The sequence below is a fragment of the Perca flavescens genome, chromosome 3, assembly GCF_004354835.1.
Source record: "Perca flavescens isolate YP-PL-M2 chromosome 3, PFLA_1.0, whole genome shotgun sequence".
Lineage (NCBI taxonomy): Eukaryota > Metazoa > Chordata > Actinopteri > Perciformes > Percidae > Perca > Perca flavescens.
In genome coordinates this window covers 26159166-26411940 of record NC_041333.1, presented here as the reverse complement: position 1 = coordinate 26411940, position 252775 = coordinate 26159166, and the positions used below count along the sequence as shown (strand labels likewise).

The 252775-nt window shown below is 39.9% G+C and overlaps 8 protein-coding genes and 2 long non-coding RNA genes across 23 annotated transcripts in view; 2 read left to right on the top strand and 8 right to left on the bottom strand.

Moving 5' to 3' along the window:
- Positions 1-17668, bottom strand: part of ssh2a (slingshot protein phosphatase 2a) — a 30590-nt gene extending 12922 nt beyond the window's left edge. The window contains exons 1-2 of one of the 2 annotated variants that reach the window (XM_028572333.1): positions 17480-17668; positions 14531-14574 (exon numbers count right to left, since the gene is read on the bottom strand). In XM_028572333.1, coding sequence (XP_028428134.1) covers positions 14531-14574; positions 17480-17542 — 107 coding nt within the window. In that variant the 5' untranslated portion in view covers positions 17543-17668. Of the gene's footprint in view, positions 1-5134; positions 5680-14530; positions 14575-17479 lie in introns of those variants that run through there. The other variant, XM_028572324.1, reaches the window with a different exon arrangement.
- Positions 17669-26672: 9004 nt separating this feature from the next.
- Positions 26673-45199, bottom strand: slc6a4a (solute carrier family 6 member 4a). Its single transcript, XM_028573895.1, has 14 exons — positions 45067-45199; positions 42143-43013; positions 40321-40455; positions 39579-39801; positions 35396-35534; positions 34988-35122; positions 34756-34859; positions 34351-34478; positions 34052-34164; positions 33083-33214; positions 32530-32629; positions 30579-30679; positions 30268-30435; positions 26673-28488 (listed from the first exon to the last, which is right to left on the bottom strand). The coding sequence occupies exons 2-14, from the start codon at positions 42612-42614 to the stop codon at positions 28414-28416; spliced, it is 2025 nt and encodes a 674-aa protein (XP_028429696.1). The 5' UTR covers positions 42615-43013; positions 45067-45199; the 3' UTR covers positions 26673-28413.
- An 8880-nt stretch (positions 45200-54079) lies between these two features.
- On the bottom strand, positions 54080-79360 carry blmh (bleomycin hydrolase). The gene is made up of 12 exons (XM_028571150.1): positions 79192-79360; positions 77143-77340; positions 75357-75466; positions 74827-74968; positions 73969-74057; positions 73766-73858; positions 63641-63796; positions 63347-63505; positions 63163-63230; positions 62038-62155; positions 61636-61702; positions 54080-54382 (listed from the first exon to the last, which is right to left on the bottom strand). Exons 1-12 carry the CDS (start codon positions 79199-79201, stop codon positions 54234-54236), a joined length of 1359 nt encoding a protein of 452 aa, XP_028426951.1. The 5' UTR covers positions 79202-79360; the 3' UTR covers positions 54080-54233.
- On the top strand, positions 78871-89114 carry si:dkey-52l18.4 (uncharacterized). 3 transcript variants are annotated; one of them, XM_028571181.1, is made up of 6 exons: positions 78871-78934; positions 81203-81307; positions 82197-82523; positions 82719-82952; positions 83060-83088; positions 83269-83908. In XM_028571181.1, the coding sequence occupies exons 2-6, from the start codon at positions 81256-81258 to the stop codon at positions 83365-83367; spliced, it is 741 nt and encodes a 246-aa protein (XP_028426982.1). In that variant the 5' UTR covers positions 78871-78934; positions 81203-81255; the 3' UTR covers positions 83368-83908. The 3 variants fall into 3 exon arrangements, with proteins under 3 accessions (XP_028426982.1, XP_028426971.1, XP_028426962.1); XM_028571170.1 differs by lacking the exon at positions 78871-78934 and adding an exon at positions 88687-89114 and having other exon boundaries at positions 80757-81307; positions 83269-83382; XM_028571161.1 differs by lacking the exon at positions 78871-78934 and having other exon boundaries at positions 80757-81307; positions 83269-83382; positions 83580-83909.
- Positions 83912-185480, bottom strand: rap1gap2a (RAP1 GTPase activating protein 2a). 2 transcript variants are annotated; one of them, XM_028571137.1, is made up of 23 exons: positions 185409-185480; positions 167047-167082; positions 111947-112031; positions 104335-104370; positions 99494-99526; positions 99035-99256; positions 98812-98915; positions 98301-98379; positions 96788-96841; positions 95633-95716; positions 95392-95492; positions 94719-94848; positions 94256-94411; positions 93950-94021; positions 93094-93180; positions 92834-92974; positions 88685-88834; positions 88224-88336; positions 87974-88072; positions 87694-87814; positions 86438-86540; positions 86255-86328; positions 83912-85995 (listed from the first exon to the last, which is right to left on the bottom strand). In XM_028571137.1, the coding sequence occupies exons 1-23, from the start codon at positions 185447-185449 to the stop codon at positions 85987-85989; spliced, it is 2130 nt and encodes a 709-aa protein (XP_028426938.1). In that variant the 5' UTR covers positions 185450-185480; the 3' UTR covers positions 83912-85986. The 2 variants fall into 2 exon arrangements, with proteins under 2 accessions (XP_028426938.1, XP_028426929.1); XM_028571128.1 differs by lacking the exons at positions 167047-167082; positions 185409-185480 and adding an exon at positions 130514-131259.
- Positions 185481-192773: 7293 nt separating this feature from the next.
- LOC114552449 (von Willebrand factor A domain-containing protein 5A) lies at positions 192774-229316 on the bottom strand. Of its 5 annotated transcripts, XM_028573242.1 has the most exons (21): positions 229082-229260; positions 227357-227404; positions 222704-222763; positions 220097-220144; positions 219656-219858; positions 219339-219561; positions 218455-218621; positions 218243-218357; positions 217976-218124; positions 217797-217885; positions 217340-217484; positions 216086-216165; positions 215867-215981; positions 215581-215739; positions 215347-215450; positions 214840-215060; positions 213363-213416; positions 213104-213228; positions 194035-194079; positions 193485-193608; positions 192774-193368 (listed from the first exon to the last, which is right to left on the bottom strand). In XM_028573242.1, the coding sequence occupies exons 2-21, from the start codon at positions 227397-227399 to the stop codon at positions 193289-193291; spliced, it is 2349 nt and encodes a 782-aa protein (XP_028429043.1). In that variant the 5' UTR covers positions 227400-227404; positions 229082-229260; the 3' UTR covers positions 192774-193288. The 5 variants fall into 5 exon arrangements, with proteins under 5 accessions (XP_028429043.1, XP_028429046.1, XP_028429048.1 ...); XM_028573245.1 differs by lacking the exon at positions 222704-222763 and having other exon boundaries at positions 229082-229259; XM_028573244.1 differs by lacking the exons at positions 192774-193368; positions 193485-193608; positions 194035-194079 and adding exons at positions 211318-212434; positions 212534-212657 and having other exon boundaries at positions 213059-213228; positions 229082-229316.
- LOC114552452 (uncharacterized) lies at positions 195996-196379 on the bottom strand. Its single transcript, XR_003692174.1, has 2 exons — positions 196196-196379; positions 195996-196032 (listed from the first exon to the last, which is right to left on the bottom strand). It is a non-coding gene; the product is annotated as an uncharacterized LOC114552452 (long non-coding RNA).
- Positions 199071-209281, bottom strand: LOC114552451 (von Willebrand factor A domain-containing protein 5A). Of its 3 annotated transcripts, XM_028573251.1 has the most exons (13): positions 209006-209281; positions 207202-207249; positions 204035-204237; positions 203718-203940; positions 202961-203127; positions 202742-202856; positions 202484-202632; positions 202305-202393; positions 201403-201482; positions 201204-201318; positions 200929-201087; positions 199640-199740; positions 199071-199157 (listed from the first exon to the last, which is right to left on the bottom strand). In XM_028573251.1, the coding sequence occupies exons 2-9, from the start codon at positions 207239-207241 to the stop codon at positions 201437-201439; spliced, it is 1032 nt and encodes a 343-aa protein (XP_028429052.1). In that variant the 5' UTR covers positions 207242-207249; positions 209006-209281; the 3' UTR covers positions 199071-199157; positions 199640-199740; positions 200929-201087; positions 201204-201318; positions 201403-201436. The 3 variants fall into 3 exon arrangements, with proteins under 3 accessions (XP_028429052.1, XP_028429055.1, XP_028429053.1); XM_028573254.1 differs by lacking the exons at positions 199071-199157; positions 199640-199740; positions 200929-201087; positions 201204-201318 and having other exon boundaries at positions 201417-201482; positions 202510-202632; XM_028573252.1 differs by lacking the exons at positions 199071-199157; positions 199640-199740; positions 200929-201087; positions 201204-201318; positions 201403-201482 and adding an exon at positions 202135-202226 and having other exon boundaries at positions 202510-202632; positions 209006-209278.
- On the top strand, positions 219396-221272 carry LOC114552453 (uncharacterized). 2 transcript variants are annotated; one of them, XR_003692176.1, is made up of 4 exons: positions 219396-219581; positions 219706-219890; positions 220468-220551; positions 221215-221272. It is a non-coding gene; the product is annotated as an uncharacterized LOC114552453 (long non-coding RNA). The 2 variants fall into 2 exon arrangements; XR_003692175.1 differs by having other exon boundaries at positions 219679-219890.
- A 649-nt stretch (positions 229317-229965) lies between the features above and the next one.
- Positions 229966-246872, bottom strand: LOC114552450 (von Willebrand factor A domain-containing protein 5A). Of its 3 annotated transcripts, none has more exons than XM_028573248.1 (19): positions 246645-246872; positions 244648-244692; positions 244037-244239; positions 238333-238555; positions 237645-237811; positions 237428-237542; positions 236225-236373; positions 236046-236134; positions 235811-235958; positions 235505-235584; positions 235286-235400; positions 235011-235169; positions 234782-234885; positions 233441-233664; positions 233036-233098; positions 231413-231472; positions 230725-230879; positions 230389-230512; positions 229966-230272 (listed from the first exon to the last, which is right to left on the bottom strand). In XM_028573248.1, exons 2-19 carry the CDS (start codon positions 244682-244684, stop codon positions 230193-230195), a joined length of 2295 nt encoding a protein of 764 aa, XP_028429049.1. In that variant the 5' UTR covers positions 244685-244692; positions 246645-246872; the 3' UTR covers positions 229966-230192. The 3 variants fall into 3 exon arrangements, with proteins under 3 accessions (XP_028429049.1, XP_028429051.1, XP_028429050.1); XM_028573250.1 differs by having other exon boundaries at positions 233063-233098; XM_028573249.1 differs by having other exon boundaries at positions 233441-233661; positions 246645-246871.
- Between the last annotated feature and the right edge of the window lie 5903 nt (positions 246873-252775).

The window sequence follows — 252775 nt, the reverse complement described above, 5'->3', positions numbered from 1 at the left end:
TCTGGAACACTTAATCTTATTAGCAAAGAGGAAGAGGACACATAACAAACTGATGGCAGTGTTTAAACTGCATGTGTGAATGACTCAGTCTCACAGTAACCTAAGTCACACAAGATACCAATAAAACAAGTTGGAAGAGCTTCTTATGACTCTTAGCCACTTACGACCATGTGAAATGACAGCGATAGGACCAGTAAACCATAACCTTAATGATGCTAAGCATGAGATCTGCCACTTAGATAGCTGGCATCTGAATAATACAGTGGATGCAGAGAGCACAAAAAAAGCACTACTGCCAGAGAAAACTATGGCAAATGCTTAATCAGGATGTGAAGCAGCACTTGCAGACCAATGAGAAAACCAACATAATAACAAAAACACATTGTGTGCATTGGCTCTGCAGGTTTTTGCCCAAATTGAGACCACAAGTTTATCTGGCAAGAATGTAGCCTATCTAAGAACAGGAACATGTGCAACCTCAATCTTGACAGCCAGCCAAACGTGAGTCTTAAAGTTAACAGATTTCTAGAGAGCCCCCTATCTGCTGGCTTGAATGTGCCCAGCTGTTTCACATTCAATATTTCTTTTCCACAAAAACACTAGCAAGAAGTAGTTCATGATTTTTCTAAGAAGCCAAATGCAGTAAATAGCAGTGGAAGTTTAAGCTCACTGCAGTTTGCCCATAATAATGGGACAAATACTGTGGATTTAAGTGTTACTAGAGAAAACACTGATCCAGGGAGTTGGCTGACTGGTTCTGCTAAACTTGAAAAAAGTGATTTCATGGCCTCCGGGGCCAGAAACTAAGGAAACTGACAACTACACACGCAACCAGTGAAGATCACTGGGAACGCTCCAAGGGAGGTTATGACACCCAAGCCACATATTTCTTTTGAAATTGCACAAACAATTGATTGATATGCTTAATTTGACCGTTAACCACTGTGTTGGATATCTATTTTGCCTTTGGCAGCAGGCTGCAAGAGTTCATCAGGTTCTAGAGTTCTTTAGTTTCACACTGTCTGCTGTCTACCATTTAGGCTTCCTGTCATGCCTTTTTTCTCTGTAACTTCATTTCTCCATCCTTCCAGCAAACCAACTGTCCTTCCTGAGTTTTGCTGAGACCATGGATGTACAGGATAAGGAGACACAGACAGAGACGGAGAGAAAAAACAAACCCGCTGCTTTGTGCTGACCTTATTTCCCATGACCCACCCACCCTTGACCCAGCTGTTTCCTCTCACTACCCTCGGTCGCTTCCTCATTTCTGCATTCCTCACAACTTCGTCCTACTTTTTATTTCCGTCACTCTCCTCAATTCCTGCTGTATCATGTCCAACTGGGCATACGCACACACACGTATGTACTGTACTTGGCATTGACCATGTATAGCAGTGCTACTATACAATGTCATCTGTAATATAACACTTGTACTCTCCCTCAAAATCAAGCATGGAAGGTGATGCACATGCAACACGCACTTTTACTAAGCCTGGCTGTTGGAGAGGTGGGGGGCTGTGAATGACTTTCAACTACAGTTTCTAAAAATACCGTAGTCCTTTAAAAGTCTCACCTATTAATAGACTGCATTCAGAAGAGCACAACTTACTGTACATAGAGACTTCCTTTAGACAGGGCAATGATAGCCTTCTGCAGAGTTTTAACACTGAAGCCTGCATGTGCTCTGATTATAGGGACTGGTCTACTACTACATATAAAAAGGTATGGCTAAGCAGACAAAAATAATCAACTGACATTTTTGAAGAAAAACTGCCACACATTCACTTTGAGGATTTGATGGTTTCTTTGCCATTTATGATTGTAAATTCTATTATTTCTGGGTTATGGGCTGTTGGTTTAATAAAACAAGGAATCTAAATACATCTCCTTGGGCTGTGGGAAATTACATTAAACAATTTTCACTATTTTCGGACATTTCATAAACAAAATGGATTTATCAATTAATCAAGAAATTAATTATTAATAATTATTATTATTATCTGCATCAATCATCATCAGCATTGTAAATGTATACAGTCGCCTGGGAAGTGACTCAAACTGATACATTTTTAATGCTATAATGAACCATCAACACTAGTCTGTTAGCATGTACCCAGATGAACCATATTATATGTATGTTAAGCATAGTGTTATGTTCCAACAAGAAAGCCAGACAAGCTGATTTAAGGGCAAAATACAGAGAAAGTTAACCCAAGTGGGGAAATAAAAATAGGGCAATAAGTTCAACTAAATTTGACTTCACAAAGTATGTGAATGAGGAATGGGCAGTGAAGGGTGGAAGATAAAGAGAGATGACCCAGTCATAGTGTGTAGCAGAGAGTGGGGTGGGTCATCTTTTGGCATTCAGCCATGCCGGGCTTTGGGCAGAAGTAAAGCAGTAGGTACTTGTTAGGGCAACAGTAACAGACACAATCATCACTATGTAAGGACCACTCCACATAGTGAGCAGATAACTGGGTGAACCCCCCCCATCCCCCCCAATGCCCATATTAGTCACTCTCAGGATGAGAGTGGGATAAATATAGGGCCTGGCTCTATGGAGGGCAGGACCCACTAAGGCCTTATGAGTTCGCAGCAGAGACAGCTACAGCCCATGGGAAAGACAGGGAGTTAGCCGGTGTGCGTATGTGTCCACAGGTACATGTTAGGCCCTGCTGCTTGGAGGCAAGGCCACGGAAAATGTCTCACAAGCAGAAGAGTGACAGATGGATGAGAAGAGAGAACAGTAAAGTTCATGGGGCGTAATGAAGTACAGGCTTAAAACTCATAACCACAACATCCTCAATTCAAGTCTGGCCACAAGCCTCTGTTGTGCGTCTTCTCACTCTCCACCGTTACACAATTGTGGCAATTTTGCCCTAGAAATAAGTTCAGTAAAATAAGCCAGTAAACATATTGCCCAGACCCATTGCCTTCTGGATGTGTGTGAGTGAGGACCACAAGTTTCGCTACAGTTTCTTTGTTAGTCCAGTCCATGGTCCAAGCACCAGGCACCTTAGTGAACTAAACATACCTGACCCAGGCATGCAGTGCTATTCTGAGAAGGATCCAGATTACATTTCAACTTACAGTTTAAAAAAACTACAGGCAGAAAAAAAAACAGTACTGAATAAGCTCAGTAAAATATAATTTAATGCTGGTCGAATTAGGCGGATATGTAGCTAAGTTGGTCATAACAATGGCTACGTAAGGGTTCTATTCCCACTTTAATAGCTTGGGGTTAAAAATAAGAATAACTGTACTTTATAACGTGGAACTTCCTTGATGTGGACCTGAATCCATAAACAAACACTATCAGACGCCTGGCAATGAATAGCACTAGTGTGATACACAGCTGGTTTGATTTCATGCCATTTACTGAAGCTAATTGCGCAAACTTAAACCACGTTATGTAGGTTATTTGATTTTAGATGCATCTCACGCACACAGGCAGGCAGGCAGGCAAACACACACACACACACACACACAAACACACACTTTGGAAAACATGTATAGCGGAAGAGATGGGTTTACCGGAATTTTTTTAATTGGTGGGATAACAATGGTGTTTTAAATGCCATTTAGCCACAGGTAACACTTAAGTACATGGATGGCCTCAAGGCTTTTAATTACTCATTTAAACCCTAGTTAAACATTATGGCACATACAGGCGTTCACACTATAAATAAACAGACATTATGTACACAAACATTAAACATGCCAACACACATGTACACACACTAGGTGATATGAATCAAAAGATGCTAAGAAAAAACCTGCCTTGTGATGAGGGCCCTTTTCCACCCTGAGCAATACAAGGGAGTGGCAATAAAAACAATCAACAGGCATCATGCAATGTGGCCAACAAAACCAGGAAGTCAGAAGATTCCCACATCTGCTGCTATTTACTAGACACACATGCCTGCCAGTACACACAGTGTCTTGCAGTAACATATTTTCATAAACCTTCATTATGCAGCTGTAAAACAGCTGAAAAACAATGCAATCAAAAGGCAGGCTGTCCTAGACTTTCCTGAAAACCGCCACAGAAGGCCAATTCTCATGCAGGGCACAACCAATTACTGACTACACAAAAATGTTACAAAACAACAGCAAAACACAGACACTGGTACTAAACTGATTTTGTGGGAAATTGGTTACTGTTGATTTCATCATCTTTTAATCCAGTTGCAGTAATTTCTACATTGATTTTCTCCAAATTTGCTAAGCTTATCTGAGCCAGCTCCACATGAGTTTGGAAACACTGGAACACGCTAGCCTTTGATCTGTCCTGAAGGGCAAATTTGTCTTCACCACATTTACAAGTCTAGGGTTTAAGAAACAACAGCTTATGGATGAGTCAGAGACATTAGCTTTAGGCCTAATTGTTGGCTTAAACATACAAAAATATACAAATTATTAACATTGCTACCTTTTTCTTCTTCTTGAGGCTTATTTAAAGTTTTTTTTTTCCAAATGTTTATTTAAAACTTCATACAAAAAAAGTCTTAATTGCAACTTAATAACAACTATCATTATCACACCATGTACTCACAATTTCAAACAGACAATATCCCAGCCTTGGACAAACAAAAAGGCAAAAAAACTGGCGGTCATGTGATTTATGCGTGTCTCAATAAATCAATTGCAATGTGTCATCCTACCTGTGAAACAGGTATGATTCATTATGTTTTAGTAACGTCAAAAAGCAGCATGATGAGTAATACCCTGCTACGTCACCAGGACATACATTAAACAGTGATGTTGCAAAACTATTTACACATACTGAGCTTACTCACAGTGTTGCAACGGTAAAAGTTTGACACATTATTACTATCTCCAAAATTTTAGACTAAATGGACAACATTTAAATGTACAACTAAGATTATCACTATCTACAATACAAAATACAGACAGAGACATTTTACAGTTAAATCCCACCGTTGGAAGTAAAGCTAACCTCATGTGTAACTTAATCAAGTGCAAGTTCTTTAGTTTGAATGGAGACCCTTTATGGCACCTTTGCTGTGAAGTTATTAAATCGTTTTTAATGTAGGCTATATAACAGTGCCATACTGGAGTCTATTCTAGATTTGTATCTACTCTCCACAACTTTTTCACCTTTTAAACTTACAGCTGGTTGATCTGATTTTCTGACACCACCTCGTCGTCGCTGTAGTAGGGCACCATCTTGGCCCCGCAGCAGGAGCAGAAGCTGACCGCCGACGAGCTGTCGGATCCGGACACCGCGCCGAGGGTCATGCCGGCGGTGGGGAGCGCTGTGAGGGAGGAGCGGGGGTCAGGTGTTCTGGGTCCGAGAGAAAACTTTTACTCCTCTCCCACAGTCACGTGCTCTGTCATTTCAATACGTCTAACAACTCCCTTTGGTGTTTGGCCGTAATACAGTAAAAAAAAAAAAAATTACGAAATATTCCGCGAAATAAGCACCCGCGTTTCTGCCGCAATAGACTAGGTCTAGCACACTTTGTTCCTGCTCCCGACAGTGACGCCTGGCTGTTCAAGATTTCCCAATAAAGCGGAAGCGAGTACCATCATGAATAAATGTCCGTGCCGTACCATTATTTATCAACGTTACAACAGACAGCATCCTCTCTACCATGTACAGTACTGAGACATGACTCTGGTCAAACTCTCACTGGAGAAGTCATAGGAGGGAGGAGTTGGAGAAATGTGTTTTTTTGGGAAAAGTGGGGAGCCAAAGAGGACAACAGGGAAGTACGACCGCCCACACCGCCAGCCCTTCTGCATCGACACTTTGCAGTTTGTATACAAAGCTCTGGCCACCGTGCCGGTGATTAGACTGTTTAGTTCCCTTCTCTCTGTCTGGAGGGTGTGCTTATCAGAAAAATCCCCTGCTTGTAGTGTTGGCTTAAAAGCTGCATACTGTTGGTAGGCTACTAACATGCCACGTGGTTGTCCATCCATGATAGATTATGTAATGCTGTAGGTCAGACTATAGAGTAATACATTTTATTTATCTTAATAATATGGTAATATTGTTTGAATCAACTCCTGTCCAACAGCTAATTGAGTGTCCTGGTGCAACAGGGTAAAAAAAGGGGATGTATGTGCTCATTAAACTAATAAAATAGTCAATTAAACCCACATGGGATTTTGGTTTGACAGTGAGTCACTCTCCACCATTTTCTCCCAACACACAGACCCTGTGGTTTAGTTACATAAGGAGCCAGAACAAACGAGAAACAGGCTGAAGTGTTCCAGACTGAACTGCTGTGGCAGCAGGCCTGTAGTATCGAGGTAAAGCGGAGATATGCCGGAGCCTGTCTTGATAAGTCTGAGGGAGAAACAACCCTTCACATCAAGGTGGTATGATGACATCAAGTATCAACTGACACATTGCATGCTGTGTGATGGACACAATGTTTTGGGACATTTTTATAGCCTATTAAACATTTTATATTCTGCTGGCGTGCCAGCATGTAAACTGACAATAATTTGAAATCACTGTTAAACTACAGCCCCCCTCATCATATTCACACCAGCTTGTTCCAAGCGCATAAGAATTAAACTAAAACATCTGTGGCAAATGACCTCAGCACAGTGAAGCTAAGCTTTATTGTCACGTTTATGGAAGGCCTGTTTTAAGATTTGGCTGTTTTCTAGGGTAGAGCAGTTATCTATAGGGAGTTTGACTGAAAAACAGGGCACTATTAAGTATGGCGTAATACAACACACCTTTGGCTCAGTGTTCACAAATGTTCTAGCTCATTGTTATTCACTGTAACCTGCACGGTCTGTGAACACCCCTGAGCTGTGAGGCTGTTGGGAAACTGTAGCTAAACTTGCTACTGATCATAGAATGACCATAGTGCAAATATATGAAGGCCAAGACTAAGGATGGATCAGATTAATGATTTCTCACTAATGTTTATTAACCAATTCACAGTCACTGTATCCAATGTGGCCTTGCACGCAAGCGTCATATTTTCACAAGTACACAGCAACATTTCTGGCCAATAGTCATGCTTTTTGCTCAGCTGTAGGATTCCACTTCCTCCTTAAACTGCATTTTTTTTATGTTGTCTCTTCCTCTGAACTAATTATGACATATCATGGTATTGCTAGTGGCTCTGACACATTTCCTCTTTTCAGCATTTTATAAATTTCTCATATATATGCGTCTCATAAAACATTTCAAAAATGAATTACACTGTGACAATTGGACGCAGTACATTCAGTCACATAACATGTCAACAACGTATGAGATTAATATTTTGTTCAGCCCTGCAATACTAATATGCAGGGATCGGCCTACATTCAGTGTTTAAAATAACAGCCAAAGGCCTTTAGTGCATTAAAATGCATTACAGTGTTTTTAAATTTCAGTCAGAGGTCAGTCCCCTCTTCCTCTCTCTTGTGTCAACTTACTGCAGTCCCAGACTGTTTGTAGGCCTGGAAATCTGTGTACAGTAACTCAGGGCACCACAATAACAGCAAAGGCACAAAATGTGCTTTGTACATTTCACAGAAGTGTAATAACAAATAAGAAGAATCTTGTATACACTCTAACCTTGTGAAAGTTACAATTTTATTGAAAACTGTAAAACTAATTAAAACTTTACTTCTTGCCATAAAATGTTTTATTTTCTCTTCATGACTGAATTGCAAGACAGGAATACGGTTGCTTTATTACTTAAAGCTCTCTTCTTCTTATTCTGTTTACATGACACAATCTGGCTCATTTTAACAGTCAAGATATTAGACAAACAGAAATGTACACAATGTACTTTAAGCAGTACTATTGTAGTTTATGTTTTTAACATATGTTTGGAAAACTTACACAATTCACCACAATAACTGATAAGATTAGCTCTGGGGGATGTTATAAACCATGTCACTAATCATATAAAAAATGCTTTAGCAGGCTTTAGGTAATTCAGTGCATTTTCAAGTACATAACACGTGGCAGGTGACAGTGTATGTGTATATGTTAACACTAGAGTGTGTGCCCAACGAAATTGATTATATCACATATGAAATAAACAAGGTTCAAAGGTCACCCACACCTGCACTCCTGCCGTCACACTAAGCTTCACTCCATCTCACTTTCCTATCAACAACTCTTGCATCATAACACAGGTTGTCCAATGAGCTCTGCCAGCAAATGTGACCACAATATCCGAACACACCCACACAGCTTGTCATGTGGTTCTGTTTAGTGTTGTCACATCTACCAGCACTAAGTGGGAACTCATTTTTCTGTGGGCTGGTAACATGAGTCTGTTATGGTGTTCAGCTGAGAAATGTTGCACAATCGTCTTCTGCTACATGTCTTCCTTTATCACTTGATGGGAATGGGCAGATGAAACATGCAGTTTAACAGTTCTGTAGTTATGGTTGTGGCGGTGGCTAAAACCACCTGGCCTCAAATCATTAGATACACAAACAACATAAAAATATGTTTAAAGGTCCCATAGCATGAAAATTTCACTTTATGAGGTTTTCTAACATTAATATCAGTTCCCCCAGCCTGCCTATGGTCCCCCAGTGGCTAGAAATGGTGATAGGTGTAAACCGAGCCCTGGGTATCCTGCTCTGCCTTTGAGAAAAGGAAAGCTCAGATGGGCCGATCTGGAATCTTGCTCCTTATGAGGTCATAAGGAGCAAGATTACCTCCCCTTTCTCTGCTTTGCCCGCCCAGAGAATTTGGCCCACCCATGAGAGAGAGACATCATGGCTTTCAAATGAGCAAAGTGGCAGTTGTTCAAGGCCACACCCTCCACCTTGCCCCCCTCTCTCCTCCTCAATATTTACAGACACAGAAATGGCACATCCTAAGGAAAGCTCATTGTGGGACTGGCTCTAGTGGCTGTAGTTCTGCACCAAGGGGCTGAATTTCAGGAAAGAGACTTCAGATACAGTATTAGGGGACCACTAAGGTCTATATAAAGCACCCAAAGAGCACCATGTCATGGGACCTTTAAAGATTGAAAGCAATAGAGCAGCTGTACTACAACCCCTTCAGCTCAAATATTTGCTAACTACTCAGCCCACTCTGTTGCGATAGGAGAATTTAACCTTGGAGAAACAGGTAGCACTCTAACAGCCAGATAAGACAGACAAAGACAGACCTGTTAGCAGAAGTAGCCTGTGTACTGTACTGCAGCTAAGAAGCACTAGCTGAAAATCTTCTCCTGAGTTTGAGACCCTATAGAAGTAATCTTCCCAATGCTGGGTCAAATATTTTTAAAAGATAGATTTCTGTGTTGGGTGATTTTGTTCGTAGTATAATCCTATTTCCATACTATGGTGCTAAGCGACACATGCTGCATTTTGTAATGAAAATTCTGTGACATGTCACTTATTTGGTGCATTATGGTCCAAATTCAACTTTTTTATAATTAAGGGGATGGATTTGGATTAATATATTTATCATTTCATTTCCATTTAATTTGAACCACAAGATACACAACATACATCATTTCATGAATCTTGATGGCTGTGTCACATTTGGTGCATGTAATACAACATGTATAACTGTGCCCTATATACAATCTTTTTCTCTTTTATGTGGTGGGAAACCGATATATGCCCATGTAGTAGCAGGTGTGTATCCACTGTTGAGTGTAAATGACAGAGGAACAGCCTATACACTCAACGAGGCATGTCTCCACATGAGGAGATGGTACTTAAACAGTGAACACAGATGGTGTTTCCACGGCTCGGTGTTCGTTACTGCACCTTGCCCTTATAATAGCAGAGTTATTAAGTTCTTGGCCTGATGAACCTGCTCGGCTTGTGTGCATCTGGTTCAGAGCTGATGCACTAACATGCATACTTACTACTTAACAGTGCAGGGAGAGGCTTGCAACACAAATGATTCAGATGTATAACTAGGTTGGTCTGCTGTTGTGAAGTAATGGCTGATGTTATTTCTCACAGAGTAGTTCCTCTTGCCACCCAAATAGATTCTGCCTGCCATTAATATAATTTGAAACTTCAATCGTATTATTGTCCGAAACAAACAGTATCTGAATAAGGAAATGCTCTACAGCAGTAAGACAATGGACAGACAAGGTCAGAAAGAGAACAGCTAAATGCCGCCCCTCTTTCTTCTCACAGGCTTTTCCCCCATCCACAGCTGGCTTTTGACCAAAGTAAATACATCACACTGACACACCCCTAGGCTCTAACAAGGTAGCAATGATGTGTTGCTGTATACAGGCACTCTACAAACTAAACGGAGATAGAGGACTGAAAGCAGGGACTGCAACTGACATTTCAAGTGGGCCATTACAGGTGTGCTGTGACCTTTAACAGTAGGCCTGTATGATTTGGGGAAAAATATGAATCACGATTTTTTAGCTTAGAATGGATATCACGATTCTCTGCCAAGATTTTTTTCTCACAAGTGTAATGTTTATTGCACACATGAACCATGACAAAACAAATCAAATTGGCAGTACCAAACATAGATTTTTTTTGGCACCTATAGCACATTGTGCACCACCACAAGCCTGTAAACATAGAGGCTTCAGTGAATAAAGAAAATAAAGTACATACTGGCCATTTAAGTACAATAGGCTACCAAAAATAGTGACATATAACACATTGAACTAAATATGGCCCTGATACAGGCTCTATCTGAACTCCTTGAACATGTCTTCACATAATTAAAACATGTCAATGTCAAATGCTTTCAATCAATTAATTGAAGGATAACATTTAAAAAAAAAAATTATTTAAAAGTTAAATCGTGAACAGGGGTGAATCGAGATCGCGATTTATCATGCACGCCTATTTAACAGCTGTGCCACATCACATGTTATTAGGGCTGTGCTCGATTAAAGAAATTCTTAGTCAACTAACACTCATTCAATTGTATCGACTAATCGATTAGTTGATTTAATCGACAGATTAAATCAATTTAATCGACAGATTAAATCAACGGAGTTTCTCCGCAAAGAGTCATGCAAAAGCACCACTTTAATTCTTGTGTTTACAAGAGATGTGCTCGTACGTTTCTTGGAAATACGTCATTCAGCATGAAAAAAGCATAAAACATGACTAATCGACTAAAGAAATCTTAGTTGACTAAGACCAAAACGACCGATTAGTCGACTAATCAACTAAGAGGGAGCAGCCCTACATGTTATCGCTGCGCATAATCACAAGAAGGATAGGAAGCACCTCTTTTGTTGAGCCACCACAGCAGAACAGAGTTTATCAGCCGTTTTCACAATTTTTCCAACCATTTAAAGATTGATTTACAACATAACAAAAGCTTCAAATGTTAGTTTCGTAACTCTGGATAGAAAAAAAAACTCTGTCCTTGACAGTCAGTGTCAGTCCTGAGGCAACAGTGTGTGGCAGGCACAGATTCATTAATGCACTGCAGTAACGTTATACTTCACTGGTGTGGTGCGGTGGGTACAGACAGCTGTTTATGTGTGTCTATATGAAAGCGACGTTCAGGGAGAGATACGGGGTGTGAATCAGTGAGTAGTCAACTAAATAACTGAAAGAGAAAAGAGACAAAGACTCTGGAGAAGAGCAAGAAATCAAGGCAGAAAAAAAATATAACTGCACTGCAAAAGCCAAAGCTCCCCCCCAAAGTCTCAGTGGCTCCTATACGGTATATTTGCCCTTGCTGCTACTTGAATCCATATGTAGGGTGGGGAGTTAATTGGACTTCATCTCTTATGTATTACACATTAGGGGTCACTCAGCAAGCCCCTTGGCTGCACCCTGCATGTCTGTTCCAGTGTGTGTGTGTGTGTGTGTGTGTGTGTGTGTGTGTGTGTGTGTGTGTGTGTGTGTGTGTGTGTGTGTGTATTTGTGCTAATGCTGAGCAAATGGCGAGCTAGGTAAATGGTAAAACAGGACTATAATGATGTTAGGCGTATGGGGAATAAGCTTTGTGTGTGTGTGTGTGTGTGTGTGTGTGTGTGTGTACATGTGTACATATCCGTGGGTATGACTTCACCAGCTGCTGTTGCTTTGTTGTATTACCTAACCGATAATTGGGACCACATGTCGTTCTTGGCACTATTGGGGTGTGTTAAATACTTGTAGGAGTGATATCACCAAGTTTCAATTTTCATATTATGTGTGACATAGCATACCATCTTTTCATCTAGTACCATCTAGTATGTTCTACTTTTGGTTAAAATCCACTCTGTTCCAGGTTTCATCGTGTACTATACAGTAAGTGCTCCACATGAAGCCCTTGGCTTGTCTTGGGCCAGGTGCAATCATGAACTAAAATGACTATCATATGGTGTATATGGGGTTTAAATAGTATTACCCCTGCCAATGAGGTCATGCTTTTGTCCAGTTTGTCTGTATTTTGTGAGAAGGATTTCTCCAAAACTTGGGAACAAATTAAAACGAACCTTTTGTTAAAGATAGTCCACTAGCGGAGGAAGAATTGACTAGTTTTTGGTGCAAATCCATATCTGTTCCGTTTAACAATAGAGAATATAAAACATCCATCTTTACTTTCTGTCTTGTTACATTTGCAGTACTGTAGATTTAGCATAAGCACTTCACTCACCCCTACCTGTCTCTGTAGATGTAATCGGTTCAGGATGAATCGCCTCACAAATATTATGACTTTGTTGTCAGCCAATGCATATTATGCAGACTTAACTATTTTTTTTTTTTTTTTTTTTTTTTTAAGATTGATAGTTAGTGCACATTGTCCTGCTGTGTGAAGGAGCTCAGGACTGAAGACTTTGACCCTCCTAACGACTCTAGACAAGTGGGAGCCTGACCAGCTTTTTTTCAGATGTATTTGATTTTGCCAGACCTTGCTGGGCTCATGTAGCGTGACAGGGTCCAAGACACGCATTTACGAAATCTGAGTGATCCTGAGCAACAGCCAAAGCCCAAAGGTGAAGAAAAAGGAAATGACAAAAGAGTTAAATCTCCTTCTGGCAATGTAGAACTCTGCTCTGCTTCGTAGCAACAACATTCAACACTGAGACAACACCGGTACAGACTGGCAGATTTTAGAGTCAGGACTCTGGTTGAAATCTGTCATTATCTGTTATGTGCGAGGTTTCTGACAAACATCATAACGTTTGTGCGTAGCATTCTGTTTTACCCTGTATCTGACGTACACCGTCTCCTGACAGGAAAGCAACGTTTCACTCAGACCAATCCTTCAGCCTGCACTGGCCTCACAGAGCAAGATATGAACAGTCCAGTCTGTCAACACTGTAGGAGTATATGGGTCATGTCTTACTGCAGTGTCTCATTACCTGTTGTATTAAACAATACCGACAGTAATAACAAGATACATTTAAATCAAGACACAAACCTAGACGGTTTAGATTGCACTTCAAAGCTTAGATTAGTCTGCTAAGTCCCTTACAAAATCCATTAAAAATGTTTATTGGTTGTGTGCTACCATGCTACATGGAGAGACCGTAATGTAGGGATAACATTTAAAGTGATAAGAGACTCTGTCTGAGCCTGCAGACAGTGAAGACAAATTTTCCATGTTTAGTGGTAGCTGTTTATAGGCAAAAAGTTGTGAAGGGACAAGTCTATAAATTTCATTCCAATTCTGTAGAGGGCCTTGGCCCAAGATACAGCACAATGACAAAGACACCTGAGTTATCTAAACAAAAGGACAATAACAGTGCTGACGTCATTTATGTCGTCTTTTATGAAGATATACACGCATCAAAAGCAAATCATCTACTCCGCCACAACTACCAGGTAGAATCATGCAAATCAATCCCAGCCTATGACATCAGTGGACTGAACAAATACTGACAAAAGTACTTACAAAGACATCATTTGTTTGGAGCATAAAAAAAAACTTAAATTAAAAAACTGTTAGTACCACAATGGTTGGTGCCACGGGGCATAATCCTCAAATGGCATTAAGTGCTATGTATTTCAAGGTCAATAATATAATCATAAAATCAAAAATTATTAGAATTCCTAATTCCTCAATAAGTTGTATTGAGACAGTTGCCTTTACTAAACAAAGCTATACTAACTTTAACATTTAGTATTTTCTCCTTGACATTAACTGTTGTATTAAGGTGCTTATTGAACATGGTAACTAGTAGAACTAAACAAAATGACAATGTGAATCTGGTGAAGACAGACTTGTTGTTAACACCTGTGTTTGTAGGACAGGAGTTTTGATAGATACGACTCACTGGGAAACAACTTCAGTGGACATCATTCCTTTTATTTGTTACAGTCTTGGTCTAAGCAAAGATGAAGGGAATTTTCATTTTGGTGGCATTGACAAACTGGTTTTAGCTTGACACATAAGTTGGCCTTTTGCAGATCAAATTAAGTTGTATGCAGCACTATATTAAATCAATGAACCAATTGCATTAATGCTTTAGCAACTGTAACAGAAAATGTGGCTCAGTGGTTAAAGAAACACTGTTAATCTGATGCGCTGTCTCCCCCTAGTGGACTGAGTCTCTATTTACAGTTTCTAGTGATGCTACTCAATGGCAGTGTGTGAAAGTTATTCCAGGAAACTGGAGTATGACAAAACAGGAAGTGGTCTTACCTTCTGGGCTGGGAGCGACGGTCATCCTCACCACTGCCTGATTCCTAGAGACACAGACAGAAAATTCTTGAAAAAAACAAGAAATGAATATGCAATATATATATGTATATAAAAATACCTGCATCAGTTCATATCAGTTCATATCAGTTGCACCAGCAGCTAGCATTTTGGAAAGGACACACTGTATCAGATTGACCAAAGAGACTATTTGCTTCACACGCTGAGTCAGACTCAAGTAACCTTGCATTAAAAGAGTGCTAAATTGGCTGGCGGCTACGTCAAGCCTTTCATCTGTAACTTCAGTTACAAGGCAGGGCCAGCATGGTATTTGAACTGAGGCTCAGAGCACAGACCAGGGGTAAGGCTGCAACAGACTTAGCGTCCATGCCCTCCCCTCTCTGTCTCTTTTTCCAAAATGCAATCATCCTCCCCCACCACTGCAACCAGCACAGTTCGCACACACACACACACACACACACACACACACACACACACACACACACACACACACACACACACACACACACACACACACACACACACACACACACACACACACACACACACACACACACACACACACACACACACACACACACACACACACACACACACACACTTAATCCCAGCCTGTTTTGGTAATCCCTCACAAAACTCAGGGAAGTTTCTCTTTGGCATCAATCTGTCAATCCTGGCTACTACACAGGCCAAAACACACACCCAATACCCCAGACAAATACAGTATGGATGGACACACAGGGATAGGTACAGGCATGGGACACCGAACAATAACGAAGACGCTAATGCTGGTGCTGATGAATGATGATGATACATGATGATGGATGAGGAAGATTAGATGGAGAGGTCTAAGGGATGAGGATGGAGTTTTCATCTATTTTCTGTGCCTGCTTCCACAAATGTGATTAGGCCTAGAGAGGCAGCTGGCTGAATGATGCTCTCTGCATCAGCAGCCTAACAGCCTGCCTTCAAGGCAAAATATGGTGACACGGGAGAAATACGAGTCCATGCATGGACTCAAACACTTCCTGCACACACATCTAACAAAATGCCTAGCTCAGCAGATTTCAAAGGCATATGTGATCCCAGTATACCATTACACCACTGCAAAGCACTCACTCCACAAACGTACTGATGAATGTAGGGGCTGTATACTTCTAATATGTGATGAAGACAACATACCATAATAAGCGCGGCCATGGGTGGGATATGATGTACAGGCTGATCTCCATGGTTACCATGCTAGCGCACAGATGTGTAGGGAGTGGTCTTATAGCCAATGAGAACAGAGGGTTTGGTGTGCTGCTAGGCAGATTACACTACCACTAAAGGGTGGCTATTCTCCACTATGCTGAAGGGAAAATGCTAGCAATATTAATTGATGGGTCAATAATATGAAACCTGTGTTTAATTTGCCAAAGCCCTGATAAAAGGTTTAGGAGGCAGCATACTGGAAAAAGCCTATCACATATGCTGAAGTAGCGATGGCATTCCAGCTGTGCCTCTCATGACTGTTCATCTTTCTTTATGGACCTCATTCCCATCTCTTATCTCAATACACTGCTCTGTTGTGCTGTGCCTTTCCCAGCACCCTATCCCCCCCTCTCAGCATCAGACATCTCACAAGAGTGCTCACATGGCTGCTTCCCATCAGGAATGGGTCTCATGACAAGAAGCTGGTAACCTCAGCCTCGGCTCCTTTTACTGCCTCAAAGCTACAAACCATCACTGTTGGGTTAAAGAATAATAATTTCATCTTTAATCATAATTCATGTGTGTCATTTCTTTGATCTGGCACAGCCTGGTCAAGATTTGAATGTGTCCATATGTCTCCAAAAGCCATTATGTAGTAATAATAATAATAATAATAATAATAATAATAATAATATAGCTCTGAGCTGTAATGTAATGTGCTGCAGCCATTTATATATGGCTCTAATGATGTTTTTTTTTAAGGTTTCCTAATCCATTTTCCATAATATGCATGTCTGTCCCATGTGTTTCTCCACCAAACTGGCCTTGATATCTGCAACATAGTCAGTCTCTGCAAAACACTGAGGTTAAATTGAGCTGCATGTGGCTGAACTCCTGTCACGTTGTGTTAACCAGAGGTCAGGATCTTCAGCGAGATGTGTCTTTTAAGAAGGCTCTCTGACAGACTAGCTAACATCAGCCCCTACACATATCACTGTGGCCAATTTACCATATTCCTAGCATGATGGCATAGGTCTAATCTATGGCAGCCACACCATCCCTGCCTGGGTCAGTGTCAAGAGCCTGAGCCAGACGTATGAAGCCTCAAATTGTCAATGGGAATAAGAGGACTGTCCCACTGCGTCCAACTGAGTCTGACAGGCCTGCCACACTAACCTGCTTACCAGGCAGCTCCTCTCCAGTCACTGTCACTCCACTAACAAGTGATAATAGTAATACATTTGTAACGTTAGTGGTGCTGACATGACTGGCCATTTGGACAAAGGTACAGAAGGCAGCATATTCCAGGTGTATAATCGTAGAATAAACATAACCAATAATTACCTTTACTGCAAGCTGCAGTTAAAAGACGTTTTAGTTTATCTGGCGGCTTTTCTGAAATTACTGGGAGGAAGTAGGCAAACGAGCTCTAACTGCTAACACTATCTAGCTAAGATAGAGTTAACGTTAGTTTGCAAAAACTTGACACCTTTAGTAAGGAACTGAGTTAACTTTGCACACATCTAAATAACTTGAAAGACAAACTTGCATCCCTCTGCAGGACTGTGAGGTTACTTTTAGGTTACAGCATGATGCTAACAGCTAAGCTAGCCACCGGCACCGATGTACAGTACATAACGCTAAATCCCGAGCAGTGAAAACTGGGCTAACGGTATTCTGGCGGTGACAGACCAACGAAACTGACCCGAAATGTCAAACCAGTTCACAGATACTTACAGACACAGAGGGGCTGGAGGTAGTGCTCGGTGTCGGCGACCGCTGGACGGTGACAAGCGCCATGCCGCTGCTGCTCTGACCTCGGTCACCTCGGAGAGTGAAGCACCGGGATACAAGACATTTTGGGCAGAACTAACGTTACAGTATGCGGAGCTCCCGATGTTATTTCTGTGTTCGTTGCTTAGTTGCCCCTCTAGTGTCAAGTTGAAAAGAATCATTAAACATATTCGGTCTTCACATTTTTCAAAATAAAAGTTTGTATTCAGGAAGCGTTGACTTAACTAAAACAATACATTGTTACACAATATATTATCATTATTTACATGACATTCAAAATAAGTAATCTTCTAGGTTTTTGTTGTTTTATTTATAGGCTTCTGTAGTCAATAATCGTTGCCTTTTAAAGTATACAATTTATACGCCTTTATTTTGACATTTACATCATGGCTTTCCATATAGTTTTGCCAGTTAGCTTAACGTAAGGCTGCCTTGCCTGGCCTTGCCGGTGTCAGGCGCGTGCGCCATAGCGACCACCTGGCAATGCACACTCCCATTCATGCAAAAGTCATTGCCAATAGATCAATTAAACGGAAAATAATACAGAGCTAAAATTCTGTAACGTGTGTGTGTGTGTGTGTGTGTGTGTCCACGGATTGAGGTATTAGATAGGTGACATATAGCATCATGTATAATGCATTAGTGTATTTCTTTCTGTAGCCTATCCACAGGATCTTGCACAGGAGAAGACCTGACCTTACATCTCTGTGCTTCCATGTTTTTCAGTTACGCCTCTCCTGGGAGATGTGGGGGTGGGAGTGTGAAAGCAGGGGGAGGTGTGTGTGTGTGTGTGTGTGTGTGTGTGTGTGTGTGTGTGTGTGTGTGTGTGTGTGTGTGTGTGTGTGTGTGTGTGGAGGATGATGGAGAAAGTCAGAAGAGGTGAGGTGAAAGATGGGAGGAGATACAGCATCTCAACACACAACCCCATATCCCATATCTCAAGGAGCTTTGGAAATCTTAATGTAAAGTGTTACATCAGCAAATACCTTTTCCCTTTAATTTTTTTTAATGTTGCTGCGTCTTGTTGAAAGAATAAATGTTGTGACTGTCAGGGACGGAGAGGAATGTGTGGATGGGTGTGAAGCTGAGGTCTATAGGAGGCTCATTTTGATTCACTTCATTGCATTATTTGGGTCATTGCCTCCTCCTCCTCTTCCTCTTCTCCCTGTCCTTCTCAGCGTTCCTTCCCTGCATATTTTTCTCTCCCTTTTCCTTTCTTATCAATCATCCAATAAGCTTTTATTAAAACACTTAAAACAAAAAGATACACAATAAAACCGAAACCGATTAGGAGGTAGGCCTACTTAGGTGGTGAAGAGAGAAAAAGCAATGTTTGCATTGCACTTGAAGAAGAAAGAAGATGAAGAGGAAGCATGGAAAGGAAAAAGGGTGGAAGATGGAGTGAGGAGAGACTGATAAAATATAAATACGGAAAGCACATGATACAAATGATTGCAAATATAGGATGGACAGGATGATTGATGACCCCCTCACACATGTCTGCCTTTTTGGCTGATAACACAATACCTAGGCTGCACAATTAATTGCAATTGTATCGAAATCGCAATATGGACTAGTGCAATATCCAAATTGCATGGGGGCGCAATATTTGTTAATGGCAAAATATATGTCAAACTATTTTGAATTAACTATTGTGGTACACTATAATCATTTTAATTTCATTCAATGTTAATACTTTTCAATGAAAATGAGAATGATGATACAAAAACGATCATTCCCTCCAATATCGTGAATCCTATCTCAATCGCAATATCAGTCAAAATAATCGCAATTAGATATTTTCCTCATATCGTGCAGCCCTAACAGTACCCAACCCATGTTTATTAGAACAAGGTGAATGACAACAGAGCAGCTGAAGAGTCATGGAGAGATAGATTGGAGATGATAGATTCTCTGCAGACAGGTAACCACAACAGGCAGGGAGAGACTGAGAAAGTGAGCGTGTAGGAGCAAACAAGATTAGGATTAGAGAAGTGGATGATTCTACTTCAGGGACTTAGTGACAATACAGAGACAGTGGGGCTAAAAACAATCCTCCTTGTAATTAAAGCTCTGCTATCCACAAGAGATTTCGTCACAGACCAGTGTGTGTGTTTGTGTGTGTGTGTGTGTGTGTGTGTGTGTGTGTGTGTGTGTGTGTGTGTGTGTGTGGGCTTGTTTAACTATATTCGTGGGGTCCAAAAACGGGGAGTCCAGTATACTTGTGGGGTCCCAACAGCTTTGTGGGGCCAAAATGCTGGACCCCACAAGTTTAAAGGGCTGTTTGAGGGTTAGGCATTTAGTTGTGATGGTTAAGGTTAGGGAAAGGGGCTAGGGAATGCATTATGTCAATGATGGGTGCTCACAAAGATAGTGCCACAAACCTGTGTGTGTGTGTGTGTGTGTGTGCACGAGTGACATTTTAACCCCATTTTGCCCCGTACAGTTTAATGTGAGCAAACATGAATGCACAACCATCCTGTTGTCTTTAAATGTACAGTACGTGTGTAATTGATTCACTGACATGCTCCACTATTCAGTCATACATCCATTCATGAATTCTTTTTTTCTCAATTCTAGTCTGGTTTTACTAAAAGCGCTAATAACATGTGAATAAATGATGATGTCATTGCTTAAATTCCTGGAGTTTTCCCCTTGCATCTTGAGTCCACACCCTCAGTCCCTCTTCTCTCCATGGAGCTCCAGTCCCGTTCAGTGGTCAGCTTTCATCAAAACAAGCTACCCTAATTCTAATGATACAATATTACATACAACCAACAGGGGGGGATATGACCCCATTAAAAATCAGCTTACACTGGGATACTGATATTTTCAGTAAAATGCTCTCAGATGGAAGAATCAAACGCTGGTCATTACAGCACATTGTATGTTCAAATGTCATTTGTTTAATTAGTTTTTATGGTATTGTGTCCATTTTTTCCTGGCTCTGTAATTTTTTTTAAACTTCTATGCCTGCAAATAGTTTTTTAAATGGTGGGCAGCTGTGTTTCAAAATTCACAGCTGACGTGTTCAGACGGGAATATATAGAGTGACTTTAGTAACCTTTAAGCTAGGGCAGACACTCCAGCATCAGATGTATAATGTACAGAAGAACTTAACAAAGACTTGGTTTTAAATGGGCAGTGTATGCAGCATTTTTAAACACTGAACTTTACTTGATATTAGACTACCATTTCCAAAGCTTGCGTTAAGAGAGTCATGTCCTGCCTTCCAAGCATCTTCTGGCCTTCTGACCATCATTTGTCACAGTGAATAATATGACTCATTGTTATTTTATTTTATCGAAACGTCTTCTAGCACATAGGGCAGCATATATGGCACTGCATGATATTTTCTCAATTTAAGGGCACCCAGAGCATGGCACTTTATCACATTTTATCTGTTGGTTAGGTTTAGGCATGACGAGTGAGATTGGTTTGTGTTTGACTGATTTAATGAGACACAAATAAGACCGAAGTGCCAATAAACAGTATATTCCTACAGCTTTCCCTACTGTTGATGCTCAGAGAAGACATGTTGGATTGGGATGTCAGGGTTGTTTCCGACTTTCCAAGTCGGAAATCTGACTTCAGGGGGCATTCTAGTTGAAATGTCTGACCGGGAACTCACAAATTCAGACTTCCCAGTTCAACTTGAACACACCATCTCAAGTATTGGGCACGTTTGGTGTGGATGTGGTTGCATATGGGTGAAAAATGTTATAAATGATTAGAGAGATGCAAGAAATGCAGATGCTTCAATACAGGGCACAATGGGTCAATGAATGGTATGATAAGTATAATGATATAGCCTCCACAGTCACCATGATCTCTACCCAACTGAACACTTTGGGAACCAAACACAGACAGTAACCCAAATACTTAATGTCAATTGAAAACACATACATTCATACATCTTGTTACAAATCGTGTTGGCTGACATTGATTTGAACATAAACTGAGTGTTGTTCTGTTTTCTTGTGCTCTATGGGCATGCATTTGACATGACAAAAAACATATTGTACACACTTTTATAATACAGTTATAATTGAGACAAAGCATGGCTGAGTTAGTATTAAAGATCTATTTACTCTCTCCTCATCTTTCTCATCTCACCTGTAATGAGAAGACAACAGATCAAGGACCTCTAAGTGTATCTTGGCAACAATTATATGAAGGGAGAAGAGAGAAAAGAGAGAGAGAGAGAGTTAGAGAGAGAGAAAAAAAAGAGAGAGAGAAGAGGGCCTATACTCTGCAGAGATAAGATGGTATTCTCCCTCGCAAAATGAGTTCATTAGGGGAGTGAGAGACAGCCATGCTGGGATTCAAGGTTTCTGTGTGATAAAGGGTGGGAGCGACGGATCAGAGGGAAAAAAAGAGTTTCATTTCCTGTTCTTGAGAGGCAGCGGCAGTATCAGGGAATCAGTAGAGAGTCTGAGTAAAAGGAAAAAAATAGAGAGACAGGGAAAGGACAGTTGGTGCAAGTTAGAGAGGTAAATGCCAGAATTTTACATATTTATATCGAGAACTGACAGAAAGAGAGTTGAAATAATGTCAAACTCAGCTGCTTATGGAAAGTGGAGAGTCAAAGTGAGCTGCTGCGAGGAAGTATGAAGGGTTATCACAGTGCAGAAGGCTAAACAAAACCCATGAGGGATGTCTCAAAATGACAGCAACCATTGACATGTTTGAGATAGAGAGTAGGCACATACATGCGCACGCCAACACAGAGCCTGGGTTGGCTTGCACAAATTAATATAAGAAAGAAAAAAAATACAAAGAAATGAGAGCTGGAAATGAGCTGCAGGTCTTGATAGACACCTGATAGTAAGAGAGGCTGGCAGGCAGGCAGCTAGGCAGAAGCCGAGATGACAGGTACAGCAGAGGTGGAGGGATACGAAGGCTGTGCTGCACTGTTTAATATAGATCTGCAGCGATAAGGCAAGACACAGAACACAGGATGTGTCCATCAGTCAGGGGAAGGGAGCTCAGAGGAAATTGCCACAATAAAGCATGCACGCTCACACATATAGGAGAAACTCCTGGCTCAGTATGTGGATGCGCACATGATTATCTGCACATTCAGGGAGGGTGAAATTTAACCCAAAAAAGGTCCACTCTGAATTTAATTTCAAACCCGGCAGATAGAACTGCTGATAGAACAACGGAAAAAACATGACTCTAAAAGTTTCTTCTTACTACCTCAGGATATACTGTATGAAGTGGCTACATAAGGCATGACTGCACACCTGTTGCACATTGGCTATAACCTGTTGAGCTGAAGGTCATTCTCCCAGCAATACTGAAATCAAACCCTCATGGTTTTTATTTTACCTCGTTCTCTAGTGTGTGTGTGTGTGTTTGTGTGTTTGTGTGTGTGCATGACCACAAGACTGTTTGTTGAAGCTGCATATCTCAGTCATGGGATTAATCAGTGATGACAAGGAACCATTGTGTTGTGCTGTGCACATGTACACACAGACACACACAGACACATAGACACACACACACACACACACACACACACACACACACACACACACACTCGGGTTGACAGAGAAACAATGATTGCCCTGACAGGTTGAAATAGCCCACATTTAAAGTGGCTCAATGCAACACATGATTTCTGATCAAGATGATACTCACCTCATGCTGCTGTGTTAGCCTGCTTTTAAATCAGTTGAGTCATAATACAGACAGAGCAGTTTATGATGCAGTCACTAAAAATGGCTAACAGAGTTGTTTACCTTTATAAACTCAGTATCAGTTAACAGTGACACACAGAGAAACTTCATAAGGAGCCCTACGGTGCCAGCTTTGTCACAGCATTGTCACTTGGGAGAGAACCTGATCCTGTGTTGTTTGTGTTGAAGTTCAAAATTTTACCACTTCATTAAGTTAGTTATATTTCTATTGCACCTTTCCAAACATAGGTTAAAAAGTGCTTTACAAAAAATAAAAAGGTTAAAAGAACAAAAGACGAGTACAACACAAACATTTGAACAGAACAACTAGAGGCATCACTTGTAAGTAAGTAAGTAAGTAAAGTTTATTTATATAGCACTTATCACAGACAGACTCACAAAGTTCTTCACAGGCAAAATAAATAAATACATAGCAGAGGTATATGGCATTAGTAGTACACTAATGTAGTCTGGAGCAGTATTAAAAAGCATTCAGTCCAGTTCATTGTGGTCAATTTTGGTGCAGCTCATCCAACAGATTCAGCTGGCTTCTGTCTTGGTGGCAGAGCAAAGTGTAAAAAGCAAGAAATTTAAAGGGTTAGTTCCAACACATTCTCACTCCCATCCTGTAAAATACGGACGCTTGGTCAGTTGCCTTTGGCGTTGTTATTGACACTAAAATCCTCCTTTAGCATCATATCTAAAAGCTCTTTATCTAATAATGCTTGGTCAGGACTATAATTGGCCTCACTTTTTGGGCCATTTTTAAGCCTTTATTGACAGGATAGCTGAAGAAATGAAAGGGGAGAGAGAGGGGGAATGACACGCAGCAAAGGGCCGCAGGTCAGAGTCGAACCTGGTCCCGCTGCGTCGAGGAGTAAACCTCTATATATGGACGCCCACTCTACCAACTGAGCTATCCGGGCGCCCTACTTTTGACACAGTTAGGTTAAAAAAGGAACGTGACAGGGGTCCCAAATCACAAAATAATACATTCAATTTGTGGTATCTAGCCATGTTGACAGTTCCAGGTTTATTTTCTGAGATTTTGAGATATTAAAGACAAAGAATAAATGACAGAAATAAACATATTTGCATGGGCAGATACTAATCCATCCATCCATCTTCGTCCGCTTATCCGGTGTCGGGTTGCGGGGGGAGCAGCTCCAGCAGGGGACCCCAAACTTCCCTTTCCCGAGCAACATTAACCAGCTCCGACTGGGGGATCCCGAGGCGTTCCCAGGCCAGGTTGGAGATATAATCCCTCCACCTAGTCCTGGGTCTTCCCCGAGGCCTCCTCCCAGCTGGACGTGCCTGGAACACCTCCCTACGGAGGTGCCCAGGGGGCATCCTTACCAGATGCCCGAACCACCTCAACTGGCTCCTTTCGACGCAAAGGAGCAGCGGCTCTACTCCGAGCTCCTCACGTATGACTGAGCTTCTCACCCTATCTCTAAGGGAGACGCCAGCCACCCTCCTGAGGAAACCCATTTCGGCCGCTTGTACCCTGGGCAGATACTAAGTAAAGGGGAAATCAATTAAACGGACCCTTTAAAGAGCTGCCACTGATTGCCAAGACTGAGCAGACTGTGGGTCTGTTGCAGATACATAATATATGACTAGAGCTGTTGGTGCAGAAAGATTGTTTGGGGGTTGTTTGGAGACGGTGTCACCATTACATATTTTAGTTAATTATTTTTAGCAGTGGAAAGTCCTGCCTGAGCATGTCTTGGATGCAGTTGAGGAATCCTTATTAAAAATGTTAAAGTATGTTATGTGGCTATGTAGAATCCTGTATTGGTCTGGCTATTACTGTTACAGCATCAATTTAGGCCTTGTATGTAGGCTATACATGTTTTTCTCAACATCTACACTGTTGGTCCATAGATTAATTATTAATAAAATACAGTAGGTGTCCCCTTTCGCTTAAAGGGCCCATGACACGGTGCTATTTGGATGCTTTTATATAGGCCTTAGTGGTCCCCTAATACTGTATCTGAAATGTCTTTCCCGAAATTCAGCCTTGGTGCAGAATTACAGCCACCAGACACCAGTCCCACAATGAGCTTTCCTTAGGATGTGCCATTTCTGTGTCTGTAGCTATAGAGCTCAACAGTCACGCCCCTCCTCTGAGAGACCTTGGGTTCCGGAAGTAAATTTCCCATTCATTTCTCCCATTGACGTCTGGAAAAATCCGTACATAAAGAGTTTTAGACCATGCATTAGGCTAACCAGATGGTACGTAACTCATATGGATACAACGTACCATTTCGAGTGAAAAAACGAACACAAAATCAAAAAAAGTCAAAGGTACAAGACTGTGTACATATCGTCATTTCAAAGCGAAGGTACTACTCATCCCATAAACCACCGCGCACCACTGAATAAAGGAAGCTATGTTAGTTTAGCTTACGACTAATTCAGCTAACCGCTAGCTGAGACAGCATGTAATAACTTTAACAGACCCTCAAAATAAAACCTGAAAATAACCGTTAAAATATATAAGTTTATATACATGTAGCCTGCTTTCCCCAGTGTTTAGTTTGAGTTAACGTTATTTTAGACTGAGACTGTGGCCTTGACCAACTGCCACTTCGCTCGTTTGAAAGCTCGTCTCTCTCTCGTGGGTGGGCCAAATTCTCTGGGCGGGCAAAGCAGAGAAAGGGGAGGTAACCTTTCTCCTTATGACCTCATAAGGAGCAAGATTCCAGATTGGCCCATCTGAGCTTTCATTTTCTCAAAGGCAGAGCAGGATACCCAGGGCTCGGTTTACACCTATCACCATTTCTAGTCACTGGGGGACCATAGGCAGGCTAGGGGAACTCATATTAATGTTAGAAAACCTCATGAAGTGAAATTTTAATGCCATGGGACCTTTAATGTTTAAGAACTTATGACAAATTGCTTGCAAATATTTGGTTGATTTTTAAATGTATTTTCACTAGTTTATTCTCCTTGGTTTGCTGCAATTACTAAAGACAACTAAATATATATTTAAATTAATAAATGAAAGACTCGCTACTACAAAACTGGTAAAGCAATACCAATAATAACAGAACTTTGCAGTTATGCGTTTTCTCAGGAGGACATTGGTGAAGTGTTTTATTGCACAGTGGTGATTATACTCCCTTGATCCAAACTGTATTCCTTTCAGTTTTGGATCTATCTAAATTTTTTATTAAACATATTTCATAGTGTCCCGTGTCTATTTTTGGATCTGTTAAATGAAGATGTTTGCTTTCCTGTACATAACTGACAAGTATTGTATGCTCCTTGTCATGTATTCACCTTGGTTTATTGTGATTATAAAATTAAAATAAATAAAGGTTTATCGAACTTTAAAAGGATGCAATAAGTAAAACAAACTAATGTCTCAAATTGTGTAAATGACAGGACTGACAAACAAATGAAATAACAGATGAAAGGTTATTTATTTCCATATATATTTATTATAATTTTTTCCCATATATTTATACATATTTATTCTATACAGGTGTATTTTTCAATACAGTCTTTTATTGACATACATATAACTTACATAAGCTAGAGATGTACGACAGAGAGGCAAGAGGGAGTTTACTTCCTTCATTGGATATTTTGGCAGTTAACAAGACATGACATCACATTACAGACACACACATTCATACATATACACACACACACACACACACACACACACACACACACACACACACACACACACACACTTGAAGTACAGTATACACATACATCACGGCATGCACACATAAGTAAAGGGCCTGAACACCTCTAATCCTTTTTACACAACCACCCATATGTGCACCAACACACTAATCCAGGTGCTCACACACACACACACACACACACACACACATATCCATGGAGAGAGGAGCGAGGTATTCACAGGATAGATTACACCAATACCAGACTGACTAGTAAATACACATGTAAATGTACAGTACTCGCCATATTCTAACTCCTACTCCTACCATACACTCTCAGAAATACACACACACACACACACACACACACACACACACACACACACAGTCACATGTGCATACACACACAAACACACAATGTTTTGGTAGAAAGTAAAGAGCAGTAACGATGATTTTCAGACAATGCCATTAATAATGTTATTAGCTGTGATCCATATTTGGTTTCTATAATGACAGTTGAGCAGTATGATAACAGAGTGCAGAATGTCACTGTGATTAAACAAGGACCATCAGCACTATGTCATGTGATGTCACATGTAATGTTTGTCATACTAAAAGTGTGGGAGGTCATAAGGACAGCAATGATACATTATAAAATAAATACACATTTTATATTGCAGTTATAGAATGAATACACTTGGTTGGTCCCCACTGGACATTATAACAGTCTTTTTTTTTTTAAAACACACACACACACACACACACACACACACACACACACACACACACACACACACACACACACACACACACACTCACTACCAGACACCAGAGTGTGCTTCACAGTGTAGGGAATTCATTGCAAATCCGTCGCTCACCCAAGATGCAAACATATAGTCATAGGCTGATAGTCAACACAACATAATGACAGCTACAATACTAAAACATCTTTAGAAATATGAACAGAGCAGATATCATATATTTGGCTTTAGTAACAGATAACCTGAATTTTGCTACATATTGGAATGCATAACTTAACAGCATAATAGGAAAATGCAACCATAAAGACTGAGAGAGGATTGGAATGTATATTTTTTTGGCCTTCTCCAACTGATTTCAATGTGCAGTATCTCCAGTTTACTGTCTACATGGACAGATATTGTATCATACTTTCTATAATTGTATAAAATATTTGTTACAACTGTATAACCTGAAGAAAAGTTGGTCACTAAATGCCTTAGGTGACACCTGTGAGTAGACAAATAGAGAGAGGATGTTAATGCTAAAGATACAGGATAACTCCTTAAAAACTGAACCAGCATAAGGAACCACACCAAACAGGGCTAAATAAATCTACTGCAGCCTGACTCCACCGAACTCCACCACTATTTCTAGATCTTGGTGTCAGACAGCTAAAAAACAAGTGTAGGAGATGTATGAAAAAGAGGCAAAGGCGGTGATAGGTAGCCCCCTTGTCCTGTGGTTTTGCAGTTTGTCCAGAAAAGGGCACTGTATGTTGCTAGACTGGCACCTTCTTTTGGTCAGGGTTTGGTCAGACTGCATTGGTGACAATGAAGTCTCTGTGTTGTTCACCGCTGGGCTCCGGAGTGATACTCTTCAAGAGACGCTGCGAATAAAGAGAAAGAGACAGAGGGAAAAGATGAGAGACAGAAAGAGAAAGTGAATAAATTAACCTGATATAAACACTTTAATTGGAAACTGACAAGGATTAAACCACAGAGCAGGTCCAAATATGTTGTCCTACTAATCTTATTGCAGCAGGTTGTGATTGACTTAGTCTTTGTCAGGTATGTTAGAGACAGGATCCATAATCCATATAAAAATCTATGAAGTAAAATCAAATATTGAAGGATTGATGGTGTATTTAAGTCGTACCGAATTTGTACAGTATGCATTGTTTCAGTATAAGACTATTTAATGTCCAAACTTATAGGCTCATATATCTCATATAGGGCTGCAACTTTCATTATCAATTTATCTGCCAATTCTGTATTTAAATAGTTAATTCATCATTTTGGTCCATAAAATGTCCAAAAATAGCAGGAAATGTAAATTACAATTTCTAAGAGCTTAAGTTGACATTGTTAAATGTCTTGTTTTGTCGGACCAAACCCAAAGAAAGTCAGTGAGACGACTAGTCAGACGGTGTGTTGGCTGAACCCGGCATTACATCGGCAAAACGTGACTTAAACGATTATCAAAAGTGTTGCAGACGTTTATTTTTTTTTATTGACTAATCCTTTTGATTCTAATCTCAAACACTCCTGACTTGATCAAAACCATTACAGAATTTGGAAGAGCAAGAATGGCACCCGCACCCAGAGTGAGTTTTCAGGAGAGTGAACAGACGTTACAGACGAGCCACACAACAAACACACAAAATATCCACCGACATTTTGACCTCACTCAGCCTCATCTGTCCCTAGAAGTTACACTGAAACTGTCATCTGTCACACTCACATGCACACAAAAACACAACTCTTGTGTGATGACAGTGTGTGTCGGTGTCATTGTGTGCTCTGGCTGCAGTGTCAATACTGGACAACAGCCAAAGATGTCTGTCTACCAGCCTCTTTGATGTCCTCCTACCTTCTGTCAACTCTAACAATGGGGCAGTACACAATAGTAATAATTATTATGATGAAGACATTGTGTATTTGTATTTATTATGCAAGGTACAAACTCAAAATATATTACAAAAAGCAAATAAACAACTTAACATTTTAGGTATGGCCCCACAGGAGCAATAATTAAAGATCCCTAACTCAATAAACAACAAAATATAACATACAGATATCTAAAACCTGTATAATCAAGTTTTTAAGTGTAGTTTTATCGATGTTACTGACTTGGCTACACTTAGATTTTCATGCAGGGTGCTCCGATGCTAAAGCACTGGTGATGAAACAAGCCTGGTCTGCTTTAGCCTAGCCTTTATCCTCAAATCTAGCAACGTGACAACCGACACATGCGTTGCAGAAAGTGCTTGTGGATGTGGTTATGAGTGAGTGGTGAGTGATAGGTGTGTGTCATTGGGTAATGCCCTACATGTATGCATGTGTGTGTATCATCTGTATCATCTATGGAGCCTTGAAGTTGTCATGGCTTTTTTTTGGTTTTGGCTTGGCTTTAATCTCTGGCCTGTGACTCCTCTGTGATCCTTTGATCCTGATGTCCAGTCATGTGTTCACTGCAGAGGGTAGACCCTGACAGTGCATGGAAAGCAAAGGAACAGAGGCTATCCCTGTTGTTGGAGAGGTGTCAGAAAAAGAACAACCTGAGATATGGGTGAGAAGGAGAAGGCCAGAGCAAGAGGACAGGAGGGAAACCATTTAGAAGATACACTTGACACTGAATATAAAGGAAAATAAAGGAAATGCTGTACCTGTTTGAATGTTCCCTTGGCATTGAGCAAGTGGTAGACCATATAAGCAGGCACACAGATGAATGATGACACCCCAATGCAGTAGCCGAGGACAGTGGTCCATGGCGGGAAGTGGTATTTGAACAACTTGACCTCTGGAGGGAAGGCCAGGAAACTGATGACGATGAACTGCACACAGGAATGGGAACAAAAGCAGAGGTCAGATATAACAAGAATCAAACATCAGGATAATAAATGACTAAACTATTTTGAAATCTAGTAAGTTAATGACTACTGTATCTGTATGTGTAAATACTGTACACTGGCCTTACCAGCAGAAAGCAGGGGCAGATGGCCACCCAGCAGACCCTCCAGAACAAGCCCGGGTAGAAACCAAGCATGAGCTGGATGTCATTACAGAAACGGTTGGTACCTGTCTCAAACACACACACACACACACACACACACACACACACACACACACACACACACACACACACACACACACACACACACACACACACACACACACACACACACACACACACACACACACACATCAAATCACTACAATCACTTCAGCCCAGCTGCTCAAAGAAACGCTACAGGAAATCATTCCTGCCTGCTGCCATTAAACTCTGTAACTCATCTGCCCCTATTAGATGACCATTATTAGTCTCCATTACTTCAACAGTACAGATTAACTAGAAAGTTCCGCAAGAAATTTTGACAGCATGCCTACTACTTGGTGCACATCTGAATAGCACTGGATAACAGTAAATCTGCTGTTTGACATGTCCTGAAAAGAGAGGACAACACGGCCTACAGAAAAGAGTCCCCATGATAGGAGGAGTTTGTGTTGTTCTTTGTGCCCTTTCTAACAATATACTTAGGGAGGCAAACAGACTTTCACATGAGGCACAGTGAGCTTCCAAGTGAAGCGATGTCCACCAACTGCCACACTGCCTCCTGTATTAACCCTTGTGTCATCTTTAACCTTTGAGAGAGATTATCTATTGATGGAATAGCTGGCAGTATAATGCCTTTGCATCTTGAGCAAAGTCACACTTGGCCATTGGCTGCATCCTTTGGTTTTATTCAGAATAGATGCAAGTAACACGGCATTTTTTCACTTCACCTTTTCACATTTTAATAGCAAAGGTCTTGTTGTTCATTTTCAGGCTGGATCCATTTCCCCTGCAGGGAGATCACAAAGTAAAACCTAACACTTACTGCCCATGTAACTCAATCCACCATCTGTTATCTGTAAGTGTAGGAAGCTGGTCTAACAACATCCCTCAGTGTTGCTCCTCCAAGAGGCCTCAAGCAAAACTGTAACTACAGTCCGCACACACTGTGGACACACAGCACTTTGTTCAAATGCTAACACACTGCTGGCAAAACGGTTAACCAGATAATCAAAACAGAATGGATTTCAGTCTGGTGCATATCAAACACTGCTTCTTATTGTAATTTTAGCTGAAAGCCTAAGCAGGTTCATGTTGAGGATGTTGTGAAAGACGGTGAGGGGCCAGCGCGCGGATTTCCTCCTACAGCTGTACGTGCCAGCTGTAGGTTGTCCACGCTCCCTGATATTGCAGCACATTGGCACACAGAATTACTTATATTTGGATCTGTCCTTTTTAAGTTTGATTCCTTCTCTCACTTGTGATTGGCTTGCCTGATGCAACAACTGCATGCTGGTGGTTGCCATGACAACATGCTGGCTGTAGAGCTGTGCTGGAATGGACGCGTATATTGTGTACAAACATATTAATATAGTTACCTTACGTCCTCTCTGCATCTTATTTATTATGCAGTCCCACTGTAGTTTGTATTTGTATCCCTCCTTTTTAAGTGCATTTGTATTGTATCATGACTGTACTGTATTGTATTTTTATGTATTGTACTGTATTAATAGTAGTGTTTTATGTTGTAACTGTATTTAAGTAACTGGCTGCAAAGACACCTTCATTTCCCCGTGGGGATAAATAAAGTTATCTATTTATCTATCTATCTATCTATCTATCTATCTATCTATCTATCTACAAAGCCCCAAATACTAGGAGTGCAACTTTATCCTTTTTTTTCTCATATATCTGTGACTGAAACTATACAGACAGAAAAATTACAGTATTGTAATGAATCAGCATCACAACTTCACAATCTGTGCTCAACAACAAATATCAATACAGTATTGTGTCACGCCATTGTTTGCTGTCATTCACAATAAGGTACCAACATGTCACCATCATCATCACAATCAACATCACTCAAACTTGCCGTAGAACCAGGAAACAGCGATGACTTCAAGCAGAACCACAGTGATGACTGCAGGGCCTGTAGCATACTCCTCAAACAGCTTCACCACAAACGCTCCTCCCTGACACAGAAGACAAGATGAGAGAGAAAGAGGGGAGGGATTTCTGTAAAGCTATTCACAAATTAATCTTATGCAAGGGGCTTTATCTGAAAAGGCTAAGACAATGATTAGAGAATGTTGCTCATGGTTGTAGATTAACGGATTACTTTAATCTGATCTCAGCTAATTGTTAAGTGCGATCCATCACATTACTTAAAATACAGCAGTAAAAAAAAGATTTGAATGGAAATTGAGGACGTGAGAAATGATGGGCATTAAATGAAGTCTTGAATTAATGTTTCTTATTAGTCGCAGATGATCACAATACAGCTTCTTAATTGTGGACAGTCTGGTGGAATAAATAGATTTGTCTGTGATATTAGAGGTATTTTCAAATCTAAGTGAATTGTGCATGATGTTTTTATAATAGATGCCATTTTGATTGTGTGTGTGTGATGTGATTATTTTACTTACATATGTGAGTGTGGAGAGAGCCCCGAGGTAGCAAAAGCACACCAGGCCTAGGACAAACTGCTCTCGTCTCTTAGACAGGACATGGGGGAACTCATCTAGCATAGCGGTGATCACCCCCTCCAACCCCGCAAACTGGAGAGAGGAGTACACCAAGGATGTGAGGGAAGATGGAAATAAGCAGAGGACTCATCAGAGGGTGCATAATGAAAAAAAAGAGGCAGAAGATAAATAAAGGGGAAGAAAACCTATCTTGAAACATTATACTGTACCTACACCCTCGGCTACGAGCTTTAAGAATCTAAGATCTATGTTACGTGTTGCTAATCAGCTGTTTGATCAAGTCAAATTCAGCATTAGTATGACACTCTTTTGACAATCCGCAGTTCATCCACCCAAAGATGCTTTGTGTATCCTATCTTTTGAACAATGGCAACAAAAAAATAAAGACACTAAAGTGAAGCCGTTCCAACGTGAATATGAGCACAGCGACACATTTTGCAGTAATATCCTCAATAATAAAATCAAGGAGCATAGCAACCCAGATGCTGATTCCACACTGATTATTAGTACGTGATAACAGTCTTGCGGGTCTCTCCAGCTGGCTGCCTCAGAGCAGATAAACACAGGCTTATGGAGACAAGATCGCCACACAACAGTGATATGAAAGTCCTATCACGTTGTTTTCACTGACTGTTATCCAAAATGGAATAGCAAGGACAAATAATACCTGACACCTTTACGGAGCAACGAGTACAACAGGCAGATACAAGTCAAACAGAACAAGGCATTTGCCTATATGACAAGGCAAACATGAAACCTCTGTATCTAGGTTTGAATGGGCACACAAGAATCAGGTAGATTAAAACAAGGAGATAGGAACATGTGAGGATACAAAGAACATTTAGCAAACAGAACACTGACTTGAGTGTCTTAACCTTTGCACAGAATGAGAGTAATCAACAAACTAACCGTGCTATCCAGACCCAGCATAATGATCATGAGGAAGAAGATGATGGCGAAGAAAGTAGCACCAGGCATATTTGCTATGGCTTCTGCATAAACGATAAACAGCAGACTGGGACCTGGAGAGGAGAAAGAGAGGCAGGTTAAATGAACACTTTGTGCTCATATGATGTCAAAGGCTGTCCTATGTAACATTTAGATAAATTCAATCTAGAATGCATTGGGGTTTTTTTTCCCCAACAATGTGAGGCTGAGTAAAGAATTATATATTTATTAGGGATTGTGTTGGTGAGTTGTTTTTCTACCAGCATCCTTGGCCACAGCATCCACATCCAGGTGCCTCATTTCAGCTATGTAGCCCAACACGGTAAAGATGACGAAGCCAGACAGAAAGCTAGTCAGACAGTTCACAGAGCTGGTGATCAAAGCATCTCTGAGATGGAGAAAAGAGAGGTTTGGGTGGCAGGGAGACGACAGAGTTAGAAAGAACGTCACATATTCATCTTTGAGCTTCTGCAACCTTTGTGCTCTAGGCAGGTTATTGCTCCACCTGTATAGATGGATGTTAAATTAAAAACGTTAAAGGATTCCTTCTTTTTTTTTTGGTAAAGGTGGAAAAGCCCCTGAAGTAGCATTTGGCTCGTTAAGAAGGTAGGTTTCATTGTAGTATGAAATATACAATGAAATGTGTGTAAAAGAAAAGTTCTCACTTGTAGCAGTTGTTGTGAAACGGGTTGTAGCTGGCAAAGGCAAGGAGCACGCCGAAACCTGGACCCAGTGAGAAGAAGATCTGAGCTGCTGCATCAATCCACACCTGAGAGAGTGTGAGGTTGAACAATGTCCAGATGTCAAGACAAGAAGTTTGTACAAAGATGATATCAACACCAAAATATCAAACCGAGAGATCAAAGACAGCCTTGCTAAATTGCACTACTGACTTACTGTGGTGCTTAGCAGTTTCTCCCAATCAGGTTTGAGATAGAAAACCACGCCCCTCCAGGCCCCTGGTAGAGTGGCCCCACGGATGAGCAACACCAGGAGGACCAGGTAGGGAAAGGTAGCAGTCACCCAAACTACCTAATGCAGACAAGAGGAAAAACTATTCACTTTTCTGTTCATAAACTCTTATGTCTAGACAATCACAGCAGCTAATATCCGGTCATACTCAATAAGCACTTTTTGACTGCTATTCTAACCAGCTTTTCTTATCATAATGATGAATGATACTGAGGGTTAAGAGATGACAGCAGTACAACCATATTTTTCTCTGCCTAGCAGACTCCATCACTTCATCCATCCATCCACTCTAACTGACACCCCCATTAGCCATGCAGGCGCCCCATCAGTTACCTTTCCAGACGTCTTGACTCCTTTCCAGATGCTGAAGTAGACGATGGTGAAGATGAAGAGCAGGCAGAGGGCTAGCTGCCAGCTGACAGAGCCCAGCTGGTGCAGACCTGGGGAGAGGTGGACCTGCAACACCTGGCGACTGGAGGGAGGAAACGAGGCAGGAGGGATGTTGGGATTGAGAGGTGAGAATGAAGGGGGTGCAAAGAGAGTAGTCAGGGCGATTGCTTATAGAGAGATGACATAAGAGTAAACGGCAGGAGATATAGGGAGTCATAAAAATCAAGGAAAAGTGGAAGAGAGCAGGGGAAGGAAGACGGTACAAGGGCAGGAGAAGAATGTGCAGAATAATAAGAAGTGACAGAGAAGATAAGACAATGTGAGAAAACAAAGATAGGGTGGATAGAAGAGATGTTGGGAAGTTTGGAAAGCAGAGGTAATGGATAGAGCATGGAAGGAAAGATATGTGGTAGAAAGCAGGCACGCGGCGCCACGATTCCAGTTTTGGATGGGCCAGACCAATTGTGGGTGGGCCTTAAATTAAAAACGTTATCAAATCCCTGTTTAACCTAATAAAACTGACTGGCTAATATACTGCTATATTATATATATTATATGTGCTTACATAATAAAGATTGTAATAGCTTGATGCTATTTATATGTTGTTGCATTGTAAAAAGTTTCGGTGCAAAGGACGGACCTATCCGCGATCGCTCTCCTTGGTTCTGACCAAAAGAAGAGCGCTTTGGACTCTCCATTACCACCATACCTGGCTGCGCTATAGAGCATCTCTCCTATCACCATCATCCATCTAACCTAAGGCCTATAGACTGTAAAAGTGGTCAGGAATCTAATATTTCCCCAAAACATAGTTTAGTTCTGCTCGTATAACATGAGGCCGAATATTTCACAATTCTTTTCAACTGTTTTAAGTTTTCAACAATATACAGATCAACAACACTGCCCGACAGTTTCAATCAATACTCGGCCACAGAACGTGTTCATTGACAACGTCAACTGTCATGTAAAACAAGACTCAAGTTATTTCCTTACTTTAGTGTGATGATTTATGTTAAAAACATGTTTAACAAAAATAAATAAATCGCATTAATAGCCTTAAAGCATTATTGGCCATAACAAGAGAAAACCATGAGGGAACAACAACTTGACAACAGTAACAAGCTGTTATAGAAATAGAACTGCGCCTGCAGCTTCTGTAGCGGGTTATGAATTGATTATTTTAATCCATATATCTCATATAACGACATAATACAATATAGGCTGATTAGCCTTCACATACCTTACTGTTATCCTCTGGCAGTCCTACACAATTAAACTCAGCAGAAGAAGTGACCGGATACTTTAGCACTGGTTGAGTTGCGGGCTCATCCACGGAAGACCGATCCACAGGGTTATATCCATAGGGGCGATATCGTCCACTCGCGAGGCAGAGGCAAAGGCTATAGCACCCTAGCCGCGCTAGCCGCGTTAGCATCCTGCGGTGTCCGAGACAAAGATGTGCTAGGCGTTGTGGATCTCAGCTCTCCTTCATCTCCTGGTTGCAGCGATGACTCTGAGACCGTTCGTGCACGTTTAAGGTACCTAAACAACGACTGTTGCAACCTTGTCCTTTACTGGAAATGATTTTCACACTCTCAGATCACTGGGAGCTAGCCTAGCATACAGACAAGCTACATCCGATCCGAACCTCACTGTCTGCTGAACTTGTGCAGAAACATAAAAATAGACATGACCAGTTTTTTTAAAATTGTTTTTGAAAACTAAACATTTAGACAATTTTAGCACAAATTATGAGATTATTTTCCGATTTTTAATAATTCTTCACCAAATTATAATATATTAATTAATTAATGTTTTTTGAGGAAATGTTTTGGGTGGGCCTGTTGAAAAGTGGGCGGGCCTAGGCCCGTCAGGCCCACCCATAACTCCGTGCCTGGTAGAAAGAGAGGAACAGTAACAAAAAAAAATTAGAAGGTAAGAAAAGGTCCAAAGAAGAGGAGAATAATAAAGGTATGGGGAGGTCAGAGGATAATAAACAGGACACAGGGGAAAAATATAGGGGTATAACCTCTTTGTGCAATATGAGAAGAATGACAAATGTACACACAAACATGATACATACAGATTCAATTGGCAGTAATTAAAGTTCACGGAAGAGAAACTATAAGGAGACTAGACTAACATGATGCGAAAAAGCCTTGACTGACTTTATAGAAGTTCAAACAAGCAAAAGTAAAAGAAAAGAAAAAGTAGGAGGCTGAAATGAACAGTGAGGTTAACATCTGGTCACAGGTTAAGCACACAAAGCTCGTACGATAAAACAGAGACTTGATTTATGTTGAAAACAGGAAATTCTGGCGCCAGACTGAGTTGCGGAATTTGTTACTTTAAAATCTGTATTAGGAAAAGTCAACTATGGATAAACCCTGAAGCTGTCTCAGTGGACAGACAGACACGGTCGAGTGAGCAGCTGATAAGTCTGAGCCAAAAAAGCAGTCAGGAATAGGAAGGAGGTTTTAGGTTACAGTAACATTAATACCCATCTTGACTGAGTTGAGTGACTTGAGTTAATTACCGTGAAAGCAGCATGCCAAGGATTGGTGAACACTTAGAATAATATAAATAATCAGTTTGAATTACAATAAGCGGCCGAAATGGGTTTCCTCAGGAGAGTAACTGGCGTCTCCCTTAGAGATAGGGTGAGAAGCTCAGTCATCCGTGAGGAGCTCGGAGTAGAGCCGCTGCTCCTTTGCGTCGAAAGGAGCCAGTTGAGGTGGTTCGGGCATCTGGTAAGGATGCCCCCTGGGCGCCTCCCTAGGGAGGTGTTCCAGGCACGTCCAGCTGGGAGGAGGCCTCGGGGAAGACCCAGGACTAGGTGGAGGGATTATATCTCCAACCTGGCCTGTGAACGCCTCGGGATCCCCCAGTCGGAGATGGGTAATTTGGCTCCGGAAAGGGAAGTTTGGGGTCCCCTGCTGGAGCTGCTCCCCCCGCGACCCGACACCGGATAAGCGGACGAAGATGGATGGATGGCAGTTTGAATTTCATTTAAAAAATGTTTGTTTTTAAAAGAGCATATTTGTATCTGGGGGGATTTAAGGAATGAACAGCTCTTTCTCTCTCTCTAGCTCTCTCATCCTCCACCTGCTTCTTAAACTTAAGGGCTAGTTCAAATTTAGTCATGCTAATTTAGAGTGAGACTGAGAGCAATTGTTTGCTAGTCAATAGAAGTGCAAATGGAATCACACTTGGCAACTTTCAAACATGTCTGTTTCACAACAAAGTTAATTATTAAGGAATTTCATGTGTGTAACATTTCGTAAAAGTGACTATTCTAAGTGACTTGACTGACCCATAATTATGTGTACATTCATGTTGGTATATTCTATCCTCTTCAGGTTTTCTATAAAACTAGTTATAACCATATATTTCATACGTCACTAATGCAGCTTTGTAATACAAATATCAAAAGAAACTTTCAGCACAGGAAGACAATTATCATCTTAGCTGAAGAATATTTAAACCACCTCATCTGTTTTATCTCATTGCTGTCATGTGAGTCTACTATGCAGCTTCTCAGGTTCGCTCCTCCACCACCCCAGCACCACTGTTGTCGAGGCCCCGTTTATGGCTCCCTAGGAGGAGCTCCAATTGACTGCTATTTATAATGCTCTATCCCGATAAATCTAATCGACAGAGTCAACGCCAAAGTCTATCAAATAAAGTCGATCAAATAAATATTAACTATTCCACAGGTGTTCCTGTGGTACAAATCATCAGCTTTTAATTTTATTTGTATCCTTAGTCAACTTTCACACAGTAAATATAATGTGTGAGGATATGTCATATTTTGTTTTTCACATGGTATGTTACTCCTGTATCACTTCTGTATTTCTGACTCAGAAATTCCTTCTCAGATGAGATCAGTGATTCCTACAGTTTTAGGAAATGCTGATAACTTATAATGTCCTGCCATGTCTTCACAAGCAGTGATCCAAGTGGATTTTGGATAGCGGGATGGTGGTAAATCTGCCAGGGCAGTTACACACCAGAACCAACCCTGTAATCGCTCTCTGGAAGTCATCCTCCCTCCTGCACTTTACGTCTCCCTCCTCTGTAGCTCTCCCCCTACGCCTCTACATACATCCGACTTACATGCACTTACATATAGAACTCCTCGGCGGGGGAGGTGGAGGAGTTGGACCACGACACATTGTGATCGGTGGACATGTAATGTTTACAGTTGACTGTGTTCCAGCTGTTGGCGCAGGTGGTCCAGGGCAGGGTGGGTCGGAACGATGACAGTAGATAGTACAAGGCCCAGGCCATGATGGTGTTGTAGTAGAAGGATATGTAGAGGGATATGATGCAAATGGCAAAGCCGATCCCTGGGTGAGTGGGAAAAAGGATTGTTAGTACAAAAATAAAAGAGATAAATTAATCATAAACTTCCCATCTAAGTTTTTATTAAGAAAACAAATATTTTGTGTAGTATGCAGCTCCAGTCAGTCACTCCTTGAAGAGACATCAGTGGTGTTTCTAAGCTAATTCAAGTTGCTATTGGGTAAGTGGGTGACATTTCCAAACAACAACAGCCAACATACTATCACATGTCTGAGCATCTGGCATTTGGCTTGGAAATGTGACAATTTCCATCTCAATCGATGTACAAGATGCTAGGGATGCTCTTCAAGGGAATGGTACTGAGGGGGACAAGGAGGTTAAATGAGCTGTCTCTCAGGCTCTGATGGCTTGACGCTGTCCTTCTCTGTCTTTTTTTCTTCTAGCAATGCCAGTTTTCCTGTTAGTGAGCGCTGTTCTCTCATGTACTCTGCTTACCTTTTAATCTAAGCAATTGCTACTAACTCCTTTCTCTGTGTGTTCTGTTTTCTCTCCACTCCTGTTACCTTTGAAAATGGGGCAGATGTGTTTCCAGATGGAGATGCAGCCACTGCGGTGGAATTGGCCAAGAGCCAGCTCCATGTAGAAGAGAGGGACACCTCCAAACACCGCCATCAACAGGTAGGGCAGCAAAAAGGCACCTGGGCAGAGACACAAGGACGGAATACATTAGTGGGTGAGAGAGGGAGATTGAAGGGTTGGAAACAGGGGTCGGGGTTAGGTACAAGTAAGGGAAGAGGGAAGATAAAGATGTGGGCAATGATGTGGAGGGGATGAAAACAGTTGGGAAAGTGAGAGGGAAATAAGTTAGGACGAACAGTAAGAACTCAATTACACTCCTGGGAAATGCTACTCATTCACACTCCATCTGTAATCTCAGTAGGCCTCTGAAAAACCCCCAATCAACAAGAACCAAGAACATTAAAAAGTACTCTGTAAAAATCATTAAATAGTGTAAGTACCCTATCATTTACGTAACCTTAGTCCATTCAAAAACAACAGTGCATGCTTGCCTAGTTTCATATAACTCTCCATTTATCATGTGGAAACACAGCAAGAGGGTCATTATGTTTAAATTATACGATGACAAATTAGGACTACCGTGATGTTGGCTGCTAAGGAAGGAAAATATAAAAGTGAGGAAGGTAGAATTAGAAGGCCAAACACTGAGTAGCAGCAGGATGGCAGCCAGATCTTTGAACCTATCCAACCTAACGTGCCGAGTTGTATAACACATCACTCTCTGTCTTTTTCTTTCTTTCTATCTGATTATCAACTGATTTTATGTGCATGTGTGCATTTGTTTATGTGGGTGGGTCAATGTGTATCCCATGCCTTTGTGACATGAAAGCAAAGATAAGGGTTGATTGAGCAGCTGCCTGGGAAACAGGTTATTAAGCAAGGAGAAAGAGACTGAAGGCGTTGTCATAAAAACCACAATTAATACGGTTGCCTCTATCAAGTGTCTCCCAGTCGCCATCTCTACCTCGCTCCGTGAGACACACACAGAACACAGGAAATTGCAAAGATTTTATTATTGCAAATTCAATAAAAGTGGAAAGGGAGGCCCTGTTTGCAGCTTGGTGAGGATTGTGTAGTAACAGAGCACAGACAGGTCAGTAAGACCTTGTAAATACATGAACGTGCCTTTTTGTATCTTAGACTGTGCAACAAATGAGCTGAATTGAGTGTTATTCATCGGCAAATATGTTAACTGCAGCATTCCTTATACAAGTCTACGCCCTTCTCATTTAGCTGTTTGTTTGGCAGAAATGATGCTGTACCAGAGATAGTCTAATTTTCTGTTTACTCATGTACACTGATCTCCTCCCCCGCTCCTTATCTTCCTCTTCCCCCTTTAACCCTTGTGTTGTCTTCTCGTCGGCCATAGACGTGTTGTCCTTTGGGTTCAAAATTGAAAATAAACCTTTTTGGTGCTTCTCCCCCCCACACACACATTTTTGTCATTTTTTGTTGTTGTTTTTTTTTATTATTATTCATGGTCAATGAAGCTAATTTATATGGCATTATACCTACTTTTTGAGTTCAAAACAATCAGAAATTATACATCATTTTGACCAATAAGATCAGAGGGTGTTGACATGTAAAAGTTTAGTTTTCAAACCATTTTTTTTAATTTCTTTTCAAATGCTAAAAATTGGATGAAACACCCAAAGTTCAATGAAACTAATCATTAATTTGACCTTCAAAGAACATCCATGCATCCAAGTTATTTTTGGGCAATTTCGTTAATGGAAACCGATATTTCTGATATAAAAAACTTTCAATTTTGACAACACAAGGGTTAAACATATTTTGCCTCCTCACCTCCTCCATTTTGGTAGCAGATGTAAGGGAAGCGCCAGACATTTCCCAGGTCCACAGCATAGCCGATCACAGAGAGCAAGAAGTCCATCTTCTTGCTCCAGGTTTCTCTGGGCTTCTCCAAGCTGGTTTGTTGGACCACCAGAGTCCTGAGGCCTCCAAGTGGCACTGAGGACCCGGTGCCTCCTCCAGGTACAGAGGATGTACCTCCAGAAAAAGCTGCGCTCCCCGCTCCCTCCCTGGGGCTTTGAGGAGTGGATGTGGTGAAGCCATTGGACACCTGCTGTCCAGACCCGGAGATCAGGCTCTTGGGTCCTCTCTCTGCGAGACCATCAGCCAGCATCGGCCTACTATGTTCCTGCTGTGTTCCCTCCGCTTCTCCCCCCACCTCCTCTCTGCCTTTCTCCCTCTCTCCCTCATTCTCTCTATTATCCATTGTCAACATGCTCGTCAGCATCATATCATTTGTCTCCATTGGATCGTGTTGATGTTGGCGTTGGCGAGGCGGTTAGGGGTGGAGGGAGGTTCTCAGTGACAATGAAGGGAATGTGGTACTGCTGTCTGATATGGTGCCCATTAGGGGAACAGAGGGGTTAGGAAAGCGTGGGACAGGTAAAGGAGAAGGGGAACAGGAGAGCAGGAGAGCAGAGCTAAAAAATAAAAAAAAAGAGAATGGGTGAGGGGAGGTGTGTGTATGTGGGAGAAGACTGAAATAAGAGTGTGTTGAGCAAGAAGGAATGAAAGCAGGCTGCGAGGACAGACAGAGGAGGATATACGAGCAGAGTGATGTGTTTGAACAGGATGTGGCCAGCAGAAAAGTGTGGATCTTCTCCTCAAACTGCTCGTCCTCTAAGACACTCAGTGATGGGGCAAACTGCAACACACAGAGATAGATAAGATAAGTCACAGTAAAAGAGTTACTCAGCTCAAAATTTATTTTGAGTGAACCCATGATATAGAATATATAAAATGAGTCTTTCTAGATGACACAAGCGCCTGCACTATGATAATGAAATACAGTTATATAATACAGTATTGAGTCTTGTCTTATATATTTTACCTGCAGTTTTATTGTGAATTAAAGGCGCAATGTTTGCATGGGTGAAGAAGAAATAATGGGAGATGTTAAATGTATTTGAATGTCCAAAGAAAGAATGGTACAAATTGAGGGGATTGTGGTGTGCATGCCTGATACAATTTATTTATTTTTTTTTAGCTTTTTACTCATGTTTCTCATTTCACAATATCTCTCAGTTGCACAACCTGTTTCAATGCTTATCTGATCCAACATTAGTCAAATATGGATAGTATAAATGTTATTCGCTCAACAGGTTTTTTGGGGCGTGTGTGAAATGCATTTAGCAAACAACAAAATGGTAAAATAATAATAATAATAATTATATTAACTCATGGCTTAAAAACTAGCTTACTACATTATATCCGATGGGTATAAGTACCTACAATTAGACTTATTATTTTAAATGCACTTTCTGTTTCAGCTGTTTTAGATGATAGGACTTCACATATCTTTAAATGGCACAAGATGAATGCAGCACATTTAACTCCCTTATTTCCTTTTAAACGCTAAATTCGAATAACTTTAAATAACAAATTTAATTGCAACAAAGGATTTCTGTCAAATTGTATATCTAATAATTTTCTAGGTCAGTGCCTCAAGTGATATTCTATGTGAATATGTAGTTTTTGCCCGTTTTGTACATTATGTGAAAGGTAAATGAGATGCAGCAAAATATAAATTGTGATTTAAATTAAATATGTTTAAATTCAGTCCAAATGGTTCTACAGCTGCTTTAGTAAAATACTTAAATTACTTTCAAACTTTGCAAAAAGAAGACTGCTATATATGGATAAAAAATATATCTTTAACATTGACAACATATTACACTTACATTGCTGTATAGCCATTCAATTGTCAGCAGCAAAATTCACACATACTCAACAGACGATCCAAAATGCTGTCACATAAATAATGGGTTAAGCTAAGAGAGCCATTTAAAAGTGGATTAGATTGTTTATAGTGTTAGCTTGATTAGTAATGAAAGCCAGAATGTAGGAAGACTCAATTTACATGGAACGCTATTATCTTAATTAAGAACGAGTGTCCAGCAGTGTTACACGGCACGAAATTCACTCCACACTAACATCTGACTAACACGCAACCAAGATCCTGTTGTGTACCTGGACTCTGTGGAAGAAGAGGAACACTGGTTTCCTCATACAAAAACACTCTTTTATTTCCTGATGAAAGCAATCACAAGTTCTTCATCACAACAATGACTTAATTTTCATCTGAATCCTCAAGACTGACAAAAGTATAGTATGCTCCTCTGGGTCTGACATGTTTTTAGGAGCTTAAAGAGAGTTAAACTTAATGGGAATCGGACAACTTCGACTTGAATAGTAGCAACTTAAAAGAAACATGAGGTAAAAGTGAAAAGTTCATTCGCTTTTACAAAAAAAAATGTCACTGACAAATCTTTTTTTTTCTCAATAACACTTTACTCACCGTCTGAAAAAAAATGAAGTGACATACAAAATTCAAATAAAGTTTGAAAACAGTTTTTTCCATGTTCTGTTAAAATACTGTGGTATAAACTTTAAAGTCACAAGTCATTACTAGATTAAAAAATGTTTTCTTCTTCTTTTAGCGTTCCACTAAGAAGATTTTATTAAAGAAAGGCAGAGTAAGATGACATCAACATAACATCAAGATTTAAGCAAAGATAAACTGAAAGAGGATGCAAGAGGAAAATACCAATGATCCATCATAAAACAACCCAAATTAAAAATGTTAGTAGTGAACTTAGTGAACTCTACTTAAGCTTCAACAAACTAACCACTCATTAGTCGCCACAGTGACCCTTTTGAGTTAAATAAACTAAATTGTATTTTATGCCATACATTACCTTAAAAGATGGTAAATGAGGACAAGTAGAACCTGCTAAACCAGCAGCAGCAGCAGCAACTTCTACCCAAAACTTAAAGAATCCTGTGGTGTTGCAAAAACTTGCAAGAGACACAGCGTGCACTAGCACATCAGGACACAGTGTTTTCCCATTGAGCTCTCAAACCTCTCTCATCTCTCTCTCTCTCTCTCTCTCTCTCTCTCTCTCTCTATCTATCTCTCTCCCGCCCCCCCCTTGTAGTCCCTCTCTCCCTGACTCGGAACCACACACACTCACACACATGCCGTGTTCAGAGACGCACAGCCGTGCAGACATATGCGTGGATGGATGCATGGATGCATACGCTCAGATGATACTGGAGGAACATTAAGCAAGCACGGACATGCACACTTTGCTGCTTGGTTTGGTGACGTACAATAACAACACAAACAGCAATAATGAACTGCAGTTCTGACACAGTATGGTCATGGCAGAGCTCTCATTAAAGCATGCACAATCAGTGCAGACAGGAGAAGTCCTACTCTTGAGTAGCTGTGTGCAAATGTGGGGCTTTGTGTCAGGGTGCTACTCAATACCGTCTGTCACGCACACGCACACGCACACGCACACGCACACGCACACCTGTTCTATACCATCAGTACACCGACTCAATCCAGATATTCAAGTGTAAGGTATTTTGACAAATAATGTTTAAATTCAGATATTCAAACAACTGAATTCTCTGGAAATCACATCACTAAGTTACTGAGCTTTAGTAATAAAAAGCTAGTTTCGCTCCACTGAACACACTCTAGTCTACTCGCCAAGTCCAGACAGACACAAGCACAAACATGCAAACACTTTCTTACGCATACCCATGTTGCATGAACTATATTTGCAATCACACGGTTGAGTAAGAGCAATCCTACATCGCAGATTATGAAATGTTGAATTAGTAACTAAACCATATTTCATGCTGGAATTTGAAAGTCTCTCCATTATTAACTGTAGATCTGCTCATGAGCATTTGCTTTTGAAATCCCCAAGAGATCCCGAAGGGCGCCTGCTCAGTGTATCTTTTACTCTAAAACAACTCATAAAGCTTTAGGCTCCATGCCAGCTTTTGTAACCTGGCTGTTTTTAAACACAGACTAACACCCTATAGTCTAGGCGAGAGACGTCAGGAATGGTTGAGTAAAAATAATGTGCTTATCAGTGTCTGCTTTGGCAACTCTCAGGGGTTTTTCCTGAAGAATTCTGGACTTGTGTTAGTGGCAAGTGAACAACAACAAGACCAAATCTTTCCACAGTATATATATATATATATATATATATAATATCTGTCTGTCTGAAAGTTCTCTCAGTCTGTCTGTCAAGCTATTTGAATCTGACTAATAGACGATTTTTTTGAGACTGATATTGCAAGTTTAAATTTGAGCATTTGAACTTATTAGTGCTCTCCGGTGGACAAACTATGTAATGGAGACTGTTGACCTCAAACTATTTTTTGCATTTCTATACTGCTGAACTGTTTTTACCTATTAGCCGACATTTACGCTGATACAGATCTGTGATAAGATAATATTGGCATATATATATATATATATACAAAAGTGGCTAATTTATTGGTTTAGCTCTGCTGTTTGTTTGTCCAGTATCCATCTGTCTGTTGGATTAAGGTTGCTATAAAAATCATTTCTGTAGACAAATCATAAAATTAATACAAAAAATAATGATCTTCACTGAATTTGATGATTGTCGTGTAAAAAGACAACAAAGGAATGAAAGAAACATCTGACTGCTCTTAAGGTATGCATTGTCAAAATGTCTTTGTCTTGCTATGGAAGCTCATTAAATTGACTAATTACATGTTAAGCTGCTTTAATAAAAATAAAGTATCTGTTAAAAACTAAATAAAAAGAGCAGGCAGAAAACGTAGATCAAATATTCTCTATCCTTTTATGAATACGTCTCTTGAGGGCATTGGTGGTAAGAAAGATAATCTTTAAACTAAAGAGCTTGAGTTTAAGCCTCTTTGTCAACAAACACCTGCTCTGCTTAAGTGTCTTTGAGCAATGCACTATATTCCTCCAAGATCATAAGTCACCAAGATAATTATTAATTATTAATATTCATTATTGGCAGCCCAATATCATTTCACTTTTCAAATCTTTAGATTTAAAAAAAACAACTGATCAAACCATATGACTGGCACGCACACACACTGACATTTTGTTTAATTCACAAAGAGCAGTCCTCTCTTTTATTGACACAAACATGTGTTTTGCACTCTTTGACATACACACATACAGCAGGAGCGCAGAGAGAGAGAGAGAGAGAGAGAGACCAACCTGACAACTTCATAATTTTAGCCTAATTGATAAAGTCCTTGTTTTGCTCTGTCAGTTTGCTCAACAAATCTGGGGTATTAGGTTTCCCATGCCCACCTGACATCATGCCAACTTGAGCCCTGGCTAATTTAGAAATAAACAGTGCTGGCAGACATGGGTGGGGAACACCGTTTAGTGCATTAGGTTGCTAGTCTGAAAGCCTCTACACTGCTGCCACATCTGCACAAACAACACTCAACTAGTCAGTGAAACTTGTACTACTTTGTGAGGAAACTACTCCCAGGAGAAATGAAAAACACTTTTAAATGTCCCAGATTGTGGGCCAGCCTGATAAATTGACATGCAAACACATTTTTCGTGGCAAATTGTCAAGACATGGAAAGTAACCTGCCCTGAAGGAGATATTTGCTTCCATTTGCTGTGCAGCAGTTGCACAAGACATTGGGAAACGTTAACACTATGTAACCTTTCTCACTTCGGTCCCCCTACAGGTTATCTCATTGGAACTACAGCTCGCGCTAAAAGTTACATAGTGTTGCTTTAATGTAGGCAACATAAAACGACGGCCATTGGGGCGGCCTCTAGCTCACCCAGTAAGAGCATTCACTGATTGTATTTATAAATGTTGATTAGGGCTGGGCGATATGGAGAAAATCAAATATCACGATATTTTTGACCAAATACCTTGATATCGATACCGCAACAATATTGTAGTGTTGACTATTGGTGCTTTCACAAAATATTTACACAACAAGATTTTTGATAAATAATCATCAGTAATGTGGATATAATGACTAAGTGGGTAAAGGCAAATAATAGAACAGTAACAGAAGTCTGGTAAGTTCAGAAAATGACATCACTTTACCGTAATGCAGCCTTTAAAACCAGGAAAAGACAACACTTATGCCATATTACGATATTACAATATCCAAAATCTAAGATGATATCTAGTCTCATATCATGATATCGATATAATATCTATATATTGCCCAGCTCTAGTGTTGATAATGATTAACGACAGCTTTCTGCAGATACAGTACATTCCTGTTGGGCATGATGTTTTTTAACATTAATATGAGTTCCCCCAGCCTGCCTATGGTCCCCCAGTGGCTAGAAATGGCGATAGGTGTAAACCGAGCCCTGGGTATCCTGCTCTGCCTTTGAGAAAATGGGGAGGTAACCTTGCTCCTTATGAGGTCATAAGGAGCAAGGTTACCTCCCCTTTCTCTGCTTTGCCCGCCCATAGAATTTGGCCCATCCATGAGAGAGAGACATTGTGGCTTTCAAACGAGCAAAGTGGCAGTTGGTCAAGGCCACACCCTCCACCTTGCCCCCCCTCTTTCCTCCTCAAACATCACCAATTTACACCTGACTGTATGTAAATGTGTGTGTGAGCTTTAGTAATAAAAACTAGTCTCCCTCCACTGAACACACTCTAGTCTACAAGCCAAGTACAAGACAAGACACAAGCACATGCAAACACTTTCTTACGCATACCCATGTTGCATGAACTATATTTGCAATCACACAGTTAAGTAAGAGCAATCCTACAGTGACTAAACCATATTTCATGCTTGAATTTGAAAGTCTCTCCATTATTAACTGTAGATCTGCTCATGAGCATTTGCTTTTGAAATCCCCAAGAGATCCCGAAGAGCGCCTGCTCAGTGTATCTTTTACTCTAAAACAACTCATAAAGCTTTAGGCTCCATGCCAGCTTTTGTAACCTGGCTGTTTTTAAACATCACATATGTAAACAAAGACACACGTCTTTGTTTAGACATCACACAAGCTAGGTTATCAAAAATGTCAGAGCATCTACGTACACAAGACATCCCAGTTCTTAAAAAGCAAACCGGGGGCAACATGACATTAAATGGCTTCAGGCAGAAAAACGAACGACAATGAAAACAGTACATCATGAGGCAAGAAGGAAAAATGTTATTGCTTTTAGATTATTTTTAAATGCACTTGGCATGATGCTAATGGCCTCAGCATGAAGCCAAGTGTATTTTGTAACGAATGGCTTTCCAGCCATGATGTAACCCTTATAGGTGGGAGTGACATTGTACACAGCATCTCGGAGATGTTGTGGAAAGATATTTTCCAGACCACCTTTAGTTGCAAACATTATCACCTCATTAATTACTTGAGAAATGATTATTAGAGCTATGTACTAGTAATATTCCCCATAGTTTTATTAGGATATCAGTATTTCCTTTCCCCAATAGATTTCTGAGAGGAAAATTAAAAGATTTAAATACTGAGGATTTATTCAAAACATGTCAGAGGCATGACCTATGGGTGGTTGAGAGTTATGGCTTGCTTGCGTTGTGTTAATTATTTTGGGATTTCTTGAAAAGTGAATGGCTTTATGCCCATTGCCCACATTTTTGCACTTAAGTGAACAGTGGGAGCTGACCTGTGAAACACTTCCAAATAATACAAATATAGCGTTTAAAAAGTTACAACCACACACAACTCTTTCTTGAGTGTTAACCAAAATAACAGATAGACAGACAGACAATGGATGGATAGACAGTCAGTAACACAGAAAGTATTTATATGTATATACAGTATATGGTTTCCCTTCTCTGAGCCTCTCTTGTATTTTATAATACAGACATTCAAGAAGTAGAAAATTAAACATTACTTTTATATCTTACCTTACTAAACAGAGGGAAAGAATCATAGTGCCATTTCAATTTTTTTCTTTCATTCAATACAACAACAGACTACAGATGTAATTTAGTCACTGTGTAAAATAACAGGAATTTGGATTTGGGTACTCAAATTCCAAATTATATATGACAACATTATATTTTATTAATTAAATTGCCAACCCCCAAATCTGGAAGTTTCTAATTTGTTTCCCAGTCACAGATTATAACAAGTCTTATTTTGAATTGTTATGGAAATAATACAAATATGATACGATACGATACGATACGATACGATACGATACAACTTTATTGTCAGCCAAGGCTGAAATTCTTTGTGCATCCCTGGGTAGCTCGTATAAAAAAAGAGGACATATACATACATACAAACATACATGAGATTAATAACACCAACAGACATACATGAAACATTACCACAAATGACAAACTTCCAAATAGGAAAACAAAGAAAACATGTAGAACAACAGAAAATGACATGAACATACACACAGACAATGTCTTGGAGACGTATATCCCTGAGATAAGTATTGCGATGGATTTAATGTAGCTGGGATGAATGATGAAAAGAAAATTTAAGAAAATAAACTTAACTCTAAAGCTTACACAGAAAAAATGTAGAGCTTGCACACATGCACTACATATGTACATATCTTACAGAGATGGCTATCAACATACATTTATAGCTGAGAAGTGATTGTAGCAAACAGTGATTGTAGTGAACAATGAACCCGCTGGTAATAAAATAATGGGTTGTAAAAAGACAGTCAGGGTGGTCTTACCTTGATATTTTTAGCATGACAGCTTGCGTTGTCCATGGAGCGTCTGGTCATCTAGTGTCCAAGACGTCGCCTATCAACGCAGTCTAAACCCAATCACACAAATCACACATGCCTGGGCTTACAGCAGGCCGTATTCTGCTCTGCCTGGCTTAAGACACAAACACACACACACACACACACACACTCAAGCATGCATGCACCCTCTCACACACATGCTCTCACCCAAACACACACACGCTGAGCTTTGGAAAAAGATCCCTGCCCCTAATCCAAGACTCCTTGATGCATAATTTGTAGGAGGGTCAAAAAGGAGTAAGAGGGGAACGGAAATACATAAATTATTTTACAAAATGTAGAAAACCATCAAGGAGAAATATTTACATGATGAAGTATGTGTGAGTGTGAGAGAGATTATATGAGTCCCAGCTTTTCTGTGTCATGGTCTAACTAATTAACACATTTGCATTAACCTGGAAAACTTCTGGGCCAAAAGGCACCATGCCATGTACGGTAGTAGTCAGTCTACTTCGCCTTCATCGTGTGTGTGTGTGTGTGTGTCTACGTGAAGAGAGCTTGAAGAGACATAAAAGAGGGCAGCCTGGGTAGAAGCAGACATCACAGTCCCTGTCATGTATAATCACTGTGTCCTTTCTTTCCGTCTCACCCAAACACACACAGCGTCCAGTCTAACCTTCTTGTTAAAAGCCAGCCTGTGTGTGTGTGTGTGTGTTGAACGTCATTCCAATCAGCATCAGCTGAAGTACTAGGTTAATCCTCATTGCAACACACACAAATCCACACACAAATCCAAACACAGACACACACACAACTGAAAAGGAGAAGAAGAGAGGAACAAATTGAAGAGAATAATGAGACCAGGTGTATGATGAACAGCCGTATGGTTCAACTGTGGGCTAATTCCTCCCGTCAAACACAAACATGGAAATTATCATAAGACATTTTTGACGTCAGGACTTGTAAGCCAGGGTGGATGGGTTCAGAAGTTCACCACCCTGCTCTGTTCTGCATCTCATACCTGAAAACATATCCACAGTTAAAGCTGCAAGCAGAGATGAACGGGCCATCGCACCTCCCCACAATTGAAAGATAGCAGATGTCGTATAAAACTGAGTTGCATATTAAACTGGGCCTACAATAACGTGTAGGGCAGCCAAAACCTATACCTTTTTTATGGTGTACAACACACTAAGCTATTAAAACAATAATTATTGACATATTCATATATTTATACATCATGTTTTAATGTTAAACATACATGTTGCACAGTGAATCATTAAGCTTACCTGTATCTGTGGATGGCTACCTTAGTGGCTGCCTTACCTACAGGCCAGTAAGCCTATCATCAATGTAGTGTAAATGATAATGAAAATAACAATTTGAATATATGTTTATGTACATTTTCAGACATATTTTAACTTTTGGAAGAAAGACAAAAACTTTCAAGAAATGCTCAAACAATAATTTGGTGGCCCACCTGCAATAACTCTGAGGACCCCCTGTTGAAGATCTCTGCGTTAGACAACACAATGCAAATTCAATGTAAATCAGATGATGTTTATCACATGAAGCAGACTTCCTGTTGCCAGTTAGGTGGCGCTATGACTATGGGTCAATATTGGCATGTAGGAACGGATCTAATAAACATCAAATGATCAAAACGATGACAATTATAAATGACCATACTGTGAGCTCACATGCACAATTCTCACATGATGGATGTCTCTCTTTATAATTTTGTTTATTTAATTTTTTTTTTAAGTCTTTTTTGGGGGCTTTTCCAAACAACACCAACTAAAAGATTATCATTTGCTGGAGAGACAGTGTCACAAAGAATTACTCAACCTTGAAATATTATGTGTCAACAAGAAAAATCACTCTTGCCCAAAGTGTGACTTTGAGGCCCATATGTTCATAGTTTCTTAGCTTTCATAGCCAGCTAATATTTATAGTGCACTCTCCTCTAAATCAAATCCACATAAAAGAAAATACCATTCCTCTGAGGGAAGACTTCTAGGATAGAAATTGTTGGGCATGTTATCAATTAACACTTACATCTCAGAATCAATCCAGCTTATGTAGCAAGTTTATTGTTATTATATCAAAACAGCTTGACTGTCACTAGAATTCATGTCAAAATCTGTGATTGAGACTGACTGATTGAGATCTGACTGAAGAGTGGCACAAATCCATCTCAAACCATTGTGTAGATACTGTATGTGGATTTGATGGATGGAGGAAAACTACGTGGAGAACTGGGAAAACGCTAGCCTGACGTCGTTATACTAAGATTCTAGTCAGAAAATGAACAAACTTCCCGACCTCAAATGTTGTGGGCGGGGCTAAGTTCCTGTCACAATAAAAGCTGTAAAAGCTGTCCTGTCCCAGGTCTCCTATCTACCTTAAGCCAGTGATGCTGATGCTGAATGGGCACTTTGTGCTTTTAACAACCACGCTATAGAAGGTGAGCAGCAATAACTCAGCTAACTGACCAACTGCTGGGAGGTCAGACGTCGCCCAGACCTTGACAGGAGTGTTTTAAAGCAGGAAAAGGAAATGATTACAGTCCACACAGGAAAGTGCCTGGATTTTCACCTGGCAGTGCAATGTAGCTGTGTAGAAATGAGGAAGTATTGTTTAAGTATGACCCTTTCCTGCTTTTAACATTCCCAGTCAGGGGTTATACAGGCAGAAGATATGAAAACAAATACATATACGCATGCACACGCATATGCTATCTGGTTTACACTGCGTTGTTTGCAGGGAGAGGAAGTTATGGGAAGATTGTGCGTTATTGGAAATGATGTAAGCGTACTCCAAGAACAGTATATCACTGCTGTTTTGATCGTGTCCGAGTGAAAGACATGAACTTTAATCTAAAAAATATTTTTTTAAGCTGTGGACCACACAGTTAAACAGCGGCACTAAACAGCGGAGTTGACTGCCTTTTACAGTATTTGTCAGAATATAACTATGTCCACAGCTCAGACTGCAGTTACACTCTTAAATCCTCTGCCTGTTTGTGACGCTGCATGGTCTTGAAATGAATTGTTTATGTAGCAATAAACCCATTTTACCTTTTAAATGCTCAGGCCCAGATTCAGCGACTTATATTCATTTCACAATCCCAGAAAACAACAAAAAGGTGTGGAAGTGTGAAGTGCCACTCTCTGGAAGAAATAAAGATAGACACAAGACACAGGCAGTCCAGTAAAAAAAAAATCTTTATTATTTTTGTCTAAAAGAACAGGCTGTTTTGGAAGGAGGTGTGGGGGGAATATTGAAGAGGTAAAAGCAGCCGAGGAATAGGGCAGAGTCAAATAGACCAAAGGTTGGGGTTAAAACCTGGATTTCCCTAGTTATGCCAGGGCTCCCATTGGGTCCCAGGCAGGAAGTACAATGGGCTCCTGTTGCATCACTTCCAGGACATCAGGGGGGAGGAACTTCTTGTCTACCACCACCTCGTACACATATTCAGAGAACCAATCGTCCGTCATGATCAGGTAACCTACAGAGACAGGGAAGACAACCAATCAGTTGTTAAAGTCGGAATATACTCATCACAACAGAGTTTGATAAAAAAAAAAAAAAAAAAACATGTTTTGGACAGGTGTGTAGATTATTATAAGATAATTAAACCTGCCGATTTAAATAAACAGGACCATGAATGTCTCTTTGTTACAATGTTTATACAATGCATACAAGAGTGGTGCTTCTCCAAATTTGAACATGGTCCTGAGCAGAAAGATTCCTCAACTTAGATGCTGTTTGTATTCTCTAAAAGTGAGAGTGGTCCAGCCTGTTCACACTTTTTTGCTAAAATAGCAGGATTTGTGGAAAAAAGTCAAAGTCAGTTCAAAGAAAGCCTTAATCACAACACATTATTATAGAGAGAAATACGTGATTCAAGATCACATCATGTCACTAATTAAGCCGAGAGAATGGTCAAACATATTTTACATTACATTGCTTTAAAATGCTCTTTATCACTAAACTCTATTGTTTTAAACAGGCAGAAGGGTGGAGGACCGGGACCCTCACAGTTCACACTCCCTCCCACCCTGCAGTGCAGTATGCCTTCAACACTTCTGCTATCACCTCTGTACACCCACCCTGATAAAACTAAACAAGGTCCGTCTCCCTCAGCGTGCGTTTGTGCAGTCATAGCGGGTCAACGTGGCCGAAACTGGGGTGTTTATGAAAGCCAACCTTGAACTTAGACTGAGCGAAAACTCTCTCTCTCTCAGAGTCGAGCAAACGAGAGCATCCCTCCTACTGTCAAGTTGACTTATCAAAGACATCAGGGCAACCGCAAGAACGTGCCATAGTTCAAAACAATGTATCGGGGATGGCGTGTCTGGGTTGTGTATGTGTGTTCTTCCAAGTACGCAAATCTTAGATGGCACGTTGCCTGGTTCTCACTGTGGTATCCCGTGTGTGTGTTGATGTGAGCTTCCTGGAACCCGCGTGTTGGGTGGCATGGTGGTGTGTGTGAATGTTGGGTGTCCTTATTTGTTTTTAGGGATAGGCTGACTGTCCTGTCTCAGAACAGATGGGTGTACTGTAAGCTAGAAGAGTGTGGAGCAGTCATCTTGCTTTCCAATTTGAGCAGCAATCCACAACACCAGACTATCACCGGCCAACATGAACCACGACTTTCAGTCGAAGTGAACAATGATTTAGACAACAAAAAAAATAAAATAAAAAAAATAAAAAGATTTATTTTATTAAACAAGTGAACTGAACAACTTAATAGAGATGGGCAATATATCTACTGTATATTAAAACAATATTGTGATATGAAACTAGATATCGTCTTAGATTTTGGATATTGTAATATGGCATAAGTTTAGACTTTTCTTGGTTTTAAAGGCTGCATTACAGTAAAGTTGTCATTTTCTGAACTTACCAGACTGTTGTAATGGTTCTATTATTTGCCTTTACCCACTTAGTCATTATATCCACATTACTGATGATTATTTATCGAAAATCTCATTGTGTAAATATTTTGTGAAAGCACCAATAGTCAACACTACAATATCGTTGCGGTATCGATATCAAGGTATTTGGTCAAAAGTGCCTTGAGCTAAATGCTAACAATAAATATGTTAACGTGCTGATGTAAAGTACCCATCCAATAGTTGTTTGGTCTGTGGACTGACCAGCTGACAGACATTGGCATCCCTTGAGCCATGGCAATAGCTTGGCTAAAAGCAATGCTTAATATAGAAACGAAGACACAAGAACATAAAAGCCAAATAAATTGTCACAAGAAATGGTTTTTATATGCTCATATTATGCTCATTTTCAGGTTCATAATTGTACTTAGAGGTTATATCAGAATAGGTTTAGATGGTTTAATTAAAACAACATTTTTTTTTGCTGTACTGCACATTGCTGCAGCTCCTCTTTTCATCCTGTGTGTTAAGCTCTCTGTTTTAGCTACAGAGTGAGGCATCACACTTCTGTTCCATCTTTGTTGGGAGTCGCACATGTATGAGGGAGTGCCACGCTAGCAGCTAGGCGAGCATTATAACATGTGTTACAAAGTGATGCACGTTTGTCACGGAAGTAAAGGCTGGATTACAATAGAGCAGTTTGGAGCAGTTTGTGAACAGTGTTTTCTGTTGGAGATGGTAAGTCCCTTTGGGGTAGACTTTGGGCTTTTTCACTTTGTAAACCTATAACATGCACAAAAAGATACATAACACAATAAAAGGAAAGGGAAAAAGCCAAAACGCATAATATGAGCACTTTAAGACTGTGGTCATCCTTTGTAGTTTTATGTTTCCACTTGAAAAAGTGGAAACATGTATAATTTTGGCACTTGACAACACAGAAGAAAGAGTGGTATTTCAACTTAAGGACATAAGAATAGATTTGTGAAACAACAACAAATGGGGAACAGTACGAGGCAAAGTTGTGGGAAGACCACAGAAAAAGCCTTTTTCATTTCATAGGAAATAAAAAGGGACCTTTAAATGACATGAGGGTACAGATATGTAACTGTGGGTTTGGTGCAAATCAATGGCAAATGATTAGAAGCATACTGAAAAGCTAATGAAGCTTCTCTTCCCAAGAATCTGTTACGGCCGCTACAAAGGAAATCCTTCCATCCACATTAACATCATCTTCTTCTCTATTTACTTAACAATAAAATCATGTGCAAAGAAAATCATAGTTTCTCTTCTCTCTCTCACCGTTAAACGTATTCAGAGTTCAAACAAAACCTGTGACACTTCAGGCTAAAGTCCTATCAAATTGAAAATAAAAACCTCAGAGCGTGTTGCCAAACATTTAGTCTGAAACGGTTTTAAAGTGGCCATATTATGCTCATTTCAGGTTCATAATTGTATTTTGACGTTGTACCAGAATAGGTTTACATGGTTTAATTTTCAAAAAACACCAGATTTCTGTTGTACTGCACACTGCAGCAGATCCTCTTTTCACCCTGTGTGTTCAGGTCTCTGTTTTAGCTACAGAGTGAGGCATCACACTTCTATCCCATCTTTGTTGGGAGGCGCACATGCGCAGTAGCTAGGTAAGGATCACATCAGCTACCGGTTTGTTTATACAACTTTAGTTAGTACAAGGCAGGATTAGCCGGGAGACTTCAGTGACATGTAAGTAGTTCTTTTGTAGATTATGGTGAACTAGTGTGTGTTGTAGCAGTGTTTTGCCATTCAGAACGAGCTAGCATGCTAGTGCTAGCATGCTACGGTTAGCCAGCTCGTTTCGGCTAGTGACGTAGAAAGCCCTGCCGATTTTGAGCAGCTCACCCGGAGACTGAAGGCAGGACACATTCAGAAACCCGTATCTCACTCAAAACAGCATGGATGGTCTTTTTTTCCAAATTTGTATGCGTGTGGAAGCACCAGAGAAACAAAATAACACCCCAGATTTTTTTCACAATATGGGCACTTTAACCCTTATGTTTTTTTCCAACGTTTTTGACACCTTTTTGTTTTTGCATTTTCCAACGTTTTAAATTGTAAAATTTTTCTTCTACACATTTTCAGCTTTCATGCTTATTTCTATGTCCATATTTTATGATATAAAACAAAAATTGATAACGGGTCAATTTGACCCGAAGTCAACACAAGGGTTAACGTATGAGCTGTGGAGAGCAGAGCCATGACAACGGCTGTGTGAGGGCTTAAAGATGGAGGAAACAGAAAGTTAAACCTCTCCTGAGAGAGAGAGAGAGAGAGAGAGAGAGAGAGAGAGAGAGAGAGAGAGAGAGAGAGAGAGAGAGAGAGAGAGAGAGAGAGAGACACACACACACCTCTCTCCCTCTGCTCCACAGCTATTACCACTCTTCCTTCAATTTTCTCCTTTGTCATCTTTCCAAAATCATCTACTTGCCTTTGTTTTTCCTCATTTTATAAAGTTTCTACCTGCAATGCGCCTCTATTTCTGTCTCAGCTCTCTCCTTTCTACTGCATGCTTTCCTCTCCTTTCCTCCACTTGTGCCTCTTTTTCCCCCTCAGCTTTTGTCGAACAAACAAAGACCCCGGATTCCCATGTGAACTCCACTTCTCGAACTAATGTTCTCGAAAACTTTATTAATTTGGCTGTGGACAAGCTGGGGGCCCTTGCCCTCCCTATCTGCTGGTGTTTATGGAATAAGATATGCGTGAAATACATTTGATTTGACTGAGGGATTTTCACATGTTTTCCCAACAGTCACTACGGTTTGTGGGTTCAAGCAAATATTGTGGGTATGTGTGTGTCTCTCTGTGTGTATACGCTGCACTGTATGTGTGCGTTGCCAGACGATGCATGACTGACCTGAAATACTCTCCTATAATTTGCAGTGGAATGTAGAGCTCAGAGATGGAGAAGAGAGACAGAGAGGGTCAGAGGAAGATGAGAAACAGAGATGAAAGGATAGAGAGAATAACAACAGTAGACAGTAAAATCTGGGACAGTGATGTGGACTACCTGCTGTGCGGCCTGTTATTATTTTATTTAACCTTTATTTATCCAGGTAAGTTGATTGAGAACAAATTCTCATTTGCAACAACGACCTGTAGTCCTAGTATGCATGTCTTTATGGTGGGAAGAAACCAGAGCACCCGGAGGAAACTCATGCAAACACGGGGAGAACATACAAACTCCACACAGAAAGGCCCGGAACGACCTGTATTCGAACCCAGAACCTTCTTGCTGTGAGGCAGAAGTGCTAACCACTGAGCCACCGTGCTCTGTTGCATATAGACAAACAATTCTTATTTACTTAATGACAACATTTTCCCCAAATACAACAAAATGACTTACTGGTAGCCAGCCCAAGACTGACTTAGTTTGTTAAATTCATTTTGAATTTGAGGTTTAAAAAATCAACTTTGTTAGCTTACCAAAAAAAAAAAAAAAAAAAAAGCTGGTTCAAAAGTTCCCAGTTTAGGTCACTGTTGCAATACAGAGTTATACTCTTCTCTAGTGTAAAGTCTAAAGGCCTGGTCACACAATCAATTCATTCGTGTAAGCTCCCCAGCTACAGTAGTTTACCAACTTAGCCCTGTTAAGTAGTCACTATGTCACCAAGCCAAAATAAGCCTGTAAAACCAAATATTAATATAATTGGAGGAATTTCACTGTGCTACTTTCTGACCTTAAAAGGAGAATTCCGGTCGATTTCAACCCGTAGCTCTGTTGTCTGTAAATCAGGAGTACTGTCAGTAGCGAGAAAAACGAAAACAAACGGTGCCGCCTACACCGAGTTATCCTCCTGCTAGATTTTGCACCCAACAGTCTTAAACAAGGCTTAAACAGGGCAAGTTTTAAATGTGTTTTTAGCCTCTAAACATGTTCGAAATGCCATTACCTCGTGCTTAGCCATGTGCAGTTATTCCTTATGAGAGAACACAGCGAATTTGACAGCAGTAGATGTGACAGAAAGGCATAAAAGTTTATGTACTGCTTTCCGGTCAAGTCCCCACCAATCGAGTGCCGATCTCATACAATCCAATATTCCAAAATGTATTTTTTCCACAAAAAAACGATTTGCCGAGGTCCTGTCCATAGTAATGAGCATGAATCAACAGGCTGTAACCTGACACCGCAGTGAGGCAGAGCTGACCTGCAGTTCAAGAGTTCAGGAGCTCATTTGCATAGGTAACCTAGCAACGGCGGAGGCTGCCTGTCGGCAGAAGCAGGGAGGAGCTCACAAAGCTGACAGACGGAGCTTGGAGTTAGATCAGGACTAATATGAGAAAATGCTTCGAGTTTGTGCCTTTCCAAATTGCGGCAACCAAATGAAAAGATATTTGAGCTTGAGCTTTCACCGTCTACAACCTCCGCAGCGGGGAGATTTTACCGTTCTGGCTGGTTGCACTTGATGCGGGTACATGGTGGTGCTCGTGTGGATACTGTATCGCAATGACCACCGAGGAAGAAAGCCTGTGCTGTAAGGATACAGCCTGGTCTGGACGGGTCAACGGACATTGTTTGGCCCATACAGAGAGGTTTCCCCATCTGATCTATAAGGATGATCTAACCGGACAGACCTGATGGCCAGCTGTCTAAAGAGTGAGTACAACCTAGCCTAACCTAACCTAACGTGACTCTGTCTAGCCTAGGTACATTTGTTTTTAGTTGTAAATACACATTCAAATCACTAATCAAAACACACCTCTTCAGATTAGCTTTCCACATACAATAATCTTACATTTCTCACCAGATAGTTACTGTTTTTATTGTTTTTAATTGCTTCTAAATATGCTTTTTGTATGTGTTGGTTTTATTGCTTATCTGTTTTTAATGTGATATATGTGCTGGTTTTTACTGTAAAGTGTCTTTGAGTATGATGAAAAGCCCTCTATAAATGAAATGTATTATTATTTATTATAAATAAATGCCTCACTTCTTTAGTGAAATAACCAAAGCTCAATTAGTACTACTAACTACTGCACCCGCGAGTTGCGGGTACAGTAGTTAGTAGAGAGCTGTGGTGGTGCTGTAAGTGTTTTTGCATAGTGCTCGTGTTAGCCGCGGTATACGGCATTTTTTTCTTACAATGTTTACATATTGCGTTCGTCTTGTCTGTCACTCTTTCGCCGTTTATTTTTTACGCAGGAAAACCAAAATGTTGCCACACAAATGATTTAAAAGTGGCAGGGGGATCTTCAATAGTAATTCCACGCTCCATCACATCGCCTCACGAGACAACTTTTCACCTCGACGAGAAATCTCGTCTCGTTCTCGGGAACCCAATCTCGTGATGTGTCTCGTCTCGTGGAGTAAGCGTCTCGTCGCACCCCTAGTAACTACGTTCACGCAACTTGACCCAGAGGCAGCAGAAAGAGCACAATAAGGGCTGCTGTGTGTGTGTGTGTGTGTGTGTGTGTGTGTGTGTGTGTGTGTGTGTGTGTGTGTGTGTGTGAGAGAGAGAGTCTTTATGAAACAGGACACAGCCAATTACAAGTTCATAAAGCAGCAACACAGAGGAACATCTCAGTCTAATCCTGTTCTTAATTCAATAGACACAAACAGGAAGATGAGGATTTATCACGAGACACCGCGGTGTGAGAAAGATGTGAAAGAGAGATGGGGAGGCAGGGGGCCGTTTCAGATGTTTTCAAGCACGTACTTCTCTGTGGCATGACAATGTATTACTTTTGACAACGTAACAATCAGGGTAAAATAACTTATTGCTGGTAATTCATTACAGGTTTAATCTGAAGTAAATAAAAAATAACCTAAAGGAAAGGACTTAAAGTAGGAATTGTGTAATAATGCGTTACGTGTCTTTCAACTCACCTTTGTTTCCACGGTCATCGCCCCAGGAGTTTTCCACCCTCCACTTCTCATAGCCTTCTTTCCCATCCTGAGAGAGAGAGAGAGAGAGAGAGAGAGAGAGAGAGAGAGAGAGAGAGAGAGAGAGAGAGAGAGAGAGAGAGAGAACAATGTGGAGATAAGAGGGACAAGCCGATACTGGAAGAAAGAAAGTGTCCTAACAGCTGGGGTTACTTACAAGGGGGGAAATTGACATCACTATGAAAAACTGTAGCCGATTAAAGCAGCGTAAACACGCAGCAAGGCTTTGATGCAATAAAGCCTGGGAAACTCTGAATGTGTGTATTCCTCTCGGCCTGCTTGTATACATACTGTATGTTTGCATGAGTTTACCGAACAGTCACCCACCTGTTTGTGTGAGCGTACCTTATCTGTGACAGCAGTGAGGATCATAGCGTGGGTCATGAGAGAGTCTCCATATATCAGTCGCTCTGCTTTAGAGAGGTTCTTCACTGAAACTCCAAACACTAGCTCATGGTTGAACCTGCGCACACACGCACGCGCGCACACACGCACACACACACGCACACACACACACACACACACACACACACACACACACACACACACACACACACACACACACCTCTGATTAAAGAAACTCAAAGTCTGCACTTGAGTTCATCTACATACTGATCATTTCAAGAGAAAAGGCAACGTTTTGATACTTAATGGTTAATTGTCTATATCATATCCCATCAATCCTAATATTGTTTTTTTGTTTTTGTAGGGGAAGGGAAAGAGGTGTGATGACCATAAAAAGCCAAATCAAAATCTTCATTAGTCTGGGATTCTGCATGGGCTAACATGTTTCTTGAACACGACTGTAGAAATCAGGCTCCATTAAGCCTCAGCCTTATTCCAATTATAATCTACCAGCACAAGAAAAGACCTGTCTGAAAGATGAGCTACAGCAGAGATGGTAACAGACATTTTTTGCACCATGCTGGTTTGGTTCAGTGGGCAAATTTAACCCTGGCGCCAGCAACTCAAGACAGATGTTGCTGCACCTTAAGGGCAATGATAAGCAACCTTTTTCCTGTGGAGAGACTGACACCTCATGAAGGCTCCTGTGTGTGAACCCTGCAGTCACAGCACAGACAAGACTGAGATACAACAGTACCAAACACAAGCACGCCAATACACTGGTAAAATCCATTTTAAGATTGTTATTTTACATTTAGATCAGAGTGGTACAGTTCAGTGTAGTGATAGTGACGAAAAACACTGAATAGTCGGTACGTAGGATATTGTTGTATTCCCTTGTTGCATTCTCCTCAAAGTATTGTAGTAGTAATAATAATAAAATATCTATCTATATTTTTTTTTTAAACAAATCTACTTGCCCAGAAAACTTTGAGAGAGAAAAAAGGGCTTTGAAACATGCTATCCCCACCTTAAATGCATTACTTCTAATACCTTGGACAAATGTGTAGCATACTAGATTTAAATAGCATTGCAAATAACTTCCACATGATGCATTTTACTTACACATTCATGTCATTAATGCCCAGCTTGCCATGGAAATGTTTCCCGACGTCACAACCAAACCACACCGCCTAAGAGAGAAAAAACAAAAGGCAGCCGTTTTTGAGATTTATGAAGTTTACACATGACGACATCCTCAAATGGACAAAGGTGTGTGTACAGCTGAACCCTGTTTGCCCCAACCTACCTCTCCGTCTTTGATGGACTCAGCCGCAGCCTTTTTAAGCAGCTGGATGGCCTGGTTGTTGTACAGAGTGCTGCGACCACCAACCATGTTACCTAGAAACTCAACACTGTAAAGCTTCCCATAAGGGTTCTGGGGTCGAGGGTCGTTCACAAGGCAGACCTGAGGATAGAGAGATCCCATTCAGGCTCAGAAACAGTACAACTTTCCATAAGCAGTCAGAAACGGAGGTCCTACACAGTAGCAACCAACAGAAAGTTACATGGCCTGATCGGATGCGTTTAATGGGTCACATACTTTGTCCTGAATGTTGTATAGAGGTTTGACGTGCTCATTGTAGAACTCCTGTGGGGTGAGGGGTCCCATGCGATGGAAGTTCTTGTCCTTGTCCCTGTATTCCCAACAGATGGTCTCAGGAGGGCTGCCTAGACAAACGCTGGCCACCCGGAACACCTACACAACACACACAGTTTGAACATCAACTTCTTTACCAATCGCATTTGCGGTATACTAATTTTTAACATGCACAGACAGTCAGTTATTGTTCAAACAAGTTTCAGAGTGTACAGACAGTATCTCTATTTTAACAGAGCCCGAGTCGACTCCTAGACCTCTACTGAGGTCAAGAGAACCACCACGAGTCAAACTGAACAGGGACATTTGTACGTTCTTGCCTATAGGGAGGTTGTTGGAGAAGTTTGTAAATCATAATTTGAGCTCATATTTTTAACGTGTGCTCATCTAACCCCTACTACTCCATGTCTGTCCTTGCATACACTCATCCATCAGTGCCTGGGGCTCTCTCAACTTTCCCTACATTTCCCCCTCGTTTGCCTCTCCTCCATCCTTTTTCATACCCCTCCATTTCCCCATTTGCAGCCCACACTCTTCCCCCCTCCCTCCATGTCTTCCTGCGGCGCTGGAGTTCAGACTGAGTTCCTGTCGGCTAAATCGGGTTGTTTGGACTGGGCCGTCTGTCAATCTGGCCCTCCTAACCTCTGATATAGTTATCTCAGGAATTTCCCACTTTTGCTTTTCACCTCTCCCATCCTCTGCTCTCCTCTCCCAGGACCCAGCAAATGCTTTTCCAGTCAAATACGATTAAAAAAGTGCTGAGAAATTAGAATGCAGTGCAGTCCATTGTTGGTGGTAGACAACAGTGTGTACTACGGGGAGTATTGTTCTAATTGTGCAGATGAATGGTGACAGATCACACTCTCACTGTTACGACTACGGGTGTCACAAAGGACACATTTCCAATATATAACACCCTGCTTTTATTGACTTCTATTACTGATATCCAGACAAAATTAAACTTCTGTCTAGCTGAATACACAGCTGATGAGGGGTTATTTTTGGCTCAGCCTGGAGATATATAGCAGCCATGGCAGCAGTTTCCCCTGCTTAGTCAACACATATTAAATGCACCCTACATAAAGATGACATTCTTGCTTTCTGGTTAGTAGACACTAGGCCCTCTGAGCCCACTATTCTCACCCCAAACCTACCCGGGCACATTCTCGCACAGAGACAAACACACAAAAATGCATAAATTCAGGCATGTCTTATTCAAACAAACAACCCCCCCACCTTGTCATCACAGAAATGCGTAAAGTCAAAAGTACAGACGCACACAAAAATACACACATGGGCAGAGTCAACAAAGGCATCTGTTCAAGTCCTCATCACCCCCGAGCCATTTTCCTCCTAATTCAACTACTTTGTTTAGACTTCCCTGTGGGCAAGACAAAATGCCAAGGTGTCCATCCCCTTGTCTGGTCTGTGTTTGCCCAGATGCCCTCGGCACCTTGACAAGACATCTCCCATTCCCTCTTGACCCCCGCCCTTTTCTCTTCTTTCCTGCTTTTTGTCTCTTTCTTCCAAGAAAAACTCTGCTCTCCCTGGTAACTTTAAACTTCTTCACTTCCTTTACAATTTGTCTTTCAGATGCCCCGAGACATACTGTAAGCATCTCTCTTAATGTCAGTTTAGCCTTGCGTCGACCAATCCTGCCCGGGCAAGGTAAATAAAGTAGGTGTGAGGCAAGGGCTGGGCTAACCGAGAGACCTCAGTCAGAGAATAAACAGCCACGGTGACATTTGAGCAGGACCAACATTGAAACACCTGCGGCCTTAATGACAGATATGTATGAGAAAGAGGGAAAGACACACAGAAAAGGGAGAGGCTGACAAAACCGTAAAATACCCATCCATATCAAATGAATTACATTATGTCTTTCATTTAATTTGCTGAACACACAATAACTGCTTTCACAATGCACTGGGAGTTTTAATGATGAATACTGATCATACTCATTAGAGATGTTCCGATACCGATACCAGTATCGGTATCGGCTCCGATACTGCCTAAAACGCTGGTATCGGTAAGTACTGGAGTTTATACACCGATCCGATACCACGTAATAAAGCCTTAAAGAAAATCTACATTAAAGTAGATTATTTATGTTCTTTTTCCGTTATAACTGACTGTCAAACTGGAGAATAAAAGAAAGTTCTGGGGCATTCATTGTTTGTGTTTGTTCATGTTTCACAAAGAGTTTAACCTGAGCCAGACCAACAACAAAGATAGAAATAATATCACATCCATACAGGGATAGTAGTATACAGCTGTTAAAACATAATGAAATATATGACACACTGGTATCGGATCGGTACTCGGTATCGGCCGATACGCAAGTTCAGGTATCTGAATCGGTATCGGGAATCAAAAAAGTGGTATCGGGCCATCTCTAATACTCATATGTTAGCAAATGCATCATGGTTGGTTTTTCAAAACAGAATTTACAAAAATAATTTGAGCCCAAGCCCTCAGGGTAAAAGTTCTTCATCACGTCAACCGGCGTTACTCAGAAACTCAGCTCATGTTTGGACTGTAACTTCAAAAGACTATCTTATTCATACTTTACCATTCTAAAACATAATAATCAAACTTCACAGGTTTCAGGAACCAGCAGTTAACAGGCAGCAATCTCTTCAACTCATCAGTCTGTAGCAGAAGGTCCACCTCAGGTCAGGCTCAATTCTGCGACATATCGAGTGTGCGTGTCTCGCTATAAACAAAAAGCTGACTGACTGCACGCTATTGGGGCTAACCGCAACTAATGTTTGATAGCATCTGTACTGCAGTGTTGACCGGCTGGCATCCCTCTGCATGTTTATTTGTTTTGCACAACCCAAACAAATCACCTGGAGTTAGGAGTGAGCCTAACACATACAGTAAGCAGGTCAAACCAATGGCAACACACTACAATATATCTGGATATATGGGTAACCTCGAGCATTCACTCCAGTTTTTAAGATGTCAGCCTTTCCTCTCTCCTGGACTATCTGTGTGGTCCACTCGTTGCCTAAGCCTTTGTAACTTTGGATACATCCTTACTAACACCTAAGTGACTTTATCTATTTATAGGAAAAGTAAAAAAAAAAAAAAAAAAAAAAAAAGGGGGTGGTATTTACATGTTTGATTTAGCATGGGCTTTAAAGGCATTATCAAATCAGATGCACCTGCTAACCTGCCCAACTTTAATTGAGATTGGCATGGAACCGTCTAGTTTTTGTAAGCTTGCCCGTTATATCGCTTTACAGATGAACACTGAAATAGCAAATTGTTTTTTGGTTTTTATCATCTTGTGTGGTAGTAAAAAGTGAGACTTCTTCGTCCAATGCAGCAATATGTGCACCTGTAACTGACTGACTATCTTGTTTCATTGATAAATATGTATTACTGCAATTAAATGCCAAACACCTTATCAGTCTTCTAAATGAAGTGGATTAAATGCCTCTTGTATTTTGTACATTTAGCATATACATGAGATAAATTAAAATTGTGCTGTGAAAACGATGCAGCCAAATTACTTTTAGTAGAAATAATTTTAACACTTAGACATAATTAGGGTCTAAAGCTGGCTCTCCCAAATTGAGGAAAACATGTGCCTCATTGCTACACCGATGCAAATGTATAACTATTGAATAGAAGCTGGACTTGTGTGTGTAAGCAAATGACACCATGCAAACAGTTTGGATAAAAATGAGCAAGGTTTTGATTAAAACCTCCATGTTTTGTAAACATGCAACACATGTGGTCAGTGTTACATTCTAACAATGGTGTAAAAACATTTGAGAAATGTGAGTGGAAATCTATGAAATGGCAAAGCTATCGTTGCAGCTCCTAACAATGACAAATGTGCAGCAACCCACCCCCATGAAACAACCAATCAACAGAGTCAATAGCCAGCAGCGCTGACCCTCGGAGCTCCAGCAGGAAAGTTCCTCTGCGATTTGATGGCTGTCTCATAAATTAGACTTGTCTTAGGAACCACTCTCCCTTCATTCAGAGCCAAGACCAGAGCTGCACATGGTGTTTCTGATTCCATGACGCAATGGAGCACGGAAGGGCTACAGTTGTGGTGTGAGGGATACAATCTGTGTGTGTCTACTGGCAACTGTACGTGCATACGTACAGTTACCAGTGAATAACACTTTATCTGTTTGGTGCACGCTGCCTACTTGTCTATGTAAGTGAGAGTAGAAGAGCAGGGACACACACCAGATACAGCATGAAAGAGAAAGACTGGCTTTGAAACTTAAACTAATCCATTCTGCCTCAATAATGCAGCGTATGGATCCTGTCATCCTAACAGCCTCTATAAAGACAAACGGTGCATGAGATTAGCTTGCTCATTCTTACTGTAGGTGCAGCTTAAAGTGGGTAAAGCTGCTATTGCAGAGGTTTTTAGATGAATGTGATGTGCAATGCGCCTGACCAATGTGAACAAAAAGAATAGATTCTTGACACGCAAAGGGATCAATTTAAATCAAGCGCACCATCAATACAGTAAGTAAAAGCAGAGACGTTGACCCCGGTTGCCTGTCATGGGAGTATGTGTGGGGCTGGCGTGATAAAGACCAGTGCACAATCAAAGCCGCCGCTTAGGGAGGGTGGACAGCATTACCTCCACACACAGCAAAGTAGGACTGACACGGCACTCTGACCCTGAGAAACACATGTGCACCCATAGATGCAAATGCAGGTGAACATGTATAGGAAACACTAGTTTCCCACTTGTAAGAGTCCAAAGAAACCCACTATGTAAGTCTACACACGCACAGTTTTGCACACGCTAATGCGTTAGCTGTTCACCAACAGTACTGTTGAAGCTGGGGTTATGTGACATTTCTTAGACTGACTTTGGTGATTCTGTATACAATTAGGGATTATGTTCATTATTAACTATGTTATTCGTTATTTGTTAGACGACTCTCTAACTCAATATTGGAGTCACAATAGGCTCAAAAGCATGATAAGGTAAAAGTAAAAAATTATTTTGTATTCCATTTGATTCAGGATTTCAATCATTGGGATTTGCACAGGTGTGCAAACAGTGTACGGATTGGGATTAAATACATTTTACTTTTTCTACTGGAAGTGGGTGTCCAATTATAAATATTGGTTTTTAGAAGGATTCTGGTCAGTGATCGAACTATACCGTGGCCTTTGGGGGAGCCCTATTTTTTCTTAATTTTTTACATATAAAAATACCTAACAGCTACAAGTATATGAACTATACAGGATTTACCCTATTATACTTTATCGACAGGAATTGATAAGTCAAACTGCCACCCACAAATAGTCTATAAACAAAGCATCAGGCGGTCTTTGAGATTTCACATGAACAACGGTTAAAGTTACTCAGGCTACCGAAGAATACCATAATTCCTCCGTTCAATTAGGCCTAAGCGATGCACCCCCAAGCTTCTATCCTTAACCATTTTGCCCACAGCGTGTTAGCATTTGAACAACGTGCTGTGTGTCCACAGTGTGTGCGGACTGTAGTTACAGTTTGGGCTGAGGCCTCTTGGAGGAGCAACACTTAGGTTTTAGTTTGTGATCTCCCTGCAGGGGAAACGGATTTTAACATGTTCTGTTTGAGCTTTAACTTTACTCTGTAAACAAAAGTGTATTGGGAGTTGCACCTGGAATTGCCTCCAGCCTGAAAATAAACAAGAACTTTGCTATTAAAATGTGAAGAGAAAAACATGCCGTTGTTACTTGCATCTATTCTGAATAAAACCAAAGGATGCAGCCAATGGCCAAGTGTGACTTTGCTCAAGATGCAAAGGTATTATACTGCCAGCTATTCCATCAATAGATAATCTCTCTCAAAGGTTAACGATGACACAAGGGTTAATAAACAGCCATGTATATTGGTTCTTCCAGTCTCTCCACTGCTGGCTATTCCAATTTAACGGGAGAGAGGAGCAAGAGGGGTTAGGATCGTGACCGGCCTCTGACGAGCTGTTTCCATCACCATTTTCGGCCAGAGATTATTTCTTCAGCTTCTTCTTGTGTTGTTACTATTGGCGGGAGGTGTGCTAACAGGGCATGCAGCAGGTGAATCGGTCGTGCTATTAACGTCATCCCTACACAATATCTTAGTAAAACCAAAATCAATTTAACCGCTGTAGTGAATGTGACATACATAATTCACCTTATTTGTTAAGTGTGGTTCTACACACTGTTGATTATTAACGCAGCACTTTGTTCTTAATATGGTTCTACATGCAGTGATAAACGTAATACATATACATGTAATTTACTGTCCTTAGTCACTTCATGTAATTATGACTGTTCAGGGACTGCGGCCCATTTAAATGTTCTGAATGCGTGATGACGTTAGACCCTACGGGGTTTGTTGCTGGTCAGCGCTTTTTTCCCCTGTAGAGTTGTTCTTCCTGAAAAGATAAACGACACACGCACTTGTGTGCTCAACTTGAGAAATTGCCTCTTGTAATCTACTTCAATTTCCACACTGCCTTGTTTTCTTTTTGTCATGGCTATATGATGCTAACTGCAGAATGAATTTCAAGTACTTTGCAAAAATGACACACTGTTAATAATATAGATCCCCACCACCCCCCCGCCAAATTATTTTTTCACAAATCATGTTTTCAGGGGAGCCCATGTCTTATTAAGGGGAGCCGAGCTCCCCCTAGCTCCCCCGTAGTTCGCACCCTGATTCTGGTCAAATGCAACAATATCATTGAACAATTTAGCTGGCTTTACGTCAGCAGTTCTTCTGACATGACAAAATCCTTCATCACCATCGGCAGTGACAGAGTGGTGTTTGGCAAAACAAACCACTTCCAGGTGGACAAACAAACACACTGACAACCCTCCAGCCCCCCACCCTGTCGTGCAGTGCAGTGAGTCTTTACTGTTGCACAACATACAGTTGTGCGTGTATGCAGAAGTCTGTGTGTGTGTGTGGGGGTGGGTGGGTGGGGGGGCACGCTGTGAGATACAGGCGACTGTTTAAACAAGCAAACAACCAGCAGCACAATGCAACCAAACAGCTGACTACAAAGGCAGCATAACCAGACCCCTGTTCTGTGTGCAATCGTCTCAATGGGAGGCTGATTGACTGACCACACACACACACACACACACACACACACACACACACACGCACACGCACACGCACACGCACACGCACACGCACACGCATTTGGTAACACTTTATAATAACCATCATTGTTAATGGTAAATTAATGGTTAATTCAACTTTAGGTAAATGTTACTGTTAAATAATTAAATGATGATATATTGTGCTTACTACTTATTAGTAATGTCCTAATTTATGTAATTTTATCATTAGTTACAGGTTATATAAAATTATTTGTTCAAACATTTAGATATATGGTTTACACTTTTTCTTGTAGGTTTAAGGTTAAAAATTGTTTTAACTATTTATAAATTTGGCTATTATAAAGTTGCAACTAATGATACATTAATTTGGTCCAATTAAATCTTTTTTGCTGATCTATAAAAGAGATGATTTGTGCACAGATAATAATAGCTATCTGAATAATGTTGATTGATGCTTTTTTTAATGTATAAACCATTAACAAGGTGTTCAAATCATGGCAGCCATCCAAATAATCTGACGGTTTACAAACTATTTCTTAAAGGTTTACAAATCATTAAGTTATTATTAACAAATACTTAAATATATAAAATGGTATGTGTGCAACAACTGTTAAATAACCTACATTATAGCATTACTAATAATTAGTAAACATTAATGATGATCATTTAATTTGTTAATTTCATTAGATTCGTGTTAACAGTAACAGTAAAGTAACTATCAACTATCAATTATAAGTATACTCTGAATTTCAGTGCATGCATACATGGACATAAGTACATGGTGAAAGAGTTTGTTTACATATTCATGGATTTGTTTCTTAAAACAATCACTATCTGGGGGTGTGTGCAGGTTATTTTTTTTTAAATATGTTGCTTTTACACACTGTGTGTAATGTGCACATATTGAAAAAAGGTACTTTAAATTATACTACACTGCAGACACCGTTAAAAAAAAAAAGTAAGACAGTAAATGGACCTGCAGTGAACGTGAACAAATGTTTTGTTATATTGAAACTACATAAGAATCATTTCTCCCTGTACTACACCTGTCAGTTGAAATGCAAGTTGCTTGCATGTTTATGCACTAGTATCACCTGTGCTATTAATGTAATGGTATGTTGAATTAAGTCAGTTTGATATGAAATCCTAATGATGTAGGTATTATAAAGTACCACAATATTTCATTGTTAAACCTTCTTGAGTATAAAAGAAACCTGCTTAGATTTGCCCCTCTTATTTGGATGGTTGACAGCCCCCTCTTCTGGCAAAATGGGACAATGTTACAAAGTTAAACGAGATGTGCCATTTTTTTTATTGGAAGGCAATACAACAGCTCTGCCATAAATTGTACCTTTATGAAGTGTATAATGATGATGATTTTTTTTTTTAAGATTGTCAAAATTGTGTGAATTCAATTAAATGCGTATTACTGAAGTCATGGTTAAAGAAGTAAATGTTGACAGTGTCAACAAAAACTGAACATTATAGGCATCATAACATCATAGACTTTATAGCAGAACAGATGTAGAGGATTGCATTAGACTGCACAGGGGTAACCAATACAGTGGGCACTGCGTGTATATCCATAAACATGTCTGCATGTGTCCTTTATTCATGCCTTTATTTATTATAATTCACCCTCTATCAATCTCATAACACATGCAGCATGTTGGAACAGGTAAGGAGTGACTCTGGGTTGCTTTGATGTCTCTCATTCCCTCAAATAGTTCCATAAAACTAAACTCGGGAACTGAATTCACAACTCAAAAGCCTCTCTTTTGCAAACTCCCGTTTGCGTTTCCATTGCCTGAAGATTAAGCCAATTAGTCCAATGAAGGTTCAAAAATGACGGCAGCATTTGAGACGAGAGAGGAAACGCCACCGACTCATCCTGTTGTTCTTTGTATTTGCAGTGGAGCGACTTTGATGCCTGGATGGATGTTCTAAATGAATGAAAAGGAAACTAAAAACTGCATAACACCTATCACCAAAATTAATATGATCTGCTGAGTGACTGATGGTTATGCATTTCTGCTTTACCACATAACCATGCTAAAACAAAATTAGCAAAGCTTTATTTCTCGTATTACACCACCACTTTTTTTTTTTTTTTTTTTTAAACTAGTCAGGAACATGACCAGACTACATAGCTGTTTTGAATGTTAACAAACATTACCAAAAATGTCAGTACTTTGTACCTGAGTGACCTAGTGGTTCCTTATTTTGTAAATGAAGCTGTACAGTTGTAGTGTTTGATTAATCAGTGACGGCATTGACGCGGCAAACTCTGCCCTGATAGTTCCTGAACAGGGACTGAAGTTAACTTTTTTGGCCACCAGCCACTGTGGCAGTTGGATTTTAAAATCCACTAGCCACACAGGCATTTTACTTGCCAATTTTTTTGCCTCATAAAAGGTGAAATACAGGAAATCCACAAGCATTGTTCTTGAACTTGTTAAGAATAGAGATTTAAGTGCTGTGAAGTTATTAATGAAATCAATATAATTAGTGACTCTTTTTTTTTTTATAATGATTTGCTATAATGTCATTTTTAGCTCAAAGCCAAGCAAATGGCAGACTTGGTTGAAATGTGAAAGAACAATGGCAAAAAAATAACTCTGAATCACTCAATTCTCATTGGCTGCCAGGGTGGCAGGTAGATTGACAGTTTTACCCGCCAATGGCAAAATTCACCCGCATCTGGTGAGTGATCGGGTGTTAATTTCAGGCCCTGTTCCTGAACCTTTGGAAAGAACTTACCCACGAGCAGGGACTATTTTTGGCAGCTGAAACATATGAGGAACTATAACCCATGTTTGACTGGAAGAATTAGAGACTACATTTAGTTCCTCCAGTCAAACACAGGTTAGATCATAACCTCAGTTCCTCAAAAGGTTCTTAGTTGCCTGGGAAACTTCTTGTGGTGAATATAATATGTCCTACAGGAAACAGTTGTATGTGCTCTTTTAGTCTCACCTCCTCTATCATGGTGTCCATAGCATCAGACAGTTCAGCTTTAGTAGCGTCGCTGGCCACCATGTTCCTCAGTCTTAGGCAGTATTCTCTTAGCTGTAAGACACAGTGAGACAAAAACAACAGTCAGCACTACCTCACTGATTACGTGACTCACTGATATGTGAGCGTAATTAGTTTGAACGGAGGGAAATGTGTAAATGCACCTTATGATTAAGGATGTCATTCATTCTGCGTGACGCCTCGGAGCTGTGTGACTCTGGAAAGCATTTCTTTGGGATGACGCCATACTTTTCTGAAGACAGGACAGTATAAACAGAGAAGGTTTAGAACCCAGACGCCCCAACTCAGAGTAGTTTCCTGTATCTGTGTCCCGTGGGCTCCACCACAGCCACGTCTCTTTAGGAGACTAGCGGCACGTCCTGAGTGTATTGATTCCAACAGGAGAAGTGAATGTGAACACAGATTATGAGCGATTCTTTCGCCCCAGAGTCACGAAAGTATATATTTGATCCATTTTTCACAAGCCACATATCTCCAGAACATTCGGACACTAAAATGGCATTTTTCAGACCGACACATCAGAGGAAAATCAACTTTGTTTTGAGACCCATTTCTGTCTCAGGACCAAACTCTCACGAGATCTGGAAACACAGAGAAGCTCACGTCAGCTAAGGTTTGTGAACGCCCTAACAAAACTAATCTCTGTGATGCTAAATATGTCTTTTAGCTGTGTAAATATCCAACGTTAGCAAAAGAACATATTAATAAATTATTTCAATATAACTTTTCATCCATCAACGTTCACTACACTACAGGAAGTGTGTACCGTTTCATTCCATCAGCGCTGCTTGAAATGTGTAAATCTTTAGTATAGAGGATCTTTGGTATAAAACACAATTTAAAACAAGATTCTTAATCCAGTCAAATAACTCTAATGTAACTCTAAGAAAGAAGTACAGCTCATTTTTCTACTTACCAAATAGGCACAAATTACCCAACTTAGTCAATCATTTAACATGAACTTCTTGTCAAGGTGATTAGGTTTTATGATGGGAACTAACCAATGAGGTTGACCAACATGTCCCACTGTCCTCCGTCATTGGTTGGATTGGAGAGCAGGAACTGGACAAGGCGTCCGTCGACGGGCTCCTTCCTCTGTGCCGTCTCCACACAGGCCTGGAGGAAGTAGTAGCAACGCTCAACCTGTAGAACAAATGAGCAAACACAACAGAGCAACATGGTGACTGAACAAAGAAACTGTAAGGGGCTGTAGAATCTAGACAATTGTAGACAATGCACAGAACATTAACCGGTACAAGCCTACAGCTGTCCGCCGACACGGAGTGCGGAAAATGTGTCAGAGCCTTCTGGACAGGTGAAGTGAGACTCCAGTTTCCTGCTTGTTGGTCAACGGTTAATGATCTGTTAACATTTAATTGTTCTATTTTTTGGAAGGCTGGCTGCAAAAAAAAAAAAAAAAACCCTACCACCTGCATACCTTACATACACCCACCCACCCACCCACCCACACACACACACACACACAATCACACTAAGGAACAAAGAACACATATGTGGATCTACGCCTTACCTTGTCCCAGAAAAAAAGATAGGACTGACTAAACTCAAACTCCTCTATGTTAAACTTCTTCATGAAGGGAAGTCGCATGACGTTGAGGCAGGAGAAGATCCAACATCTCCCTAGTAATGAAGAGAAGACAAAGACAGACAGAACTATGAATAGAAGTGAAACTATGCAGGTCAGTGAGGACATACTACAGCAACATGCGTTTGTACAGGCATCAGTAATGCTGCTTTTGCTCAACATTTAGCTGCTCCGACAGGTGACGAGTCACAAACACACAGGCATCTTTATATTCACTAATAACTTCTAAGGCTCAAAGGCTAGAGTCACCGTTCATTACATTTTTTCAGTGAACAACTGAATCATCAATTATCATTTCGAGGATGCTATCAAATGCATGTGGATGACCTATAAAACTTGTCAGATTAACGTAAGAGTTACATGGACCTATGAAGATAGTTTCGTGTCTCTGTAGGTTTATATCATACCATGTTGAACTAAATGACAACTGATGGCAAGCAAGTATCGGTTGCAAAACCTATGGTCTGCTTTGTAATGTGTTCCGCATCTTCAGGATGCTCAAAGTGCATCCATCTTTACACTTTCTTTGTTTAGACATTTAGTCTATTTTTGAGACAAGACTAACTTTTGTTGCCTACACTACATCCACCAACACATAATGAGTGGTTCCAACTGACCAGAGTCCACAAGACTTCTGCCAAAAAACAGCAGATTTACAACATGTCATGTATTGTCAGTGCCAGATTTTAGTGAGATGCAGATAAAAAAAAAAAATAAAAAAAATCTAACTGGAAAACAATTAGTGAGAAATTGATAGTCACACAAAACTATACAATATATCAAAAGTTAGAGCATGCATATCCATCATTTGTGATGCATCATTTGTGATGCATCAGTCGAGAGAGAGAGAGAGAGAGAGAGAGAGAGAGAGAGAGAGAGAGAGAGAGAGAGAGAGAGAGAGAGATAGATAGATAGATAGTACAGGCCAAAAGTTTGGACACACCTTCTCATTCAATGTGTTTTCTTTATTTTCATGACTATTTACATTGTAGTAGTTATGTACTTAACAAAAAAGTGTGAAATAACTGAAAACATGTCTTATATTTTAGATTCTTCAAAGTAGCCACCCTTTGCTTTTTTTGATAACTCTGCAAACCCTTGGTGTTCTCTCAATGAGCTTCATGAGGTAGTCACCTGAAACGGTTTTCACTTCACAGGTGTGCCTTGTCAGGGTTAATTAGTGGAATTATTTCCATTATTAATAAAAAAAAGCAAAGGGTGGCTACTTTGAAGAATCTGAAATATAAGACATGTTTTCAGTTATTTCACACTTTTTTGTTAAGTACATAATTCCATATGTGTTCATTCATAGTTTTGATGCCTTCAGTGAGAATCTTCAATGTAAATAGTCATGAAAATAAAAAGGAAACACATTTGAATGAGAAGGTGTGTCCAAAGTTTTGGCCTGTACTACTATATATATATATATATATATATATATATATGTGTGTGTTTTGCAGCTTGTCTGGAAAATGTCTATGTCAATTCTGAGCTATTTCAGAAGACTTCACTTACAAATCTGCGGTAAATAATATCCGTTTGTGCTCTTGGTTGTTGTTGTTACAAAAATTCAAAAACTGCAAAATCTTAGGCATCTGTGTGTGATAACCCAAGCATGACATTCACTCAAACCCACATTTGGACGCATTTCTTTTTACTGTATAAGGTACATTTATAATCATGAATGTTGCTGTGGTACATTATGTCCTACCTGAGTTTTTCTGGTTGGTGACGGGCTTGCCCTCTGTGGGGATAGAGTGCTGGAAAATGTGCACAGTATCCTGGACAGTCTGCCGGTGCAGACAAACCTCCAACGGGTCAATGCAGGTTGACACATTCTGAGCTAACAGGTAGCGTGGCTCGGCCCGCAGCCGCTTGAGGAATGTGGCTACCTTGTCCTGACTCAGACCTAGAGGAGCAAGAAGAGAGGTAGAGAAGGTGGAAGGGAATAGCAAAATATAGAACAAAGGAATGAGAGAATGAATGGTAAAATAATGAAGGTGGGAAGACACGCAGAAATAACGCTAACTTGTAACAGGAAGACTTTAACAGCTAGGCAGTCAGACAGCTAGCTGTAACTACGAGGAGGAATTTCCTACTGTCCCAATTCCCGTGACTCATCTTTGCACTTTAGGCATACAGATTTCCCTCTTAAGATCTGATTTATGAACACTCACATACTCAGACGTCACAATAATGCCTGGAAAATACCAGATCAATAGTCATAAACTAAAAGCACAATCACGATTAGAGCGCTGATAAAGAATGAAGGACAACTTGGCATAGGGCAAAGCACAAGACAAAGACCAACCAGGAAGTAATCAAGCATGCTTTCTATAAGTGGCTTTAGGGAGCAAAGGGCCGATCAGAGCTGGCTGGTATCACTTATCTGGCTCCATCTGTGAGAGGAACAAACCGGAAAGCTTGTCTTGTCCCGCCGTATGGGGAAGGATGAGTGCACACACACTTTGATGGAACACACTGCCACTGATGTATGTTTTGTAATTCCGTCAAATAATAGTGCAGAGCAATTAAACATTGAGGGGGACATTGCCTAGTCATGCATGCTGCCTAGGATTCAACCCCTCTCTCTCAGCTGCACTGTTATTTTCCATTGGCACAAATGCACTGACCGCTGCAGATTAGGACAGTGTCAAACTCGATTAACTGTAATGCCCATGTTATCAGAAAATAAGCAGAACCAGGGCTAAGGCAGAGAATATTTGGAGAGCAGACCTGCATGGGGTCCCATGTCCACATAACATTGATTTGCTTGTGGAGCAAACAGCAGAATTTTTTGTCGACACTGATGAGTGTGCATGGATAACTAAATAGTGAGAGAATCTGTAACAGAATATTAGCCGACAGCTATAAACTGACAGCAGTTTGCACATACACAAAATAAGAGTGGTCTGCGTTGAAGAACAAATATTGAAAATCCTAACTAAAGGGTGAGTAGTTGGCCTGGCTGTTATTCAACAAGTGGAGGAATTAATGCTCAGTACCACACAGAGGTTTTCTATGGAGAGGGGCCAAACACAGGCAGCCAGGGTGACTTGCAAATTTACACATCAATGGTTATACAACTGGCTTTATATTAGTTAAGCACTTTATTATGCCCATCACTGCTCCATGTGCAAAGGGCTGAACTACAGTTGGCATGCAGCCTAACAGTGGAGGCTCAGCAGACATACACAAACAAAATCAGGCCAAAGATCAGAATAGTATGACACTATCAAAGTCCTTATTTTAATTCATACTTAAAAAAATATAGGAAAAACGAATAGCTCTAAGAGAACAGTTAGTTAACACAGGTTTTCGAAATAGCATATGAGACCAAAGCCTTTTCCTAACGAAAACTAAACCAAAATGAATCGCTACCACTTTAAAGACTTTGACAGCTTCTGGTATTTCCAACTCCATTCTTGAGTAACGTTAGCTATAGCAACACAAGCTAACATTTCCGGCTCCTGGAACTGACACCAGATTTTACACGAGTTAAGGTGGGTTAGCTAGCTGTCTTATTTCTCCAGTTTGGTTGACGGTACCTTGCTGACAATGTATCAGCATGATCTGACAAAACTAGATGAGTAAACGACGGCAAAGTCACGCTAGCAGGCTGGCATGCTAAAGCAATGAGTGCTAACTTAGCCTGTTAGCTCCCTCAGCTGTCATCCTGCTGTCAAATACAGACTGCGCTCAGGCTGCCGGCGACACAAATCACCAGGACTGAAACAGGCGAAAGTGGCACATAACTTACCAGTTTCCATGTTTCCGTGGAGCTTGAGGAGTGTTGTCTGTTTTCCTGAAAAGTTACCGGCTCTTTGTTTATCTCATTCACGGACAGTCAGTGTGTTACAGGGTGCGCTCGTTTGTGGAACCGTTTATGCACTCGCGGGCCGGTCTTTGACGTGGCGGCTGGGCGGAGTTTGCGGGTCACAATGGAGCTGCCAGCAACAATGGAGCTGCCAGCAAACAATAAAGGCTAAATTAATTTAATAAATATTGTGTTTACACTAAAGGACTCTGAAAACATCCATTTATTTTTTTGTTTCTAGTATTTTAACCACTTCAGGGTACACTTCCAACGCAAGTTTCACAAACAAATATAAAGTTTTCTGTAGGCTAAGTGAAATTTCCTGAACGTGTCATTTTTGGTTTAACAAATTGTAGGCCTTTTTAATCATTTTTAGGTCATTAACCTAAACGATTTTATCTTATTAAAATCGTAATAGTAGATTTTTAAATTTTAAATTTTTAAACCAAACATGTTTATTTATTTGTGTTGTGTTTTCCAACACTGAATGCATGACACAACACAATATTCACTAGCTATATTTGTGCTTTCAAGTGCCAAATTAATAATGTATACGTTGAACAAGGAGGCGTGTGGTGATCCATGTAGACTCAAAATTGTTGAAACAGTTAAGAAACAAACAACCCTAAGAATATCCTCCAGTTTTGGTGACCATTTTCAGCCTCTCTACATCTCTCTCCAAAGTTCATGATGACTCCTGCTGTGAAAGTTACCTACACTGAACTAAAGACAAACTATGATCGAATTATTGCTGCATAAAAATTAAATGGACTTTACAGCTGTCATATTTTGCGTTAATAGAGGGCACCACGGGTCTTCCTTCCTCTGGGCTCTGTTATTCCCACAAATCACGTGAGTGGGAGGACACTGAGTGAAGTTAAACGAGCGCGCTTAAAATCAAATTTGACAGAATAATTGCGTATTAAACGTCCGGTTAATGTTTACAAAATATAACCACGCTTTGCAACTATTTGTAAGTAGCTCATAGTCCCAGACTCCCAGTCCATCACTAACACGAGGGGGGATGTCTTATGTCGGGTATGAACATGAGGAATAATTACAGCAAGCAAGACCTGCCAAAAAGGTTGTTTAATAAGTTTTTCTCTCTTTATAAATGACAAGCAGCTTATATTTTGAAGGTTAAATTCTGCTGCAAATCGTTGTAGTCGCGAGATCTCGTACAACGAGATCTCGTCACACCCCTAGTCACTGGGAATGTACAGGGTAAGGGTGTAGCTACACATAGGTAAATGTTATGACTTTCTTTTCTAGAAAATAAAGTCATAACATTTACCAATGTTGCTCAGTAATAAATCCTTAAACTTCTCTTAACTTAGGCTACTCAGTTAAAAGGAAGTCATCAGTGCTGTAGTGAGTTATTCAGATTTAGCATGCAGCAATGTTATATTTTTATTCCCCTACATACACATACGAACGCACGCACACACACACACACACACACACACACACACACACACACACACACACACACACACACACCAACCAACAAATAGACCATCATCTGACAGGCATTTTTAATAGCAGAGAATACATTATAAATGAAAAAGTACAAAAAAAGTTTGTTTCGATATTGCTTCGTTTTTCTCTCTCTATATTACGGTTCCTTGAAATTGGCCCCTTTCCTGTTGGAAAGTTTATATTACCATTCATGAGGTCATTGCTTTCCTGTAATTTAGTATGTGAGCCTTGTGGGATATGTGTGTGTGTGTATGTGTGTGTGTGTGTGTGTGTGTGTGTAGGGGGAGTTGATTAGTTGGTCACTTCCTTCCTTTACCTCCATCTGGACAAATGCAGCAGCAGCATAAAGGAAAACCTGTTAAATTATTGAGAATAGGAAAAGAAAGTGAGATAAAGAGCAGGCTGATGGACTCCCTGCAACTGACAACAATTTGAACAAGCAGTTTTCACACAAGCCATGACTTTGTCTGTACAGAGGAAATAAAACCGACTTGGGAGGAACGTTGACCAACACCGTTACAGTCAGACATGTGTTACTATCTCCTCAGAACAATCAGCTGTCTCTGCCTTCTTCATACTGGTAAGTAAGACATTTTAGTTCTTATTCATATTGTTTTTATAAACAAGGGACATATCTCATACATTAAATTGCATTTGAGGAACTTGGCTGGATAATCTTACCTTTGAATTCACCCCTATTGCAGTAGCTTTGGTGAAGGCTACTCACTGTCTGTATTAGATCTTTAAAATAAGTTATTGTAACTTATTGTTCATATTTAAATTTTGTACAGTCTCACTCCAAATTATATATATAGTTTTTGCAAAGACAAGCTGTGGTAATCACAATCCTGTTTCAGTGTGTCATTTTGTATATGGAATGTTTGTCAAACTGTATGTCTCCTATAATTTGATAAGATTTTTGTATTATTATACTGGAAAAGTAACATTAAAAGTGTTACATTTAAACTTGCCAGACCTCATTTCCCAGGCAATTTAAACTGGCCTGACTCAGTTAAAACTGGTTTACTATGTTGTCTCTTTAGTCATAAAAAAGCATGCCTTACAAGCATAGTGTGATATAGGTTATTGCTCTAATGTAATATGGAATCCAGATTTTAGTGTATGTGTGAAAAAAAGGTATAATAGAAAAATGTGCTATTGTACGACTGCACAGTTGTTATAAAATATTTGTAGTTTTATACACTTCAAACAAATGTATGATGGCATTATGCACTTCTGACCATTGTTTGGGTTAGTTTATTATATGGCATAGAAAAACCGCATGAACGTCTTAATCGGTCAAATGTTCAGACTCTTTATGGTCACATACTGTCTTGAGATGGTACAAGTAAATGGCTTTATCAAAACACTGTCTAACAGTTACCACTGCACAAAATGACAAAATGTTTGTCTATGCAGTTTGTTGTTGCACTACAATGAGGTATAATAGGAGACTTCCCTTTTTTCAGGTCTCCATGCTGAAGAATGCAGCCAGGGTGTTCTGGCAGAACGTGAGACATTGTATGTACCAGCAGGGGGCAGTCTGTCTTTGTCCTGTGTGGTCCAGCACTGTGGAGGCGCCTGGACGGGAAAATGGATTCGGACAAATTCAACAAATGAGAAGCTAAGTGTGAGGCACCATCTGACCAATGTGATTCTCTCAGCCAATAAAACTCAACTAATTTTGAATTTCCTGAGTGTCAAACAATCAGACGAAGGTTCTTATGGATGCAGTGTAAAATGGGGCCAAGGTGATACTGATCAGGGACATTTCAAGTATGTGAACGTCACTGCAGGTATGTGCGGCCAAATGTGTGTCAGTGTTTATTAGCGTGTATGTGTCTGTATGTGCAATGCTGAATTAGTTGTTCTCGAAAAAGCAAAGAGCAGAACTACAAAAATCCATCAAAATAGTGCATACAATAATACAACAACAGTGTACTCAGTCTAATTGCATTATTTGTGTATATTATGCTGTGTCCCTCCCCCAGCTGTCCCCTTCCAGAGGAGTGTATTACACAGGGTTTTGGTCTGTGCCGGTGCTTCTCTTTGTCTTCCCATCATTCTGGGATTGGCTCACTGTCTAAGTTCAAAAGTCAAGCCTCAGCCACTTCCCAGGACGCTGTCCATTCCTTCAGCTGTATACAGAGACCAACCACACCCAGCTCCACAGCCTCCACTTCGATGCCCCATACCCCAGAAACGTAGCACTTCCTTTCACAAAGGTATCTTACTTAGTAGCCTGTAACATTGATACAAAAGTTACTGTAGCACTGTCAAAACTGCTCTATTTATTGCATTGTCATTTATTTATTTTTTTTGCATTTTACAGCTGTCCCCAAGTCTATGCAGAAGATTGAGGTGGGTAAAAGTTCTGTTTCAAGACAGGATGCACTCTACAAGGCCCTCAACATTGTTTGTTTCCTCTGACTGGCCTTGAACATGTCTGCAGTCTATGCATATGCTCTCGTGTATGCTTAAATGGGCTGGCAAAGTGAGACTAGTGCTTAAATAAGCCTTTTCCCATTCCCAATGTTAAAGGTGGTGTATGCAGACATTTCCCAGGATGCACTGAGACAACAGGGAGCCACCAGAGAGCCTGACCAGTCCACTGTGTACTCATCCGTCAGATTTTCCTGACTGCTGTCGAAGCAGGTGAACAATTGTCTGCTGAGGATTAATTGCGTTATTTTTGTGGGACTGTAGTTGACCCTTGACGTCTTCACGACATCCTGATGAATATTTCACTATTACGTCATTCTTAAACTCAAGACTTTACCTGTGTTTTGGAAAATCATCACAGCAGAGGAAAAAATAAGCTACAAATTAATTAATTAATATTTGTTTCAAAGGGCTGTCCTGATTACACTCGAGCAGCTGAACCACAATGAGGTGCTGCAGAGAGCAAAGACTCAGCTATGTGGCATCATTTCATTAATATCACCACTTTTAATTATCTTGAAATGTGACTGCGGACAAGCAAAACATAATGTTTATAAAATGTGAAACAACCTTTGTCTATAATATCTACCAAGTGTTCCGTGTACATAAAATATTAAAGTATGAACAAAAATACCCATGTACTGTGCTGTAAGCTTGTCGTGTGAGATTAAAAAAAATGAGATACCACATAAATGACACAAAATACAACATTTTATTTTAGAATAAATTCTCAATGGCACGTTACATAACCAAATATACATATACATGTTTAGACATCTTTTAAATTAATGTATTTCCTTTAATCATTTTACCTTATTAATTAGCATACTCTGCAGTTACATTTGTACATGACATCAAGGCAAAATAAGTTTTCATATGAATAAGTTAAGCATATTAACAGAGGAAAGGCTGCAGAGCATTTAGGCGATACCTGCTACAAACAAAAGTACATCTGAACTTCCTGTTTTTGTGTGATTTCTGTCCCTGCTTCCTTGTTCAAGGTAATCACTGGCCTAACTGAGCACAGTGTGTATTAGTCAACAAGCTGTTCCTTAAAGTCAAAAAATCTGAACTTTCTTTCAGCTTTTCTACAGCTTTCTTGCAAAAATAAAAAGTCACCCAAATTACAACATATGTGTTTGTAATTTGGGTGAACTGCCTCTCTAGAATTTGAGTTTCATGTGACAGAACTTCACACACTATCTCGCCATCCAGGAATGGTTGTCTCTACAGTAAGAGCACATATGCATTCTTTCAAAGACCTACATGCTTGGTTGTTTGGTCACACAGGAAACACATCTGGGTGTCTTTAAGCTTTTTCTTGATTAGCAAACACACACCTTCACTTGTTCTAGTTTAGGCAGCTCCAGGCTAATGTTATGATAGAGTTGAGGACTAGTAGACCTATTGTCCTGTTGTGCTTGTAAGCACCTGGCTTTGCAATTTACTTTAAGAGACTTTGTAATAACAACTAACAAAGCGTCAAATCAAAATTACAAAAAAAAAAAGAGTTCACATTCAATGTGTGGTTCAAAGGTTCATTTAACCTGAAGCATCTTTTTTTCAAGTCATTATTATCAGCGCAAATGCTTGGAAGGTTTAAACCCAGGAGACTTTCCTGTTCAAAAGTTCCAACAAACATAGCCACAGATACACCGAGCTAGCAAGCTTCAATGGGAGGTATCAGAAGGTGAAATGTTTTCATCGGTGCACCGTCTATTTTCAGTATATGTGGGTGTTAATCGGCTACCCACGACTGTGCTGTAAGCGGATCCAGAAGATTCTTGTCCTCTCACATAGTGAGACAGACAGAGAGAGAGAGAGAAAGAGACAGAGAGAGAGAGCATCAGTGATGAAAAGGGCTTTTGATAGATTGTAAGGCGCGGCTTTGGCTAAAATAAGCGCATGGCAAAATGTGTTGGCAGTGTCTCCTACTGTGCTCCATATGAGCTAATTTCCATTAACCAAGCACTAGAGTTCAGGGATTTGAAGTTACCCTTACAGGTACAGAAATGCTGTCATAGGTATTTTGACTGAGTTTCAGCAATGTCGAGTTAATAGTGCAGTAGACACAATGCAGCAGCTAGCAAGGTTACAAAAGCATCTCGAAAATCAAAGGTGTTTTCTAGAAAAGCATTTTTATAGGCAACGAACAAGCTCAGATCGTACAGTAGAGAACTGAGACTCCCCGTGTTGTCATCTCCAAAACGCTGCTACTGTAAGTCTACAATATGTTTCTGTGCATGTCTGTGTTTGCCTGCGTACTGTTTTTTTAGGCAAAAGAGGAACTGCTTCCAGACGTACCATTCAAGGGCAAAGGCAAAAAGGGAACATCCTGATGTCTGACATTTCCAATTCCACTGAGCACTCAGCAGTCGAACAGATAACAAGTAACAGTTCGGCCATAGTCTCATGTTACCATTCTTCTAGATCCCTGTATTTCTCTAATAAACTAGATGCTTTACAAAAAGCTGAGGCAGAGTCTAGCTCAGCCTGCACTCACAGTATTACAGCCATGCTAGGACTTCATGTGATGTGAACATTTAACAACTGAGATGCAGCAACTTGTAACAACGGCAAAGTATTGACTAATTTCTGTAGCTGCTTCACCTCAATAATACGCTCACAGTATTGTCAGTTAGGTTATAGTGTGTGGGGACTCTGGTGCACTATGTCATCTTTTCACATTATCCGTGGCATCGGGAAGTGGTTCTATGGTTATTTTGTGGTTGTGGTTGTTGTCATCTTTCTTTTTGCTGCTCCGTCAACCTGTGCAGTCCCTTTGTTGTGCAAGTCTGATATTTCCATTCCACAAAGCTACTCGGACTGAAAGAGGGGAAAGTGAAAAGAGAGGCCAGTTAGAGGAGGGTGTACGCTGACAGCATGCATCTTTCAATCTGGGCCAATAACCCAACACCAGCTTGTCTGTTTCAATGAAATTACAGTGATTTTGAAATAATGAGATGACTGTAAGAAGGACATTGAGTGTATCAGAAACACACCAGTGGACCTTTCCTTATTGTTTTCAGCCTGCTGCACTAAATACTGTGGTTTCTGCTCTAAGAAGTTCTAACCTAAGACTTACAGTTGTGGATGAGTGGCTCATTTTGTCAAAGCGGAACTTCAAATTTGACCTTGGTGACGTCTTACTTTTCACATCTGCAAAATATAGAAAAAGGGACAGAAAAGACAGGAAGGAAATTCTAATTAGATAATCTGTCATCTCTAGGATGTCTTTCTGTTAAAATGTTGGAAATCGTAGGTTTACCTGTTGGACTACGGCACATGATGACAGGGGTACCTGATCCCTGGCTGTCAACACTGAGGGAAGGACTAAAGGCAGAAGAGGATGCTATAGAGGGATGGCCGGCCTGGGGGACGGAGAGCACAAAGGAATTTGCAAAATGATGCTTTGCAGAGAGGAGCTATCTGAAAGTCCTTTACTTTGTTGTTGTTGTTGTTGTTGTTGTAATTTGCATAATATAGTTTAAACTTTTAACGCTGGCACAAATTATTGTGATTCAAAGTTATCATAAGGAGTATTAAAGCAATAAAGTACCTTGGAAATACATTTATTCACTTTTGTGAAGCTGTAACCAGCAGCCGGTAGGCTTACCTTAGCATAAAGACTTGAAACAATTGGAAACAGCTAGCTAAAATCCCCCTAACAGCACTTCTAAAGCTCAGTGAACACGTTCAAAAACCAAAGCGTAAAAATCAAAAGTTGCTGTTTCACAGAGGGGTATCTGGGCTGGACTATTTCTTGACCGGAAGCAATAGCTTCTTTGAATCTTTTCCCAGAAATAGTCTGATAAAACCACAACTTGTTGTTTTTACACTTGGGTTTTTGTGGGGATTACACAAACAAGATTTAACATATTAATTATTGATTGTTAAAGGTGCTGGTAGGCAAATTTTTAGACAGAGCCAGGCTTGCTGTTTCCCCTGTTTCCAGTCTTTGTGCTGAGCTAAGATGCTTCATATTTACCGTATGGATATCAGAGTGATATAGATCTCCCCATCTAACTCTTGGCAAGAAAGTGAACAAGCAGATTTCAGTGTTGACATATTCCTTTAAACCCATCAAAATTTAATGAGGAGAAAAGCAAAAATGTATCTAATTTTGTGATGATCACTGGTGTACTTTGCTGCTCAATAATGATTGATGCATTTTGAATGCCCACACTGAGCATCCATGCACACGGATCCCATCCAGTTAAATAGTGAGAGTAGGAACGATTTGACAGCATTTCTCACATAGACACTGACAAGCAATGCCATCTAATACACATAAAGTGAGAGGAGCTGTAATCATTATAATCAATGCGCTGACATTCAACACTCTCTAGGCAGTTTTTGGTAATTACAGACTATTTCACCCAGAAAGCTTTTGATGCCAACAACCTCACTCAGAATGTGTTTCCAGTTCTGCTCTCTCTTTAAACCCAAACACTCAATTTCCTTCTTTTTCTCTTATAAAGGCAAGCTAACTTGGTTCAAACAAACTGTGAGTGTTGCACTTACTGTGTCCAGTTCTTCCAGAGCTTCTGTTTCTCCCGTGGTGCTGCTGAAGCTGCTGGTGCTGGATGAAGAACGAGAGATGTTCGGCCTGCCGCTGCCGCACTCTTTCAGCTTGATGAACGGCCTGTTGAGGAAAACAGAGATGTAGAGTACTTAACATGAGAGAACCAGTGACAAAAGACCAACTTTACCCACTTTGCTTATTAGGCATCTCCTTCTAAAGAATATAGAGGAGCTTTGATGATCTCCAGGAACTAGTTATGGTCTTACCCAATGGTCTTACCTTTCTTTGTTGGGGCAGATCTCAGGTGAGCTGGGATTGGATAATGTCTCTGACCTCACTTCCTGGGACAGCTGGTAGATATCTGCAGGCTTTTGTTCACTGCAGACAAAATACAACACATTAATGACAACACTGACGAGACAACATTCTGGACTCCCGCTACCTGTATAAAAACAACACAGACAATCATGGTGTCTGTGGTGTAAGTGTAACATAATCAAGATACCGAACAGAGTCCCAGAACACCAACCTGCGTGTGTGTTTGTCTGATGGGGATTCTGTGCTGGAGTGGAGACGAGGGAAGAGGCCTGAGCGACGTTTCACTGGGCTCTTCAGAGGAGACTTGGCTGACAACACAGGAGGCTGAAGATCACATATTATAGAATTAGGTTTCTCCTTTAAAAGAAGATATGGGAAAAACTCTTGTTTGGAATCCCTTAAAAAATGGCCTAATTCACTGGTTGACACAGAAGCTCTCTCTCTCTCTCTCTCTCTCTCTGTGTACCGTGTAAGAGATAGGTCATTTAATTACCTAAAATGACAACACAGATGTACTTTTTTCCCTATTAACCCCCCATTATAGTACTTTAAGGTAAAAAACACTTTTTACCCGGCGGCACAAGTTCTCCTTGATCAATCCCTCCTTCTAGTCTGAGTGACCATCCATCTCTCCCTTCCCTCTCTCCCTTCCCTTTATTCCCTCTCACTCACAGTGAAGGTGCTCTTTGTGCATTCGCTGGTGCTTTGCGGTAGCCCTCCTCCACTCACGCTGGCGGGCACCCCACCTCCTACCCCGGGGCTCCTGTGACGGTGGGACCCCACCATGGTCTCCATGGAGTGGCTCCTGACACGCATGGCTCTCTGGAGTATGGAGAAGAAATGGAGAGTGAGTGGATAAGGGAGAGGAGGAGACCATGGAGCACAGAGGAGAAGGGAAGAAGCAGATGGGTAAAGGAAAAGTCAGCGACAGGGACCGTATACGTGGAAGGACAGAGAGGGGAATGGGTGTGAACATAAAGATACAGAACAAAAGTGAGTTTTTATCATCTTAAATGCAGGATTATTTTAATGTATGAATTAACATTTAGGTTCATAGATGCTATTGCACAATGCAACCACCAGGGGATTCAGTTCTCCATTAATGAAGCCAAGTGATTTGGATTGAATGAATGAATGTGTGTTGTATGAATCCTTATTATTATTATATTATAAGGACTTTACATTCATTTTGTTCATTGATAACAAGATTCATAACATTTCTTCTAGACTCCATAATACATTACAGCCAGTACAATTGAAATAATAAAAAACAAAAATGTTATATAAAAATAATGTTTTGTCTTTTTTAATGCTGCTATGTACTGCAGATCCATCATGAAGTGCTTATTTTCTTTGGAAGCATAAACACAAACAACATCATATAAAATAATGTTTATTAATTATGTGGCAATCCTCTGTTGTATTTACAGTATTGCAGACAGGTAATACACAGTGACTGCAAGGACAGCAATGAGAACAGCACCCCCTGGGACCGACTGCAGAAAGTGCAAAATAGCTGTCCATAATGCCTGTGAAGAGTAAGAGAGCCAAATTGTCACATTAGTCACACATTCATCACACACACACACACACACACACACACACACACACACACACACACACACACGTCACAAAGTGTAGCCAGGCAGCTAGTGTTTTCTTCATATTTTTATTGTAGGCCTGTGTGGTGTTTCGCTTTTGGTTGTTTTCTTTGCTTGCCTGGTACAGACACTGAAGACACCTCCAAACACACCTGAGGCACATCTCCTAATCAGGGGAGAGATGCTGGACACCTGAGTTGGTGCGGGGCTAGATGGTTGTGAAGAACTACAGAAACACGCTCCGGGGGTGCAGGACGGTGCGAGGCTAAACGGGCTGGACAGCGGATCTGGATACAGGAAAACGGGCCGGCTGGCCGGGCAGCGAGAAGTGCGCAGAGGATGTCTGGCAGACCGGCACACCAGCATTGCACAGGTGCCCCAACCAGGAAGAGCGGACTGGACAATACGGGTGCAGCTAGCCACCTTCCCCACCTCCCTCAGGGTAAAGACTGTAGTCCCTTTCTACAGACGTAGTAAAACGAAAACCATATAAAGACCATTTTTAAAAAGTCTACTTTGTGACATTTGATTTGTTGGCGTTGTCGGCAGGATTCCCAGTTCTTGTACACACCTGATTGATAATGGATAGCCAAGCAGTAGCTAGCACAGCTAGTACACAGGGCCCCAAGTATGATGTGACTATGGTATATGGGTGTTCCATTTGCCCCAAAATTTCATGGTAAAAATGTAATGCAGTATGGAGATTGGGAAAGCAGGATGAAAGCCCTTCTCAGTGTTCAAAGATTTGCAGAACAGCAAAAAATGTATTTCCTCTTCAGTGCAGTAAAGGGTGATGCCAGGAGGAAGGTCCACTTACTAGAGGGACAACAAAGAGACACTGCTGACAAAATATTTGACTTTCTTCAAGGTTTATATAGAGGGCAGACTGTAACTGCCAATCTCAGAATGAACTTTTTTAATGTGAAGCAAGGTATGGGGGAGACACTGGGAGACTTTAACCTCCGGTTAAGAGAAGCCTTTCAAACATGGGGAACTGCTGAACCAGACGGGTCAGCTCATCTGCAACACACACTGAGGGATCAGATGATACTCGGCCTGCAGTCTGGTCAGGTGCATAGAAGCCCAAACTTGATGTTTTCTGAGTTGTTGCAGGAGGTTAAAGAGTTGGAGAGAGAAGGCTTTTCAGAGGAAGGAGATGGACTGTCATAAAGTCTACACCATACCCCCTGCTGACCCCCTCGCCAAGTGGAAAGATGGTTGCAGAGTTGAAGCAAGCCTTGAAAGAGGAGATTGTGAGTACCATGCAGTCAGCCAAAAACAAACCGAATGTCCCAGATGTAAGCATCCCCTGACCCGCCCGCGTTGGAATGACCAGGGGCAGCCCATTTGTCTACACTGTGGACAAGCTGGACATCTTCGACGTAACTGTTCCCAGCAGCAGACAACTCAACCCCCTTTAAACTCCCAAACCCGGTCACTGTGGGGCAAGTTGATGGAGCACTGGAAGTGGAGTCAACAGCAGAGCCCTTTTTTTTTTCTGCAGAAAATGTATCCCCTGTATTCTGGACACAGGCTCACAGGTAACCCTGTTTAGTGAAACGTTTTTAAAGATTAATTTTAAAGACTTTGAGGCTGAGATGGGCACTAAGATGAACTGGTTGAAAGTGAAAGCAGCCATTGCCTATTCAATTTTGGATTTTAAAGTGGGAGAGATTGATGTTCCACAGAGGGGAGTCCTCATTGTTTCTGATGACTGTATGGGCCCCTGCCAAGGGCTGTTGGGCATGAATGTTAACTAACCAGTATGGGAGGAGGTTGGAGAAGGGACATATCCAGGGCTCAAAGCCTTTAAATCCACTGTTCCACCTGCCTCCCAAAGAGTGGGAATGGGCTTTTGCCTGCTGCCAAAGGATCCTGTCCTCCGGGTCCACTGAGGTCAGACCAGTGACGAAACAGCCCATGATAGTGCCCCCTGAAAGTGAAATGGTCCTATGGACACATGTTCCAGAGAACACTGGTAAGATGCACTACACAGCTCTGATAGAAGGCCTGGACAGTGAGAATGAGTGGCAAGTGGCAGACAGTAGAGGTGAAGGGAAATATGTAACCGGCACGCCTACTCAATAGAAATGCCACAGCGTCAGCCATTGGCCAAAGTCGGTCAGATATCCCCTGAACAGATTGATGCTAATGACCTTGTGTTGCATGAAAGATCAGATAGGGAGATAGAGGTGGCTGTACGAGCCATTTGAGAGACTGCTGAAGATGATACCTCGGGTGGGATCCCTCACTGGCCAAACCTCCCCCAATCACAATAGGACAGGGTGGAGCAAGTTCTTTGGAGGTGTATTTTTGCTCAGGATGATGAGACTTTGGGCGCACTAATGCTGTTTTAAACCAAATGCCCACAGGTGATGCACCCCCCCCCCCCCCGCGAGCGCTACAGGCCGGTGCCCCCTAACACGAACCAAGAACTATGCTCCCTCCTGCAGACCATGCTGGAGAAAGGAGTAATTCGAGAGAGCAAACAGAGTGGTAGTCAACCTTGGATTTTGCCAGTGGCTACTGGCCGGTTGAATTGGATCCAGCGGACAGAGAGAAGACTGCTTTCACTACACCATTGAGGCTGTTTGAATTCGAGAGGATTCCATTTGGACTAAGCAATGCGCCAGCCACCTTCCAGCGGCTGATGCAGCGATGTCTGGGCTAGCAGGTAAATTATTCATGATGTGAAAGACACAAACACACAAAACTGGGTGTGGGAACAGGAAGCCCTTATGCTGTGATTACAGATAAGATCTCAAAGCCATCACACACACACACACACACACACACACACACACACACACACACACACACACACACACACACACACACACAGTTGAGGACAAAAGAGATGTTGAGGGATGAGACAGAACCAGTTAGATGGCAAATAAAAATAAACTGAGAAGTAAGATTCACAAACAGAATGGAAACATTTTGTTTTACAAATACATAAGCACAGTAGGGGTTGCATTCATTTCCACACACACATACTCGGTGTATAAGGTCAGAATCTTCGAGCATAGAGAAAAGCAGGAGGAACAACGCTACTGCTGGTTTAGCACCTAAGTCATTTTGCAGACCTGTGACATTTAGTTGACCTACAGCAAGAAAACCTCACACTCTTGTGCAGTAATGACGGTGATTAAATTAACGTCACAGAGCTGAGGGAAGAATGCATGGTGTCGTGTACACTTCTGTCCAGGTTCATGTTCACCTTGAAGGACTCTAGCAGACCCCCGTGTCCCCCGTTCTCCAGCTTGTCCTCCTCTCCCGCCTGGCCCAGACCCAGCGTGGCCTGGCTCTGTCTATGCAACTCGTCGTGGAGGTTGTCCAGCAGCGCAGCTCGCGTTCGCCCCTGGAATCAATTTACACACATCGAGAAGATGATTATGGTCATTATTATGAACGAAGCTGAGCTGTGAATAAAGGCATGCTGTGGTGTTAGAGTGTGGCTGTGCCGCAGACGTGTGTCACCTCTAGTTTGGCAAATTTGTCGGATTTGTAGCAGGCGTTTTCAGCATTGATCAACTTTGTCAGCAGGAAGTCTCGAAACTCAGGACCCTAGAGAGAGAGAGAGAGAGAGAGAGAGAGAGAGAGAGAGAGAGAGAGAGAGAGAGAGAGAACCAGAAGGGTGAGGCGCAATGTTAAGGAAAGGAAAAGGTGAACTATAATCAGCGCCATAAAGATTACACTATTGCAGGAGTCTGATTAAGAGAATCAACTTTATTGATTTAAATCCTCATCTGCTTCAAATCCCCTTTCTCCCCACATGCTGCAACTCATGTCCCGATAAGTAACTAAATCTTCAACTGAGTCTAGAAGCCAGATTGTTTTCACAATGCAGTTTCCCCCATTGTGACAATGATCTGATAGAATCATCAAGGCTACCTATAAAATGCAAGATGAAAAGGAGGGTTACATTTTTTAATGTGCAGCCACATGTTAAACTGTTTTTAAATGAGGACATTTCAAATACCCACAAGCTGTGGTAGAAGAGTTGAGAACGTTTAAATGCACACCAATATTCCACTATTATTCCGAATATGACAATATTCCGAATTTGATACAGGTCATGTAAACAGCATGTTCCGGTTGGATATTTCGAATAAGGCCTTTTTCCGAATTTATCATTTTCCGATAAGACGTGGGATATTCTGGTATTATTTGGTTATTAGAAGCATTCTTTACTTTATTTTACCCCCAGTTTACTGCCTAACCCTAACCCGAAAACCGGAATATTATGTGCATGTAAACGTAGTCATTGTAAAAATACTCCACAAAATCCTAATTCTACTAAAATGACAGAAGTTTTATCAGCTCTTTTTCTCACCTTCTTAAAGACAGCTGGGTTCGGTAGAGGGGGTCCAAAAGGAGGCACATCCTCCCTCGCTGTAACTGACACCTGTTGACATTAAACACGTTATTAGCTCGTATTCCACGAGGGCTCAGGTTTCGAGCTGGGATGATGAAACAACATCCGAGGCAAAACTTGAGAACACTTTGTCGTCGCGAGATGACTATTATTGATGATTAACGTTGTGTGCTTGCAGTTATTTAAGTGAGCACAACTAATTTAAAGTTATTACAGAGCACCTGTAGGAGCTGTGTCATTTCACCACACAGGCCTTGCTGGTACCTTGTATGTTGTGTGTTCTGTACAGGGGTTCTCAACCTGCACCAGCACGTAAGCATGCAGGAAATTGGATGCGATCATGTCTGGAACAAACGGTGTGGGCTCTTCCTGGAAGACGGTGGCCACAATGTCGTTTCCTATGTGTCTTTTCCTCTGGAGCTAAAAAAGCAGAGGGGAAAATTCATAAGATTATAGGTTGGTAAACAGATTTGGTTTTGTGGTTGTGTAGCTCAGAGGGCACTTTTAAAACAAGAGCACAATTTAGGAGTCTTCTATGACACACAAACCACTGAATGCACAAGGGATTTATTGGTTTCTAAGGAGGGTTTTATTGGCTTCATATCAAATAACTTGCAAACGTTTGATTTAACATTTAGCCGCATCTGTACGATTGATCCTTACTTTGCAGCTCAATCCATCGTGCCTTCAGTGTCACAATAATAAAGCCATTATGAAAGTCACGTACCTGCTGGACGTCTCCTTCAGTAAAGGGAAGCTTGGTTGACACATGGAACATAATCTCTCTCTGTCTGAAGACAGTGTAGACAGATTCAGACCCTGTCTGTCCGTGGGATACATCCAGCCCACCGCGGAACCTGTCACATTATCAAAGCTCATGTCACGTTCTGTGTGGATTACAGCCTTCAGTAATAAGATAAGATCATATTTTATGTATGTTAAATGTCAGTTTCATCACATTCTGTCCTTAACTAGCTCCAAGACCACCCAAAAGTGTTGTGCAGCTTTCCGTAACGTGTCTGCTATATTTAAAGCCTCCCTAACAGTAAAAGTAACAAGTGTAACACAATAGAAAAAAGCCTGCAAGGCAATAAAGACCATTTACAAAGCTCTGATTACCTGTCCATGTGGCATTTTTTTTCTCAGATCTGTTTCGCTAGGCAGTTTATCCCGTTGGCACGCTGAGGCCGAAACAGCAGGACAAATTGCTCCAGGGTTACAGTAATTAAACACAGCTTTGCTCTACTGCAATGCACTTCAATGGCATATCCCTCTTTTTAATTCTTGTGGACCTTTTTATCTGGTCTCTATTTATTTTGATTTTTGATTTACTCAATCCTGCCTTTTTCAGTTTTAAAGCACTTTTCTTTTATAAAATCTCATTCTAGAAATACTCTTACCCTTTAAAGTCTTGAAGTTCCATATTGTCTCCCATGGTACTGAGAAACTCCTTGAAAGCTGGCGTCTCATCATTGTTCCCAAACAACTCTTCCTCTGATGTCTGAGAGGGGGAGACATGATTATAGTATGGAGGACAGAAAAAAAGGGTGGAAGATACAAGACATAAACAGTTTATAGGATCAGACACAGTGTATGTGAGTTAAACTGGAGTACACTGACAAGATCAATACGATCGCTCACCTGTCCAAACTTCTGGTAGACGACTCCAAATTTGAAAGTGTTGTTCACCTCGTGTTCATCATAAGCCACTATCAACTGGGATCCCTGTGCATACACAAACAAATATTACTTCCCATGGTTACCCATGGTCCTTTTCACTCAACTTTCTAAATTTTCTTCTTTCTCCTTAGGAAAACATGTTTTCCTGTTCAACATGTCTCCAGGGCAGGTTTATTGGGGCCCATGTTATGTAAGGCTGACATGCAAAGAACTGTCACGGCCCTCAGCGAAGGCAGTGAACTCGTTGCTGCCTCTTGCAGCCTGAGACAGATGGTTTTTCTTTCCTGAGGCTCAGGCTGAAAGCATGCTCCATCACACTCCTCCGCCTGGCTCACAGGAGGAGAAACGGATCCATTGTGTCCATTTTAGAAAGTTGTTGCCCTCTTGTGTCATCAGTCATTTTTGAATAATGCACTTACTGAACAGGGCAGATGTTAGAGAGGTAGGGGGCTTACAGACTGATTTCAAGAAGTGGCATATGTATGCCACGCCAATTCGTATGCCATTTTGGCGTGTTGTTAAGACGCATAATCGCTTTTTAGCATGTTTATCAACGCTGTTTGGCCTCCATTGACTTACATTACCTTGCGATTGCGTGTCAATTTACGCCATAGCATGTAGTATGAAGCTATAGCTCAAAATGCGTACAGATAACACGCCACTTGGCTTTAGAAAGTGGAGTGTATGTTTACATGAAGTCATGATGTCATGTCAGGCTTATGAGGGTAAATTGTGATAAGTTATGTTATTTTTCTGGTTAAGAGGGCACAAAAAGGAGGTTAAAGTGAAATGTTAATGAAGGCCTTGGTGTATGGACAGGTGGGTGATGCTGACAATAATACAGTAATTAAAGGATACACTGCATCAGTTGATGTAAAAAAAAATGCCCCAGGCCATAAGTGAAGGGCATTACATTTTCCTGAATGTGTAGAATATATAAAACAGTTACTAATGAAGGTATAAAGTTGTGGCAGATATTTTTGAATGTAGCATTAGCCCTTTCAACCTTACAGTGCCCCGTTGTCACCCCGCAGAGATGAATACATTTATAACAGATGAGCTGAGGTCAGACTTGTAATGATAAAGTTGCAATGTGGGAGTTTAGGATAAACTCACCCGAGGGTACAGGACCGGGTTGAACTTCAGCCCTGTGGCATCGTCACACAGAAGCTGAGAGAAGAAAGAGAATCATATATTTGACTGACATCATATGAGAGAAATCTCATATTGTATGGAAAGAATACCATGGTAAGATACAAAAGGGAAAGGTTATTTGATGCCATTGAGCTTATGCACAAAATCTTAAAGGTCCCATGACATGGTGCTCTTTGGATGCTTTCATATAGGCCTTAGTGGTCCCCTAATACTGTATCTGAAGTCTCTTTCCCGAAATTCAGCCTTGGTGGAGAATTACAGCCACTAGAGCCAGTCCCACAATGAGCTTTCCTTAGTATTTCTGTGTCTGTAGCTATTGAGGAGGAGAGAGGGGCGGGCAAGGTGGAGGGTGGGGGTGTCGCCTTGACCAACTGCCACTTTGCTCGTTTGAAAGTCATGATTTCTCTCATGGCTGGGCCAAATTCTATGGGCTGGAAAAGCAGAGAAAGGGGAGGTAACCTTGCTCCTTATGACCTCATAAGGAGCAAGATTCCAGATTGGCCCATCTGAGCTTTCATTTTCTCTTTTTATCTAACTGGGAAATGTTAGGACAGATTGGTGGGGATTGCTATGGACAATGTACACATGGCGATACATTGGTAAGAGCAAATTACATTTTACCATATACCCATCTAATTTAAATAGCTCCCATTACTGTATTGTGTGAACAATTAACTTAATTTAATATTTTATATGGCATTTTCCTTTGCGGGGTGCAAATATATAATAAATACAAATTTATATTGATTTTCCTCTCTTTGTTTTCAAGGTATTGTCTTCCTGAATTGTGTTTTTATGCCAGTCTTTTAACATCTTAAGAACACAGTTTTAAGAGGATTTAATCATTTTGAACAGTTTTAGTAGTTTCCTTCTCCTGTGTTTGAATAAATTATTGTCGTCGTTCCTTTGAGTTGCCATACATTCCTCTCCCTTGTAGAAAAGAACGTAGGCCTACCGATTGAAGTGTTTTACAAAACTAGGTGGCGTCGTCGGACAGCAGCTTTAAGTAAATCAGCGGTGCCACGACAGACGCGCTTGGCACCCATGGCCACACATACACTGGTGGCCAAGCCGATAAACATTCACACACATTCACACACACCGATGGCACAGCATAGGGAGTAATTCTGGGTTCAGCCCAAGGAGACTTCAACATGGGATTAAACCACCAACCTTACAATTGGTAGACAACCGCTCTACCATCTGAGCCACAGCCACAGAGTGTGATTGCAGTGTTCACACCTGCCCAAACAAACCGCACCAAGGGGGTAAACTTTTCAGGGTTCGATTCAACCGAACTAAACAAGGCAGGTGTGAAAACACCTTTAATTATAAGATCAGTCAGCTGCTGTAAAGATGTCCTTCTCCATAAGCTTCCTTTATTAGTTAGCCAGCCAGCCAGCCTCTATATATCAAATCTGGCACATGAGCTGCCTTTGTGTCTTGTGTACTTGTAAACTACTATATATCTTACCTTGGCAATCTGGGGTACACTAGGCAGCTGGTTGATGCCCGCTAACGAGATCCTGTCATGGACTGTTTTGATCCTCGACCTGCAAAAGAACAAAAAGAGGAGCTCTCTGGGTCAGAATGATCAGAGATTTTTTACATCAAAGAGATTTCTTAACTTTTACACCTAGTTTATATGCAATTAGGCAATATTAGGAAAAAGCTATGATCATGAGTTTAGTCTTAACAGAGAAAGAAAGAAACCGAGAAAAAATGATGAAAGTTGTCTCTTACAGCACCACAAATCTATTCCGAGGTAATCATGACAAAGAGCATACAGAGCTGCAACAAAAGAGAAGGGAGGAGAGAGGAGTAGGACCCAAACACGTTTTCAGGAAAAGAGAGGCAGTGTCCAGGTAGGCCTGCTTCATTATTAATTGTCAGAAATGTTAGCAGTCTGGTTCTGTGAGAAATTCACAATGTAAAATGCTTCAAATTAAGATACTAATACTGACAGGGCATGTCCCTCATTGTACCTGAGCATGATGCGTAGGAACTCCTGTCCTTCAGCCTCTTCGTGTTTCAGAGACATGATGAGATTGCCTATACTGCTGCCTGTGCAGTAGTAGTTCATGTGTTCCTGGATGAGTGTAGAAAAGAGGTTATGAGTGTGTGAGAGAGAGAGAGAGATTTGAGGTCAAACACAATAACAGTCTTTCTCTTCTAAATACACACTGATGTTAGTACACAGACACTCACATTGCCTAGGAAATATTTGCGGTAGGCGCGGGCTGTGCTATTACACTCCAGGCGGTAGCTGTGTCCCCCACCAGGGCTCATGCCCTCTCCTCCATCCTCCTCCTCACAGAAACTGGACTCTGAGGAGGAGGGGGTCCCTGCTGGTGCCTCCACATCCTCAATCCAGTAACCCCCAAACTGTGGCAGGATTACCTGAGGGTATGGACCACCTTTCTCCAGTATCTTGGACAGAAGGGCAAGGGAGACAGTGAGTTAGATAAAAGCCAAATATATCATTAAATGTAATAGCTCTGGGGAAAGGAAAGTTCTCTAGAATTGCATCTTCATAAATTAAGCTTGCAAAGTACTTCTACTTTAAATGTATTATCTATTGTCGGAAACACTCCTAGCTAGTGGGTACAAATGAGAGGGGTGTAAATGTGTGTTATGAGTGTATTGTGTGAGTGAAAAATGACTCACATCTTCTATTCGTGGGTAGGGGATATAGTCATCCTGTCAAATAGAGGACACACACACTGTTAAAGGGAGTCATTTTAACATAGGTGAACTTCACTGACTTTCAGAACAATGATACAGTTGCGAGCACAGTCACAAACACAGGAAGAGAAAGGTAACAACTTATAATGCCAAATAGACTTTTAGGTGATGATGCAACAGCCTGAAATGCACAGTCATCAGCAAAAGGCGTGTCACCCCTTCATGATATCAGAGCCGTTTTGATTCAGTAAACCCTGGGGTTAAGAGCTGTTATGAGCCTGTAGTTATTTGGCAGTCTGCTAGAGTAGCACAGCTCCAATATGACCTCTAAATACTGCTGAGGCCCGTCTGCACCACTAAGGGTGCAGCGCTACGGACAGCCAGTCATTTATATTCTGCAGCAGCAGGAGTCAGGATACTGGCAGTCCAGAGAGGATCAATTGGCAGTTGGAGTTCATTCAACTTATAATCAATCAGATCAGGAGACTATTGATTCTTTGTACTTTAAAAGCCTTGAGAAAATTTTAAAAAGTGTTCACAGTGGGGGGTTCAGAATCCCTCATGGGCTGACAGATGAGACAAGACCAACCACAGAGAAAATCAGGAGGCATGATGAAGCAGTGATGAAGTAAAACATGCAGAGGCATAATAACACAAATGGATCAGATGTGTACAAGTGTGTGCTGTCTGGTCACACCTTCCATCTTTTGGTCTCTTCAGCTTTAGGGACCTAATTAGTGTCCGTACGCAGCATGAGGACGGAAAAGCACAAGGGTCAAAAAGCAAGTTTTGTTTATTTTTGTGCATTTAAAAACTGTGCTGGAACATGGCGCTCTCGTTCTCAGACCTCATTGTTTTGTCAGATGACAACTGAGTGAGTCATACATACTAATTAACTTTTCCGTACACACACACACACACACACACACACACACACACACACACACACACACACACACATGCACACAGAAACACACACACAGGTAATACAGACACACACACACACACACACACACACCCTTAGTTATTCTATCTCTCTGAATCCAACTTCCAGACATGCTAAATTGTCCTTGTCTTATTATGTTGCCTTTTTTTGTGACACAGCAACACTGAGACACGGATTGAGGCTGCAGTGTTTTGTATATATATATTCAGATATGAAAGCCAATTTACACAGAGTAAATTGGCCAATTATGGCAGAGGCCCAGTGGAACAGCTTTTCTACATGGCTGAGCATAATGTAGAAGTGATTTAATGAACATGTGTCAGAGTACTGAACATACACACCACACCCATCACGTCTAATGACACCAATCATACCAAAAATGTATTTGTCACAGTACAAGTACAGACACATGGACCACACACACACACACACACACACACACACACACACACACACACACACACACACACACACACACACACACACACTTCTCAGTCTGGTCTCTCTGTAGTGGTGTGTGTCTGTCTGAGTGCATATTGATGGAGCAGCTGTTATTATCACGGGGGAGTCATTATCAACAATACGAGACTGATCACCAAGACGCTCTGAAGATGATTTAATTTTCAGTCATAGACAGTGAGACAAAGATGAAGAGTGGACAAAGGAGAGAAAAAGGTAGAGGTGGAAAGAGGTGAAGTTTGAAGAGGAAGGAAAAAAGAGCTTGGGATCAAAAAGGTGACCTTCATCTGCACCATCCAGATTACAGTATTGAAGCACACTTTGAGCACTGAGTTCCATATGCGGAGTTAGAGGTGGCAGAGTTCAAGAGAGTTGGTCGATGCAAGCTGAGTGTCAGAAAAGATGGATGAGGCGCACAGTTTCTGTGTGTGTGTGTGTGTGTGTATGTGTGACAGAGAGACTCTTTGATCACCGGGCTGTATTGACTGTCATCAACACTTTCCAAATAACTCCACTGATGTCTTCAGTCAGCCTGTGCTTTTGTATCTCTCTGAGCAGCATCTTTCTAACATTCTCCTTCTGTGTTAGAAATGACAGTATAAGGCTGGCCTTATTCTATATTTTTGGAGACAAATCACATAAAAAGACCAAGAATATGCTAGTCCCAACTTCCCTAATGTACCTTGTCTGTGGCACTCAAGCTTATTCCTTCATAAAGAAGATGTAAATCTAAAAGAATAGGGTCTCAAATTTATAGTTTTATTTTTAAAATAGAAATTTCCTAACAGCTCACTCAGTTTTAACAGCAAACTTTAGTCAAACAGGGTTAAATTACGGTTCCTCTGAAGTGCAAACCATGACAGGAAATCCCACAACACAATTTTATGTATAATTTTTTTGTATATTTACTAATTTAAATAATTATATAAATTAAATTACTAAAACACATGTAAAGGTGCTTCGGTGACATTTACCCACCTAAAAGAAATAATTTAAAAAACAGTCAGTCCGTTGGCTGGTCTTCAGTGGCAAGTTTACTCAAACATTCATTCAGACGTTGGGCCAACTGAAGAAGGCAGCGCACACCAACAGTTTACACCAATGGATGATCTTGTGCCTTTATACTCACATAAGGAATAAATTAAAGGGGGTATCTGTCATTTTTGCAAATATATAAAATTAAATAATACATAAAATTAAAAATAACAGTGTCAAATACCCCAAAATATACTATGTGCCACACAACCAACGATCAGTGTCCAACGATTGTGTCCTTGGATTTGCTATCGTGTTGTGGCGATTTGCTGTCCTGTTGTGGGATTTGCCGTTGTGTCATTGTGGGTTTACCATTTCTTTTTTGGGTAGTTTAATGTGCTGCATTTATAGATTGCTACAAAAAACTAACTTTCTCTAACTCATTCCTTTCATTGTCTACTGGATGTCAACCATGCTGCATAAAAGTCATTCTATTCTCAAAATATGAACATTTCCATTGACTAGGCCTGGTACGACTGCCTAATTCACACATCTTGGATATCTTATCGCGGACCATAAACCCTTATTACCCCCAAAAAAGTCTATATCCTTGATGTACCACTTCCGGGATTGCTCCGTTGCCACTGGAGAATCCGTTGGGTTCCACTCATTTACTTATGTCCTGTCTCTCTTAGTTACGCTGTTATAGTTCTAGACTGCCGGGGGACTTCCTTCCTTCCTTTGACACACTGAGCTGCTCTCTCCTCTCCCTTTCTATTACTATTTGTGTGCATCCCGTCCCAGAAATGCTTGTTACTAATCCTAGCGGAGTCCTTATGTTTTTTCACCCAGCGTATTTCCTTGGAGAACGTTGGCACCAAGATCCTGGTTGCAGCTGTCGCCGTGGTCCTGCTGCACTCCCTGCTGAGCTCAGCGGTGCCCTGCAATGTCATGCTGCTTCCTGCTACGTCCATCCATGCTCTGCTGGGCCATGCTACATCCTGTAACGCCCTGCGGCGCCCTGATATGACATGAACTACTACGACTACCATTTGAAGTCACTGTTCCATTATTAATTTGACTATTATCGCCACTGTTCATCATATCCCCAACCGGCGCGTCAGACACCACCTACCAAGAGCCTGGGTCTGTCCGAGGTTTCTTCCCAAGAGGGAGTTTTTCCTCGCCACTGTCGCACTGCTTGCTCTTGAGGGAATTACTGTAATTGTTGGAATTGTTGGGGCTTTGTAAATTATAGATGGTCTAGACCTACTCTATCTGTAAGTGTCTCGAGATAACTCTTGTTATGATTTGATACTATAAATAAAATTGAATTGAATTGAATTGAATTGAATTGAATTGAATTTAGGCCGGATATCCGTTGCCTTGGGCTTCCTTTGTGTTGGCATTTTAAACTCCGGTCAATTTATGAGGACTATGGTTAATCTTTTCTCAGATCTCTGCAGGGTAAATCCAGACAGCTATCTGTCCAATCTGAGTTTTCTGTTGAATGACTAAAACAACTTTTAAATGTACACGTTCCACCAAAACAAGTTCCTTCCGAGCCTATTTGGCAGCGGCGCCGCAGCTTTTCTCTGGTGCTTAGCACTGCCCAAGACGATTGTGATTGGTTTAGAGAAATGCCAATAAACCAGAGCATGTTTTCCTTCCATCCCCAAATGCTACGTGGAGTAGTCAGACTCTCCTCTAGTGCACTTTGGAGGAGGGTCTGGCAAAGCGAGACTACCCCCAAAAGAACTTGCAAGAAGCACTTCAACTTCTGGATCTTCCTTTGGCCATTTATTCTCTTTCTTTTTCTGTGCCTTTCATTTCTCCTCACACCTTCTTCCTTCTCCTTTTCTCCCTTTTGTATATCCCCATCTGTCCTCAAACTACTCAGCATGTGCCCTTAGGGGCTTGAGGTGGAAGGTGGGGGGATTGTGGGCGGTTGTGGTAGCGAGGGGGCTGGCACAAAAAAGTGTCACAGAGAGAGAAAGACTTTTTAAAAGAATCAATACATTGAATACGTTTCATACGGAGAAGGAGAGAATAGTAATGCCGGTCCAGATTGTTTCAGTGCTATTCTTCTTTGCCCCCAGCATGCCCATTATACAATCTGAGCAACAGACTGAACCCAGCTGGCTGACCAACACTGATTGAATCATTAATGTCTGTTTTATCCTTGTATAGGTTAAATCTGGCTGTGGTCAGGGAAAATGAGAGGACAAACTCTATCTCCCAGTATGTTCAAAGTTGTACTCAGTGCAAGAATCTCCTGATGGCACAAACATGCTGCAATGCACATATGCAACTTTTGCCCAATGGTACAGGCTTAGTCAAAGAGAGAGAGAGAGCGAAAGAACAGAGGTTGTGAAATAAGGAAGAGATACAAGGAAAGAAACTGGATTTACAGTTAAGGAAATAATGAATAAGAATGTCATACCTGCATCCTCTCCAGCATATCGAAGAACTCTGCAGACTGAAACAGACAGAGGGAGATTACAATACATATAAAACAGGCTGTAACTTTGACTTTCAGAGTACCAAAAATCGACTAACACCATATACATATTTAGTCAGTACAACAGCAGAGTCATTGCCCTTAATTTACACTTTAAATAAGTGTTTCAAAACTCAAAGCAAAACCAACAGGGCAGGGCAGCGGAGAGACTTCCAGCCTTTCACAACAACATGCACACACAACTAAGCAACCATATCCTCAGAAAGTAACACACGCTCACAAAAACACATGCATCCTCAAGTACATTTACACGTCTCTGTCTCCGGGGAATCCACCTTGACACATAAACAAGCTGTGAGGGTGATAATGGTGTACATGCTTTGTGTCTTTGTGCTCAGATGTCAGCAAATGTATAATGTGGAAAACGCAATGTGTTTAGGGTGGTTTGGACCATAGAAGTGTGTGCGTGCACATGAACAGTACGCACTCACTTACACAAGATGTCAATTCATGACACCAAACTTGACTTCCTGTTAAAGGAAGAAATTCCTGAAAACATTTGTACAAAAGAATCTACGACAGCAGTACTATTCTTCCTCTTTAAATGGCTACACAGTACACTGCTGTTGAATCATGATGTTACCAATGAAAAAGACCCACTTTTCTTGATAAAACTATAACCTATTTGAAAAAACTTTGACAGCCAATACCTCACAGTAACATGCACTATCCAATATCACGTTTATAAATGCACGAGTATGGGTGCTACACATTCAGTAGCGTCATAAAATACAAAGCAAGAGGAACCGGGAAATAAATGCCTTACCAATAAACTGTAGCTCCTTAACCAGGAAAGTCCGTAAACGTTTTTACAGCCCTTTAAATGACTGTGATTAGCGGTAATAAACTATAAATAACAGCACAACTGTAATAAAAAATAAACATACAACCCTACACTGGTTACCTGCACTCAGCATTACCACTGCATACAGAACCACACACACATACAGAGATTATCAAGGAGTTAATATTAACCAGTTCAAGGTGCTGTAAACCGATGCAGTGTCAACACCTGACAGCCAGACCAACAATGAGCACAGCTGCCTATATCTAGCTAGATATCAACTTTGGCAGTCAGCATGTGTTCTCAGCCAACTGCACATGTTATCATGAGGTGTGTGTCTCTGTCCCTCTGTGTGTGTGGTGTTATGCTTTACTGGGATTATTTGAGGACCACTAGAGGAGGTGTATTCCTAAAAAGCAGTTTTTGCAGCCTGACCTTTTCTTTCTTCTTTGAATCTATCGAGATGTCCTCACACACTGTTGACCATGGAAGTTTAAAGACACACTGATGCAGCTTGTTCTGGCACTATTTGAGTGGGATCCTGTAGTGCTGACAGCGTGTTCAATCATCATGTACGTCCCCTGCAGTGACCAGACAAGAGCAGGGACAAGCAAGACCTATCTGTCTTTCTGCCTCCCTGTCAATCTAAAACAGGACCCGGATGTCTGTATTTTCTGTCCTTGCACTTTGTTCTGTCCCTTTAAGTGTTTCACAATCCTAATGTGTCCTCTCTCCTCTCGTAACGATTATCTTTTCCTTCCCAATTATATTTTTGATTTATTCCCCCTTTCTTCTCCTTTCCTACCTCTTTGCATGTTTTGCCTCAAAGTATCTCCTCTCTAGCCCAGCAACAAGATCTGCATCTCTTCTCCCATGGCTGTTCACCTGACCGGCAGCCTCATTGGCTGATAGAATTCACACATATTCATGTACAGTCATGGACACAATCATCCGCACATTGACAACAATGATGATAAGTCACAGACAGGAACAGTGGCCTCCATTTCTCATCATGTTATCTTCAGCATTAAAGGAGTGTTAGTGAATTTAACTTAATCAAAAACACTAATTGAAAGCTTGGAGAAAGAAATTAAATGGGAACGAGCTAAATTTTAGTTTCTTTCTGTCATTAATTGTTTATTCCTTTTCACTATTCTTTAGTCCTGATGAGTCCAACTGCCAAGAGTTCCACAGATATCATGCTCTTATTATATCCACTAGGGGTGTAAGAAAAAATCGATACACTTGAGTATCGCGAAATTTTATTTAGCAATATTATATTGATTTTCAAAAAACGCAATATCGATTTTTTTTGTTTACATACAAAAATATTCATGTAAGACAGTGGTTCACGTTTATGTTGTGTTTAAACCCCCTACCGCTAGATGGCTATGCTGAGACACACCACTAGTGTCCTTGCCTAACAGTGCCTAGCAGTGCCTGACTTTTTGCTAGAAGCTAACAATGTAGTTATGGCTGAACTTTGGCCTACTTTAGCATATAAAAATTTGCTCACTAAGAACCTGTGAACCACAATCCCAAACTGGCAGTTTGATTTTCTGTGTACTGAATTGTTTACCTAAAGTAAACTTCTTTGACTTTTATGCACATCATGTCTTTTTTTTAAATATTAGTTTTTCTAAAATTATACTTCAAAAAAATCCCAATAGATCGCCTTACGCACAGTATCGAAATATATTGCAATATATTGAATCGTGACCCATGTATCGTGATACGTATCGTATCGACACATTCTTGCCAATACACAGCCCTAATATCCACAACAGCCACTCGTTGTTTTTAGTGTGCAGTTCAGTTCTATTTAAGACAGGTTTATTCAAAATTTTGAGACAGCCTTATTCAAAATACCTGCACCTCAGCCAAAGACAGCATTGTCCTAGCATGACCGGACAGAATATTTTCTCCTGCCCACAAAACAACTCCTTTTCTGGGTCAAAAAGGTGATGAATGGATGAAGGGATGAGCTTGGGGTGGCAGCTCTGGTCTCTACAGCTATCAGATGTACAGTAAGACCCAAACACCCTTATAGCACAGCTCTGTCAGATATCTGGAACACTGGCTGGCATCTGTATTTAATACATCAGTCAATACTGCTTTGGCTTGGTCCCTGGGTTATGAAATATAGTTGTGAAATGCTTCACATGTGGGAGTAAAATGTATGTAAACTGTAGAGATTTCAGAGATGCGGTGCTTGTTCTTCTGCCAGCTTTTTCAAACTAAGCACATTACTGTTAAGTTCTCTACACAGTAGGCCTGATGATGTATTTACAAGGTAATCAGCATGCTGCCGCTGAGCAGTGAAGTGATGAATGGAAGGCATTTCCAGAAAAAACTGTTCAATTTTGAAAAAAATTTGAGTGAGCTGCTACCTAAAGTCAATGGATAATTGATATGCAGGTGAACTTCCACATTAAACCACACACTTTGATCTGAAAACATTACATAATAAATTGTTCACAGTAACAGACAGACCGTGACAGTCTGGTTGTTTTTTCAGTCAAAATGCAGACTTAACTTAACAATAAAACTTTACCTTAGCTGGTAAAACATCTGAGCCCTCTGATGTCTCTGCCTACTTTTTCTTTTTACTACCCTTCTACCTTTGGAAAGGGACTTCACTATCACTCGCTTTTAATGTGTATTTTATCTTTTAACGCCTAAAGCCTGAACAGGTAAGTCAAGTCACACAGCAAACTGAATCTTATGTGAAAACAGAACAGGTTATTCGAGTGTCGACACAAAACACACACACACGCACACACACTATGTCACCTTGTGGGCCATGTCTACGTTTTGTTTAGCTGTGTCAGCAGCGGTTGACAGTTAGTATTAAGCATAGTGTGAGTCACTACAAAGTGTGGCACACACACACACACACACACACATACACACACACTAGGGCTGTGTATTGGCAAGAAACTGGCGATACGATACGTATCACAATACATGGGTCACGATTCAATATATTGCAATATATTTCGATACTGTGCATAAGGCGATGTATTGGGATTTTTTTAAAGTGTAATTTTAGAAAAACTAATATTTAAAAAAAGACATGATATGCATAAAAGCCAAAGAAGTTTACTTTAGGTAAACAATTCAGTACACAGAAAATCAAACTGCCAGTTTGGGATTGTGGTTCACAGGTTCTTAGTGAGCAAATTTTTATATGCTAAAGTAGGCCAAAGTTTAGCCATAGTTACAATGTTAGCTTCTAGCAAAAAGTCAGGCACTGCTAGGCACTGTTAGGCAAGGACACTAGTGGTGTGTCTCAGCATAGCCATCTAGCGGTAGGGGGTATAAACACAACATAAACGTGAACCACTGTCTCACATGAATATTTTTGCACGTAAACTAAAAAAAATCGATATTGTGTTTTTGAAAATCTATATAGTATTGCTAAATAAAATATATGGATACTCAAGTGTATCGATTTTTTCTTACACCCCTAACACACACACATACCAACAACTGTGAGGACTGTCTTTAAGCCCATGTATTACCTAACCCTAATTTAAAGGGTCAATCCGTTTTTTCTCAACCTGGGCGCCATTTGCCTATGCATTAGTGTCTAATAGACTGATGTGAACAAAAATCTTTGAAATGTGTCCAGTATTCCGGCTTCCCGGGTGTTATGGTAGGAGGTGTAGTGCACAAACTTATGCTTTATGTGGACGACACATTATTTTTTGTGTACGAACCTTGCAGATCTATACCCTGTCTACTCAGGATCATTGACTCTTGCTTGAGGTTTTCAGATTTGTGGGGTGGATTGGTCCAATTGCTCCTTACCTTTGCCGGCTTGATGCCACGTGGCAGCCTTCCGATTGGGTGCATTTCAGTTTCCGGGGCAAGGTGTTGTGTGTCTGGGTGTCTTGTTTTGAATTATAATGACCTCATCCACACGGCACTGAGAATCTTTTGGATAACAAACCTAATTTCTGTAGCCTACTCTAAAACAACCGACTCCCGGAAAGCCTTTTCTCCCGACTCACCCGAAGCTGAGCCTGTCAGAGGCAAAACCAATCACTTTTAGTGGACAAAAATCGAGGGTGCACAATAGCTCCATTAGGTTACACTGCAGCCCCGTTTGCGATGGACGGTCACTGCATTCTCGCTCAATACTGGATCAATTTCAAAGATTTTTGGTCACATCAGTCTATTAGACCCAGGTTAAAAAAAAAAACTAAATTACCCTTTAACCCTGTCTACTACGGCATATATGTTTACCCACCACTGCTACCTGATCTCCAAGCTTAAACACCCATCGTAACCTAAAAACTCCTTTTACTGTAAAGAAGAAAGGAAAGACAAAATGTCCTCAGAAAGATCATACGGTTGCAGTGCACACAGTAGCGTGCCGCAGTATGTGTGGCCCCCCAGGACACTCATCTTCACGGCCACTGTATTAGAAGCAGCAATGCCAATAACTACGCGGTGTAGCAACAGCATGTAGTCTCTGCACACAGCATTTTGTATTACAATGAGTAGTGCATTATCCAGCACATACAATGTACAATAGAGGACTAGATAGCCTGATACTGGGGCACTATTTTTAACATTTTGTGAAGATGTTTTGGGTTGTTGTCAAATTGTACTGCCTTTATGTTGTAGTAACCTGCAACATGATTTATCTGTGAGGGTTATGCAAATGAGACACCATGATTAAACCAAAAAAAAAATTTAATTAACAAGTGCTTATCAATCTAAGCGGCAGGACAAATGTTTTTGAAGAAATGTAGTGTATTACTCAAATGTTTAGGCTACTGCACATCATCATCTGTGGTTTGTTCAACACATTTTCCCTCATACACATTACAGTCTTTTGATGGATTTGATGTGGACTGTGATTACAGTTACACAACTTCTTTACCGCATTGACATATCTGACCACTCTAGCTCACAAATTGTGGGTTGCTGATTGATAATTACCAGAGATCAACCACACATTGAATTGATGTTTGATGTTCAATTGATGCTTTCTGACTTGAGTAATACCTCTCATAAATGTTCTCATATATTATAATGTCTCTTTCTGTCTTGGCCTGACCATATTTTCAGTAAGTCTTTCTCACCATGAGCAAACTTTGCTTTTCCGTTGCCCTCCTCTCTGTACTATCTCCCTAAGTGATGTTTTCAGATTCAATAATGATGGCTTAGTTCAAGGTGACATACTGCAGAAAGTGGCTCCCTCTTGCAGGAGCCGTCATCTATTTCCTGTATATCAGCCTGCTAATCTGCCTCCCTGCAAAATGTATCCTCTCTTTTATCATGCTGGAGGAAAATGATTAATTGTCAGCTGTGGAACAAGTGCAACGCAGTGTGAGTAATGAATGTCTGAAAACATCAACACCTTACAATCTCATATAAATAGTAAAAACCTTTCTCTATATGTGCAGCACTATAATATGTCACTGCATGAATCAGTGTGACACACCTGAGAAAGATGATCCTCTACAGTCTGATGGATTTAATTTGCATCATTAAAAAAAAGTTTTTGTTGTTTTCAATTTGCAGAGTCACAGCAAAATCCTTGGATGACACCATTTAATTGAACGTCACAATTTGTGGTCAGGATACCAACTGAGACTAAAGCTTCCAACCTTTTCCCACTTCAATTGCAATTCCTTTTTCATAATACAACCTTTTATTGACAATAGTATACGCAACCCAAAGACTAAAGGCCATTTTACAGTAGCCGCAGCCAAGCTGGCGCGCGCCATCGTGACGTCAAAATGACGTAGATCTTGCTGGCGCGCCCGTATTTATAGCGCGCCAGCAGAGGTCATGCACCACTCCTTTTTTTTCAGCAGCGCGTGACAAAGCGGAAACAGAAAGCATGAACGAGCTCATGCTCAGGACTCTTACTGGGTTAAGATGAGTTCTTTTATGGTGAATGAAAGGCTTGATCCGTCGAAGTAGGTCATTGAATCAAATCGAAGCATTGACGTCAATGCTGCTGCCAGTTCTGCCGTCTTCTTCTAAGGTTTGTAGAAAGAGCAAAGTCGGTAGCCTTTCCTCATAAGCGCCACCTCTGTTCAGGAGAAGACTGCAACTAGTGTCGCGACCACCAGCACGGGTATAAATAGTTACAGCGATACCATGACGTCACATTTGCGCGCACCAGCTGGGCTGTGGCTACTGTATAATGGCCTTAAGAGTCATACCAGAACTGCAAATAAAAGTAGTCTAATGAGGGCAATAAAAACAAGTTAGATCATGATCTGGCTTGTATTCCTCCCTGCCTCCAGAGGCAACTTAACAAATATTTATAAATACAATATTTGAAATAAATTATGAAGAATCTTACTTGAACAGAGACTTGAATTTTGATTCCCTTGATGACCTTGAGATTATAATATAATGATATGCCATACAAAATAGCACAAAACCAAAAAATCATGCACGGTGTCCGAGCTGTAGAGTTTTTATTTAACTAATTTTATTTATTAATATGCCAAAAGAATATACAGCAAGTAAGAGCACAGACAAGAAAATAGAACCGATTCCAATTATTAGAAACTCACTGTCACTGTCTCTGAACTGCTTTGCTTACTAAAAAGATTTATTTACAATAATCAGAATCAATAGATTTTCTAATAGGCCTGAAGGTCTCAAGGGGCGAAATATGTCAATGAAAAACTCTGTAAATCAATATCTAGGTGTGTGTGTACACATGTATGTCCCACTATATGTGTGCATGCAAACATGAATGAGTGTGTGTCCTACCTTCATGTTCGGTGGTGCAGTGCGAGGCGGTGAGGGGGGACATTCTCCTAGAGGGACGGTGGAAATGTTCAGCAGCTCCTGTTTCCTGGAGAGAAGAGGACAAAATGAGGAATAAACAAGATTGATTGATGCTAATAACCACCAATATGTGTAGTGTGTGGATAAAGGACATCTTAGACAATTATTTCCCCTCTGATTACCCTTGCAACATATTCATGGCTTGTTCTGCGCTTGCCATTAGCTTAACTGCAAAGGACGTCGCATTTTCAAGAAGTTAATTTCCCCCGTGTCACATGTCTTCCTTTTTGCACTCTTAGTAACTTAGACACAAGGAGCAAAGGAAACTGACAATAATTGAAGAATAACCCCATTATATATATAATCAAAAAATCCCTTGAAGAAACTAACAACAAACATATCCTACTTACACGTTTTGTCTGTGAAAAAACCCAACTGTTGTCTTGTAACTATTTAAAACACAAAAAAGTACATTGTCTAAGGAGACATAATTAAGAAGGTCATACACTGTAAACCCAGATTTAGTTGTAATTAAACTTTTTAGTGGTCACTACTTATTCTTTCATGTTTTGTTAAAAAACATATTCATTACTAAACACATTAGTCGTTTGTAATAATCAGCTTAAGTATGCAGTGCACAGATCATATTAAGCAGAGATAACTAAGGATATCAAGTTTCTGAATGGGAGGGGCAGGGTCACTTGAACTCTTCTGGGCTGAAGCATCTGCCATCTATTTTGATAAAATCCAGTGGTTTTTCACAAGAACAACTTTAGATACAATACTTGTGGTGGTAATGGACACATGTCATGCTGAATATATGATCAAGAAAGTTTACAAAGAAGTAAAGAGAGAAAAGAGCAGCAAACCCTCTCTAACCCTACATTGCAGCTGCAGAAAGCACTTAAAACAACACTTTTTCCCCTTACTCTCGTCTTCTACCACCTTACTCCAGTAGCTTGTTGGATGTGAATTAGTCATATATAGCCTACCCTATATCTCATCCCATAACCATATTGAGAGAGCCTTTTGTTGGAGTGTAGCACATCAGAATTTCAGGAGGTCGTCGCGGATTCGCCTCTCATGTTTTACCATTCACTGAGTCACAGTTCTAAACAAAGATGGTGGACAGAAACATGTCGTCTGGTCTGACAGATTTAGGGTAAATCGCATTACATTCGCCTATTTTATTAACCATAGCCATGCTATTTCCTTAACCTGAAATCAATTGTTTTAGGTGCCTAACACTGATCATACCCTAGTTTATTTGCCATAGCCACAATCTTTCCTAAACATTAACCTTGCCATGTGCCGATGCTATAGAAAGCAAAGCAAAAACGTTGGGATTGGATGCAATCCAGAATTTATACCAATACCAACATAATTGTTTTGCGAAGGAGAGTGAAATAAAGGCCAAAAGACACAGATTACAGAGGGTGACTAAAAGGGGGACCAATGGGAGGACAGTAATAAGAGATAGATACAAAGTATGGTAACACAGAGAGAGAAAGGGTATCTTGCTGCAAGAGGGGCTCTGTTTAATTAATGTCAGCTCTGAGGAGAAATGGGTGACTTTTTGGTTAGAGATTTTTATTAGTTCTGTTCTGTTGATACCTTCAGTGTTGGCTTTGAGGAAATAAGCAACTGGGCTTTAAAATTCCATTTAAAGTGCTCATATTATGCTCATTTTCAGGTTCATAATTGTATATAGCAATTCTACCAGAATAATTTATGTGGTTTAATTTTCAAAAAACACTATATTTGTATTGTACTGCACATTGCTGCAGCTCCTCTTTTCACCCTGTGTGTTGAGCTCTCTGTTTTAACTACAGAGTGAGGCATCGCACTGCTCTTCCATCTTGTTGAGAGTAGGGCTGGGACAATTCGTCGACGTAGTCAACGTCATCGATTACGTAAATGCGTCGACACAAATAATTTAATTTGACATGTCACTAAATAAAATAAATAAATAAAACTTGCGTGCAAATTAATTAATGTAATGTGGAACTAATGTAATGCAGAACTACTGTTAGATACACAGGTTCTAGGGACACCTCATCTGTAGCCCCGCCTTAGCTCTGAAGCTAGCCAAGCTCCTCCGCCTCATGCAGTTTTTTGTCAGGTCGACGGTCTAGTGAGTGAGTCAGAGATAGCAGCATGAAAGGATGAGTATGGCGAGTGGTGGCAACCTACAAGAGTTAGAGGACCCGCCGGTGTCTTTAAGATCGCAAGTTTGGGAAAACTTTGGGACTGTATGGCTGCAGCCTGGAGCCTCCCGTGTCATGCCCTCTCGTCTCATGCCATCCCCGCCTCAAAAACTTTGGTCATCAGGGGTAAGTTACAGGAGTAGGCTACAGGCGAGAGAGTGGTGGATAAGACAAGGACTGTGTGTCGGCGTTGTTCAGCAGTTGTTGGGTATGTGAGTGGAAATACATCTAAAACATGCTAACGCATATCCGACACTATCACCCAGATGTGCCAATCACTGGAACGAAACAAAAAAAACTGTCCAAATTCTCCTCCCTACAGTGCTTAACCAGCCTTTAGATACAAATAATTAAAGTTAAATTAAAGGGAGAAGAGCTTGGATGTTAAGCAAGAGCTTATTCATTATTTTGCCTACTGTTAAAAAAAGCAATTAGAATGCTACTCTTTTTGCACTTGATCTGTTTACTATAAGTTTTCATTTTCTCCTGAAAGGGACTTTATTTTGTGGTTGCATTGATAGCCTACATCTGGCTTCAGGTTGCACTAAAAATTTATTTTACTTGAACAGTGCAGTGTTAAACTATTTTAATAAATAGAGCTTTGAACCTTATTGAAATTTGTTTTGTGTAAATTGTTAATATTTGAGCAATGGGAAAACAATCGCTAATTGAATAATTAATTGTTAGATTAATCAAAAAATTAATCGTTAGATTAATCGAAAAATTAATTGTTATATTAGTCGATTAATCTAAAAAATAATTGCTAGATTAATCGTTTCAAAAATAATCATTTGGGACAGACCTAGTTGGGAGTCGAACATGCGCAGTAAGTAGGTTAGCACTGCTAGCTAGTCAGTTGCAGAGTATGAGGGTGTGCCACACTAGCAGCTAGGCGAGCATTATAACGTGTGTTACAACGTTTGTCACGGAAGTAAAGCAGTTTGTGAACAGTGTTTTCTCTGGAAGATAGTAAGTACCCTTGGGGTGGACTTTGGGCTTTTTGACTTTGTAAACCTATAACATGCACAAAAAAGATATATAACACAATAAAGGAAAGGGAAAAAGCCAAAAAGCATAATATGAGCACTTTAAACCTCAGGCTCTGAGCTGATGCAAACAATGCATGGCAGAAATTTCCCAGACAAAGTGCAGCGGTTGCCACACAATTACATTATTTTAATACACAGTAAATACTGGCTGCAGGGAACTTAAGGGCAGCTGTGTTGGTTTGTGTAACTCTCTCTGGCCGGGCGCTCTGCCAAGAACAGTATAATCACCACTGAAAAAAGTGTCTTCATCCACAACAATAAACATGCTCTTTAAAGGAAAGTTAACTCAAGCCTCTGTCACCTCAAGCTAAGATTAAGTGGTTGTAAATCTGCTGGGCAAAAATAGGGCAGATCATGCTCCACATTATCAAACTAGTACAAGATGTACATTTCTTGTGCACCAACATGTCTATACTCCTGCTTGCATTTGGCTGCCGCTAATTATTGTTAATTCACCAGTAATTACATCTACACAGTCATCATGTTTATCTAATGATGCCAGTAATGTATGTGTGTGTGTGTGTGTGTGTGTGTGTGTGTGTGTGTGTGTGTGAGAGAGAGAGAGAGAGAGAAAGAGAGAGACAGATGGTAATACATCTCTGTTATTTCATGTATTGATTAGACCGTTGAGATAAGATTAGGACAGCAGGACATTAGGCACAGGCCAGAATACAGTGAGGGGATGAGTGCGTGAGAACAAAGAAAAAAGGGTACAACACTTCCCCACATGTTGGACTGATCACAGGAAGAGGAGATAGGGGGATAAAAACAGGAAATCAGGGTGATGGAGGGTAAAAATAAAGAACGGAGGACAGAGACAGTAAGATCAAGGAGTGGGTAAACTGTGGGTCTGGGATAAGAAGCTCCTGTTTCCAGTTGGGCATAATATTTGTTATGAAACTTGATAAGGAGACTGATCCTCATGCCAATTTGCCAATTACACAACTGATGCTTTCTGTAATGGAATTAATAGAACAGTAATTGGAGACAGAGAAAAGGAGAAAGATGAGGGTTGTGTAGAGAAGGAGACCGTGGAGGGCAGGGAACATAAGACAGCCTGCTGTGGAGGGTGGGATCCATCAACCCTGATGTGTATTAAACTTTGCACAGCAAAATCCTCTGCAACATTACATATTAGACATGACAGTCACAACTCTGATAAGCACTTTAAGGGGCTGATGTTACAGGAAGCATGTGGGAAAGGTGATGCCCGTTGCTTAATATAAGCAAAGTTAAAAGCTTTAGTGAGTAACATTTTGATATTAATGAACGCCCCTTACATTCAAGCCATTGCCAAATGAGTTGATACAAAGCTAATTAAGACTATCAGCTCCACACAACTCTCTCTGTACTTCTCAGTATGGCTATGTTCAGAAGATTGTGCCGTCCGGCGACTTTCGCGAGCCGAAACTTGAATGAAGATAATTACCTCTTCTGAAGAGTCCACCATGTTTTTTTTAATCCTCCGTGTCCTCCTTGGCTACTAGCAACTGTGTGGAGGAGAGGTGGGGGCTGTGCGCGATCACGGAAGGCTGTATCATGTGGACGCATCTACAGTTTTGTTGTCATTTCTTAGAATTCATCATGGGAGCAACAGAAACTATGCACTTCAGCTTTAATTAAGTTAAATTAAGTTACGAGAGTGTGAACACATCTTTACAGAAGATATAAGAAGTACATGGGGGAAGACCACCTACATTAATAATTCCCATATCCATGGCTTAGGAAAGTTCAATCAATATTTGTGAACATGAGCTACTTTCTCTCACAGCCAGAAACCAGAGCAATAAGTCTCAAACTTGTGATGTCATCAAGTATAAACTCTGAGCTGCACTATAGATGTTGAATGGGAGACTGATTTTATGGATCCACAGAATGTTTGTTTTCTTTTTTATACCCAAATGAACTTTTTTTTATTGCAGTGTTCTCAGTACTATAACAGAAAATGTACCCATGTACTCAGAACATTCCCCTAGGTGCTCTCAGTGTCATCTATAACTTCTACTATCTATAACATCTATAACTAAATAATCTTTCCCGATTTATGGAGCAGGTTCATACTTATATTTACTTGATGAGATCACACATTTGAGTTTTAGCACTCTAGTTCTTGGATTTGGGAGAGAGTTGTTTACTAATATTTTTGGACTGTTCTTTGACCATAGCAATAATATGCACACATTTTGAAAATGGGCATAGTTGCCCTTTTAGTTCAATTTAGATTTGCAACATAAACAATTACCTGCACAAAGCAGGAAACAACAGAGACCACCTTTATGGAGTATGGGCACAAATAACAACTTGATCAGCTAACCTTCATTTGCATGTAAGCAGTTACATGTTTATTCATTTGACATTTTTCAGGCTTATATAATGTTTGAACTAAACTTTTAAGTGGCTGACTGACTTTTTTCTTAGTGCCACCATGAGATTCACAGTTTGAGTGAATTGGCTCGAGAAATAATGCTACAGAAATAAATAAAAACTACATGTGGAATTTATGTTGAATACATTAATAAATAAGTACAAATATCTAAACTAAATTCTTAAAATCTTATCTTATTTCTCACTAAAGAGTAAACTATTAAGGGTCTATTATAGGGGGTAGTGAATGAGTAAACAAGGGAATGATTTTCCGACAAAGCCTTATAATAATAATATAATATTCTGTTATATTGTAAGGTACATCACAGTGCTGTCACGTCTCTTGATGCCAGGCAGCATCACCTTGTCTTCTTGTCCTTCCTCTATTTCCCCCTGTACGATCAACTATCTATCATTGGGCTCCACATAGATAGAATGTATGAGTCAGTCAGCTGCACAACAGGAGAGTACAGGCATCTCAGATATGTGCAGATATGCAGAGAGGTCAGGGGAGAAATAATTAGGAGGCAACTGCACTTTAAGTCACCGACTGTTTCCTGTGGGAACGCTAGGCCTCGCCCTCTCTCTTACTGTGATATGAATAGATACAAAGATGACAGCAGACAGGAGATAAGACTGTCCAGCCAGACAACCTAAAACACTCTCATTATCAATGAGAGGAAGAGGAACAGACAGACGGGTAGTGAGGTTTGTGATGAGGAGGAGGGGAGCAGCATGTCTCTGGGAGAAACGTCACTACTTTAAAAAAAATAATAAGTCCTCCAACTACAGATCTGGCAAGCAGAAAGAAGAGGAAGTAAATAACATTTTAATATAGCTTTCCCACTGATATAGTAGAAGAGAGGAAATTAATTTTGGGTGTGTGTGTGTGTTTGAGTGTGTGTGCGAATGTGGGCTTTGTTGCAGGTACAAAACACAAATTCAGACCCTATTTTACATTATGCAAAGTTTAAAAAACAACAACACACAGCCTTGGTCATTATCACCATCACAACTTCTTTGTGACGGATTAAAATCCATTTTAACAACACACACACACACACACACACACACACACTCACACTCACTCACACACACACACACACACACACACACACACACACACACACACACACACACACACACACACACACACACACACACACACACACACACACACACACACACACACACACACACACACACACACACTCACACTCACACTCACACTCACACACACACACACACACACACACACACACACACACACACACACACACACACACACCACAGATCACCTTCCAGAGCATACCTGCCAACACTCCCGTTTCCCGGGTTTCTCTCGGTTTGTTATTTCTCCCTGGATACTCCCGTAATTTAGCCTAGAAATCTAGACACACCCTAGCGGCAGCAAATTTAATTTGCAGCAAGGGGTTCTAGGCACTCTCCGTTGACTTGCGAGCTGGAAAAACCAAACTCTGGTCAGGCCAATCACATCGTGTATAGAGTCGGTGGGCGGGCTTATGGCTGCTGCTGCTGGGAACAGTGGTCTTCTGGAAGACTTGGAGTTAAGCTTTTCTTTGAGAAAGAACAAAGAACGGCACTGAAGTCATTCTTAAAAAAGGAAGATGTGTTCGGAGTTTTGCAGACCGGATACGGCAAAAGTTTAAACTATCAACTAGCTTTGCTACCTACTTCCTTGCTCTGCCTGGTTGTAGCGCTATCCTATTGCGTGTAGAGGGAATTTGAAAGACAACCGTTTATCCCGCCCCTCGGATTGAGCCCCGTCAATGGTGAGTTCCCAGACCCAACATCTGGATGTGGGTCTGGCTTGTCAGGCTACCCGTAATTTGCATGGCCCAAACTCCTTTATAAATAATTGGACCAATATGTTTGTCTAATGTTGACCAGTTGCCAGATCTTGAATGAAACGCATCCTATTCACACAATCCACACACCATATACAATTTTCAACCCGTTTGTCACCTCAACCTGGCAATCTGTAACCCAACTGCGCAGTTGATCTCTGCGCAAACTTCGCGGAAAACGTTCAGACCCGAAAGCGAGCTGATAAAAAAAAAGGCAGGTGAAGGCGGTGTTCCCACATGGAAATCAAAATATAGCTGTAAATTTCAATAGTGTTGGGTGTAACAATTTATATGCATCTTACCTAGTCATATCGACAACCTCCACGTTTTTTGTAAGGTGTGTCCCATTGATTTAATGTAGCGCACGGCGGGAAAAATGACATTACCCAGCACATTAAAACACAGCGGCACCATCGCGCAGAAGAGGCACAAAAGGGCACACGGGCAATTTCATCCTTCATCACGAAAGGACAGACAGAGGCAGAAAACGTGATGCAAGCTGAACTCACTTAACACTAACAATACACTTAACGGTACCCCCCGCGTGTCTTACCTTTGAAATGTTGTTTTTTGCCCTCGCTGCACAAATGGTGCTAAGAGAACTCTGATAGACATGTACCTATACTTACATCCAAAAAGCAGGGAGACACTGATAAAGGCCACGGGTTAAATCATGTTTGTTTCTTTGTCTAGGGTTGTGCTCTGTACAGTTAATCACACTTTAATGGGTAGCTTGGCAGGGCTGATAGTCAATTTACTTTATTTAGTTAGGTGTCTATAATACATTAGTAGGTGCATAAACATGGATCCAGTCAGCACCTGAATAGCAGCCCAATCTGAATAACAAAATGTAATAAAAACACGTAATTGAAAGAAATGCCATTCTGTTTTGGTTCAACAGATGAAAAGATGTCATTAAATTTCTCTTTTGAAATTAATTTCTATTTTAGAATATAGTCAGCAAATTCACATCCCCTGGATATAATTCTAAGGTGTTCCATGGTAACATGCACAACTCTTCCTTTTTTGTCATTTGCAAATGCTCTGCACACTTGTAGTGTTTGACAAAAAATTAGTGCATCTTCTCTTCATCTAAAGAGTGTTCCTATTTCATTATGTGTTAGAGTGATTAGATTAAAATCTTTTGATTTCAACCAGTAGAGGGTTTTTTGTGGTTTGGTACATTACAGCATTGCAGTGAACAAACATATCTCCGTCATATCATAGTAAATGCCATAGATCCTATCTAATTCTTTTCATTTACTGGGACCCACTTCCTCTTTACCATTGCCCAATCATACACAGTCTCACTGACTTGAGCCAAAAGAATAAAAAATAGAGTTAAGCATCTGTCAGATGACATTGAATACTGCTCTTCTCAACCAACTCTACCACTCCAGACTAGCTGATAACCACAGCAGAGCAGAAAGGTTCTGAAGAAAAGGAGAGAGATATGAAGACAGAGAGGGAAAGGTGCAGAATGAATGAAAGAGAAATTCATCAAAGAGAAAAGGCCACAGAGATAGGTATGGAGAGAGAGGAGAGAGAGAGAGAGAGAGAGAGAGAGAGAGAGAGAGAGAGAGAGAGAGAGAGAGAGAATAAATGAATCTCTGCAGACTAAAAATAGCACTCTGAATCCCCTGTGCAGAGCAGGTAAATAGGTCTGCATTGGATGGGTCTCTGGACACTTGTTAGAGACAATACCATCTCATCCATTACACCCAAAGACAAAGCTGACTGTCACACACATGCACACAAACATATTTGTACAAACTGACAGCAAAGAGACATGTGAGTTCAAGTGCAATCAAATGTGTGCATGTTTGTGTGTGCATGTAAGTGTGAGAGACTATAGTGGTCCCCCCGCAGCTGCCAATCACAAAAGGAGTGAAAAACACAAGAGGAACAAGAGGGAGTTTAAAAAGGGAGTAATTGAGGGTAGAGAGGAGAAACAGAGAGAAGGTGTAATGGAAATACGAGTGAGTCAGTGGAGAAAAAGCAGTTGTGTTAAACAGCCGGAGGAGAAGGGTTCAACAGTGTTTGGAGGGAAATGACAGGACAAGGAAAAACTGTGTAAGTGGACAAAAAAAGCATGAAAGACTGCAGTTTTAAACATCAGCTCTGCCTAACAAGGTTTTCTCTCTAAGAGCAAATGTTCAGAATCTTACATCGACATTTTGGAACAATTATTACATGCAGAGAGGATTTTTTTTAATTGTTTTAATTTCTGCAGAATAATAACATAAACTCAGTTGAAAGAAAATAAATATTTATTCCATTAAAATAAAAAGCCCTGGGACTATGTAAATGTGATTGTGAAATGCAGGGGGGAGTCTTATCTTACATAAATCACATGTGCTAATTGAGTGTTCGCTAAACCTTGCGCTAGTGAGGGTGATACTTTGCAATATAAATTTAAGTTTTAAAGAGTGTCTTTTTATTTACCTTTCCAAAACTAAAAACATAAGAGCAAAGTCTAGGAAACACATTACACTGTGTGTTTATCTCAGGCCCCCAGGATGTAAGGAGGGCTTTAAAGCCAATTTCCGTGGTGGCCAAACAAAGAAACTGCAACTTCCAGGTCCATCATGTGATGTCCTCTGGACCAAAAAGGCTTTTTCCCATATACGTACATGGGGAAAGTTATTCAATCCAATTCAATTTAATTTAATCATAACAAGAGTTATCTCAAGACACTTTACAGATAGAGTAGGTCTAGACCACACTATAATTTACAAAGACCCAACAATTCCAGTAATTCCCCCAAGAAGAAGCATTTAGTGCGACAGTGTCAAGGAAAAACTCCCTTTTAGGGAGAAACGTCGGGTTATGTCTGTAAATCAGTGGATACATTTTTTGGAGCATCACAACCCCTGCATAATGACTCGTTTCACTATCAGAATTGGATCCAATAAAATTAAAATGTCTAGAAGAGCCGCCATTCATGTTAGATGGAGGGCAAAAACGGAAGTAGTTTGGCCACAAGGGCATCATCATTTGGGCAGTGCCTTTTTTTCAAATAAAATCAGCCCTTCTGTCTATTTAGGCATCTAATTTTTTGAAAAATTAAATTAAATAATAATTATGGACTTCATCAAGAAATTTCAGGTGTACAGACACTAAGCAGTTAGTAAAAAGTAAAATTCATATCAATATCCTACTTGGGTGAGCATTGTTTTCAGGCATTACCATCTGCCGTATGTTGAAGCAACTTTAAAAATGCATCTTCAGTATTCTGTATTTTGTGTAAATGTAGTGACCTCAGTATCCTTTTGCTAACCCACTCCTTTAATTCTTAATACTTTTAATTGTATGCCACCATTAATCATCTTATTTATCAATATTAAAGATGGACCATTTAAACATTACTTCTTCATGATTGTGGCCCTTCAAATACATTGCTGGTATTTGAAGGGCCACAATCATGAAGAAGTAATGTTTAAATAATCATAATTGCAACACTACAATTCATCAGTATACATGTACACTGCTGGGACTGGTCACTTTTTTGAATAAGACATGAAAATCATTAATAAATCAGAAATCATGATAATTGAAATACCTTAATTGATGAATTAATTAACGTATTTTTCTGCATTAAGTCATGCATGAGATACTATTAATCCTTGTACATTACTGATGAATGAATTCATGCTTGTTCATGCATTAAGTCATGCATGAATTCAAGATAATGTACCCTTATTATGAAGTGTTACCAACAATTCTTACAAAAATGACTATGATTTTGAGTGGTAAATCTGCTACCATGTGAGAACAGAAAGCTTGATAGGGGTAGCAAGTAAGCCAAGGGTCAATTACAGCTATAATGCCACCAGCCTTCATTTGTTCTTTGCCAATTTTAGCTTGCCTATTTGTTATTAAATTAGATTGAATCAATGTGCAGTCACACAACAGAAGTTAAACCTACATAGATGCTTTGGATTGTGTGCATATGTGTGTGTGTCATTTTCCTCTTCTGGACCACTGGCTGGCTGCAGTATAGCGGCTGACTGTGTGTCAGAGGAATGGGTTTGGGCTGCGACCAGCTGCTAGCGGAATTTATTCTTTCAGTTGTTCAGCGCCAAACATTTCAACAAACACATGGCTATTGCAGGAAACAGTTGCACATACTCTAAAACCCGACTGAATGAGAGGCTCTAATCACGAGCCGGTCAATTCAAAAAAGAGAACTTCACCATTAGTGTGCATGCTTGTTTGAAAAGTATAGACATTTTCTAAGCGTACCATGTTCTTCATAGAGAACATCACTTAATTTGTGACCATTTAAATTTCTGTTGTTATGACCTGCAGATGTCCCTCCACAACATCTTCATATTAAGGACCCTCAAACAGATAATAGACCACTGACTAGTGTTTGATGAGATTTTCTCTTTAGGGACCGAAGCAGCTGTTGAGATACTTGCATGTACTGTCAAATCAATTCAATCTATCACTCCAAAGGGAAATATGATAAGCATGCAGGGTTAAAACACCAAAACAAAACAAATCAGACAACTGGGATAAACACACAAAACTGTGAGACCATAACAAATGATTACAAACAACTTTGAGAGAAAAAAACTCAGATAATATCAGATTTAATTTAATTAAAGTACAAATACATATGTGGAAAATGCAATATTACAGAGAAAAAAGAGGCCAAGAGGTCAGCTACTAATACTTATACAGTTTTCCATGTTCGGAATATCAATAGTCATCCATACAAGGACAACATTCAGGATTATTGTCTTTATAGCACTGACATGAAGGCAGAAGCTCAAACTCTCTGTGCAGGAAAAGCTATGGTTCTGCTTGCAGTAGGGGTGTCACGATACCAAAAATTCAGTAGTCTGTGCCAATACCAGTAAAATAACATTCTCGATGCCAATTTCAATGATGAAGGATTTTCTAAGATTCCATGTACTTTAACTTGAAACATGAACTTCTTTATTAAAATATTTGAAAAATATAAAAATGTCATGTCATGTGCAATAAAGCATATAACAACATAATAAAGTACAATGAATGGTCATAGTGCAACAACTAGTGTCCCCAGACGCATTCCAGACTTCCAGGCATCTTTTCAAAAGGTACTGTGCAAAAACAACAACAGTGTTTCTAACAGTTGCGTGACCAGAGACGTAACAAACCCTGGGTAAATATTGGAAAATGTGGGAAAATATTTGAAAGATGGAGACAGCTTAAAGCCCAAAAGGACGCAGAGTTGGCTAATTTCCTCCTGAACAGGTAGCTAAGCATTAGCTTCAGGCATATTTATCACAGCTACAAGGGACGGGCATTTTATGTAATTTCAACATTGAGTGGTCCCGACTGGTCCTAGCTAACGCCGCCGTGCTAACCCTGCTAAAGGCTAACGTTACCAGAGGAGCAGGCAAGCGGGCCTGTTTACAACGTGTAGCCTGTTCAGCGGCCGTAGCCAACAACGGTGAGTTATTAGAAGCCAAGAGAGGGAGGCTGTAAATCGGATAGAGAGGACTGTGAGTTTGCAGTGAACATGCTGTTTTTTAGGTCGGGTAGAGTTGACTCTCGTTCATATTTTGTACCGGAAGGACGTGACTTCGGCCACTTGTTTGTGACCTCCTTCTTCTGAATGTATCGATTGGAACACTCTGAAGCGTATACTGCCCCCATCAGTTCCGGAAGAGGCGCAGCACTGATGCTGCTAAACTGGCATCGTTGCTAACGGTGCCTACGGTTCTTCAAAAAATGGGCATTGTCGGTGTTTTGTCATTTTAGAACCGGAAGGTGTCGGTAATATTGGTTCTCGTGACATCCCTAGCTTGCAGTAAATATCCTTTCGCCTGTCACATTAACAAGAGTCTTCTTTCCGTCTGTGTAACGATTTCCATGTCAAACAACAGTAAATAAAGATAAGATGCTTCTATGAAACAGTCATCAAAGCAGAAAAAAACACTTTTTAAAGAGGTCCTTTTACTCAGGATGAAAATATGCTGCTTCACTATTTGAGAAATTCAATTGATTTTAAACTGTTTCCTGTCCAGAACGGTGCCCAACTATTTGTCGTGTTCCACCAGCTCAATTTCCTCTCCCTTAATAATAACAGTCGCTTTAGCAGCAGAGGATGACTCTCTAAAATCAATAGTTGTGTCCTTCGTTTTTGCTACATTTAGCATGATGAAGGACTTGTCACGCCATGACACAAAGTCCTCCTCCACAGTCTGGTGATCCTATTCCACCCCATTCGCGTAGCCTGACTGACTAACAACCGAATCATCAGCACATTTTATTATGTGTCTGTTCTCATTATTACTTTGGTGTTGGTGTTATTATAAATAATACATAGTAGGTGAGGAAGACCTGGTGGGGATCTGAAAAGGGATTTAATTTAAGGGGTTTACAGTCACTGAGATCTGTTGGTAAAAGAAATATGGTTTACATTAGATTGAGCATAGTTACAGCACATCACATGTATGGCTATTGACATTGATTTCTTTTTGATAGAGCTTTTATTGTGTAGTTATTGAATAATTCATTGTCTTTCACCTTTTGTGCATTGGATGATTGGCCAGACCTTTTATCTCAGGGCCTAAGATAAGATCAGCCTTTGTTTGACAAATACGCTTATTTGCTTTATTGCTGAGAGTTAAGTGTAAGGATTGATACCACACTCATGTCTGTTTATTAAATATGAAGGTGGAGCCAGCAGACAGTTAGCTTAGTTTAGCATAAAGACCGGAAACAGGTCTAGCTTGGTAACCCAATTCTGCCTACAGCACCTCTAAAGCTCACCAATTAATAGGTGGCATGTTGATTGTTTAATCTTTACAAATAATGAATCATCCTAGCTGTTTTCAGTATTTGTGCTATAGCTAACAGGCTGATGCTTAGCCTCGTGATTGCTGGTCATATATGAGAGTGATGTCTGTCTAGTCTGAATCTTTGAAGTAAATACATGTATCTAAAATCCATCCGTTATGTTAAAATTAAGGTTCTTCATATAAATATGTTGCTGGTGTAAGTACTTATGCAAGCAGTTGTGTGAAAGATTAGGAGGGCCGGATCTTTACTTTTTCTTGTTTTTTAATACTGAATTTTCTTTTAAAAGGGTTGCCTTGAGTCTTTCACAGCTGAAAGGTAAAACCCTCAATCATTTAATGGGAGTATCCACAATTCACAAACACCCTTGAAAGATTTCAATTGTAGATGAAAAACAAATGGGGGTATGGAGGGGGGGGCGGGGGTTCACAACCCCACTGTTAAGGCATTAGGAAAACAGACAAGAACAAGACCAAATTACTATATGTATCCTTATAAATGTATTATGTATATTACCTTAGTACCAATTTACATCCATATGCTGTTAATGCACCTGCAACAACCTCTTCCTGTAAAGCCTTTGAGCAAATAGAATTGGTTTGGATATTTATTATGAAGCATCTGCTCAGCCTCTGTAGTTATAGTCGCTAGCACATTTCTCCCTCTGTTTGTCAGTGAATCAGTCTTATACAGTTAACCTCCTCTTAATGCAGTTTATTTAAGCCTCAAACCTTTAACAGTGAAGGTCCTGCTTTATCCTTTGCCATAACTGCTCAACTCCCTGTAACCAACAAGAGGTAGTTTCCCGTCGGGCCAGTACGGTCATAGAAAATGCTAATTAAATATTGTTTGCAAAACAGATGCATGTTTTGTCTCAAAATGAATTTGACATTGTATTGGAACTACAGTATATAATGCTTCATGCCTTTACCAAAATACATGTAACCTAGCATGCCATATTATGTAGCAGTAGCCTAAGTATTGTCATTAAGGTAATATAATTCCGAGATTAAAAGCATTTAATCTGAAAGGGGGACAACACGGTGTGTGAATAAGAAGCCCCATGCTGTGATTATAGATTAGGTCTCAAAAACACTCTAGCATCACAGACACACACACACACACACACACACACACACACACACACACACACACACACACACACACACACACACACACACACACACACTCTCTTCCTTACCCACCGACTGCACCACATTACCACAAATCGACAGAGAAATGCAACTAAAACCGCTGAGGCACTTATAAGAACTGCCTAAACACAACTCATTCATACAAAGCTACACACTATGGGAGAAACATCTTATACGCAAGCACAAACACAGACAAAGCAGGTCTGCAGTTGGAGATAAATGCACTGTGGAGGACATTAATGCATGGAGGGTAATATAAACATTCACACACAAGCAGCAGACCTCATGCGGTTCAATTTAATGGAGGGCAAATACATACAGTACGATACATTATGGCTCTATCAGTGCAGAGACAAAGAGTGAGAGGAATACGCGGAAGAAACAGGCAAGGAGCAAGATTGCCTGTATGTTTGCATGTGTTGTGTTGGTAGGAAAGCAGTAAAATGTGGACAAAAAGTGAAAAACAAATTTTCACAAATTCTCTCCTGCAAAGTCAGGTGGTGTAAAAACCCAATAAAACACTTTTTTTTTTAGCCGTCTATGCAAAGTGTTGATTAGTATGTTGTTGTCTTATATTTCCTTGAATTCATTGTTAGAATAAGTCTGTTTTGGGGGGCACAAACTATCTTGTGACAATGGATCGCCGACAGTATCCGGTAGCTCACCTGGTAGAGCGTGCGCACCATAATATGTGTATCAAGACTCAGTCCTTACCACAGCAGCCAGGGTTCTTCCAGCCCGGGCCCTTTGCTGCATGCCATCCCCTTTCTCTCTATTCCCTGCCATTCCTGTCTCTCTCCAAGCTATCACTATCCAATAAGGGAGACATGCTTTAATGGATAGTAAAAAAAAAAAGAAAAATGTCTGCAATTGTGCATGGATCATTATGTGACATAGCAACAGCAATAGAAATGACAACAGCAAATATTCTTAGTATCCATAGTGTCATGCCCTGGGATAATTTCTGCTGTCCAGACATGATTAACGTTGCCATTTAACACAAGGCAATAGCATGCAGATTCAAAATCATAAATCACATAGCAAGTATGTGAAAAACATGCAAAAAAGTGTATGTTTTTGTATATCTGTGTGACAATGCAGTATTGTTGCATCACAGCCAATCATAGCCTACAAGCGGCTGGATTAATCCACTAGTGCCCTGGGGCAAAAATCAAGTGTTGGGGCCCCAATGAGCACCCCTTCCTCACACTCACTGTGTATGTGCCATGTTTTGCCGTCAAGCACATATTTTGCCCAGAGCTACAAAAGCCAACCACGTATTGAAAGCTGGAAATTTACTTAGCCACAGGTTTTCTGTATGTCAATTAATAAAAACACATTTATTTTGAAATATATTAATATACACAATGTAAGTGTATGATCAAACCAAGACTTCAGGATTAGGTAATATTACAGATCTCCATTATTTTAATTGACAATTGTTTTAGTGTTACATATATCTGAACTAAATAAAAAATGTATCAAATCACCACAAACCATCTGTCACATAATGAACCTGCAGCTTTTACGGGGCCCAGTAGGTCTGGGACAGTTTCCTGATTGGCATGGTTTCTAATCCAGCCTTGCTTTCCGGGGTTTATTTTACACTATATGAAACTAAATTACACACACACACACACACACACACACACACACACACACACACACACACACAGAGGTCAGATAAACTTATCAGCATTTGCAAAGTGAGTTACAGTCTATTTCGATGTAGCCTATTTTGGTCCAGGCTATTAAAACAGAGTAGCAAAGTGCATCCAGTGCTGCATATCAGATATTCATATACATACACTTAACCCAGACCACACTGTATACATCCTTCACCACAAAAACACTCAATAATCAAACTCAGTCTACAAACTTCTGCTCAAGATTCCAATTTAACTGTACTTGCATTGCTGCTAATGTTAGCTCGGCCAAAACAGGTCTTCCCAGAGGGAGGCTTAGTGGGGGAAAGTGTTAGGAGTCTCGACCCTGCCAACCTCTTACACTGTTTGTTACCAGGTGGGATATTCCCAGGGGTCATATTGACTGCACTCATCTCAGGTAGTATAAATAGGATGACGATCTGGACGCAACAACACAGCATGCAATGAAAATCCCCTTACAGGTGCATTTGGAGTGGCAATTTTCTGAAGAAGTAAGGCATCAACAGTCTTCTTGAAGGCAGCATCTAGTATTCCTTTGCTTATACAAATGTGCCTCCGTATAAAGGTCCTCATGAGATTGCAAAACACAGTTTTGTTTCTTTATTTGCAGCTTTCATAGTCAATAATACATTATAAAAAGCCTGCTTGAATCCCATATTTACAGCTGCTTTTTACAGCAGGTTTATGGACACTGCACTCTTTTCTCTACTGTAGTTTGCAGCCAGTACACCAACCTACTGATTGATTGATTGATTAATTTTATTTGACCACTTAAATATAAATGAAATACATTAAAATACATAAATAGTCAGGGATGACACAATAAAGCCCAAAGACTTATTTCCATTGTGGTCCCTACAATCCTGTGTTTACATATGCCATAGTCAAAAGGAATACAAATGTTTCATCAGCATGACAGGCATCAAGTGTCCATTGATGCTTGTGTATACAGCAAAAACTGTAAAGAACCAGCTACACAAAGACACAAATGGATGAGTGGATGACCTTTGCTCTGCACCTTTTACTTTTTATTTGATGCATCTCTCTCTTTAAACACTTTTCATTCTATCTTTCTTTTTCCCATGCTCCTCTCTCTCCACACCACAGCTTTGCTCGTGTCAGTCCCTCTCGTTTGCTCTTCAAAAGCACTCAGAACACCTCTATTCATCTAAAATCCTCAATACCCTACCTTTCTCTCTCTTTCCCGTATTTACCAAGATTGACACAAGACACACACACTAACACAGACACGTGCGCTCTAATAAAAAGGACCTAGGGCATTATAAGACTGCAGATGCAAACTCACTGAACCGTATAGACCACAAAGTGTCCCATGCCTCTGGAATAACAAAGACATGACCAGCTAATAAAGTGTCCCTAAGCCATTCATTATCTACCCAGCCTGCCTCAACAGACGACATAAGGGTACAAACTTCACCCACCCTTCGCTCTCCTCTTTCTCTTTCTCTCTCTCCTTCTCCTTGGCTTTGCGAGACTTGTGCAGGAGTCCGATCAGGATCACGGCGGCCCGAATGCCAGCCTTTTTGTTGTGGAACCGTCCTCCGGTCTGAGACATGCTGGACGTCTCTGCCGGTGCCAGGAGGGGTTCAGGTGACCGACGGTCCAAGGTCAGGCCGGCTCCAGGGTCCCTGGGCTGCAGGACCTGCTTGGTCGTGGCTTTGCGGGGTTCCAGTGTGAGCTGTGGGTGTCACAATCTTGGTTCTGTATGCTGTCTGGTTTTGAGACAGCTGGCAAGTTTCTGCCAAAGCAAGTAGGCTACCTGTTTGATTTCTGGCCCAAGATTGTCAATTTAGAGCCTCGCTGTCAGACGTTCTGTATAAGTCTGGACCAGCAATCCAAAAGTTAAAGATTCTGAAGACACTCTTGGTTTGGCAGGTTGTCAGATCCAATTAAATCCCTGTTGATGTTGGGATCTAGGCTATAAGCATTTCTTGTAATCCCAGAGGTGTGTGTGTGTGAGTGGCACTGTTGGACTCCAGCTCAAGGTGAACTTCTATCTGCATCCCCCTCTACTGCAGTGAATCTGTAAATCGTAGCTCCATAACACATCATGGTCCCTGAAGAGAAGATGACGAGTTGCGCTGCTGACAGCCTCACAGACACACACACTGTAGCACTGCATTTCTCGGTCTACCTTACCAGCTCTCCATGCTTCTCTAACATGCTCTGTTTCTGCACCGTCTCTGTGTGCAGCAGCTCTGCACCCTCCTTTCTGACTGCTGAACCCCGCCCTCCTCCGTCTGATTGGCTGGAGTCGTTACATGGACTGCCTCCTCCTCTTCCTCTACTGTATGGCTCCCTCTATCTCTGCCTGCCCTTGTTTCTGCCTTGTTAATCTCTCTGACCTTGTTCTATCTATGCTTGATTTTATGATTTCATTTCTAGGCACATGCATGCACACTTACCCACCAAGTCTCTCTCTCTTTCTCTCACACACACACACACACACACACACACACACACAAACACGCACACACACACACACACACACACACACACTCAATCCCTCTGTGTGAAATCTCAATTCAAACAGGCTTATCAGCCTATTGCCTGCTGTGCAGTTGCCAAGGACATTGGAATTGAAATGTAACTTCACAGAATGAAAGGAGATTAAATGACACCACATGAAAAAATTATAATTTTAACAAATTTTGCATGGTCTCTTTTGTGCACAGACACACAGGGAAATACATGACACATTTTCACACTGCATTTCTTGTTCGTTGCCTGCTATTACCCTGTCGCGACATATCCTTTCTCCAATTTACTTACTTACCTTATTTACTCCATTTGTATTCCTCCCACTAATAAACTGTCTGCATGCTTTTTGTTTTTCTCACAAACATACAGTCTACTAAACTAGTGTTTTTCTCCAGTTTCAACCAGAGACAGTTTACTCTTCACTTCCAGATTAGTAAACAGTGCTATAGTCATCTTCCCAGAATATATTGATCCTGCGTGTTCTGTTCCATCTTGACCTGTTAGTGAGCTAACCAACTGATTGGCTGAGTGAGTGTGGGATATAACGGTTATCTTAGCCGAGCATTAAGATTGGAAACAGCAACCACTGGTTGCCTGGTTAAACTGATTTAATAATAGTTAATGAGTAATTTGAGTGAGTTTAAGAGGTGCCCATTGATGGGTTTTTTCACCTTTGGATAAAGTCAGTTTCCAGTCTTTAAGCTAAGCTAACCGTTTTCTGGCTCCAGCTTCAAACTTAGCAAACAGACATGAGAGCATTATCACTCGTCTCACCCAACTTGCAGCAAGAACATAAATAAAAGTATTTCCCAGAAAGCTGAACCATTCCTATTAGAAACATGCATAGCCCTTTAAAGATACAGCCACTGTCTTCTGTGAAACAAAAGATATATTTTCATTGCATTACAGTAATAACAGAAACTGTAACACCTTTGCAATTGGAATATATATATGTATATATATATATATATATATATATATATATATATATATATATGATATATAGGCTATATATATACAGTATATATCATCTACTGCCCACGCTGTAGTGAAACCTATGCACCCCCTGACACACGCACAACAAACAGTGCTGTCTGTCTGAGAATATAACCTAATAATAATTAATGTTAAGGCATAATGAATAATGTTGGATTACTCGGCCTATACATTATTGCATGGGTGTTTTTGGGGGTAATGCATATGTAATAACTTAAAAAACAAAAACAAAAAAACAACAACGAAACATTCAAATACTGATTTGGACGTAGATTACCGTTCAAGCTTTGAAGCATTCGGGTCAGCTACTGATTTGTTACCTTTCATTTGTCTCATCAGGCAGCGTTACAGTAGCCTCGTGAGACCGTCCTGATCTGGCGAGCTCCAGTTTTCCACTCGCAGATCAGTCTGGCATCTTGAGGTAGAGAAAATTTGGAGCCATTTGCCAAACGACTGACCAATCAGCGTTGGTTTTGAAGCGTGTGGTAGGTGTGACGCAACGAGAAGCGACTGTTAGTCTAAACAACATGGCAGCTTCCACAGATGAGATGAGCGTAGCTATCGCGCAAGTTTTATCCAAATTAGAAAGTATTTCTTCATTGAAAGAAGAGCAAAAAACGGCACTGGAGGTTTTTCTCGGAGGAAAAGATGTTTTTTACTCTTCTCCCTGGTTTTGGCAAGAGTTTTATCTGATTGGTTGATTTGGCCCATCTATCACCAACATAGATGGTGATAGACAGATGGTTTATCCAATCAGCTAACCAGTATTTTCACCCCTTCCCAAAAGTTCTCCAACGGAAAGTTCCCAGATGGATATGCCGAGCAAATGCGAAGCAATCCATCCATTAGCGTTACAGGCTTGTCTGCATTGATTTGAAAAGGTTTTTTTTATATATATTTCCGAGGACCAGTAAACATTCCCAACATTAAACATAAACTTTCTATTCAAGGTAAAAAAAAAAAGAGAATTATGGGATTCTCACATGGCAGCAAAGATAAAACTCTGTAGACAGACAAGGACACAGACATAACAAGCAAGCAACATAAAAGCCTGACAGAAAATTACATTACAGTGAATCAAGTTGCACATCTGGTACAGCTCGCCTGGGTGACAGGTGTGACAATAGTAAAGGGGATTATGTTCGATAGCTGAAATGGGAGTGTCTCAGACTCCTTGTACAGAGGATAATTAGGGAAATGCATCAGTCAAGACAAGAGACAAAGACATCGGAGTAGATAACATGCTTCATACAGCAGCCAGGGAATAGATTAAGCCGGGGAAACAGCAGCAACAAACACAACAATTAAATGGAAGGCATTGCATTGCTCTTCCTGTGTGTGATCAGCGCCGTAGCAACCGGACAGCTGCCAGATGATCTGCCCGGAGGACCGCCAAGGCTGTATCCCCTTGACACCTTACCCAAGAAAAGGCTTGGTAGATTGTTGATCAATGCCCTTGGTGGAATTTGCTTCCAAAAACCGCAGTTTGTAATCTTTGATCGACGTGTGATTGATTATGGTTCCCTCGTTCAAAACCACCTGAGGACTTTCCCAACCCCTGTGTGTAAAGTTCAATTTTACTATCAAATGTCCTCTAGAGATCGATTGTAAAAAAAAAAATGTAAATAAATAAACATAGACACGTGCACATACACATACACTCACTCTCCTTCACACACACACTTGCAGTAATTAGGCCATTTCAGGATCCTATTGTGCGTCATCAAGAGGGGAAATGAGACACCTGTATCTATTCACTTTCAGACACAAACACTACTCACTCTCTTTAACCCCCCTCTTCTCACTCTCAAACTCACACACTGATACACACACCCCAAGGTGTGAAATTGTTCCTGTGAGATACACTGAGGTGTAGCAGTATACTTGAATAAACTTTCAGAGCAGATATGGTGTAGTTTAGTGTAGTGGGCATTTACAGTAGAAACTCACTGATTAAACTTCTTTGAGAAAGACAGGTCTTTATTCCTTGAATCATCTGTTTTCATTTAAAATTGTAATTAAACAGTATGTTACGTGTTTCTTGCAAAGCGATAGCCAGAATGTTATAACTTATATACTGAGGTCATGAGTCCCTGATCCATATTCTGCAATGACCCTCAGTTTGAGTTGAACAAAAAGCCAAAAAGACAGCCTCTTCTAATTATCTGGGTTTTTCACATTTTATTTATTCAAGCAACTGTTCCATTAAACTCTCTGTAAATTTCATTTCCCATCATGTCTTAAAGCCTTCTCCACATTACTTAGAATAAAATTCTGGGAGAGAAGTTGGCCTAAAAATAAAATACAGTAAGCCCCTTTCCCAATGGACAAAAAAACAAAAAAAAACACCCATTAACATCTGGCTTTTGTCTTTAGTGGAAAAAGTTACATTCAGCATTAATTTCCAGGACAAATGACTCTGCAGTAGTTACAAGTATTCTCCAGCTTCAATTGGCAGTGATGGAAACATGGCACCTGGGTGGACACGCTATTTTCACCCCTTTTTCGGCGCGTTGCTATGGCGCTTATCGCTGTAACTTCTGACTTTTTGTCATCCCAACCACAAATTCTGTCCGTCTCTGTGCAAGCAGCACTTGAACATCATTCAAAATTAGAAAATTTAGGTTGATGCTAGTGGACTCAGGCAAAGCACTATTTTGGAGAGTGCAAGTCGCCACAGACCTGTGGATGAAACAAATCGAAAAAATGAACTGAAGCACTTACGAAATGGGTGGCAACTAAATGAAGACCATCTTGACATCTTGTGCATGCACTTTTGCTGTATGATTTATTTTTACATTTTTAAAAAGCAAGCTTAAGGCAAGCTATATTTCTGAAGACATTGATTGTGTTACCTCAGTCTCGTTGCACATCTTTTGATTTAAAATAATCAAATAAATCTAAAGGTCAAGTTCATAAAGTAACTTTCTTTGCATTAATTTGATTGCCAATCAAGATACACTGGTAAGAATTGGTTTACGCTGATAATACAGACTTAAAAACAGTTATGAAATGAAAAATAATTGAATTTTAATCATGTGATAAAACATGCAATTAATCTTGATTAACTATGAAATTCAGCGATTAGTGGCAATTACGAAATAATAAAAAAATATATATATTCTCTTAATTTAGTATTGCGTTGCAGCAATTAGTCAGTCACAGCTCAACTTGAAACAAGATAGAAAGGTTGCTTTTAAAGTTCAAGTGAAAATTGATGATGGTTGAACACTTGTGTTGCAAATGTAAATGTTTGCATGTACAGTTACAAACTCTCTGTTTCTCTTTATTGCACCCACATAGACAAACACACACACTGACGTGTGCCTCAATGTTACCAAGCATTGGCGGTTTCTCTAGGAGGCCAAAGGAAGCCTGGCCTCCCCATAAAAATATAAAACATAATTTTAAATCTAAAAACTAAATTTATGATTACCACAGTTGTGTGTTTTACTGATTCTGTCACTGCGTGCATGGTGCTCTGTCTAGTGGTTAGTAAAATGCTACGAATGCTCAAAGTAGGCCAGCTTTTCCTGGCATCCCTAAGAGAAAAAGTAAATATTTTCAGCCAATCAGATTGAGGCCAGGTTTGACCAAGCTTGACATTGAATGGTCAATTCATCGTAAATAAAAAAAAACAGGGAGGCCAGGCTACTCACCAATCACATGCCTCAGACCAGATGTGTAACTATGGTAACTACAAGTATGCGGCGGTGCTAGCCGGCGTCAGCTAAGAGTAAGTTATACAATGTAAGATTACACACTGTATGGCGATCTTTAGTTTTTTGTGAAAAATGACTTCACTGAACTTGCTTTTGAGCTACAACTGAAAATGAAACACAACGGTAGGCCTACACCGAAGGGGACTTACGTTATGACGCATTGCATTTCTGATTTTGTCTACATTCATTTTCCACCAACAACACTCAGCAACAAACTCAAATAAAAAGGAGTTCTCTTGTAAAGGCACTCTTGTAAAGGCTAACGGTGCTCGGTTAGCACAATGACAGCATGTTAGAAAGCACAGCTGAAACAATATGTTTTAAATGGAGTAACATAGTGTTAGCCACGCTGCTAACGGCATTGATAACCAAACCACATGGTGCTACTACAAATCGTATCACTGCAACCTGTTTCTTGTAATGTCCCATTAAGAATACAGATGTTAATACATGAAGTTGATGCAGATTCTGACAGCTGGATTAACATTAGCTGTCTACATGAAGCTCCCAGCTGAGGTCCTCTAATGTTAACAATAATGAGCTAATTAATAACAACAGAAGCATTTTGACTTGGTGGATGTCAATTTTAAATTAATGTTAAAACAGTACAACTAACGTTACTCAATCTTTCTACCGTAAAGTTAGCTCTGTGCCCTAAGATATGACAAGGCCTTGTGTTGACTTCTGGTGCTGGTGCATAAAAATGACAAATAAAGGAATCTTGAATCTTGTGTTGCTCACTCCCGCTAACTTTATTGTTCAGATCATCATCAGATGTGACGTGACTAAAGCATTTCGTTTTTACATGTGCTTAGGTGTGAAAAGGGTTAGATTTGCAAATGCTGGCCAACACATTTATAAGAAATATAAATTTGAATAGCAATTTCTGCATTTTATTAGTATCAATTGTTATGTGATACTCTTCGAATTACATTTGACTTCCGGAATTCGTTTCAACAGTCATCATGTAACCATAAGGCAATGTGATCTCCATACTAAGCTCACTGGCTTCCTCGGTAAAATTTGCCACTCACCGCCACTGGTGCCTTTCCTGTCACTTCACAGCTTCTTAAGTGTCTCACAGACAAACAGATGCCAGTCTACCAACGTCAACTCTTTTTGCCGCTCATTCTATTACAGGACACACACGCACACACACACACACACACACACACACACACACACACACACACACACACACACACACACATTGTGCAGCATCAAGAGAGAAAAGGGCAGTGATGACTCCACAGTCCGCCAACTTGCTCTCGCTGCTGTGGTTAAATTTCAACCAACCGACCCGAGAATAACCTTCACAACTGCTGCTGAGTAACTACTCAATAATCCCCCAACCGACCTGTACACACACACACATACTCCCTCCCTCCTCCCACTTTCCTCTCCAATTCAATCCCCTTTTCTGAAATACTCCATGTTCTTTCTAATAGAAAAACAATTAATCATGCCACTTGTGTCTCTGTATGTGAAAGCCCTTTATAGTTGTCCAAGGGTGGAATGTCATATGGATATCACTGGTATGGCCGGTATGCCTCCCTCTTTTTACTATTCTCCTTGTGTTGCTGTGTATGTATTGCATGTATTGTATTTGTTATAACGTGAAATTAGTTTTTTCGTGTTAAACTGCTTATGCTGCCGTCTTGACCAGGGACTCCCTGGAATAAGAGATCTTTAATCTCAATGGGTCCTTCCTGGCTAAATAAAGGACACATAAATAAAAAAACAAAAACAAAATAATGTGTGTCTGAGTGTGTATGTGGGAATTACTGCAGATGTGGACCTCCACATATTCAGCTCCACCATGTAACTGTTAGTGGCTAGGACAGGAGCACGTGTCCAATGTTTATGAAGAAACAACAAGGTTCAAATGGAAATGACAAACATACCGCAAATGAAAGATTAAGTCTGAAATGTCATATTGTCATGAATATCAAAGTTGTTGCTGGTGTAATGTTAGGGAAATGAAACTGGTATTTTATCACTTTAATTAGAGGGATAAAGTCTGAGATGTATTGTTTGGTTTCATTTACCACTTATCTTCTCTATAACTGAATCGATCCAAATATATTGTTTGTCCTTTTTGATTGGCTTTTAACTCCTAATGTTAAAATAATCTGGCTAAAGATGTCTTTACTTTGGCTCTCCCAGTTGTCCAGCCTCGCTAAGGTTTTTCTGGAGCTTTCTTCTCATCTGTGTCTTTTCACTGTACTACATTCCCTTTTGTTGCTGCTATTTTCCATTAATCAATCTCTTTTTCCCTTCTAACATTCTCCTTGAATTTCCTCTCCCCTCTCTCTTTCTATCTGTTTCTAACAGATTACAAATATGCAATTAGAAAAGTCAGAAACTGTTCTTTAGGGAAAACCAGATAAAGGATAACTTCTGTAGAAAAGAAACTAAATTCTTTTGTTGCAGAACATGTACAGTATATGCAGGAGGCAAGATTTTTGACCTACCAACCCAATTATTCACATTTTGATGATAACAGAATAATTAATAATACAATCTCCTCTCTAATCTGCACAGTCAGTGGATTTCCCGACATATGTTATCACTTATCATGTTCTATTTAGATAATCAGTCATTTGTAACTGATTACCTGCATCAATTTAGAGGCTAATCCACCCATCCACGCTTAACTGCCGCTTAGTCTCACTTTGTATTACGCCTCCTTTTAATCTCGCCTTTCTGTGTGCCCTCCTCCCTCGACTTGATTCTTTCCACCATTCAGTATTTGAATCCAGGCCCATTTTTTCAACTACAGAGTGCACTACTAATACAATGACACACATTACAGTAAAGAAACTGGGATCTACTTGGTTTTCATCATCACTGTCTCAGCAGAGCAGAAGACACCTCTTGCAAATGTGTTAACCCTTTCTCATAGGATTGACACATTTTACCCACCCTTTTGCAGAACAGTTAACACGGATGTCATTCAAGCAGTCCAAACTCCATTGTTTTAGCTATGGTAACCAAACAGAAACCATCTGTTCCTAACTATTAGAAACTGCCTACATCAGTATGAAATCACTGAAGCACCTGTTTGACACTCCTGGACACAAATCTTCAATTAGCAATCAGTCAGCAGGGTTAGGCCATGTGGCCCCATTGTCAAGACAGAAGAGACTGAGTATCAATAGTGGCTATTTTTTATACTCTACAGTAATAGATGTTTATACTTTACTGTAATATATTTTATTTTTATTTTCTTAATTTCTTATAGTCTAATATATTTTATTTTGGTTTGGTTTACATGTATTTTGTGTAATATTTACAGTATTTCAGTTTTCAGCCACAGTTTGAAAACAAGAATCAATGGAATCAATAAAATTTGCATCAAATCATTTCTGATTCTGGATCCAATTCTTGGCAAGAAGGCAAATTTGACAACAAATGGCACTGGCATGAAAGCTCCGTACAGTAATAGGCTACAATGACAAGCAATGGTGCACTGATTCACACTGATTGCTGTATTTTGTATTTTGTTGTCCACTGTGTAATGGTTGATTGGAAGAGCTCATACACTTGTTTGCAAGTTGTGTTGTTTGAATGCAAAATTTGCTTTTGTTGCATATTTTAAATGTTTTGGCACGGTCAGAGCCTTTTGCAAACAAAATGTTTCATTTTGACCATGAGTGCCACTGTTTTGGCCTGTGTATTAACTGTTTTGAAAATGTGGAGTTTGAGTTGACTGCTGTATCAAAGCAATCAAGAAAAACTGTAAGAATCAATGGAATCAATAAAATTTGCATCAAAGCATTTCTGATTCTGGATCCAATTCTTTGCAAGAAGGCAAATTTGACAACAAATGGCACTGGCATGAAAGCAATGTAAAGTAATTGGCTATAATAGAGATAGATAGATAGATAGATAGATAGATAGATAGATAGATAGATAGATAGATAGATAGATAGATAGATAGATAGCTAGATAGATAGCTAGATAGATAGATAGATAGATAGATAGATAGATAGATAGATAGATAGATAGATAGAGATCCTTTATTTATCCCGAAGGAAATTAAGGTGTCCAATAGCTTATACACAACATACATTCACATAGGCACACAGACATATGACATCTAAGCACACATACTACATAAATACAAAGAAAGATATCAATAGTGTGCCCTTACAGTAAAGTTTGGTTGTAGCTTGTTTAAAGGAGCGGTGTGGAAAAAATGCAGAAAGGTGCAATGGTATCATAGTGCAAGATAGCGTCAGTGCAAATTCTATATCTATTCATGTACAACAGGCAACACAATACATCAAAAATAGAATAACCATTACTTAACTATACATAGACACTAGTAAAAAACTTGAAGAAAAGTTTAAGTTACGTAAAGTTGAAAACTGTCCATACAGACAAAAGGACAGCATGGTGTATTGACCATACATGCAAGCTAGCAAAACATGACAAGCAATGGTGCACTGATTTGCACTGAGTGCTGTATTTTGTATTTTGCTGTCCACTGTGCAATGGTTGATTGGAAGAGCTCATACACTTGTTTGCAAGTTGTGCTGTTTGATAGCAAAATTTGCTTTTGTTGCATATGTTAAATGTTTTGGCACGGTTAGAGCCATTGGCAAACAAAATGTGTCATGTTGACCATGAGTGCCATTTGTTTCAGGCCTGTGTGTTAACTGTTTTGAAAAATGTGGAGTTTGAGTTGACTGCTGCGTCAAAGCAATTATAGTTTTTTACGATTGTTTACACACTAAAATAAAAATTTCCACACAATTTGCAAAATTCTACTCCATTGAGCAAAACACCTCCACAGATTTGCACTACATTACACACAATGTCTGCTTCACCCTTTTTGCAAAACATTACACACAGTGATTTGTAAAACTCTACAAACATTTTCACACCTTAGACACAGATAAGGATTGTGAGGTTACTCCCTTGTCATTACAAAGCCCCGGATTGCCAATGACCACACCAATGAACAAATTGGATACCACATCCACCAGGTGTGGAAGCACACATGTGCTAATTTGAAAACGCAGCACTCAGGTGTGCTATATGGCCTGATCCAGCCAGACGGAGAAATGATGACTAGTTACAGTATTCTTGTTGCTTTTACAGTAGTTTTTCTTCAGAGTCAAAGTGTATGTACTTCATGCAGTAATTTTTATTTGTCTACAGATTTTATTTGTTTCATTGATTTCATTGTTGGCTGAAATACTGTAAGTATTGAAATAAATACTTGAAATATTCAGTCTGCAGCATCAGTGTTGTGCAGTGCTTGGTAAGTTTATAGTAGGACTATTTGTGTACTCCCTATATCTCAAACTAATCATGAAGAATGTTTTATTTTTTGTCATCTAAATTATCCCTTACATAACAATGTCTGGCCAAAAATCTAGCACATGCTATTTCCTAAAATTAGTTTTTTTACAAATGTGTTTTTTTATCTATCACAGCAGTGTGAAACTGGCTGCAATAGTGAGGACTGTGTTGCTTAAATGAAAACTAATAGCATTTTCAGAAATATCTGTATATGTTTTGACTGAAGTGTGTATGTTTTGACTGAAGTGTGTCATTTTGCAAACAATCTAGGAATTATGCAAATTGAGTGTGGTGTTTGGATAATTGTGATTATATTTTGAAATTTAACAACCCGGTTTTCAAAATTGCGTGTAAACAATTAAAAAAAAACTGTAAGAAAAACTGTATTGTGATTCTCCATGTTGACATGTTGACTGCTTTGGGTATATGGAGAGAAATAAATTATATTTTCCTCAGTTTGCAGCATTGGTCTTGTGTAGTGTTTGGTGAACTTATTGTATATTTGCACTTTCTCTGTGTACTTCATTTACAGTACTCTAATCACTGAGAAGTAGAATTGCTAAACGAGTTTTAGGTTGGCAACAGCAGTGTGTAACTGGTTCAAACTGAATTAAGACATATGAAACGTGTGTCTTGTTCATCATTTGGTAACAAAATATCGTTTTTATATGTATAGTTTTTGCAAAAGTGTTTCATTTTGCAAAGGGTCTGAGATGTTCTGCTAATTGGGTGTGTGGTTGTGCTAATTGTGTGTAGTGTTTTAAAAAACCTGTCCCTGTTTTCAAAATAATGCTTAAGCAATCGTAATGTAATGTATACAGATATATACACAGGTAAAATCAAACACATGCAGGTACACTTGAAAACAAATGTGCAAACACAGACATAAAGTGAAGGCTGTGTCAAGTGATATAGAGTTGTTAAAACACTAAACAGTCATACATAATCATAAACGGTTCCTCTTTCTGTTCCACTCATGTCTTATTAAGTGTAATTTCCCACTCTAGAGTGTGTGTGCAGTCAGGTCAGCAGTGGTCTCTTGTGTTTGCTCTTTCAGCTAAAATTAGAAGTGTAGTGCCAGCATGGAATGCCAGATCATTACTGTATATGCACTGCAGAAAGAAAACATATTTACAAAGAATAAAGTGTAAGTGAGTGAAAAGACCAAAACCTAAAATTAATTGATCAAACAAACAAGTAATGTCTGTGTAGCCTAATCACTATTCCTCTGTGCCATAGAGCTCCATTGTTGTCCAGAAACTATTAAATGTCCTGCTGCCCCAAATACTCACTGGAGCACTAAATATACAGTATCTCACAAAAGTGAGTACACCCCTCACATTTTAGTAAATATTTCATTATATCTTTTAATGGGACAACACTGAAGAAATGACACTTTGCTACAATGTAGAGTATTACGTTTACAGCTTGTATAACAGTGTAAATGTGCAGTCCCCTCAAAATAACTCAACACACAGCCATTAATGTCTAAACCGCTGGCAACAAAAGTCAGTACACCCCTATGTTAAATTCCCATAGAGGCAGGCAGATGTTTATTTTTAAAGGCCAGTTATTTCATGGATCCAGGATACTATGCATCCTGATAAAGTTCCCTTGGCCTTTGGAATTAAAATAGCCCCACATCATCACATGCCCTTCACCATACCTAGAGATTGGCATGGGGTAGATTCCATAAAATCATCTCTCTATCATCTCTTTATCAGGATGCATAGTATCCAGGATACTATGCATCCTGATAAAGTTCCCTTGGTCTTTGGAATTAAAATAGCCCTACATCATCACATACCCTTCACCATACCTATAGATTGGCATGGTTTTATGTCAGTTAGCCTAATAGCTAGCTTGATTTGCATTGAGACATGATTTTATGGAAAGTACCCCATGCCAATCTCTAGGTATGTTGAAGGGCATGTAATGATGTGGGGCGATTTTAATTCCAAAGGCTAAGGGAACTTTATCAGGATGCATAGTATCCTGGATCCATGAAATAACTGGCCTTTAAAAATAAAAATCTGCCTGCCTCTATGGGAATTTAACATAGGGGTGTACTGACTTTTGTTGCCAGCGGTTTAAACATGAATGGCTGTATGTTGAGTTATTTTGAGGGGACTGCACATTTACACTGTTATACAAGCTGTAAACTTAATACTTTACATTGTAGCAAAGTGTCATTTCTTCAGTGTTGTCCCATTAAAAGATATAATGAAATATTTACTAAAATGTGAGGGGTGTACTCACTTTTGTGAGATACTGTAGAAATATAGTCCAACAAAATTCCCTTTTTTTTTTTTTTAAAGATTTACATTGTCAATTGGAACAAACAGGCTTAGGGCTGAGTGCCACTGATGGACTGGAGAGTAAGTTTTGAGATGTGGACTAACACATATTTGACATTAGTCTTTTCAGGGGGGTTGGATACACTATATAATATTACCAATGTAATTCTCTCAATTTCTATTAATTAAATATCCTTTCTTTACTTTGGATTCATGGTTTGTATACAGTAGCCATTAATTCTCAACATCACTTCTGTTCTTTAGTCTACAAGCCAAGATAATGTCGATTGACCCAGTATTTTCCCATTCAACAGTCTTGTTTTTTTTGAAAAAAAATCTGTGTGCAATACAATAATAAAGGCACTCAATGTAGACTTCACCTAATAATACAGAAGAAAAGGAGACAGCAAAGTCGATGTTCATTCAGACACATCACTTTTCTTTTCAGCATACTTGCCTTCATCTGTCCAATTAAGCTGTTGTTTCTTTTGTCTTGTTTTTCTGTTAATAATATGTGAGTGTCTTATTTGTCTGTCCAGGCGAGGCAGCTATACCCATTTCCTCTGCAGGCATGCATAAAATGAATAACCAACTGAGTGATAGAGGATTTTTCCAGACCTACTTGACAGCTGTTTATAAATGTAAAGGCTTCATAAATCACTGTTGTACCATATCAGCGACAGAGCAGCAAACACACCACAGAGGGTGGTGGATTATTACTTTAAGATAGCTTCACTGCAGCATGATGTCTGTTTGTCTAAGGCAAGGTAACAGAAGTAAGTTATTACTCAGACACTGTACTGAGGCAGGGAACTTGCTCTTCTATAAGTAATGCATACATAAAATAACATAGTCACACCCACAGACAAAATGTACCCAAATACATGCCTGTATATCATATTACTGTAAGTGACATGGAAATAGTGTTGGGAGCATTATTTAAAAAATGTATTCCGATACAATTGCTAATCATCTATAGTCTAATCCACGTATTGTGATATTGAAGTAATGTAACTAGATTACTTTCTGTTACTTTTGGATTACGTCAATACCAAATATGCAAAAATAAAGACAAGAGAAAAGAAATATCAATAAGATGACTTTTATTTAAACCTAATACACACTTGTGTATTCTTCATGACAACAGAACAATGTAACCTTACAAAAAAATGGGGAAATCAAGATTTTTAGCATCAAAAATGTGTCTTCTGCTCAGCTTATTTTTTTAAAGAAAAACATACTTTTCATTAAGCAAATTCAGGCAGTAGCCTATAGACCCAGAATGAAAGGACACAACACATGATCACATTCACTTGAGACCAGAGTGGTGTTGCGTGAGACTCATGAAGTGTTGTGATGTGTGCGCATGTGCATGGTAGTGTAAGCTAATTTGTTGAGTTGCCTCTTAGCGAAGAGCTTTTAGTGTGAAAGGTAAGAACGGTAGGGTGAAGTTGGTTTAGACTACGGAGCAGTCTTGTATAAAGAGCTTGACAGCAATTCTTGAGTAAAAGTACAAGTATCTTACCAGAAAATGACTTTGGTAGAAGAGTCAACTTTTAGAATGTTCCTTATTAAAAGCCTTAAAGTATCTGATATTTACTGTAGTAGTGTTAGAAGTAAAAAATTAAATAAAAAAAAAACAACCTTTGATTATAAACTTAATGGCCAAAGGTGTGTAACGTTATCTTCATCACCACTGTCGTCGGGGTGGTCATCGTCTGTTACCATGGCGGCAGAGCCTGCACCAGGTGCTTCCATGACGCTATCAGTTATTATGCTACATCCTCTTCTTCTTTAGTTTTGGCCTATGGGTTGTTTTTTTTTTGCTTGCCAAAAAGTAGGCATTAGGTCACCAACTGGAATGGAGTGAGCAATTTAGGAGCAATGATTCACCACAACAAATTTAATTTTGTAAGTGGAGTAAAAGTATACATTTTATTTAGGAAATGTAGTGGAGTAAAAGTTAAAGATTCCAGAAATATAAATAACAAAGTAAAGTATAGATATGTAAAAATTCTACTTAAGTACAGTAAAGAAGTATTTGTACTTTATTACCTTCATAAGTATCGGCGCAACCATAGAAATAGAAGGAGAGTAGAATGGACATTTCCATTCAAATTAACATAGCAGGATGGCCAGAGCGGCGGCCATTTTTATTTGTACCATTGCCATTGCAAAATACTGTGACCGTTGTAAGCGGCTAACTCATTCTATTTCTATTGTTTTTCTATCGTTTTTGTTTGAACTAGTCAAATGACCACGACCATTCTACTCTCATTCTGTTTCTATTGGCATAACTCATAACCATCAACTACAGTGTAGTACATCATTCTTTATGTTAAAATGTCTTTTAAAACAGTATACAACCACAAATGGCATCAACAGATGACAAACCCTTTTTACAGTAAGTACAGTAAATTATAGAGTGATAGAGTGAGCAACCTATGTTGTAGAGTATTTTGATATGCTCTGTTATGCAATTGCAAGTGACACTTAATGCCTAGGATCAGTGGATTTCTGTTCTTCAAAGCTTTTAATGAAAAGCAACATAGACAGAAAGAAAGCCTAAGAGCCTGAAAGGTCTGAAATTGCATCAAGGTTTATATTTCGCTCAAGGCTGTCTTATTATTAGGGGCCCGGAATCCTGACTTTACTTCTTTCCCACCTACAGCTCATATAGCTGCCCTAGACATCCAAGGAAGGGGGAGATCTCTCTTAAAATGTCCTCAGGTTTTTTGAGGGTTTTCCGGGCAATTTTATCCTTGTGTTCTTCGAGAGCTTGAAGCCTGATTTGGGCTACTACTATACTGTACATATAAACATGAGCTGTAGATGGATGAAAAAAAAACCATGACACAAGGCAAAAAGATGCAACACTGTCTACAATGTAGTTAAAATGACTAATTTCTAATATGGTGTACTGTGCAGTATGACTAGCCATTTGGTAATCCAGTTACTGTAATTTATATCAGTTTACACAAGGCTACTTTAGTTCAGCGTTTTAAAGGTTGATTATAACAGCAGAAGATTGTGTTTGGCGGCCAGACTCCGACCTCATCACTCTCCGCAGTTTGGGTTTACATGAGATATTGGGGAGTGATGATAAAGTAGCTGCCCCCTTGCCGGAGCCTGCAGGTGGATGCTGGGGTGATAGTGGGGCTGAAAGCAGGCAGCGATACAGGTGCAGGGCAACAGAGCATTGACAAGGCAGAGATGGGGAAATTGTGCAGCTTAAATAGACCGCCAAATTGAGGGGGTGTGCTTGGTAAATGATACGGGGTGTGAGGCATGTCACATGTGTGTACAGCAGTGCAGCTTGAGTTGACTGCCTGAATTAGCTTGCAGGCATCACCCCATTTGAGTTTTACTTAGGTAACCCTATACTTTCTCACAACATAACACAAGTTTCCCTTTGTTCTCCGCCTTCTTTGCCTCTCTCTCTCTCTCTCTCTCTCTCTCTCTCTCTCTCTCTCTCTCTCTCTCTGTCTCTCTCTGTCTCTCTCTGGTCCTCAGTAATTAAGTGTTATTTTTAGCTTTCCGGTAGCAAAAGAGGTGTGACGTCTAACACAACAGCATCAGCGTCTAGTGTGTGTAAGCCAATCCGCAATGTTAATTAACTACGTGTACCTGACCCAACCCACAAACAGACAACTTAATGCATTATAGTAGCCCCATCGTCATTAGAGAAAAGGACAGAGACAGCCACAGTACCCACGTGTGTGTGTGTTTGTTTTTGTTTGTGTACTCAGAATTCAGCTTAGTCACTTTTTGACCTGCCTGTGGGTCGACTCGCGCATTGTACTGCACATAGACCCGCAATGGCGGCTGTCTTTTACACAGACGGCTCTATGACTACCTCCGCTGCCGGCTTAAAGGCAGCAACAAGTCTGTCCCCCGATTCCGTCTTTGTAACTTTCAAACAGACGGCGAGGCAGCTTAAAGGCACAACATTACCGCCTTGAACAGGCTGTGTGAACGGGGCTAGTGACTAGCTGGTAAACATATGGAGCATTTAATGTCTGAAGAGCCAGATATTTTCATCAGGAATTGATGGAGACCAAAACAGAGCTACAAGAGAGTGAATATTAGACTTATATTTGTCAGGTAGTCTCGCTTTGCTAGTCCACAGAGCATTCCGGGATGGGAGAAAAACGTGCTTTGGTTTATTGGCATTTCTTTAAACCAATCACAATCGTCATGGGCGGTAACGCTAAACTCCGCACGGAGCTGCTGCCCTGCAAAATATCCTCAGGAAGGAACTTATTTTGGTGGAACATGTTCAAAAGTTGCTTTAGACATGCGAGAGAAAACTCAGATTGGACAGATAGTCTAGCTAGCTATCTGGATTGACCCTGCATAGATCTGAGGAGCAGTTAACCATAGTCCTCATAAATCCTCTGGAGTATAGAATTCCAACACAAAGATAGCGGAAGGTAATGGACATCGGCGAAAAGACATGCATGAATTTACTGAAGCACTGGAGCAATCCCGGAAGTGGAACGTCGTGGATATAGAATACTTGTCAGGTGGCCAGAAACAGGACTCCAAAGTAATGCTAATGCTGCTCAGTATCTGCTAGATATGTAAACAGGCACCTGTTTGCTAGAACAACTGCTGTAAACATTACTGTAATACAGGTTTATACATATTGTAATTGTTTCTGCTTCTGTCTTGCCATGTCATGCTATCATCCTCAAAGTGTTGGTCAAACTACAAGTTCTTGCAACATACTAAACATTTAGAAGGACAGTGAAAAGTGGATTTTGCTGCACTAGGTGTTGTTTTACTGGTCAACAGATGGAAAAAAACACTTAGATTTGTTTTTGCATACAAGTGGTTAATTCTAGACAATGATATCAAGGCCAGAGCTCTCTTTTTAAGTCTATTAACATTCAACATGCATTCAACATGGTGTCATGGCCCTTTAAGGTTCATATCCTGCCTCTTTTTTTCTTCCATCGTAATTTACATGAATTCAAGATGATCAAAGACATGTGAAGGAGTAAACTACAGATGGTTTACTTTCACTTCTACATGGGGAGAGTGTTTTCTACAGCATGTGTAGTCCTTTAATAAACAATTGGAATCCTAGAGATTTGCATGTCACTTGAGTCCCTGTGACAGGCAGTAGACTGGCACTAAAACATGGCATTCATGAGCTAGTGCCAAGTCTCACCCTATCACCCTGCATGCATGTTGAAGAAAAAATTATTACCATGATAAACTCTTTCTGTGTCCCTCTCTGAGTCTGTGTTTCTCTGTTTCTCCCTGCCCATAATTATTCTCAGTGTTCATGCCTGTTTGCTCTTCCCATCAGCCTATTCCTCTGCTCTCTGTGTCTTATCCTCCTCCATACAAGGTTCATACTCTGGCAGATTTTTCAGGATACACAGGTTGAGTCTGCTAACAGCCTCAAGTGAGTGGACGGCAGTAGATGCCCATGATGCATCCGTCTGCCGCATTCTCTGAACTACTGTAAACCCCTACACGCATTATCCTGTGTGTATGATACATGTAGCCCACAGAGCCAGGGGCCTTGCTGAGTCGCCCAAACGAGACACCATGTGTTTGTCAAGAGGCGACAGATGGAGAAGGAGGAGAGGAGAGGGACAGAAAATGGGGTGTGGGAACACACACACACACACACACACACACACACACACACATACATATGCACACACGCATACAGTATGCACACATGGCGACCATTAAAGAGTGAGATTAGGTGACAAATACAATATGTGCTCATTAAAACTCAGCTGTTGTTAGCTGTTTCACACTGTACTAAAGCTGAAGATAAATCTGTGCCTCATAAGTCTGAGTCTGAAACAAATTGAATCAGTGCTGAGTGCATGAGGTCAGTCAAAGCAAAACAGCAAGATTAGAGCAATAACTGAACTGTTATAAAGTGAAATTGCAGATAAAGCAGTTGCAAGGTTACACTTTTCAAAACTCCACGCAGACAACGCTCACTGCAATATAATATAATGGCGAGCCAAAAGCGGTCCGATATGGTTACACTTTCTCGATGACATGCACAACAGCGTTCTCTATGTCCTGGTGGATTTGGGAGGGGAGAGTAAGGTAGGGAGGGGTTTTATTCTGTACACAACTGAGAGAAAATACCCCAAAAAGGTATCGTTGGGTATGGGTACCAAATTCCATGGCACCGGCACCGGTATCGGTTCAAATGTGAACTGTACACAACCCTACTCATTATCAAACTGAATGATACCAAATTGTCTAACAGACAATTTTTGTAACTTACCAAATAGACAATTCAACAACCATGCCCACGTTTTGCGGGAATTGGACTAAAGTCCCAGGTATGAACACATTGGTCTTTAATGGTCCAATGTGTAGGAATTTCCCCCATCTAGCATTGAGATCATATATCGCAATCAACTCACAGTCCAAAGAACGTATTTCAGCTACGGTAGCCTTCCCGCTTCAAAAAGTTGGTCTCTTGCTCTTTTCAAAATCCTTTTTCTTTTTTTGGGCGAAGAAGAAGACTCCTGTCCCTGAAATTTGGATTTTGAATATGTGAATATGTTTCCTTCTTCAAACTTGCCCGGGCCTGGGAAGCTACGATACCCATTAGTAGCATTAGCAGCACCAGTGAGTTTATCATGTGACAGCGAAAATAAAAAGGCGGAGCAGTATGTCCTATATATGTCCCTTACCGGCTAACATATTTCAAGATGGCGCATGAATATGGAGCGTCTACACCAGTTCGTGCAAATGCAAATGTAAAATTTCAAGCCAAAAGGAATACTTGGAATTGATGGTGGAGGTAAATATTCATGAAAAAGCACAAGTTTGTGAACGGGCAACACAGATTTTGATAATGAACAACTAAACACGTTACACACTGGACCTTTAATTGACGTTGGACGATGGCGTAAAGTCTGTGTAAGAACATATGAACCATTTCTTGTGATAAGGTAATTATTGGGGTGTTTTTAACTGCACTTGGAAATTTAATAATTTTAAAATAGGTTGAAATATCACAAAATCGTTTTTAGGAGGTGGAAAAGTTCATTTATTTAAAAAAACTATATGCAATTAAATGCAAAAAAGAAACCATGACACACCATGACCACCAGCTGTTTCTGGAAAACACACATTATTCCCATTTTCTTTTGACGATTTTCTGGAGAGATCTGCACTACATTTGGATGGAGACTTGAATATTGTTAATATTAAAAGTTATACCCTTGCTTTTCCTGCATCAACAATTAAAATATATGCAGTAGAAAAGCTGTATTGGCCTTTGCAATCTTTGCTATCTATCTTTGCTCGGATCTACCATTCTTGTCTTTTTATCACTACTTCTTCTGAAAAAAGTAACATGCATCAGCCATCTGGTGTTTAAGGCAATAACTGTAAAAGCTTTTATCAACAGACCGTAAGATTGATCACAGCTGTCCTATTCTAATGGGAAATAGACTGTAGCAAATGTGATTAATATGTAATTGTTGTGTTATTACTTTAATTTGAGCTTGAATGCCTCAAGTGTTGTGACTCATTATATATATATATATATATATATATATATATATATATATATATATATATATATATATGTGTGTGTGTGTGTGTGTGTGTTTAAACTTGAATATCATGAGGGATGAGTCAATGTAGTCATCAAATTCTGCTGTATATGAACAGTGTTTGTCATGATTGCTGCATATTCGTTCACCTGGAGCTTGCATGGCCTTGAGTGAAAATGGCAGTAAACACAGAAGCACACACACAATGCTTGGAGACAAGCTGAGCTGCAATATGGGCGAGTCGTAACACATACATGCACATATGCATGCACACACAAACAGCAGTTACTTCCCCTGGGTCCCAGCTGTGGGAAATAACGGCAATAAACTAAAGAGGAAATAGTAATAAAATGTCTTTGAGCGTGTGTGTACCAACAGGACCAAGGAGCAGTCCTGTGAGATTCAGAGCAGAACGGAGGAGATACAGAAGAGGCAAACAGAGGGAAGGGCCGCACACACACACACACACACACACACACACACACACACACACACACACACACACACACAAACACGCACACGAGCGCATCTACACACACACACACACACACACACACACACACACACACACAGCACGACAGCCCAGACAGCCATTACAAACTGCTCTCTTGCCCCCAGAGCATCCAAAGTGGTGTCTGATGAATGATCCATCACTATGGGTGCCTGGTCTCCAGATAAGCTGTGACACAGACAACTCAGACAGCAACTGTGTATGCAACACCCTGGCTGCTACTCTTAGCATCACGGAGTGCAGCATTTATAATATGAGCGATAGAGTCCTACATGAACACACAATCTAACAGTTTTAGTTATTTCATGTGACAAATTTGAAAGTAATTGTTTTGTCTGAGAAAAACTAACAGAAAAAAATGAATGCCTAATTGACACCAAATCTCATCATGCAGTCAGCCATTTCTTCTTGGTAAATCACTGATGTGACATAAGTGAATCAGTAACAGCTGTGTAGTGAAGCACCAGCCTGCATATGTCCAGTCTTATAAAAAATCGGAGACTGAGAAAATGGAGGGAAGTTAGGGAGGAGGGAGTGGATGTGTTTCTATCAATCCTTCTCTCCACCCATTTTTTAGACCACTTATCCTGTTCAGATCGTGGGGGACGGAGTATATCCCAGCATGCATCACGGGAGAGGCAAAGTACACCGTGGCCTGCACAGGTCGTGAGTCTAACATAGGGCTGAGAGGATGTCTTTTTCAGATTATTAGAAACTGCACAGAGGCCATTTACAGTATAGATTACATCTTGGTTAATCCAGTCCCATGGCATAACTCTTACAGCATCAGCAATATTTTGACATTTTAGGAAATATGCTACCTTTCAGCCAGGAGTTTGATGAGAAGATCAATATCACATTCATGTCTGTACAGTAAATATGTAGCTGGTTAGCTTAGTTTAGCACAAAGACTGGAAACAGCGGGACCGGCTAACCTGGCTCTGTGCAAAGGAAAACAAGAGTCTCCTCTAAATGTCACTAATTAACATATCATATCTCGTTTTTGTAATCTATACAAACTATTTGGTATAAAACCTAACCTGCGTACAGGCATGAGAGTAGGATGATGCTCTTATCTAACTTATGGCAAGAAAGGGAATTAGTGTATTTCCAAAAAATGGTATTGAACCTGAATCCTGAAAAATAGGTAGAAGAAATCAAAAGAGAAATTTAAATTATATGGGAAAAGAGTATGATTGAATGAGGAAATGAGAGACACACAACAAACGAGAATAATTAGCAGTGAGAGATTACATAGGCAAGAGCTGGAGCATAGAAATGAGATGTGAGTAATGCAAGGCGTTGATGATAAGGAGATATATCCGTTCCTTTTGTGAACGCTGATTACAGTGTCAAATCACAGACAATCCTTTGTTAATCACCTAGCACACTGGCCTTGACTAGCCCTCCGCTCATTGTTTCGCCACAGAAATCTTATCTATCTCTCATTCAACATTTAACACATTTACATACACTTGTACAGTAGGATGCAGACAATAAAACATTAGGTTAACATTTGTGCAAAAGCAACAATCATGTCAAATGTACTCATTGTTCCTCAAAGTGTGGCAGGTAAAGACATATTCTCTGAGTGTTCTCCCAGCAGGATTGGCATTTCATTTATGTTGGTTATTTGGTCAAATGTAGGGTGTTTGAATTTAGGGAAATATTTAGTTTGGACTGGCTGCAGTTCTGTGCATTCTGTCAGGAAGTGCAGCTCTGTCTCGACTTTATCTCTCTTGCACAGCTCACAGAAGCGCTTCTCTTTGGGGAGCCACGATTGTTTGTAGTGGCCTGTCTCAATGGCCAGGTTGTGCTCACTGAGACTGTACTTGGTCAATGTAGTTCGTAGTTTAATATCAGTAACTGTGGTCAGGTAGTCTGCCACACTGTACTCTCTCTTTAGGGACAGATAGCACTGCATTTTCCTTTGTGCTTTTGTTTGTGTGTTCCAATTGGTGATGTAGTTTTGTTTCTGTTGTGTCCAGACTGGTCCTGAGGCAGAACAGGGTCAGGAAGTGAACTGAGCATCACGACCAGCTGAGTGAGGAGACTCTTCTCTTTGCTCAGCTATTGGTATTGCAGGCCTTTCTGCTGATAGGAGTGGGGGGGTCTCTGTTTTTTAGATGTAGCCAATATTTGATTGCAGATATCTCTCTCTGTCTGTCTCTCTCTCGTATAAAAACAGAAGCGGACGAATTAAGCTCAAAACAGTGTTTCTCCCGCTCTTTTATCCCTTTGTGTTCTTTCTCCTACCTCTTATCTGATGTCAGGCAGAACAAGTTAGTTCTCAACCTGAAAGCCTTTTCTCATGCAACATTACCGTAAATGTGAAAATGCTGTCACAAACTGTGCAACCATATTTTTAATGATTTAAATAGTACCACCCCCTTTTTGCACAAGCAGCTGTCACTTTAGCAAAATGGTGCATATCTCACTTTACATTTAGATTTTCATCTTCTGTAGCCTGTAATTTGATTTTTGTAGTGAGAGTGGGTGTAAATTGACATGATCTATCAACACAAGCTGTAACCATTATACATTGTTAGTAACAGTGTATGGGCAAAGCAGGCAAAGATGAGTTAAGGCCGTATCTGCAGGTTGCTCATATGGAGATGAATTATTCCTTTGAAAGCAAATTGGGTTTCAGCTGAGCTCTGCCGGAGCTAGACAGGGCCTTGTTCCCTGCCTCTGATGTATGTACAAAATGGATGTATGTACAAAATGGACGCGCCGAGAGAAAAAGTCTGTGTGCTTTCATACATATAAAACACAGAGCTGAACAGGAGCCAAATGCAGCTTTAACATAGATTTGTCCGTTAAGTCCACTTATGACTGCAAATAAGAGCAAGGTAAGCAAATAAGAAACGTGGTTAGTCCTGAGCCTCAGACATGTAAAGACACAGTCAGAGGTTAGAGAAAAACAATGGTTGGTTTGATAGAAAGCTCTGAAATGGCTTCTGAATAAGAGGATGGACAAGAACGTCAGTGCTCCACCATCTGTCAACAGCTTTCATGTGACTGTTTGAGGATGACCTCACAGGGTCACAGAGAAGCCACACATGCATTCACTCTCTCTTTCTCCTACACATTTATCCACAGAGGTCAAACTTTACATGGAGAGAGAGAAGAAAGATTTTCTTTCATGACCCCCAGTCCTCTTGCTCTCTTTGACCTCCTCCTTTCTCCCCCCATCAGCTCATTTTTCCCAACAGAGAATCCATTTCCTCTCTTTTTTAGATGTGAAGAGCATCTCTGCTGTGCGCGGTAGACAGCAGTGCCACGAAGGAAAATGAGGAGGTAAGGTCTGACTTTCTCCTCTCCTTTCTGTTTGTACAATCTCAACAAAGGATCCATCTCCCCTCATCTATTATTGTCTCCTTGCTCTCTTCTATCACCCTTGATCCTTCTGTCATTCGTCTGAACCATGCAAAGTCTCCCTGCATCCCCTTTTTCATTTTCTGCGTCACCCTCCTTTCTTTCGGATGCTAAGGAGACGGGCTATATACAGCGTATGTCAAATGTTTGTCTACAAAACAGTAACAAGCGCAATCACAGAGCATAATTTACATCATACTCCTAAGTTGGTTTCCAACAGCAACACCTGGTGCCTGGTGAGTTATGGAAAAGACTCCCAGAGACACAACAGAGATTGACGAAACAGAGAAGAGATGTACTGGGTTGGTACACAACACAACAAGATCAGTTGCTCTGTATCAAGTAGCAATAAAAAGATGAAATCACACATATCATTGGATTTTATTACTTTCCCTAATGAGGACATATTAGTATCCTGCACTTTTTAATCAGCAACTGTGAGAATATTACAGTTATGAAACCCCCTCTAAATGTCAGATTGCTAAAATACATAATTTCCCAATTCAACTTTCTCCTAAATAGTCATCACATTTTCAGCTAGTTAAGATGTGAAATAGAAAACGTCACTTTCCCTTGCTGGAAGAGTCCTTAAAATCAGTGCACTAAGTTGTGGATAAAAACTTTAATTGTAATTTATTCATTTATTTGAAATTTACAGGATAAGCCTGGTGTTATTCCGTTTTTTTGTTTTTTTTGTTACTGTCAACAATTCCAGTGAAAAGACCAAAACCAACAATGTGTTAGTCCATCTCTCAAAACTGATTTCCATTCCCTGCCTGTGGCTTTCAACCTTAACTAAGCCCCATGATTCTTACTGAAGATATACATTTTTAAAAGTGGTCTATATGTATACAGTAGTGAACAGTTGATAGTCCACTTGTTTGGGACTATTTTCAGCAGTGGATTAAATGGAGGCAGCAGGACCGTGTGTAAGATTTACTCAAAATAAACTACAGTGTGTGTGTTCATGGTAATGAAGGAACATGTCAGTGTGTGACTAATTGATGGTTTTAAAATAGTTTTCGGACAGCAAAGGATTTCTCTGTATCTGTATCTATGGCACAGAGGAATAAGCTATACCATGTGTTGGCAATACAGACAATAATTGTTGGTGGGATCAATTCATTCATTTGTTTTTTTTTATGTATAAATTATATATTGAGCAATTTAGGCTTTATGTGAGGAGCATCACAATCAAACGAGTAGGTGCCAATGATGAAGCTTTGAACCCCTTTACTGTGATGACTAATTACATTTTTCAGTATCAAACCCAAAGCTGGCATGTTGTATAAAGTTGTCAGATGTGTATTTTGCAGTGCTGCCGAATACATAACTTTAGGATCAGTTTGCAGGTTTGCAGAATCAATCTCTGTATATCTTTATCCTCAAAGAAAGTCAGTGAGGGCGGTAGAAATGAAGACATTCACAGAACAAGAACAGGTACATCCTCTGATCCACTCAACTCCTACCTGTCTCACCTCCTACGTCCCCCGTGGATACGGATGTGCATGTAGGTGGCTGGATGTGCATGCGACTGTGCGTGTGTGTATCCACGTGCAAAAGTGTGTGTACTGTTTACCCGTTCTCCAATAGGTGAGGGTCTGTTTTATGAGTCCTTAACAGCCAGCACTTAGGCCAGATGGTGCGCTTATCAGCTACTCTGTGTGTCTCAGTGTGTGAGTGTGTGTAGCATCAGCCAGAAGGCAAGAAGTAAATATTTGACAAAAGCAAAGAGGCAGCTGGTTGTCTGGGGGACTTTAGAGTAACAAGACTCCCGTTTAACAAGCAGAGCACACACATAGACACACACAATGACACTAGTGGCAATACATATTTTAGAGATTGAGACTGACGAGAGATAAAATCAGAGATGATGTTTCATTGTCAGGGACATGGCCATTCATTGACAAGCTGTTAATAAAGCAGTTTTCCGCGAAAAAAGGAAAATAAAAATGAAAGCTACAAAATTACGCTAAAGAACATATAGCAACAAATGCCACATACAGGACACAGGTAAATCCTTACTAGCTTGTATAGTTATCAGTTTTATCTTAGTGCACACAGTATAGAACTACAGTACATCCCAAATTCGAGTTTGGCTGTTTATAGGTAAAATAAAAATGAAAGGGACAACTGTTAAGGGTGTTGCATTAAAGTTTGATCACAGTAATTTAAGATGTCAATCAACATACAGTATTTATATTAACAATGGATCAAATGATTACATGTATGTGAAAGAAGGTGCTTATAGTGATCAACCCACAGATATCACCCGACTCTACAGTTTAATAGCTTCTTTCAGCTCATTGTTTTGCTTTTACAACACGCAACTTTGTTGATTTGGTTTATACCCACCGCTCTCACAGTGCCGTTTCCAGATGCAGCAGGCAGCTGGTTACAGCACCAAATGGCAGACAGAAAGAGTTAGCGACTGGCAGGTGAACATGAAGCATTTAGCTGCTAAAGTGCAAAACGTTTCCCTCAGAAGTTGGCAGAGATCAAAACAGAGGTAAAAGACAAGTTCATTTTGGACTTAAATCATCCAGAAACATTGTGTAACAAAGCAAGTTGCAGCTTCCATCTCCTTATGGTGTGCAAAAAGCACACCATAAAAACATTGACATGTTCTTATGTAACTTTGGGCAAGACAAACATGATGGAGTGCTCATTTAGGGAAAGGAAATGTAAAATGCAAGAAAAACAAGACCCCTTTTAAATTTTAATTGATGACAAAAGTCAAAACGTATTAACTCATAAGCATCTCCTCTTATTTCCCCTGAATACAGTACATTAGTGCAGCCTCCATCCCTTAACAGTCACATCAGATTTAACCTTGTTCTAAGCAGAAGATCCTGTCCCTACCTGGTCATCAGCCAGCACCATGCACCTGATCATCCTTTAATAAAGCTGCCTCTTCTCACCATGTCTATAAACTTCGACGCATCTCATTAATTCCTTTTAATAAAAAGAATGCAAGGCAATGAATGAAATGAAACTTCCCCTACAAACAGTTATGGATCATAACACAGGACACAAAGTACTGTAGGTGTCATGTTACCGCTCATGTTATGCCGTCCCGTGTGTATCACACACACACACACACACACACACACACACACACACACACACACATACACGCACGCACGCACTCTTGCACGCACTCATGCATGCACGCACTCACACATACACAATCTCTAAATCCATTGGGGGAAAACACTGTGGTTGTTATGGGCAACCACTAGCACTGCAAGTCAGATTATCTTTCCACTGGTCATGTTTTGATGCTCTGGCAATATAATCTGGCTGCAAGGCGAGACAACCAGGGCATATATCACCATGGTAATACAGTTTTTTACAATCACTTTGGCGCTAATTTCAGAACCTTGACATCATTTTTCAAAACTCTAGACACAAAACTCACAACCAATGATCAAAATGCACATTTTTCAAAACTCTAACACTTTTTTCAATTGCTTGGATACAATACACATAAACCTAAGATCATGTGTTCATTTAACAAAGATCACCTGTTCAATATGACACAACTTAACATCAAAGTACTACTATTTCAAAAAGCAATTCACACATTACATTTCAGATGATTGTCTATTGATTTCATTACAATTATCTAACTATCAATTGATACAACTACTCAAAATGATAAGTAACTGTTGCATTACTCTCACTGCATAGTTGTATGGAAACAGACAAACAATATTCCATGTTTAGATCATGAAAGTTTCAAGATAACGAGATTCATTGTCATTAGTTAGCGTGGAGCATGAACCAATTAGACTACATGATCTATGGATGTAATATTTCATCATCATTCTTTACTGTAATGTACTACTGTTTATCAGACACTGTTTCTATGGTCCCATGTACCACCTTTGAGACTATTTACAATATGGATAGTACTGCACTGTATCGATGCAGGCCCTTGGAATTGCTGGTCCAATTCTGCCAACTCGTTACTGATGATTGATATATATATTTAAATATATATATATATATATATATATATATATATATATATATATATATATATATATATATATATATATATATATACACATATATACTCATACCACATTGTTCGCCATGCCAAGAAGTTTGGCTAATTGCAATGTAGATGAGAACCTGTGGCCAAATCCGCAAGACAGAGTTGATGAAGATGTAGAAGTACAGTAATCACTTCTATGTTTTCTTTTTACTGTAAAGTACAAGCAAGTTGAGGAACACTGCATTTGATGTTTTACAGTACTGTCTTTTCTTTTCTACTTTGTAGCTAATTATTTTGCTTTGATTCAAATAAACCTATGTTGTGATTGTACTGTATTGTTTTTCATCAATACATTTCAGGTTTTGTTCAATGATTTCACTGTGTCTGTAGTATTCTCTCTACTACTTCAGTACTTTTACAGGGATGTATTTACATCTAGTACCATAATGAAACATGTATCACCTATTTTGTACTACAATATTTAATGATTGTACGAACGATGACACAGTGAAACTATGGGTAGCTTGTGTGTGGGTGATCTAAAGTAATGTTTCAATGGTATTTCACCATAAATTTGTTTTTTGAACCAATGGTTGTGCATGTGCAATATTTATTTAAAGATATGAATGCACAATGCAATGTTTTGAACATTGGATAGCCTGTGTTACAAGTGATGATCGTTTTGAGTTTTGTGTCTAGAGTTTTGAAAAATGACGTCAAGGTTCTGAAATTGGCGCCAAAGTGATTGTAAAAAACTGTAAACCATACTGAACCGTCCCTTAGGTGATCATCAGTTCTCATTGCCATGGCAACAGCCCTTGCTCCATATAGGCTGCTCCTACATATGGCTGAAAAAACATGGTTCACTTGTCTTGCAGTGGTAACCTATACACATAAGGCTACTGGGTTTAAAGTACTGTGTAAGTGACATTTATATGGAGGATGCAGTATGTGCAGAACTGTGGCTGTTTTTTTCCACCTTGTTTATGTGTAATAGAATCAATGTTTGAGTGGTAAGACACAGGCAGAATTAAAATAAACCATGACTCTGCAATAAAACAAAGATACCTTTTAATTGTCACTGAAGTGTCATCTCTTTTCTTTTGGTTCAACTAATAGATAATAAAAAAGGAGAGTAAATTGGCTTTGGTCATGTAGAGCTGTTTCCAGTGTCAGCTTCAACAGGTAGACGCATTAACAGGTGGGTCAGAGCTCCACACTGATTCAGCACACATGAAAATAAAGAAATGGCTTACTCTAGTGGTCATTTCTCCTCACTTCAGCCGCTTTCATTGCAGTGCACTGATTTCTTCCTCTGAGCACATTGACACAAACACGTGCCGTCAGCTCCATCTTGCGGTCACAGCAGAAATAGGTGAAAATGTGTGGACTGTACTGTTCTACTCCTTGGACTGAGTCATACAGTATTTTTGTGCAAGAGGACAGTGCAAGAAGTAAATCCGTGACCAGAAAATTTTAACCTCAATTAATCCAGGAAATGTTGATTTGAGAGCGTTTTTTTCAGTGAATGCTGATATAGCTATGCTGTAACCAGCTGTAATCTTAAATCTTTTGTTTAACATAATTTTGATTTCATTCAAAAATAGTTGCCAAAAAATATCAAAAGTCATGTATTAAATTGCTCTCATAAACTTAATTATACTTTGCAGCTCAACGCCAGTGGGATTGAAGTTGTGAGAGGAGAGGAAGTGCAACATCCTCTCCTGAGCGCTTGAGGATGGGTGGAGTTCCATCACTTCCCACATTGTACTGCTACAAGTATTACCGCAACCTTGTTTTTGGTTTCTCTACCTTTTTCCCACACACAGTCAAGAAGCCACCCATAAGCAGAGGGAAACAAACTCACAAGAAAGGCCTAAAGTTGTATTGTTTTAAAAAGTGAACTGAAACTGTGTTACGAGGAGTGAGTCAATCCCACCAGATAGATTAACTCCGGCTGAGCATCATATTGGGCAGTAGTATATCAGATAAAAACTGACTGAATTTCCTTTATTACTGCTCCAATGCTATTGCCTGTGGGCCTGTATTACGTTAGGTAACAGACTGTAACTGTGTACACTACATCAACAACTGCTTCCAATAAGCAAAACACAATAAAACTGACAGCTCATTAAGGCTGCATACAACCTCCCTGTGACTAATCATTGCTTCTTCTCCCGGGATATAGACCAAAGCCTTGAGCTTTAATAAGCCATCACCTAAAGTAAATATGATACCATCAGACATTTGATCCTGTGTTTGTCTGGTGGCCACAACACACCATCGTTCCCTGCAATATAGAAGGTGCACCAGGAGATAGAGTAAATGCTAGGCTCCAGATATAGCAGCAGCCCATTTGCTCTTTTCCATGATGCTGGCAGACAGATAACATTTAGACCTGGATCCAAAAAAGTAGGCTAGACAGACAACGATAAGGGGAGGGGATGTTTTAAGGAGAAGGCCCCTCCTCTTATGCTCTTCTACTCTTTAAAAAAAGAAAAAAAAAACTCTTTTCATATTTTCATCAAAGCCTATATTCTCCAGGGCTCTTGTTCAATCTCAGCCTCCTTCCTGTCACTCATCCTGTCTTTCAATACACACAACAATCCAATCAGGTGAACATAATTGTTATGTATGCTTTCTGTTATATGTGTGAATAAAGTCAAATGTAAGATGATGCAGTCCTAAAACAAGGATAAAAAAACATGGTGGTAAAAATAATTATTTAATGCTACATTAGATGACAAATCAGCTCCATCCAGCTAGGAGTGACCTGGCTGCAGCCTTACTCTTAAAAGCTGAGAGAATGCCACAGGTGCCTCTCTCTCTCTCTCTCTCTCTCTCTCTCTCTCTCTCTCTCTCTCTCTCTCTCTCTCTCTCTCTCTCTCTCTCTCTATCACACACACACACACACACACACATGCACAACAAGTTAACCACTAATTAAAGCCCTTTTACAACACATACATGGTACAAGACATAAGCACAATTGGCACACTGGACACTAACAGCTCTTCTTACAAGACTAGTTTGAACTAGACAGTGACACACTAGTGCAATAGCTCTCCTTATCAAAACAGATTGAGGCATTCTTCCAACTGATGCCAATCGAGTCATTTCATGTATCCTTGCTCAGAGCAGAGCCATATGATTGGAAACATCAAATATCCTGAAGGAACACACACAGATACTGTTTTATTATACTGCTCTTGTCCACTTTGTCATATACTTCTCTACTACAGTATATTCTGTATTCAATTCTATTCTATTCAATTTGGCTTTACTGTAGTCCACACATGTACTCCTCTCCTCTCATTTGTGTCTCCAGATCCCCATTAGCCACTGTAACATCAACAATAGCTGCTCATTCTAGGGTCCACATACATCCATTTACAATATTTTACAACACACAATAACTACAAAAGATAGCTCTACATAATATTATCACCTCTCAGAGAATTGTGATAATCGATTAAGTCGTGAAATTAGTAAACCTGTGACCTCACATAAAGCGGGACAGATAGCTCTCCCCAATACTATCACATTGTGTTGGAGCAAAACCAGTGCTATCTGTATCCACTCAATTTGTTTTGTAATAAATACAACCATAGCATTTTATTAAAGTGTGCGCTGTGACATCAAAATCCAATCAAGATCTCAAAAAAGTAAACGTAAGTCTAGACATATGTCTTATAACATGTTTTGCAGCCTTCACTCCAAAACGTATAGTGAATTAATACCAATCAAATCACAATACTAATACTTGATATTGATTATTAGCATTCATTCATTTTGGTCAGTGTTTTTTTTGTTTATTGGTAAATGGTGTTGTAAATATTGTGAGCAGCTGTCTTATAACAATCCATCATTTAAATAGTAAATCGTGATGCCAGCAGTCCTTACATGATGTACGTCTCAGCTTGGAAAGCAACTCAACAACAACAGCTTAGGAAGTGAAGGAAAATAAAATAAAATACTTGTGATCAAGTAATTACAAGTATGCATGCAGTACAAATACACACAAGACAGACAGCTGTTACTCACCACAGTTTGCGAGGCATCGTCTCACTCTAATAATAAGAAGCTGATCAGGTGGAACCTTTTGCTCGCTCTATCTCTGTTTCATCCTCTCTCCTCTATTATCCCTGTTTGTCCACTTGTAATATTCATTAACCCTCACCACCACTTCAAGACAAAACCCACACACACAGGTGTTTGCTGACACACACACACACACACACACAGGTTTGATTATGCGGTTATTAATGAGGTGCTGCATGTACTGTGAAGGCAGAGAGAGATCTCTTTGTAGTAACCATGAGCAGAGGAAAGGCAGAGGAACACTGGGGATTAATGGCAGAGAAGAGAGGGGACAAAGTTGAGGGAGCAATAAAAGCACACTGTGTGAACTGAGGGCAGGCAGGACAGTAAAGGGAGAAGAAGACAAAATAAAACCCTCACACCTGCTGCCCTGCAGCTGCAACTTTGAAGTGAGCCATCCATCTAAGTATTTGTTCCATTTTCCCTTTTTAACATTTCTCTTTTTTTTGTGGCTTTATTCTCCTATATATTCCTCCTTGTACAATGTCATTGTAGTAGACCAGCTTACAATCAGAGTAAGCCTAAAGTCTAAATTTAAGAGCATGACAAGCTGTGAGTCATGTTTGCTAGGTCCAGGCTTTATTGGCCAGCTTTGCTGTGACTCAAAAAGGTATTTCTTATAGTCTAAAAAAGAAAATTTGAAATCCCCTGTTAGCAGATCAAGCTTGCCCACAACAAGGATGATAAACGTAAGTTTTATATCTTTCCGTCCTCACCTTTGCATTGGATTCTAATTGGGAGCCATTATAAGTATAAGGTTAACACATACTAATCGTTTCCATCCTGCAGAGTGCCATGTCTGCTCTTCTCTTTCTTAACTCTATGGTGCTTGTCTGTATAGTCTTACATCTAACACCGGGATCAAACACTCTCTCTCTATAACACACACAAACACACACACACACACACACACACACACACACACACACACACACACACTAGTCGGAGCTATTCAGTGTCTGGGCAGAGTCACGACTCACTCATTCATATTCAGAGCCACTCCAGAGCAGACGGTCTAATGACACCTGGCCAGGGACTGAGGGAGACACTGGATGTGTGTGTGCATCTGAGAACACTGCAGATAACATACAAGTCCTATTTAACATGACTCAGGCCAACCTGATTTTTTTTCTGAAGCCTGCCTTGTTTAGTGTTTTATCACTGTAGCTTGGAGTAGTGTTTTATCACTGTGGCTTGGAGCCCAAGTCCAGCAGTTTAATCTTGTGTCTCATATTCATGTTCTAGACTATTAAAGGGTTTGACTTTCATGTTCTGGGATGTAAACCTTTTACAGCTTCAAAATACACCTGACACACTAAGTCTTCATATGTTGTTAGTCCTCTTATACTGTAGAAATCCAAGACAATCAAAAGAGTAAAAACAAATTTGCACCTATTTCAAAAGCAGATCATTGTATCTGGCATTTTAAGTATTTTCCTTGATTTAAGTGACATGCCTTACTCGTCCTTTTTTAATTCTGGAAACAGGTGGACATCATCACTGCTGGCTTTTTTAATTTTGTTTTTAGGACTCAGTTATAGACAGAAAGGGCTGTCTTACATGGTACACGCACAATTAAGTCTTGTGATGATTGACCAAACTGACCAGCATCCAGGGTAATGGAAGCATTTTTAACTTAAGGCTATAGTACATGTCTCCAAATTGAGTCAATTCTTAAAGAAAACCCCCAAAACAAAGTCCCCAGTGAAGTGTTAAGTTTCAACAGGTGGTGCCATTACTGCAAGTATAAACAGCCTGGCAAGGGCAGCAGCTGGAGAGATGAAGACAGTACTTGGGGAAACAAAAAAGGTTTCAACATGTTTGTTCCGAGAATACATATCAGTGTAATTCACTTAAACGTGAGTGAGACACATACAAAGTGGGGTTAAGGGTGTGGGTGCGGACAGAGTTATTATAGACACGCGCACACACACACACACACACACACACACACACATACAGAAGCCCTTCACCTCCCATCACTCCGGCAACCTCCATTAGCATGGCTTGCTGGTGGTTTGTTTCAACAAAGAGAAGCTCCTCAAACATAATATAATCAAAGAACGTCACATGACATAGGTACACACAACTCAGCAAATGATATTCACATTGGCTCTCTGCTCCAATCCAGAATTAATTTGACCATATACTGTATACCTCCAACGATAATTTTCACTTCAAAATGTTTTGTTTTCTTACTTGCACAGTCATACATCACAATCCCCGTCTGTCAAATCTTCTGCTGCTGCTTCTTTTTATAGCTACGAATTGTAAAGGAAACTCATAATTATCTGTTGAACATCATCACTTCTTGTTTCCAAAACACAGACAACCAAAGTGAGAGTGAACAATGGCAGCTGTCCAATGAATCAAACATCAACAAAGTAAGTGGTGGAGCAACACAGGGCAGCTAACCTCAGCTATTAAACAGCACATTGGTCATGTTAAAGAAAAATTATTGGTCAAATCTGACAACATAAACCACCCTTCCTCATTTTGAAGCTGTGAGCTGTCAAATTAACACTATATAATATATTTAGTTTAATTGTTATGCTGAGTTCAAGATTTTAGTAAATAGGAAGTATTTCTTCCTCCAGAAACACTGTCCCAAACATCAAATAAATACACATAGGCAACATGTAGGATGTAAAAAAAAATTAAAGGGGTCGTTTCGAAATTACACTCTTGCTGCTTCATATTTATAAAATAAGCTACATTCACACCTGTCAGTCACAATACAAACAGTCTTTTACTACAACTCACTGGAGCAAGAAGTTGAGTGCCATGCCCAGGGACTTGGCGGGATGTGATTTTAATCACATTCCTCACATAGCGGCACATAAAGGCAAGTTTGAAAGAGGTGGCGGGTGCAACAGTGATAAAGCAGTAAGTTACAGTCTTGTAGATCTGTGTTTTGTTCTCTTTGGCGATAAGCGGTTATTGCAAGTGTGTTTTTGTATCTCACTTCCCAAAGATACAAACAGTGTTGCCTGTGTGACATCAGTCAGTCAGTCAGTCTGTTGCGTTAGCTCCGCCTACCCTCTCTGGCAGACCAACCACTGCTGGCTGATGGAAAATGCGTCACTAACTGTGCGCCGCTTGTAATTTTTCCCATGAATGTTGCCACAGACACCCAGTTTGTAATACTGCAAATGCAATGGCTTTCAGTATTACAATAAGATAGCATCAAAAATGCAGAAGAAAGGAGTCCATTAAAATCATTTCACCTGTTGAAAAAGACTTGCTTTTTGTGCAGTGTGAGCTGGAGGGCGTATTGTGTTGTGTACTGCTCAAGTAAAATGACAATAGCTCTATAGTGAATCTATTCTTGAGGTTTTAGTTATAATCAATCACTGGAATGGAAAATAAGTGGAAATTAGGTCCAGGTTCAAAGTAGCTTTTAAGGTCAACCAAAGCCACAGGCTCAGTGTTGATTGGTGAGCAGTTACACACCAGTGCTTCCCAGGAATTTCTCCACAAGCACATTTACAAAAAGGATGGCTTTGCCTGAGATTAGAATATTGACTAGATATTAAGTACAATTTGATTATGTTAGAAGCAAGAAGGTGACCAAAACCAGGATTTAAAGAAGAACTTACCGGGCTTTCAGTGCAGACAAAGTGGACTTGTCAATCCTGGAGAAGAAGCAGGAGAGAAAAGCAGACACAAACACACATAAAAAGAGAGATATTATTGATCACATTTCTGATACAAATTGCTCAAAAGCATCAATAAAATGTTGGGCTGTAAGTGCCCTTTTTTCTTTTACAGTAAAAAGGACATGAACACCGCAAATAAATATTGTGCATGGTTTCCCTGGGTGCTCTGGCACTTAGAAGAATGGTGATTAATGTGTAATTGCTTCTCATATTGGCATTCACTTTAATGTGGAAGGGGGAAATCTTCTTTGATGTGAGGCCTCAAAGTATGCTTACAGCAAACTTGCATGAAACAAAATTGTCAAGATTTCTGAGGCGTGTAAAATGCATTTTGTATTTTGTGCTACCAAGCTAATTTCCATAAATTATCTTTAATTCATACAGAGTAGGTAGAGCCGGAGGACAGTTAGTGTTTACAGTTTCAATGTAAAGTCACTGGCATCACAGCTGACTTTATTTAACAAGGTTCCATCTCTACAAGCTGCTCAGACTGAGAGAGTTTATTAGGGATTAATGCATGCTTCAATACACAGTGTTCATACTAAAAACAGTTCAGTTTATTTGCTATCTACTGCTAATCATAGAGGAGGATCTGTGAAGCATGTGAGTTTTGAGGGAACTGTACATACAAATACGTTTTCACCTCATTTACGTGTGTGTGTGTGTGTGTGTGTGTGTGTGTGTGTGTGCGTGTGTGCGCGCACATGCATGTATAGCCGCTTTCCGACCGAATAGCTACAGGAACGTAGTTATAGGAAAAGTCCACTTCTAAGCAGATCTACTAACTACTCTCCCCCAAAACTGTTTTTTTCCATTTGCATTCACACTGGCCATAGGGACTATAGGAGGGGTAAGGGAGTAATGCAACCATGGCAAAGGTCTTTATAGCGTTAAAATCAGAAAACAAATATACCAAATAAAAGTATGAACTAAATATTAAATCTAATATATATAGTATCATAATTTAAACAAGTCTCCCGAAGAGAAATGGGTATCTCTCTCTCCCCCGCCTCTACCTGTTGGGCTGTGAACATGTGTGTGTGTGTGTGTGTGTGTGTGTGTGTGTGTGTGTGTGTGTGTGTGTGACTGTGTGACTGTGTGACTGTGTGTGCGTGTGTGTGTGTGACGGCCGGCCTTCAACGGCAAAATAAAAGCCTCTTATTTACGAGATCGGTCTGGGAGACCTCCAGCTTACAGGGGGTCTCTGAGCATGACTGGCTGAGCAAAGAGCTAGCGGCCGGGGCAGGCGCTAGCTGGCTGTTGCGTCACTTCACCGAGCTTCTCAACTCCGAAAACTTTTAAGCAAATTGTCAATTCGGCATCGATATTCGCAAGTCTGCCTATATTCGAAATATTAACAGTTAATTTCTTGCCTAAAACGTTGTCAGAAGTGAATTTAGTGATGAATAAGATGGCGAAAATTGTTAAAATTGTCCCGTTGTTGGTCTGTCTGTACTGGAAACCTGACCCTCGTTGACCTAGGTTCCTATGCGGAAAAGGGAACAGTGAAAAGAGCCTGCCCTGAAGTAGGAGCTGAAAGAGTTACAGGAACTGCAGTCAGAGGAACTTAATAATCTCCAAATTGAACACGAGAAAAAAAGGGTTCTAGGAATGCTATGTTCTAGGAACTGCAAAAATCCCTCCGGTTGGAAAGCGGCTTATGTATATGTGCATTATGTATTTGCATGTTCAGTGCTTGTTTTACAGCACCCTCAAATCGAAATAGGATGTTGTCACTGAAAATTGTAGTGACACTTTAAAGTAGTGTGGACACATTTTGCCTGTGTGCTGCTTCATAAAAAGCTCATTATGTATCCAAAATGAAGAATGCTCTTCTTTTCAGAAGAATAAATATGTATAATTTCAATATTAAAATGTTTTGATAGTCCTTTTTTATAAATGGCAATAAAGGATGGCGGCACAATGATTCATCCTCAAAACCAGCTGTTAGGGCAATAACAGCATGCTTGTTTAAGATTATTGAGTGAGAAAGAGAGATGCATATTGTCCCCTAACATTATGTCTCCTTGTCTGTCTTTGCTGCATATTGTTATCTATTAAAAGCCCACACATTCTTGACAGTAATCCACTAGACATGCCCGATATTTAAATACTTTCAGTTAAATTTGGATTAGTTTCCCTGCAGAACTGATACACAGCAGGAAAAATCCTGCTTAATGTGTTTTTCATATCATATTTAGCCTTTAAGACATTCTAACAAGCCAAAGTTCTGCCAATAAGGTAAAATAATTCCACATTTTTAGTGCAGCTTCCCTTATTTCCGAATTTTAATAAAATTACATTTGGATTATTGGTAAATATTGGGGGGGGAAAGTGTCCCAGTGAAATTTAAAGTATAAAAAATGTCTTCCTGGTTTAGTTTTCTGCAGCAGGACAGTTTATTCAATAAAGCATTACATTACAATTTGTGGAGTAATTATTGTGTGAATGCTGATTCAGCTTTCAGCTACAAAAAACATTCAAATATTAAAATAATCAGCTCTTTAAGATAAGATAAGATAAGATAATACTTTATTGTCTGTAACACAGGGTTCCAGAAAATTGTCTTTGACAAGGCTCCAGTTACAAAGAGACATTCATACATACATATAAAAACAAGACATGGGGTGAATTGAGGTATCAGCTGACTGTAGTGTTCATTTTGTGCTATTCAATATGGCTATTGCAGATGGGATGAAGGATTTCTTGTAGATGTTTTTCCGGGCCAATGGTACCCTAAAACGCCTGCCTGATGGTAATAGCTGGAAGGAGTGATGGAGGGGGTGAGACGGGTCCTCTGTGATCAGGTTGGCTTTCCTGATCACTGAGCGATTGTACAGCTCAGATAGGGGAGCATGGGATGAGCTATGAGTTATTTTGGCAGCGTGATTCACTATGCGTGAAAGTCTTGTTTTGTGTTTGATGGTGAGTTGGTTGTACCAGGAAGAGATATTGAAAGTGAGAACTGATTCGATGAGGGAGCGGTAAACCAAAGTAAGCACGTCCTTACTGATCTCAAAGGTTCTGAGTTTCCTGAGCAGGTGTAGACGCTGTTGTGATTTTTTGTATATTATGTCTGTGTGTTGTGAAAAGGACAGGGAAGTGTCTACTTCTGTGCCCAGGTACCGAAATACCTCCACTTGTTCCACTGGCTGACCCTGGATGCTAGGTGGCTGGAACAGAGGTGATGCCTTGCCACTGCCCCCACAGCAGAGCTCCTTAGTTTTTGTAGTGTTGTGCTCCAAGGAGAGCTCAACAAAAGTTTGAGAGAGATTGTTTACAACCTGCTGGTAGCGGGTTACAGCGTCAATGTTGGCCATGTGTGCAACCAAAGCAATGTCATCTGCATATTTAAAAAGTGCCATACCTTCACTGTTACACAATATGTTGTTAGTATACACAGAGAAGAGGATTGGGGATAAAACACAGCCTTGGGGAAGTCCAGTATTTAAAATTAGCTTGGTTGATTCAACCCCATTAAAAGACACCTGTTGTGGTCTGTCCAGCAGAAAATGTTTTGTCCACAGGGTCAGTGTTGGGTGAACGTGAAGGTCAGAAAGGTGATGTAAAAGTTTATCAATGCACACCGTGTTAAAAGCTGAGGAAAAGTCCATGAATAAAATCCTGGTGTGTGGATGTGCTGAGTCCAGATTTTTGGTGTCAGTATCTAATAGTGTAAAGCTTGCATCCTCCACACCACGTCCTGCCCTGTAGGCAAACTGGAAAGGGTCCAGCTTGTCTGACACCATGCCTGATAGTAGGTTACAGACCACCCTCTCCATACATTTGCACAGCACAGATGTTAGTGCCACTGGTCTGTAATCCTTTAGGTCCTTAGCAGGAGCCTTTTTGGGGATTGGAATGATGGTGGATTCCCTCCACTGGTCTTTAAGGACATTTGGGCTTGTTTTCAACTTTTCTCCACCATTTATAGTTTTTAAAATATTAAAGGTGCTGTAGGTAGGATTGCGAAGATCCAGGACTTAGCCAAAAAATTTGAACATCGACAACTTCTCAGTCCCTCCCCCCTACTTATTTCGACATAATATAATATGACTTTGTTATCACTTTTTTCGACAAAGTATACTAAGACCTTTTTCGTAATACTACACCTTGAAATTGTAATGGCTATTTTCGACATACTATACTATGACCTTTTTTGATATGACTTTTTTGTCACTTTTTTCGACACACTATACTATGACTATTAAATGGCTTTTTTCAATATACTATGCTATTACTATTTTCAACATCAATTTGGTGGCACAATGGCTCAGTGGTTAGCAATGCTGCCAACAGACAAACAGCAAGTAGACAATGCAGACTTTGACCAAGGTTTGTTAACCAGCCCAGGCTGGCCGGTTTTATGACATTTTTTCGACATGCTTATACTATGAAATTTTTTTCGACATACTATACTTTGTCTTTATTCTGCATACTACACTTTGACTTTTCAATGGCTTTTTTCGACATACTTATACTATGACTTCATCAATTTTATCGACATAATATGACTTTGTTATCACTTTTTTCAACATAGTATACTATGACCTTTTTTTATATACTGTACTATGACTTTTTTGTCACTTTTTTCGACATGCTATATTATGACTTTTTTCGGTTATCAACATGGTATACTATGACTTTTTTTCGCCACATTATACTATGACTTTTTTTCAACACACTATACTATAACTTTTTTTCGACACACTACACTTACATTTTTGTATCACTTTTTTCAACATACTATATACTATTACTGTTTTCAACATGTAGTCTTTAGAGGCACTATGGCTTAGTGGTTAGTAATGTTACCAATAGGCAAACATCACATAGTCACTGCAGAACCTGACTCAAGTTCAATACCCAGTCCAGTCTGGACTGTTTCATGACCTTTTTCAACATACTACAGTTTAAAAAATTTTTAAATCTGACTTTCTTATCACTCGTTTCGACATACATAATACAACTTTTTCACTTCACTTTTTTCTAAATGCTACACTATGACTTTTTTTCCAACATACTATACTATGAGTTTTTCGTCATTTAATTTAAACATTTTTATAATTTATACTCTTTATTGATCACCAATGGGGAAATTACAATTTACACTCTGTTGTTATTACACACTACACACAGGCCTGAAATACACACACATGCTCAAGAGATGTCAGAGTGAGTGTGCTGCGACTGCTGAACAGGCGCCCTGAGCTGTTGAGGGGGGTTTGGTGCCTTGCTCAAGAGAAAGCAACTCTCCTGGCATCTCTCCAGCTACCAGTTGACCTCTGTACTTCGGTCTGTATGGGGACATCCTCCGGTTCCCAACCCAACTCCCTACGGACTAAGCTACTGCCACCCCCGACATACTACACTTTGACTTTTTGATGGCTTTTTTCACACTATTGCTGTTTTCAACACAAAGTCTTTGGTGGCAAAATGGCTCAGTGGCTAGCAATGCTGCCAACAGGCAACGAGAAAGTAGTCACTGCAGAGTCTGACCCAGGTTCAATATCCAGTCCATGCTAGCCAGTTTCATGACATTTTTTTCCCGACATACTATACTATGACTTTTTTCGACATAGTACACTTTGACTTGTTAATGGCTTTTTTTCGACATACTATACTATGACTTTTTCAATAAACTATACTATGATTTTTTTTATATTTCACACAAATGTATGATGGACATTTGTGTCTCCATTCATACAACATTCAAATGTGTTGCTAACCAGAGCTGGTGCTGATCTGTCCAGCAATTTAGAATGCACTTCCATTACATTGGTGGACTACCAAGAGCCGGATTTAACAAAGAATGTTCAAAATCAAAGCAGCAGAGGCCAATATTACATTTTTAGTCCCTAATGGGTAAAACCCACAAAATCATTTTTACAATTTTACAATTCCCACTATGCAACTCAGTGTTATTTTTTTTCTTATGGTAAAATCACTTTCAGAGCCACTTAAGACATTATACAGCTGTTTTCACAGAGCGAGTACTTCTGAAAAACATCTGATTCTTTTGGGGTTTTTATGTCTAATTAATCCTGCTACATGGAAAGTGCTGCTCCACAGCTTTGTCTGTTTCAGGTTATTTCAGCCTGTCTGCTGGTCATGCTGCCTGCGCCCAGCTGGGAAGGTTAAGCGCTTTTAAGCAGAGTTTCAGTGCCAGAACGACAACCAGCAGGGGAGCCAGCACAGAAACATCGCATTCGAGTGTGTCAGCACATTCAATGCTAAATGGGTGCCCTAGTATCAACTTCAGCACTGCATCATGGGAACTCTTTTTACCAGATACAGCAGCACAACATGACTGGTGAGAGCTGTGCCCACAGTTCCATAGCAGGACAGCAGCAACAACAGACGCAGACACAGACAAAGCAGCCTGTTGATTGTAATCCCTCCTCCCTCCCTAAATGGAGACAGCACATAGTGAAACCATAGTAAATCACACATACACACACACACACACACACACACACACACACACACACACAAAAGGACTAAGTGTCAGAGGTGTGACACAGAGGAGCAGCCTCAGCCCTCCACCCATCCTTCCTTTTTAGAAAAAAGTTTACATTTCTGCACAAGACACCCATAACAACCAGCACATACACATTTCAGCAGCATAACGTGCACTCACTATGCATCCATAATCATAATATGCACAATCATGCATACTTAATGCAGACACACAAATACACATTAGCATCCAATGAAAAGGCAACCTACCATCCAAATCCACCAAATGACACGCTTCTCCTCCTCCTCAGCATTTTGTCAGACTGAACTTCTCAGCAGTCTCTCTCGCTCTGAGGCTCTCTCCTCTGGGAAGTGTATGCTCTGCTGACAGTCTCTTTCTCAGTACTGTGTATACTTGCACTATCTCTCTACTTACCACCCTCCCTTCTCTTTCTCTCTTCTATATTTACCCTCTTTGTTTTTCCTCTTTTGTCTTGTTCTCTTGTTCCTCACCACGTTGCCTCCCCAGAGCTGTCGTTTTCCACTTTGCCACTTGACCAGTCAACTACTTTCCTGAAACACTGCTTGCTCTTTGGCTTTCACAGGCTGCTAAACAGACACAGTCTAACACGTACAGGTACACTGAGGTATATACAAACGTCTCAGCAGGGGGAGGAGCAAGGTGAGAGGGAGGGACCACAATCTGCCAACTGACCCTCTGTTTCACAAACACACTCACACTCTGTGAGCTGTTCTGCAGATGCAGTAGCATTTTGAAACTTGAATCATCACAACCAGCCTCAACATCTGTGGTCTGCCCACAGCCAGCAAATGAGGCCATTTCCTGCACTGTGTAACTTGTGGTGAGTCAGGTGGCCACCCACAGTTCATACTCACACAGTATGCTTACTGATAACTCTAAAATGCAAAAGCATCCTGAATGGGCAAAGATAAAGCAAAGTATACTGGAATTACGATGCACCCACAACACATGATGTACCTGCAGTCTGATACAGTACAAAATAACAATGAGATCATGTTTCCGGTCAATGGTTCAAATCTTGATATTTCGTTTTGGATTGTGTAGCTTGAAGGCACAGAGTCATTACAATATTTTACTGTAAAACTTAATTGCTGGACTCTGTGTTGAATGGAACTTCTGCCAGATGATTTTGTAACACAGAGTGTGATATTAGGGGTTAAACAGCCGTGCAGTCAGACCGCGTTATATACATAGAAACCTCCCATGTTGTGACCAAAGGGAGTGTCCTTCCTGACACCCTTCCTCATCACTACAGGTTTGAAAGCTCTCACTCTCAGAGTTAACATTCCCACAGTTAATGTACTGTTAGAACTTTAGAGTTTTTTTCAAGAAACCTTATGGGATACATTGCTCTTCAAAGCTTAACAAATTTGATTGTTTATTATGCTATTTGTATATTGAGACTTTTTTATTAATATCTTATGTAATATGTAATTTATTCCAATGATGGGCAAAATGTGCTTATAGCTCCTATTCTGACCCCCTGCCACGCAACTACTGCCCTCTGTGTATTGTGTACATGTTGTCACCTACTACTGTGATACCAATCACGTATGGTGCAAAAAGCTGATTACACATTTTAGCTTCATTATATGTCCAGGGACCCAGAGAACAACCAGTACTACCAAAATTAGCTTCATGCTAACTCTGGTACAATACATAAAATGGCAACATTTCTGTTTACTATTGTACATGGCCACTATAACAAATAATATTAAATAAATACTGCTGGAGAAATACTACCTGGCCCAAGTTTCTGAAATTTGAATTATCCTCACTTTATGTACAAGGAAATATATTGGAGGGTTTGTGAACCCCTCAGCTTCACTAAGGTCACGACTTCTATCATCACAGTCTTCTGTCGCCGCAGTTACTGTAAATCACAGATGGGAATAAGCTAGCAATGTCAGCCCCAAGATGGTTAACCTGAAGTGATATTAGGAACTTCATTTTTATATAAAAGCTACAACTCTGATGTCCTTTCTTCTTTGAAAAGTTGATTTTGAATACCTTTTACTGAAAAAAAAAATAGCTCAAGAAACCATACAGGCACTTCTGAAACATGTTAAGAATGATTATGGTCAAAAGCCTTTGCAATTAAAATTACCAATGTGCTCTGACTCACTCATCCTTTTGGCTGATGAGTGGATGACTGGATGTGCTCTCAGTCCATACCTCTATCATGGTGAGACTGCACTGATTAAAAGCAATAAAACGCTCCACTGCCATAACGTGGTGGTGGTGTGTGTGTGTGTGTGTGTGTGTGTGTGTGTGTGTGTGTGTGTGTGTGTGTGTGTGTGTGTGTGTGTGTGTGTGTGTGTGTGCGTGCGTGTGTGTGTGTGTGTGTGTGTGTGTGTGTGTGTGTGTGTGTGTGTGTGTGTGTGTGTGTGTGTTTGGGTGTTTGTGTGTGTGGGAGAGAAAGATGAGAAAGACAGAGAGTCAGTCTGGCATTACATTAGTAATAAGAGATGAAATAGAATAGAAAATGGGTTCAACAGCATTTAAGAAACTGCACTTCAATAAAACACCATGTATCCCAGTGACAGTTCTGAATGCAGACCTCACCCTCCCTCTAGTGGTTTAGAGTTGTCCTGTGCACAATTGTAAAAGTAAAAGTTGTAAAAGTAAAAGTAAAAGTATTGTAAAAGTCGAACTGGTACTGTAGAACAGGGGTCTTCAACATTTTTTTGTGCAAGGACCACTTAGCTGAAAGAGACGCAGAGCAGGGACCCCCCCCCCACCACATATATTGTATACAAATTTAGTTCCATATTAACATGGGCAAAAAGGATGGATGGATATTTAGAAAGTTTATTATCTAGACGTGTTTTAATGTCAAACGTATATGAAAGGCACATTAAATCCTTAAACTAACTTGTACGTATGTGTGGCTGGCTACCATAATGGCATACGTATCATCAATGTTGTGTAAATGCATTTTTTGTACTAATAGGCCAATTAATCTTTGCTTATAATATGTTGGATTCATGTTAATATATATTTTCAGACATATTTAAATTTTTTAAGAAAAAAACTACTTCCAAATAAACAGTAATTTGGCGGCCCCCTTGCAGTAACTCTGAGGACCCCTTAGGGGTCACAGACCCCCTGTTGAAGATCTCTGCTGTAGAAGAAAAATGAGAGGAAGAAGGAAAGAAATAATCATGTTTGTTGTATAATAAATGTTGTAGAATTACAACATCTTGTAATTTAAGGCCCAGTTTTAACACTCTTCTTGGTTTTTGCTCAGTTAGCAAGTAGTCACATACACTAACATGTGAAAACATTACATGATCTTTGTAGCCATTGATGAATATTAGGTAATGTGCTGAATTAAACTGCAGATTAAATGCTGCTATGTATCACAGTGTTTTTAGGAAAGCAACAGTATCCAGCGTGGAAATAGCTCATTAGCTTTTCGAAACAGTATGGCATCGTTTGGCCCTAGCAAGCTAATGTTTTTAGCAAAAAAACTCTAAAACTGACTTTATGCTATGTGCCTAGCATCAAATAGCAGACAGACAAAGTAAGCCACTAGCTGGTGAACATACTGGAGCATTTAGTGGCTAAAGAGCCTGATATTTTTTATTAAGAATTGGCGGAGCGAATTAGGCTTCAATGTGACCAGAAATATGATTTTGAATTAATGCTGTGTGCACCTATCAGCTGGATATGTAAATAGGCATCTGTTTGCTAACATGTTTGCCTTATAAACTTAAAAAGTGATGGTATGCCAATGTTGTGTTTAAAGTTTATTGTGCTATCCCCATGTGACCAAAATAATCCATTACATAATATTGGTTTAAAAAAAAGTAAAAAAAGCAAATTTCCAGATTTTCTTATTTTCTTTTGTGTTTTTCTTTAGTAAGTGTCCATGGTAAGAGAAACAAAGCATTCTAGAATGCTGAATAAATGCATCATGGCTATCATGTGACTCTGCCATGTTCTTTATTTTGCCATATTGAACACTATTGAACATATAAACAGAAAACCCTGAGGCACTCCAAGATTAGATAATAACACTTATGATTGCTTTATTAATTATCGTTTCAACCTTGTTTGTGCGAAATCATTTTCCTCCTATCAACCGCGACCCTGAAAGGTCAATAAGAACATAATTTAGTTGATGTGTCAAACACACACTTACAGACTGTATAATTTTCACAGAATAAAGATAAATATAACTTAATGTTGCGGTAGATACAGTAAAGACAGCAATTCTTGTTTTAATGATTTGCCATCAGATCTAAAACAGAGCTTTATGTTCTGCTTGTTTTATGGGACATCACCTCATGATGCATGCATTGCACACAATGATTTTATTTGTTGAACCTGGCTGCTACTGCAATGCCCACATGTAATGTATGCATGCTTTTCCTTCTGATGCTGCCATTCTTTTGAGCAATAACACTGCGGCAGGTTCAGTTTTTCAGTCAACTTTCACGAACATTATCAATTTAGAATATTTGTTGCGTTCAGAGTCTGGAAAGAGTCCTCATGTCTCCTCAATATTTCAAAGTAAATCACATCGACATTATTCCAAAATGAGAAACTTTCATTCACACATTTTCTGTTACCACTGAAATGTTAGTAAGTGGGTTGTGTGACATCACCCTACAGCAACCAGTTGGAGGATGACATGCCGCTCTATCGCACTTACGTAAACAGGTGTGTGTGTGTGTGTGTGTGTGTGTGTGTGTGTGTGTGTGTGTTTGTGTGTGTGTGTGTGTGTGTGTGTGTGTGTGTGTGTGTGTGTGTGTGTAGGTGGTAGAAAAAGGTGAAAAAAACAGAGAAAAAGCCAAATTGCACTAAGCTAAATTAAACTGTGGCTAAATTTATAGTCTCAGCTAGGCACGCTGACATGCTATTTGTATTCACAGATCTCTAATAGCAGGCCTTGTTTCTGCTGCAGCACTTTAAACCTGCAATCATGTATTTTTTTTGGTTACTGCAGCTGCAGCTACAGGGTAGCAGAAATAAGTTGTGAATACAACATCGACGTATCGTCAGCTTTCAAGTTGATACTGCAAACTTGTTAGCAAACAGATGCTTATAATATTTATATATTCAGCAGTTATGAAGCAACATTATCACTCATTTGGCATCGTGTTTGTGTCCATCTGATAAATGTAACTCCATATTCACTCTGGTCTCTATCAACTCCTGAGGGAAATATCTGGCTGTTTAGCTGCAAATGCTCCACTATGTTCACCAGCTAGCCTCTAACTGTGTCTGTCTGCTGTTTGGTGCTACAACAAATTGTGGTTTTGGAACAAATTTGATCTCTCAAAATCTTGGGACATAAAACAAAGCTAGCTGGTAATGGGATACCACTACGGTAAGTGAGATATTATTACATAGAAATATGTTTTCTGACTCTTTAAAAATGAATCTTCTGCAAAAGAACATTGTGATTTACTGCTTTGCAGTTTATTCATGTTTTATGCAAACAGCACACAACAGTGTGTTTTAGACGATGAGTATCCATAGTGATGCAGTGTGTGTGAAATGGATGCACTGTCTCACTTATAGGTTATATATTTATGTCTCACAGACAATTTTTTAAACTTCATTAGTTCACTTTCTATTGTGTTCTATCTCAACTTTTTCTCTCTTCCATCAATCCAGTTTTATTTAGTTTCAGTCCCTCATCTCATTCTTAATAACTTTCTCCCTGTCATCAGTGAGACTCCATGAGAGAAGTGATGTTTCCATCTTTATTACTTTTGTTCCTTCAACGCTGCCTCTCGCCTCTTCCATCTCTCTCCCCCACCAAGTAATAACGTATTTTGTCATTAAATGGATTCCCAGGGGGGTGATATACGCCCAGATGGACGTGAGAGACCTTTCTCTCTGCCTTCATCTATCTCTCCCTCCCTTGACCTATCCCTCCCTTCTGTCTCTCTAGTAGCTTACTTAGTCATGAGGTTTTGCAGGAGGGTTGCCGATTCAGAGACTGAGCTGATGCTCAGTTTTAATGGCTCCTTTCTCATCCACAGCCATCACTATCTATTATGACACACGGATACTCACATTCACAGAGCTCAGAGGCACCAATCCTACATATCGAGCAACAGCCGATTCCCAAATGCAGCTTGGTATTACTTTTAATGCCTACATGCATACTGACCTATGATACCGACTGGTAAAGCACGGCTGTTTCCTAAAGGGAAATAGTTTAAGCTGCAAACTCTTAACTTCAAGTCATAAAGATATAAAGTTTGAATCCAGCTAGTAAATGAGTTGACCATGATCATACCAGATGCATTTTATTCCGATTAAATTAAGATTGTCATCCCATTATCATCACATGTCAGCGGAGATCACAAGGGATTAATTTATCATATTTAAAGTTATGACGCAGACGTTGTACCCTTTTGGATTCCTCTAATTAAATCAAAATCAATGTAAAAAAGAAATTGTTAAATGACAATTATGAGATAATTCAATAGTGTATACATGAAAACATGAATTAACAGTAATTAAACATTTGTGGCCTGACTTTGTATATGTGTTTTAAAACACCACATGGACACATGCTTTGAACATGAGTAAATAAATCAGGATTAATCGAATTACCAGGAAATGCACTTACAATATCTTAAAGTACTTGAAGTATGCATTATGCAGCAGAATAGCCTCTGTCAGTGTTGTGTCATAAATATTATGATGTTATAAAGACGTTGCCTTTAAAATGTTGTGGAGAAGAAATAAAAGTAAAAGACATGTACCTAAAAATAATTATACTTCAGTACTTGAGTTAATGTACTTACAGTGTTTTTTCTCCACTTGTGCTGGTATTGAAGGAGCGGTTTGTAGTGTTACATTTGTGGTGGTCTGCACTTACATGGCTAATGGTTTGACTTATAAGCTTAGCACGTTACCATTACAATCAACAGATAGTAAAGCAATTATTACCTAAACATACTTTTATTACATTTTAAGGACATCCTTTAGCTTTAATCTTCATTGGGTACAGGAATGTGCACACAAATATGTAGATATGCATTTCTTCTTTTATTGCATTCCTCTATCTTGTTCCTAGCCCTCATTATTTTCTATCCTTCTTATATCTTCCCATTTGTCATCTTTCATAATCGTCAGTCATCACTAAACCCTCTTCTTGTTGTTGCATTCTATTTTTATTTTCCTACTTTTCTCCCCCTATAGTTCTTCTCTCTGCAGTTGGATTTGAGTGAAAGTGACAGCAAGCTCACCCATACACCCACTCTTCCGGATCACACACACAAATGAATGTACACATCCTACACACAATCACAGACGACCACAGATATACATACAGCACTGCATGCGCTCATGCACACAAGCACACAGGCTTGATTTGTATGCACATTCATGCACACACATTAACAAGCTGTGACATTTGCAGACACACACACACACACACACACACACACACACACACACACATAATGCAACTCCTCCACCCACGGCCTCCACAGTGCCTTCAGTCCTCATTTGCCCCATTGTTCACTCTTCCAGACGACATTGATCAGAGAAAAACATCCATTTAATTCACGTACTTCCCCTTCACTGCAGCTCTGGCAGGCTATAAAGAGCAGCACACAGACCTAAGATCCTACAAACACAACGAGAAACACCCACAGGGGCAAATGCTCAGCCCACACAAAACCAATTTAATCAGGTGCGCCCTAAGAACATGGCAATTTCCTCACACCGTTTCATTTTCAACTTAATGGGAACACACAAATACAAACCCAAGCTGCAGTAGTTTAAAGCAAATCCCCTCTGCAGCTGCTGTGACTCATGTGTCACTGTATCAATGTTGCCATTGATCTCATCACCAAAGGAGGTGAGGGGATAAGAGGCAGATTAATGGAGGAAGAGACTAATTAGGTTTGGAATCAATTAGAGCCAAAGAATAAAAAAGCAATTACAGAGGTGAAGCGCAACAAAGGTTTGGAAAGGTATGCGTAACGATCTACGGGAGGGGATGAAGTACAATTAGAGATGAGACGTTAATGACCACAGGAGCATGGGTGACAGAGGAAGGCATGGAGGTGTAAAGGGAAAAGGAGTAGGGAAGGAAGACGGGAAGTGAGAAGTGTTAGCAGATTGAGTGTGGATTAATTAAAGATGGTTAAAGACCAGCAGAGGAAGGAGGAGAGGAGAGGTGAGAGGAGAGGGTGTGTGTAGTCTTCTTTGAGTGGTTTTTGACTTTAATCAGCTCGCAAGTGGACTTCTTAAAGGGATACGCCACCGTTTGTTGAAATAGGGCTTATCACGAACTCCCCTAGCTGTAGATAGGTGGGCCAACGCATTTTTTGTGCATGCTTTGTTTTAGTCCGGTGCAACACCAGCAGCGCTGCAGCTAGTTAGCTTAGCGTAGTGAATGGTATCCTATATTGCCGGTTAGCATGTTGTGAGTAAAAGTGAGCCAACAAAAGACAAAAAAACAACCTAATTACTTGCACTGAGACAAAAAATGCGTTGGCCCACCTATCTCCAGCTACGGGAGACCGTGATAAGCCCCATTTCAACAAATGCCTTTAAGTCATAATAGGGACCAAAAAGAGATGATGCAGAGAGTGTGGGCATAAAGAACACATTTACTCAAATACTAGAGTATTATTATTATTATTATTATTATTATTATTATTATTATTATTATTATTAATAAAAGAGAAAAAAGAAGACATTCCTGTCTCTGGCCAGTTTTCCTGCTGGCTTTGCAGAAGCGTTGACACTGGTAGCACACAGTATGCGCAAGTGCATATTTGAGCACACACATTTAAGTAACTGGGACGAATCCTGAATTCACGCCAGCTGAGAGGTACAGATAAGCCACCATCTATTTGGAGCTGGAATCAGCAGCGGATAGTACACAGAGCTTCCTTCAGGACCATGCTGCCCCCTTGACACTGCAGAACTGTGATTTGCCAAGCCTCTTAGTCTGGGACTGCTGTGTCAAGAGTCTCTTTCTGCCTTTTTGGTTGATATTGGGGCTATTTATTCATATCTTACTCTGCACTTTAGCTGTATTCTACTGTTTAAGTTGTCTAATTCTATTTAAGCTTATTTTTATGTTCTATTTTAGTTTGTTTTACTTTTTAAAAATCCTATTTATGTGTCTTTTAAAGGTGCAGTAAGCGGTGCTGCGCAAAGATTGTTGATATTTGAACTCAACTGCCAAACAAATAAGTCCCTCTTTAGAAGCTCCATCCCCCAGATCCATAGACAGATAACTACTGGCCCATTCACATGCTGTCCCCCAAAAAGTGTATTTGATTAACATCACTTACTGCACCTTTAAGATTGCTTTGTGTTTAATACATGTTCTTGATGCCTTTATTTCTTAAAGCACTTTGAATTGCCTTCAGTGCTGAATGGTAGTGTACAAATAAACTTGCCTTGACTTTATATGAGTATGATTTAGAAGCTCCAAAGCCTGAATAAATATTACAAAGTCAGCAATCACGGACAGTCATACTTGGAGGGTTCCAGCGGCAGCTGGCAGTAACTCCCCACTAAGCACACAAAATGTTGACACAAATCAATTTCTTACACAAAAAATGGTGGTGGGATACCAAAGATAGAAATGTATTTTCGGGTGTGTATTATGTCACTTATAGTGCTCAGGGTAAAGGAACTTGTTTCAGAGAAGGGTTTTAGTAAATTGAGCTGTAACTTTTGCTAAAAAGCGGCCACTAGGGCCAAAAATGATAATTACGGGAAAGTGCTAAATGTCAAAGCGTAGCGTAACAGTGGTAGAAATGAGTCAGAAAGTCAGTGAACTGACAAAATTATGTGCAGATATATCTAACTTCAGTTTATTAACATTTGATAACATTAGCCACCATAAGCTACTGGTCATGGCAGACCAAATCTATCAAATCTATCAACACCGTTATTTCCCATTTTTTTTAATAAAATCTATCTATCTATCTATCTATCTATCTATCTATCTATCTATCTATCTATCTATCTATCTATCTATCTATCTATTTATCTATCTATCTATCTATCTATCTAAATAAGGCTGTCAAGGAAAAAAACACAGAGGGCAATGAACTGTGCAAGGGAGCTTGTATTAAGTTGTATTAAGCATGTTAGGCCTTTATTTGATAGAACAGCAGAAGATATGAAAGGGGAGAGAGAGGGGGAATGACATGCACTAAAAGCAAAGGTACACGGGTCGGATTCGAGCCGGCGGCCTAAAGATTAATATTTTCATTTGTAGGAGGGAGAATGTTATTCTTCCAAAATTACAGTCTTACTATAAAGTCAGTCCAGAACAGAGAATGAAATATAATAATTTTCTGCATTAAAGCTAGTGCATAGTTTCTGTCGCCCCCATGAGGAATTCTAAGTAATGACAAAAACACTGTTGGCGCGTACACATGATAAAAGCCTTCCTTGACCGCACATGCGCCCCCACCCCTCCTCCATGCAGTTGCCAGTAGCCAAGGAGGACACGGAGGATTAAAAAACATAATGGACTTTTCAGATGAGGTAATTATCTTCGCAGGAAAGTCACTGGACGTCACAATCTTCTGAACATAGCCATACATATAATAGAGAGAGAGTTTTGTGGAGCTGATAGTCTTAATTAGCTTTGTAGCAACTCATTTTGGAAATGGCTTGAGTCTAACGGACATTTATTAATATGAAAAAGTTTTGCACTAAAGCTTTAATAATTGAGGTGTATCACATGTACCTCATCTGTTTTTCAGATGATACAAGTAGATCTTTGCATTCCTTTGCTGTAAATGACTTAATTAAAACCTTCATCTCTTGCTAGATGTCTTGAAAGATGTTTAATGTCCATTATTACCACACACACACTGCTTCCTCTGGAGAAACAGACTCATACTGTAAATCAAACAACATCTCCCTCTGTTCTGCATTCAGAGGGAGCATGTTTGCTCAGGGGGACTTTTGCTTGCACATATTACACACACTCACCATGTACTGGACATGTATATGCACATAAACATGAATGAAGACCCACTGGCAGTGGCACACACAATTGCTAGAATGTTCATGCATGCATAAAGAAATTTACCCTTTGGCTCACACACAATTCAGAACATTCACATTTCACATATTATTCACATATTCTTCTTCTCATGACAAAACTACAACTACAAATAATACAAATTAAGAAATATTCTTATTTTTATGTCCTAGAATTATAAAATATCTGTTGCTTTCCTTGAATTTCCTCCTGTGGCATGAACACAGTATTTTGAGTTTAATTTATGAAAATATATAGAAACACTGTTCCTATCCACCCACTCCCATATGCAGAAACCTAACTTCATGCCCCCCACTCATCGTCCTTTCCACAGTCAAACGCATACACACATATGAACACAAAATGGTGCCATAAACCATCCAAAAATATAGCACCATAACCAGACATTGCAGCACCGTTGCAGCATTACTCGAAAGATAATTTGCATGCCACCAGGCTTCCACTGGCTCTCTCACAGTATGTACAAGGAGACTTATGCACACACGTTTACTCTACACACAACACAAATACATACTCACACAGAGCAACATTTTTCTCAAGTTTGAGACAATGCAGAAAGGTCAAAGAACAAATAGATTAACTCTTCACTTGATTATGTGTGTGTATGCAGCTCACGATAACAAGTGTTTTACTTAACCTGCAACTCCAGCTGGAGAGTTGTCACACAAATCAGCAAAACACACACACACACACACACACACACACACACACACACTCACGCCTTTCCCATTTTCAGTTAGCAGCCAACAGCTTCAGAGGGAACGGTTATGAAAGTCTTACCTCGGCTCCCCTGCAGATCCTTTACAAGCTGGGGTGAACATCTCGCAGTCAGGGGATGGTGCAGCATTAGCAGAAGACCAGCTGCCAGAGCAGGAGAGGTTGAGTGTATGTGTTTGATAGAGGAGAGGAGAGAGGGGGTAGCTGGAGAGGGAGTGCATATAGGGGGAGGGTACAGCGATAAAGCGCAGGGTAGGACAGAATTACGAGATGAGAGACAGCAAGAAAATGTGTGTGTGTGTGTGTGTGTGTGTGTGTGTGTGTGTGTGTGTGTAAGAATAGAAGATGGTGTTACCATGGAGAGGGCTACGCCTAAAATCCTTTGGAGTACAAGAAAGCTGAAAGAGAAAATCAGGCTGAATTCTTTTTTTTTGCAAAGGCAGAAATGACAGACTTAAAGATCATAGGGGATAGTCACTAGAAAAGGATATTAATAAGGAGAGAGGTCACTGAAAAGTTCCAAGGACGATGACCCGGGGCAAAATGAGCTCTCAGTTTATCATTAGTAGCGACAGCAGCATCGCACAGGTCGAATACTGATACATAGTCTGACTTTATATGCTGTAAACAAATTAAATTTCAAAATCCAGATTGAACTATTTTTAAGATGAATATTTGACCTAAAGAAATCATCACAATAAAACCTACAGAACACTCTAAAAAAAAGCACATGCTGTGCTCTGCCTTTGGATAATCTTCAGAGAATTCAAAAGTTGGTATCCACAAACAAAATGTGTTCTGACAGCTTTCTTGTCCATTTGTGCTATTTGTTTAAAAGAATAAACTTTATATTCATAGTTCAGGGATTATATGTTTCTCTGTTTTCTAGCTAGACATTTATATATGTCCATTTGCCATTTACAGTATATTTATATCAATAATATAGGCAAAATCAAATTATGATGTAGTGCACTACAACATGTAGTGAGTGTGTTTTTGCCTCTGTATGACTATTACAATGAATAAAACCCTGCTCTCGCCTCACAGAAGTGTGCTAAAAGGTTTTACCGTAAAGGTCACTGATTTTGATTTTTGACACACGTTTCAACTCCCATCACTGACACACGCATACACACAATAACCACCAAACACTATGGGACCATTGGTGTCTGTTATTCAATAAAGTAGATCCCCATTGAAGTACAAAGGATATCAGATCAATCACCCACCCACACACACACACACAAACACACACAGTATGTGATTGATGTGCTGCTCAGAGGCCACACTGGTCCAATGATGGCCATAAAGAAAACACTCTAAACTATTTGTTATTGATCTGGTATCCTGCCTGTGACTTGAACAACACACAGACCCACAGCAGTCTTAGAGAGAGAAACACAGGAAGAGAAGACAAGATGGCAGGTTTAATTACATCTTGCCCCCTTAATGCAGACACAACTGAGCCTCTGTCTATGTATCTCACCCCCCCCCCACACACACACACACCACCACCACCACCACCAATGGCAGACACACACACACACACACACACACACACACACACAAACACAGACCGACAGACCGACAGATCAGAGCATCGTCCTTTCATTTGTTGTGTTTGTTTTGAGGATGGATGAAGAGGTGTCTTCTTTCCCTACAATCTCCAGGCAGTTTAGTGCTCGGGTATCCTTTGTCAATTCTAATTGGTCCTGCAGGTTGGGGTTGCCTTGGAAACCAGTTCAGAAAGTGTTGGTTGGAGGTCTGCCAAAGGTTTGGATAAGATTGGCTGTAATGAGCTACTGTAACTGACACTGTATCACTGATGCAAATAGAGACACGCTAACACTATGAATAGTGAAGCGGTTTGCTATTTGTAGTCCTCTTTAGACGTCAGAAACATGCCGTCTTAAGTTATTTTAAATACAGCTCTAATGAGTTGAACACACAACATGCTCCATTTGGTCAAACTTTCTGAATACAGAGTACTAAACCTCACTTTGAGGATGACAAACATCCAAATAAACCATAACTTGTGTAGTTAAGAGGAGGATTTATAAAATCTAAATTGGAGGAGCCTTGGTTGACGTTGGTGACAGCAGGTATAACTGTTGCATGCTGTCTGCCAGTAACAAGTCCCCCACAGGCTTAAATTTGTCTTTGTGAGCTTCAGTAAAAGGCAAACTCTCTGAGCCTTTGTCAGGGTGTGAGCTGATGGTAAGCCAGAGCTTATAGTTCCTTCCTATTATATCTGTAGGATTTCATATCCATCCTGTTACAAAAGTTAGGCAGCAGTAACTGTGCTAGTAGCTGCTCTAGATTCGGTGGTGTTGACTTTGTGTTGGCAGGAACAGACTCCAGCAGACTGAGCACTGCCTCTTCCAAGCTGTGACACCACAGAGAGACTACTGCCTGCTCCACCAATGACAAACACTGGCTGGACGCAGCTACCTAGCTGTATGTTAAGCAGCTCCACCTTTACCAGCTTCAACATTAAACCACTTAAAATTATAATCACACAATATAATTTACATTTTTCTGAAATAAGACATTCTGCATGAATACTTTAACTTCTAACGCTAATACTTTTGTGCTTTTACTTGAGAAGTTTTAAAGCATGACTTTTACTTTTAACAGAGTATGTTTACACTGTATTATTGCTACTTTTACTTAAGTACAACATTTAAGTATTCCTCTGCATGTCTTATTATAATACATTATTATATACAACTATTAACAACCTTGAGAATGTAATATTGATACTAAGTTGACTCTCCCCTTTGTTTAGATATTGATTATCAATTGGTCTCAATAGCTTTCCATTTTTCTCATATTATGCTTTTTGGCTTTTTCCCTTTCCTTTATTGTTTTTATATCTTTTTTTGTGCACGTTATAGGTTTACAAAGTGAAAAAGTCCACCCGAAAGGCACTTACCATCCCCAACAGAAAACACCATCCCCAACAGAAAACACACAAACTGCTCTATTGAAGCAGAAGTGTGATGCCTCACTCGGTAGCTAAAACAGAGAGCTCAACACACAGGGTGAAAAGAGGAGCTGCAGCAATGTGCAGTACAATGAAAATATGTATTTTTTGAAAATTAAACCATGTAAACCTATTCTGATAGAACCTCTAAATACAATTATGAACCTGAGAAATTAGCATAGCATGAGCACTTTAACACCTGCTGTATGTTTATAAATAATGTAAAAAAAAAAATACTGGTATTGTGTGTTCTCAGATGTTTCAAAGATGATCAAAAATGGATTGACTTTGTGAATAACAGCATAAATATATAGACACTGATTCAGAATTTTTTATAAAAACAAGGCTTTTCCAGAGTCATAATATCTGTGTATATACAGCATATTCATAGAGAAATATTTTAAATAGATAATAAAAAATGTATCTTCGTTTTTCTCAGACAGAACACTGTTGTGAATTATGCATCTAAAAGGCAAGCAATATATCTTGTCACTGACAGAAAACAGTGGGTGAGAGGTATGATTGAAAGAGTCAGTCAAAGGTCTGTTACAGGATTTTCTGACTGTAATCAGGTTAAAGGATAGGTTTAACATGAATCAAATTTTTTTTGCTGTCCATACTGGACATTAAGAGATCTTATACTTTTGCAATTTTAATGCAAGTGATGTGAGACAAAATCCAGTCCTTTTTCCGGAGCAAATATACATTCAAAAGTTATCTAAACTTAAAAGTGTTAGAATTATCTCATTATTACAAAATTGCAGTAATTTTAGTATAAATCTTCATCTTTCCCTGGACAGTGTTTTGTACTAAAAAGATATCAACCTTATATGGCTTCAGATACACTTTAGGAATACATTTTTGCTCAAAAAAAGGACTTTGGATTCAACACAGTCTCACTCCCTACTCGTCAAATGTATAACGCATGGTCAAGGACCCTGGCGTCAAGTTTCAACGAAATAGGGGTACCCTTGACGTTATTTTTCGACGAGGGGGTCCGTCAGATAACCATTCATGTTATTCCCTCACCGTCGGATATCGACAAAAGAAAAAAACACGCCCCCCGCCCCTTAACTCGAAATCTGTGACAGTTATTATTGGTATTTTTAGCCCAATAACCGCTGTTTTAATCAACATTATTCACGAGATATTATCATGGTTTATATGTATTTCTTTTTATGTTATTATTTCGGTCTATTTCGGCCAGGTAAGCTGGATTGCTTTTTTGTTGATTTATATTTTTTAAACTATAATGCTGCATCTATCAACATTTATTTAGATGTTATCATTGTATTCATTTCTTTACTTTAATAATATTATTTCGGTCTTATTACCGGTGAAATATTACAGCATATATGCTGTAATACAGAACATTACGATATACATATATACAGTCAGTGATTGTGTCACCAGCAACAACACGTTGCTCAGTTTTGTTCCAGTAAGTTATGAACCATAATAACGTTTAAACGAATCCGCGGAAAACTCCGGAAGTGACGTAGTACGTCCCGCTCAGCGGATACGAAGATAAAAGTATATAATATTCGTAATATTGATGTTTTTTTCTAACGTTGTATTTAAGGAGTTAAACAATAAAGATAGTTATAATAATTAAATACAGTTTCATGTATTTGTCTCATGTATTGTGTGCTCCCCCCACCCACCCAGGAAGAACTACAAGTGCTCAAGCTTTGTAACAGCTTCTGTGGCGTTTCTTATGGGAGTTGTAGTTTTAAAGTATATTGGTATATTTCTCATAAGTAGAAGTTGGCAGTGTATAATTTTGGATACACCCTGGGGTTTTTTGGGATGGGGAACACACTGGTGTCATCAGATTTTAAAAATCGAATCGTTAAATAGGTGAAAATAGCTTATTACCATATTTGACAGTGCTTACAGTGGATAAACTTTGGTGACCATATCTACATGATAGCCGAGGTCCAGAGCTTTCTATAACAGCTGGTTTTATGTGTGTAGAACCTTCTGTTGCTAAATGACAAGCCTTCAAACATGGACTGGGTTCAAGGTTCAGAGGTCAATATTTCAAAGCAGGAGTAATGTATCCTCTTCAGACTGACATATGTTCCTCTCCAGGTTGAGACCTTTCCAACGATGTGTTTGCTATAGTCCTACAACAACGTTTTAATTTTTACACATCATGGAGACCACTTAGCAGGAGATAGGCCTACTTTATTGTCCCCAGAGGGATATTTGCCTTGAGTTCAAATGCTTCACAAATAACACTTGACATATTGTTTTATCATACAGCTGACATAATTACAATAAAAAACAACATGAACAAAGTGATATGTAGTCAGACTGAAGCTCTTTTGGGATTAAAAATAAAAGCTGCTGCTGATATAGCTGCCAAAGCAAGCTGAAAGACAAAACATTTTAATGAAAAAAGAAGACTTAATTCAAAAATTTCAATTATTACATTACAAAATGAGTTTAGCATTGAAAGAGTGGCTGTGTGTTACTGTAAAGAATAGTGGCCCAATGTCACATTATCTTGTTTGCTGTTTCGGTCTATACTAGCGACGTCAAGAATGGCCCATTTGCAGGACACACCCAGTTTGCACTCAAAGAATTTTCCATTTAAAAGCTAGACCAAAACCCTCCCCATAACCAGTAACAGCTACAGATGGAAGATTTAGAAAAATAGAAATAGTAAAAGATGAAAAGGGTCAGGGGTGCTGTGATTAACTGGCCTTGCTGTAGAAAGGTATTCTCCCATGGGTTTAACTACTGGATGACTGAAGCCGAGCTCCAGGTTCATCTCGGACCTCAGCCGTGCTTGTAATTTTGTTAATTACAGACACTATGAAGGGACCTTTTAACTTGTGACAGAGAAGAACTACAGCGAGAAATTTGTCTTGTGGAGTTATGCTGTGAAGGAAATCATACTGTGAAGCCATTCCAGTTTCTACAGTTTTTTTCATTTCACGCCATTCACTATACAGGAAGTTCAAAAAACCCTAAAAGCTTTAAATCCTGGAAAACCTACAGGTTTTATGCTGATGATACCGTGATATACTGCTTAGCACCAACTCTTAAAAATGCTTTCGTTGTCATCCAAAATACCCTTCTTCAGCTAAAACTTGTTCTGAATGCAGATAAGACCAAACTTATGTTGTTTACTGGCTCCAGAAATAGACCCCAAAATGTCCCCTCTGTGGTCACTCTTAGCGGTAGTGAAATGCAGGTGATTACGTCTTACAAATGCCTGGGCATTGTAATTGATGACTCCCTCACCTTTAAGCCTCATGTGCTTTACCTGATAAAAAAAGCTTAGGCTAAAGCTGGGTTTTTATTTTTGAAATAAGTTGTGTTTCTCTTTTAATGTAAAAAAGTGACTTGTGGCTGCTAATGTTTTTTATCTGTTCTGGACTATGGTGATTTGCTGTTCATTGTCTTTGGTTGACACAGCCTACCATGCTTCCTTGAGGTTCATTACCAACTTTAAAGCTTGGACTCACCGCTGCGAGTTGGCCTGCTCTGGCGACTTGTAGGCTCCGTCATTAGTATAACTTAATTTATAAGGCAATGCTTGGTGTGCTACCTCCCTACATATGTTCTCTTATCACGTGGAAAAGTGCTGGTTGGCACTTCTTACAATCTCACATCATTTTGCTTTCTGTCCCTAATGCGTGCACAGAACAGGGAAAAAAGGCTTTTGTGTACTTTGTCCCCACTGCATGGAATACGCTGCAGAATGACTTGAGACTAAATGAATTAATCTCCATAAATGCTTTTAAATCCATTGCTTTGCTTTTTTGCTTTATTAACTTTGTGCTCTTGTGTTTCTTGTCTGTAACTATGTGATTATATATGCTGCTGCCTGTCTTGGCCAGGTCACCCTTGAAAAAAAGATTCTTAATCTCAATGGGTTTTCCTTATAATAATATTACACATAAGGACCACTAGGTGGGAGTGAAAGACCAATGTAATTGGATGGCACGCAGCTTGTGGTGCTTAAAGCGAAAAAAAAAAAATACATTTGAAAAACTAAACAACATGTCTCTTTCCAGAAATCACAACCCAGTTACTCAGGATAATCCACAGACCTGGTTTAGAGCAGTTTCATGTAGGAACTCTAGTAGAAAGAAAAATAGTACTTTGAGGACCACAAGCCGAGTGCCATATAGTTCCATTATATTGGAGAGAAGGCAGACATCTCCAACACTAGGCACATCAAAACAATGTAGATTGATAAATAGTATTACAACTAAGAGGAAAAATATTACGTTTTGATGGGGTGAACTATCCCTTCAAACGAGTTTGAGGTGTACAGTGAAATATTCATAACACACCCACCCGAGAAATGCCACAACCAGTGGATTGTTGCAAAAGGGCAAAACTAAGGTTAGGGTTAGGTCTCCTGTCGCCCTCATAGCACAGAATTAAACAAGGATAATTAATTTAAAAAAAATTCAAAATACTGTTTTTTGCTTGCACATAGAAATTTAATTGTTTAAATCAGTCACTTCGAAAACATAACATTTTATGTCAACTATCAAAACATAGCCAATGTTTTGTATGGTGAATGTATGGTGTATGGTAGTGCCTTTGTCATGTTCTCATACCATTTACACTTTCATAGTTCACACACTTCATAGAAAGATGAGTTGGCGCCTTCTGGAGGGAGACCAGCTGCAGCAAAGGGTCCATCATCAGGTTTTATTTTCACAAGTAAAACTGTTTGATATACAACTTGACATTAAGGTTTCAAGCAAAAGAACTAATTATTACATGTCTGACCCTAGATAGATGTAATAGGCCTATCTTGCAAATTAAATATGGCTTCCTCTTTTTCACATAAAATAGTGCAAAGTATTTTTCAAATCAATTAATTTCTGCTGTGCAAACACACAATGTTTATAATGTAAAGCTTGTAGGATGGAGATAATCTTCTTCTGTGTACCAATCCTAAAGAGAAGCCACTTTAATGAAAATCTCAGAGTCCCAAGGCGTCTTTCTGCATGTTGCAACCGAACAGAGCATTTCCAGCTTTCACACACTCTGTCACAAGTGGGGCTGAAATAAAACACAAAACAAGTGAGTGCAGCAGAGTAAATGTGAGCAAACAGCTGATTTTAACCAGCACACACTGTTAAAAACAACAGATAAACACTTATGATTCTGGTTATTACCATTCTGGGCACGGAGCCATGACACAGCCTTCATAGCCAGAAGCTCCCACTCTTCCTGAGCATCCATCTTGAAACCATGAAGCCAGATCAGAGCAAGAATGGTGGCCCATACTTCTTGGTTCACCTAATTCACCAAATCAAAAGGAGAACAGGAAAATGAGAAAAAGAAAATCATAGAGAACAAAGACGATTGGGGGATGGTTTTAAACAATCGTTCATCTTCATTATGTATGTATACTATCTTACTATATTCTCGTCTCCTAAAATATTACTGAGCAGCCCTGATAATATTACCGCACTCTCGTCTTTATCTCATACAGATCACAGCAGTAAATATTTTAACTGGTGTTCAGTAAAGACACAATGTCAAACAAAGGTTTATCATTATTATCATGATTACATATCCATATTTGCTTTAATAACATGTTTAACGAAGCAATTTGGTTTCATATTTTCATATTTCTCCTGCAGAAGTTTTTAGTGAGTTCTTTGTTGATGCACATTTTAATATTGAATAAATGTTATATGATATAAGCAAATAGTAACCCACCAATGCAGGCTTTGGCTTTTCCACCTCCTCGCTGGTCTTTCCCAGACGCCTTCTGGAGGGAGACCAGCTGCAGCAAAGGGTCTCTGGGTGGCTGCTTGTGCTGAATGCTTATACTCTCACATTGAAGCATGAGGTGATCTATAGTAAAGGGTGAAAGCTGAAACATATCTCTGAGAATGAAATGGGCAAACTGAGTTTAGTTATTGGTATCTAAAGAATTTTCAGCATCAACGTGTTTCCAGAAAGATGAGGTTACTTAAGCTGATCCAAGGGCCTCCCTGTGAGTTTTCATCTGATCGACTTTCTACTAATAGAATAGTTGGATGTCCCTCACCTTCCGCTTTCTTTGTGTTGGCATTGTAAACTCAGATTTATTAGTACTATGTGTCATGATTGTGGGTTTCTGTTGTAGTTTATTTCTATTGTGTTTATGTTCTGTATTCTTGTTTCACATCTCATGTTTTCTGTCATCTGTGCTTTTCCTTGTGTTTATTTCGTGCTTAGTTTCCTGTTTTATTTTGTAGTCTCCTTGTTTCTCCCATTGTCTGTCCCACCCTGATGACTTTCACCTGTTCCCAAGCCCTTGTGTCACCTGTCCCTTGTTTCAACCTTGTTACCTAGTTTATTTAGTGTCTTTGCGGTCTTTTTCTCTTGTCAGATCATTGTCGTCTTGTCTTGTCGGTGGATGTATTCGTCTTGGGTTCCGTGTCTTGTTTCCTGGTCTGCTTGCCTTTTGTAGTAGTACGTTTGTTGTAAGTTTTTACCTGCCAAACTCTGGACACGTTTTGTGGTTTTTTTTGTTAAATAAATTCTTAACTCTGCATTTGGGTTCAAGCCTCGCTATTTATATGACACTATGGTTAACTGCTCCTCAGATCTCTACGGGGTAAATCGAGATGGCTAGTTAGTCTGTTAAATCAGAGTTTTCTCTTGCACGACTAAACAACTTTTGAACGAGCACATGTTCCAACCAAACAAATTCCTTCCCGTGGCTATTTTGCAGAGGCACTGTTATTGCATCCGGTATTTAGCGACTGATTGGTTTAAAGCACGTGTCAAACATAAGGCCATAGATTTTGTCAGTTGTTTTTCAAAGTTCAAAGATGGATTTTCTTCCAATGTTTTTGCCACTTTTTCTGATGTTTTTACAGTTTTTCCGATGTTTTTGTCACTTTTTCCAGCATTATGTTGCTTTCTTAGACAATTTTGTTGCTTTTTTTCTATGATGGCTAAGGAAAATTTTTTGCCGACAAGTATCGAAAAAGTGCCTTGTCATTAATAGGAGTGAATCTCGTCAGTGTGCCAATAAGCACGCAGTATGCTTTTACCAAGACCTAATAAGGCTGGTGATTGGCTGCCTAACGTTATATGTCGTAGAGACATGCAGGAAAAACTCTACGTTACGCACAGAGGTGGGGCTACCGTAGTAGGAGCTGAAAAATATATTAAAAGATTTGTGCCATAATGTGTAATGTTATAATTTCTTTTTGATAAAATGTGGAGTTTAAGTACATAACACTAGTATAGCTGGGCTTAAGTATGCAACATTGTTAGCTGTCCACTGAATATGATGTGTAAACCCCTCGCCCGTTTTCACCAACTAGTGAGTAAATTGTTATGTATTGGTCCCGGGGTTGTGACCCTGGTCGTATCTGAATTGTCATGACCAGAAATCAACCTGTGTTGACTGACTTGGTTTGAATTGACAAAAGAAGGGTTGAACACGAGTCTGATAACTCTGGTCATTGGTGTGAAGGAGGTATAAATGACCTTATGCATTTAGAGTGCAGTCTCTAAATTTCACTTCACATTCTGTCTGAATGCAAATCTACAAAGTTGATATGCTCATAAACAATCTATTTTTATTGGAGAATGCATTGTTAGTATTCAGGTAAGATGTAGTTATGTGATAAATTACAGTGTGTTTAACAATGCCTTTGACTTGTTACTTACTGTCACACATCATCCTCTGCTTTGCAACTGGGGCACATGCACGTCCTAAAAGAAACATGAATGGAGTATCTTTTAAGAACACCACTTTAAGTTTAGACTGAAGTAAAAAATAACAGTAATTTGTATGTAATGCTAGAATTGTGTTCATTCTGAGATAAATAAATAAATTCAAATATATGTTGAAAAGTTGCAATGCCTTGTTACTTACTTGTCATTCTCATGTTGGATTGCATTGCAGCAAAAACCATTGGGCCTTTCAAATAAACAGAAAGAAAACCCAGAGCCCCATTTCAGGAAGGAAGTTTAACAAACTCTTAGTCTAACCCTGATCTCTGAGTTGATTTACCCTGAGATGGGAAACTCTGAGTTTTCGTTTCCAGAACAGCTGATTTTAGTTGGTTCAAATCAACTCAGAGTAGGTTCAAGCACATGCACCACCACAATAAAATGGCAGCATGAATGGAGCATGATACTACGTGAAATGATATTGAACCTATAATCTATTTCATTTAGGTGCAATACTGCGGGCAAAAAAGTACTACACCTACTAATCCCACTCAGCAGCACCATCATTAACAGAATTATAATTCATAATCTTTTATTTCAAAGGGTTTACCTCATTCACCTGCAATCATGTGGAACATATTTTTAATGACTCTTACCGGTTTGTGTCCAGGGAACACTACAAAAATGTTTAAAATACGTTTCCGAGCAAGTCACACTCTTCTGACGGCGCTTTGTGGCTTACTAATATGCTCCGCATCACCAATGTTGTAAAGAAAACTGCCGTTTTCATAAAAAATTAATGTGACACAAATAATCTGCTGGAATGTAGAGCATGCCCAAGATGGGTGATGTTAGTGATATGAGGACAGATAAGGTTTATAGCCTATAGGCTGCATAACAGACTGGGAAGAAAAACGATACCGCTCAAATAGGAAGTTGTCTGAAAATTAAAATGTCGGGGATTCAATATCATCTCCTGACATATAACACCCTGCAAAGTAAAGCAGCTTCTTCATCAACGGGATCGTAGACAAAAGGAAATGCCATGTTTTAAGAAAAAAAAGTTTTATAGTCTGCCTAACATTGTCAATAAACCAACACAGTTTATTTTATTCATGCCGATAACAAACTGCGCTAAAATGCGCCTGATACAGACTGAATGAATGAATGAATGAGGAAATGAAAGAGCGCTGTGTCAGAGGGAGGAGACTGAGAGAAACTCGAGGTTTCTTGAAGAAAGCCTGCTCCCGACCAGGTTAGGTTCACAGGCTCAGTTACCACAGTAACTGACTCTGAGGTTAAGTTACCTCTCTTTCTGAAACAGAAAAACCAGAGTTTCCCTCATCTCAGGGTTAACAAACTCTGAGTTTTCACTAAACCTGCTTTCTGAAATGGGGTCCATCTTAAAAATGTTATTCAAAACAGATTACCAGAAGCAACACTTATCTATATACCTTCAACACATGTTGTGTACTCACAGAGGACTAAACAGGTCAAAACAAGAGATGAACAAATCACATAACAATACGGAAAATTGACAAAAAAAATAGAAGAATAGAAAAAAATTACAATCAATGGAAAAGTCAGTGGACGGTTCTGAAAACTTCAAACTAATTCACTTGATTTTGTTTTTCACAAGCAGAATCAAATTGTGCTCCCCAAATGCAAAGTTTGCTGAATGCAGCAGTGTTGACATTTTCTGAACAAGCTGCGCAGTCAAGTGAATATTACCACGTGATCTTATGAGGACTGACGTGGGGTGACGTCTGGATGACAACTTGCTGGAATAATCCTTTGCAATGACAAAAAAAAGGAGAAGGCAAAACAAACGTGAATAAAACACAAGTTGTCTGTTCTTCAGAAAGAAATGGATGTGAGGATTTAACCATTTCCGTCTCCTGTTTGCAATTGCTTGGCAACAATATCAGCTGCTCCTGTTGTCGCTCATTGGCTATTGTGAAAGTAATGACTTAATCATAATCCTCCAGATTTGAACTCCTACATATCAAACATGTTTAAAAATATCTGGGTGGCCCTGATGCGGCCGCGAACAGGTCGGGAGGTTAAACATTAGATCTGTAAACCGCTTAAATTACCAGATAATCTAGGCTGAGTATCTGTACCGACCAAGGTCCCGGACCAGATTTTTCGGCAGATTGTCAGGAGGGGTGAATTGGGGCTAAATCGGCTCGATACTCCTGTAGTCTGAGCTCAGCTTAAATTTAGACTGAAGTTATTTTTAGAAAGCAACTATAATCCATGTCATTCTCTTAACAATATTGCCATCAGCAACTACATGGATGACAGAGAATTGTTCACATGTAAAGCTAGTAAACATGTTAATGCATTTTCAGTGTTAATACTGAGATAAATACAAGTATTCAGTGTGTTGAAAGTAGCTTTGCCTTGTTTCTTACCTTGCATCATTGTGATTGACCGCGGTAGACCGCAACCACCCATCAGCCCTTTTGAATAAATAAAAAACAGACATAAAGCCTTGGTATCTTGAAAATGTCATTCAAATCACTGACTGTTTACACAAGATTTCCAGAAGAAACACTTATCTATGTTCCTTCCATACATTTACTGTACTTACAGAGGCAAAACAGGTCAGAATAAGAGGAACCAATCATAAGAATACAGCAAAGCATAAAAATAGATGCACACATGCAGTTCATAAGGCGTACATTTTTTGGTTGAATGAAAAAAAATGCAGAGTTTATCAAATTTATGTTCAATGTAATACTCAGTGGACTGTTTTGAAAACTTTTCAGACTGCCCTAAAATCCCCAGAATTTTTTCAGATTTAAATTTTTTTCAAACGAGGTAAAAAAGTAAAAGCGATTGTATAGTTTAGAATTTCAGTTCATTATCATTTAATTCAGGACTATCAAAGTGGTGAGGGACACATTAGTTTCAGCTTTGGAAAAAAACACTCACTGGCTGTTGGAACATTTCTGCGCACCAGAGGTCCTTGAATCGCCTCGCCGTTGCCTTTGTTGACAGCAATGAAGGCAGTGAAGGCACTGCTCACTCCTGATTGGACACTGAGCTCCACCACCTTCTTCTTCACTTCTCCATCCCGCTTTCCTCTGCGCAATTCACTCTCCTCCATTTCCAGAGAGCGAATCAGACTCCGAGCACCCAACCTGTGGACTGTTATTCTTCAGAGAGGAGAGGGGAGTAAATCTTTAACGTACAGTATGAGTCCAACCTATAAGTCTATATACTGACTATATAGTGAGCAGTGCCTTCACTGCCTTCATTGCTGCAGTCATAGTCAATCAGCATAATTTAAATTTGCATTTCTTATGCAACAAAAAACGCACTAGTAGTGCACCCGAGTGACCTCGATGTAAACTAAGTGTCGGGCCAACATTAATGTAATTATTTTATCTATGTCTAACCCATTTTTCTACACTTCATTACAGCAAATATGATTATGAGATGATAAAAGTCATAAAAATGAATTAATGGGAAACATACAGCATTATTGTTCAAAACAAGTTTATTCAATTTAGTTTTAATTATTGTGACTGCTTTAACATCCCTCCCTTATTATTTAAGACAAACTGCTATGATGTAAAAACAATGACCCATTTTACTAAACTTTACCCAGTGTTACCCAGTGTTTAACCTGTTTTACCCAGTGTCCTCTGCAGGTTTGAGACTGAAGTGCAGCTGGTTCTGAGTGGGATGACCTGCCAGGCTGTACTTCACCGTCACACAGCCCTCCGCTGCTGAACTCTGAGAAAGCATTACAGTGTTGGAGTATACAAAAGTGCACTTTTTTTTATATTTCAAACTTTGTCTTCTTATTCAAATGTCTTCATATCATATTCCAATTAAATAGTATTCTGCTTGAACATTTTCAGTTTGTTCATTTTTGTTTATGCTCCTGTCTTAAAAGATGGCTCTCTTTTGAAAGTGTGACTATGAAATTAAATTTAGGAATCCAACCCACAGACACATTTACACTACGAAGCAATATTACAGTATATGGTACTAAGGAATAATAGACAGCACTATAGCGTGCAAGATTGCAGCACATTAACGGAAGTATGGTAAACGCACCCTTTTGGTGTGTTCATTCAGAGATTAAAAACCAATAGAGTTGACAATGCTGTTAAAATTATTTTGCTCCTAAAAGCCTGCTTCCTATGTTATATACCCTAGTGTTAGTGTTAATGTTGTGCATAATTAAGGAATGTTTATAATTAACTGTTAAAGCTATAGTGCATAGTTTCTGTCTCCCCCATGAGGAATTCAAAGTAATGACAACAACACTGTCGGCACGTCCACATGATACACCTTCTGTGATCACGCACGTGCCCCCACCCCTCCTCCTTTTTTTTTTTTTTAAAAGTGTGTGCATGGTAAAAGAAAAATAGGCTATACAATCTACAATTCAACTGCCAGGCAACTTGCTAATCTAGTCTAACTTTGCATTAGCAAGTTGCGTTTTAAGCTCTTATTGTTGGCTAAGTTCATGGCTCTCTGCTGGACCAGTGCTCACAGCGGAGAGCTACGTGACACATGCCACTGTACCAATAATGAGGACTCGCGAGGTAAATCGGCTGCCCTACACAGAGTATTCCGGGCAGACGCACAGCTGACAACATGGTGGAGAGGTTTGGACATACGTTCCACAGACAGCTGCAGAATTGTGGCACTTGGGAAAACGTGGTTCACAGAAAATGGCAGCATGTGTCCATGACAATGCACGCAACATTGTTGCTGAGCGACCAATACAAGTCCACAGCTGTCCACAGAGCGTGAAAAGAATGTCAAAACCTACCAGATGGCTGAACTGGGAACTGTATTTTGTTCAAATTATCCAACTAGAAAAGTACCATTAGGCACACTATCCTAGAAACGTACTTGGTTCTCCTCATTTGAAGAATCGGTTAAGTATGTGGTAGGTGCTACTCTTACCTGTCCCGTGAGCTGGGCATAAACCAGTGACCTTTGACCCTGAAAAAGTGCTGTGATTGGTGGAGAGAGACAAGTAACAGACACTCCCTTTGGCAAATCCCACTTGACTGAGATGTCCATCACAGCTGGGTGCAGAGCAAAACGCAGCGACTGCATCACCTGAAAACAGTTTACAAAAACTTGGGAGTTACTTACTCATCCATCTGGAAAAGCAAATTCAATTCAATTTATTTGTTGCATTGTTTAATTTGACAGCTTTATTGTGTCACTCTTACTTTGGGTTGCATCCTGTCAGTCCCTGTGATGAACTGAGCGTGACCTCCTCCTTCCTTGGCCAACCCGTTGATAAGAGCAGAGCTGGCCCCTTCCCCAATCCCAAAAGAGAAACACCTACAATACAGTAGTTTTCTTTAAATACACAAATCATTAGAAAACAGGACTTATTCTGGTAGTTTGTTATGTTTTTGGTTTCACCTGTGGGATCCTGAATTCTTCTTCACCAGATTTATCACTTCTTTGGTATTCCCCACCTCTCCATCAGTAAAGACAAATAGCTAGGGAGGAGAGTTTATATATCATTCTAAGTTACATCATCAGTAAAATCAGAAAGGAATAAACCAACCACAGTAAAATCTGAAAAATAATACATAAAAGCAAAAACGGAAAATGTCACAACACTACTATGTATTAAAAGCCATTCTAAATAAATATGTTTTGAGGTGAGATTTAAAACGAGCTACATTTGTTATAGTGCGGATGTCAGGAGGTAACTTGTTCCAAAGTCTCTGTGCCGCAACTGCAAAAGCATGATCACCCCACAGCTTTTACCTCAACCTTCTAAAACCAGCTGATTGGATGATTGCAAATACATGTTGTTTTCGCCAAGAGTTAAAAAACAAACAAACATTAAAATCATCTTAAAATCAATTCTAAAATGCACTGGGAGCCAATAGAGAGTGTAAAGAACAGGAGTAATGTGTGCAGGCCTGGAAGTATTTGTTAAAAAGCGAGCATCAGCATGTTGCTTAAGGCGGGAAATAAAAGTTAGGGCCAACAATGGATCCCTGTGGTACCCCACAGGAGAGAGGACCAGGTGAGGAGTGTGTGTGTGTGTGTGTGTGTGTGTGTGTGTGTGTGTGTGTGTGTGTGTTACTTGTCTAGGTTGACTGGGAATGCAGGGCTTGCTGTAAATATGTTTGAGGGGCTCAAGGATTTCTGTTCCTCCCAGATCAGCGCCCATCTCCTCAACTTTTTTCAGAGCCTTTTCCATGGTCTTCTGGCTGTACTCCACACTCTTACTGCCACCACACACATACATATACAAGCATTAACAGCTAAAACAGGAACTAATTTGTTGGACTGAGCGAGTGACTTACGGGAAGATGTGTTCATAGCTGGACCCAAAGCTGTAGATGTTGAAATAGCAGCCCATTGGTAAGCTCTTCAACAGGAGCAGCAGAGTTTCCTTAAGGGAAGAGAGAAAACATAGTGAAGACCACTGTGTCAGAGGGATACTGTAAATGATTGAATGACAGAACTAACACATAATGAATACCCTGGCACTCTTTATACGGGACCCACCCATACTGCCAGATCGATCCAGTAAGAACACAAACTCTCCACATGAGGCGACTGAAGACATCACAGCCTGGGGGAACTCAGGGTACAGGCTCAGCATCACCACTGGATCACCCATCAGAGAGCCTGAAACACATAGGAGAGACAGAAAAATAACCACAAATCTGGCATTGTATTATTTTTTCCAAAATATGTAACGTATCAGTTGGAAGATGCAGATAATAAACAGTCTCACCAGGCTTGGCAGAGGCCTGTCCTACCTCCACCACAGCAGTGGGCTGGTGGGCATCTTTGTAATAAATCAGCAGTTCAACATCTCTGTCAAACTTGTGTCCTGCAGCCAACTTGACCTGCAGTTCACAAAACACACACATAAATATTAATAAAGTAATTTATATCATGTTCTCAGTATTGAAGAAGAATCACACAGCAGAGACATCAGCCCTCTACCTACCGTAGCCTGGGTCTGCTCTGTGTTGAGGTACTGGAGAGCGTCCAGGGGACAGTTGGACTCTACTTTAGAGACTGGACGAGGAGAGGACACTCGGGCAGAGAAAGACAGACTGTAGGGCACCAGAGAGGCTGGAACAGAGGTCACCTGGATACAAACATCTTCACTTCCTGTGAACAAGATCAGATAGGTTTGAAATGATGTAATTGAAGAGGCAGTAAGCAATCAAATCTTTTGGTCCGGTTGTAACTGTGAATGACCCAGGGAGACCAGAGAAGGGAAAAGTGCAATTACAATCATATTGGCAGGGCAATCAAATATAATACTTTTAGTGATTTTGAACAAGGAACAGAAATGCAGAATATTGTGCCCAATAAACCTTTTTCTTTTAGATAACTAATTATAATTATAATATTTTTTTTATATTTTTCAGTTCTGTCTTTCTTGTCAGTTAGTTGATTGACATTGTAATGCTGTACGGCTGTTTCTATTTACTGATAACATAAAACAAAAGAAGTGCATGAACACCTATTATATATTATATGGTTTTATGGTCACATCTCAGTACTTTTTTTGGGAAGCTGCACGACCATTTACAATACAGACTACAGTACAGGTTTGAGACATTGTGTTGTCCCAGTGTAATGAACAAAGCATTTTTATTTTCACCAGTTTACTGTTGGGCATGTGACTGTTGGGCATGTGTGGTGTGCACTAAGCTGTTTAAATTCCTGATGACGGTGTTTGCTGGGTTTCCTACCCCGAGGTTGGTAGCGAGGGTTGAGCACAGCAGGCAGAGAAAACCTCAGCCCTTCATCAGCCTGCACAGCCAGCTCAGTGACGTACTCCAGCCTGATGGAGGCGCTCTCTCCTGGACGCAGACTGCCCACACTCAGAGAGAATATATCTGGACTCTGATCACTCTCCTCCAACAGGAAGGCCTGCTGACCGGAGCTCAAAGCGTCATCATACTCCTCATGAGCCTGGAGAACAGATGGCACATGTGAGTAACATTTACTGTGTTTGCTCTGTTTTTAGGCTCCATTGTAGTGAGTAAGTCTTTACTGTCCAGCTCACCTTCTGTTTCTCCTTCACCTCAGCTACAATCTCTGTCTGTCCAATCTTAGCACTGAAGTGACAGACAGCAGCATCTCCAGGCAGAGGGAAGACAAAAACAGCCTCCAGTGGTTTGTCCTCCTTGTTCTCATAGTTCAGAGTGGAGACCACTGTAGCCACATGGGCCCTCACCTCCAGCTCCACCTCCACGCTCTTCAGAGGAACTGACCAAGAAACAGGATAAAATGCGCAAATGATTAATGATACCAATCAACGATGATACTTCATTATTCGTATTTAAGTTATTCCCTTCACTCCTTATCCATGCAATTTTATGTTTCATTTTGATAAGAAAAGCTCCTTTGCTGCCTCACTGTGGCCCAAACATAGCCTGGCTCCGCCCTCCTACGTACTTCCGCTCAATTTTCATTTTCCTTCAGTACACCATCGGGGTTTGCGGTATATTCTTGGGTTTTCTCCAGCCAAATATTTGGTGGTCCAATCAGAAAACAGGGAGGGAGTGGCTGAGAACGATGACGTTGAGGTTGTGCGGTAGTTTGAGTTGTAGTTCCGTAACGCAACGCAGCCGAATATCCAGAAGTTAAAGCCCGAGCTAGAACAATCTTTGCTGAGTTTTGTTGGTGGCCATGATGTTGTGGCCCTCCTCCCCACGGGGTTCGGGAAAAGTTTGATTTTCCAGCTCGCTCCGTTAGTGTCACGTCTTGTCTCTGTCATGTTTCTGTGTTTAGTTGGTTTCATGTTTTCTGTTGGTTTTCCATTTCCTGTTTTATTTTGAAGGTTCTCTGTTCTCCCTTGTGTTGTCTTGTTTTACTTCCTGTCTTGTTTTTCCAACCTGTTTGTATCACCTGTCCCTTGTTAGTGTTCATTACCCTGTGTATTTAGTCCGTCTGTTTCCCTTGTCTGTTGTTGGATTCTACTTTCTGTTAGTTTGACTTTCTGTTCGTGTGGTTCATGTTGTGTTAGCTAAGCCGACGTCACGACCAAACGTTAGCGATTGTTTATAGCAGATCCAATAGTTTTAAACTTCAACAGAGTACCCGCCTTCAAGGAAGTTAACACTTGTCAATGGAGAGTGGACACTCTGTACAAATGAAATGTACGAGAGTCTGGTAGGACCAGGCTAGCCCAAACACACACTTACATGGAAAACTATCTGCACACATGGAGACACACCAGCAAATTCAGAACCACTTGTTCATTCACTCCCGTGGCAGTAAAGAAGGAAAGTCAAATTACTATATGTAACTTTTTAATGTTTCTGAAGCTCCGTCATTTTTCATACAACGGTCTTAAATGACCTGTAACAGCAAATGAGACTAACAGTGAAAAGAACACCGTTTATATAGTTTTTATTAATGCTTCTGCCCGGGTTTGATTTTTACCGCGCAGTCACAGAATGATTTGCGGCAGGTAGATGGTGCTACAGTAACGCATTCTGATGGCTCACAGATTTCTTTGTTACACCGAAAAAGCCTGTGTTAGTATACAGTAGGGATGTGACGAGACGCTTACTCCACGAGACGAGACACATCACGAGATTGGGTTCACGAGAACGAGACGAGACAAGATTTTAATTTTTTTTTTAAAGAAATCCTCAATGATGAAATATATGAATGGAAAATAGTTTTTTTATTCAACTGAAAAATCACAAAATTCAAAACAATTTGTGTGCATTTTGAAATCAACTATTAATGATGAATGTTATTTAACTTTTTTTTTACTATTTTAATGAATCATATGCAGTAAAGGACGTGCAAACACTGCAAAATGTTTTGTATAAACTCTACCAACTGGCTTCTGCCTTGTACAATTTCACATGAGAAATCTAACTCCTTTCCACAAATCGAACATAAAAAAATAAACAGTATGTGTAAATAAAATAAATGTGTAAATAATAAGAAAAACTTTAAATGCAAACAGTAAGTGTATCAATAACCAAAGTACTGCTCTCTCAAAACTACAAGTGCAAACAGAAACAATTTTTTTCTATAAGATAAACTACACAGAACAGCCTAAGATATGGTCATGTTCTTTTTCAAGAATATAAGCATGTCGACTATTTCTGGCAGCAGTTGAGACCTTTGGGCAGTAACTATGTCTCCTGCAGTAGAAAAAACACACTCACTTGGAACAGAGGTAGCAGGGATGGAAAGGTATGCTTTGGCAAGTGGAGACAGCAAAGGATATTTAGGAGTTGCGAAACCGACATTTTCCACCACAGAAAATGGCCTCATATCAGCTGCAATGAAAACGCCTATGTCCCTCGTTATTGCCGTGGCTCTTGCACGGCAATTATTTGCAGAGATGCAAAGGCTTTTAGAGTTGTTTGCCCTTTTAATGTTTTCGTCGCGGGTGCAGTAGTTAGTAGAGAGCTGTGGTGGTGCTGTAAGTGTTTTTGCATAGTGTTCGTGTTAGCCGCGGTATACGGCATTTTTTTCTTACAATGTTTACATATTGTGTTCGTCTTGTCTGTCACTCTTTCGCCGTTTATTATTTCCGCAGGAAAACCAAAATGTTTGCACACAAATGATTTAAAAGTTGCAGGGAGATCTTCAATAGTAATTTCACGCTCCATCACGCTGACATCACATCGCCTCACGAAACAACTTTTCACCTCGACGAGAAATGTCGTCACGTTTTAATCTCGCGAGATCTCGTAAAACGAGATCTCGTCACACCCTTAGTATACAGCCTTTTGAGCCAGGTAAAAGGAAGCGGGAGATTTCTTTATATAGGCCTATTGTATTTTAATGTTATTTTAGGAGTTATCTGTTGTAGTTATGGCTGATACTGGGGCAGGACCATCACAAAGAAGGAAATTAAACGAAAAACAACTAAAAGGGAAAGGGAAAGTGAAAGACAATGGCGATAACGTGAATCAACTTCGGTCGGGCTATCAACAGATGGAGACAATTACGGGATTGTAAATTATTCAAAACCCACCCTGAATTGGCCCTCAGGTAGCCTATGTAATATGTCTATTTCATTCATAAAATAACTTTACAATGTGCAAGAAAGTTACATATAGCCACTTTAAACACAAACAAACATATGCAGTAAACCATGATACTGTTGATTTCACAGGGTGCTAAACACTTAACATTTGTTATTTAGGTCTGAGTGAAGACAAAATAGTAAGGTTTTAATGTTTGCTAACAACTCTTTACCTGGTTCCTTCTGTGCAGTTAGCAGACCACAGCAGTTCATCTTAGAACCTATGTAACAGAAGGGAGATTTCCATTTTCTAAAACTATTCATTTTGCATCTATTTCATGTTTTAGAGATAGCAAAAAAAAAGACAACAGTTACTACAGACAGTGAATATGATCACACACAGAACTGAATAATTTATAATGGTCTTTTTCAAAAATACCAACAAACTCCCAAAAAACTGTAAATATTCTATAAAACATTTGCTTAACAAATCACCTGCATGTTACATAATAATAACAATAAATAATCAAATACGGATTAAGGAAATGCCTCTGCAGAAAAAACTGAAAGAAAAAGAGTTGTTTGATCCCAACAGGCTACCAGTATCGGAAATGCCTCCAAGTGTATGCACCGATCCAAAACCATGTGATTTAGCCCAGAAAAAAATCTACTTTAAAGTAGTTTGTTTATGTTCTTATTCCATTATGACTGACTGTCAAACTAGATAATGAAATAAAGTTTCATGCTCCGTATGTATTTGTTTTACAAAAGGGTTTAACCTGAGCCAGGTCATACAACAATGATAGCAATCATATCACATTCATACAGGACTAGTAGTATGCAGCTGTTAAAAAAATACCAAATTATGTATTCATTTCTTTTCTAACTCACTGGTATTGGATCAGTAATCGGTACCCAGAAGAAAAAATGGTATTGGGACATATCTAGAAAGAAATTCAGAGGGAAAACGGGGAGAACATTTAGCATATTCTCATCCTAGATTTAAAATTGTAAATTCAGGTAATGTGATACACTTTGGTACGTATATGCTCCAGTAGACTAACAAAAAACTGGTTGTTTCTATAAATCATTTTAGGCCTTGCCTGAATGTTTATTTGTTTTACTTTAATTTTATTAGACTTGTCATTTAGAAATAGAATGTCAGATGCTGCTGCGCTGAACTTGCGCTGCTCAACCATGGATGTATAACAATCATGTATAGGCTCACACTTGGCTCACACAGTAGGCTACAGACTTCCTGTAAAGACAGGCCTCGCCCATTTTGAGGATGTCAGACCAATCCAAGTTTCATAAGAATACACACTTGATGTTTATATGCTATTGATGTTTACCTGATTCTTTGTATACTGCATTTTGTATATATATATATATATATATATATATATATATATATATATATATAGATAGATAGATAGATAGATAGATAGATAGATAGATAGATAGATAGATAGATAGATAGATAGATAGATATAGATCTATAGGCCTAGATATATATAGATCTATAGATATATAATCCAAGTCAGATAAAAAAAATGGCTTTGTGTGCACCACAGATCATAACTGTTTGTTTTTTGTCATTTGAGGACAATGTCGTCAGAATTTTTTACACAAGCTGTGTGAACATGACCGTTAAATTTAGGTTTAACTGGATTTCACCACTTAAAGTTCCAAATGAACTTTTAACGTGTAAAAAAAAAAATAGTTGTACCAAATATACTGGGGAGTTCAAAACGCTCTGGAGAGTACAGTCTCTAACTGCCACACCCCGACTTGACAGGCCAGGGACGCAAGCGCTCACACCCGCGCACATTGGCTACAATGTCCATTTCCAGCAATCCTGCACTGTAAAAACAAATGTTCCGCTTGTTCAGTATCTGAACCAGACTATAAAGCTCTGAACCGATCTCAACTCGTCTAAAACTTCCGGGGTTTTCTTTTACCTATTCCAGATATGACTCTAAGAAAAGAAAAGCACTTTCTGACTGCGTCATATTTGATACTTTAATAAATACCTACCTTTGAAGAGAATGATTCTGTCCAGTTAGTTTCCAACTGCATATATATATAGCGTAAACTTTAACGTTAAACGTTACAAAACTGGAATGGACTAGATAACCCTTGTCATAGGATAGCGAAAGTATGTGGAAGGTTTAACCCGCTCTACTCTCCCTCTGATTGGCTTGTACTTGTTGCCTTCGTTGGTTGGGTTGGTTAGATTCTCAGGCAATGTTAGGCTAAGCCAATCAGAGGCAGAGCAAGGCGGGGAATGCCTTCGCCATCCTTCAAAACAAACAAACAGAGTAGACACACAGCTGTGACAGCCTGCGTAGTGCGCTTTGGAGGAAGGTCTGGCAAAGCGAGACCACGCCTGTGAGGTGCGCTTGATTCATGACATGCATCGGGTGGGTAGAGCACTGTTTCTGCAACTAGTTGGGGGTTGGGGTTTCACTGGTTAACTACACATACGTTCCTGCTTTATCTCGTATACTTAAATGACATCATATAACAGATTAAAATTAACACAAATAGTTTTTTAAAAAAGTGTCTAATACTAGCCTATCATATTCTTTGATTTTCAGTGGTAACTACTGTCCTTGGCCATGTTTCCTCACCATCAACAATGTAAATCCAAATCACACATGAAAGCAGACTTCTCAGCCTAACAGCTGGTAGCTGATGTTGTTATAGAAAAAGTCAAATTAGCAAGCCATTGATCTGTGTCAGTGTTGTTTGAACAGGTTTTCTGAGAGAAAATGACAAAATAAAGTTGTTGTCATTGTTTATATTCAAAGAAAGCTGTTTAAAGATGTTACTAAATTCAAGTCAGATTGTTGATATGTCTAATGTCAATCGTTCCAAGAAAAGAAAAAAAGATACAGCAATGAAAGCAAGTGGGATGATGTTGGCCCATTTGCAGTTTTTCATTTGTTTTAAAATTGAAAAGATTTACTTAGCATACCATATTTGTCATTTCATTAAAGATTATATTTTTAGCATTTAACAACAGCTCCAATGAGCCTGAGTCAGCATGGTATATACTCACCTAAAGGATTATTAGGGACATCTGTTAAATTTCACGTTAATTAAATTATCTAATCAACCAATCACATGGCAGCTGCTTCAATGCATTTAGGGGTGTCGTCCAGGTCTAGACAATCTCCTGAAGTCCAAACTGAATGTCAGAATGGGAAAGAAAGGTGATCTAAGCAACTTTAGGCGTGGCGTGGTTGTTGGTGCCAGACGGGCTGATCTGAGTATTTCACAATCTGCTCAGTTACTGGGATTTTCACGCACAACCATTTCTAGGGTTTACAAAGAATGGTCTGAAAAAGGAAAAACATCCAGTATGCAGCAGTCCTGTGGGCGAAAATGCTTTGTTGATGCTAGAGGTCAGAGGAGAATGGGCCGACTGATTCCAGCTGATAGAAGATCAACTTTGACTCAAATAACCACTCGTTACAACCGAGGTATGCAGCAAATCATTTTTGAAGCCACAACACGCACAAGCTTGAGGCGGATGGGCTTCACCAGCAGAAGACCCCACCGGGTACCACTTATCTCCACTAAAAATAGGAAAATGAGGCTACAATTTGCACAAGCTCACCAAAATTGGACAGTTGAAGGCTGGATAAATGTCGCCTGGTCTGATGAGTCTTGATTTCTGTTGAGACATTCAGATAGTAGAGCCAGAATTTGGCATAAACAAAATGAGAACATGGATCCGTCATGCCTCGTTACCACAGGCAGGCTGGTGGTGGTGGTGTAATGGTGTGGGGGATGTTATCTTGGCACACATTAGGCTCCTTAGTACCAATTAAGCATTGTTTAAATGCCACAGCCTACCTGAGCATTGTTTCTGACCATGTCCGTCCCTTTACGACCACCATGTACCCATCCTCTGATGACAACTTCCAGCAGGATAATGCACCATGTCACGAAGCTCGAATCATTTAAAATTGGTTTCTTGAACATGACAATGAGTTCACTGTACTAAAATGGCCCCCACAGTAACCAGATCTCAACTCAATAGAACATCTTTGGGATGTGGTGGAACGGGAGCTTCGTGCCCTGGACGTGCATCCCACAAATCTCCATCAACTGCAAGATTCTGTCCTCTCAATATGGGCCAACATTTCTAAAGAATGCTTCCAGCACCTTGTTGAATCAATGCCATGAAGAATTAAGGCAGTTCTGAAGGCAAAAGGGGGTCAAACACGGTTATTAGTATGGTGTTCCTAATAATCCTTTAGGTGAGTGTATAACTCTAACTCTATACATAACTATGGTATATATTTTAGCTAAATGCAACAACAAAAAATATCTCATGGTTCAAATGACAAAGCTTTCAATTTTTTTTTATTGAAGTAGCAGTAGTACATTCTGACAGTATTTAGCATAGAATATAACCAGAGGAACATGGTGCAGCTTTTTACTGATGAAAGAAACCCTCTGAGCAAACTCAATGTCCAAAATAACTCCCATATTCATTTACTAATCCATGTATAAGAGACAATCAATAGTTTACTATATAATTAACAGTAAACTGAAAGTTTTAACACTTATTAATCATAATTTTGCATCATCAATGACAGCTGTAATTTCCGCATCTAAAAACTGTGGCTCAGACACATGAGTTACAGATGCTACTGTAGTGGATTAGACTAGAGGCTAGCGAGGAAAAATGGTGCAATTTTGGCCTGTAGATACATTAGCATTAACCTACTTTTACAATTCAACATCCACCTAAGTGCATGTGTGCCTCATGCATTTACATTTTCACAATACACGCATGAACAAATGTGTTGTCATTTTATTTGAACTTCAATGCACAGTTCTTTATTTATTCATAATCATAATTTAGCCATACATGTTCACTTTGTCCAAATATTCAAGTTTAATTAAGTAAAAACTGTTTCAGGTAAAAAAGCAACTGTAAAGCTGCAGAGGGTTGAATGCAGAAATAATATGAAGTAGACGGAGACCTCTTCCTGCAGCTCTCCCTCTACCCCTTTCTTTCTCTCGAGCCAAGACGAGATGCAGACGTCTTGTATCTAGATATATCTAGATCTATCTAAAAGTCTAAAGTATTATGGGATTTTTTCCCCAATGATGCAAAGAATAAAGTGCCTACCACAGCTTTAAAGGCTCAAAACAGAAGAACTCTATTTGTGCAGTTACATGGCTGATGGATGAAGTGCAGTGCGGATATAGTGAGGATAATTAGGCACAAAACCTTTTCCATGTCAGTCCGTCTCTCAACAAAAAATGTAAATAGTGCAAAGAATGAAGTGCAATGTTGAGAAAATACAGTTAAAGTTGTAGGATGGAGTAGATCTGCTTCTGTGTACTATTAAGGGAAGTCACTTCAGAGTCCCAGGGCGTCTTTCTGCACGCTGCAACCCAGCAGAGCATTACCAGCTTCCACACACTCTGTCACACATGAAGCTGAAAAAAACACAAAACAAGTCATCAGCAGAGAAGACTGAATTTCTGATTATAACCAGCACACACTTAAACAGATTAGGACTTATTATATCTTATTACCATTCTGGGCACGGAGCCATGACACTGCCTTCATAGCCAGAAGCTTCCACTCTTCCTGAGCATCCATCTTGAAACCATGGAGCCAGATCAGAGCAAGAATGGTGGCCCACACTCCATGTTTCACCTAATGCACCAAAGCAAAGAAAAACAGATGTTGAGAAAAAATGGAAATCAAAGAAAACAAAGGAGAAGCAGAATACCAGGGGAAATGTGACAGCACAGTTTTAAACAATTATTAAGTAACAATATTATATAGCCTACTAAATACAATAAGACTTTTAGACTCCTCTCCATTGATTGTTTGTATCTTAGCTTACCTTTTCTATTATATTACATAGCCTACTGCATAGCCTTGTTATTTCTTAGGTTTCTCTTTCAAGTTGTATTTATTTTCTCTTTTATAACTTTTACATGGAGTGCTTCATTAAATCCATTTTTTAATAAATACCATCATTATAAACCATGTCATGAAACATGTTTTAAAATAAGTCCCATTATTAATTTGTGTCGTTGACAGTGACTCACTGCTGAAGGTTTTGTGTTCTTAACCTCCCTGCTGGTCTTTCCTAGTGCAGCAGCCAGAGCTGGATCCAGCAGCCAGCAGCCAGATGCCTTCTGGAGGGAGACCAGCTGCAGCAAATCCTCTCTGGGTGTCAGATGGTGCCCAATGCTCCCACAGTGAAATACATGGAAACCTAAAATAAAGAGTAAATATAACAAATCTGTAACGTTTGAAAGAATAAAAAGTAATATAAAGTGAAAAGAACAACATTCCCACATGCACGCAGAAAAACTCCACACCAAGCTGAAATACCAAATTTGTGCAAACCTTCAGAGTGAGAAAACACACCATGTCCGTGCCTGGCCACTTGAAATGAGGTTTCTGAGGAAATAAATCAAAGAAAGTGCAAAGATAAAAAATGTCCCAGTATATTATTCTACTGGTATAAGTATTAATTTTTTAGACTTTTTGATACTATATTGCAGATGAGACCATTTGAACAGCTAACTACAGCCAGTAATATTTCAGGTTCATATCCATGTACTTTATTTATCCAAATCATGCTATTGCTTGCATATATGAATATGGCTTCTATTTTTCCAATTTATGCAACTAAATAATGTTTGCTGTCAAGCTGGCTTGACTAGAAGAAAACATTATACATCAATAAATCATTTTCTTTATTATTAATCATTTTTATTTATTATTTAAACACGCAAAACAAAACAAAACAATTCACAAGATGAACACCCCCCCCCCCACACACACACACACACACACACACACACACACACACACACACATATACTTGTCATCACCACCCACCCAAACAAAAACCAAGAAAAGATGACACAAAAACCACAATATCTAACCACATATAATAACAACATGAACAATAAACTGTAAACCAAATAAACATATTAATAAATTACTACACCATAAGTACATCGTACATGTCTCTCCCCAGCACATTGCTTCAGGAGTCCCCCAGAAAGCCAAAAGACCATAGTCCCGTGTAGATATCCAATTGGGCAAACTGTTTGGATGACATATTTTCAAACGCCACAATAATAATATTGGGCTGAATGCAACCTTGGTCCCTGCAATCTGACATGGATCCTAGTCCAAAATTCCTGGACCTTGTTATGGTAAAGGACCATAGGACATGAAGCAATAGGCCATCCTCTATCTTACATTTCCAACAATTTGGTGTGTCTTTCAATCCAAGTTTGAACAATCTGGAGGCAGTCCAGTAGAAGCGATGCATAATCTGGAACTGAATGAGGCGTATCCTTAATGTTTAATATTCCTACAAATTGTGTCACCCGCTTCATCTAGTGTTATATTCAGATCCCGTTACAATTTCTTTTTGAGGACTGACCAGGCTCCATTCACCAGGTTCTGAATGAACATATAATAATACACAGCAGCTACATGACCTTTACCATATTTCATCAACACTTTATCTAAACATTTATGGAATTCTTATGTAACACATGGACATTAACTACCACTGTGCCAAGTCTTTAGACAACATTAGAATTAACAGAGCATGTCAACTCTGGCTCTCTTTCACACAAACACAAAACCAACAGAGTCACAGCAGCACACGAACGAAAGTCACATCGTATTGCTGGTTTTCAACAGAAATATTATGATTTATCATAGTTATACATGTTGCTGAAGAAATGAAGAAGAAGGCAGACTAGCCATGTCTATCACACATACGTCTTACTGTACTGAACTGTAGTTGAACTGGACAGGTTTCTTGCCTTTTAATTTGTTCTTGGAAAAATATACTCACTGGGTGTGGGAACATTTCTGAGGACCAGAGGTCCTTGAATCGCCTCGCCATCACTTTTGTTGACAGCAATGAAGGCAGTGAAGGCACTGCTTAATCCGGATTGGACACTGAGCTCCACCACTTTCTTCTTCACTTCTCCATCTTGCTCTCCTCCTCTTTCTCCCTCCTCCATCTCCAGGGAGTGAATCAGAGTCCTAGCAGCCAACCTGTGGACTGTTAATCTGCGGACATGAGAGAGATATAAACACAGGTGGATTTCACTGTTGGATTCAAATGTTGTTTTACTGTACCATGTCTCTTTTAGGTTACGTTGTAAACAGCATATTCATAGAAAAACCCACATAGGCACAATTGCAGGTGATTGAAAACATCTGAATGTGCTGCCTAAAATCAACTCAAGCACATATAAATTGTATTACCCTTTGTAACCATTTCAAATTTACCCATACAACCAACATAAACTCTGCATTCCAGTCAGTAACTTTTGCTGTCCAAACCCTGTTTTACCCAGTGTCCTCTGCAGGTTTGAGACTGAAGTGGAGCTGGTTCTGAGAGGGATGACCTGCCAGGCTGTACTTCACCGTCACACAGCCCTCCGCTGCCTCTGAACTCTGAGAAAGTATTACAGTGTTGAAATCCTATTATTTTCATAATTATACAAAAATCACTGTAATACATATTTTTCAAACATGACACATCTATCCAAAGAGGTATTTCACTATGAGATGGTGCTGCTCTTACCTGTCCAGTGAGCTGGGCATAAACCAGTGACCTTTGACCATGGAAAAGTGCTGTGATTGGTGGAGAGAGAACAGTGACAGACACTCCCTTTGGCAAATCCCACTTGAATGAGATGTCCACCACAGTTGGATGCAGAGCAAAACGCAGCGACTGCATCACCTGATGAGTAAAAACAGTTTCCAAACATTGGAAGAGCCACTGAATTTTTACTCAATGTATTTACTCATAATTGTAATCATGTCTTAGCATTTTCAATCACATGTATATAACTACTGTGATGTCTTACTTTGGGTTGCATCCTGTCAGTATCTGCGATAAACTGAGCGTGACCTCCTCCTTCCTTGGCCAACCCGTTGATAAGAGCAGAGCTGGCCCCTTTCCCAATCCCAAAAGAGAAACACCTACAATACAGTAGTTTTCTTTAAATACACAAAGCATTAGAACATCGGAGATATTTGAGTAATTGGGCAGGTCTTTGTTATGCTTTGTGTTCTTGAGGTTTTACCTGTGGGAACATGAATTCCTCTTCACCAGATTTATAACGTCTTCGGTGTTCTCCACCTCCCCGTCAGTAAAGACAAACAGCTAGGGAGAAGAGTTTGCATATCACTCCAAGTTACATCACATCTTACCCAGAAGCATGCAGCTTGTGCTGAAAGGGATTCACATCCTTTTCTGAGAGTTGTGTTAGATTACTGTTTCAGTAGTCTGGATCAATGAAGGTACATTTCCAGGATAATTGCCTGTCCCTCACCTTCCGCTCTCTGTGTGTTGCCGTCCTCAAAATCTGTTTGCTTCGGGAAACAACAAAAAACTTTGAGCTAGCAAGCTTCATGCTGAAAATTACATTATTTAAGAACATTTGGATCGTGCAACAAGGCAGGTCACTGAATATCTTTGTTATTTTCATCGACTGAATCTAGAGGCACAGCTTAGGTATGGAGAGTGTCCAGTATGGGGGCCTCAAGATTGCATTTGTGCTTTTTGTAAATAACATGGTTCTGCTGGCTTGTTCAGATCGTGATCTACAGTGGGCATTGGGATGATTTGTGGTCGAGAGTAAAGCAGCGAGGTCAGATGAGAGTCAACACCTCCAAGTCTGAGGACATGGTAATCGGTGAAATGCCCCCATTGCCTCTTTAGCCCTAAAGGAACTCAGCTGAGATGGTCTGCATTTCTGATTTGGATACCTCCTGGATGCCTCCCTATGGAGGTGTTCCGGGCATATCTAACAGGGAAGAGATGTTGGAGGGGTTTACATATCCCATCTGCCCTGAGAATTGCCTCATGATGCCCCAGCTGGAGGACAAGGCTGGGGAGAAGAATAGGCTACCTTTTGCCACCACAACCTGGACCTTACCAAATTAACAGGTAAGCCATGAAACAGAAATGGACTTGGTTCTAAGATGTCTATTCTCAGTGTAATGTCTAAGACCAAATTTCAACCAAAATACCAACAACTTGCTTCATGCTGAAATACTTTAATCACTCTTCCACTAGTTTGCGTCTCTTCTCCCACCTTTGCAACGTGACCACTGTGACACAAAAATACCAAACAAACGGGCAAAGTAAATTTGAAGGATAATTCCAAACAATCATAGCATTGTAGTTCTGTCAAAAAGGGACAATTATAATTTATTATTAGTGTTGAGGACTTAATTTTATGTCATTTTTAATGGCTCAAGATTATTTTTCAACCTGTGTGTGTGTGTGTGTGTGTGTGTGTGTGTGTGTGTGTGTGTGTGTGTGTGTGTATTACTTGTCTAGGTTGACTGGAAATGCAGGGCTGGCTGTAAATATGTTTGAGGGGACTCAGGATCTCTGTTCTTCCCAGATCAGCGCCCATCTCCTCAACTTTTTTCAGAGCCTCTTCCATGGTCTTCTGGCTGTACTCCACACTCTTACTGCCACCACACATACAAATGGAGGAGGTCAGATGGTGGGTGGTTGTGTAACACTACCATCTTCTACAGAGCAACTTGGAATTGACATCCAGTCTCAGACGAACTTTTCTAAAGTATCACTACAATCTTGTAAGTTTAATTCATTTTAAAATGTTGGGAGTGAACATTTAAAAACATTTACATTATATATAACAAATCGTTTTGCAGAATCAGCCAATATCAATGATCTGTCTGCCGAATCGTGCTGATAGAGCTGACATAAGTTACACATGTACAATCAGTGATATCAAGTGACATGAGCCAGTGACTTACCAGAAGATGTGTTCATAGCAGTCCCCAAAACTGTAGATGTTGAAATAGCAGCCCATTGGTAAGCTCTTCAACAGGAGGAGCAGAGTTTCCTTAAGGGAAGAGAGAAAACATAGTGAAAACCACTGTGTCAGAGGGATACTGTAAATGATTTAATGACAGAACTAACACATAATGAATACCCTGGCACTCTTTATACGGGACCCTGCCATACTGCCAGATCGATCCAGTAAGAACACAAACTCTCCACATGAGGCGACTGAAGACATCACAGCCTGGGGGAACTCAGGGTACAGGCTTAGCATCACCACTGGATCACCCATCAGAGAGCCTGAAACACAGAGGAGAGACAGAAAAATGACCAAAAATCTGGCTTTGTATAATTTATTCCAACATAATGCAACGTATCAGTTGGAAGATGAAGATAATGAATAATAATGTGAACTCACCAGGCTTGACAGAGGCCTGTCCTGTCTCCACCACAGCAGTGGGCTGGTGGGCATCTTTGTAATAAATCAGCAGTTCAATGTCTCTGTCAAACTTGTGTCCTCCAACCAACTTGACCTGCAGTTCACAAAACAAACTCATAAAATAAAATGATATATCTTGCTTTCATTATTTAAGAAGAATCACACAGCAGAGACATCAGCCCTCTACCTACCGTAGCCTGGGTCTGCTCTGTGTTGAGGTACTGGAGAGCGTCCAGGGGACAGTTGGACTCTACTTTAGAGACTGGACGAGGAGAGGACACTCGGGCAGAGAAAGACAGACTGTAGGGCACCAGAGAGGCTGGAACAGAGGTCACCTGGATACAAACATCTTCACTTCCTGTAAATAACATGAGATAAGTTCGGGAATACTGTAAGAGCAACACATTCTCAGTCCCATCACGTAAAATACGGACGCTTGGTCAGTTGCCTTTGGCGTTGTTATTGACAATAAAAGTCTCCTTTAGCATCATATCAAAACGCGCTTTATCTCAACACGCTTGGTCAGGACTTGGTCCAGCAGAACTTTAGGTAAGAAACACTAAATGTGGAGCCCAGATAGCTCAGTTGGTAGAGCGTGCGCCCATATATAGAGGTTTACTCCTCGACACAGCGGGCCTGGGTTTGACTCCGACCTGCAGCCCTTTGCTGCGTGTCATTCCCCCTCTCTGTCCCCTTTCATTTCTTTATCTGTCCTGTCAATAAAGGCCTAAAAATGGCCAAAAAATAAATAAAAATACACTGAATGAACAAAACTTTTATTTGTTTAGAAGAAAACTCAGTACAGAATTTATAAGTGCTTAGATACAAGAAGTTATATCAGCCAGAATAACATTTTCTATAATATCCATATGGATTTTGGCCTTAAAATCCCAGATTGTTTAGTGTGTACCTGGCAGCACAATTGGAAGACTTCTAGACTGCAAATGGAGTTGTGAGAGGATGTGTTCTGCCACTGTATTGGACATTGGTTTTTAAACCAATTTGTATGGACAAATGTAGTGTGCACTAAGCTGAAATTTAAATTCCTGATGACGGTGTTTGCTGGGTTTCCTACCCCGAGGTTGGTAGCGAGGGTTGAGCACAGTAGGCAGACAAAACATCAGCCCTTCATCAGCCTGAACAGCCAGCTCAGTGACGTACTCCAGCCTGATGGAGGCGCTCTCTCCTGGACGCAGACTGCCCACACTCAGAGAGAATATATCTGGACTCTGATCACTCTCCTCCAACAGGAAGACCTCCCTACCAGAGCTCAAAGCGTCATCATACTCCTCATGAGCCTGGAGAACAGATGGCACATGTGAGTAACATTTACTGTGTTTGCTCTGTTTTTAGGCTCCATTGTAGTGAGTAAGTCTTTACTGTCCAGCTCACCTTCTGTTTCTCCTTCACCTCAGCTACAATCTCTGTCTGCCCAATCTTAGCACTGAAGTGACAGACAGCAGCATCTCCAGGCAGAGGGAAGACAAAAACAGCCTCCAGTGGTTTGTCCTCCTTGTTCTCATAGTTCAGAGTGGAGACCACTGTAGCCACATGGTCCCTCACCTCCAGCTCCACCTCCACGCTCTTCAGAGGAACTGACCAAGAAACAGAAGGAAACACAACTTAGGTTCATTCTTACTTGAATCATTGCATTTAACCCAGAGGTGTCCCTGTTAACCAAGCTGATAGTTAAATGCTTCTGTCTGCAAAGTATGCAAAGCAGGATAAAATTAATGCCCAATAGCAATTACAGCTAACATACATGTTAGCCTTTGCATTTCAAGTTAACATGAGTACAAAAAAAGTAATGGAGAAAATCTTACAGCTCTGTACCTGGTTTCTCCTGGGAAGTTAGCAGACCCCAGCAGTTCACCATCGTACCTGTACAACAATCAACAAGAAGATTTGAGGACTTCCTGCTGTAGTGATGAATGCTAATGACATTCTTCAGCAAATCAGCAATCAAATTTCGTGTTTTATAAAAACTAATAAATATATTATGGTCATCTATAGCTAACTATAAGTAACCCTGAGTAGTGCCTGTTAACCATACTGATAGTTAAACATGCTGTCAAAAAGTATGCAAAGTATGCAAAGCAGGATAAAGTTAGTGACCTATAGCAATTACAGTTTATTACATAAGCCGTTGTATTTCAAGTTTACATAAGTACAAAAAAGGTAATGGAGAAAGTCATTTTTGTCAGTTTCCTTTGTAGTAGCTCTGTACCTGGTTTCTCCTGGCAAGATCGCAGACCACAGCAATTCAACATCGGACCATGGGACTTAATGTGAGTTAAAACTACAAAAATGTATAACAATCCCAACAATAGGCTCCATTTTATAAATTTACTGCACAAATCACCAAAGTTACAAACTAAATAAACAACCCATTATATTATTAATATGATAATTAGATTTGTAACAAATGTTGCTGAACAATTGTCTCAGAAATAATAGCGATTAACAATATATTTGTCTCTTTCAGTCAATTCTTTTTTTTTTATAACTTTTTCAGACAAATTAAAGTTTAGAATGAATCCCAGGATACATCTAGATACTCTTTCTAAAACCAGATAGAGAAGGATTTTTTTTTGGCATGGCAGTAGAAAGTGATTGAAAACCTTATATCCGTGTTCACCTCCTCCAGGCCATGGAAGAAGTCTGCCTAGACAGTTCAGTTGATGTATTCCAGGGGTGGATCAGGCATGCAAGATGATTTTTTCTGCATGGCTAGGGCATATTAAAACTGTGATGATGACCAGATTCTCTGGCCTGTCCCAGACCAAAGACAGGATGCTGGGGCAGAATAACCATTTTGTTGTTGTTTAGTGTATTATACTGTACAGTACATGTAGGAATAAAAAATATGCAAATGTATACATTTTTGTTGTCTTTTCTGCAGAAAATGACTGACCTTCCTTCAATTTTCGTTCCTTTTACACATAAAACAGGGTCACATTTCTCATTGGACATCCCAGCAACCAACATCCCCATATAAGGTAACTCATCCTCCTCATGCTCTTCCAATCATTTATCTAAACAGTTGTTTGAGTGACTCCGGGAAATCACATACATTACGACGTCATGTAGGCTGGAGTAAGTCAAAGCAAGTTTCATAGCAGAGTCTTTAGACCAGGGTCAATAAAAGTTGACACAGAAAACATAGGGTAAACATATTTAGTTAAAATACTAGATTAAAATAGCAGAGTAAGAGATAAAACAAAAGTCATACATGTTCATCATGTTTTGAGGGGGAGAACCACAATTAACAGTACTTTTTACTGGTTTTTGTAGTATTGTTTTGAGTTTATCTCACCAGTGTGTGAGACAATGTTTTAGTTTGTGGGTTTTTGAGGGCTTGTGTTTACTGTCTGAGGGCAAGGTTTGGTTTTTCAGCACGATTGAAAGTTTTGAGTGGAGAGTTTCATGAAGTTTGTGGAACTGGATGAGAAGTTATGGACAAGTCTTAAGCGTTTTGAGAAAAGGAGGCATAACTTCAAAAAATTTGTTTAATCAGTCAAGAAAAACTTTAATATCACAAAAGACTTTATTCAATGATGGATCCAAATTAACTTTAAGTAGGTCGGACTGGGAGGGAATAATTGAATAAATCAATAAATTATTTAGAGAAATGCATAACCGAGTTGTACAAAAACACTACAGGTGATATTTATAAACAGGAATAAATCCATCTGGTTCCAGCCTAGCTTTAGTTTAAAAAACTAGAGTGTTAAATTTGAAACAATCCATCCTCCAATCAAGGGTTTTTAAAAGAAAAAGAGAAAGATGTCTGTTATAGATTTAGTCTGTTATAGATTTAGTCCGATATGAAAGATAGTAATGATTACAGTAGCATTTAAAGCCAGATATTTTTGCATTACAGGCTCATAGTTGGTGTACAGCAATCCAAATTAAAATGGGTTAAAGTAGCTTAACATAGCTGGACGAAGTCAAGTTAAATTGCTTCATTTGGTATCCACTCCTCTCCCGATACAATACTTATTTTCACAAACTACTTCTGGATGACAGTCAAGTGTCACATAATGCCCTGGTACCCAGAGAGAATTTATGCCATAAGCTTCAATTAAAAAAATCCGAGAACCCCACAAACTGAAGAACTCACTGAATTGTCAAAATGTCAATCATTAGGTACAATATAAGGTATATTAAAAAGGCACCAGGACATTTTTAAGTAATTAATCAGTGCATGCGGTAGGAAGTGCACGCTAGTGGAAAATGTGGTGTCTACAGTATGTGAGCAGGTCTCATTGAAATGACTGGGCTGCCATATCTACATTCATTATCTGTTGTTACTACCTCCATGGGTAATGGGTTTCAATAAAAGGAATTACACATTTATTCTTAAGAAAGCGCCAGCATCAGACTGTACGAAAATAATCAATACAATACAAGTCTGTGTACCACTGAAACAAAACATACCTTTGTGTTGGCACGTGTCATATCCAGTATCCATATACATATCCATTTTTTGTACTGAAACTTGAAATACAATGGTTTATGTTAGCTGTAATTGCTATCGGGCACTAATTTAACCCATACTTTTAGACAGCATGTTTGACTATCAGTGTGGTTAACAGGGACTACTCAGGGTTAAAATGCAAGGATTCAAGAAAGAATAAACCTTAATAGTCTAGTGACAAATGGTCAAAAAGGGCTTTTAGTTTTTGAGATATAAAAATATTTTACTGCTAGGATTGTTAATTTAACAGATATTGTTACACACCCCCAAACCAAAAAAGGACTAAAATACAGCATGTCCGAATAGGAGTTAAGGCATATAAACTAATGCAGATCAATCACACAAACTCTGAGAGCTTTGAAACTTGGCAGGTTTGTAGTGAGGAAGTTGCTTTACCTACTAGAAAAGACTGGATTTGAATATCTTGATGTGTAGAATAAATAGAGACCTATAAACACATACCTAAAATAGACGAACATGCAAAACATTATCTATGCAGAATGTTTTCATTTACTTTGTGATTACTTTGCCAGGGATTATCATAGAAACACATATGATGGCTTGTTGGAAAGGTGGGGTTGTGCTGAATCCAGCAATACCAAATACAGTATGTAAATATAACATGACACATCAGGGTGCTCTTTCACTCAGTGTATGAGGTGTCCAAAATGAAAGAAAATGGAACACTGACATAATTTAGACTTAAGTCCAAAGCCCATCATCAGTAGTGAGAAGAATGTTGAGAAATTCAAATATAAGATACTAAAGATAATGAAACATTTCATGTGGTACCTTGTACTGTAGTCCATATGGAAACAAAGATTGAAATCGAAAGATAACACCTTACCATAGCACAAACAGGAGACAGGAGTCCGGATCACAGTTTGACCTTAATGAGCCTTTTAATAAAACTATAACTTAACACAATATAAATTAAATCTTAAATTAAACAAATGGCAATCTAACAAAACAAACACTATGAGGGGGAATGAGCCCACTCCTCACTGACTCTCCAGCTATTCTCAAGCTGTTTTCTTTCTAGCAGCAACCATTTGGAACATGAACTGCTTTTGGTAGCCATTCTGGGGGTTAGGCCATCTCCGGTGGCCACTTTGGGGAGGTCAGCCCCCCATGATGTTAAAACTGCAACACAACACTGTCAATTCCATTTGAATATGAACTTCTGCCATCAGGGAGAAGATTATGTGTGCCAAGATGTAAAACAGAGTAAAGTTATCGTTTATTCCAACTTCCGTCAAGCTGCTGAACCCCAATAGTAAATCTTAGCCCAGCAGAGCAGGGGTGCAATAAATACACCAGCACTTTTTGCACTTTGCACTTTAATTATCACAGTTAATTCTGAGGATGTTGTGTTGTCTGTGCTGTCATGTGTGTCCTTCTTTTGGGTCTTAGGATGCTCTGCTGATCTCACTTTCATGTTGATTTTATGTTATTGTATTTTATTTTATGTTAATTTGAGAATGATTTTATGTTACATGTTGTTTATGTTGTGAAGCAACAGATTGTAGCACTATGTCCAAGACAAATTTCCCCTTGGGTACAATAAAGTGTATTCTATATAAAAGTGGGTCATATTTGGACATCTGGGAAAGGGCAAGAGCAAAACTCTGTGCAGGTCAAGCCCACTGAAAGTCACTGGCATTTGGTGGCATCGTTGCAGTTTCCGTCTTTACAGTAGATAGTAGTGGGTGATGTCTCTAACTTATTTAGGTGCTGGTGCCTTCTGGAACATCACAGGTTCAATGCACCCATCTTCTCTGAGCCTCTATCCTCTACCAACTGGGTTCCAGAGAAGAGCAGGTTGACCAGGTGGCTGTGACCCCACACTACGGTTTGGTACAAGGCTCTCAGCACATGTTGCTGAAGGCATCTTCTGTTGGGGGTAGATTTGCTGATGACAAAGTAGATGCTAATCTGTACCTCAGCTCATCCAGGTTGGTACAAGGATGCCCATCCACCTTTTTCTTTTGGCCATACAGGAGGAGGGCATACCTTCTTGCCACAGGCAAAGCCTCTTCCAGGCTACCAGAGAGTCCACATTTAGTCTTTCCTGTAACTTACAAAGATGAGTCTTCAGTCTTGTGAGGGCAGTGGCCTTCCCAATTCTGTACAAACTGCTTGTGGTGTTACAACCCGTGAGGGCGTGGCATGCAGGTAAACACTCACAAAGCACTGCTCCAAGCTTCTGAGCGATCAAACAGATAGGGACGAATCTTTCCTTAAGGCCAAGTCCGGACTCCAGAGTGCATAAACACTGCTGAGCATCCAAACATCGCTTTGCTTGAAGAGTACAGAAGTAAAACTAGTACATCTGTATCATCACATTTGACAATTAGACGAGAATGTGACTGTGCACGCTGTATTGCATGTAACACCAGCCTCATGTCAGCCACCTCCTGGTCACTGTAAAGATCTGTCAAGCAGTCAATGCCTGACTTGCTAACCCTCTTAACCTCCTGACCATATTCAAAGCCACCAGCTAAGATGACAGTGTTCCCTGAAGAAATTCTCATTGGCCCAGTACTGGCGATGTACGAGCCTTAGAGGCTAGCTTTATGCTTCTTACTCCTCTTGCTAGCTCTTTCCCTTGAAGCAACTGCCGAGATGTTCCCTCTATGCATCTGACTCAGTTAGTATGTCAAAGAGTCCACCATCGCCATAGAGCTTTCCGATGCTTGCTAGGTAAGCCATTGTGATATGCATACCTCCCAGTCTCATTGTGATCTTTCCTTGTAAGGGCAATGGTTTGCTCCACAAGATCTGTTGTGCTTTACTATAAATAGCATGGTCTGCTGTCACAAGAATATGGTGCTATCCCAGTTCTGCAGCAAGCTGTACAAGTTGTATCAAAGTCGTTATACTGTTTGATAGATATGACCACCAACACTCAGTCAAAGATCTTGAAAGACAAAGAAGAGGCACCATTCAAACCAGCAGACAAACACATATTCCCGCAGGACAAACAAGTGTTCTACACTACAGAAAATACCTCAGAATCAGTGGAAACAAGGCTGCTCTATGTAGCTTTGTCAGCACCTACCGACCAGTACTGGGCCAACGAGTGCTGAGAGCCTTGTACCAAACAGCAGTGTGGCGTCACAGCCACCTCTTCTCTGGAACCCAGTTGGTAGAGGATGGAGGCTCAGAGAAGATGGGTGCATTGAACCTGTGATGTTCCAGAAGACACCAGCACCTAAAGAAGTTAGAGACATCACCCACCTCTACTGTAAAGACGGAAACTGCAACGTTTCAGTGGGCTTGACTTGCAAAGAGTTTTGCTCTTGCCCTTTCACAGACTGTCCAAATATTTCACTGATGACAATGCAGATGAGTGACAGTGGTGTTTTGCAGTTGTAACATAATGGGGGGCTGACCTCCCCAAAGTGGCCACTGGAGATGGCCTAACCCCCCGAATGGCTACCAAAAGCAGTTAATGTTCCAAATGGTTGCTTCTAGAAAAAAAACAGCTTGAGAAGAGCTGGAAATTCAGTGAGGAGTGGGCTCATTCCCCCTCACAGTGTTTGTTTTAGATTGCCATTTGTTTAATTTAAGATTTAATTTATATTGTGTTAAGTTATAGTTTTATTAAAAGGCTCTTTAAGGTCAAACTGCAATCCGGACTCCCGGTCTCCTGTTTGTGCTATGGTAAGGTATTATCTTTCGATTTCAATCTTTATTTCCATATGGACTGTATAGTACAAGGTGCCATATGAAATGTTTCATTATTAAATGTATCTTATATTTGAATTTCTCAACATTCTTCTCACCACTGATAATGGGCTTTGGACTTGAGACTAAATTATGTCAGTGTTCCATTTTCTTTCATTTTGGACACCTCATACATTGAGTGAAAGAACACCCTGATTTGTCATGCTATATTTACATCTTTGGTATTGCTGGATTCAGCACAACCCCACCTTTCCAACAAGCCATCATATGTGTTTCTATGATAATCCCTGGCAAAGTAACCACAAAGTAAATGAAAACATTCTGCATAGATCATTTTTTGCATGTTCGTCTATTTTAGGTATGTGTTTATAGGTCTCTATTTATTCCATACAACAAGATATTCAAATTCAGTCTTTTCTAGTAGGTAAAGCAACTTCCTGACTACAACAATGCCAAGTTTTGTAGTCTTGGGTGATTGATCTGCATTAGTTTATATGCCTTAACTCCTATACGGACATGCTATATTTTAGTCCTTTTTTGGTTTGGGGGTGTGTAAAGATTTCTGTTAATTTAACAATCTTAGCAGTAAAATATTTTTAGCCAAGATTCCATTTCATATATGGGAGACCTTAGAGATGAGGAAAAACATTGTTGGGTTTAGTTCTACCTCCGGTAGGGGTATCTCAAAAACTAAAGCCCTTTTTGACCATTTGTCACTAGACTATTAAGGTTTATTCTTTCTTGAATCCTTGAATTTTAACCCTGAGTAGTCCCTGTTAACCACACTGATAGTCAAACATGCTTTCTAAAAGTATAGGGTTAAATTAGTGCCCGATAGCAATTACAGCTAACATAAGCCGTACAAAAAAGGTAATGGAGAAAGTCTGACATTTTTGTCAGTTTCTTTTCTAGTAGCTCTGTACCTGGTTCCTCCTGGGAAGATCGCAGACCACAGCAGTTCAACATCGTACCTGTACAACAATCAACAAGAAGATTTGAGGACTTCTTGCTGCAGGGATGAATGCTAATGACAGTTAGGCTACTTTACATTCTGGATGTTCTTCAGCAAAACATCAAAAATAGTTTTTATAAAAACTAATAAATAAGTCTAAAAAGTCTAAAGGTATTTTCACATGAATGTCACCAAAAACATATTATAGTAACCAGTATGGTCATAACCATGCTATGACCACAGCACTAAATATGAGGAAAAACTAAAAAAAAAAAGTATAACAATCCCCAAAATAGGCTCCATTTAATAAAAACACTGTACAAATCATCAAAGTACTAACTAAATCAACAACCCATTATATTATTAATATGATCGTTGGAGCTGTAACAATTCAAAATGTTGCTGAACAATTGATTGTCTCAGAAAAAATTGTGATTAATATAATTTTCTACTTAAGTCAAATTTAAACATATTTATTTATGTAGGCAAGGCAGCTTTATTTGTATAGCACATTTCAGCAACAGGGCAATTCAAAGTGCTTTACATAAAACATTAAAAAGCAGTTAAAAACGATTAAAAAACTAATTAAAACATTAAAGTGCAGGTAAAAATTATAATATATATAAATAAAAAATAAAAATGTCTCCGACCACAGGTCTTTTTGGCTCAGGTGACTTGCTTTTTTTCGTTACCTATTACAAGATTGCAGTATTTCTACTTTTCACTACGATGTAGCCGTCGCTAAAGCTTAATTTAATCTCGGTAAACCTTGCTAAATCCGGGACAGTTCACAGTCTGTCTCTTGATAAATTCACAGAAATATCTGACAAGTTCACAGACATTGTCTTTCTTATTGACCTAGTTCACAGACTAAATCTGACCAGTTCACAGACGTGTTCCTTTTATTGATAATGTATTGTCACACCCGTGTTTTTTGAGTTGTAATCTGTCACTCGCGTTGGAGAAATTCTCAGAAATATGACCGTTATCTGTTCAAAAATACCACTAGATAAAAGACAAGGATAAATTGACAGTGCAGTATAAGAACTGCGAGATAAAATACGTGAATAAAAGTTTCAGTTTAGTAGAAATTAAACATTAAAGAGCAGTTATAGAATACAGTGTCATCAATTCAACTTCAGTATAACAAATGAACAGTTATTAAAGAAAGCAACATCAAAAGATAGGTCTTTAGTCTGTATTACTTATTCAAACAAATTAAAGTCCTGAATGAATCCCAGGATACATCTTTTGTTATATGCTACGAGATATGAGATAATTAGATTAGATTAATTTAATAACACTAAGTATAACGTTACACAGCCAATGAAGTAAACCACGCCGCTTTTTCTATCATGAAACATTGCGTGTTTTGCTTAAATTGGCATAGAATTGAAAACAGAACATTTTCTTCATCAAAAAAACAAAACAAAGCATTAATCAAGCCAGTTTAGAATGGTTCCGCCCTTCTCCATTTTTTTCCAACTGTACGTTACTCAACTGTTTGTTTTTATAAATAGATTTAGACAGTTTCTTGCTTGCTACTGAGATTTAAACTAGCATGTTACATTTACAGAAATGACATTGTTATGCTATCACGATATTCTCCTAAAAATGCATATGAATATTCAAAAACAAATAGTTTCTGCTAACCAGACTAACGTTATTTAAATAAACACAGGAGAAGGATGCCTACCTCTGTGGACAGATGGGACAGATATGTCTAACGGCAAGTTTAACGGCAATTTGTGGATTATAACTAAAGCAGAAAGATGTTCAGCCAGATGGGAACGTCACGTCTTCGACACCGCCCACGTTGAGCACAGCCCAGAATGCACACGCACACTGCACTGAGAGGTAGCCTACTTTAGAACTGGTACGCTTGATTTAACATCAGGAGAGCACCGAGTGAGTTGAGCTTGAATTACGATCTATGGTCCTTTTCCAAAAGCTTTGTGTTAGCCAAACAAATGTCTGACTCCTGTCTTTATTCCAAGATGACTCTAAAGTGCTGCAACACAATAGCTCAACATTGGATTTGGTTCTAAGTTGTAACTGCTACAATGTCACAGCTCACAAAAACTAATTTCTCTGTTATAATGGAGCAGACTGCACAAAGTTTCCTTTTGTAATGTGCCCTACAGCCGAAACAGAAATGCAAGATTATGTTATCGCCAGAAGTTCTTAGGCTATTCTTCCTTCCTCCATCTTTGCAAACACACGCACAGACACACGGCTATCTAATGACAGTATAATATAAATGTTGGACTTTGTCTAAGAGGAATAAAAACGGTTCAGCCTGAGGGCAAAATGTCAACTGAAGTGTAAGATAAATTTTGAAGTTAAAATATCCCTCAGACTCAACAGTGATCAACCATCCCTAAACATTACAAAAAGTTAGTTTAAAAAAAAACATCAGGCAGCTCAAAGTTGGTACGATGTGGCCAGAAATGTATGCAGACAGCTCAAGGTTTGATTTGCAATTCAGTGTTAGCTAAAGTGCATGTAAGCCTGGTGTCACACAATTTTACTGCACAATGACTAGAGCAAGTGTGAAGTCTCAAAGTAAGGCTTTAATGCTCATTTTGTCCAAAGCTCCAAGTTTATTTTTCAGTTAAACACAAATCAACAAAAATCTGTATGCAATTACTTCATTTACTTTACTTTTACAATGTTGGAACCAAATTAGGTATAAATTCAAAACACCAATCAACATAAAAACAAGAGAAAACATAACATAGAAAACATAAAAGAACAAGATTTAACTGTTGCTAGGTAAATAGTATGGTGCAGATCTAATGAAAATCTCAGATTCCCAGGGCGTCTTTCTGCATGTTGCAACCCAACAGAGCATTTCCAGCTTCCACACACTCTGTCACACATGGGGCTGAAAGAAAACACAAAAGAAGTGAGTGCAGCAGAGTAAATGTGAGTAAACAGCTGATTTTAACCAGCACACACTGTTAAAAACAACAGATAAACACTTATGATTCTGGTTATTACCATTCTGGGCACGGAGCCACGACACCGCCTTCATAGCCAGAAGCTCCCACTCTTCCTGAGCATCCATCTTGAAACCATGAAGCCAGATCAGAGCAAGAATGGTGCCCCATACTTCCTGGTTCACCTAATTCACCAAATAAAAAAAACACACAGTCAAAAAAAACAAAACATTGAACAGGCTCTCCAGGAGGAAAAAAAAAAAATCAAAAAGAACAAAACAGCAAAAAGGAAAAATCTTACTTCCTCACAACATAATAATAAAATAATTCACTTACATACTTCCACATAAAAATCAGAATTAAATAATTGATGTTATTATATTTGACAATAACCCACCGATGCAGGCTTTGGCTTTTCCACCTCCCTGGTGGTCTTTCCCAGTGCAGCAGCCAGAGCTGGATCCAGCACCCAGCAGCCAGACGCCTTCTGGAGGGAGACCAGCTGCAGCAAAGGGTCTCTGGGTGGCTGCTTGGGCAAACAGCTTTCTGAGACTATCAAAGTGCAAAAATAAAGATCATCTTTGTGGATTATTATAACAGATTTCCGGAGGCTAAACATATTTGAGTGAATTACTAAAATGTAGGAATGTGAGTCAGTGTAATCCAGGTCAGCATGCCAATGTGTTTATATCTTCAAATTATATTATTGCTCCCTATTTAGAATCTGGCAATTTAGCTTTATTATTACCATTCTTGTTTGTTAATAAATTAGGTTTATAGTACCAACTTTGCTTGTCTAACTAAGAAATTAAATAATAAGTTACCAAGTTTTTTCTGTCTTGACTTTGATAATTATGCAGGTAATAAATAAAGAACCAGACAGGGGCAAAATAAGAGTCTAAAGTCCTGTCAGCAGCGGTGTGAGGCTGTACTAAACATACTTGTTAACATGCACACAATGACAATGTTACTTGCTAACCCTAACCCAGAAACCCACCCCCGCTCCCCCTCTATTTGAATTCAAGGTAACCCGCAAACCATCCAACATCAGCAGGTGCTTCTTCAATAACATCTTTGTTACTTACCATCCAAACTACATCGACTGGATTGTAATACATGGAAATCCTCCATGCCTGCATCAGAAACTAGGGAAGAGTTTGATACAAATACAATAAACTTCATTACATAAAAAAAGAATTCATTCATTTAATTTTTTCTATTAAAATCTAACAGCTATATATTAAATAATGATTCATATTTCAACACAGCAACTTACAGTCCATTATGAAGTTAATGAGGCTGTAACAAAAACTAATCATCAAAATCAGCCCTCACATAGTTAAAGTTCAACTGACTCCAGCTAGCAGCATTTCCACTTCAATTAAAAACAATTTAAATGAATGCTCATTTCACTAGTTTTTGTAAGAACTCTATACCCAGTTGAATATTAACTCAGAAAATAAAAACCCTTTAATAGAGGTTTTACTACTAAATATTGGCTATATAAAATGACAAAATAATTCCATGTTTCATTTTTGAGATTGTTTTTATTTTGTAATGTCCTGAGTACTATGAATCAAGATCAACATGCCCTGGATTTCTTTCAGTTACTTGGCTTCACTAACCCTAACAACCGTAGTCCTAAATGCTGTGACACGACAGTGGTTAACAACTAGTACAATCAACTACCAGAGCCGCATATTTTACATAAGAAGAGAAAACTATAATTCTACATAAATATGAAGAACACAGACAGGGTTTTACAGTCAAAACGCAATACAGTCGCTGCTTCCTAAAACAGGAAGGAAAACTGACAAAAAAAAAAGCTGACGCGTCAGCTTTTTTTTTTCACCAGTCATTAGGCGGTGCTTTTACACCGGTTGATCTCTAATCTCCAACATAACCTGCTCCCGACCAGGTTAGGTGTTAAGTAGCATAATTTACCACGGTAACTGACCCGGTAATAGGTGATCCACCGTTGTGATACAGAAAACCCTGGGTTGAACCTGAAGTTACCTCTTTCACACCAAATCTTTGTAGTGCAGGCCGCTCATGTCCCTGATGTCTGTGTTTTTTACAATATCCACACTTAGTCTCAATAAACACTAGTCCATCTGCTGCTCTGCTAGTGAGTTAGTCATACTGCATATTGTCCCTAGCATAAATCTAATGTGGCGCTTTAGGAACATCATATGATTTGATAACTTCATGTGCTGATACCATCTGTCATATATTTTGGTATATCTGTGAAACATTTTACAACAAAAGGATGTAACTGTGAATGCAAAACTGTAAAATGCATCACTCAGTAAATGTGGTAATATGTGGTTAAGTAAACTGTAAACAAATTAATGTCTGCCCTGAGATGCTGTAGAATAATGTAATTGACTCACAAAGTTGAAAGGAGGCTAGTACTTAAATATTTATTGTGAAAATATATATATGCTAGTGGCACAAACATGCCCCCATGCACACACACACACACACACACGACAGCTCAATCTTCCTCACTTGCTGCATGTTGCCGACAACCAAAACACACTATTGCCCAATCAACTCCTACTGTACACACAGTATTTAACATTCAAGCTGCACAAAAATCAAAGAGCAATCTGCCCCAGAAATGTGTTTTGTTTTAATCACATCAATTTACCTTTTTTTATAGAAACCCACAGATGTGTGTTAGTGCCATTCAGCTTTTTACTTACACTGTACCACAGGAGAAAAGGACTTACGATACTGCGGCATAGGCATACAACAGGCCATCATCCCTTCAAGATTTAAAAATAAAAAAAGTGTATGAGGTCAAGACATGAGACTTAGCAATAAAATAAATAAATACAAAATATTCAGTTCTTTGAAATATTCAAAATATCTCAAAAGTGCATGTGAACGTGAACGGATGTGCAAACCCGCTGTGAGCAGAGATCAAATGCCAGCTCTCAACTCCAAATGAAATTCAGATGAAAACTGATTTGAAGATTTGCAAAAAGATTTTCTAAACTGTAAAAGCAGTACATCATCATGCTTCTCTACACTATTATTCATAGTCAGCTACAGTGTAGTATCTCTTTAGTAGAGGGTAGCCTTTTTTTTTCTGTGGAAATACTTACTGGGTGTTGGAACATTTCTGACCACCAGAGGTCCTTGAAGCACCTCGCCGTCTCCTTTGTTGACAGCAATGAAGGCAGTGAAGGCACTGCTCACTCCTGATTGGACACTGAGCTCCACCACCTTTTTCTTCACTCCTTCCTCTTGCTCTCCTCTGCTCTCTCTCTCTTCAATCTCCAGGGAGCCAATCAGAGTCCGAGCAGCCAACCTGTGGACCGGTAATCTGCTGACAGAAGAGAGATGTAAACACATCTGCGCAGAGATTTGCCATATTAGTTTTGCCATTAGTTGTTATCTATACCAGCGTATCCTGTTCAGGATCCTAGAGAGATGGAGCCTAACCCAACACACACTGGGTGAGAAGCAGGTTGCAGCCAGGGCAATGATATCATGTACAGGAAACCAATAGCACCTACTGTCAATACAGCCAATCTAAAGATGCCACATTACCTAATCTGCACATCAGTGATAGAAAACAAGAGCACCCAGAGAAAACTCCACACAGAAGGCCCCAGCTACTAAAGGCCTGTCAGCCAGGTCAGTAGTGGACACCAGCTCTGTATATGTATTCTGTCAAGAGCTATGTTATGGAATTATTCAGAGATTGATTCCTAGAGAAATAAAAATACTTTGTATCCATGGGCCCTATTTGAATAGTGTAAACACAACAAGTGCAAGGTAGTCATGGCATCTGCCATTTTGGTTCATGCATGTACAGCAGCTTAAAGTGCATAAGAGCTGGGTTGAAGTAAACTTTCAGCCAGTCACATCACTTGTCTCATTCCTCTGAAGCAGCTGAGCCAATCACAGTGATGCATGACAAAAGACTATTCTAAAGGGAATCTAAGCTTTAATCGAGTCATTGACTCATGACTGTATTGTAACATGTAAACATTTTAGAGAAATAGAAAAAAGTATTTTTAAGATATTGTTCAACTGCAGGGATCCTTATGTTTACATGTTACCATTGTCATTTTGATGTTTTTTTATTTATATTTATGCAGCACTCTTTATTTCATTTGAATATAACAGAAACAATTCTATCATCCTGAGAAGTGTTTAAACTAATTGTATTTTAAACAAACACCTGATGTTTGATGTAACTTCACATGCTTTGTCAAGTATTGAACATATACCTGCAGTCTTTATTTATGTAAAAAAAAACAACACACAATTCAATGTATTTTCTCCTGTAGTGTTAAGAATTTGACAGAATGATTACCTTTATAACTATTTTCCTAATTGTGGTGTCAGCCACTGAGTCAGTAATGCCAGGTATCAGCACAATATTCTTTTAATAAATATTGTCATGTTTCATTTCCCTTGTTTATTTTTATTTTTACCCAGTGTCCTCTGCAGGTTTGAGACTGAAGTGGAGCTGGTTCTGAGAGGGATGACCTGCCAGGCTGTACTTCACCGTCACACAGCCCTCCGCTGCCTCTGAACTCTGAGAAAGTGATCAATGTTGGAAAACTCTTACTATCATACATACAAACCACTCTCATTCAAATGTTTCAAACCTGACACATCTATCCAAAGAGGTATTTCACTATGAGATGGTGCTGCTCTTACCTGTCCAGTGAGCTGGGCATAAACCAGTGACCTTTGACCCTGGAAAAGTGCTGTGATTGGTGGAGAGAGAGCAGTGACAGACACTCCCTTTGGCAAATCCCACTTGACTGAGATGTCCATCACAGCTGGTTGCAGAGCAAAACGCAGCGACTGCATCACCTGATAATGAGTATGTACACTGTTGTTTTAAGGTACTGGAACAATGATTTCTGAGTATAAATGTCCCTTTGCATTGTTAAATTTGACAGCTTTATTGTGTTTAATGTCATTCTTACTTTGGGTTGCATCCTGTCAGTATCTGTGATGAACTGAGCGTGACCTCCTCCTTCCTTGGCCAACCCGTTGATAAGAGCAGAGCTGGCCCCTTCCCCAATCCCAAAAGAGAAACACCTACAATACAGTAGTTTGCGTTAAATACACAAATCATTAGAACATGTGACATATTCTGGGTATTGTATAGGTCTTTGTTATGCTTTGTGTGCTTGTGGTTTTACCTGTGGGAACCTGAATTCTTCCTCACCAGATTTATCACTTCTTTGGTGTTCCCCACCTCTCCGTCAGTAAAGACAAATAGCTAGGGAGGAGAGTTTACATAACACTCTAAGTTACATCACACCCAGAAGTATGCAGCATGTGTTGAAAGTTCAGAAACACAAGTGGTTTTAACAGTAAAGTGTAAAGAGCAAGGTGTGGTAAGAGTGATCCTGTTTAACATAGAACAGTAGGTGTGTGTGTGTGTGTGTGTGTGTGTGTGTGTGTGTGTGTGTGTGTGTGTGTGTGTGTGTGTGTGTATATATTACTTGTCTAGGTTGACTGGGAATGCAGGGCTGGCTGTAAATGTGTTTGAGGGGCTCAAGGATCTCTGTTCCTCCCAGATCAGCGCCCATCTCCTCAATTTTTTTTTTCAGAGCCTCTTCCATGGTCTTCTGGCTGTACTCCACACTCTTACTGCCACCACACACATACATATACAAGCATTAACACCTAAAACAGGAACTAATTTGTTGGATTGAGTGTCATGAGCCAGTGACTTACGGGAAGATGTTTTCATGGCAGGACCCAAAGCTGTAGATGTTGAAATAGCAGCCCATTGGTAAGCTCTTCAACAGGAGCAGCAGAGTTTCCTTAAGGGAAGAGAGAAAACATAGTGAAGGCCACTGTGTCAGAGGGACACTGTAAATGATTTCATGACAGAACTAACACATAATGAATACCCTGGCACTCTTTATACGGGACCCATCCATACTGCCAGAACGATCCAGTAAGAACACAAACTCTCCACATGAGGCAACTGAAGACATCACAGCCTGGGGGAACTCAGGGTACAGGCTCAGCATCACCACTGGATCACCCATCAGAGAGCCTGAAACACAGAGGAGAGACAGAAAAATAACCACAAATCTGGCTCTGTATTATTCCAACATAAGTAATGTATCAGTTGGAAGATGATGATAATGAACTTCTTGCAAAGTAACACCGTAATGTTAAGCCCCAAGGTGGAAGGAGGAGACATGGACTCAGGAGTTCTTCACCTGGTGCTTTGATTTATTTTTTCCCCATTCACGTGGAAAGTGCAGTAGTGCAAGGGTGAATTATTTATTACAAAAATATATCAAAAATAACAAAAACAAAACAACAAGAAAACTAAGTGCAAACTATTCAAATTATCATACCAAACAAATATTAAACAATACAAAAGACTAAATCAGACTATTGGGTTCTGGTTCTGGTTCTGGCACCCGCACCCTTCCAGGCTAAAACTGTTCTGCCCAGAGGAGCCTCTGCCTCCTTCCTTTATACCAGAAGCCCCTCCTACAAGACAAACCAAAGTTAATTGGAAATCAATCAAACCCCATCATGTTACCTCAACATTCCAAAACATATCTGGCTACATTAATACACAAGATACCAACTATAAAACCAGAAATTAAATGTTACATGCTGAACAAGCTTCTCAAAACAGAATAATTTAGGCACTCCAGTACCCCCTCTGTACTGGCTTACACTTGGCCATTCCAGGTCTTCCCCCCTATAAATTACTCCGGACTTTGCCACTTCGACCCAGATCCCTGCTTGAAGATGAGAACAGGTGAATGAAACATGTAAACCTTTGGATGACCTTGGGTAAATCCAATAACCCTAAATAAATGACTTGAAATTAACCGTGTATGTGTTGTATTTATCAAAACATGATTTCTACTCCTTCGAGTAGTACTTAAATACGCTGAAATGAAATGACATGAAATGACAAGCCATGTGTCCATTGATGCTAGCCCACACGCTAATAGTAATGCTAATGCTAACAATCCTATGCTCATGCTAGGGTTAGCTTAGCATGCTAAAACCAATGCTACCACTGGCTTAAATGAAGGCATGGGGTAGCCCCATGACAAACACCTTCACTAATTTGCACTCACCAGGCTTGGCAGAGGCCTGTCCTGCCTCCACCACAGCAGTGGGCTGGTGGGCATCTTTGTAATAAATCAGCAGTTCAACATCTCTGTCAAACTTGTGTCCTGCAGCCAATTTGACCTGCAGTTCACAAAACACACTCATAAATATTAATAAAGTGATACATCATGTTCTCAGTATTGAGGAAGAATCACACAGCAGAGACATCAGCCCTCTACCTACCGTAGCCTGGGTCTGCTCTGTGTTGAGGTACTGGAGAGCGTCCAGGGGACAGTTGGACTCTACTTTAGAGACTGGACGAGGAGAGGACACTCGGGCAGAGAAAGACAGACTGTAGGGCACCAGAGAGGCTGGAACAGAGGTCACCTGGATACAAACATCTTCACTTCCTGTGAACAAGATCAGATAGGTTTGAAATGATGTAATTGAAGAGGCAGTAAGCAATCAAATCCTTTGGTCTGGTTGTAACTGTGAATGACCCAGGGAGACCAGAGAAGGGAAAAGTGCAATTACAATCATATTGGCAGGGCTGTCAAATACAAGTCTTTTAGTGATTTTGAACAAGGAACACAAATGCAGACCATTAAACTTTTTTACAGACGCTGAAATTCAAAATCACAATTTATTTATATTTCAGTTCTGTCTTTCTTTGTAAGTTGATTGTGATTATAATGATGTATGGCTGTATCTATTTACTGATAACATAAAATAAAAGTGCATGAACATGGTCACATCTTAGTACTTTTTGGTGAGTGGCACGACCATTTACAGTACGGCCTACAGGTTTGAAATATTGTGTTGTCCCAGTAAAACGAACAAAGCATTTTTATTAGGCATGTGACTGTTGGGCATGTGTGGTGTGCACTAAGCTGTTTAAATTCTTGATGACAGTGTTGCCTGGGTTTCCTACCACGAGGTTGGTAGCGAGGGTTGAGCACAGCAGGCAGACAAAACCTCAGCCCTTCATCAGCCTGAACAGCCAGCTCAGTGACGTACTCCAGCCTGATGGAGGCGCTCTCTCCTGGACGCAGACTGCCCACACTCAGAGAGAAAATATCTGGACTCTGATCACTCTCCTCCAACAGGAAGGCCTGCTGACCAGAGCTCAACGCGTCATCATACTCCTCACGAGCCTGGAGAACAGATGACACATTTGAGTAACATTCACTGGGTTTTCAAGGGGTGATAGAATGCAAAACCGATTTTAACCTGTCATAGTTGAATAACGACAGTTCGGTGGGTAAATAGGACATACATAGAAGCTCAAAATCCCATTGACTATGAAAATCTCATATTTTGAAACTGCCGCTGATAACGGGCGAATCTCAACAAAGCTGGAAGTTGACGTAAGCATCCCAAGACCTGTACCTTTGTCACGCCCATGGATGTATTAAGAGAAGTCACCCCAACATTTCCATAGGCTACACAACTGACCTGAGATCAGGTAGTCTTCTGAATCTAGGTTGCGCTGATCTCTGCTATTCCAATACAAAATTCACTTCTGAAACTTTTTCATGCGAGAAATCAACTATGCAAAGCTCAAACATGGGCCGTTTTCCGAAAATGGATGGCTAATTGCAAATTTTGTCCGACTGTGTGTCGGAGTTCTAGCGGCCGGTGCTGCCTGGGTTGCTACGTCGCCTCTCTGCCTGTCCTACTTCACAGACCCTGGCCTGCTACCCGCGCAAACTCACCCTTTCTGGGTGACTGGACTACCAAACGCTGCTGTCCTGACAGAGCTCTAGGACCTGCAGCTCGCTGTTCTCCCTCCCCTCTTCCTGCTAAATGGCCGGTGTGTGACTGAGAGCGCGGTCAGCGAGCTTGTTACGCCCGCAATCTCTTACCGCAGGTTCCAGTTAATCTTATAGTTAATGGATATATGTCTTATAGCTAATGGATATGTGTGTTTAGTTATTTAAACAATCAGGGAAATAAATGCCTCTTTTCCGCGAGTCTCATTGATAGAGCCTGCGGTGAGCTGGAGTCCATCAATGAGAGCTAGCTAGCCTCCTCCTAACGAGACCTCTGAAATTCACAAAAATGCATTAAATTGAAATCCGAAATCGGACAAGTGTTAGCTAAGCTTTGTAAGACCTTGGGGAACCTGTAATATACATGCCGTGACGAAATTCAAACTGTAAATATACTATAGTTATGCCGAAAGTGTAGCTAATAGCCGAGATCGTTTCCCATTGTATTTAATGGGACACATAGCTAGCTAGCTGCTCCTCCTAACAAGACCCCTCACGTTCATAAAAATGCCTTAAATTCAAATCGGACTGTTAGCTTTTGTAAGACCTTGGGGTAGCTGTGATATAAGGGCCGTGACGAAATTAAAACTGTAAATATATTATAGTTGTAGAAAAGGCCCCAAAGTTATGTTAGGGTTGCAATTATTCAGTACAGTTGACCATATTGTGTTTTATGTTTCACGTTTACTCTTGTTTATTCAGTGCTTGTAACAGGGTGGCCAAAGCGTGTGCCGATCATAGACAGTATATAATGGACCAATAGACCCCGTTGCTCTGGACGGAGACCAGTGAAGGCTATTAGAAGCACTTTTCTGGTGATCTCTTGCTTTACTGCGCAGCCTCCAACTGACAGAGACAACGTAAATGTGACGTGAGCAACGTGTCTAAAAGTTGTAAATCTTCTGGTAGCTGTGCCAAGAGAAATCTCAATCATTCCCAATCTTACAGAGACGTAGAGTGTAGGTATATGTAAGGAGATAACATAGACACAGGCTAATTATTGATCACTAACATGCTAGTTAACATTAGTAATTAAACCTAAACAGCTAATGGAAGTCAAAACTGCCTGCAAGCTTCTCCTGTAGGCCTACTATACGGTAATTCCTCTACTGTGCGACAGTAAGTCACTTGGTTATGGAGCCTTTTATACATTGTCGTGTTTCTTTAGAAATAAACAATGGACAAATAGAATCTTTAAACGCTTCAGATGTAAAGTTATTCACAGTCAAGTAACGTAAAAAAAAAATGGCGGTCAGTGGAATGCTAACAAGAGGTGATACCTTTGTGGCAACAAAATGGCGCCATAGGAGGTTTGAGTTCTGAAGCAAAGCTTACCCCCTTGGTGCCGATTGGTATATTATAAGTGACGTCTGTTAAGAAATCTCTAAAAGACGTGTTCGTTCTGATTTCTGGAGGAGGAAGGAGAGGCTGTGATATTGAAAGTTAAGCAAAAGGTTTAATAAAACAACATGAAAACGACAGTCAAAACACAATTAAACATAAAACATGAAAACACTGCAGCTGACAGCGGACTGAATCCATGCTTCTCCTTTCGGAGTCACATAAAAACAGTCCTGAGACATTCTCCGGATAACTCATATATTCCCCTACAACTGGGTGGTTCCTCAAAATGAAATCTTCCCCTATTGGTCAGATGTCTCTCAGGTTAAGGACACACCTCTGATTAGATTAACTCCAGGTCACAGACAAGGTCATTTATCTTGGTAGTGCTGATTATACTCAAGTTTACAGAGTTTGCATTTCCTTTGTTCTAACCCAGACTTGGCACCAGGAGGTTGGAGACTCAAAGAGACGTTTCTCTTTATATGTTAATAGTTGGTTTTAACCTAATCTATCTGCAAGAAACAGGAAGAGAGGGGGAGAGAAATAGCCAGCTGTTTTTACCTTAGTAGGCTAGTCATTCTAGATTCCATTCCTATTTTCATAACCTGACTGCAGCATACAATTTATTATTTAAAACATAAAACATAAGCATGGTTTTAACTTTTTACAACCTAACACATCACACAGTTAAAAACCGTGCATTCATGGACATCGGAAAAATGTTATTCCGAGTGAAAACGTCACCATTCACGTAACGTCCTGTGGAAATCAGAGGTGGGAAACTCGGGCTGGATTTTGATAACCGAGTTTCCCAGTAGGTGACGCGTTGTTGACAACTGACGTTTGATGGAGGTGACTTTGGTTCACTGAACATATTTTAATGACAATAAACTGTTTAATGTGGACAAATGCCTCTGACAAGAAATATACACAGACATAATATGTTTCAAATTATTCATAAATAGGCATGTATAAAAAAACAACACATTATCTGTGTCTTTTCCCGTTGGTTGTCCTGCAGATACCACAATCAAACACCTGTCCATGTGCTGTTTGGATGCTCGTATAAGAAAACAGCAGAAAATCTTTTGTTATTGTGGCCTCCATGTTTTCACACACCTGATGCTCTAGGCTACGGCCAACCGTTGGTGGCAGTCATGCAACAAGTTGTTATGCCAAACGGCAATATAAAAGAAGAAGAAGAACACTCATCCCGACCATAGATATATATCTATGCATCCCGACCATGTGAACGCTGCCAGTCGGAAAAACAACGTAACCACGGGGGTGGTCCCTGTTATTCCGAGGTGGCATGAACGCGCCATAAGCAGTAAGATAGTTAGTTAATTCAGTTGGACTGTGGTTGTGAGCAGCATCTTTCTTAAGAGTGTGCGTAAATGAGAAGAGTAAGTATATCTGCTGCATCATTCGTGCTACTGTATTTCTTGTTAAACCAGCTGTTATTTCTGCTATTGATGTGGATGGGAGTTAGGGGTTTAAGGGGTCGCCACGCTACGCCCACTGTGCTAATTATAGCCACATTCATACAAGCTAGTTTATCGCCTTCGGCTCACCTGACTCAGTGCGTCGGGTCAAAATATATAACATTGTGTTTAAACATGTTCATACCTTTACTACTTGTTGTTAGGATTGTTAAGTAGGCTACTTTGTAGTTGAGTAAAATAAGAAGTGTTGAAGTTAAAAAGTTAAAACCCGGACTGTGTTTTGAAAACAATGTACTTGCTAGATCTAATCAAATAACTACACTGATTAGCATTGGTCTGGCTCACACCTTCTGTAGCTTCTAAAGAATTGTTTAGGTCATTGCTGTTATTTAGCATACTGTAGGAGACTCATTGTCCCCACAGGAAAAGTAACTGTTGAGCTAGCCGTGATTAGAACCAAGGAAATGCATATTACTGTGGGATCAACACTTCCATGATAATCAACCTTAGTCTGTGACCTGGGGTAGACCTGAAATTCAGAGGTGTGTTCTTATCCTGAGAGACAGGAATAAATGTGGGAGCAGGAGAAAGATTCGGGACTTCGATCTGTGACCCCGACAGGGGAAGCATGTTGAAGTCCGCTGTTTACAGCGTATTGTTTGTCATGTCACATGACTGTTCTTCTGTAATCCCGCAAGGAGAAGCATGAGATCAGTCCGCTGTCAGCTGCAGTGTTTTCATGTTTTATGTTTAATTGTGTTTTGTCTTGTCGTTTTCATGCAGTTTCATTAAACCTTTTGCCTAACTTTCAATTCGACCCCAGCCTCTCCTCCTTCCTCCAGAAATCAGAACGAACACGTCTTTTAGTAAATTCTTAACAGAAGTAAGTGGTGTTAAATATTGTTATATGTACCGCTATCGGGGCTTTGCTAGCTCGAACGGAACATAACATCCGGTCTGGGATGTTCACAATAAAAGCATCAAGCAGTTTAGTTAGTTGGAGGCTTTAAGCGTATCATAGATAAAAGGAAGTGCTGTCTACGTTAGCAGTAACTTAACGGATGGTAGAAAATCTATGAAAATTCCATATAATAAGTGTTTGAATCCAATTTATCTGCTTATATTATTGGAATTTAAGAGATGTATATGTGTATATATATGTATATATATATTTAATGTTCGGTCATGTATATAAGTGCATAAGAAGGAATGAGTGTATACATATGTTTCCTTTATTCATTTGTATTTTGTTCCTCTCTTTTATAGAAACCACACTCCCACTCAAACGTACACAAAGAACAAGGAAGAAATAAAACGGAAAAAGAACATCTCTCAGCTCTTCATTTATTTATGCTTGGGATATTTGGCCTTAAGTGGTGTTCTGGCCGACACACCTGCGTGAACTTAGTGATAACCCTATAACTAGCACCTAGACTGAGCATCTACCCATTATCTACACTACAATAGTTATGCCGGCAGCCAGCCGCAGAGCCCCTGTAGTGCAGTAATCCACAAAGGGTGACTTTGCCCTGGGTATGGAGCCCAGCAGGCTGCCGCTTTCTCGTCAGACTGTGTGGAGCTCCTAAAGTCCAACACGTTTTACCAAATTTGCAATTAGCCATACATTTTTGTAAAACGGACCATATTTCAGCTTTATATAGTTGATTTCTCGCATAAAAAAAAAAGTCTCAGAAGTGAATTTGGTAATGAAACATTGCAGTGTCTGGAATATGAGATTCTGTCGCGTCTCTAATGTGTTTGTATGAGGATTCGCTCAACCAATCAGCGGGTCTCTAATGTGTGTGTATGGGGAGTCACTCAACCAATCAGCGTGCAGCTCATCTAAATATTCATGAGCCTACCATATTTGGAAGAAAAGCTCTTGTTACAAATAGGGCCAAAACACAGGGATGCATAAGGGCAAATAACATATCAACCAGGCCATTTTCAGCCCAACCAAGGTTACATACCCCATTAGGAGACCATAAGGAACAGTGTGAAATACCCTATATAATCATTCTATCACCCCTTTCAGACTCTATTGTATTGCGTACATCTCTACTGTCCAGCTCACCTTCTGTTTCTCCTTCACCTCAGCTACAATCTCTGTCTGTCCAATCTTAGCACTGAAGTGACAGACAGCAGCATCTCCAGGCAGAGGGAAGACAAAAACAGCCTCCAGTGGTTTGTCCTCCTTGTTCTCATAGTTCAGAGTAGAGACCACTGTAGCCACATGGTCCCTCACCTCCAGCTCCACCTCCACGCTCTTCAGAGGAACTGATCAAGAAACAGGATAAAATCTTAAAAATGCACAAATGGTTAATGATACAGGTCAATGATTATACTGTACCTAATTATACTTATTAATGTTGTTTCCTTCTCTTCTTATCCATGACATTTTATGTTTAATTTTGATTAGAAAAGCTCCTTTGCTGCCGCACTGTGGCCCAAACACACTTACATGGAAAACTATCTGCACACATGGAGACACACCAGCAAATTCAGAACCACTTGTTCATACACTCGCGTGACAGAACAGATAAAAGTCAAATATACAAGAAAATACTTTAACACAAGCAAATATATGCAGTAAACCATGATACTGTTGATTTCATAGGGTGCTAAACAATTAAAATCTGTTATTTAGGTGTGAATGTAGATCAAATAGTAAGGTCAACTTTTTACCTGGTTCCTTCTCGGCATTTAGTAAACCACAGTTCATCTTTGAACCTATGTAACAGAAAGGGAGATTTCCATTTTCTAAAACTATTCATTTGCATTTATTTCATTTTTTAGAGATAGCAAAAAAAGACAACTACAGACAATGAATATACCACAGACAGAACTGAATAATTTATAACTGTCTTTTTCAAAAATACCAACAAACTCCCAAAAAGTTGTTACATAATAACAGTGTTTCCTCTATGTTGATTTGACCGTGGCGGCCACCCACAGCAACATTTCTGCCCCCCAGGGTATCAGAAATAGGGCTGCATTGTTAGAGTGCATGTTGGGGAATAGCGCGGACACACGAGGATAACTAGCCAGTTGAGATTGTGTGTGTGCGTCCTTGAGAACTGTAAGTCGTATAACTTATGTTGTCAGGTTATTTAAGTCTGGTCTTGCAAATTTAAATTAAGTTAACTGGTGATTTTCGTTGTTTGTGTTCTTCACCTGCGAGCTAAACTGCACGTGGCTGTTGATTCGATATAATAGAGATTGCTGAACGCCCTCGCCCACGTTTGTATTGTAGGTGCATTATTTACATGCTGAAGTAGTGACACTACATTAAGATAATGTAATTAATAGTGGGTTTATTGTTATTTGCTACAGAATACCTATATAGTAACTTAAAAAATACAGTTCAGTCACAACTGAAAATATGCCTCACGGCCCCCACTGCTAAAAAAAAATCCTAAAGGAAACACTGAATAATAACAATAAATAATCAAATAAGGAATAAGGAAATGCTTCTGCAGAAAAAAACTGAAAGAAAAAGGGTTGTTCCGATACCATTATGCTACCAGTATGCTTGAAATGTTGGTTTATGTATCGGTAGATACGCAAGTGTATGCACCGATCCAATTCAGCCCTGAAAAAAAATCTACTTTAAAGTAGTTTATTTATGTTCTTATTCCATTATGAATGATTGTCAAACCAGATAATAAAATAAAGTTGTATGCCATTAATTCTCTATTTGTTTTACAAAAGGGTTTAACATGAGCCAGGCCATACAACAATGATAGCAATCATATCACATTCATACAGGATCAGTAATATACAGCTGTTAAAAAATAATATTTTTCAAGAAAGACATTCAGAGGCAAAAAAGGGGAGGATATTTTAGCCTTTTCTCTTCCTAGATTTAAAATGGTGAATTAGTGATGTTTTTTTAATTGTGTTAGGCCTTGTCTGAATGTTTTTATTTAGACTTGTCATTGAGAAATAAAATATAATATGCTGCTGCGCTTAACTTGCGCTGCTCGCACCATGGATGTATAATAATCATGGATAGGCTCACACTTGCACACATGGATCATGACATGGATGTATAAAGAGAACGCTTGCACATTCCAGACTTCCTGTAAAGACGGACCACGCCTATTCTGATGAAGTCAGACCAATCCAAGTCTCACATACGTTTATAGGGCCTACTCACCTATGTCAGGACAACTACCTGTGTGAAAATGACCGTTAAATGCAGGTTTAACTGGATTGCACCACTTTAACTTGAATGGAGAATATAGTTGTACCAAATTTGTAGCCTAGAAAGCTAGACGCACCCTAGCGGCAACTAATTTAATTTGCAGCCTTGATGTGGGTCTGGCTTGTCAGGCTACCAAATTTGTACTAGGGAGTACAAACTCAGGAGAACCTTGTGTTCATTGAAAGCAAAAGGCTACAGTCTAACTGCCACACCCCGACTTGAAGCCCAGAGACGCACGCGCTCACTCACGCGCACAATGGCTACAATCCACATTTCCAGCCGTAAAAATAAATGTTCCGCATGTTCAGTATCTGAACCAAACTAAAACGATCTAAACCGATCTGAACTCGTCTAAAACTGCCGGGATCTGCCTTCTTTTTTTTTTGTTAACCATTCCAGATATATTACTCTATCTGGGCGGAAAAGCCAAGACAGCACTGCGTGCGTTATATTTGATACTTAAATAAATACTTACCTTTAAAGAGAATGCTTACAGATACGTGGCGTGAACTTTAACGTTAAACGTTACAAAACAGGACTCTAGTCTTCCTCTGTTTGGCTAGTACTTGTTGCCTTCGTTGGTTGGGTTGGTTAGATCATTGAGATATATAAAAGGGTTAGATTCTGAGGCAAGATGAATGGGTAGGTGGGATCGGTTATGCTAAGCCAATCAGAGGCAGAATAGGGCGGGGAATGCCTTCGCCATCCCTCAAAGAAAATCCTTGACTACTGAGTCACGTCTGTGAGATGCGCTTGATTCATAACAAAGCATCGGGTGGATGGAGCTTGTATATATTAATATAATAATAAAAGCCTAATAATAATATATTGCTCTGTTTCTGTAACTAGTTTGCAGTTTTACTGGTCAACTGAAACACATAACACTACTTTATCTTGTATACCTAAATCATGAAATTGACTAAAATTAACTAGCTTTCAAATAGTGTCAGGTGGCCTTACATATTCTCTGATTTTCAGTGGAAACTTTCACTGTCCTTGGCCATGTTTCCTCACTATCAACAAAGTAATTCTAAATCACACATGAAAGCAGACTTCTCAGCCAAACAGCTGGTAGCTGATGTTATAGAAAAAGTGAAATTATCAACCCATTTATCTGTGTCAAGTGTTGTTTGAGCAGGTTTTCTGAGAGAAAATGACAGTATTGGCATGTTTAAATAAAAAATAAAAAATCCCCAAACAGACTGCAATGCAAGCAAGTGAATGCTTTTGGCCCATTTGCAGTTTTTTATTTGTTTTAAAATGGAAAAGATTTATTTAGCATACCCCATATTTGTCATTTAATGAAAGATTATATTTTTAGCATTTAATGACAGCTCCAATGAGCCTGAGGCAGCATGCATTGCAGAATAGCCAATAGGAAAGGGCTCTCTCTCTGAAATGACCTGTGATTGGCCAAAGTCTCCCGTCACAGCTAGATTTTCTAAAGGCTGAAAAATGAGTCAAGACGAGATGCAGAATTCTAGTTTCATCTAGATCTATAGTAGAGCTATAGATCTAGTATTGTGGATTTTTTCCCCCAACGATGCCAAAATTAAAGTGCCACAGCTTTAAAGGCTCCGTGCAATTACATGGCTGATCGATGAAGTGCAGTGCAGATATAATGAGGATAGTCTCGCAATGCCACACCTTCTTCCACAGCGCTGCGGAGGAAGGTCTGGCTAGTCCCCACAGCATTGTGGGATTGGAGAAAAAATGCTCTGGTTTATTGGCATTTCTTTAAACCAATCACAATCGTCATGGGCTGTGCTAAGCACCGGACGGAGCAAAGGTTGTTTTAGTCGTCCAACAGAAAACTCAGATTAGACAGATAGTCTAGCTAGCTGTCTGGATTTACCCTGCAGAGATCTGAGGAGCAGTTAACCATAGTCCTTGTTAATCCACCGGAGTTTAAAATGCCAACACAAAGAAATAGGAAAGTGGGGCAGCCTCTAGCTCACCTAGTAAGAGCGTTCGGTCCATATTGGCTGAGTCCCGCAGCCCTTTGCTGCGTGTCATCCCCCATCTCTTTCCCCTTTCATATCTAACCTTTCCTATCTAATAAAGGCCTAAAAATGCCACAAATAAAATCTTAAAAAAAAAAAGAAAGAGGAAAGTAATTTAAGTAAGTGGAATTTTCTGCGGCAAGCAATCCCAGAAGTTGAACGTTGTGTAGATTATAGGGAGGATAATGAAGTACAAAACCTTTTTCCATGTAGGTACATCTCTATGGAGTTGGGCAACAAAAAATGTAAATAGTGCAAAGAGTAAAGTGCAATATTGACAAAATACAGGTAAAGAAGTAGGTTGGGGTAAATCTGCTTCTGTGCACGTTAATGAAAACCTCAGAGTCCCAGGGCGTCTTTCTGCACACTGCAACCCAGCAAAGCATTTCCAGCTTTCACACACTCTGTCACACATGAAGCTGAAAAAAACACAAAAGAAGTCATCAGCAGAGAAGAGTGAATTTCTGATTTTAACCAGCACACACTATTAAAAACAACAGATAAACACTTATGATTCTGGTTATTACCATTCTGGGCACGGAACCATGACACCGCCTTCATAGCCAGAAGATCCCACTCTTCCTAAGCATCCATCTTGAAACCATGAAGCCAGATCAGAGCCAGAATGGTGGCCCACACTCCATGTTCCACCTAATGCACCAAAGCAAAGAAAAACAGATGTTGAGAAGAAACGAAGAAAACAAAGGATAAGCAGAATTCCAGGGGAAAATGTGACAGCACAGCTTTTAACACAAATACTGTACTTTCAGACTCATTTCCATTGATTGTGTATATCTGAACTTGCCATTTTATCATTATACATTGCCTACCTAAATACCATCATTATAAACCATGTCCCATTATTAAGTTGTGTTGACTCACTGCTGAAGGTTTTGTGTTCTTAACCTCCCTGCTGGTCTTTCCCAGTGCAGCAGCCAGAGCTGGATCCAGCAGCCAGTCGCCTTCTGGAGGGAGACCAGCTGCAGCAAAGGGTCTCTGGGGGTCAGTTGGTGCTCAATACTCGTACAGTTAATTGTGGGGATATCTAAACTAAAGAGTAAATACAACACATCTGTAATGTCTGAAAGAAGAAAGTGAAAAGAATAACATTTAAGCTGCATTAATTAATTTTGGCCACATGCAGGCAGAAAAATTCCACACCAAGCTCAAAAAACCACTCCATGTCTGGGCACTTCAACTTCAACCTGTCCATCAAATAAGTCTAAGGAAATAATCAAAGAAAGTGCAAGGATAGTATATCATTCTATTGGTATATTTTTAGCCTATTTGATACTATATTGCAGATGAGACCATTTGTTCAGCTAATTACAGCCAGTGTTATTTTAGGTTAGTATCCATGTACTTTATTTGACCGAATCATGCTATTGCTTGCACATTTGTATATGGCTTCTACTTTTCCTAATCATGCAATGCAAAGCAAAATAAATTTGTCAAGCTGGCTTGACTAAAAGAAAACATATAATAAATCAATAAATTATTAGGAGAAATGCATATCTGAGTTGTACAAAAACACTAAAGGTGATATTTCAATATTTATCTCTAGTTGTTATTGTTATTGCGAAACTGATCTTGTTATTGTTTTTCCTTGTCCTTACCCTGTAAAGTGCCTTTGAGTACCTTTTAAAGCGCTATATAAAATAAATGTGTAATTATTATTATTATTAAGCAGGAATAAAGCGATCTGGCTCCAGCCTAGGTTTAGTACAAATTATTAGAGCGTCAAATTTGAAACAATTCATCCTCCAATCAAGGGTTTTGAATAGAAAAAGAAAATGATCAAATACATATGTCTGTTATAGATTTAGTCCTCGATATGAAAGATTGAAATGATTACAGTAGCATTCACAGCCAGATATTTTCGTAGTAACAGACTCTTAGGTGGTGTTAAAGTGCCCATATTATGAAAAAATCAATTTTTTCTGGGATTTGGGGTGTTATTTTGTGTCTCTGGTGCTTCCACACGCATACAAACTTTGAAAAAAATCCATCCATGCTGTTTTGAGTGAGATACGGGTTTGTGTCCTGCCTTCAGTCTCCAGGTGAGCTGGTCAAAATCTGCACGGCTTACATCACTAACCGAAACGAGCTTGCTATCCGCAATATGCAACAGGTAGAATGCAACATTAGCATGCTACCTCGTTTTCAATGGCAGAGCACTGTTACAACACACACAAGTTCACCATAATCTACAAAAGAACTACTTACGTGTGCGCCCTCATTTAGAAGAAGTCTCCCAGCTAATCCTGCCTTGTAACTGACCAAAGTTGGAGAAACTTTCTCATTTACTGTCTATGGAGCTAGCTGACATGATCTACAATCTGAGCTACTGCGCATGTGCAAGTGCAATCAAAGATAGTACAGAAGAAAAAGATGTCTCACTCTGTAGCTAAAACAGAGACCTGAACACAAGGTGAAAAGAGGAGCTGCAGCAGTGAGAGAGAGAGCTGTGCAGTACAACAAATATGGTGTTTTCTGAAAATTAAACCATGTAAACCTATTCTGGTACAGCCTTAAAATACAATTATGAACCTGAACATGATCATAATATGGGCGCTTTAAAGTGGCTCAACATAGCTGGCTAAATCAAGCTAAAATGCTTGGTTTGGTATCCGCTCCTCTTGCGTTATATTACTTTTTTTGTACTTTGGGATGACAAAGTAATGAAGTGACACATGATGCCCTGGGACAAAGCGCTAATTTATGCCATCCACTTCAATTTTAATTCTTCACTTCTCATAATCCGAAAACCCCATAAATAAAGTTTTGAATTGTCACAATGTCATTCATTAGGTACAATACAAGGTATATCAAAAAGGCACCAGAGGTCTCATTTATGCGTCGGATCCTAACTAAAAGTGTATGTACGCCCAAAAGCCAAAAATGGCATACGCCAAAAGTTTTATAAAACCGTGTGTACGCACATCTGTAAACAATGTTCACTTTATAAATCACAGATTACCCACAAGTGTGCGTACGAGAATCAGCCTGTTGGCTGTTGGACACTGAGCATGTGTCTCCCTTTTGCTCCGCGAGTTTGTGTTTATTTTAATTTTTTACTAGCTTGACTGGTGCACAATTGTGACAAGTTCTTGGTCAGTTTCGGTGTGTTTTTGGGGAATTTCAACCGACAATGGCAGCTGCACGTGGAAACTCGGCTCGCACAGGCCGTGCTAAGGCCTCTCCCTCGACTGAGCCCGCATCTCCGCCGAAGGTGGTCACGGACCCCGAGTGTGCACCCAATTTGGATCACCTCCGGGCTATGTTAGACCAGTTGAAAGGGGACATTTGGGGCAAAATAGACTCCGCTGTCTAGCGGACATTTCTTCGGTAAGAGAGGAGCTTAGGCACGCCATTGAACCGATGCAACAAAAACTTAGTTCCCATGATCAAGCTATCACGGAGTTGCAGCGCGCGTGCACTGACCACAGTGACCTGCTAAGTTCACTGGATTCAACCGTTTCCACGCTGAAAGCTGAGGTTAAACTGCTGACCGATAAATGTGAGGACCTGGAGGGTAGAGCGAGGAGGAACAACATACGGTTGGTAGGTGTGCCAGAGGGGGCCGAAGGTGTGCGCCCAACCAAATTTATTGCCCAGCTGCTGATGGACTCCCTCGGGCTGGATGAGTTGCCCCTGCTCGATCGTGCGCATCGCACTCTCCGATCCAAGCCCGGTGATGGTAAACCACCCCGACCCTTTGTGATTCGTGTGCACTTTTTTCATGTGAGGAATGACATTTTACGCCGGGCCAGCAACGCTCCTCTTCTCCACCAATCCTGACTATACTTCATCGGTTGCGAAGAAACGTGCTGCATTCACGGACGTTAAACGTCTGTTACATTCATGTCCTGGAGTGAAGTTTGGATTGAGGTTTCCCGCGACTTTGAGGATCACTCTTCCCGGGGGAGCTACACACGCCTTTGAGGACCCAGCCACTGCAATGGACTTTGGCAAGGTGAACTTAGGGCGTTTTCACACATACCTCGTTTGGTCCGGATTTTCGGACTTTTTAGTTTGATCCAAACCAAAATTACAGGTGTGAAACCTCCCCCGGACCGCGGTCCGGATCAAAAGACCAAATTTTGGTCCGATAAAAAGAGGTGGTCTCGGTCCGGACCAAACTGAACCATGGTCCGGTTCGTTTATAGTGTGAAAGCATTTTTTGGATGGTTCGGACTTTTGGACCAAATACAAGAAGCTCTGGCAGGCTCTCCTTGTGTTACAAGCCCGGGGAAGCTCCTTTAACTAGCCGCAATCTGTACACATAGGATTGATGGGACAGTCGCAGCTAACGAAACCCTTACAGTTCACAAATATTCATTAACTTGAAATCGGACACCGTTGTTAGCTTTATAAAACATTTAGTTAGATGTTGTATATGTGGCGTGACGAAATTCAAACTGTAAATATACTCGAATTACGCCGAAAATGAAGCTAACTAGCCGCAATCTGTACACATAGCATTGAAGGGACAGCCGCAGCTAACAAAACCCTTACAGTTCACAAATATTCATTAACTTGAAATCGGACACCGTTGTTAGCTTTATAAAACATTTAGTTAGATGTTGTATAAGTGGCGTGA

Excerpts from the sequence above, each read along its gene's own strand:
- LOC114552449 (XM_028573244.1), bottom strand. The coding sequence starts at position 227,399 with ATGTTGAACTGCTGTGGTCTGCGATCTTCCCAGGAGGAACCAG. Across the intron at positions 219,859-220,096 it reads AACTTCCCAGGAGAAACCAG|TTCCTCTGAAGAGCGTGGAG; the intron begins GTACAGAGCTGT and ends TTTCTTGGTCAG. Across the intron at positions 215,982-216,085 it reads AGGAATTCATGTTCCCACAG|GTGTTTCTCTTTTGGGATTG; the intron begins GTAAAACCTCAA and ends ACTGTATTGTAG.
- LOC114552451 (XM_028573251.1), bottom strand. The coding sequence starts at position 207,241 with ATGAACTGCTGTGGTCTGCTAACTGCACAGAAGGAACCAG. Across the intron at positions 202,633-202,741 it reads ACAGGCCTCTGCCAAGCCTG|GCTCTCTGATGGGTGATCCA; the intron begins GTGAGACTGTTT and ends TATGTGTTTCAG. Across the intron at positions 202,394-202,483 it reads CCCGTATAAAGAGTGCCAGG|GAAACTCTGCTGCTCCTGTT; the intron begins GTATTCATTATG and ends TCTTCCCTTAAG.
- rap1gap2a (XM_028571128.1), bottom strand. The coding sequence starts at position 130,647 with ATGTCTCAGACCGGAGGACGGTTCCACAACAAAAAGGCTGGCATTCGG. Across the intron at positions 99,527-104,334 it reads ATATGCTGGAGAGGATGCAG|GATGACTATATCCCCTACCC; the intron begins GTATGACATTCT and ends TCTATTTGACAG. Across the intron at positions 92,975-93,093 it reads ACAAATTTGCCAAACTAGAG|GGGCGAACGCGAGCTGCGCT; the intron begins GTGACACACGTC and ends AATTGATTCCAG.
- blmh (XM_028571150.1), bottom strand. Across the intron at positions 75,467-77,142 it reads CACCAACCAGAAAAACTCAG|GGAGATGTTGGATCTTCTCC; the intron begins GTAGGACATAAT and ends CTTCATTACTAG. Across the intron at positions 73,859-73,968 it reads ATGACATCCTTAATCATAAG|CTAAGAGAATACTGCCTAAG; the intron begins GTGCATTTACAC and ends TGTGTCTTACAG.
- si:dkey-52l18.4 (XM_028571170.1), top strand. The coding sequence starts at position 81,256 with ATGTGTTACTATCTCCTCAGAACAATCAGCTGTCTCTGCCTTCTTCAT. Across the intron at positions 81,308-82,196 it reads TCTCTGCCTTCTTCATACTG|GTCTCCATGCTGAAGAATGC; the intron begins GTAAGTAAGACA and ends CCCTTTTTTCAG. Across the intron at positions 83,089-83,268 it reads AGTCTATGCAGAAGATTGAG|GTGGTGTATGCAGACATTTC; the intron begins GTGGGTAAAAGT and ends CCAATGTTAAAG.
- LOC114552450 (XM_028573248.1), bottom strand. The coding sequence starts at position 244,684 with ATGAACTGTGGTTTACTAAATGCCGAGAAGGAACCAG. Across the intron at positions 235,170-235,285 it reads CTGACAGGATGCAACCCAAA|GTGATGCAGTCGCTGCGTTT; the intron begins GTAAGAATGACA and ends ACTCATTATCAG. Across the intron at positions 230,273-230,388 it reads GTGGCTCCGTGCCCAGAATG|CCCCATGTGTGACAGAGTGT; the intron begins GTAATAACCAGA and ends GTTTTCTTTCAG.
- slc6a4a (XM_028573895.1), bottom strand. The coding sequence starts at position 42,614 with ATGGAGACAAATGATATGATGCTGACGAGCATGTTGACAATGGATAAT. Across the intron at positions 39,802-40,320 it reads CATCTGCCCCATTTTCAAAG|GGATCGGCTTTGCCATTTGC; the intron begins GTAACAGGAGTG and ends CCACTCACCCAG. Across the intron at positions 34,479-34,755 it reads TTTCACAACAACTGCTACAA|AGATGCTTTGATCACCAGCT; the intron begins GTGAGAACTTTT and ends TCTCCATCTCAG.